At 39.2% G+C, this 235,166-nt stretch overlaps 4 protein-coding genes across 5 annotated transcripts; 1 reads left to right on the top strand and 3 right to left on the bottom strand.

The window, feature by feature from the left end:
- Positions 1–19,600: 19,600 nt before the first annotated feature.
- On the bottom strand, positions 19,601–70,192 carry fndc1 (fibronectin type III domain containing 1). 2 transcript variants are annotated; one of them, XM_042504016.1, is made up of 22 exons: positions 70,100–70,192; positions 59,403–59,597; positions 55,942–56,010; positions 48,599–48,841; positions 48,076–48,174; positions 47,264–47,381; positions 46,947–47,134; positions 46,239–46,346; positions 45,322–45,510; positions 42,813–45,227; positions 42,525–42,640; positions 41,356–41,467; positions 40,852–41,202; positions 39,497–39,571; positions 38,342–38,494; positions 33,746–33,982; positions 29,532–29,640; positions 24,466–24,545; positions 24,127–24,156; positions 22,390–22,551; positions 22,172–22,294; positions 19,601–20,398 (listed from the first exon to the last, which is right to left on the bottom strand). In XM_042504016.1, the coding sequence occupies exons 1-22, from the start codon at positions 70,170–70,172 to the stop codon at positions 20,283–20,285; spliced, it is 5,361 nt and encodes a 1,786-aa protein (XP_042359950.1). In that variant the 5' UTR covers positions 70,173–70,192; the 3' UTR covers positions 19,601–20,282. The 2 variants fall into 2 exon arrangements, with proteins under 2 accessions (XP_042359950.1, XP_042359951.1); XM_042504017.1 differs by lacking the exon at positions 39,497–39,571.
- Positions 70,193–78,569: 8,377 nt separating this feature from the next.
- otofa (otoferlin a) lies at positions 78,570–185,225 on the top strand. Its single transcript, XM_042503597.1, has 48 exons — positions 78,570–78,651; positions 88,873–88,931; positions 108,798–108,886; positions 123,697–123,796; positions 127,449–127,648; positions 141,472–141,545; positions 142,396–142,522; positions 142,822–142,876; positions 143,837–143,968; positions 146,204–146,266; positions 147,366–147,450; positions 147,611–147,770; positions 148,144–148,330; positions 151,120–151,306; positions 153,122–153,345; positions 155,084–155,192; positions 155,331–155,517; positions 155,811–155,931; positions 157,324–157,424; positions 157,780–157,870; positions 159,521–159,637; positions 159,760–159,912; positions 160,360–160,552; positions 163,550–163,674; positions 164,679–164,813; positions 165,546–165,707; positions 166,703–166,774; positions 167,065–167,184; positions 167,264–167,425; positions 167,641–167,803; positions 169,604–169,770; positions 169,973–170,002; positions 170,109–170,249; positions 170,341–170,416; positions 172,848–172,963; positions 173,055–173,189; positions 173,600–173,737; positions 174,317–174,444; positions 174,802–174,972; positions 175,161–175,321; positions 175,925–176,067; positions 176,153–176,241; positions 176,502–176,600; positions 176,808–176,906; positions 180,423–180,664; positions 180,797–180,975; positions 182,071–182,171; positions 184,355–185,225. The coding sequence occupies exons 1-48, from the start codon at positions 78,570–78,572 to the stop codon at positions 184,533–184,535; spliced, it is 6,231 nt and encodes a 2,076-aa protein (XP_042359531.1). The 3' UTR covers positions 184,536–185,225.
- Positions 185,226–195,660: 10,435 nt separating this feature from the next.
- On the bottom strand, positions 195,661–197,541 carry LOC121955239 (dynein regulatory complex protein 1-like). Its single transcript, XM_042503096.1, has 5 exons — positions 197,504–197,541; positions 196,922–197,011; positions 196,762–196,845; positions 196,509–196,642; positions 195,661–195,828 (listed from the first exon to the last, which is right to left on the bottom strand). The coding sequence occupies exons 1-5, from the start codon at positions 197,525–197,527 to the stop codon at positions 195,735–195,737; spliced, it is 426 nt and encodes a 141-aa protein (XP_042359030.1). The 5' UTR covers positions 197,528–197,541; the 3' UTR covers positions 195,661–195,734.
- Positions 197,542–205,130: 7,589 nt separating this feature from the next.
- ostm1 (osteoclastogenesis associated transmembrane protein 1) lies at positions 205,131–213,136 on the bottom strand. Its single transcript, XM_042504071.1, has 6 exons — positions 212,657–213,136; positions 211,430–211,544; positions 209,432–209,529; positions 209,249–209,359; positions 207,621–207,786; positions 205,131–206,307 (listed from the first exon to the last, which is right to left on the bottom strand). The coding sequence occupies exons 1-6, from the start codon at positions 213,050–213,052 to the stop codon at positions 206,252–206,254; spliced, it is 942 nt and encodes a 313-aa protein (XP_042360005.1). The 5' UTR covers positions 213,053–213,136; the 3' UTR covers positions 205,131–206,251.
- Between the last annotated feature and the right edge of the window lie 22,030 nt (positions 213,137–235,166).

Raw genomic sequence — 235,166 nt, 5'->3', positions numbered from 1 at the left:
GCCCTTATTAGCTTTTTCTGCCGATTCAGCATATGTTGAATTGGTGTAAGAGATGGAAGTGCCTGTTGGTGAGAGAGAGCACTCTGATTGGCAGGACAGCTTCGTGCACAAGAAGAGAAAGCCTTAGTGGGGACGCAAACAAACGACTAAAGTCAAGGGGGAGTGAGATTGACGTAAGAGAGAGAGAGAGAGAGAGAGAGATTGGATTGTGTTGTTAATGTGCTAACTGGTTAACTAGCGTCTTGAATCCGTTCTGTCAGTTTTTTGTTTTCCCCTTTAAATGACAATTACAAACTACTATCCCTAGCTGGTATGGAAAGTAATTTCCTCTCATGCAGGCACATTAGTTGTAGTCTTTGCCGTATGTTCAAGTGTAACTTTTTGGCAAGACTCAGGCGATGTGTGGCATGCAGCAGTCGGCCTGTGTTGCCACTATTTCTTTGATGTCAGTTTGGTGTGTCCGGACCTTAAGAGCTAAACTAGCGTCTCTGTGATGCTGTAATGTTCTTTTTTAGGGCTGCTGGAAGTATTAACCAAAGCTGCCAAAATGCTTTGGACAAAAGCGCCAGGTGATGACGCTCAATGAAAAATCTGGGTATTTGCAGTGATGATGAATGTCTGCACCAAACTGCATAGTAATTGATCCAAAAGCTATCTGATCCACATCCTGCAAGTGGTACAGGAGGAAAAATCTGAACACCGAAGTCATTTGGATTCTTCCTCTGGGAAACATGAATGTCTGTGAAAGGTTTCATCTAGTAGCTGTTGAGATATTTTGGTGTGCACTAAAGTGGTGGGCAGAGTAAGAGAAAGGTCTGCTGCATTTGGAGACAAGGTTAAAAGTGGTTAGAGAGAATCAAAACAGTAAAATTGTGGGCCGTAAAATATAGACAATGAGCTGAAAGATATTTAAACACTGCACATGGGAATTGCAGAGTCGGGAGATAATTCACTGTTGGTTTATCACCACAAACAACCCCTTTCATACTACACATAGTAATTTGAGCCATTGTTACTATAAAAATATTGATTTGTGCAGCTTTAAATTAATCAGTCACATTATAAAAATTGCCTTCTGCAATTTTAAAGGGATAGTTAGCTGATTTTCAACCAGCTTTGTATCAGAACAATGTGGGTTGTATGTGTAAATGAACTGTGGTAAACTTTCCTCCATCTAATTAGTGATCCACTTATCAAATATGAAACAACATTCTGTTACTTATCTGTGTTTTAGCTTGCCATTCAGCTGTAATATGAGATTTTTTCCTCCTGGCTGGCCGGCCACTATTGTTTCACTTGTACAAGTTAGCATTATGTCACCCACCAGCAGGAGCAATCTATTGGTCATTTGCAGTGCATTCTGGTCATTGTAGGTTTTTTACCTCTTAAGCAAACATGTCCTTTTTCTTTGGTCATGTCACCAGTGTCTTTCTACTGCATAAAAATCCTAGTTTTATTTAAGAGCCATCTTTTCAGCATGGACATTCTTCTTAAATGCATACATACATACAGCATGAGCCCCCTGTCACTGTAAAGATACACCTACAACCTCCATAAACATCCTCTGTTGTGCTCCTTTTGTCCCTCCCATGAGCTTCCGTTTGTTGGCCGTCGTCTTGCCTAAGTCAGCCAGCCGGCCCAGGCAGCTCCTGTTGTGATGTGACTTTTCCATCCAGAGCTGTAGGCCTCGGCCAATCAGCCAGAGAAGAGTGGGGCCTGTTCTTTCACAACATCTCCTGGCTCCACCGTCAAGGATGTTTTTTAATGCAGAGTGATTAATAATACACCAAGTAAAATATTGCCCTGGAAGCCTCTTTGGGAAACTGCATTCTAAATTTTCCATGTATGACTTCCCTTCCGTGTGAGATGGCTTTTCAAGATGTGATGTTTTTCTTTTTTTAATTTAGTGGTGCAATGCATGAGGCAAGAGGGTAGCAGAGGACTGTGTATCTTAGAGCCCAAGTTTCAGATTTATAAGACACTGGATGATGTTTGGATCAAGCATCACTTCCGTTCATTAAGTGTCATTGTGTTTGTATGTGCTGTTGCATGTTTTGGTGTCAATACTGTTGCATCTGTTTGCAGCCTGCACACACGAAAGTACTTGTGTTTCTGTTTACTTCACATCTGTTAGTGTCCCTCTGTGCATAAATAAATCTTGTCCGTGAAGTGCTTTCCAATGGCAGTTAAACGATAAGTAACGATGTCGATCATGAGCACAAGGACCAGACTGGTTACGTCTTTGCACAAAAGCTACCGCCTGTAAAACCAGATTGTTGCTATGTGTTGCTGTGATCTCTGTCTGTTTCCCCAGCTGCTGGCAGAAGGGTGTAACATTTACAACTTCAGAAAGTCAGACAGGGTGGGTGTGAGTATCAAAGACTCATGGAAATGGAGGCGAGTCTTAGAGAAAGAGGAAAGCAAAATGTAAAAGTAGCCGAGCCCAAAACAAGAGGCGGTCAAACAGCACTTGCAAACAATTCTTCTCATTTGTTGTAACTTGAGTTAAGCACCGGATGAGTCAGTTTAGCATGCCTATGGGCAGCTGACCTCCCCAACACCATCTGAGCGACCTGGTCTACCTGTGTGGTTCTCTACCAGGTTTAAACAAATGCTAATAATTATTTGCAACAACTGTTTAACCCCCTCCAACGTTGGGCCAAGGCTGATTGACTTTGAGGGATCACAGCAGCTGAGATTCAATAGCCCAGAGACATATGGGGAGAAATTCCAACAGAGTAACGCACATATTCCACCTTCATCTAACACGTGGAGAAGAGGAATAAGTCAACTTGTCAGATTTTCTCAGTTCAATAAATGAGCTGAGAGAGACATAATAAACCAAAACACTTTCCATACCATGCTCACATGCAGAGACATGTCTGCTTTAGGTTAGCACGACTGCCAGCCATGCCTTCTTTTATTGTGTGTTTACAATATGACTTTACACTGGTTTACTGTATGCACGGCATTTGATGTAACATCCCGTCAAATTACATAATGTGATAAAAGTTTAAGCACAAATTTAACAGTGTGTCACAGTCTTTGTCTCAGACATGAGTCATTACTGCTTCATCAAAACAAGGCGACCTCTTCATTCATTTCAATGAGGCCACTGTGTCGATCTCCAGGCAAGGGAGAAAACGATTACTGCCTTGATAACTTTCCAGAGCAAAAAGATCCTGCTTTAAAGGAGTAAAGACCGCTGTGCAGTGTCTTGGCATCTGATAAGCCTTCAAACAGAATTTCCTGCTTCATATTTTATCCTCTCATTGGTACCTGTACAAACAGCCTCTTGCGTCTTTTGATGGATTGCTGAAGTGAATGCTTCTACAGAGACGGTAGAGGTTTCTGGATAACGGTAACAGTGGAGAAAGGGAAAGCTCTTTGTGATAATCTCCATTGTCTGAGGTGAAACAAGGACGCCAAATAGTGACCTTGTTTGCACCATTGGCCTCTGAATTAATTCATATTATGGGGGATTGCATTAAGACAGATAAGCATTTGGTTCAGGCCAGTGGTTAACAGACCAGACCAGTGTCAGCAAAATAAATACCTGCTGAATGCTTTTGATGCTTGGGGCCAAAACTTTTATATTTTGGGAAATAGGCTTGTTCTCTTTTTACCAAGAATTAGACTACAAAATCGATAACCACTCTCATGTCTGTGCTTGAAGTATGGAGCCGGAGCTTGGAGGCAATTAATTTACTTCAGTTTAGTTTAGCAGAAACAAACGCGTAATATCTCATTTATTTAATTGGTATAAAAACTGAGGTGTAAAAGCATAACAGAGGCCTTAGGTTGACACAGCTATAGCTGTTTCTTCCAGACTTTATGTAAAGCTAAGCAAGCATAATATCTAACATAATAGTATATACTGTATATATTGATATATCTCCAGCAGCACTGTCCCTGGGATATTATGCTTTTATACAACTAAATTGAAACCTCAAATATGTTTTTAGGGAAACATGCGAACACGAGAATTGTTTTTTACAGATTTGATTTATTTGGGTCTTCTGTCGGCTGTGACTGGTATTTTTTCAAGGATCTGTCTAACAGATGGGGAGTCGATGGAGGAGATAGGCAGCATTTCCTCCACCACATCCATTAAGTCTTTGTCTCTTGTCACCTGCAGCTGTCCACAATAAAAATCCAGTGTTGATTGTTTAGCAAGTGTAACGGCTCCAGCCAACCTCCAGGGCCGCAGAGGGCTCATCTTTGGTGGGGTGTATTTCCACTGGCTAAGAGGCTTAGTGCCACTTACTGAAACAAAAATGTTCTTGTCATCTTACCCCCTGATAAAATCAAAGTGTTTCCATCTTCCATGCTAGCTTGCTGCTAAATTGTGATGCGCTTGCACAGTAAAACAATTTCAAAAATGAGCCCCAGGGATGTGATTGTTGGATTTCAAATCAGTGGTCTTGGCCATAAAAGTAAGGTTATAATGAGTCTGGATGCAAACCCGTGCTCCTGGCCCTGCACTTTATATGTCTTCAACCCTGACCACCTCCTTGTGACTCCATCTCAGTACATAAACGTAGTGTTTCATAAACTCAAAGAAACATTGTCCATAAACGTATTCCAGGCAGCAATTACATTGTCACCACAAGGTAATTAAGAGTGCAATCTATCAATATACAAACATAATTTCTTGGAGACAGAGTTGATCTCTAAACATGTATTTAGTATCTTTTAGCGAGTGACAGCTGAGCTAGCATCAGAATATACCCACGTATCTGATACTGAGCTCATCTGACACTGTGTTCCAGACCTTGGGCACATTTACAAACCTCTGGATTAAGGCTCATTAAATCACCTCCTCTGCTCTTGTCAAATGCCAAGTTGCTCAAATTTTCTATTACTTCATTATTATCCTCCACCTCTGCAGCAGATACAAATACGTCATTGGAAAAGTTGGTGCCAGTGGAGGCCAAGGCCAGCAGCGGCTTTTCTTGATAATCAAAACACAACGTTGGCAGCCGTGTCTGCCTTTGACAAGTTTATTGTTATGGACGTCATTTTTCTCCATGATAACTTTCCAACACGATGGTCCCCTATTGTTGAGTTCAAAGATATGATTTCATCACAATCATTAAGGGTAGTTTAATATTTACACTGCTCTAATATGACTTTTATCACTCCAAAACAAGCATCCTTTTATGATTGTGTGCAGATAGTGCCATAGAAACAAGTGCAGTGAAAACCGGGTATTGCTGAATTTAACTTGTTCCTTATTTGTTCTCAACTCATTGGCAGTGGTTCACATTTACACACTGACGCTAGGAACATGTTCAGCATTAAAGAAATAGTTCAGCATTTTTGAAAATATGCTCATTCACTTTCTTCACAAGCATTAAATGAGAAGATCAGTATTTTCCAAAATTTTAAGGCTATTATTTTTCTTAAATCTAAACAAATTACAAACTCAAAAAAGTATTTTCCAGCTTGTTATCCGTAAAACAACAGAACTCATGATGCAGCCAGTTAACTGTGAGATGATTCTGCCTAAAGACAAATTCATGTTTATTACAACGTGGGTCTTATTTTCATAGTTTAAGTCATTATTTTTACTGATTACACTGTAACTGCTGAGATATGGGAATACTGAAAGTAAACACACCCAAACGGAAAATGGATAACATGCACTTATGGCAAACTAAAAAGTAAGAATTTGTACAAAACTATGGAAAGTATGTGCCAGGAAAGAGGTCTGTAAACTTTGGTTTATGTTTACAACAGACAGTTTGGAAAAGAATTTCACTATTTGAACTTTGTTTTTTCTTCCACAAAAGTTTGGCTAACATGGGGTTTTGTTACGAACTGTCTGATCTTCTGGCTGCTCAGTTTTCCTGCCGCATCAGACATCTTATGATAGATCTCATGCAAAGAGTCCATGGAAAAGATGAACATGAGAAAGCTAGAAAAGCTAATATAAGTTTTATGAATCTGAAATTTGTCTAATCTGCCTTTAATTAATTTTTGTTGAGAGAGAGCTGTCGGGACTGTCAACCAATCAACAAAAAACTTAAACTTCAGGGTAAAAGAAACTTCCCTTAGTTACAGCTTCAGTTCTGTTCCCCTTCTTTTACTCCTCCTCAGTCCTGAAGGCCATACAAAGTTTCCCTTTTAGTGCAGTCGGTCTTGACAGCCACCTCGATCCTCTGATTTGTTGACCTTAAAGGGATAGTTTGGATTTTTTTTGAGTGGGGTTGTGTGTTATCTATAGTAGATGGTGGTCTTTTTGACCCCAGTTTGGAGAGGCAGACAGAAATACCATTACAGAAGAAAAGCTATTTACAGTGGATGGGGGCTGCAGCATAGCATACAGTATTTTAGCCACCTTATCGGTTTAAGTGTGCGCTATATTTTAACTATTTTTACAGCTTTACCTTGATGTCAGACAGCCCTTTCCGAAATGGAAACTGAACTGAAAGTGAAACATATCTATGCTCTCTTCAATTCAGCCGGACTCCATTGACAAAAACATACATTTTTACCTTTTAGATACTGGTCTACCGCTGCCTCAGTCACTGTGTGTCACTGTGTGACTTTGGTGCTTTAAAGGGTTAGTTCATATTCACAAAGTCACAAAATAACACAAACAAAAACTAACTGATCCAGGCAGAGGTAGATCAGCAGCTCCATCTTCAGCAAGGTAAAATGACATGTTTTTGTCAAGAGAGCCTTTGAACAGAGTGATAAAACAGCTCCAGTTTCCCATCAGAAATTGCTGATGGCAAGGGAAAGGGGAGAAAACTTTCTACATATAGCCTTTACGTAAACTGATATTGGTTTTTTAAATCATTTCAATTGTTTTTATTGATTTTTCAAGTCTTTCAAGTCAGTGCAGTACCATCAGTACGAAACAAAACAAAGCATACCCAAGACTTCATTCCCACACACCCTACCCTCACCCAGCTCAGGTCATGAAGCACATGATAAAAATAATAGTAATAATAATACCAACAACAGGAAAAGATTAAATAGAATCAGACCTCTGGCCAGTAAGGTTGTGATAATATTTATATTTTTTTTTAGGTGGGCCTTTTTTAAGATGGCTTTAATACATTTTGAGGCTGTTCCTGTTCACAGCATTACATTTCTTTGCTTCATAGCTAGGGACATCCCGACTGCCATCTACTGTATGAAATTCACTGGCCATGGATATATACTTCATACAACACCACTAAAAGAACTCTCATCATCAGCTCACAGAGAAAAAAGTCCTGAAAATAAAATGCATTAGTCTTCTGCAGCTGAGATAGAGCTGGATTTTCAAAGAGTTTATGACGGAAAAAAGCTACAGCATCTCAAGTGCCTCTGTGACCTGGCAGTCAGGATGTTCAGAGCCTCATTAATCGATCATATTGTCCATAATTGACTTCATTAAGGGTTTAACAGGAACCGTAAAGACACCACAACTCAGTTAAGCTCTTTCACTGCCTCTTTATCAGATCTTCAGTATTTAAGCCGCCCATATAAGATAGGATGACATAGTGGTTTAGTTAGCCAACAAACCAAAGCCATGGGAGCAATTACCCATAATCCTAAACCCTATCTTTGTGGTTTATGGGCCAATAAAAGAAAATATTATCTAGAAGCTGCTGGATGAGGAAGCATTTGTCCACATGACTGTTATGAATGTGTGCATGTGTGCTTTATATTTACACAAGTGTCGTTGTTTATGAGCAGCATGCATATCTGTAGTTGCATATAATGACTCGTGGGACATGTTAAATGCACATCAGACCTCACACACAGTCACAAAGGAAGGTCAGTAGCAATCAATGTCAGTGTTTAAGTGTAAGTAAATACCCTGCTCTCCACAAGTTAATGATGTCTAAAATCCTCCATGTTTTTCCAGATTTTTTTCCATCACGTGAAGTCATTTTAGGCTAAGCTGTTGACAGAATTGGGATATGCTGCATCACTTTTTCTCAGCATGACCTGATTACCTGGATATTAGTTTGCCTGACTAATTTTATCCTTATTTGACTGCCTTAGATTGTGGTGTGCCTGAAACATAAAACAGCTCTTTCATAACAGGGTGTGTTTCCTTTTTAAAGTTGAATAAATGATGGCAGCATTTCCTGGGCAACAGGAGCGGAGTTTAATGATTTCCACAGTATTTCATGACATGAATAGAACAGTATGGCTCTAATTTCTAAGCTCCCTGTCTCTGTATTATGTCTGCTGTTCTCTCCTCCTGCATCTCTCACAAAAGAAAATGAGACACCCAGTGTTATATTTCAGACTTTTACTTCTGTGAAATCTTTAAAGGTTCAGTGTGTAGCATTTAGGGGGGTATGTTGGCTAAAATGGAATAAAATGTAGTATGTTTTCTTTTGTGTATAATCACTGGCTCTAGATAGGGCCATCTGCATTTTGGCATCGGCCACCATAGATAGCAGCCCCTTCGCGAAAGGAGCGTCAAAAAAATTTCCTTTACATTAAACTGCTTTATTTAGTTTTTATACCAGTTTAATCACCGGATCAGTTTGTTTTTGAGAGGAATCAACCTCTGCTGATAATTCAGCTATCAGTTAAAACTTTCTGAACAATAAACACTGAAGGAATTCTTACTGGGAGAAGTTTTCAGCCCATTCTCACTCGCAAGTCATTAAATACCACCGCTCTGTCAGTGATCTCTGCATTAGAGACCAACACACAGAGACGCCTTTCGCATCATTATGTTACGCACCGGTTGGGATTATTTTGAAAAAACACACTAGCAACGGGCAGAAACTGTACATTTCCTGTGAAAACAGAAGTGTATTTGAAAAGACAGAATGCATAATTAACACGCCGTCCCTGAACGTCCAAAACAGATGCAGGCAAGTAGTGAGCGTGTTATATTTACACATGTAGGTCGACTCTCAAAGCTGTGGTATGTGATGAGTTGGGGTGGAAACGTGTTAAAGGCACAGCTAGTTGCAATCTGCAGCCCTCACCACTAGATGCCAATAGACCCCCCCTAAATCTTTCTCACTGCTCATTTAACAGGTAACAGAAGTCAAACCACTGATAATCTGAAAAGATAACAATGATTTTTGACTCTTCAACGCTCACCTCTAAATTCTCCCCTATGGAGTCTCTTAGGTTCATGCGTGACTTATCCTCATGCCAAAACAATGATATAATCAAAATCTCAGCAGGCTGAGTTCATAACTGACTTTAACAATGAGCTCAGAGCAACAAAAAAGAACCCCGACTTTCATCCAAACCCCATTAAAAAACAGTGAGCCGAGAGCAAAACAACCGAGTCTCTGTCACTGCAGCCTGCCTGTTATGTAATCTTGGAGTTTAGTAAATATTATGTCTCTGAGCAAATGAGAATTCCCAGATCTTTAATTTTCATTTGACCTTTTTTTTTCTTCATGAAAAGCTTGTTCAGAGGGACAGGCCATTTTCTCGTCTCTCTGTTGTTTATGGCTCCCGTCATTCCAGCTGATACTGCCGAGGATACTCGATATTCCCCCAGATCCTCTGCAGATCCTCTCCGCTGCCAGTTCTGTTTCTCTTCTAATACATGTAACATTTTTTATAAATCCTTACAGAAATGAAACCTTAGAACTGCATTTTGTAAGGGTCTTATAACCTCCTTGTCTATCACGAGTAGTTTTTTGGTTAAACCAAAACACCAACAGAAAGTGACCGATTCAGGCTTATAATAAACAGCTCAAGTTCCGATTGCTATGCTTTTTCTACAGAAAACATAGGCAAACATGAAAAAAGAAGGCTTTTGCATACATGCCGTGTGGCTTTACTCTCAGTACATTTGAAATAGATTCAACAATATTAAAGCTTGGGTAGGCAGAAAACTGGTAAAGGCAAAAAAACAAGGCTGAAATTGAAAATACACCCTTGTCCTGAAGCGCCTCACCTCTGACCTAAGCCCCTCCCACCATATGACCAAGCGCATATGCACACACTTCACACAGTAACTAGTGTTTCCGATAAGAGTAATTCATCTTATTTCATTGTAGAGTTGCGTACATCTCATTTTATCGGTCTTGCCTCGCCATGTTCTCTTACTCTGACAACAAGAATAATTAGCCAGCTAACATTAGCCGCCCCACCATCCGCTCGCCTCGCTCTCCACTGCCAGTGTCGCCAACGTGCCAACTCTCACGCTATGTTTAGCCACTTTTCAGATCCTCTTAGAGACTTTATTCCTAAAGCTTACTAGCAACAAATTTACTTTAAGCTTGTTTGCTTTGCTTGTACCAAACAATACCAGATGCTTTTTTTTTCTAAAAGCCCACAGCAACATATTGCACATACTTTGACAGCATTGCATAGCCTGTTGATTGATTGATTAAATTTTACATGTTTAATTAAATTCTTCACAACCAATTAATTGGTCGTAAGTTAATAGTTACATCCCTAGCTGACACTGTCATTTTCTTGATTTAAAAGCACAAGGAAGTGTTGCAGTATAGTGTAAGCGCCATAGCTCTCATGTCATTAAAATGATTCATTGAGGATTTTTCATTAAATCAAATATAGCAAAGTTTCAATGCTTCCATTAATGTGCAAAGATGTCACTAATATGCAAATAGACAGATGATGTCATCCAGCAACTTAGAGCAAGTGCTAGTTGGCGAGAAGCAGGGTACGCCTTGGTCACCAGACTACTGCAGGGCTTGGTTGATACTGACACATTTTATTTCATTTATTTTGAGACTTTTGGATTTAGATTTAGATAGATAGTATGTCTTCCTTTTTTGGATTGCTTTGTAGTGCAAGCAGTTGTTGTCAGTGCTAGAATAGTAACTTTCTGTGCAGGATTCTCCACCATTAAATCAGCCAATAGGAGCGTCCTCTCTCTGACAGACAGGTACGCTATCCTGTCATTTTTTTTGTCCTGAATGAAATGATTGGATGAGGTTATTGGACGCCCCTGATACCAGATTTTCTTTTTTTTTTCCCGGAGCATTTCATTGGTTGATTGCTATTGGCATATGAAAAGATTTTCAGCAAACTGAACAGCAAAAATCTTCTAAAATAAGTTGTCTACTCCAGCTTTTAGTATCATAGTCTTAATATTTCTGCACACCGATAACATAATCAACATGTTATAGCTTGTAAAATTCTTAATTTTGAGTGTCTTTTTCTCACCCTTTCCCCCTTCTATTCTGCTTTTCTTTCCACAGCCTTCAAATGATTCTTCTTGCAATGATTTCAGCTTGCTAGAATGAAGTCTAACTTTTTCCAGTCCAAACAGCATGTGACCCACTTCTGTCAAAAAGACGCAAAAAAGCAGCATGTGGAAAACAAGTTAGAAGACTTGCATTCTTTCACAACTACACTTTTGTTTGTATGAGATTTTCATGTTCCTATAATTAAGCAATTTTGTGGTGTATTCAAATGTATTGAAATGAGCTTTTTCTAAATTAATACAAAAATTCCAGAGGTAGTTTACTGGCAATGAGCAGCCAGAGTCTGAAAAGTAGCTGAATTCATAATGTAAGATCCACGTGTGGAAAGTCAGCTGGGCCTGGACTCAATCAAGCTAGCGTGGCCTTTTGCCCTTTTTTTATATAAAGGATCTGCAGTTTGCTCTGTGCACGGACGTTGACTGAAAACTATTACAGAGCATCTGACTAGAAAATAGCTGACACATGATGTTTTAGTGCCGTGTCATTATAGATGGATGTCACAGTGTTAGCTTGGCTGGGAAGAAGCGAAATTTCAAAATCTTTGGATGAGTTTAAAAGGCAGCAATCGTATGTGTGTGTTTTTGTTTATGTGTACACGGGTGAATGTTGACGGCGGTCACCATTTCATCCTTCTGTCTACTGATGTCAGCCTTTGGCTTCTTGATCAAAGCAAATGCAACAAATCGCAATCCAATTCTTAATTCAAAGTTTGGTGCTTAAGAAAGACGAAGTAAATTCTTAATGAGAAGAGAAAATGACAACAACAACAGTAATCCCACATTTGATTAGCCAAACTCTTGTCCATTCAATGCTGTGTGTGTGTGTGTGTGTGTGTGTGTGTGTGTGTGTGTGTGTGTGTGTGTGTGTTGGAGCACATATTTTCCCTGAGGACCACCATGCCTAGATGAACCAAGCCCTCAGGAACAGCAGAAATTATAAATATTTGGTCCATTTTTTTGGGGGGGGGGGCTGAGAGTCACAACTCCCACGGAATGACTGGATCAACATTCCATCAATTTGCTTCGGTCCCTCCAACAAGTAAAAACTAGAAATGTGTAAAAAGCGAGTCCTGTCTGTTTGAAAATGATTCAGATAAGTCATTGTAGAGGCAATGGTAAGCAGCAGAGGAACTTTGTTTGTGTTTTAATATTTCATATTAAAATAAATCAATCTAATCAGTGCATCATATTATTTTAATGATCCAGTTGATTAATTCAGTACTGGTTGATACAGTCTATACACTTTTAACCTCAGTGTAACCAACTGCGTTATCAGTTGGCATAACTCGAGAGTAGGTGGATCAGTCCAATCAGCTTTCTTAAGCGCTGGCTCCTCAGTTACCCATGACACCCTTTTCAAGACATTAGCGTGTAACTTCCATGAATGAGAATAAGAATAGTCTTTATGTATGTAGCACTTTTCAAGCTTAAGCACAAAGTGCTTCCCAGATAAAAAAGTTTACAGAATAAAATACGATGGCAGAAACAAATGTTGCCCCTCCCCTGCCTCCTTATGTAATAACCAAAATTAAGAACGTTAAAGCGCAAATAATAAAATAGGACTGTGTACAAGGCCATATGAGGGTGCAAGTTCAAAAACACAATTTCATAAATAAGTAAATTGTGGATAGGAGAATTAAGCTCATATAAGAAAATAAAAATTTAGAGTAAAATACATAACCATATGTATAAGCAGATCAGATGCCAGTAAAGGAGATTACCTCATATAAAACTGAGGAGTGGGCGATATGGCCATAAAAAAAAACTATTATTATACTTCAGGGTATTTTTGAAAAAACTATATTCTTGACAATATAACAAAAATACTGAGAATAATTTATTATTAATTTCAAAAACATTCAATTGCAACGGAACAAGTGCTATAGTTGTTTATGTAATGTGTTTAACGTAAATGTAGTTCACGCTCAAATATTCAGTAAAAACTAAACAAAGAATATCTTTTAGGTTTTTAGTTTGTAAACAACAACAGTAACTTAGAGTGAGATCCAGAGCCTATATAAGTATAAATATTACAACAAAATAAGACTGATCAAAACTTACACATCTAAACAGCTGCCAGGTAGAAAAAAAACATTCTTTGATCTATAAATAATACATATATACTGTATATAGATTACTGACTTGTTTTCTGTTTTATTTATGATATAGCACACCTCTAGCTTGAGGCCAAAAAATTTTGATTTCCCAGGTATGAAATCACCTGGATCATCTGCATGGTGGAGCCCATAGAGCAAGCACACCAGAAATTTTTGCAGGCCAAGTGGCTAACTTTTGGTTTAGCCCTCCGCTATCTTGAATGGGGATAAAATTATTCAGCAGTGTGTCTCCTCTAGAATTTTAAATGTTACTGGACCAAAAGGATAAAATATTAAACTGTAAAAAATAACTTTGAGGAAACTATGATGCCCAAAAAATGTATCTACTGATGTCCTCTTCACAATATAAATGCCCAATGGCATCACGTGACAGACCTGCATGTTGTCATTCTGTTGTTTAGCCACTATTTAAAATTGGCTTCAAAGCCTGGAGCTGGTCCTGGGATCTTCACTGTGTTTCTACTGGCTGTCAGCATTCAGCTGACATGCTGATATACTGAATTCATTGACAGGTGTCACTTAACATTGGCAGATGCCATTTTAAATGTTATTCTGCTGGCAGATACAGATTCTTATAGGCAGCTGTGGCATGGGCTGACTGTTCAAGTGTCTGCTGTTCATTAGTAATAGACTGTTTTTACAGCAGACGTTTTGACTTTTAATAGCAGGAAAAGCACAGGTGTTATTAATAACAACAATTGATGATGACTGCATGTAATTTAGATGTTCCAGTTTCAGAGTTTCAGAGCTTTCTCATTTGCATGACTTATCTTGTGCATATTGCAAAGGCAATGGGCCCTTATTTGTCTCTTTTGATGGTGTTTGTGTGGTTTTACCTCAGAGAATATTAGTTGCCAATCCCTACCAGTCTACCAGCTGCCCTCAGCCTTTTTCTGTCTATATGCTAACCTGTTCCCACTTCTCCCATCAGACCGGCAATTGCTCTTTTCTGTTTTTCTTCATCAGTCACCCACTACTTATACTGGTCCATTTCCTTTTGTCCTTTGTCAGTTCATCATCATCATTGCTGTGTGATGTTTTGTTGCCTGTTTGCCTGTCACCTGTAAACTTCAACTCTGTTAATCTCTGAAATAAGCAAGCTGTCTCTTTGACTCTTCATTTTACCTTTTCTAGTGTTCACTGCCTCCTGACAGACTACTCAGGCTGTTCTAATACACTGTTTGTACACTTACCTACAAAATGTAGTGCATCCAAATTCATGTGTAACCTAGTCATGACTCAGTAATTAGTGTACAACCCACATAATAGGGAAGGCTAAGATCTCATAAGTAAAAGGGAGTAGAGACAGAAGTGGTATAAAGATATGTTGTCACCATATTGCTGTTCCTCATCCTAACCAAAGTAAGCTTAATTACATAACCTACATAACGTTACATGCCTAACCATTTTTCTTGTCCTAAATCCTAAGCTGTGGAACTTAACTTGCCTAAACTCAATCTATGTAACACTACGACGCCCAACCATGCTTCTTTTCTTCAACCTAACCTAGGTAACTTTACTTTTCTAAACCTAAAATAGGTGCGCAGTATGTAACCTTATGTTAAATTAGGATGGGCGATATATCGAATATACTCGATGTTGCCGCGGTGTCTGTTTAACTGTCTGCTAATGCTAAACAGCCAGCTTTTGACCTGAGACTTCAAGCCCACAGCAAAAACATGGACACTTCCGGACTGAGACAAACCAAGTCATTCAAAATAAAAGCAACAAATTTTATTTCCTTATTTTAGTAGTAAACATTAGTTTCAAGGGCATATAAAAATCTCATGATATATTGTGTATTGCGATATTGCTTTAAAATATTGCAATATTATTTTTAAGCCATATCGCCCAGCCCTATCTTAAATACGTAACTTTACATTAAGTATGTAACTTTGTCACACATGTAACTTTACATTAAGAACATAACATTATGTTAAGCACGTAACTTTATGTTGACTACTTAACTTTACGTTAAGGACATAATACAATTATGCAATACATTTGGCACTAAATCATTAGATATTGAAACATCTGATATGAGGATATGTTGGGCTACATCACAAAATGTTTGAATTTACTGACAGAAGAAGCTAGCTGTGAAGAAATCTAGCTAGCCAAAGAGGCTTTTGTTTTCAGGAATTACTGGACTGGAGATACTAGTATGACGCCCAACATAATGCCAATGATTCTTGTGTAGCTTAAATGTTAGCTGCGAAAAAAATAGATTTTTTGTAGTTTTTTTTCTTCTACTTTATATGTCATTTTTTAAAAGAAAGAAAACAGCTCTTATATCAAGTAACATGGAAACCTTTAAGTCTGTCAATTAATTACATTTTTATGGTCTCTCCAAAAAATCTACACTCTGCGAAGGTAGTGTTCTGTTTTACCAGAATTCAATGTTACATCAAAACTCATTATTTTTGAGGGCTGGTTTTAGTTTCACAAGGTCAAGACTCTTGTTTGAATCATTGTGTTTTGCTTTATTATGATGAAAAGGCTTTTAAACTGCCTCAATTAGGACTTTTTAGCATATCATGCTCTAAACACTCTGTTTCAGGTCTTTCCAAGAACCAATGCCCTTGGGGGGAAGCAGTGGTGCAGAGTTTAAATCTTGGACCACACTCCTGTTTTCCTGCTTGTAGCTCTGCGTCGTCCCGTTGTATTGGTTATGGTTTATCTATTTTCTTATTCCCCCTGACAGCAGCCATCATTTCTGACCAGGACACACACACACATGCACACATACTGTGCCTAAGTATGACTTTATCCTCTCTAACATCTGTAGCAGATGTGGTAGCCTTCATGTACACGTGTTTATGAAGCGTGTTTGTCCTCCTGTCTCTTTTTTTCCCCCTTTTCTTTTTTCTCCATTTTCTCGTTTTCCTCCTTGGTCTTTTTCTCTCTGCAAAAAGCACTTTGTATATTCTTGTTTCAGTGTCCATCAGAGCAGGATGGGGTTCCCCATCATGCTTTGTACTAAAAAGCATTATTCTCTCAGGTCAAATGGCACCGCAGTCTGCAGCCAATGAAAATATTTGGGGGCAAAGGATTGCTCATTGCTCACAGAAAACACATGGTAGCAGAGGCATTTATCCACACACAGCATACCTGGAAAATATGTTTGAATTCTGACAACCATCTACCAAAGTGTTGACAAATTGGTCAGTAATCACTCCAAAAACAACCATTATCTATTCATCACTGCCCAGGGGAAATATTTTATGCCCTCTCAGAACTCTGTCTGCATTTAATGTCTTTTAAATCTGACTGCCATTGCACATCGGAGCCAACATCAACAGACTATCGCCTGTGCTCTTCTGATAAGGGATTGCAGCTTCGACCTTTGATACTGTGCAGAGTTTAAGGCCCAATTCCAAAACACCCTTTTCCCATCACTTAGGGCTTACCCCTCCATTTTGCATCTTCACCTCTCGGGGAAAGGCAAAGTATTGGGGCTACATGGCCCTCCAAATGGAGGTTTTTCAGAAGCGCACTTTAAACAGACTGTTATAAGACATCAATGGCAAGATGGTTGCACAAGCAACAAAAGAAACCCGCAAATACATTTTGTGAAATTATCACAGCAGAAGATGGCATATTCATAATGTCCAGCAATACTTGTTGTGTCTGTTTACATAAACACCAGCACTGATGACTACCATAGGGGAAGATTCTAACCAATAGCCCTTGTAACTTTGTTCAGGGGGGAAGGTGGCACTCAGAAATTAGGGAAAGGGCTCAAAATTAGAAATGGGACTGGGCCTAAGTAGCTAAGAGAAGTAAGAGCTGCATTGGCTCTGCTTACATGGAATATTAGTAATATTCTTGGAGAAATTCTGCACTTATACGGCTATATTTCTTGCACAAAATTCCATTCTTGGCTTATACCAACGGAGTAAGTTAGGTGTCATATGACATATAGCATAATGATAAAGTCTTATGCTTCTTGTGGGTTATAAAAAATCTTATTCCATTCCTGGAGGAATTTGGGGGATTAATAAGAGTGATACATGAGGTTTTGCTATGAGGCAGAGTTGTGCATTATGTGTTGAAAACGAGTAGCCTGGCTGCTGCTGGATGTCATCAATTTTTTCTCACTGAGTCAAAACTGACAGTTGTAATCAGTTTTAGGCAAGCACTAAAAAGGGCAGCACCGGTTGTGCTGTTGGGCTTTATGGAAAGAGCTATCAATCTTGAAAATGAATGTCAAAATCTCATAACTGGAGTAATGATTAATTGGCATCAAATGCAAAATAGACCTCCATTCATTAAGCTTCATCTGTGAAATATTTTCCACCTGGTGTATGGTGCTGCTGACCCACTTATGATCATACCTTTTCCTTTTTTTATTAGTTATTTTACACAGATGGACTATAATTCTTGTTTAAACAACACATTAAAATCTGAGCGCCATAGGTGTGTTTGAGTATTAAAATGAAAGTCTATTCCTTGTGAAAGATTTTATCTGAAGTTGGCAACACATGAAGAAAATTCTAACTCGTCTGTCAGGTAATTGGATTAATACTCAGTTTGATCCAGAATATGCAGATGATAATTGGTTCTGCAAATATGTATGGTAGGCCTCTCCAAATCTAACACAGCAGAAATGAGTACTATTTCAAACAGTGGTAGAGAAAATATTCAGAACCTTTACTTGGATAAGAGTACCAATTTCATAAAAAAGTTAACAAAATGATCCAAAGAGATAATGCTGTGGGTCGAACTGTAGTAGGAATAACACCCCTAGTCACGACAATGCAGTAAATTAAATGTGTTCATCAGTAACTGATCACCACAATCAGAACATGCTAGAGCATTGATGGTATAGTAAAATGAAATGTACGACCAAAGCATTAGAGTAGCCAGTAGCACAGTACAAAAGATGAAATTTGCAAATACCGTATGACCAATTTGCTTGATTTGGCACTGCTTAGATTACAGTAGCCACAGGGAGAGTAATCTATAGTATGAGCATTCTTAGCAAAATGTACTCTGAAATCTCCAAAGTAAAGTGGTGGAGTATGACTTAGCAGATTTGCTCAAGTAACTCAAGCACTGTATCCAAGTGCAAGTTTGAGGTATAACTTGTTTTTGAGAATATATTTATTTTATGCAACTTTACACTTGTACTTTTGACTCCACTACATTTACATTAAAGGAGCTGTATGCAACTTTCAGGGCATTTCTATGATTCAGAGTCTGAGCCGAGATTGTCTGCACTTGGCCCTCAAGTGCACCCTGCACCAGGATGGTGTTCGAATAAACAACAGAGAAGCTCAGATTACAACATACACAGAGGTAGCATGACTTCATTATCTGTTCACGACGCCATTACTCCACTATATGTTTACATAGCAAATAGTAGTTTGCCGCTATATTGATGCTTTGATTGTCATATACAGCAGATTTAATAAGTACTATTGCAAGATTAAGATTTGTAAACACAAAACATATAGTTACAGATTACACTACCTTATAATCAAACTATTAAACAACCTCCACCATGAACAACTAAAACAGCAAAATGATTTTCACATTCATTCATCAATAATGTAATCATAAACCAATAAAATAATATTTCACTACACTTCAATAACACTCACTGGACCCAGTTTTCTTCATTAGGAGTACTCTGGGTACTTAAAGCACATTAGTGGTAGTGGTAGAAGTGTAGTATTGTTACTTATACTTAAGTAAGGGTTCTGAATACATCCACCGCTGAGTAAAAGTACTACTTCTGCAGAAAATGGTTCCTTTGAGTCACATATTGTGAAGAACTAGTAAAGAAACTACTGTTGCCAGGTAAATGTAATGGAGTAGAAAATACAGTATTAAAGTATGAGTAATTAGTAGCATAAAATGGAAATACTCAAGTGTTGAATATGTGCTTTGCTTTAAATACTTAGTATTGAAATTAATTACTTTTTTAACGTTAGAAAAGGACTTGAGTAATGTACTTAGTTACTTTCCAGCACTGATTTCAAGCCAAATCTTATAACTAAAGGTATGTATTACAAAACTAATTTTTATGGGGCAGTGCGTTAATACTCTACACATGCCTGATGGTTCCCCACGTTAACTCACATGCTTAAAGCCAATGAACTGGTATTTCCTTCTCTTCGCTCACCTGCTTCTGTCCACAATATGTTGTTTTAGACATTTCGTCTGATTTTTAACAGTTGCTGTTCCAGCTGGCTCGACCAAACTCTCTCTGTTACTCAAATCTTCCATTAGGTTGATTAAGTAGATCTGGATTACGTGTGGAAGCTTTTGCTAGAAAAGAATGTGGCAGCGGGAGAATATGATATGATTCATGTTTTTGGATTGCTGTGGTTTCCATAACACCTTTATTCAATCTCTCACAATTCCTGAGCAAATATTTGGTCTTTTATTCTTTGTCCGTATACATACAAAACTTACACAGTAACTAAGTGAATTCTGGTGAATACCAAAAAGGTGTACAAACAAAAACAAAAACAGTATGATGGTTTAAGAACACAAATAAACAAACAAAAAGTAGCTCTCCGAAGCTGTTACATTATGAAATACAAATCTCACGATTGAAAATTAACAGACCTATACACATCTTAAGTGCCCATTCTTACAGTTTGCTTTGCAGCTTGTGCTTTGGTCCAATGTCACTGGTTTGACCGTGTGTGTGCATATTTGATGAGATAAATAACACTGGGTGACGACCTGTCTCTGGAATAGTTGGGAATAGGACACTTCAAGACAAGAGTTAAACTAAGCAAGAGCACACATGCTTCTTTTTTTCCCCTCATATACAGACTGCTTTATATAAAAAGTGCATTGTAATGATATACATTGAGTTGTTTAAAAAGTACTATATTCTCTTTCTGTGAAGCTGTGATAAATTCGTAGTGGTGTCGTTTCATTGTGGCAGGCAAAAGTCTGTTTTTAAGGGCAGGACCAGTGAAGGTCAGAGCCTGCAGCAGGATGCAGACGGGTTTCCCTCAGTAACAATGTCTCCTCCTGTGTTACCATTTCCCAGGGATGGGCACCCCGCATTCATACCAGCCCACGAATGGATGGGCTGTGCGTCGGCCAATGACTCCAAATGAAACTGGCTCCTGTCTGTAGGCACGATAAAATCCTGCAAAACAAATAAATGATAATGCTGTTTATAGTTGTTTGCAGAGGATTTGAATACAATAATAAATAAGCTTGTCTGGATACAATCACCATTTAGCACTTGTTAGCAGTTACTTAGTTAGTCTGGACCACTTAGGCCAAAGAAAACTTTATTTCTTTATGCAATATCATAATTGGCGGTATGCTCTGTTCTGGGTCTTCTCTGGTTTAACCTGAGCCCTGGTCCAATTGGGTAGAAGTCCTGTGTTTGACCCATCCACCACCCTGGCCAGCCTCTCTACATGGACTTTCTTTCTCTTTTTACTTAAGTTAGGCCAGCTATCTTCCTCCATCACTACATAACAATTATAGCGCCCAGATTTTTCACTAAATCACTGAGCTTTGTTAAAATGTGAAACAGTGTACTGTATTTGTGACCCCTTCAATGGGCTTGGCACTGACACCCCATTTCCACCAAATTAGATCTGGTTCTTTAATCGGTTCTGTTCAGGATTCCGGGAACATTGATGCTATGTAGTAAACCAGCCCGCATTTCCATCAGTTTTGAGCAGAACCATTGTAATCAAGGATTTGTCCTCAACGCAGGGTGCTGCACAATGCACAGCAGAAGTAGAAAAATTGCCTATTATGTTGTTTACCTGTGAGCTTTTGCTCTGTTATTACAGATATTTGTTTTTACCCCTTAAAAAAGAGCATGAACCAACTACTAATGAGACCACTGCGTGCTCTTTGCTTTTTGACAATTTCTCACTTAACTTCTTGTTTTCTCTCTGTCCAACCTGCAGAATATGACGCACCCACTGATGTTGTCACAGTTCACACTTCAGGTAAGAAAACCCTGCTATTTTTTGGTTACAGTTGGAAAAAAAACTTTTCAGATTTTGAACCAATTTATTTTTGGTGGAAATGCTCTGAATGGTTCAAAATTAGGTGTGGGAACCAGAACGGAAGCTGTTCCATGTTGGTGGGAAAGGGTTGTGAGGGCTACAAACAGGACAGTAAAGTCAGGACAAACAAGCTGATAAATTGTTTGTTTCAGGCTAGGTTTGTACCTGCAGACGTGTCCCTGGCATAAAGTTTGTGCACCAGAAAAAACAAGTGCAAAAAGTCCAGAAGTTTTTGCAACACTTGGGATTGCACCTCTAAATTTTTTAAACTAGGCGCCCCCCTAGCTTGTTAACTTTTTAAATTGACATGGAAGACTGGCTGAGCAGATATGCATTTAAATACATCTCTATAGCACCCACAGGGACAGTAAATTGCATTTTACAAGTTAAGGAAAATGACATTGTGAATTTTATCTGTTTCTGTGTTTGTGAACTTCTCTTGCATTAAAAAAGTGTGTGTTTAACAGTTTTCATAACACCTCCTACCTTCAACCAAATAAGCTCAGTAGGATAAAAAATTAGTCAACTAGCAATGAATGATGCTATCATTGTTGGATTAGTTATCCCACCAAGTTTCAGGCCATTTCATTATGTCCTGATATGACCCGAAACCAGTAACTGCTTGGAAGCTATGGCATCAATCTAAGACTTAATGGTATAATTAGGAAAATGGTCTGCAGTAATGAAAAGCATGTGAGATTTGGGCCAAAAAATGCAAAACCCTTGCAGGTCCTTTAACAAGTATTCATTTAAACACTACGTCTGTATTCTGCGCAGATAAGATCAATGAAGCTAAGATCAATGCAACTAAGAAGCCAGAGAGCATGGAAAAAAATGATAATAGGTTAGGTCTAAATATCAGGGCCACAAATGTGCAACTTGTTTACCTTGCGCTGAGGGCAGATGATTTGAAAGGTAGGCTGGACCTGTCCTCCCATCCCTGTAGGAGTCCACAAACTGGCAGTGGTCCTCTCCCTGGCCAAATGTATCTCCTATACTGTAAAATGGCTCTGTGGGGGGAAAAGGCAATGTATCATAATTAGGATTTTTTTTTTTTCTTCAAATGATTGTGCTGGTTTAAAATAGAGGTGAAGTCATATGCTACCTCTGAGACCGTCTCCCATGAAGATCTTGTATCGCAGAGAGTTACACAAAACGACTCCCACAAACTTCCTGTACCATGTCCGCTTGACATACTGGCTGCCCTTACAGCTGCTGTGGGCTGAGTTATACTTGAAGGAAAAGGGGATCCAGATTGGTTCTCCACCTGAGGATCAGGGGAGGAGATTCATCATGTTGTGGAAGTAAAATGTGCACCCAATGAATAAACATAATTCATACATAGAGGAAGGAAAGAGGATGAAGAGATTACAGTATATTTTGTTGTAAGGATGAAAAATAAAAATAATACTGATGTTGTATCAAACTTTATCAAAAACAGGTGTTACCCTTATGATTATATATTAAATAGTCAGGTCTTAAGGTTGCCAGAGTGCAGCTGAATTCAGTTTATATCTCGAAACCTAGAGAATAATTTATACTTGTGTTGGTTTATAATATATAACTGAATGGTTTGGGGCCAAAAAATGTTTTATCTGCCAATCCTTACTGAACCAAATCATTCCAGACCTTTCAGATTGTCTGGCACAGGTCTGCTCAGTGTCTCAAAACTAAACATGAAAAAACAGTGTTCAGTTTTTATGCTCCATATATCTGATTATATCTGATTTTTTATATCTGATTTAGGGTTATTGATTTATTCTTACAGTTATTCATGCAATGTGCGCCACTGAAATTTGTATTGACCTCTTTAATCTGTTGTATTCAATTTAGCTTCTCCTCTATTGTAGTTGACTCTTTTAAAAAGACAGTTCACCCCAAATCAAAAATACATATTTTTGTTCTTACCTGTAGTAAGAGTAAGAGTCAGTCTAGATTGTTTGGGTGTGAGTTGCTAAGGGTCGGAGATGTCTGCCACAGAGATATCTGCCTTCTTTCGAATATAACGAAACAAGATAGCTCTCAGTTTGTGTTGCTCAGAGTGCCAAAAAATATTTTTTAAAAAAATTTAAAAAGCAATGTCCCTTTACAGAAATCATGACCCTGTCTCTCAAGATAATCCACAAACCTTGTTGTGAGCAGTTTTATTTAGGGACTATTTTCTTTCTACTTGACTACACCCACCAACCATATCCTTCTAAAAGTGATTTGGTTGGCAAGTGTAGTTCAGCAGGAAGAAAATAGATCCTGCACAAAACTGCTCACAACATGTTCTGTGGATTATCTTGAGTTGCTGGCTCATGATTTCTGGACAGAGACATTGCTGTTGAATTTTTCTTTCTTTTTCTTTTTTTTTTTTTTGGTGCGTTTAGTACCGCAAGCGGAGTGCCATTTAGTTCCATTATATTAGAGAGAAGGCAGACACCTCTATGGCAGCTATCTCCAACACTCGGCAACTCGCACCAAAACAATCTAGATCAATAAACAGCGTTACAGGTAAGAGGAAAATATATAATATTGAATTGGGGGTGAACTGTCTCTTTCAATTCTATTCATGCATTTTCTTCTGTATTTCATCATAATTAAAGCCCTCTGAAAGAAAGGGAGAGAAAGTATATTGGCTTTTGTATTGTCCTGGCTCATTCAGAATGACTTGTGCCTGTACACAGTAGCAGTCAAAGGAGGGATACTGATGATTGAGGTGGAAATCCATACAGAATTGTTACTGGTTTGTCCTGTCACATTGTTTAACAGAATGGCTGCTTTCTCTTTAAAACCTGAGTGCAGCCTCAGTAGCTTGTTGACCTTAAATTAGAGACGTGCAGTCAGTGTATGAACTTACCAGGTGGTCTTTCGATGAGAAGAGGATCGTCTGAAAGAAAGAATGCGATCATTTCACAAGGGAGGAAATACACACAGTCAGCACCGCGGGTTTAATGCATTCACCTGATTCTGAGAATGAAAGACCCATAGTGCACATAATGCAGAGTCCATGTGTTAGTTGGCTTCTACTGTAAGAATGGTTTTATATTTAAATATCTTGCATTGCAATACAATGAACGTCACCATGACATTTTTGTTGCATACTGCAGAAGGTCTAAAACTACTCTGACAGAAGGTTGAACTATCATCAATGGGGCGACTCAAAGTTTATCTATGCAGGCGTTGACAGGATACACACCTGATTCTGTGACATAGGTGAGCGTATCGCTGATGGGTCCCAAACCAAACACATTCTTGGCCTGCACTTTGAAGTAGTACCTGATGAAAACAAACCACATAAGAAGGATTTAATGAGCTATTTAGTAGTTAAAGTGTCATTCTGCCAGCGTTGTTGTGACTGGGTGAAGGTGAGGACAGTGTTAATGACCATAGCAGATGACTGGGCATGCTTCAGTTGGGCTGATTTATGAGTAGTCTGTTTTATATTCGTATGAATCCAAAGTGAGCGCAGCACAATAAAATGGCTATTTGGCTCGTGTTGAAGGGAGAAGAGGGAGGGGCTGTGAGGGGAAAAAGAGACATCTAGACAAGGGGAGATTAACAGATAGGAGGATAGAGCATAAGAGTGAAAGACAGACAGAAGAAGGGATGTGGAAAAAGTAAAGCACAGGGATAGATATGCCAATATAGAAAAGATAAATAGAATGAGGTTAAAAGACAGAAAGACTCCTCGAAAGAGAAATTTCTCACATAGAGCTTTACAATGGCAGTGAGCTCACTTTGTCTCCGGGTGGTGGAGGAATTATAAAATCCCATCAGATTAAAAATCAACACCACCAGTGACAACTTTGACAAACTTTTCCACAGCAGATGTGTTTGTGCAAGTGTTCATTTCTGCAGTATTGTATGCATATGTGCTCCTTTTCACTCTGCAAGGTCACATACAGTGAGTTCACGGTCTGTCAATTCCAAGCCAAAAACTTTCACCACATACAGCCACGAGGCCTGGATCCAATCACTGCAGCCACGTGACAACAGTGACCAAAATATATATCACCAGCAGAAAGAGAAAGAAAGAGAGAGAGAGAAGCAAGGCAGCTGCAGTGCGATGATGTAATGAAAGAAGAAATTGGAGAAGATATTGGAGAACGTAGAAAAAAAACTCAATGTGAGTCAGAATATAAAAATGGAGAATAGACCACATAATCCTGCATTGAGCCAATTTAGCCATTTGAAACTCTCAATACAGAGATATGTCAGCTTCATTTTAGGGCGTCTCTCTACTTGTCCTCTCTTCAGATTAAAGTGCCAACTGCACATAAACTGTGGGCTAAATTCATTCTGGCCATTTTTATATCATAGCTCATAACAAATATGTTCAAACTACTACATACTATTTAAAAGGCCTTTAATGACACTTAAATACAGTATGTTTGAGAAGAAGTGGAAAATCAAGCATGGGGCATGAAGTTCAAGAGAGACCTAATTGCTGCAGAGGAAATAGGTGCAATGATGACTGTGGCGGCAACTAACAATTAATGTTTTTTTTAATATCAGTTTTCACAACTTTTTAAAAAAAACATTTTTGTCTATAAAACAACAAAGAACAGCAGAAATGCCCGTCACTATTTCCTGGAGCCCAAGGTGGCATCATTATTCTGATTCTCACAAATGATTTCAATTTGTAAGCAATTTTAAAAAATAGTTGTGGATTGAAGGGGTACTTCATCCCCAATACAAAACCATTTGTATATCAGTAACATGCCCTGTGTTACACTGAGCTCGGGAAGGAAACTTAGTTTCTCCTGCATGCCTCTGGTGGATGAAGTATCCAAAAACTGAGAAAATTCTTTATGAGTTGACAGCAAAATTGTTTGAAAACTGTAATAAAACAAAAGTTTACAAACTTTCACATACTTTTTGCAGTAAAATTCAGGTCTCATTTATGCAGTCGTATGCTCAGTAACAGACAGCCCTTCCCAAGGGAGAACTAAAGTGAAGGTGAAACTTAAATGTACTCTTCTTTATAGCCAGACTACATTGACAAAAACAGTGATTTTACCTCGCTGAACACAGGAGCTGCTGGTCTACCACTGCCTCGATTAGTTAGTTTGTTCGCGTTATTGTAGGTCTTTTGTCTGGCTTTTAAAAGAGCATAGATAAGTTTCACTTCTAGTGCAGTTTTAAGCAGTTTAGTGAAAATGCATGTGTTGGAAAGTAATGATCATACAACTGCATAAATGAGACTTGGATTACACTGCATGATTTGTGTGAGTTTTTTAAACATATTTTTGTTAAATGTAGTCGCCTATGACTTCATTTATTACAAATTTGATCTGTTTTTGGATTTTTTGTTCACGGCATGCAAGAAAAAAAAATCTAAACAAATTCAACATAACATGAGGTGAGGAATTCATATACAAATGGTAATTTGGGGGGAGGTTTAAAATTTCCTTTAAATAATGACAGGCATCTCTTTGATTCAAATTTTAAAATCATCCAATGGGATGAGATTTTCAAGTTTCAAGTCCTGCAAATCACTCCATGTTTATATGGGTGGAAAAACGTGTGGATTCAAGGAAATTCATCCACAAGTGAGTGTATGTAAATATGTGTGTTTTTAGTTCTATATTAGCTCTGTAGTTCTGGCAACCAGAAAGAGCCTGCAGCATGGGAAATACCAACAGTGTCACATAAACCATCCCAGGATCAAGCGTAACCATGGGAGGCACATACAACGTGGTTGCCAGGGAGGGAATCCCTCTTTGCAGACTGTTGGAAAACTTTACCCAATGCACGCAGCTCTGTAAGTGTTCAGCAGCAGGTGTTTGAGACACCTATCATAACACCTCAAGCTGATTCGTGCCTCTACTGTGCAAGAGGATACTTCTAATCCTCGATGAACTCACACATCTGAAAGTGTTTTTCCATCAGATTGTCATGTGACGTATAGCTTGATAGCAGTTTCACCTGTCTGTCATTTATACAGCTGTCGTCTGGTGCATGCATGTGCTTCATCGGGATACTTTTAGTGAATGGAAAAGGACAATTTGTTATCTACCTTGCATCATACGTATATCGACTAAATGATAAACAGATATTTGCCTATTCTAAACCTTAAAGGGAATTATCTAAGTTGGGATGTATGGGGTACTTATACATAGACAGTGTATCCATACAGCAGATATCTGTTGGCATGCTCCCAGTTTGGAGAAGCAGACTCGAATCTGACATGGAAGCTAAGCAATGTACTGCTGTGGAGGGGTCAACAACAAAACATATTTTCACTACCCAAAAACTCAATAACAGTTTAAGTGTATGCTATCTTTGGAGTATTTTCACCGCTTTACTTTAGTGTCAGACAATCAGTGTCAGAAAATTACGCTGTTATATCGCTCTCTTTAAAGCCAGGCTTTATTGAGAAGAACGGTGATTCAGCATTGCTGAACACAGAAGCTGCTGGTTTACCACTGCCTTGAACATTGAGTTTGTTTGTCTTATTGTGTGACTATGGTGTTTCATTTCATTTATTTTAATACACATTAATTAACATTTCTGTAAATGTGCCAGAGTTAGCCATCAGGCTAATTGTCAACTGTAGTCCTTTGACAAGATGTTTTAAAACCTGTAAAATGATAAAATTCACATAACAATGGCAGCAGGACACCATTAAGAAAACAACAGCTACAACAAACAGGAACTCCCAAGACGGAACACAAGCCATGCGAAGCAACAAGTAACAATAGAACAGTACAAAACAATAGCACAGAAACATCATGTAACATTTTAGCACGACATAGCCATGCACCCAACATAAGGCAACAACATATAGCTTTTTTATCACAAATAGCCATGCATGCAGCATGAAGCAACGGCACACAGCTAAGCATGACAAGCAGACATGCAGAGCAGTAATAGCAACAAGAACCAGCAATTGACAGAAGCAGAGATCAAATATGAGTCATAACGTAGACCTTACTAAAATGTTAAAAGATGCAGTTACGGGTCAACAATATGTTTGAAGGGGCTAGTTCAGATTCACCAAAGTCGCACAAAAATACAAGCCAACTAACTGATCAAAGCAGCGGCAGACCTGCAGCTCCAGTGTTGAGAAAGCCAAAATAACTGTTTTTGTCAGTGGAGTCTGGTGGCTTTGATGAGAGCAGAAATGGGGAACTGAAGCCGTTTAAGTTTTCCCTGTTGAAACAGGCTGTCTGACAGAAAGGTAAAGCGGTGAAAATACTCTCAATATAGTGTACACTTAAACTGACATTGGTTTCTTTGGGTGGGATTGTTTTGGGTGGCTAAAAGACGTTTTGTTGCTGACCCCTCCAAAGCAATGCATTGCTTAGTTTTAATGTCGCTCTCCAGCCTGATTCTCCAAACTGGGGCATGCCTACTGACATCAACTGTATGTAATACACCGACTATGGATAAGTGCCCCATACCCTCCCATTTCAGAAAATCCGAACTTTCCCTTTAAGTCCTGCATGCAATCGATCAAACAGTTAATCTGCTGAAAGGCTAGAGCAGAAACTTTTACTGCATAATTTAAACTTTCAAGCAAGAAATGCTTCATGCACAGTGGTAAACTGAGCAAGAAATACGTTTTTGGGCAGGAACTCTCCTTCCTCTCTTGGGTCCACACATTAAGAGCTGTTTCCATGCATTTATTTTGAAAACCGTAACCCGTGTCTTGTAAGACAGGGTTTTGGAAAAACGCTCTAACTGAAACAGACCGACTGTATCCGTGTGGAAGTGTCAGATCATGTGTGCTGTTTTTACGTTCCACTGAATTTTCCAAGATCTCGGCAGAGTTTTATGGCATGTCACATGTTGGTGCAGATTCAAATGTGTTTCCTAACATGCCTCCATTTAGCCAAACTGATTTGCTTCACTCTCTGAGGGTTTTTGGATCTCTTATACAAACATTACAGTATCAGTATCCAGCTCACGCTCTGCTCTGATTAGTGTCAGCCTGGTCTGGTATCACAATTGGAAACATATCACCACATAAACATGGAATAATATCAACAGACACATAAATGCACACAAACATCCAGACAAGATGCATGTTCTGTGTATTATGTGATGACAACATAATAATATAAACAGTCAGCCACAGCCAAGCACCTGCAGCAACCTACCATAAACATTACATGCAGGTCAGGAATCTTTGTTTGTAAAGTCGGGTTCTCTTTTTCTATGACTCCCATGTGTGAGATGATACTGTGAATCACTGTGTGTGCACTGTATGCATGCATACACAATGATATAAACACAAAGCAGGTGGTGACATGTTACCTAGAGTTGGGTTTGAGATTCTCCACAGGCAGGTGTGTCCCGCTTGAGGCTCTAGAGGACCATCTGTTGTTGAGGACATCGTCATAAGAAGCACTGTAGACCATGTAGCCTGCAGAGAGCAATATGGAATAAAAAGGCATTAATTGTCGGACAAAAGATAAAATTAAAATCACTGTAGTAGCTAGAGACGGAGACATTTTCTATGTTTATATCAATTTTTAGTGAAACTAGTAAGGCTCTGTATGTAACTTCTTTACAGCATTAATGTTTTTTTATTGGGGTTTGCACTGGCTGAATTTGAGTTACTACAGCGCCTAAAATCCAAGCTGTGTGTAAAAATTCATGGGTAGTATAAAGGCCCAATGATGTAGAGCAGTGCCAATTATCCAGGTGATTTTGATACCGTGAAAATAAATCTTTTTGGGCTTCATCTGCACTGAGCAGCTTTTACAGGAATGAACAGGGCCCCGCTGCAAATGCTGTATCCAGGTCTCCTAATACATCCATGGAGGTAACAGCTAGCCTGGCTCTGTCCAAATGTAACAAATCTCCCTGCTTTCTTTTGTGTTTTATTATCCTTGGACTTGCATCACCTATTATGATTATGCAGTATCAACATTTATTTTATGCTTTCAATTACTTTGTGAGAGTTGGTGGTCTCCTATATATGTACGTTTAACTCTGAAGAAAAACTGCCGCCCTGGCATTTCTTCTGCTGACTGTCCTCCAACCTGCGTGTCTGTTTTCTTCCACTTCTCAGTCACGCAGACTAATCCTTAGAATCCGGTAAGCAACCTCAGGTCACGTGGCTCTCGATCACTCACTTTAAAACTATGGAGACCAGCTCTGTCGCACATCAAACTACCAACTGTTTCTATTGGACTTTTGAGTCTGAGTTGCTATTTGTACTGGAGCCGCACCAGCACAGCTGGCTGCTGACAGGAGAGAAGGGAAATACTAGCAACTTCGTTTTTCTTCTTTTGGTTTTTCAATCCTTCTTCATTCTACATTGTTAAGCTGAGGTTTGATAGAGTGGTATGTAGACTTTTGCCTACTTTGTCTTTTCCTGTTTTAGGTATTAATGTTTTCAATGTTACACAAGGAGTTTGCCCTGTGAGCCAAATGCAACACTTAAAACGCTCAGTGAATAATGTACTTTTTTGGCCCTGAAACCTTCAAGCAAAAGTTCCTCAGTGCATCAGAGTAAACCAAACAAGAAGTTGGGTTCAGTTAAAAACTTTTGCCAGTGTCCCTCATCTCTCGAGTCCACTTGCTAACAGCTGTTTCCATCCACTTGTTTTGAAAGCCGTGACCCATAACTCGTAAGTTGTGCTTGTGCAAACACACCCTATAATAACTGAAACAGCACCTTGTGAGTGTATCTGCATGTGTGAACCATGGACACAATGGGCCCCTGGGCACAGACATTTATGGCCCCACCACCTCCACATAGGACTGGAGAACATACATGCAGACTTGGTGATAATATCGCCTCTTTTTTTAGGCGTTGTAATAATTTTGTTGTTGTAGTGATTTTGTGTCTTTTTGGTCATTTTTGTTCTGTTCGTAATAATTTGTGTCTTTTTTAGGTCGTTTTACCCCTTTTTGTAGTTACTTTGTGACTGCTTGTAGTCATTTGGTGTCTTTTGGTCAGTTTTGTGTCTCTTTGTAGTCATTTTGTGTCACTGGTATAATGTTGTGTTTTTCTTGTAGGTAGTTTTGTGTCTTTTGGTCATTTTGCTAATTTGAGATTGAGTTGAGTTATGCTGGGGTTTTTAGATAATTTTGTGTCTATTTTGGTCATTTGTTGTCTCTTTGTAGTCATTTTGTGTCTCTTTGTGATTGCCGTGCCCCTTTAGAAGTTATTTTGTGTGTCTTTGCAATTTCTATGTATCTCTATGTGGTCTTTTTCTGTTGCTGACACTTTGGGACACTTTGTTCAGTAATCTGTCCATCGTGTGAACTGTACCCACATGTGTGTGTATCAGATAATGTCTGCTGTATTGCTGTATATCTTGGCAATACTGAAATAGTTTATAAGGTAGTTCACCTTAAAAAAGTTAATACAAAGTTTAAAAGTTCTTTGAATTTTGTCCAATGTATCTTTCATATCAAACATACCGTCACAGAACACCAGCATTGCAGCACTTAAAAGAAATTAGTTCCTAGAATTCAGCATGATATGTGTGATAAAACAAATTCACAGTTAAGTGTTTGAAATAGGAGAAAGTAGTAATTGGGTGCAAAAATGTCCAGTCCAGTCGGTATGTGAGCAAAGAGGAAACACCAAGGAGGGCAGATGGAAAGAAACAGGGGAAGAAAACACCAGAAACAGTAAAGACCAAATATCTGTTTTACACATCAGTGGATGGACCAGCCCACAGCATGACCAGGAGCTTGTATTTTTCTGCCAAAGAAAATGCACTGCCTCTCAAAGCTGGCCAGACTGCTACCTCTGATAGTCCACCATGTCTCATACAGTTTGCTGTTATCTTCAATCTCTTCTCTGTCCCCTTTTACCCCATGTGTCCCTTTATAGGTCAAAAGAATTGTGGTTTTTCTTGGGAAACTCTGCAAGAGCTGAGAAGCTCACTTCCATGTGTACGACACAGTCTTTTTTATGATTTATTCACAATAAACTGATGGAACAAGTTCCTAAAGTCTGAGTCAGGAGGGATTTTGGTAACATGTTAAACTTAAACCACAACAGATGAAAGGCTGATGAAACAGAGACAGAAAAATCAGATATATGTGGACTGTAACGTTCTTCCGATTTATACATGAAACAAACATAAATGTCAAACATTACATTCTTTATAATCTGAAGCATCTTTTTCTGCAGTGGTTTATGGTACGCCACTTGAGAATTAGCCTCACCAACTATCAGTCTCCATGAATCACCTCCTAATATTTGAGTAAAAGTAGTGAATAGAAACACAGCAATTTGCATTTTATTTAGCTGTTTTCCTGTACATTTCATTTAGATGTGTGCTAGATCTTGACTATTGAGAGTTTAAAGCAAGAATTCACACCTCTTGGAGAGCACTAATGTCGGGGGGTATTGTCACAGCAGAGAAATAAAACTTAATCATACAGTTTTGAACAAATAAATACACGATAAATTAAACACTGAGGGTGTGATTTTATTTTAACAAGCAGTTGCATCTCAATAGTCTGGCATAGCTAGACCTATCTCCATAGTGCTGTGTCAGCACTTGAGAACAACCCTGAATAACAGTAAGCTATTACTATTCTGATAAAGTGAAAAAAAAACAACAAAAAAACCAACAACCCAACTCTGGCTTGTTTTTGTTTCTCTAAACCAGTCACAATCATACTAGGCAGCGCAAAGCACAAGATGCAATTATGGTGCCCTTTCAAAATAGTGCCGGGGTGGACACAACACAGTGACAGGGCTAACTGTAGGCATCATATGGCTAACGTTACCTAGCGATTATTAACAGGTTTACGATAGAGTCAAGCTGTTTTGGTATTGTGTCAGTTTGTTTGGAACATTTTACGGCTCAGTGTCGGGTCTTAGTGCTCATGGTAAGTTAGCTCTTGCCAACCAGACACAAGCGCAAGTGAGGGAGAATGACAACCAAGAAAGCTGATCAGTGGCAGGATTACAGCCACAGTGTGTACCCAGAGAGTGAGACTGGTATATCAATGCCTCAACCCATGTTGCTTTGAATTTGTGAAGAAAACTTTGTTTTTCTTGCATGCCTCCAGTGAACAAAGAACTGATGAATTGAAATCATAGGCAACTGTATTTAACAATAGCAGAGTGTCACGCACAGGCGGGTACTGTACCTAGGGAAGCGTATGCGTTTGAACTCTGCTCAATGGAAAGCACCAACAGAGTTCAAATGCATGCATTTGCCCATATGCTACTTATATGTATAAGTGTTTTTATTTGTAATGTTATTGTTAAAATGCATGTGTTTGGGACATACTGAAGCATACAACTGGATAACTGTGACTGATTATACTGCACAATTTGTTTTTGTAAACAAATGCTGTTGATGAATGCAGTTGCCTTTTACTCAAACACATCAAACATTTCTGTCTTTGGATATTTTTTTTAATGTGGAGGCATGTGAGAAAAATAGTTTTCTTTAAAAATTCACTGTAACTCAGGGTTAATAACGGATGTACAAATGATCATTTTGTATGTGAAGTATTTCTTCAAGGTCTAGAAAAACATTTCTTACCTGACACCATATCATCCTTTAGCGGGCGGCCCCAGTCCAGAATAATAAACGAATGGCAGCCCTCCATGGCGACTACAGTGAGGTTATGAGGCTTGTTTTTGGGAGGCTGTCTCTGATTGACTGCCAGACTGTCCTTCTCCAACAAGTTTTCGAGGACATCGACCTGAAGATACTCCAGAGCCTCCGTCAAGGAGCAAGGAGCAGCGGGGTCCTTCTGGATGTAGTTCACATAGGGAGCTGAAGACAGTAGAAAATGATTGAAAGGAGAAGTTACTTCAATTACAATTAAAGGACAATTTATAATGAACACAAATATGTAGTGTAAATTGATTCTAATTGCACAAACTTTGGTATGTAACACGGAATTTGAAACCTCTTCCAGGTTATTTAATTTCATTTTTGTTAGACTTTTTCAGTCATTTTTAAATAATTTGTGATGTGTTCATAGTTATTTTAAGATGGAAACAGAGGCGTGGTGGCTCACATGAATGTGCCCCTGTTGTTTCTTTGTTTCCTCTTCCCCCCTTTTTGTCTCTTTTTGGTTGTTTTTAACAAGTTTTTAGAAATGCCAGCTGGACCTACAGCTGTGAATACTTCAGATATCCCACAATTCCTAGTCTGACTGGGATCTGGAGGGAACCACTGGAGCCTGGAGTTGCTCCCACCTCCCCAGATGATTGGCCGACTGCGCAGGCCAAGAGTCTAACACGTGTCAGAATCTACACAATAAATACACAGTCTGCAAGGCTGTATGGCTTAGGCTGTCACAACCTCCTACTGTTTGTGTATATGCAGTCATATGGCTTACGTATTACGCACTCAAACACAGAGATACATGATCTGTCGTCAAGGTGAGCAGATTTATGTGTCTGTCTATACACAGGGTGCTTGTAAGGCTGCGTTTCTGTATCCACATGTCCAGGATCAGTGCAGGCTCATGAACACATAGAGGATCCAGATGTTTTGCTCTGTTCATGTGTTCTTCTGTCTGTCTTCTTCTGCTTGTTGAAAAGCCAAATCCAAAAACACTGACGAAAACTGCCGTGTGTGAGCCAGACGTGGATCAGATGACACTGGGAAACAGTATCAGGACAGTTCACATAATGTCGACTCTAGTATCAGTCTAGTAAGGCATAAATTAGCATTTGAATCATCCAAATATCCTGGTAGTCATTTTTTTAGACCAATGTGGCAAACTCCATCCATCTGGATCTTACTGTCAGGCAGATTCACGCTACTGCTAAGAATTATTAGTTAATACTCTCTGTCCCACGTCTTTCCTCGGGCTAGATTCATTTAACTAGGCCTGGACAGATGAAGAGACCAAGGGGAAGTCTCTGTCAGGCAGTTCATGCAAAGCATGTCAGTGGACTGGCAGGCTGCTGAAGTGGACCTAGAATATATTAAACTAATAAATGGGAGAGAGGAAGTCTCTTTGCTGCAGTCAGCATCCCAAACTTTTATGATTTCCACTGCTCTTCTGCTCCTGCCTGTTTTTATCTCAGGGGGAGAAATAGCTTTCAGATGGCTGCACATGTATTTGAGGTGTGTGATCACAAGACAGTCATTGTTTACAAAGATAGATGGTGTCCAGAGTTAGACACGTTAATGTCCCGCTGTTGCTTCTGGAGCAGACACTGATAGTGCTGACACTGCACTGATAAAGACTCAGCCATTAATCTTTACTTTTAAAGAGTCTCTCACAACGACCAATATGACAGTAACAATGACAGGTTGCATTTAATCTGTCAATGACTGATAGTGAAACCATTACTCATGGACTTTTTTCATATCATTAAACGAGGAACATGCTCGCAGTGAAAGTTATGGCATTCTGGGCTCTTTCACACCAAATGTTGGCACTGAATTCTTCTGCAAACCACAGATATGTTACATCTGCATGTTTCATACATATTGTAGTGATGTTTCTAAAGAAGTTCTGATAATATGTTTATGAGCTGAGTTTTTTATGGGATTGTGGAGGGTATGTGAATGGTGTGAAGACTAGGTGAGACAGCTGCCAGTCTGCAGAATACTGTTTATGTGAGCAAGTGGCATTTGCAGCCATGATTGTGGCACCTAAAGCAGGCATTTTTTAGCATGACATCAGCTGCATTTCCAGCTGAGATTTATTTTAAATTTTGTAAAATGAGTGTTTTAAGCCAAAGCATGATCTTTTCTAACCAAAAACAAGTAGTTTCTGTAACAACAGCAATGTTGAAATGTAAAGAAACATTCATTGTTTGCAGAAATGCTCAGTGCCTGCCTTTATTTTGACATTTATTTGCTTGATTTTGTGTAATTTTCCATAGTATAGTATTATATTTTGACAACCAAACTACTCTTAATAGATTATCTCTTACTTTCCTCTTAGAGCATAGAATGACTTGTTCCAACTATTTTAACTAAAAGTACTTCCTTGTATTTATCTATAAATGGTTGTACTATTAAAGTCTTGCTGTAACGTTGCAATAGATATTTTAGCAGCTGAAACATGACCAAAATTACAGTCATTAAACATAGCATTATTGAAAAGACTTCTGACATGATGTCGTTTTAGAAGGTTGAAGTCAAGTAGATGCTGTTTTTATTCCTGTCAAGAGAATATTGCGGTCTGTTTGTGCAACCCGATGAGGTGATATGGTATGAGAGGCCAAAGTCAGCACATAGGAACAATAAAAAGAAAGCAGGGGGGCGAGACCCCGAATAGCGTGTCCTCAATGAACTCTGCTATTATGATCCAATTACAGATGAATGGAACCAGTTTGAATTAACCATTAGAGATACACATATTTCCACAAATTGGCAGTTTAATGCTTTACTGTAGCTGAAATAAGCTACATTATGATATAAATGAGGATATAATAAGTCACACAGTAATGAAAATTAATCTTTCCTATTTTTGGCTGATGGTTACTGTAAGTCTGAGATGGTCATATATTTATGAGGTATTGCTGAGAAAGCCCAGATAGAGGCCCAAATTTATAACTCCCTGACAAAACAAAACAGAACTCCCTTCAGCCTATCGTTATTTACAGCACAGCTAGTCATCATTCACACACTCACGAACCGGGACAAAAAACATGTAACACACAGACCCCAAACATGAACGGACAGTCATGTTTTTTGACTAAGCAGGAGACTTATGCTATTTATTGTGCTGTCAGGTAAAAATAATATGTGTCTTTCTCTGACATTTACAGTCAACTAAACTCAATGAAACAAATATGTAAATATACAATATTCTCCTGCTTCCTGTAAGAGGATCTTTTTATATTCAGTTCAAAGTGTAACTTATTGTCTATCTGAGGGGATAACTTCCTTTTAAAAAGCAATCCATCATGACTAATGAGAATGTGCGATTAAACTTAAAATCTGAGTTTAAAGATGTACAGCAAACTCAAAGCTTTATTTTGGAAGAGGCACAAACAGAAAAATCTAATCTGTCTGAGGGGGTTAAAGTTTCTTTTGAAAAGAGATCATGCATAATAGGAATGTGATATTAAACCTGAAATCTCAGTTCAGAGCTGCAGAATAACCCTAAGGCAACTCTGGAAAAGATTATGTTAAAGGGTGAGCCCAGTATTTTTAACCTGGACCATATTTTTTATGTTTTGTGTCCAAGTGAATAATGGGAACAACAATTTTTGAAATTGGTCCAGTATTACATGAGAGCAAGAAACAGGCTGCAATGTAACTACTCGGAACAAGTTCACACCATCATTTCACTTCTGCTAAAAGTGATCGTTTTTTGCTTTTCTGACAAGCTCAGAATATTATTCTATGTGTCTGACAACATTATGGAAAGGATCCTGACAGAGATTCTTTTTGTTAAAGAATAAGAAGCTTTTTGTTCAACCAGGATTCGCCATCACCAAACCCAGACTCCGTTTAAATAAACAGTAAGTTTAGTTTGTATAGAGCCGTCATATTTTCACATCTAGCTTGGTGAATAAAGGGTTTATTTCAACCAGATAAGATTTGGTAAATGTTGGAACAGTGAAAAGACTAACCAAGACAATTTTGGTGAGTTTTATTGGCCTAAATATAGCCTATAGATGGCACAAGAGGGCAGAGTTGAAAGTTTCACGCAACCAACGAGGTGGCGGTGGAGGAGGTTGTAGTAATGTTTCTTGTAACAGAGGCAGTACTGTAGATGGTGGAGGTCTGTGCAGAGAATTCTTTTCACTAATTTCACGATATATTACTATATGATACTGATATGTTATGTTCTGCCATATATTAATTTCCTCGTCGTCTCCTGCAGTCAGACTTGCTTGAATTACGCTACACTGCCACCACAATCTCTATTGGCATTGCCCTGTTTTGTCCATATATGTAAGGTCTTAGAAAACATGTACAGATATGGATGATATATACGAGTACAGACAGGAGGCCCTCTGTAATGTTGATCATAAATGAGCCCCCAGAATAATAATCTGAGCCTGCAGTGGCAAAAACAAGCAGTTTTAGTGGACATAAACTGACGTTTAAGTTTAAGTTGTGCACCAAACAGATGAAAAGAGGAAAGCATTTCTGCAATATTAAATATCCATGAGCATGCATTTATGCATAAACACACACTTATTTCTTTACCTGTGAATCTCTTCTTCCCACTGAGGTCAAACTCAGACAACGGGCTGTGGTGGAAGGGTCTAGACTCTGGCTCCGGAGTCGGGATCTCTGTGGTGGTTGTGGTTGTGGTTGTGGTGGATGTGGGTGGCCGAGTGGTCTGGACAAAAAAGTCATCTGGCAACAACACATATGTCAGTGAGCTTTTGATTTACGCAGATTTATATTATTTACATCCTAACTCAATAACATGCTCCTGTGTTTCATTAATCCTCTGTAATTGGTACCGCAATCTTTGGAATACGTGTCAAATCGATTTAATTAATTGTGGGCAGATGTGTGAGCTCACTTCCAAATAACCCCATTTTCCCCGAACACCCAAAGCTGTATTCTTATGTAATGTTTTGCTACACATATTTTCCGTCTGTGTATGTGTGTGTGGGGGGGTTGAAGACAACGACCATTTCACAAGTCTCCATGGCTGACAAATGTCAGGGGATTCAGTGGGTGAAATCCAATTAGTTCCCTCTGCTTTCATTGCTGTGTTTTTTCCCTGTGCTGCATCAGTGAGCCTTGGCATTACATCATGGTCCACACACATGCAACCAGCTTTGAGCCATGGCAGAGAAAGGCTAAGAAAACTGTAATGCTCCATGTGTCCTTTGTAGCAAAACCCCTAAAAGAAAGAAAATGCTGCTCACGTGCAACCTTGAGAGACTAAACACCTGTAGTGAAATTAGTACAAAGGCTCACGTCAACCAAACTCTTCAGTTTTCCATTCGGTTAGTCTTTGGCTGAAGCCGAGCTTCATCTATTACATTACAAAGCAACATCAAGAACAGCAAATATCATAAGCCAGGGCATTCTCTTGAGCTTAGTAATGCAGTTCACATGGTCTGTTTTTTTGGAATAAAAGTGATTAAAAACAGCCTGTAATGGAAAATATCCAAAACCCATGCCGTGAACCAAGACCAAGCCAAACAAACGTACAAGAAGAGAAACAAAGTGAAGACCACAGGCAAGGAGAAGAGGAAGAGACAGGAAGAGCTTGCAAACAGATCCACTGACAGATAAACAGACAATAACAAACAGTCAACACACAATGAGCATACAGTGCAGATTAGTCCGTCCCAGCCCAGTGGCGGTTGGTCGGCCCCGAAAGCCAAACTCAGCCGATACCTTTCTTAAGAGCTAAAGCATCAGGCACCATGTTCCCTGTAATCATGAGGTCCATTTCCATTCCTGAGGACTCCTCTGTCAGAGAAGCAGAACAAGCTGTAGCATCAATCCCACATCACCATGTTCACATGTCTGAGCTGGCACACACACTAACACACACAGACATGAACACCCACATATAGACAAACCCGCTTGAATATATATTTGACACTAATATAACCCTTGCTAGTCTCAGTCAGCTAGAAGGGACTGTTCACCCTAAAATCAAAAGTACATAATTTTCCTCTTCCCTGTAGTGCTACTCATCAATCTAGATTTTTTTGGTGTGAGTTGCAGTGTTTTGCAGATATCGGCCATAGAGATGTCTGCCTTCTCTCCAATATAATGGGGCACCACAAGCTGAGTGCCATTTAGTTCAATTATATTTGAAAGAAGGCAGACATATCTACGGCAGATATCTCCGACACTCTGACAGCTAACACCAAAACAATCCAGACTGATAAATAACACTACAGGTAAGAGGACAAATATGTATTTTTGATTGAGGGGGAACTGTCCCTTTAAGTGTGTGACGACAAAGTGTAAAAGTGTCATAAAATCCCTTCTGGCCCCACTTTTTCTATTTTAGACTTTACAAGGAAACATCTTTCCAGCTGTCTCAGTTTGCTGGGTGTGTTTGAGATTATATGTGCTCCTGAAGCAAAATAATGCGCACTGTATGGTACAGAACTGCCACAGTGGGGGAAAAAAATCATTGACATAATAGCCTATTTTGTTATAGTGGGAAAGTTTACTTTTGAATACAGTATGTCATCATAACAAGACAGTTTGGCCATTTAAATGATATTTTTTTGCGGTACATTGAGCTTTTTGTGGGGCTTCATCTGTTGTCATATGGAGAACAATATCTCAGAAACTACACTGATAGCTCATGGTTTGTTTAAACCATTCTTACTTTGGCCACAACCAGACCCCAGATGTGGGGACATCCATGTGGTTCTTGTGGTCACTCATAAACACACACATCTACACACATACTGACTAACCGGATCACACAATTAAGACACACACAGTTGAACAGTTATAGGACTCTGTGGATATAGACAGGAAACACTCATGGCCTTGGCCTAGATGGATATGACAAACAATATGGCTGAGAGCTATAGTGAAGTCATACTCATAAATGTTCACTATTCTGGCTCGAAATGCTTTACTTGACTTCAGTTGTATGGAAAAGCTATTATTTACAAAGCAATGTTGCAAGTTGGGGTACTGCAGTATTTTGTTTTATTCCTATAGCATAAATCTCTATTTATATCAGTCTTTAAAAACACTCTCTGCAGTGCAAGTCTCACCTTCTGGATAACAGTCCAGTATTCCCTCTGGATCCAGCAACGGATACCCAAATTCATCCGTTTTGGAGTAGGTTCCAGGTGGGCAGGTTGGGAACGGTGGTTCAGTGGTAGACTCCTCTATGAACCACTCAGTGGTTGTGAGTTCAGGTGTGGTGGTAGGAGCTGTGGTGGTGGTGGTAGTGGTAGTGGTGGTGGTGGTGGTGGTCCTGTGGTGAGGAAGGTCCAGGCCACGTAGAGGTTTCCCTCCAACCATGAGGACCTTGTCTTTGGGGTTGACCACAGGCCGGCTGTCTCGGCCATGGCCAAACAAAGCCATGCCCTCGTGGTTTACAAGAGGGCTGCCCATGTGGTCTGGTGGTCGGTGGGGTGGAGCAACAAGGAGGGGAAACAGAATAGTTAGGACTTTGTCTTGAACAATAAGCTAGTAATGAGAATTTAAAAAAGCATTTTTTCATATATGTGATCAAGCTTAAATGTCCCGCAAAATTGACTGAAGCATGTCACCAAAAATTGTGCGTCCATCCTCTCCAAGCACCACCCTCTTGGGTTTACCCTGGGAGTCCTGGAGAATTTGTCCCTCCTGGTTCATAAGAACTCCCTGCTCCAAGTCTACCACCTGGAGAGATAAAAAGATTCACGAAATCTTCACAGCTATCTATATAGATTAAATTTGAGCTGCTGCCTCATCGCACTCGCATTCAGCACTATTTCTTACAGTAAGTCAACAGTTAGAATGGGAACAATTTAGCAGTGGCTCTTCAAAGTCATTAATTCAACATTTGGGTATGTTGTGGGTTAGATAAGAAGACTGATACAACCTCTGTTCCGCAAATATGTATGTAAAGACAGCAGCCTGTTAGCCTAGTTTAGCACCACGACTGGAAATTGGCAAACAGCTAGCATGCCTCCATCCAAAGCTAACAAACACCATCTACCAGCACCTCCAAGGCTCACAATGGTATCTTGTTTGTCTTATCCGTGTAAACAAGCAAAGCGTTAAAACAATACGTTGTGGGTGTCATTTGGAGTTATGGACTATTTCTTGGACAGACACAGTTAATTCCTAGGGTCTTGTCTTCAACATGAGGTTACCAATCTACCAGCAGAAACTACCTGTGGGCAAAGCCAGACTGTTTCTGCAATTCCTGTCTTTATGCTAAGCTAAGATTACCATATCATATCTGTAACTTCATATATACCACACAGATGTGACAGTGGTCTGTGTTTTCTCCTCCAACCATCAGCAATAAAATGAAAAAGTGTATTTCCACAAATATAGAACTATAAATTAAGCATGATACATCACAGTAGCCTCAGAAGCTTATGTTTTATTTGCTCTGGCAAATGTGTCTGATCCCCCTCCTGTTCAGACATATATCCAGCCAACCTGGCTGACTTCGGCCTTGCTTATTTTATATGGGATTTGGTATGACGACTGACAGAGGAGCTCTGTTGAGACAGGCAGGGGCTCATGTGAAAGATTCTGTTTAATCTGCTAATGCCTTAGTATTAAACTGGAAGGTCTATTTTATTTATCTAGCTGCACTTAAAGGGAGACTTTGGCCATTTTTAACCAGCTCTTGTAGTTGCACCAAGGGCAGTGCATGCAAATAATATTCATCACAATGTAAGATTACAACAATGGTTACAATTAATTTATTACACATAGTTACCCATTTGGTCCCATCAGGTCCAGTGATAAACCTCTGACCAACGGCCTTGCTGATTCCATGAGAGGGGGAGGACTCTTTATCACTTGTTGCTGTCAGGTTGGGTCGTCCATTTTTACCTAATGATTAAGCAATTCAAGCAGAACCATTTTACTTCAGTGAATTGTAGTAGCCTACATAGTATGTATTGCTTAGCTTTTAGCTCAAACAATTCCTTGCACCTTTTGAATAATTCAATTCGTGGCAGTGGCAGCAACGTTTAATCTCATGCACTTTACCCATGGACTTTACCATTTCCATTTCCTGGTTTTAATTGTCCTCCATTGGTTGGTTTCCCTCTGACGATGGGATAGCGAGATCGACCTCCCTGGCCCCTTAAGTTGTCTCTTGATGCTGAGGATGATGATGTGGACTGGGAGCTGCCTTCAATCAATCCCCCTGTCTTTGTCACAGTAGTGCCACTGCCAATGTCACGATCTGAGGTCAAAACTGGCTGGGGCAGATTGGAGGAAGAAGAAGAGTCAGTTGATGTTGAGGAGGCATCAGACGTTGAAGAACCCAGCCTTGAGTTCTGTGCTGGCTGCGGTCTAATGGGAAGCCTAGATCCACCAAACTGCCTGTTAGCCAGCAGAGGTGAGCGTACCCTCCCGTTTGAACCCACACCTGGACGACGATAAGGTGGACTGCCTCCGGATGGTGAGACAGGTCTTGCCCTGGAATAAGTTACCCCTGTATCCAAACTTTCATTGTCCTCTACGTTTCTGTGAGGCTCAGCTGAAGTAGGATTCTTTTGGGCTGCTGTGGGGTCTTCATCTTTATCATGTTTTCCACTTATTTCTCTATTCCTTTCACTGAGATAATCCTTATTACGATCGTTACTATTGTCATTAGAGCTTCCTCTATGGACAGTTTCACTTGAGTCTCTGTGTCCACCTGAGGGATGATGGGAATCAGAGTTTGAAGAGGAGGAAGATGATGAGGTAGTTGGGTTTCTAGTGTCACTGGATGCTGTATTGTCTTTGGTCAAAGGCTTAACTGAACCTGTGCCTACCACATTCTTTAGTGAGTCAGGAGTCCCCAGATCCTCACTGGTCTCCTGTATTGTGGAAACTCCTGCAGCTCCCGTGGCCCCTGAGACCCTGGTGGGAGTCCGACTCAAGACGGGTCTGCCAGCCCCAATGGAGGACGATGTCCTGGTCAGGGGGGTCCTACCATCCTGCCTGGAAGATGAAGTTCTTGTCCCTGATCCGAACCTGCCTGGGTAACGGTTAGCTAGCCACGGGAACCTTTCAGCAAATGAGGGGCTAAGTCTGGTACGAGGAGCCGTACGTTTTTCATTTTCGCTCTCCTCCCTTCCTTCTCTCTCTTCTGTGGGTTGAGGTTTGGAACTTAAAGTAGGCTCTTCAACTTTGGTTACTTCTGCGCCTGTGTTTCTGTAATTATTGTCATTATTTCCCTCTCTGTGTGTTATGTCTTGTTCAGGTGATGTGTGTGAACTCTGTGTGTTGTGTGAAGTTGGAGAGCCTTCAGACCTAGACTGTGATTTATCAAAATTATTTGCATCTGATCCTGCCTGGCTGTGAGTTCCACTTCCTAAAGGGGACCTGGACGTTTCTGAATTTAAGGTATGCGATGTTCCCTGGGTTTGAGTCCTTTCTGGTAAAGTGGACTGTGATGTTGCTGAACTATGTGTGTTTGAAGTAGCTTGGTTCGGAGTTCTGCTCGGTAAATTCGACTGTGAGGTGATGGCAGGTTTGTAACCATTCAGCATTCGAGTTGAGTTCCCTCTAAACAAAATTCCAGGATGTCTGCGACTGTAACCATATCTAGAGCCCAACCCAGAACCATTGGTGCGACCCGCTGTAGACGAGCCTCTACCAGTAGATGTAGCATCTGTCTGCTGGGAGTTGGTCTCTTTTACGATTGTAGGGGAGGTTTTTGTATGTGTCACGACGGGCTTATTGTAGGTTTCCTTGTTCTCTGGGTATGTCGAGGCAACATAGTCCTTTCTACTGGCTGCTGACTCTTGGATAGGTGAAGAGGAGGATAATGAGGTGGTAGAAGGTGAAGATGATGAGGATGAAGAAGAAGAAGATGATGATGAGGAGGAATCAGAAGAAGAGGAGGATGAAGCAGAAGATGACGAAGAGGTGGATAAAGATGAATCAGCCTTGGATGGTTTTTGGTGAACCCTGATCTTAATGGGCCTTCTGGGCATTTGATTTGGACGAGGTTTAGTTGGGGAGGGCGTCAACACTTTGAGGCTGGGGGTGGTAGTAGTCAGAAGCTCTTGAATGTATTCAACTTCATCCTCAAATTCAGGGGAAACGTCATTGTCTGGTTCTTTTGTCTCCATCACAACCTCCATGGTTGTTGTCTCTTCTACTGGAGGTGGCGTTGTGGGTATTTTCTCTTCCACCTCCTCTTGTTCTCTATCTTGAGCTCTTCCTCTGGACGACCCTCTGTTCGCTGTGTTCCTGACTGAGCCCCTTACAGAGGAGAAGATGCTGTGATAGGAGCGTGACTGGGAAAGTGGGCGCACACGCCTGTTCGCAGGTACAGCAGGGCGTGGCGGTGTGGTTGGTTCTTCTGTCACCTCTGTTGACTGGAGGTCAGATTCTTCATGGTCGGTATCTTGTTTGGAAGGAGTGTGGATAGTCCTGCGGCTGTCTGTGGTTTTTGAAATCGACGAGGCAGCACTGCTGGCTGGCAGTAGAGAAAAAAATGTCATGAATTTAGGATTCATCAAAACATGAAGCATACATGCACACACATACTGTTAACAGTCAAATGTGCTTACATCCTGGCATGACAACACTGAAGGCCTTGCTCTGTGGTCCCTGTCCCCTCCTGTTGGTCGCTCTAATCTTAAAGATGTACCGATCTCCAGGTGTGAGGCCATCTACAGTAGCTGAAGTTTGGCTGCTACGGTATGTCACACTTTTCATTCCGAATGGCTTCATAGCAGGAGCATAAGACAGGATGTACTCTGTGAGGAGGTAGAGCATGGACAACTGTTGCTGTTTAAGCAAAATTCATCATCATCAAAAGATCATGACTTCAAAAGTACATGCAAGAAATCTTTTACCTTGTTCTATAGTTATGGCTGGGACTATATGCACAATTTAGATTCAATACTATCACAATACCAGTCTTTCTGACTTTTATTGTGGTAGCATTGTATTCTGCATAATACAGAGGTTAATTAACTAATTGCTGTTTTTATGGTCTTAGTCCTCACAACAAGGAGACTAGTTGCCAAGAGGAGGGTGGGCAAAGCTCCAGATGGACCTTTAGTAGGGGCTGTAGTAGCTGCAATACAGCTGGTGCAAAATTCAGCACTAGAGGTCAGAATGGGCTGGATCTTATCTGTGTAAGGGAAGCAACAGAAAGTTTGCTGTTCTAGCAGGGAAGTATACGGTAGGTTGGCTGGATTTGAATTGCTTGACCAGCAGCTAAAGGTTTGTCTGCCATTTTAATGCTTTCTCACTTTGGCTTTGTGTTTCTTGAGGCAGATATGCCTTCACATTCCTCTCTGATTAACCCCAAAGGGGGAAAATAATGGAACTGAAAACATGATTAAAAAATGGGGTTAATTGCAATTAACTATTGAAATACGGCAATTAATCTTGATTTTAAAAATGGATTGTGTGACAGCCCCAATAAATATACAGATTTCTTAGCAAAAGTGAATTATTTTATTCCTTCTGGCCTGACCTCTTATCCTCCCATTGGGTTCCTCAGGTGGATCCCATGTTGCAATGACAGCGGTTCCCTTCCCTCGTAGTGGCTTGACCTCGAAGTTGTCTGGTGGCCCAGATGGTGCTAGCAGGTGAGGAGACAACAAGTGAGTGGAAAGACAGCAGTGAGAGGTGAGAGGAAGAGCAGCAGGACAGAAACCAGAAGCAGCGTAGAGGGAACAGGGTGAGGAAATTGCTGCTTAAAGAATGAAAAAACAGAGATTTTGTGCCAGGAGGCTTCAACTCAGCGAAGTACTGCTGCCATACATTTTTAGGAACCTCCCATTGAGATCATGTATGGAACTGCAGATGGATATCAGAGCTGTGAGCCAGGCAGTAAATGCTGACTTTTCAATGAACCGCAGCTCAGGAGCTGCTATGGCATTGTATAAAAGCTGCAATCATGACAGAGCTTCAGCCGAAGCTGGAATCCAATATCAAATAATAGGCAGTGGATGTGATGAAGTGTGGTATGAGGAAATCGGTAGAAATGAGCTAACTGACAGAGTTATGCAAGGCTGGATTCTTTTCTGTAAGCATGATTTCTTTTTTCATATCTAAGAAAATATTATGTGTTGGCTCTCTATAGTTTTTTCTCTTGACTTGCTTGTCATCACTTTTCCAAAGCTGCATTGCGACCTACATAATGATATTCTGTCAGCAGGCAGTGGCTGTATGTGCATACCTGATTCAGGGGTCCTCTGAAAGACGGAGACGCTCCACTTCCCATGATTTTCTCCCTGAGAGATTCTGACAGAGAACTCATACATGCCATCAGCAGACAGGGTATCTATCATCATCCTCCTCTGGGTGCTGTCCTTGTACTCCCAGCGTGCTGACTCACCCTTCTCCCTGTACCTGACTGTGTATGATCTGAGTCAAGAGAAAATAAGGATGTTTTATTCCAGTGGAAAGGGTCAGAGATCTCTTTTACCCAATATTCTTTCTCAATATTTGTTTGAAGTTCACTTTATTTCACACATACTCTTTAATGGATCCCACCTGATTTCCCTGGGGTCGACCTTCCCCATCTCAACAAGAGGGTCAACCCAGGAGATGAGGACTGATTGAGGAGACATGACCCTGACACTGATGTCCTTGGCCTCGTACTCCGGTGGCTCTAGACAATACACATGAACACACACAAGGCATAGAGACAAACATGTCGAGCTCCGAACCAATATTAACCCTTTGAAACCTGAGAATCCAAAACATTTTTCTTGAATTAAAGTAAACAGAGTTTGCGTTTAACAACACACAAACTATATTGAAGTATCTGTTTACGAACTCTCACACAACTTCTGCAGTAAAAATCCAAGTCTCCTTAATCCAGTTGGCTGCTGGACTTTCCAAACAAATGCATTTTCACTCAAACATTAGAATTTAAAATAAATATGTCAATACAAAAAATCTCATGCAATGCGGATTAACGTGCCTGGGCAGCTTATACGCACATGCATGCACAGACACGCGACTCGGCGCGCTGCTCCTTGGCTGAAGTGTTTTATATTGTAATGTTTCAGTGAAAATGCATGTATAACGTCTTTGGATTAGTTGACCATAAAGGCATGCAACAAATCACTAATTTCACTAATTCAAGGCAACCCGCAGTGAGTACTTGATATCCTGGATGAAGTGGTCTTTTTGAAATAGCCTTTAAGATAATTAAATTCAGATAAAGGTCTGTCACTGAATTCTTATATACTGGCTAACATGAAAACCAAATATTAAAAATTCTGACTTAAATGGATATTGAAAAGCTATTTTTAACATATTTACAAAGCAAAAAAGTTTCTCTTTAATCCTGCAGGTACCTGTTGTGGTTGTTTTGGTTGCGACGGCTCTGTTGGCGGGTGCGCTCCGGCCCAGGGCTTTCTGTGCCTGCAGTGACACCACATGAACGGACTCAGATGCTATGAATAGAAAAGGATACCAGGCACGGCCAGGGTTTACACTATGGACACTAAAGATAGTACAATCAAAATTTATACATTAAAAGAAAAAAAAAACATGATTCACAAAATGTAACTTGGAGGTTGCCAGTTTTTTCAGGATCATGTTTTACTTAAAGTGAAATTTGGCAGTGAAAGGAGCAGTTCGTAGGGTATAGTGGCATGTAGCAGTGAGGAAAGCAAATTGGAATCAGATGAAATGTCTCCTGGTTAAAATTCCCACAGTGTTCATTGTTCAGAGGATTTTTCCAAGAGCTGAGTTATCTGCAGAGGTCTCTTGCTTTTCAAAATTTTATAAATTTTATATATATTCCATTTCTGCCTATTTTTCCCCCTGAATCCTACACATTGAGCTTTTAAGAGTGTAAAATGTGAGTCCCCTTACTTAGTTTGGGTGTGTTTCGGTTTCTCTGGTCCGATTGAGGCTTGGTGTGATGCCTTCTCCTTTCCAGCGGGGGAGTTCCCACTGATGCTCTCTCAGGCTGCCTGGGACCTGAGGAGGACTGGGGGGCCCTCCTGTGTGTCCTGGTATTAGACACGCCCAGTGGGCGAGCTGTTCTGTCCACTCTGGTGGCCCTCCGTACTGAGGGCTGAATTCTGGCAGCTGTTGGTGGGGACCTGGCTGGACCTGTTGGTAGATGATACCAGAGGGGAAAGTCAGAGTTCATGTTACCTTTATGACCCCATAGTTCATAACCTGTGCTTCGAGCTGGATTTACCTTTAGGGCTTTGTTGAAACTAACCATCCGCTTAGTGATAAACACATAATTACATGTCACTTTCATCCCCACTGTGTCAGTTATCGTGCCCATTTCTCACAAAAGGGAGATGGCGCGGAACCAAATCATGTCCCCCATCATCTGCTCCAACTTCTGGGGCCAGATGCATAAAAATCTGTGTAGCCTCATGACTAAAACTGCATGTGGGGGCAGAAACGTGTGCATTCTGTTCATCAGATATTTAAAGCTGATTCTGTTTTATAAATCTTTGCACGAGCCTCATTTACACACCCACAGTTCACCATAAAAATATGTAGAAACGCCTAAAACATTGTTTGCATATTGTATCTCAGCTTTTATTTTGTCTTCTTGTCATATTATTCTCACTTGTCTCAGCTAAAACTGTGTTGGTCTCCTGCTCTGAAGAATGCGTGGGGTTCCTCCTTTATAAATAGTTTTATAAAAAGTTTATGTGCGGGTAAAGGCACATGCTATTTTTGTACGTACACATTGTTTATGAATCTAGCCCCTGGTGTTCTGCTTCAGTCCCACCCTGGTAGTGACACTATCTTGGATAACGACTCAGACATTGACTCAGACAGCCAGACAACCCCCGTCATCTGGCTGCAGTGCTGAGCGATAGCATTGGCAATATAACAAAAAACTCTTCTTCTGTCCTCTCCTCCCTCTATCCCTCCCTCCATCCCTCCTTCATCCGTTTCTCATAATCACTGTCAGATGAAAAGGATCTGCCCTGTTTCCCATCGGGACGGCTGCATGCACAGCTGGGTGAGTACTGACAAGTTAGCTGATGTAAGAAAGTGGATTTGACGAATTCAAAGTAGTTTTAAGGACAAAAAGATACTGTGGTGTAGGGTTTCCACTGTCAACGAACAGGTAGAGCGAGCCAAATTAGAATAGTTTCCCAAGAGAGGCCACCACACCCAAAAGTTTTCTTTAGCTATGGATTAAAAAGAGAGTTTTAGTGCTTGACGGCTTCCTCCATGACACAGTATATGTGGTGGAAACAAACATGAGACAAAAAGGATGTGAACGGGAGTATGAAAGCACAGTAGAAAGGCTCCCAGGTAGAAAGAGGAGGTTTGTTGGAGCTCTTAGTGTCTTCAGGTCTCTCTGTCTTTATCTTTCCCTCTGTCCTGCCAGCGCAGCTGAGTCGATTTCTCAATTGAGACAACTGGCTGCTCCGATAATGCAACAACTCTTTCTGATGTTGCTTTTCCTGTTTTCAAATCTCTCTAGGATTCTCCTGCACCTGTATGAGTCTCTTAGATAATCTGTTCTGTATGTTCCACGTGTCTGTCTTCCAACATTATATCAAACTGCCGATAATACTGGTGTAATTAGGAAACATTGGATTTTCCCTTAATTACTCCAATAGGGAAAAGGGAAAATGAACTTCGACAGGATTCAGTTAAACTTGAACTTAAAGACCTCCCTTCTGTGAAAGTCAAATGTTTAACCTTGTTAACATGCCGATGTTGTTTTTTTAATGTGCAAAAAAAAAAAAAACATTTCATGAGCAAAATAAGCAGTAAAACACCAGGCCTGAGCCTTCCTGTCCTGCAACTGCTGTGTACCAAAGACAGTCTCAAAACCATTGATTGTGACTCTCAGGGTTTGTTATGTTACAAACCTAAGGAACCAGTTTGTGGGATGGGGCTTTCCATATCATTGGTAAAACGCTACAGTGAAACACGGAGTATCAGAGAAGCCTGATGTAGCAACAAGTTTCAGTTTCAATTCAACTTGTCAGAGCTGCTAATCAGGAACAAGGTTTATTTAATATTAGTAACACACAATTAGCTGTTTGATTTATTAGGTAGTTAAGCCAAAGGCTCACGCTACCTCATCTCAACTCAACTGTATTTATATAGCAGCTTTTATCCAAACATGCAGACCAAAGAGCTTCATATTAAATATATAATAAAGAAATAATAATAAAATAAACACCAGGGATGTAAAAGTTATATGATTAAAAATAAAAATTAAAGCGGTAACATAACTCCAAATTGAAAGCCAAATTTTTTTCTTTTTCTTTCTCTCCACATACACTCCTTCGACGTCCACGAGTAGTATAACTTTGACGTTATCCATCAAAGACCGCATTGTGTATTGTTCAGACTGTGAATGACTCACTTGAACGTTTTTTTTTTTTTTAAATTCCCCTTTGCAATGCTAAAATTGGGGGCCGCCTGTATCGCCTATGGTAAGCACCACCACTGGCTGAGAAAGAGCAGTGTGTGGAATCTTCTTTTTACTCAAATGATACAGTCCAACGCACCTGCATGTGAGATAATTGCATGTGCAGTATCTCTCTTTAAACAAACACAGAACCTTAACTTTGGCTCTCAGACATTAAGATTAATGTCTGTTGATTAAGGATCACTCAAGTGTCTGTTTTCTCATTTACTGCATATCACAAACTTACTTTCGACAGTTGCTTTTGTTGGCTTGCGTCTGAGTCTTAGTTTCTTAAAATAAGAATATATTTACCAGAGTGTCATTTATTTCTACTCATTTAAGGAGTTCAGGATTCAGCAAGTTGAAACTAGCAAATATTGTGTTTATTTGATATTCTGTTATAGTTATAGTTATAGTTATAGTATGTTAAAATTGTGTTGAATGTATTTGAAAACACAAATTAATTTTAAACTCTGCACTGAATTATCACCCATTAACAACACCGATGGTGAATATGATATGTCTTACCCCTACTTTTTATGTATTTCAGACATTTTTCGACTGCTTCTGAGGTAACAGTATAACAGTAGTTCGGGCCAGTCCCCTCATTCCAAATGTACCTGTGTGAGCGTCTCTCCCCGTACTTGCTGACTTTAAAAAGAAAGCATTTGGTTTTAATCAGCCTAAATCTCCTATTCCTTATTTTCTTCCTCTTCCTCTCTGTCTGGAAAGCTGTCACAGTGCATACTTTGGCCCAGGTCACTACGCTGCGGACCACTAAACCATTGACTCCACAGTGCTCTCACTTGCCAAATCCTTTCTGTCTTTTCCTGGAAGCCTGATAGTCCGAGGTGCTGTGAGGCTGGCCCTCAGACAGACAGACATACATAAGGACAGACAGACAGAGAGACAGACCCACCTCAGTGTGTTCAGCCTGATGCTGAAGAATGTCGCTGTTGTGTGCCTACTCCCTCCTCAAAAATTAGCTGAAGAAAGCAAAGGCGACTTTGACATTTCACCAGCTTCAAAGCAAATCTAAACTTTGCAAACACAGGTTGGAAGGTTTGATTACATTGCTCAGTTTAGCCAAAGTTTAATTTATCCAAACATTTTGCAGTGGTGGAGCTTTTCCTGAAGGAAGAAAAAATCACCATAGCTTCAACTGAAAAAGACAGAGTTAACTAACTAACTGAAAAACACAAATTGCAAGAAAAACTCAGCAAAATATTAACAGGCTATTCAACACTAATGCCCAATAGCTTCATTTATCATTTGTCTTCATTCATTAGTTCTCTTAAAAGGCTGTCTGCTAATATATTTTTGATACTTATTTCATTAACTGGGCTAATTTGCTAACCTATAAGATAGCCGAATGTTGAATGACACTTCTCATTTGTCATTGAGTTTGCTAGTTTTATTAAAGTTTAACTTGTCAGTGTTGTATGTTTTCGTGTGTTGCACATGCAAGTGGGTCGTGCTTGAAGGTTGAGGCCACACCCACTCAGTGTCAGGCTGTCTGTGGTGCAATTGGTCAGTGCATTTGGATGTTGACTGAAAAATTGGTAGTTCAAGCCTACCCAATAAAGGTTGCTCTTAAGTAACCAGGTCACATTATGTAAAGGAAACACCTGATTTTCATGTCAAGGGGTAAAGGTTGAGAAACCTAACCTACTAAGTTACTTACATGTGTGAAAATAAATATTCCACTAATACCCTTGTTTACATGCAGCCCTGCATACTTAGAGATTAGAGATTAACCTGCCCTAAAATGTCATTTATTATGTCAAAATTTAGAACAGTTCAAAGTTTCCTACCAGTGGCGATCTTGGACCCTGCAAATACAGCCTCCCTCTTTCATTCGTTCAGCCACCCTCTAGGATGGCATGTGATTCATGTGAAGCTCCTATCTCTCCGATCACAGCGTAGGAATCTTCAGGCGTTGATAAACATGGCAGCTGAAAACAACCGCCGTTTAAATATCTTGCCCCATTATATTTTCCACTGAGAGGGCTCGCCCCTAGACTTACAACACGGAGAGGCATAATACAGCCAAGAAAAGAAACTTCTTCGAGCTAGAAATGGACCACTGCCAACACAGGTCCAATCTAACCAGTTGGTTCTATTTGGCAAAGTGGCATCAAAGGAAATCGGAAAAACGCAGCATGTAAACAAAATTAAAAGTGGATGCAGGTGGGAGGCACTTACATATTGAGGCCACACCCACTCAAAAACTGGCAGAGACTTGTCTCTGTGGCAGAATGAAGAGGACACATCATCAATAGCGATATTGCCTTGCATCTGTAATAATTTATTTCAAAATCTGAGTAGAATTTAAATTTGCACTTCAAACATACACACCATTAGTGTCTGCATAAGTCAGCTTCCACTTTTTCCTAGTTAAAGGGAAATAAACTGTGAAAAATGTGAATACGGAACACTAATGCAGGTGTATTCAATTGTGTTTTGCCATTATTCATCAGCATTAGGCAATCACTTTGTGTAAGGACTTGGAATATTAAGTGGGATAATTAATATTAGCTTGTAGTTAGCTAGCTAGATAACTTTACCTAAAGTAAAACTAATGTAAGTGTGCCAGGAACGCCTCAAAACAAGCTACACGTCTTCTTTTGTTGGCCGTTATCCTGGCACTACTTTGCCAGAATCACAGTGAGTCTTAGGCTCTATTGGCTGAGGTTAAACTCAACAAATATGATTAGCTGTGTCTCCAGAGCGGCTCTGCCTCAAACAAACTCAACTGAAACTCCAGAGCCGCGTGGTGGTTCAGTGGTTAGCACTGTCGCCTCACAGCAAGAAGGTCCTTGTTTCAGCTGCTGGTCCTGATCCTTTCAGTCTGGAATTTGAATGGGTTTTCTCCATGTTTCCCGACTGTGGCACAAAGACATGCCAAGTCAAGTGGTTTGGAGAGACTAAATTGCCCATGTGGAACGGTATGAACACGAGTGTCTATTTGTGTTCGTCCTGTGACCGACTGTTTACATGACATATGTTTAAACATCCAGATGCCCCATGTCACCGCACAGAAAAAATGAATGAATAAAGGTTCCTTTAGTGGTGTTGACTTCAGTAAAAAGTGCATTTAATTTTCTCTAAAGAGCTGAAATGGGACCTGTAATGCTCCTTTCAGATTTAAACTATTTTTGGTTTCTAATAGAACATGTTTTCATGCTTTAGTGTATATAAAAAAACAGCACTATATTCTGCATACTGTCTGTGCTGGAACACCTGTCTGAGACGCTGCATTTAGTGCCTGTCCCTTTCAATCCCCATCCCCTAAAAGCCGAGTCTGTTCTGATTGGTCAGCGTTTGTAAGCTATCTTAGCACGTCTGTATAATCACTGCAGCTGGGGGAATGATTGAAACAAAGTAACAAAGTATCTCCAGTCGAGTGCTCCAGGGATGGCGTTTTAGTAGGCCAACCCGGACGCTGTCATGCTGGTTCCCCCGTCAAAAAGGTTATGGGATTTTTCCATAGGATTTTGTTTAATTGCAGAAAATAAGCTCTGTGGCAAACAAATAGTTATGATACTTACACGTTTTGTTCAGAGAGATAATCTTAGCAAAGGAACACCACTTTGAGGACTTTGGAAGCCTAAGTATAATCGCCAGGAGTAAAAAGGTTTTGTTCGGCTAAATGGAACTACACTATTGCATCACCACTGCTGCAAGGCTGTAAAGCCGTGTTCGACATGATGACTTGTGATCGTCTTTTTTAAGACACATTAAAGCTTCAGAGTTTGTGAGTGGTGTATTTATTGACGTATTTTATGTTGTGGAACAAAACATGAAAGTCTCTTAAGTTAGTTTAACCACATAACTTATTTAAAGCTCCTAACCAAAAACACAATCAAAAGCCCATTTACTTTGAGACAAGGGAACTGGATGCCTGAAATACGGATTTTGGGGATTTAGTATTCATTACTGGGTTTCTCTATAAAAGCTTGGGAATCAAAATCTTCACTAATAGACATGTTCCAGCAGTAATGTGATCCAAAAATTAATTATTTGTTATATTTTTCTATTATTCAAAGAGCCATTTAGTCTATAAATATTCCAAAATCCCTACAAAAATGTCCATCATGAATACTTGTTGTCCAACCAACAGGTCAAATATTAATCAATCAAAATGGTTGCCAGTTAATTTACTTTCATGTAACCTATTCAGTCAATTGAAACAGGGTGGAGTTTCTGGCACAACTTTCCCTTCTCCCGAGGTGGTTGAAAGTCTAAAGGACTCGAAACTCCAACAGCACTTGAAGTGTGGAACAACTTTATTTAAAGACCAACGCATTCCAGCCTGTGGCCTTCATCAGTGTCCAGATGAAGCTGCCACAAGCTGAAACACGTTGGTCTTGCAATAAAGCTGTTCAATATACTACAAGTGCCGCTAATTTCCTCTCATTTTACAGTCTGTTGAAAGCAGTGGCAGGTAGTTAGGTGATAATTGATGTGCTGTACACCACTAGAGGGAACAAAACTCTTAAATAGATGTTAAATTTGGATCACCTGCAAGAAAAACACACCTGGCTGAATAGATGGGAATCTATGAGTCAGAGACAAGAGAGTGTTTTTCCCCGCTGATTCCAGAACAAGTGAGCCCAAAGACACAGCACTGTGAATCATCATCACATTAGGCTCTGCGGTTCCTTTTTATGCACAATGACAGCAGATAATTTCAGCAAGCAGCTTCTAATGGATCTCTCCACATAGTTTGACTTGTGCTTTGCTGCTAGCTGAGACACACCACTCCCTTGTGCTGTTGGTAAAGATGCCTGGAGATCACGTTTACCTGCTGATGAGTTGCTGACAGGTGCACCGCCCAACACAGCAAAGCCATCCAGGTTAACCCATTCAGGGTCTAAAAAATAAAACAAAAACAAAGCGGTTATATGATGTTACCGAAACCTGGTGAGCAAGTGAAAATATTATGTTCCTTTGTTGTGGTCAACTTTTAAAGGAGCAGTGTTTAGGATTTAGAGGAATTGCATCAAACTATAAATTCTTGGAGTTAGAATTCCTTCTGTACGCATTCTTCAGGAGGTTTTTAATGGGAGGTAAATGAGCCTCAGAGGTCTCTTCCTCCCCAAATCAGAAAGCAACAGGTGGATTGAACTGGTAAAAAACTGAATAAAGCAGTTTCACGTAAAAAAGGTTTGTTTTATTTTCCATAGCTGCTCGTCACGGATGGGCTGCTAACTACGATAGCAGATGCAAAAATGCAAATATCCCTATCTAGAGTCGGTAGCTCTTTTTGCTCTGAGATCGCACTATAGGGGCACTACTAATTCCCTTATTTGCACCACTTTTACATTCATACAGAGAACTAAACAAGGGCAGCATCATGCTGTTACAGTGTGTGATTTTAGACAGCATGCTGGCATTGCTGAAACAAAAGAGGCTTGACGTTTAACACAACAGCGGCAGCCTCTAGTATGACATATAACATATGCAACAGAAGTGCTTTCTAAACTACAGTGGCATAACATGGCATTAACAACCATTTTACATCTATGTTATATGGCGGCTGATCTTGTCCTCTGCTCGTAGGGTAAGGAGCTCCCGAATCTCATTGTTTTCCAAATTTGTGGACATTTATGACCACTGTTCTTTTTGTCTTAGCTGCTAGCTGCTTTTTAAATCTACCCCAGTTGACCACATCCATAACACATCATCAAAAACACCCCTCCTGTACATAGTTCTGTCCTACTGGTGGTCCTTTTTTATACAGACACCATTTCGGTGCTGTTAGTACCTCCCGTGCTGGCTCAAAGGTGAGACAGCTTTGTCCCTCCAATCACACTTTTCATACATGACGACAAGGCAGCATAACAGTATGATATTCCCAACTTGAACAGGCAATGTAAAAGAGGCTGGTGTTTAGTTTGTCCATGCTGGGCTATTGTAGAAACATGGCGGTGCAATATGGTGGACCCTGTTGAGGAGGACCCGCCCCCTATGTGGATATAAACGGCTTATTCTGTGGTAACAAAAACACATTTCCTATTTTCAGGTGATTATACTCTGAAAGAAAAAAACATTTATTATATTCATTTTTCTTTTCTGCTGATATATCTCCTTAAATTCTACATACTGGACCATTAAATTTCAATGATTTACTTTTTTTCTTATCAGAGAGAAGTGGATATTATTTCTCAGTCTCCCTTATGCTTCTACTCTCAATCTTGCCCTCTGTTGTTCCAGATAAGTCACCTCTCCGTTTGTGCTGTTTTGACAGCGGCTGGCCAGACACATTAATGATGTGGAGGCAAACAGCATGGTGTTATTTAAGATGACTGATGCTGCTCTCATACTGCTGAGGGAACAACACACGATCTGCAAGGAATTTCTGGAAAGGCAACACCGAGACGCTGCTCTGCTGCCAGAGACTTATGGCAAACTGCACCGGAGCTGAAGAGACCACAAGGCTGCCACAGCACACACTGGGCGGCATACACACACACACACACACACACACACACACACACACACACACACACACAAGCACAAGCATGTAAAGATGCATACTTCTAAAACACTGGCACACTGAACAAGACAATGCATGATTCAACACTTGGCACCACCCTGTGCTCCACCACAATCACCACCAAACACACATGTTGCACACACACACACACACACGCACACACAACAAGTGACCACAACACAGGGGATTGGGTTATTGGAGCTGGGCTGGGTTTGGATGTGGAAAAGAAGGGTTGGCTGCAGACTCACAGCCGCTGATGAAGTATGGCTCTAAGATGCCAAGGACAGAGGAAAATGGAATAATGACAAAAGCAGGCTAGACAGCACTGCAAACTGTATGTGTATAGAAACATAAAGACCTGTCTTATGTTTTACAAGGCGGGATCAGGAATTAAGAAGCTGTTAAGACCTAAAAATACTGTCTTTCTAAAGCCTAAAATAACTGTTGTCGGCTGGGCTGGGACGATGATCACTGGTCACACGCACCCTCACCCCCCCAGTTATTTTTCTCTCTGTTTGGCAAACTTGGATCGCAGCACGTCCAATGATGAACTAATCCTTGATAAAAATCGATCGTACATGCACTCGTGTTAACACTTCCCCTCCTGGCGTCTCTGCTTTGTACACAGCTTTGCTCATCCCCCTCCTCATTCTTGGCACTTGTCTTCTGAGAAAGTGCAGAACTCCTGGATCTGAAAGCTAACTCCGTAGTTTAAGCCATACTTCTTTTTCTTGCTCTCTGTCCATTTATATTCCTCTTAATGGCTTTTTTTTGTCTAGCAGTGCTAGACTTGGGTCGATTTCTGGTTTTGTCCATCTGATCGGGTGTATGAGCTTAAACCACTTTTAAATCCTACAAACACTGTCAGCCTCTCATTTCCTATTTTAAAACAATACAAACTGTCCCATTTGACCAGAGTGGGTCAGGTTGACATGGTTGATCTTGCGTATTACATTATAGGTGCAACATATATTTCTTGTGTAATTTTTTTTCTTTGTTATTATTTTCTTTGTTTTTTAAATCTATTTCTATAATGTATTTAATTCCCTTTTTAATTTTACATTATAGTTATGTGTGTTATTTTATCATACTATATATGCATGTATTTGCCTTTATGAGTGGGGGGGTGCAGTGGTGGATATTTCTGCTTTGAAAGTAAAACACAAAATTTGGACAACTGTACTGTAGCGTAATTTTTTTTCGAATTTATGTAAACCAGCTGAATCTGCATATGTCATCATGACATGTTCTGGCAATCTAAAAGTAGCCTACATCAGTAACCTCTGCCAATGGCTGAAGCCAGTGTGTATTAGTAATAAGTACTATGACAAGGTGATTAGCATAATATGTTTATTATCAGACTTAGGGGCGGATCACACCAAGATGTGTCACGCCAGGTGCAACCGTTCCAAAAATGCCTTGAAAACACATTTGAATAAACAGTTGTAAATGCCTGTGAAGCAGGGCTGCCTGCACGTGACCAAAAGCGACATTGACGCGCAGCAGCAAGAGAAGATAAGGAAACAATGGTTTTGCTGGCGATGCTTTTTCGGTGACACCTGGAAAAATTTAGTATACTGGTCCAGTCTGGTGTTTGATTTAATATGAAACTGGTTTAAGATTTAACCTTAACCCTAAGCAGTGCTGCTATCACGCCTCGGGTCCCTCACAAACACTCTCATTAGCTCCCACTTGATTCGTTAACGTCAGTATATCCTTGTCTTGCTCTCACCCTCTCCTTTTAACCCCCTCTGTTTCTGCCTTACCTACATCCTCCAGTAGCTGAGAGCGACTGTCCTTTTCCGCTTTTGTGAAGCGATGAGACCTCGTGGGCTTGTTGGGGCTGATGACGAAGCGATCAACAGGTCTTCCATCCAGATGAATTGAAGGCTCCCAGCTCTCCCTCAGGTCCTTGTCCACAGAGGTCTGTTTTCCATTGGGTGACCGCAGGGGCTTCTCTGCTGCAAAACAAATGACGTCAGGATAAATTGTGTCTGTATGAAGTGGATTTCAATAGTCTTCTCTGTCTTTATCTCGTATGTAAAGATCTGTTGGCCCTACACATTGTGGCAGTATGAGCCTACTGTTCAAGCTCTGTGAGCTGTTAATAAACCTCCTCTTCCTTGCCACCAGTACAATTTCCTCTGGATTTATTATACTTGGCATTTCAAGTAACTCTGATTCTGATGAAGCATAAACTTACGTGTAAGGCAGCCCTGAAAAATACAAACTAGTATGATGATTAAATAAATAAATGAGTATTTGCCTGGATGGCTACATGCTCAGGACAATAAGAAATCTTAAGTTTTCCTTTTGTCTACATTTCCTTAAAATCAAAACAAAGAAAACAATAACCACTGCTGTGTTTTGGAAATTTTGCCAATTTTGCCTCTTTGCTCCTCTGTCGGTTTGCGTGCAAATGCAACATAGGGGTGACAGCACCATTATCCAACAAGCCAACCCATGATAAAGTATAGCACTGAGCGTGACTTTAACACAATGTAAAATGAGTGATTTAGCTTGTATGAAAAGCTGCTAAAAGGCGTCAGAGGAGACACATCGGAAACAATAAACAACCACTTGAGATTCAGAATAACTGACCTCATGTGGCCTCGTGCCCGAGAACTTGCATGGATGCTGAAATCTCAGCTGACTGAACAGAAGTACGGGTAATTGTAAAAAGTCTGACGCACACTAAGAAAAGTGTTTATTTACAATCCTGAAACAATAAACTAAACATAAAACCCATAATCAGTGTGAATTTCATTGTTTTGCTCTCTTTAAATTCAAATCATTGACCATTTTTAGCAGATGGTTATACAGTTAGACACTCTGGTATGAGTATTCAGCTGTTTGAATAAAATGAATAATATTAATTTATTAAATTGCAGAGTTGATGTCATATATGCAGAAATATGGTAGATGAAAGTAAGGGTTAGGTTAATGGTAATACATCTTTTATTAATTCACATATTGCATGTCAATTTCTTTGCTCACATGTAATTTTAAATATGATATTGGGTTGTAACTCTTAGTTTCTGTCTTTGTAAAGTGACCTAGATCAGTTCTAAAAGTGATTTGTTAGCATTAGTCTGGTAAAGCAATATTTTAGTAGTTTTAGGAGACGTAGCAGCAAAAATCGCTTCCTTGTATAAAGTTTCAAACAGCTATCATCATGTTTTTTTTTAATTCTCTGAACAATAAGATACAACATATCTTTCTTGCAGAATCCATGTTGTTGCCACAATGAGACCTAGAGCTCAGGAAGACACCCAACATGGAGGACCAACCAAACCGGATAATGGAACCATCCGAGGACTGCGTGAATGCAGCATAAAAGGCAGGTATGTCGGTCCTGAATTCATCTGACTGGATATTACCATCACCACAGCTGTGAATGAGCCACTGATACTGAAGTATATGATGCTTATCAGAAATTACAAAAGAGATTTGACTGCTCTGCTTAAACAATTCATTTATAGTAAACATGCTAGAATTCAGTTGTCTATTAATATAGCAGAAAACTGTTTGCTCTTCAAAGATATAGTGGATAATGTTGTATACCAGAGCACACTTGCATTGTCTGTGGGAGGTTTTTGTAATGCTACAGTGTAGAAAACGGACGGCACTTTCCTGGGAACCGTCACAGTGGCTGAGCAGCGGGGCAAAGCTCAGCCCCTGCCTCTGTCAAACGTGGAGCTCTCCGCCTCCCGCTGAGGTTTCGACTGCAGGTTGAAGACAGCAGAGAAGCCAGATCTGGGTCTATTTGCGGCAGTCTGTGCTACCATCTGTATTCTAAATATAAAGGCATCAGTATTAAATTGAGATTGTTTAGTGATCAGTTAAAAAAATCTTGTAGTTTGACATCGACTTTTCAAGTTCACGGATGATCTTGCCATGTAGAGTACACACGGTTCACATTTATCGATGAACTGGACTTTAAGAGTCAAGTGTACTTTGATCAGGGCCTGGGTCCCCGATATGACATTTCCTGGATTTAAGCTCTGTTTTTGGTCTCTATATGGAGCCACATCACGGAGTAAATTAACTGATGCTCAAGACAAAGTTACAATTAACAAGCCGTTTTAACCTCCTGCTAAAGGAAATATCTGGTTCTTCTGAAATCTTGCAGCAAGTGGCTAATTTGTGTACCCCTGAGCCCCTTTGCACTGAAAAAGTATCTTATAGTCGGTTTATCAAAGCTGTCTTTTGCTGAAAACAGCTGCCTGCTGCAGCTGGAAAAGGTGCTGATGAGAGTGAGGAGGGTGAACCAAAACAATAAAGTCGCAGGCTGTAAAACCAACAATAAACTAAAAGATGCTGCAAAGAGCTGAACTGCAGCATCTGGTGATAATTCTGTGTCCTTTAACCTGATCCAAAATATTGATTATAGCAGCTTTAAATATCCAGATCCAAAAAGTAAATAAGCACTGGTTGAATGGAGGAGGTCTATTTGAACAAAGTAGACCCGGGTTTATTAGCATGCCGGTCATTCATCGCTGTCACATATAAGTGTCAGTATTGTCTGTCCATATCATAAACAGCTGGTCTATACGACTGTCTCTGCTCCCCAAAGGTTTATAGCAGCCGTTTCAATTTAGCATCCTCACAAAATCACTTTATCGCTTTGAAATCTTGTTGTCTGCAGGTGTGCACTCAGCTGCATCTGCACTTTTTTTTCTCACATTTAGAAGTAACTGCCACTCAGGCCTCGTGTGCTGCAGATTACAGATGGTCGCAGCTCTTCGGAGGCCTACAGTGTCGTCTCTTTGGGTTTTAGTGCGTGCTGAAACATTGTCACCTTGCTGTTTCTGCAAATTCTAGATAAACCCTCGGATACGGACACATTGTTTGTGCATGAAGGAGTGTGCGAGTGTTTTCCCAAAACAAACACAATCTCTCCTCATTATATCCTCATTAATGCAGGGTTAGAGTGGAGTCAATTTTATCAGCTGTTCGTGGCAGACTCCACTGACACAAGTCTGGACACACTTCAATCACTCCCCCCCTGTTTCCAATAAGGCTGGATATTTCGTATGAAGGGATCTGCTCCTCTGTCCAGACATCGTTCTGTGATTTGGCCTCTTTGGAAATTTATGATCCAAGGGCAAACCAGATATTTCTGATTAAATCAAGACTCCTTCGAGCTCAGCAGATGCATGATTGCCATCCAAGAATAAACAGTTTGGGAAGCAGTTAAGCAACTGAGTTGTTGTAACATCATAATGTTACGGAGAGAGGCTTGGTTTCATTGTGTTGCCATGGGACACCAGGGCAATAATATAACATTTAAAAGACAGACAGACAGAGTGTGATTGAGTTAGACAGTGGAAAGTATTAAGTATGTGAAGAATGAGGGCAAGGCCTGAGGGCCATTATGTCACTGTCTTCTCTCGATAAAAGTGTGTGTGTGTGTGTGTGTGTGTGTGTGTGTGTGTGTGTGAGAGAGAGAGAGAGAGAGAGAGAGAGAGAGAGAGAGAGAGATCCACAGACACAGAGACAGACACACAGACAGAGACAGACAGATGTGTAGTCTGGCACAGGAGGCACATGCAGGTAAAGCCCCGAGGTCAAAGGACTCTTGTTAAACTGTTCTAGAAAATACTTGCACTCATGCACCTGCAATGTGCTCCACTTTTACAAGAGCACCTTCTCACCTCGCACACAAAACCACAGACGCTGACCCCCTGCTCAACCCTAATGAGTTTGCCATTAACCCCTAATAACTGTCATCAAAACCCATCACTAAACCAGGATCACCAGTGACGGGTGTGCGTGTGTGTGTGTGTGTGTGTGTGTGTGTGTGTGTGTGTGTGTGTGTGTGTGTGTGTGTGTGTGTGTGTGTGTACTTGTACTTGCTACAAAGTGGTGACTTGCACAATTTTTATACCAACTAAGGGATAGGGATAGAGGATATTTTTGGATAATGAGGACATCTTAGCTGGTATTCACTTTTTCAAAGGCCTGGAGTTTGAGGGTTGAGACTTGGTTTAATCTTTTGAAACCTAAATTGACATCTGTTTTCTTGTGTTGCATTCAGATGCCTTTCACAAGCTATTTAACCCTTTGAAACCTGAGCCAATTGGTCTGATTTCTTTTAAAAAAAGGAAATGCCCCACAAACTGCAAGAAATTAGTAAAAGGTGACAATAAAATGACCTGAAAATTGGTTATTTTGTTAGAAAATGATCAAAAATAAGAGGGAAAAATGTCCAGAAAAATATATTTATTATTAGTATAATTATATATTTAAAAAATATTTTTACAGAAATAAAATGAAGGATATTAGTTTTCCAATTCTCAGGATGTTTTTCATTTTCTTTCTTTTTTTTTTTCTTTTAGTTTTGTTTTTTACTGTTATTCTTTCATCTTCTTTCAGGTAATTTTCTTGTAATATCTGGCTATTTTTTTGGCCAAGTTGCTCATCATCTTCTTTCCATGTTTTGAAGTTTTTAAGGATTGAAAGAGTCTGGTTAAGATAAGTTTTAGGTTAGGGTTAGGTTACAGCATCTAGTTTTGATGGTTAGGGTAGGGGCTAGGAAAAGCATAATGTTAGGGTGTGTGTGTGTGTGTGTGCGTGCATGCGTGTGTGTGTGTGTGTGCAGAGGGCGGGATGTATGCAGGGGTTAACAAGTTCAAAGACACTCGTCAGAGGTGAGGTGATGTGGTGCTCATATTGAAATTATATCCATCAGTAGGTGTGAAGATATTATTGATAATTTTCGCGTCATGGCAACAACAAAGGCATGCATACACTGACTGACGTGTCTCTTCTCTCCAATAACTGTCGGTGTTAGAGGCCAGTAACAAAGAAGTTTTTTTTTTCATTCAAAAACAAAGATTTTTTTTAAATCACTGCAACACGAGTATTTGACAGACATGAATTGTGCAATGTGTTTTTGCAGGGCCTTATTGTCTGTGGTTGGCATTACGAATATAGAGTATATAGAGACATCATGAATTTCCTTCTGGGAATTATTTTATCTGTATATCTAATGACTTTTATTGTATTGTAAGTGGGTTGTAGTTGGAGAAAAAAAAAGAAACTAACTGAAATTTAAAACTGCAGTTGATGACTTTTACAAGAATGACTTTTTGTCATATTTGCTGGAACTGTCACTGTATCTTTGAAGAAGATCATGGTCCTCCTCTTCTTCTTATTGCTTCTTATGAAATTTGCAAGTATCCACCATGTGAAAAAAAAGTCAACAAATCAAAGCCGTTTACAGCTAAACACTAAAATGTGTCTCTGAAAACAATTTAACTGAGAAATAGGCAATGCAGCAACAAACTCTTGATTCATTTTTGATCAGCGCTGCCTAGTTTGACAGTTTGACCGCTGCTCTCGAGCAGTGACTGACAGCTGCATTTGAGACTCCTTGGCTCTTATTGGTTGTTTTCCAACAGCAGATTTTTAGCAAATGCCATTAGAAGCACCACGAGTGGAAAGAGGAACACGATTTTTTGAACAGATTTTCCCTTCTCTGTTTATCACTGTGTGGATGCAGTGACCATTTTAGCAAATTTGAAAAAAGTTACTTTCGTAAAAGTTGCCAACTGGAGCTTTAAGTCTAATTCTAAGTCAGACTGAGCCTTGAAAGCCACCAACCACCCATGAAATTGGTTTTAAGGGCTAGTTCACCCAAATTACCAAATAAATAAATAGATCCTTCTCACTGGTTGGTTGTGCAGACACTTTTGGTTTTATTTGCCCATGTTTTTGAAATAGGTCTCTGAAATTGAGTAGTATTTCATTTGTGGAACTTGCAGCTTTGAAAACATTCAACAGCAAAGTATCTCCTCCAAAAACCATGTCACTCTGGACATTTCACAGACCTCACTGTCAACATATTTTTCGGTGGAATTATTTTCTACTTAAGAAACATTCCCATGAAACCCGTTGACAGCATGTTCTGTGAATTATCGTGAGTCACTGTTTCTGAAAAGGGATGTTGCAACATATTTATTTATTTTCTTGACTTTTTGAGTAGAACAAACTAAATTTCATTCACCTTCATCATTTTGGAGTGGATTAATAAAAAATCACAGATATCTGAAAATCCAAGCAACTATCTGCATGTCTGCTAAGAAAATTCCCTTTAAGTAATAGTTTGACATTTTTGAAAAATATGCTTATTTGATTTCATATTCAGAGTTAAAGGAGAAGATCGACACCAACCTCACATCTGCCCATTATAAAAACTGCAAGGTTATAGACCCACGCAAGCGACAGTTAGCTAAGCGTAGCATAAAGACTGCAGACGATAGAACAGCGTTAGAGGTGCTTGTTGTCACATTTCTTTACCTCTACGAAGAGCAGGGCAGCTGTTTATCCAGTGCTTCCAATGATTATGCAAAGCAAAGCTAAGTATCTGCTGTATCTGTTTAATGTACAGATGCGACATAACTTCATACAAGAGTTTATTTGATAGCTTATGCATAAGCGCCTCTACCGGTTAGGAGAGGTTATAGGAAAAGGATCATGGTTGGATGATGTGATGATGCAATGTTACAAACGTGTGACTTTAGACCACTCAACGCTGACTTTTTTGTCACACAAGGCCCCCAAGGATCAATGCCAGACTTTGAAGCCATGATGAATTAGTGGAATTTCAACTTCTGGGTCCATGACGTGATGTCATGGGGCCCCAACATACTTTTTCCATAGACTTACATTATAAAAGAGACGTCTGTATATCGGTGTATACCCTTTTTTTTAAGCGTCACAACCCCTGTAAAATGACTCGTTTCTCTGTCAGAATTGAATCCATTTGGTTTGGTAACAATTCAAAAGTCTAGAAGAGTTATATAATAAATTGTTTTATTCTCATTGAGCTTAGCGTGGCACTAAACTGGAAGTTGTTTGGCCGTCAAAGTATCTCGATTGTCTACCATATCAACACCACAATATGAGAGATCCAGGTATTTTTATACGTGGGAAGTCAAGCAAATAACATCCTTTATAATATTTGGGCTTGGGGAAAGTGTGTCAAGTATTTTCAAGTCAAAAGGCTCAAGTCCAAGTAAAGTCACAAGTCAATGTAGTTTAAGTCCAAGTCGAGGTGCAAGTCGTTTTTGATTTTGTTAAATTATTGTGACTCGACTATGTCCTAATTCCAAGTCATGCCACTGAAGTTAACACCTCTGTGAAGTAGCATTGATTTTGTCACCTAACCGGTGGCAAGAAATACATGAAGCATATTTCCCAAACTGAACTATTCCTTTAAAAGACCAGCTTCTGTTTTGCTGTTCAGATCAAAGCAAACATATGGGACTTGAAAACATTCAAAAACAGATTTGAGCTGCAACTATAGATCCACCTGGGCGGGGGGCTCATGTCAAATCTTGCCAGGGGCGACAGAATTCTTCCAACTTTTTTTTTTTTAAATATTTTATTTAAATTTTTCATTTTTAAACAAACAAAACAAAACACAACAAAACAACAGGGCTCAGATGCATAAACTATCACCAGTCAGTTACAAACATATGCACAATACAGAGGAGAGGCACAAGACAAAGTTGTTGGGACAGGAGCACGGTTAAGAATTCTTCCAACTTTTAACTCCTCTGACCTCTGACCTTCAGTAAACTCTCCCCAGTAATCAACTTAAAGCCGACACACCGGCAGAGACTGAGACCATGTATGGCGTTTGCCCTCCTCACACTGCCACATCAATCACCCAACGCTTTCATTTTATAATAGGCAGTTAAGCCTGATTTAAAAGGGAAATGTGACTGAGAACATATTTTATTCAAAGCAGCAAGCTGAAGTGTTTAACTTGGGAGGGTTACATGCATACATGTATGATGTTTATGACATGTGGCATTTACCAGTAGGAGCTGACCAGTACATTTATAGTCTGAAAACATGTTTTGCATTTCAGTGTTGGTGGTCAAAAACCCTAACGTCCTGAACGATTCAAATGTCCCACCACTAATAAAGACTGACATCTAACACTGTTAGTTTATGCAACGCACTTAGTGTGCTGACATCCACGGTGCTATGACAGGTGTGCTCATGACCCAGGTGGTACTTGTTTAAACAACTGGAGATGACATCATGACATTAGATATGCCATCACTGGCAGGTTTGACAAGCAGCCAAGCTGCAGGTGGGTGGGGGTGCTGGGTCAAGCTATGTCAGGTGATCAAACATACCCAGTATTGTGGAAAATATTATATCTGTGCTGCCTCTGCCGCTGTGTGACTGTCATATTTTCCCACTCCAAAAAACAGTTCAAGTTATGAAATTCCTGATTCTGAAAGTTTTCGGTGAGATCTGTCGCTCCCGCAGAATTCCAGCATGTTAAGTGGAGCAGAGAAATTAAATTCCACCGGCCTGCAAAGACATGATTCCCTCTTTCCCCCTGACTCTCTGCCCCAATTACTCTCTACACTCCACACTTTCCAGGAGTTGATGGACTGTGGCTGCATGGAAGAACTTGACATTATTTATTATCCAAATACACTATGTTTCTGTTCTCTCTATATGTGCTGCTCCCGCCTAGGTGTCTAGAGATTCCCAGGAGCCCAATTTCATCTGCTGTTGTGAAGGATTTTAGACTGACAAGCTGATGACATGCGAGTGGAGAAAGTTAATGAGTAACACTCCCCTCTCCCTTAACAACTACTGTCAGAATGCCCGAGAGGAAGGCATTTAACTCCAAGTGGAGCTGCTCGGCAGCAGCAGCAGCAGCAGCAGCGGTGAACTGTGGTTGAATTAAGTAGCTCCCAGGTGTGAATGTATATAAGTGGATGAATGTGGAGCAGGATGTCACAGAAAAAGTGCTCTTCCCAAAAGATGAATAAGGGAACGACTCAGAGGGAAAGACCACAACAAATAGCAGCCTATATTCAGCGAAAGAGATGACCTCATGCACTAAGTGCTAGCAGTTGAGAGAGAGGCATAAAGAAACTCTGCAGATCGACCGACAGTATAAATGGACTGCGCACGTTGGGGAAAAAAGGGGAGAAAAAAGAAACTGGCTGTAACGTGCATTTAAACTCAGCCATAAGGGTTCACTTACAGCCCTCCAAACCTCATCAGCCTTTATGGCACTTTTGATATTTTGACTGTCTCGAGGATGTGGGCTTCTTTCCCTGAAATTTGTTTTTACAAAACAGTACTTAAGTAACTTCTAAAACATGTGTGCTGTGGTCTCCGAGCCTGTCAAAAGAGTGTTTCATCCATTTGATATATCACGGTGTTGACACGGATTAAAAACTGAATAACTTTAGAAATAAAAACAAATTTTCTTGTGGGTAAAAAGCATTTTGAAACATTTTTACTAATTTTTCTGAAGTGTATTTAACCCTTTGAAACCTGGAGCAACATCAAAAACATCAGTCAAAAACATGGAAAAAAGGCAATGAGCAATTCTACAAATTGAAAGAAATTAGTAGATCTAAAAAATTATCCTTAAAAAAAAGCTAGGGAAAATGTCTAGTAAAAAAATAAACAATAACTAATTTGATTACTTTGATGTGATTTGTACTTATCACATCTAAAAATATGTTTTAGAATTTTTCCCATTATTTAAGCTTATTTTTTCATTGTTTTGCTTTTAACTTTTTTAAATGTATTAATTTAATTTTTAATTGTACTTATTTTCAGGAAATGTTCTTGTGCTTTTTTCCTTATTTCTTGCAACTTTTTCTTTTTAGTTGCTCCCAACCTTCTTCCCATGCTTTTGAAAGAAATATAGCCAAGTTGCTCAGGGTCTAAAGGGTTAACCCATTCCAGTCTAATAGTTAATATGATATTCAAAGCATGCAGCAAAGCAAAAGCCACCACTTCTATTCTCCTGAGCATCACAGGCCATCATTTATCACCACTATCAGCCAGATTAGTCACCAGTTTGGCAAAAAGCACAATGATGCAGCCTGATATATATCAACTTCTAATCCTTGATCACAGCTCCTCCAGCATGTGCCTACTGTGTGAGGTAAGGACTTGTTCCATGACTGCTGCAGCGAGACCAGCATCATATTTTCCCCCATAAAGTAACAACTGTGAAAACACTGTCAAAGTCTGTCTTTGCTCTAATTGCTCACTTGAAATAACCCCATCAAACTGCAAATGATAAAGCGAACTCTATACTGCAAATTAAATATTCTAATGCACTTTAAATGGCTACAATCAATCTAATGCATGAAAAATGACTTCTGCAGCAACTGGAGGAATGTGTAATGCTCGCGCGCACTGGCATGGATGTGCACGTGCGCACATAGACATGCAAGTCTTTCAAAATAACAGCATCAAAACTTATATTGCACTGAAATGCACGAAATGTCGAAATAAACTGGTCAAAATCAAGCATGGTAACATTATTGATCAAATTTGATCAGTTAAATCACAATAGGAGAAAGCAACAGTGCCCCAGCAGTTATCAAACTGCATAATGTATTAGTGCTAAACGCACCTGCTCATGGAAAAAATAGTAAACAATTTTTTTTCTTTTTACCTGTCCATCCGCATCCTGGTGCGCAAAACGTAACGAATAGCGCCAAAAGCGTCCTGCTTGCGGCTAAAGCCATAGTGAGTGTGGCGCGTTACTGCTGCGGAGCGACGCACCAGCTGGATGGATGCAGAGGGCTGGGACACACCGACCCTCCCCTCCCCTCCTCCGATGGGACTGCTGCTTTCACCGTCAACTCTCCGCTGCTTTGTCAGCATTAAAAACTTTCAAAAATCAACAATTAATATTCAATCCATTCGATTCTGATATGACAGAAGTGATTACAAACAAGAATTGGACTTTAAAAACGATTAAAACTGTGAAACAGACTGCTGTCTATCTCTGTGAAGACTTATGGGTCCTCAGAATTTTAATTTACTCAATTTACTTTTCTCCTCATTAATATAGTCTACACCTCTCAAATCTATAAACGTGCCTACAGGCTGCTGCAGGGTCTTTGATTTTTTGATACAATAAAGTAAAATTGACAAAATGTCTCCCTCTTCAGGGAACACCAACGATTTCATCCCAGATTGAAGCTCTGGTAGCAGGTGGAGGGAGAAAAAAATTAAGACTGCAGGGTGTAAACCACTGATTAATGCCAGAATAATTCAAATCTGAGGTTTTTAACACGCTGCCCAGAGCTGAATTCATTTCTGTGGGGCAAACCACACCTACTCTTCCTGAATTACAATTTAGATAGTTTGTTTTTCTTTTTAAAATTCTTACAGTTGGATGTTTCACACATCTAACTCCATGAGTTATTTTTAAGTTAGTTAAAGTTGTTTATCTAGTAGAACCTTTTTCAAGCAGTTGTGGTCCACCTGTCCGGTTCCAGTCTTTTTCTTGCAGACCTGAAACCTCTTTAAGATCAGACATTTCCATGACACCATCACTTCAGCAGGTGTGAGAGCACAGGACTGTGGGCCAAGACTCCAATAAATGATCTAATCTGTGTTCACTATTACATTCATTTTCCAAAGACGTCACTTAACCACTAGATGGAGCAACAAGCCACGTTGTTATACTGTACATAGTAAAGCCTGTGTGCAATAAAGTAATCAAATAATAAATTTGATTAGAGCTGATGCTTTCCAGTAGTAGCTGTAGAGGTGGAGTTCCATCTTAACACTCTCTGTGTGTAGTTAACTCTTTGAAACCTGAGCAAATTGGCTTGATTTTTTTAACTAAACGTGGGATGATGGCCAGCAACCTAAGAAGACACAACCAGTTCTTTTTTTGTAAAAATTACAAGAAATTATCAAAATAATTTATTTTTTAAAAAAAGACAAAGAAAAATACAACAACAACCGAACAAGGAAATAACCTTAAAAAGTGCTTAAAAAAATTTTAAAAAAGAAGAAGAAAAAGAATGTCAAGTATTTTAAAATATTTACTTAGGATAATTACAAATATATGCCTTTGGGACTTTTTTACCCTAGCTTTAAAAAAATAATGAAAAATAAGAAAAGAAAGCACACCTGATTCATTACTACCTTTGGACCAGTTCTCACATCTCACCTCCAAATCCCTTCTACCTTTTATCTCTTCCTTCTCTGTTTGACAGGAATGCAAGAACCACGGGGGAGCACTATCCGACTCTGAGGTAATAAAGAGAAGTCCTCCGCTCATAGTCTCAACTCCTCTGGTTCCCTCTCGTGTTCTTCCCTTTAACTGATTCTGTCCATCATGGTCCGCGTCCATCCATCTGTCTGTGACCGTGATTTCTCCCCTCATTCTTAGGATGCCCCAACCTTCATCCATTCATCCCTCCATCCTCATGCATTTATCCCCTAAAATTCCTTATCCATCTATCACTCACCTCTCATCCCTTCATCCATTCATCCTTCACCCTTCATTCCCTTACCGCTCATCCCCTCATCCCTTCCTCACATGACCTTCATCCATCCACCTTCATTCATCCATCCCTGACCCTCTATCCCCTCATCTATTCATCCTTTTACCCTCATCACCTCATGGTAGCTATCATATAATACACTATTCTAAATCTTTATCTTTATGGTCTAAATAGTGAATTTATCTTTATTATATACGTTGCGTAGATGATGGATACAACGTTAAAGACAAACATTTGTGACAGTTCATGCATTAATGCCCATTATAATTCTGTAAAGTGGTGTTGATTAAATGCTATAGAAATTTAAATTGAAATGTCTAGGAAACACTGTTGCTTCCTCCTCAGCCATAAGTTTCCTGTGGTTATCACACCAGAGTTGGAGAATTTGCCGCCTCATTGGTTGCCTTTGCAGAACTTTTTAAATGTGAGAGCTCATCTGGACTCTGCTGTAAAACTTTTTGACCTTTACTGTTCTAACAGCAAATGGCATACCAGAGCAGCAGCTATCTAAGAGATAATTACTGAATCTGATGGCCTATCAGAGAGTATCTTCACAGATCAGGGGTCAATGTATCAGTAATTCCTAATCATATTGAAATAACTGGAGTGAGTATGTTACTGCACGCAATCGTCTTTTCCTATGTAATGGTCTGTCTGTCTCTGAGTGCTAATCTATCAACATCAAGACACAAAAGATGGCTTTATTCACTTGTCTTTATGGTTTAACTCTAGACTAACATCTCCCTCTGTTGGCCAGAGCCTTTATTTACACCTCGAAAAGGATTTCAACCTTCACATACTCATGGATGAATTCATGATTGGCTCTAAAGCCCGAGTCTGAGCAGGTCAGATGGAAAATCAGGGCTTAAATATAGTAAACAGCTTTTAACCACACGGCAGCTGCTCTGTTACAAAGTGTGTGGACAACTCAGACTCCTTGGGCTGTTTTCTCCATTTGTCACTAAAAAAAAGGGGCCATAAATGCACAAAATCAATACATGTGTCAGCGGTCATCTTTGTGGCCTCCAGGGGCCAGTGAAGTAATTGTAGTTTGTCTTTTTTATGTTGCCTCTGCCCTCAAAACCAAAACATCATAAACTCATTACTGGTGCAGACTGAGTCTCTTATAACCTCTTTCTCACTTTCTCTCTCGCTCTCTTTCTCTCTCTCACACACACACACACACACACACACACACACACACAGACACACAGACACTACTGCAGCATGTTGCAATAGTGCATGACTCAGCACAAAACAGAATAGTTTTTTTAAACTACATTTAAAAATAATCTTATCGAAGCAGATAATTGTCTCTTTCACTCACTCTCTGCAAGTTTGCAAATGCACACACACACACACACACACACACACACACACACACACACACACACACACACACACAAACTTACACTCACACTCTTCAGCCACCACAATATACTATAAGTACAAGGTGTCGCATCTTGTTACTCGCATGCCTGAGGTTATTTATGTCAAATCCTGTCATAATTCCTCCGAGTGAGAGGTGACAGGAAGCTTGTGATGAAATAGCTCATCTCTGTTGATATACTGTATTAAGTGGGACTGTGTGTCCAGCTGAGCTTATGAATGGATTGTCCCAGTGATATCAGCAGTTTATTTTTTTGTTGATCTAATAATGTTTATATAAACATACATGCACACTCTCATACAGTGGTGGAATGTAACTAAGTATATTTACCCAAGTGCTGTACTTCAGTATGAATTCAAGGTACTTGTACTTTACTTGAGTATTTATTTTCATGCTACTTTTGCTATTTTCATATTCTTCTTTTTTAGGTACTTTTGGGGTGTTTTTGTATTTTTAAATATTTTATAAGTTTTTTGTGTTTTTTCTATGCAATATTTAATTGATTTTTTTTCTTTTATAAAAATATTTTTAGGTTTTGGGGGTGTTTTGTACCCCAGAAAATATTAGGGATGTTTATGTTTTTTCTGTTTGTTTATATATTTTTAAATACTTTCTGTTTTTTTTTTTTAGTTGTGCCCTTTTTTTGGAAGATTGCTATGCATTGGGTGATTATAATATAATATATATTATATAAGTACCATTTTCAATACAGGGCTTTTACTTGTAATAGAGTATTTTCACAGGGTAGTGTTAGTACTTTTATTTAAGTAAAGGATCTGAATACTTCTTCCACCACTGCTACCATGTCTGCTGATGGTATTCCTTTGGGATATCTCATATACAGAGATGATGAATTACTGAACCAGCTCCCTCATTCCCCCTTTGTCTTTATGTTTCCGTTATATTCTGAGAGTCGAGGAAAAGAAAAAACAAACCCATCTAATTAGCTGTCTCAGAGACAGCAACTAAAAATAGGGTGGTTCAGTAAACAGAAACAACAAGCTCTGCGGGAAAACTGGTCCCAAACTCTTTTATATGTAAACTCAGCTGCCAGTTTAATAGGTACACCTAGCTAAAACGAACGTAGTCCACGTCTGTGCAGACCTTTAGAAGGGCAGGTGCTCAAAATTAAAATTGTCATAATACTCTACAACACCATAGACCAGTTAAATCCCAGTAAGATGACTCACATTTGAAACCTTGACTTCAGCAGCAGAACATAGTTAGAGTTTGGCGTCCAGACTCCGGGCTCATCACTCCCCACAGATATGAGATATTGGTGAGTGATGATTAAATATTTTCTCAACTAGCTGGAGCCTGTGGGTGGATGCTGGGGTGGAGGTGGGGCTGAGGGAGCGGGCAGCCGGGCAGCAGTGGCACTGACAAGGCAGAAGAAGAGATGGCAGATTTCTGCAACTTAAATAGATCGCCAGACTGGGAGGGTTTGTTTTGAAGATGACATATGGAGGGTGATGTATAAAGTGTGTGTATGAATCAGTGCAGCTTGAGTTGACTGCCTAAACTAGCTTGTAGGTGACACTTTGTTTACTACAAAACCTGCTGAGTTATCGCAACGCATGAAGAAATCGCATCATGCTATATCATCGACCCACACCCTATGATATTAGAAGGGACTACTTTTTTTTACTTCCCCTTTAAATTTTTTAAAAACTGTACTGTAAAATCACATTAAAATTGACATAGTCATTCTGAACAAGAATCCTTTAAAAATGTCACACAACCTTTCATTATTTATTATTTCAAATGATAGTTCGAATATGAGGAAATATGTCACAATGTAATTTAATCTGGCTTTCCTTTTAAGTGATTTCTAAAAAAAAAAAACAGTACAATAAAACTGTATGGACATTTGTATAGTAGTAGTCAGGGTCATTCAAAAAGGAAACCTTTGGATGTTTAAGCTAATGTGTAAAAGGTTTTCATGAGAGGTCAAATATAAATGTTTAACTTTGCAGAATTTTCAAATAAAGGAAAAAATAAAAGTAGAATAACTTAGAATAACTAATGTTATATCACTTAGTATATTGAATATTAGAAATTAGTGCTGAAATATGGGTCTTCCTCCATCTTTTTTGCCGCTTAAAGCCCCCGTGCTGTAACAGCAAGACAAGACGAGCATCGAATTTCAAGCAGCGGCTGGCTTGACAGTGTCATTTTATTCATAGCTAAATTTATCCTGAATTGTTCAGTTTTCCCCCTGATAAGGACCACAGGCAGGCCTTCACAAAAAAAAAAAAAACGAAAAATAACATACGCCTTATCAAGAGGGCAGTTAATACATAAAGGGAGAAAGGGATTGGTGCTCGAGCACCCTCAGCCTGCCCTTGGGCACATGCAACTAATTTAACAGTCCTGCAAGAAATCGTTCAGTTTTTGAAACTATTTTAGAGAGATGTTGATTCAACTCTGGGATCTTTTGGGGAATGTAATTTGTACTGTGGAACCGTATTGTAATACACACAGTTCTGTTATTTTCTGTAATTTTGTCCCTGAGGACGGGCAAGAATAATAGAAACCACAGTGTCGCAGTATCTGAATACACTTGTCAAAGAGTCAGACTACAGTACATTGTCACACAGTATATGTATTTTGGATTGAGTCCTATCTTCCATATCTTGGCAGGACCAATAAGCTGTGCTGTTTGTCTGTGTCCCTGTGCCTGCTGGGAAACATCACAGTTCTGTCAGAGGGGTCCCTGCTGCCATCAGTGCAACGTGGTACTCCTAATGGAGGCTTTTCTGAATAAACTCCCAGCAGAGTTTAGTTTGTTCTTCTCAGATGTGATGATTCACACTGCAGGTCACAAAGCAGGTCTGCATGCTGCAGGCTCCAAATAAATAGTTTATTTCTTTTTTCTTTTAAGGTAACAATTCAATCTACAAGATATATCTCAGGGAAATTCAGTATCACTGCGCACATGGTTAGCTTGGCCAGATGTTCTCTAAATTTTTATGTTGAGTACTCCCACACATGAAACCAAAAATGCCCATGCATTAGTGATCTGGAAGGGTCGTATTGTACCAACATCTGGTGAACCAGTGAGTTATTCTTCTTTTTTTCCTGGACCCTGGCACGTACCTGGACTCTGTTTTGAAAACTCTTGGCACAGCTGCCGACCTGCTGGTCTTTTCCTGTAACAGATACATGGATGACAGCCAGCAGGTGAAACGCGGTTTTGGTTGAACAGAGAAGGACGACTGCCCAGGGTCAGACAGAGACCAACTGGCAAAGCTCATTTGACCCCTGACCTTAAGTCATCCATAGTAAGGGGGGGGGGGGGGGGGTTGCCTGGCAACTGTATTTTAGGCTACTCAGCACCTGCCCTTGAGAATAAGATTAATCCTACAATACCATTAATTTCAGAAACCTCTCTTAAAGGTCCAGTGTGTAGGATTTAGGGGGATACATATATAGGCGGAAATGGAGTATAATAGTATGTTTTCTTTGATGTTTAATCACTTGAAAATATGAATAGTTGTGTTTTTGTAACCTTTGTAGAAGCTTTGATATCTACATAGAGATTGGATTCTCATCTACTGAGACTGCCATGTGTCGCTACAAGTAGCCCAGAATGGTAAAACTAAACAGTGGCTCTGGAAACGGCCATTCACGGTTTTGCATTTTTGTGTCGGCCAAGGTAGTTAGCAGCCCCCAAAACACTAGAAAAACACAGATTCTTTAACATGAAACTATTTTATTCTGTGTTTACATAGGTTTTAATCCCCAGGTCCTTTTGTTTTGGAGAGGAGGAGACTTCTGCGGATACTTTGGCTCATGGAAAAAAACTGAACATCTGGATCAAAAATGAAGTGAGCATGCATGAAGTTATTATGGAAAATAGGTGAGCACACATTTCAAGTGCTAGGCTAATGGCCCGTCTGCAACATGCCATAGGAATGCACAATATTACATTTTTGCTGAATTTTCTGACTCATTTTGGCAAATGGTGATAAAGATATATGAAAATTTGATTTTCCACCTAATTGCAGAGAACATCATGTTTGTCCTGTAGTGAAATTAATATATTACACCTATTCTTATTTTGATAGCCCTCTCATGGCAGATGCAGATATAAAAGGCAATGCTTCTCGAAATTGACACACTCAGTGGGCAAAACAATAAAACTGCTTTATCTTAGGTTACAATTTTTAAACAAAACTAAAATTCCTCACTTTAATGGGCTTGGATGATGCTCTCCTTTAGGCAATCCTGATAAGCGCCAAAACCAGGGATTATCTGATCTCAGATACCGGTGATGTACTGTTATCACTGTGCATCCTCACTAAGCAGCTTTTCAAAAACACTAACATTTAATGTGAAACTGTTTTATCTATTATTTTTACCAGTTTAACCCACCTCCTCAGTTTATTTTGGAGAGCAAGAGACCTCTGCGGATAATTCAGCTCTCTGTAAAAACCTCCTGAACAATGAACACTGAAGGAATTCAAACCAGGAGAAGTTTCGGCTGGTTGAAATTTGAAATTGTCACCGCTGGATGCCACTAACTCCCCCTACATTTAACAGACTGCCCCTTTAAGGTCATGGAGAAAAAAGTGTTAAATGAGATATACCGTGGGGTACATCATGCGTAAAAAGGTTATTCAAACTATATATGTAGTAAATACAACATTTAAAGCCATACTTTAGAGATAAATTAACAAACTGTGACTTGTTCGAATAGTCTATCCGTTATGAATACATGGAAAATTTCTTGATGTTTAGCTCTTCTTTTTGACTAAACAGGCAGTCCATAGTGAAGACAAGGAATGTAATAGCCTGTGTTAATATAGATACAGGGTATAAGATTATTAACTCCCTGGAAAAAAGGAAACAGTGAATTTTCCTCAAATCCCAGAGCTGTGCTGATCTTTTACAATTAGAGCATCCACCATCCCCACGCTGAGGCTGAAACACCCCCCGCCCTTCCTGCACGAGCAGAGAGTAAAACCCAGAGCCAGAGGAGATGCGCGACAGAGCCAGCAGCCGCGGAGCGAGGAGGAGGAGGAAATGTTAACTGGAGCTTATAATTAATTCACAATTTTTGTTCCTGTTACATAAAGCAAAACAAAAAATATTTTGCATGCTGCCCGTATGGAAAACGATTTTTGTGTCCAGACGCGAGGAGAGGCTCAACTAAAGACCAGATTGCACCAAACCAAGTTTCCCCAGTGTCGGAGTAACATTACTCCCCTGACCAGTGTGGACTAATGATGTCTCTAATGGTCCACCTGAAGACGGTCGCTCACCTCCGGGGGAGAGGTGACAGGATCGCCAAAGTTACATTCAGAGGTAGGACAACGTGTCTGTGTTGTAGCCTGTTAGTCGGGAATCACCCCGTGTGCGGTGCCCTGATTTGATTTACGTTAGACGACGTGATGGGTGATTATCGGCGGTCCCAGCTGCGGCAAAAGTTGGGGAACCCCTCCTGGATCTGTGGACACCGGAGACGCGCTCCTCTAATGCGCCTTTCATCCAAAGATGGAAACTGAACTAACATTCTTCACATAACAAAGAGAAAGACAGTAAAAACAGAACCATAGGGACTGTGCTTTATTTATCTGAGTAGGGGGTCGCTGGTGTGCTACTTGATGTTTTTTTAATGTCATGACCCTTCTCAGAGTAGAGTTGCAGCCATACCTGTTTAGAGGTATATCACTGGTATGAAAATGTATTTATTATCATACTATGAACATTTGCCTACACTTTACCATATTTCTTGTAAAATTACAGCAAACAACTGGCTGCTGTAGTTGGCAGCATCCTATTGTTATTTTTCAGTGTCACAACCATGAAATTAATTTAACAGTCCATTACTGTTTATTACAGTATTCTTTAGTCAAAAAGCATAAAAATGTACTGTTTTTTACTGTATTTTGTAAAAGTATACACTACTGTTAGAATCTGGCCACATTTTACGGTAATTTGTTACAGTGTATCATAGTTATTGAAATAAAAGGCAGCTGGATGGAGAATCTCCCCTTTATTTTAGTATTGTAAAGTTTAAACTTCCATTAAATAAAATTGTTTCAGGTTTCAACTGCAGGAATAATCAGGTTTTTTTCAGCCCCAAAAAACACCCTCTGTATTAATTCTTTTAATGATAAGAATAATAATATTTCTACTGTACTGTGATACTGAGGAACTGCATTAATTTATGAGATGGTTGTAGTACCATGGAAGTCCCATACTGTTGCAACCCCACCCTGGAGAAACAATTATTTTTCCTAGAGCCTCCCTGAGTGATTGAGGAAAATGCATGACCCTCCCTCTGTCATTAATAACCATATTTCACAGTTATTGGTGTGACATTGGAGAGTTTTTTAAATAAAACATGATTGTCAAACCCACTTGCAGGTTCCAATGCCTTCCCATATTTTGGGGATTTGCTTCTGCAGTGGCGCAGAAGCAAATCTGCTATTAAATTGTTATATTCAGGTTTTTTTTTTGTTTTTTTTTTTTTGCAGCTGTCAGGAGAGAGACTTCTCTTAGCTTGAATATAAATAATTAGAATATTAATAATTCATAGCCACAAAATGAAAAACCAATATATAACTGCCTGTATATCCCTGGGAATAGTGAGACTATAGTGATTTCTCATTACTGCTTTTATTTGATGGTAGGGCTGCACAATAGACAAAAATAAATAGAAAAAATAGATACATAAAAAAAGAAACTGGCATATTTTGATTTCAATATTAGTCACAATTTTAGTAGGAATTTTAATTTTTGCACTTCCTTTTCACTTAAAAAATATATTTAAAAATGATGATGACATGACTTTTTCTGAAGTGTGTACAAAACAAGCATCTTCCCTCAGGTCTGGAATATGATTTGTAAACTGGGGCACTTCTGTAGAACCACAATGCTTCATTATAATGGCATGTTGTGACACATTTTACCTTTGCCAAAAAATTGCTGCTCCTGTGATTTGGATTTTGCACTTAGGCATATTGTGATATCACTAGTGTTTCGATTAACTGCGCACCCATACTTGATGGGTCACTTTACTCATAAAGCAATAAGAGGGCAGTAGGTTAGAAGCTGGTGGCATTGATTCCTAAAGATATTGATGGAAAGGCTCTTTTTTATCATACCTTTGGGATAATTGCCAATCCACTAGTCCTTGGGCGTTTTATAGCTCCTGCAGAGTCATTATCCTAACACCTGACATGCTGTGTCTCTCCTGGGGTTCAAAGAGGAATCACTCTAGGATTGGAGGGACCTTTGAAGGGAGTTTAGTGAATTCATTCATCCTCACCTTTTTTTTGCATGTGGGTTTGAGAGAGGAACAGAAAAAGGAGAAGTGTGTGTGTTTCAGCACCTTGGACAGCGATCAGTCCGCTTGCTGACAGATGTCAGGTGTTCACTCCCAGCTGATCTCTGATTAGACTCCTCCTGTCAGCATCAGTACTGTGTAGGATGATACACCCCTTCTTCCTCTCTCCACTGTTCTGTGAGTGTGTGTGTGTGTGTGTGTGTGTGTGTGTGCGCACTGGAGAGAGGATGGCTTTCAGTGTTGTGCTCTGTGCTGCAGTGAATTCACCAGGGTCTTGATTTTACATGAACCGTGTCATCCAAGTCAAGGATTAGATCGTCTGTTCTTCCACCCCAGGGGCCAACTGTCGACACAGTAGCTGCAATTCATCTGTTTGCTAAGTTGTTGGGTTAAGCAGCAGTGTGTGTGTGTGTGTGTGTGTGTGTGTGTGTGTGTGTGTGTGTGTGTGTGTGTGTGTGCGCCTTTTTAATATCCCAATTTCTGCCCTACGGTGTCTTAATTATTCAGTGCTAATTCAAATCTTGCCCAGTTCAAGACATTCACCTATGTCAAATGTTGCATATGACACACACACACAAAAAAAAGAAAAGGGGCCCAGGTAATCTTATTTTAGTTGCAGGACAGGTGAAACATGGCATCAATAAAAAAGAAAAGGTCTGCAACATTTGTAAACAGTAGTTACCATGAAAGGTTTGCAGATACTTGCCCACTATAAACATCTTCTGACTTAACTTTTTGAAACCTGATTTAGGAAAAAAACAAGAAAACGGACATGGAAAAAATAAAATAAAAAATAATTATAAAAAAAATAAAATATATCTTTTTTACACATCCTTTCTGTTACATAATTTTTGAATGTATAATTATGATTTAATAATAATAATTATAACATTTTTCCCCTTTAAAAAAAATCTAATAATCCTCTTTCTCATTAAAAAAAAAAAAAAAGAATATTTACCTTTTACAAATTTCTTGCATTTTGTGGGACTTTTCTTGTTAAACAGCTGCTTGTCTTTCCCCCCATGTTTTTGAAAGAAATAAAACAGTTAAGATCAACATAAGAATTTATTTCAGTACATGTTTGTGCCCCCCTGGTGAATGTAAGTCACAGCAATCTCTTTTCAGCTGTTTTTGGTCTTTAACTAACCAACTTTTTTGCTCCTTAATGCTCCATTATGTTCAGCAGCTAGCTGGCTAACGTTAGCTGCTAACTTTGGCTGTTTGTTTGTTTGTTTATTAGCATAACTAACTAAGTAGCTACATCCGGGTAACTGTGACTATGAACCGGCGGAAGTTCAAAAATTCACAGGGTCGCTCGCTGCTCAGAGGGGATTTTAACAGTCACAGGAGACTCCTAAAATCACCCACAGATATTATACAAATATACAAGAAAAATGCAAATATCTCTGTATCATAAATGAGGATTTTTAGCCCAAGATAAGTTTCCCAATTTCCACACTTTCAGATGACATTTGCAAGCGGACCTCTATGTTTGTTTTGATTAGGGAAACAGCGTCTCAGTTCGGAAACAGGTCAAAAACACGGAATATTTTTCATGGTCAGGCTTTGGCACTCTGGAAACAGCTTCAGGACAATGGTATGTGTTTTTCAAACGACGTTTTAATATTTCAAACATCGCCAATTTATTTTGAGACACTGATGATTAATGTTAGCCGAAGGTATGCTAGCTAAAACACACGAGAGCACAAACTGGGGCTAACACTCGGCAGGTGTTGTGCGGTAACTACAGTAACTTTAACGTCTTTTAGCCTCATTTCGTTGTGGTTTTGCTTCTCTTTGTAGTTTTTAAGCATCACTCTGGTTTTGTGTGTGTTTGTTGTCATTTTGTGTCTGTAGCAGCATCTAATTGTAGTTTGAGTCGCTTTGTAGCTGCTCTTTCAGAGTCCCCGTGGATTCTGAAAAAGTCCTAAAATGCATTGAATTCATTCATCTAAAAATTAGGCCTTAACTGGTGTTAAAATTGCTTAAATCAGTCTTTCAAAAATCTACAAGATAGAGTCATTGGAGTCAAGTAGGATGTTATGAATTGCTTTTTTCTGACGTTGCATTGTAAAATCATAAAATATTTGGTAACGTTTATATTTTAAAATAACATACTGAATTCCTCTTCTTGAACTCTTCATGATGGGAATTAATGCGGTGGAATAATCCCATATACAGAGTGAGGCATACCAATTCAGTAATAAATCACTAATAAATGTGAGATTTTTCCCAGTTCTAACCGGATTTGACTTTTTCCCTTGACCAAAAACTTCAGTTTTCATGTTACAATTAATCTTTGGGCAAAAGTGTTTCTAACTTTTTTTTTAACTACCAAACTTTTTTTTTGTTTGTGTTTTTCAAATTAAGGTTTAGGTTACTGTAAAATCGGTCTTAAATTTCATCCAGAGAGGCATAAAAAAAAGTCTTAAATTGAATTTGCCTTAAGCTGCAATCATATTTGTATATCTTTTTTGTAGTCATTGCAATCATGTTGTGTCTCTTTACAATTAATTTAAGTTTGTTTGTGTCTCTGTAGCCATTTTCCATCTCTTTGTGGTAATTTTGTGTCTGTTATTTCTTTGTCGTCAATTTGTCTCTTTTTTCTTTTTCTTTTTTCTCTTTGTGTCTCTTTTAGTCATTAAATGTCTCTTTTTGGTAATAAAAATGACACTTAAGTCCTTTGGGTCTGTAGTTGGTAGGCCCGTTCAGTAATCCATCCACGATTTCATCTCATATAACGTCACACATGCTCTTTCTTTCAAGTGGCATTTATCACGTTAAAGCATATTTCTAGTCATTTTGAGTGTTTCGTTGTTTGGCATGATATTTAGTTGAGAGACATGAGATATAATTAAAAAAGGAAAGAGAAATCATTTCATCTGAGGGGTCAAATGCAAAGTTTGTCATTCATTTTGATATTTATGGGTCATTAGATAACAGAGTAGAGAGTCACAGGAAAGGTGGGCGAGGGAGAGTGGTGCAACAATAGATGCGAGTTGGGATCAAACCTATTGTACACTGACTGAATCACCACCGCGCTCACCATATTACAAATTTAATTAAAAAAAATACTGTTTTGGATTGATTGGAAGTATTTTGCTAGTCACTAAGAAAATCTATTATTTTCCAATTTAAGGGCCAATGGAGGCTTATGTCTTCCTTAGCAGTTACTTTGCCACAGATGAAAAGAATTTTAAATGGGATATTTTATTACCCTTTTCACACACTGAAAACAAACTGTTTAGCATTTCTTCTCCCTCTATCTGTCTTTCTCCTCGTCTCTCAATTGCATTTAAAGTAAGCTATTTATTGAAGATATAATAACCCATATTTTTATCACTACTGCCCAAATTCCAACTGATAGATATTATGTGATGATTCTTCTTCTACTCGCAGTATTTGTGTCAGTCTTGCTGCAGCCTCAGTCTCTTTGATTGTTGTGGGTTTTTGAGTCATGCTTTTCCTTAAAAACTGTCAGCAGCGCTTCCTGAGTGCTTTCAGCTCAAACAACTTCCCGTCTTGAGAGGAAGAGGTTTGTCAGGAAGCCCCAGCCCCTCCTGAACATATCAAACTATATATGACCCTTCGAGCCGCTAGTTGGGATGATGGTATGTCTGATGGGGAAAGAGACCAAAAACACAAAATCCAGAATCAAACATCTAAAATATTTTGAGAAAATAAAAGCCATAAATCAGTGCATTCGATAGTATTCAGGATGTATCATCTAAAAAATAAAGCAATAACGAAGACTGTAGAGTTCCCTGTCCAGTCAGACTCAGACTGGTTCATTATTATCTACCAAGGGCGATGAAGTCTTCTTCAAAGGGGAGGCATCAAAACTTAATTGATTTTGTGACACGTCTTTGATGAATCCCTGCTGTTATCTGTAGCTCATGGCTTTATCAAAGACTGACACTACAGCTCTTGTTGCTTATAGGCTGGGCCTCTGCTTAGTAGCCTGCAGTATTGCACGCTGTAGAGTAGCGTTAACTTATGATTTAAAGCATTATTTTCACTTCAAAGACTTATTTCACACTACAGCTTGCTTGTTTCAGCCCATCTCCCTTCTTCTCTGTCGCTTACCACACTGTAAGTCTGATTTTACTTTCAAAAAATCTAGGAAACTAGAAGGAAAATTTAAGTAAATATAACAATTAATCTTAATGTATGTTTACTTTATATCTAATTGGAAAGTGTACTTAAAATGTAGTCATGTTTACTTAATATTGTGTAGCTGATGCAAGTTAAGGACAAGTTTAATTAAATCAGTCTTTCAAAGTTTTAGTGACTTCATTAAACCAGGATGCTTTGCTATATATCTTTATTCTAGTGGCTGCAAACTAGTCATATTTGTATTTTCCTAAACATGTTGACAAAACAGAACAGGCAGATCTCTATACTTCATTATTGCCAAAATAATCTTTATCAAGTTAAGTCAGACTAACTTGGTTTACTGAAGTTGCTAACACTTAGAAAGAATAAGGTAATTTCAATTGTCATTTTTAAGTTGCAACAACTTCACAAAATTAAGTAAATATAGCTAAATTTTAAGTAAACTTAACAATTAGTTATAAAATGAACATAAATTGTGATCAATAGTTATATTTACTTTTAAATGCAATCGGTTTCCAAGATTATTTTAAGTAAGACCAACTTGTCAGGTTTTACAGTGCGCTTGTCAAACAACTTCACATCCATGCTGCTGCTTGAGGACTTTGTTTGTGGTCTTTCTAACTCTAAGTCTTCAATATTTTCTAGCAGAAACAGAACTTTGTTTAATTTAATGTTTCCTACACATCATTTGTATTCCTCTCCGTCCCCGCAGCACACTAAAACTCGTTTCTTTATGTCTTTTGCTGGAGCCGAAATTTACTGTGTGTTTAATGTGAATTGTGATGCCTATTTAGGACATACATCTTCTCCTGCTCAGCTCAAAAACTGGTCATGGAAGAAGACAAAATAAAATCCCAGTATGGAACAACAAAGATGAGCTGCTCTGAGGCATACAGGGAGCCTCTGATTACATCCCAAACATTAAGGCAGATGAACAAAATGCTTTCCACTTTTCTATTCTGCTCTCAATGTTTCTGTTTTGTTTCGCCCTGTAGAGCCGGGTGAAACTGAGGAAAAGCTGAAATCTTTCATAGTGTTCTCCGCCCTTCCCTTTTACTCTTTTCATCTCCATCTGTCTGCTTGAAAATAATAATCTTCATTCCTTTTCTGTCTTTCACCAAAGGTCGGTTCTTTCAGTGCCTCTCTGTTTCTCTTTGTTTCCAACAAGGCCAAAAGGCAACCTGATTAGCAGCATGTTGTTTTAGTTTGGTGCTGAGCACCTTACATAAGCCTCGCATGATCTACTTTTCTAAACCCACGTCTCCGTTAGATGAAAACACTGGTGTGACAGCGATGCCTCTGTTTTGAATAATGTAGGAGGAGTATTGTTTTGTTCCCTCTCTGACATTAGATTGGTGTTTATTAAAAAAAAGATTTTAAAGGATGTGGGCTTTGTAGGGTTATTAAGAGTTGAGCTGTAGGAATTTATTGATTAGTTGTCAACTGTTAAATTAATCGCCAACTAATCTGATAATTGGGTAACCAGTTTGGGTAATTTTTAAGAAAACTAAAAAATTCCAGCTTCATAAATGTGAATATTTTCTGTTTTTCTTTATGCCAGTTAACTGAATATTTCCAAAACAAGATATTTGAGGACATCATTTTGGTCTTTGGGAAACACTGATTAACATTTTTCCCAATTTTCTGACCTCTTATATACCAAAAAATCAGAAATCAACAAAATCAGTTGATTGAGAGAGTTCAACAGATTAATCAACAATGAAACTTCGTGTTAGTTGCAGCCTCAGAATGAGTAGTGACGGAAATGAGAGATGGTTTCACTACAGTCAAAATTGGCAAGTTGTCATGGTAAAATTGTGTAGATGTGGTTTGAAGAATCATAATATATTTTCAGTTTTGTTTTTGCATGTTCATGTGTCTTTTTCTAAAGGTAGTTTGCTTGGTGAATATGTGAAAAGAAACTTTCAGCACAAATTATAATAACGCATCACAGCCAGGCAGAAACTATTTATTTCTATTCAAATTTTTAATTACTGCCAAAAAAAAACTGCAATTTGAAGGTCCCTGTTCATGTGTGTATACTTACAGTACATATATACATATGAATATGTGTCTGTACACGTCAGCTGTCCACATGCACCCGAACAAACATCAACGCCTGCACAAAGCCTCAGATACACAAAGCAAACGACTGGCACAAAGCAGAATACACCCAGCAGTCCAGCACCATTCACGAGCAACACAAAGCAGCCAGGTGATTACAGGCGGTAGCACACACGAGTGAGTCGGGTTACTGCAAAGTGAATGGCTCTCTGCACTGTGTATAACCTTGAATACACACTGCACCAAGACAATATTGTTTTCACGAAAACTTAATCATGTGGAAAGCCTAAAATCTTGGCAAAAATCTCACTTCTTTTATGTTTCTGTTCAGCTGAAGTGTTTTCTCACTGTTTATTTTTCTTCCGTCGCATAATGAGTCATATTGTAGCCATGCATTTCCTTTCTGTCTCCTGTGGCTCCACACAGCCTGTCTCATTTGTGTATTTATCAGGTACTTAAGGCATTCGTTTGTCTTTTGTCTTTTCACTGGTCTTTAATGTGACAGATGTAAACAGGTTTGAGACAGCAATGTTGACAATGTCTCATGGCAAATTGATCCTTTACTTTAGTATAAGAAGCAAAACTACACTTCAAAAGTACTCTATTTCATGTAGTAATCCTGCATTAAAAAAATACTACTTTTTCTATTTTAAACATAAGCCATGAACCAAAGAAAACAAGTGATTGTCCTACATGCAAAACAGATACAATAGAGACAAGACAAATAAAGAACAGAAAAAAAGAGACAAATCTTAAGTAAAAAATCAGAGTGTATCACATGTAGTAAAGTAAAAGTATAAAATATCATCAAGTGGAAATACTTTAATACAGTTTAAAAGAAGCTGATCCAATTTCTACTACAGCTTTCAGACACATTTCAGTTTTTACCATGGGTGGATTTATGAAACAATGAGCCCGAGGGCACAGACATGCAGAAGGCCCCACCACCTCTCCTACATGAAAGCAAAACAGAGACTTTCTAATTGTTTACATGCTTTTTGATGTTGTTTTCCGACTCTTTGTAGTTGTAATGCCTCTGTGATTTTCTGTCTGTTAGTGATTGTATTGAATGTCTTTCTATTTGTGTAATGTCTCTTAGTGGTTGTTCTGAGTCTCTTTGTAGTTGCTTTGTGGGTCTTTGTAAGCCTTTTGTGTCTCTTTGCAGTTGTTTTGACCCTTTTTGTAGTAATTGTGAGTCTCTTTGCATCTCTATGTATTTTTTGTGTCTCTTTGTGGTCATTTTAAGTCTCTTTCTCCTGGAGGGGTATTTTGCAGGTGAAGGCCCGGTGGGGCTTGTTGACTTTTTGAAGTCGTTTATATGTCTCTTTGTCAGTTTGCGTCTCTTTGTAGTTGTTTTGTGTCTTAGCGGCCAATTTGAGTCACTTTGTAGTTGGTTTGCATCCCTTTATAGAAATTATATGTCTCTTTTTTGTCTATTTGAAGTTATTTTGAGTCTCTTTGCAGTTGCTTTGTGTATTTCTATGGCCATTTAGTGTCTCCGTAGTTGCCTTGCATCTCTATGTAGTCATGAATGTCTCTATGGTCATTTTGTGTATCTTTGCAGTTATTTTGAGTCTCTTTGTAGTTGTTTTGCCCCTTTTAGTAGTCATTGAGGTCCTTTTTGCATCTCCTTGTAGTTGTGTCGCTTTGAAGTTATTTTGAGTCTCTTTGCAGTTTGTGTTTCTTTGTTGTCATTTTCTCTCTGTGCTTTTTATTGTTTTTTTTTTTACCCTTTTTGTAGTAATTTTGTAGTTAGATTGAGTCTCTTTTTAGCCTGCCCCAGGACCTGTTCCAGTTTGGCCCGTTCAGTGTTTACAGTAGTCTTTGTTTTTTTTACTGGTTTTGAATGCTGCCATTTTTTTTAATATACTGTGACTGACAACCTACCTGCCCCTGCTACCTGCCATAATACAAGCAGATAAAAGTAAACACCAAGCAAGATATCTTTTGCTTCTGTTGTTAAATTGCCCATTCTGTGTGTGCTGTATCAAACTTAAGTGACATTTCGAACCATTTATCTGTTTCTAACCTCTAAATTCCTCCTCACCTTCCAGGTCTGCCCTTCTACAGCCGTGTGGCAGAGAACTGTGAGGAGGTGGCACACTTTAATGAGGTCAGTGTCTTCATTTCCACCGTCATTCACTAACTCACCTCGATAATGAGGATAAGCAATTATCTTTCAACTTAAAAGAAACCACAACCTTCGCCGTCTCCCCTGCAAACAGTAATATGCTGATTTGAGAGGCCGCAGGTTTTCTTAATGAACCTGGTGTTCAATAATTAGAGGAGACATAATGGCGGTAATAGACTCAACTTTCATTTTTTAGTAGAGTAATACAACTCAAACTCAACAGTATGTATCATTAGGTATAATTGGGTACAGGAGCATCTCATAATTAATGTAACTGCTATAAAGGAAGCATCTCATAATATTATTGCTATTAACTAGTCAGTTAATAGCTTTTAGTTCTTGTTATTGGATACTTCAAATTTGCTTCTGTAGAAACACTTTACAGTTAAGGTGCTTAACATTGAGAATAAAGAACATTAGATGTGGATTATGTATCTAGTAGATTCAGTGCCTCTTGAGAGTAAAACAATCAAATTGCTAATATTATTTAAATCAGTTTGGTGCCTGTAATCTTCTAAGTTACCTTAGCTGGCATTGTGTCATTGAATCTGATAAAATATGATGTCGTAGCTTGATTTTAAAGAAGCTTCTGTCATTACTGCAGTTCCAATTTTTCACCCTCTTAACATCTGGTTAAAAAGGGCACGCTACATCCTGCACTGGCACTTAACATTGACTGTACATATGGCTAGTGAAGTATTGAATCATTTAACATGGATGTAATTCCCAGGATACTTGACGGCTCACAGACACATGGATAAACACAAGCCTCTTTCACACACAGTTCCCATCATATTATTGGGACAACCCCTCAGGCGCTGCGAGTGATTTTCTCTTTTCATACATTCAGGAACATTTCCATCTTGTGTCTTTTCACACATGCCATGACAATGCCGGAATAGATGGGGCCTTAATGCAACACGTATGGATGCAAACTGCTTTTAAATTCAACAGAAGTTGATGGGGCAAGGCTGGATGTACATGTACAAGGCGGAAGATGTTCTTTTTTTTATGAGCATGGTGGGCAAGGAGCTATTTCTCTCTGGTGCCATAAGAAGTTGTAATATTTGTTAGTTATCAAGTCAGTCAGTAAAGCATTGGTCATTGATTTGCTTGCTTCGTGTAGGGCATTTTTCGTCAGACAGATGCAACCCTTTACATGCTTATCCCTTCAATGTTACAGCTTTTCTTCACAACACAGCTGTACAGGCATTTTCCTTTAAATGTTCTTGGATAGACTACAGACTGTAAAAATAACTGAGGAAGCTGTGACATCACCTCTTGGTTTGTGGACTCCTGTTTTGAAAAGGTTTGGCATTTTGGCCGCTGTAATCTTATTTTTTGGAGCCAGAAGTGACCATATTTGGGCGAAAGGCTGGTGCTATGATGGAGCGAGGGGTTGATCTGACTGAGAGGCGGAGGACACTGTCAGCATACAGCCTGTCACTCAAAGTAGCTAGCCCTTTAATATATGGAACCTAAAGCCCTAATGGTTTAGTTATATAAAATGGTTGAGTTATATAAAATGGTTGAGTTATATAAAAAAGTACCCCCGTACAGTTGTCATTAGTGTTTGCATTAGCCATAGAGGCCAAAACTGGCTGTAGACATGTTTATTTCTGCTGTAAAGTTGGGCATTTTAACATGGGGGTCTGTGGGAACTAACTGGTTTCAGGAGCTAGCCTTAAGCAGCTGTTCAATGAATTGCAGTTTTGGCACTTTTGTGTAGCCACCTGAATAGACTGCATGTGTGAAAGAGGGCTGTGCTGTACTTACCAATAACCCCCCTAAGAATCATAGAATTAATGATCTACCCAAAATCTCACTTATTCTCGCTGCAAATGGCCGATGTCCTGCCAAGTGTTTCCTAACTGCCCTCTCCTGTTCACTGATGGCCTATCAGGGTCTGAGAGGCGAGGCAGAGGTAGAGGCCTCCACCCATGCATGACACTGAACACTTGCTCCGTTGTAATTAAACCAGACACTCCACCGCTGTGGAGAGGAAGAGCTGATCCCCCAAATAGTTCTTCTGCCAGAACTGGAGGTCCTTTTGACTTGAAAAAGAAAGTTCAAAGGATGTGAACACAGACCTGTGAAAGTCTTTGAGGTCCTCATGGATTTCACTGCTGCCCCTCTGGTGCTGGTTAGTCCATATCTTTGGTGGCTGTTGTGAGATTCTGGGAGATGTTCCCAATAGGACTCCTGCACTCTTGTCACACTGATAACCCTTTTGCTCTTAATAAGCTCTGGATCTTAAACTCTCTCTTCAGGATTTATAAATCCTTGGCACAAGCTACCAAACCAGCCTGCTTTCCACCAGTTTTGAGCAGAACTATTGTAATCAAGGTTGTATTGTTGATGGAGAATGTTGCATAATAAACAACACAATAACAGAAGCAGCAAGACATCAGAATGCATTAACCTATACCTATTTTTTGTGTCATCATAGTTTTGTTGTTTTTAGTATCCTAAAAACAAGTATTGACCTACTATAAATGAGACAGCTGCTCTTTTTTTCTGTTGTTTTTCACTTGATGTCTCCATTGTAGCCATGCCTATCTTCTCTTCATGCAGAACAGTGGCTCTCAAACTTTTTTTCAACGCTGTAACCTCTTTGAAAAATATTTTTAACAAAGCACCAAGCATTTTTGATAGAGAAGAAAATGTCTTCATAAACGAGTATGATACAGAACTGTGCCATCATCATCTGATGTGCTGAGCGACAAGCGTGTAGCTAAAAAATACTGAAATAGTAAATTTCAAATGTTTAGATCCATCACTAAATTTGGTATCTCAGCTTTGGTGTCTGATTGTATTAGTAGCGAAAGAGATAAAGAGCTAGTGAAAGCAGTGTGTGAGCGTGTGTGAGCCCGTGATGGTGACAGTGAGGCTGTAGTGACCAGAGCAGAGAGTATGACATTAATAATAGCAATGCAGTGTGCAAACAGTTTACCTTTAGGCTCCAGACCCAAGACAAGTTTCTGTGTCTGGCCAAGCCTATTTTTTACTGGCAAAAATGAAAAGTTGCCTTTTTTGCTGCCACTGACAATGTAGGAGGCAGGTGACAGCTTGGTTCAAACTACGGGACCTCCATGTGATGATTTCATTATCCTCATATGCATATTCGTGCAACCCATGCTAGCAGTGGACTGGTGGCAAGTGATGGTTTAGCGGATCAGTTGATGATGTACGGTTAACAGTGCTGCAAAAGTAGTTGCACTCTAGATGGTCAGGTTTCGCTGCACTCTGGGCGTACATGTATGTGACAGCACAGAATCAGCACAGGAGCAGGTTAGCAGCAGAGCAGTGCACTCCTACATTTTGGTGAAAACATTTACCCTCCAGTGTGGTGGATAGTCTTTGGAGATTTACTCTCCAAATGGAAAATCTACCTGCATTTGGCGCTTGTTGGGTATGAATTTCGGACCCTGATTGTAGTTGCCCTGAACTGCTTCTTTCTCAAATGTAGTTATGCAATCATTTTAGGAATTATGCATTACTGATACCCCTCAGTACCCCCAGGGGTATACATACCCCCTTTTTTGAGAAATTCCGCTGTAGAATATGACAAGCCCACTCATGTTGTCATGGTTCGCACTGCAGGTCAAGGAAAAGTGGCTACTGTTCATGTTCAGTATCAATTTATTTTTGGTTAAACTGCTCTGACCGGGGCGTCCGGTGGCTCAGTCAGTAGAACGGCGGCCCATGTACAGAGGTTGTATTCTCGCTGCATCGGCCTTTGCTGCATGTCACCCTCTCTCTCTCTCTCCCACTTTCACGCTCACACTGTCCTGTCAAGTAAAGGCAATAAAAGCCAGAAAAACAATTACTCTGACCATTTCAAAATTAGGTGCACGAACTCGAACAGAACCTGTTTCATGTTGGTTGAAAAGGCTATGAGAAACCAGCATTATGATGGATTTAAATGCAAAGAGTCATACAAGGGAGCAGAGGAGGGATATAAGAAAGAGACGAGGGCTGAGGGATCACGAACCAAGTGCTGGAGGAAATCCTTACAGAGTGAAAGCAAAAGAGACAGAACAAAGGTAGGGGATAAAGTCAGGGAATGAAATCAGAAAAAAAACAAAAGAAAGAGGGCCTCAAACACATACAGTGCCTTCCGTGGGGAGTTTTTTCTCTCTCTCTCTCTGAGCTGCTTGCTTTTACAGAGAAAAGCATTTTTTCTTTGATGGGCTCACAGGCAGAGGGCTGCTTCCTTAGCTGATAACCAGGGCTTTTGTTTTCAGTCTAATCAGGAAAATGGCTTAATGACTGTACACTTTTGGTAACTTACATAGCAACACACACACATTCATAGTCCCTGCAGAGATTACGGACTTTTTTTTCTTTCTTTTTTTGTAGCATTATGGGTGAAATATAGGAAAGAAAAGTAGATAAAAGGGATAAATCTGTCAGAAATATACAGTATAATGGTACATTATATTATTCCTGAGGCCTGACTACAGTGGCTGGTACAGAAGTAGTACGGAGTTGCTGCCACTGATATGTGATCTCTTGTGGCAGCCTCACCCGATGCTCTCGTTGCGGCCCTGTAGTGCTGGCGAGGTCGTTAGCATCACTCAGCATCAATATAAACGTCCAGGCTTCCCTTGGGACGACTTGTGCTGCAAGTAGTTCCTGAGTCTGTGTGTGTATATGTATGTGCGGTTGTGTTACATGCTGCTGGTGCCTGAGAGTAGTACATGTAGTGTTTTCCTAGCCACCCCCACCCCACAAACTCTTGAGCGATTCCTCATCACATCATCTGACATCTTCATCCTCAGCACAGGAACATTTGCATGGCTCAGTAAGCTCAGTCCAGCCCCTGGAGTTGAGGGCCATTAGCATAGAGCTGTGTGTCTTGTTGCTTCATGCATGGACTAGCAGGATGCCTTTGAACTAGTATGCGGATAGACTGGATGGGGAATCTGTATTCATTATTCATTCCATGCTGGGGCTTGGCTTTTAGCTGCAGTACACCAGGGCTTCCCCCTCACTAGTTAGACATAACTAGAGCAAAGAACAGAAAGCCCTGTAAGTGCCTCATGTGACCACAGGGTTCATTCAGTTTGGGCCTGTGGATATAGCTACATTACAAATGTATGTGTTGTGTGTAAGAGAGAGGGCACATGAAAAATTTGAACTTGATTATGAATTTGGTTTTGTTTAGTTTACAAACATGTCAAGAGATTTGAACTGTGCAGACAAGGGAAGGAGAATTATTATGCAAACATAATGAGTGCAGTGCACTAGCCTCCAGCTGCTACATCTCTCGACAGTGTGCTAAGTGTACAGTCTGACTTTTTAATGAGAGTCTTGATTACGTAATGCTAAATTCTGAATCCCACGACTTTTGCACAGCTTTTTCAGGCCATTGTGTACTTACTGTTTTCAAGCCTGACTCCGACATGTTAGCATACTACTAATTAGTTTGCAGCTCAATGGAGTTATCCAGGAATGACTCCAGCAACCCAAAAATGAGTTAGCATTTAAACGATCCTGGTTTCCTTGTCACAAAGTCAGTGTTTTTTTGTTTTTTTAAAGATATTTTTCATGGCGTATTTGCCTTTAATTGATAGGACAGCACAAGTTTCAAAGGGGGAGAGGCTGTAATTGAACCCATGGCCACTGCAGTAAGGACACAGCCTCCATACATGGGGCGCCTGCTCTAACCCACTGATCCACCAGTCGCCCCGTCAGTGGGTTTTTTGAATGGGTTTTTGGTTAGATGCCTGAAATAAGGTCTGTGGTTAACACAAGACATTGTATTTTGAAGCCTGTATGTATTTTTTGTATTTATATATGTGTGTGTATACAATCATATATTTATGTGTGTGTGTGTGTGTGTGTGTGTGTGTGTGTGTGTGTGTGTGTGTATATCGCCCACCCCGACCACAACAGTAGTCTTGTGATAAAGGAGACTAGGAATTAAATTTATACACATTATAAGTGTTGCAAAATTGCAAGGATGAACTGTTGTGAATACAACATCCTGGAAGGACTTGTTAACATGCAAAACCATGATCTTTCCCTAAACCTAGACAAAATGCTTTTCATGCTTAAACCTAACCATACAATGGATATGAAACCTCAGCTATGGTGTTAAAATGCTGTTGTTTATACACCAACCACCCTGTACACAAATGACTTGTGAAAAAACATAGAATTTACTTAGCGACAAACATTGTCAATGTACTTACAAAACCTAATTTGCAAAAGAAACGAGTTGTTTATAAAAACAATTTGTAGGGGACAGGGTTGCTGTTTTACTTGTCGTCATGTCATCGTTAATGCTCTTGCTGTACTTTGCCACTGAAAGCCTCATTAGCCTGATAAGGATGCTGAACTCATGGGTCTGCTGCGGCTTACCAAAGAGGGTAGGAAGAGTCCACAGTGAAGTCACTTCCACAAACTTCCTGACTGGCTCTGTAATCAGGTTTGGGAAGTTAGTGGGCTTAAGGAAGGCGTATCCGTTATTTGAGAGCATACCACTATCAGGGTGAGGTTTTTAAACTGATATATATCATACCCAGTAGAACAGGATTCATATCCACTGAGTCATCTGAGAATAAAAGACTCTTAAAACATAACTTCATGCATTCGAGTGATCCACCTCTGAAGGTCATATTTCAGCTTATACAGCACTTCACTGATCCTTTGACCACAAATAAGAAGGTGAAGAGTAGGAGTTGCCTTTGGACTATAGACACAAGCTGCAATATTGCCGGCGCTAAAAATAGTTTATGAACTTCACCAGTTTTTAAGATTCAGGGCCGCTCCAGGGAGGTGCTTTCCCATCCCCGAGTATACTGAATAAATGATGATCTGAGCAGAATATTTTCTTTGCTCGCTTAGAGTTGGAGGGAAGCTGAAAGCTGGAATCTGAGCAGCCAAAATTAGCCGAGTAGAATCTAATGTTGACATAATTACTGTATAGGAACTACTTGAGTTTCTTTTTGTTTTTAGGGTGGTTTATGCATTAGTGCTGTGAACACAGATTTATAACAAAAACATTCTTTCTGTGAGGAATGCTGTATTTATACTTTGTTGCGTGAGCTTTTTACATGCTGCCATTTCTCTTTTGGTGTTTCTGTGTGTACCCATGTGCATCAGCTTGTAACTCCTCTGCTTTAATGAGTCTCTCTCAAGAGTGACACAGTGCCAAACACAAAAATCAAGTAGCCAAAGTGAAATAGGCCACATAAAAGAATTAACACAAACTCAAATGTTGATTAAAAGTTTTGTTTTTTTTGTAAAATCAGTGTTTTATGGTTTGTACATCTGAAACACAACCCAGTGAGTAACATAACCATGACTCTTCAGCCATGTCAGAAGCTCTGTGAGACTCGAGTAAAAAAGAGCTATGAGCTTAATGCTAACATCAGCATGTTGACAATGTCAACAGTAACAAGCAGAAGTTTAGCAGCCATTATGTCTACCTTATTCCTCATATTGGCACAGTGTGTAGCTTGCTAACATCTGCTTATTCACACCAAAACTATTTAGTTGATACCTATGTCGTCATTAACCAAAGTATTGGACTGATTGAAATTTTGACTTGATAGTGGTACCAAAGTAAAAGTCAGGGAATTACCACAGTAATTCTTTATCCAGAATTTCATGGCAATCTATCTGATACTTGCTCCCATTTTGCTATCTTTACCAAAGTGGTTTATCTGCCTTAGATCAGCCTTGCCAATTGAGAGCCTTACCGTGACAGCCTTACTACGGCTGTCACGGTAATTGCAATATTGCAATACCATGCTAATGACATGCTAACTATAGGCAATGGCATATATAAATATATATATATATATATACATATATATACAGTGTATCAGTTCTTTGGACAACGATATGGTATTTGCTGATACCACGAAGTCTGCCACAATATGATTTCAGTTCAGTTAGGGCCTGTGATTGTTATCAGATGATCTCGTGCTGGGTTGCGAACACTGTTTAAATGCTCAGAGAGGAGGTTCACTGGAAATGGTGACACACAGGAGTATCTTTAACATAATGATATATTTTCAGTTTGCATGGATAATATTGGATTGTTTATCATTGACTATTGATCTAGATCTGTGGATCTTTACACCCTTGATGTACAGTAATAGCATAACCCAGTGAGGATACTAAGGAAACTGCTGTATTACTGGAAGCAGTTTGGAGGCATGTTTGTAAGAAGCTTTGTGATTTTTTCCCCCCCTCAGAAATGCATGCCTTTTAATTAATAAAAACAATGATTTCACTCCCAGCTATTGTTTGCCTATTGTAACCCAACATAGTTGGATAAATAGGCACCAGATGAACAGAAGGTAGAGCTTCTTTTGTTGAAAAAAATCATCTCAGCAGAAAAGTTTTTAAATGAGGGGTGAGCGCTATCTCCCAGCACACTACTGTCTATTTTCAAGAAGTTGTGAAGCAGCTTACTTGACAAATGTGTTGTTCTTTATCTCTGCACCATCTGGCCTTCCACAGTAGAAACTGGCAGGCTAATTGCAGTTTTATTAGAGTCCAGCCTGAAACGAAATTAGATTTCATTGAATTAACTCGATAAAAAGCCTTGTACCTGTCCCAACTGCCTCTCTATTTCAAGACATGATGAAGAGTTTAATTTCAAATTTGGATATCCACCTTTTGTCTCTTATATAAACATAAAACTCACTTTTTTATTGATTACAGTTTATGTAGTAGTTTTGGATAAAACATTTCCAAACATTGTTAGTGATAACTGTTATTAATGCTTTGTCTTGCACGGGACATAGTGAAGATTAATAGCATAGAAAACAGCACCAACAACCAGGACTTCTAGGTGCAACAACTGTTAATAAATTATACATTGTGGGTGAGTGAAAGTTTGTGACTGGATTGATGCCAACATGTCTGCACCCGGGGCATTTTATTTGACACATATTGTAAATGAGACTGAGATGAATTCAGAAACACTGGAGCATGCAGATAAACTGACACCCGAGAAAGAGAGCGGAGATGGAAATGAAAACAGGGTCAGACAGTCCAATTGGAAAAAGAAAATTGAGAGTGGGCATGGCGGGGGTTGGGGGGATGGGGTGGATGGGGTGGGCAGGACGCGATATCAGTGAATTGGACAAGATCGAGTTTCTCAGCAGAACCAACTTATCAGAGATTCTGTTTCATCTAGACTGTCAGACACACATGCGCATCTAGTGTAAGTGTTGCAGTGGTGGAAGTATTTGGATCCTTCACACAAGCAACAGTGGCAATAACATCCAAACACTTGTTTGCTGTTTTGTCATTCTCAATCCAAAACAGTAATGTGTAAATAACAGTAAAATTAAAGAATCTTCGCACAAGTTTCTATGCAGTAAATATGCCAGCTGTACTTTCTACTGTGCCAGTTTTAGCTTTTCAGATTTTACTCAGCAACTCTAAGTGGGCAAAGAATATATTCATTCATCATTTATTCATTATACTCAGAGATGGGAAAGCACCTCCCTGGAGCGACCCTGGATCTTAAGAACTGGTGAAGTTCTTAAACTACTTTAAGCCCCAACAATATTGCAATTTATGTCTTGTCCATAGGTAACTGCTACTTCTCTTCTTCTTACTTGTGGTCAAGTGGTCAGTGAAGTACTATATCAGCTGAAATATGACCTTCAGAGGTGGATCACCATAAAGCATGAAACGATGTTGAAAGAGTCTTTTATTTTCCGTCAACTCGTGCATATTAATCTTACAACGGGACAAAAAAGAATACAGACACAAAAACGACTACAAAGAGTGGCATTAAAATGCATGTGTCCTAATTTTTTTTTGTTCTGGGGGATCTTTGAAATGAGTGCAGGCGGAGCTTACCATGTTTTTTTTTTCCTATCAGCAGTTTGTGACTCACTGGGTGGATATTTGATATGTAGATCTGTTTAACTTTTTTTTTTTTCCCGCTCTTTTTTTTGTGTGGTCACTGCAAGCGCTACGACTTGAAAATCTCTGAACTTCCCTCGAAAGGCCCAGGTGTTGTATTTCAGGCAGTCAAATATATGAAGAGGGACTCTTCTTCACGGTAACTAAGAAGACGGAGAAGAAGCTTGCTCTGACTGTGTCTATGCAAGCTATATGATATGTCCGATAAAACATCATAACAGAGTTTTAAAAAAGCCCAATTGTTAGAGCAGTTCAGCCCAACTGGTGAATGTTGTGCTTTTATCACGGTACTGATATAATGAATTCTTATACCAGCTTGTTAGCTACATTATCCATCCTCTGTTAATGTAATGTCACAAAAATAGATGCTGGAAGCACTTTTTTAAATGAAGGGCTCGGATTAAGTGCTCCCCTGCACCCTGCATGCCACCACTTTTTTGCCTGATAAAAACACTGTGTGAACACATGCCCTTAGTGCACATGCAAAAAGAGAGAAGGAACTGGAAAAAATATGTTTTTCCCTTTCATATCACACATTTCGAAATGCAGTTTTAAATCATTGAACTCGGGGTCATTAAATATGATGAAGTATGACTTTTCACAGGCTGAATATCACCAAAATGACTAACTCAAGGCTGTCACAAGTACAAGACTGGTGCGTAATTAAAAACAAACTTGCGTTGGACCAAAAAGAAAGAAAGAATATGAAAGAAGCAGAATAATCAAACTTAGTATGAAGTTACAGTATGTAGGCGAAGTGAAGTTACTTTTGCAGAGGAGGACTCTCAATTGTATTATACATTACAGCAACTCCAGGGAATTTAGAGAAGGTCTTTTCTCACCATCCTAAATATTATATAGCATATGGATCTGAAATGATAAAGCCTGCTTTAATGAGAAGATGGCTTATACTGCCTATTTCAGCAGTCTACCCTTATCTCTTTTATCCTTTAAGAATACATGTAAGCCTGCAGAATCCATGTGCCGAGGACTGCATCATCATAAGATCACAACAAGCCTGTAAACTCAACAGAATAAAACTAGATCCTGCACAAAGAATGCTCTCACTGTAACATCTAACATTTTTTCTGACCCTTGTTGCGAGTGAATATAAAAGATAGAACATATTGTTCATAATTAATCATAGAGGTGTTTTCATCCTCTGTGTCCATGGCAACAGCCATGAGATATTAAAGGATGGTGTGTGGGGGAAACTGAGGATGGCCCGGTCATGTATCTGCTTGCCACAATGCTCCAGCGTGGGATCACAGCAGTTATAGCGGCTCTTCAGTTGAGCATTTAGCCCCTCTGATTGGCCACTGTGGCCTCATGGCCTCCGGTTAGTGAGATCGTACCTGTCACTTTTAATGAGCGAACTCACTCCGTCAATTAGGCTGTGTACACTACAGAGGGTTGGAGGAGGGAGCTTGGGATAGTAATATATGTTCTTCAGGCAGGCTCAGAAACTAGAGAGAGGAATCTAAAATAAGACCAGTGTTCTTGTTTTTTATATCAGTGCAGTGATGATTGCTTTTCAGATTACTATTGCACCTGTCTTTATCCACATAATCTGTTATACGTTTGATAAAGCGAGTTGGACTGAATGTTAGAGTAGGCGCATTGCAGCAGTTTTACGTCAGTCAGTGTTCGAGGCACAGTGACTTCTTGACAGCTTCAAGTCTGATCTGTGCAGAGCTACACACTGAACAAAACTGAACAAAAACATAAATGTTTAAAGACCTGCACACCCTCACCTTTGTTTTAACTTCTGGTGGTTGATTAGACCTCTGCTGAGGTTGGGTGGAGCTTTTTTTTCTTTTTTACTAATGATACTCTTGATAATGATAAAAGCCTAATATTTCCACCCTCAAGCTGCTGCTCACACCAAAATTCGCCCAGTGAAATGGACTGGTGTGGTGTTGACAAAGGCAGGGGGGGACAAGATAATGTGAGGGTAGGAATGTAACTGTGTGGTTAGCAGACAACCAAAGGCAGCCCTTAAAACTGTCTAATGCAGTAGTATACAGCATTTTATCACTGATATTAGGGGTTGACAGATTATCGGCCTGGCAGATTATCAGGGCCTAAATTTCATATTTTGCTGATTATCTGTGCGTTTTATTCTAATGATCGTGGATAAAATTAATTAATTAAAAAGTATGCATATCACTCTCAGCTAACACCAGGAAGGACAGTCTACAGTACATGCGAAGAAAGTGTCAGCATGGAAAGAACTTTTACTTTGTAAAATGTAACATTATTTATTCATTTTTTATTTACATTTTGACTGAGCTTTATAAAAAAAAAAGTTGTTGGGAACTTGCTGTTTATAATTTTGAAAATTTCAGTTGTCATAAATGCATATTGGTTCCAAATATTGGTTAGCGGTCTCATTAACTATGAACAATCGGTATAGGTATCGGCCCTGAAAAACCAATATCGGTTGACCCCTAACTGATATATTTACGTTTTTGCACCAATGAGTTTGTGAATTGAAAGAAAGATTCAATTTGCGACTTTAAAAGTGTTAATCTGTAATACATTCTGTATGAATAAGTTCCAGTAGATCAATACACAAAATTGGGGCAAAGAGCCAAGAGAATATATGAATGATATTCTCACCCACAAAATGACAATTTCTCTATCAGTTACTCACCCTGTGTAACACTGAATTCATTAAGAAAAAAATTTGTTTCTCAGATGCCTCCATGGTTTATGAAGAATCAAAGAAAACTAAGAAATTTCTTGATGAAGCGTGCAGCAAAACTATATCGACCATATAGAGTTTGAGAGTTTGAACGGGGTTCAGCAGGGAGTTCAGGGTGACAACGATGTTCACAGAATATAGTAAACAAGCCAAGTTAGCCCTCCAAGTTAATGTATGTTAACTACTTTATCGACCTAATGACTACAGCATACTATGTTGACACTTGTTATCAAATAAAAGCAAGAGAGAGAGAACAGGATCTCCACAGACTTTGTTCTTTAAAGGTCCTGATACACCGAGTCGGTGGTGAGTGTCTGAGGCCCTATTCTTTGCAGTGTGTCCTGCACCATTGGAACTATTCTGCCCTTGTCGGCTTTTTTTTCAGCAGATTCAGCTTGTTGAATCTGTTTCAGCGATGGCAGAGCCTGTCGGTGAAATACCTCTGAGTGGCAGTTCAGCTCAGTGCACGAGAAGAGAAACAGAAGTGAGGAAAGGCGAACTAATGAATAGAGTCAAGAGGGCAAGAGAGCAAAACAAGCTGTTATATTAGGTAGGATTTATTTTAGCTTTTGAGCTCTTTGGCAGAAACAGCTCTGTCTGTTTCATTTGTACCGTGCATGTTAGCAGGAGCATTAATTCTGCTGCTGGACAGAATACAGAGGGCTGGTGGAAGGAGAAGGAGCAGTTACTGTTGATGTAACGTTTTAGTTAAGTGAAACATGAACATGAAACATGATCCCGAGTCTGTGAAAGCCCGCATGTGGAACGCTGCTGAGATGTTCGGAGGCGCGGTGGTGGAATCACAAGCATCGTCTAAAACGTTCATGATCAGCTCCGGAGGCCGTGCCGCGTCTGTAACATGCCGTTGATGGACCTGATGGAATTTAAGAGTCGGTGTGTCTGGGCCTTAATGCTCAATGCCAGAAACTATAGACTTTATCACTTTGAGACCATTTTAATATAACATGCTCCATCAGCTTTATACACTTTCATCTGTAGCCTAAAGGTCAAACACTCTTACACTCCACACTCTTAAAATGGCCTACCATCTCTGGGATCTTTAACGGCCTACCTAAAAAAAGGTTGTTATCATTTGTCACCAGCAGCCTTATAGCCTGTTAGGATCTGTAACTTTGTCTTCTCACAATTGTCAGCTGACTGACAATATAGCTATCCCATAAAAGTTTTATTGGGGTAAACATGGCAATGCTGAATCAAACGTAATGACCGTCCATAAATTTCATCCAGTGTGTTTCATACAAGTTCATGGATCCATCCAGCAGGTTGATACAACATTGCAATGTTGCTCAGGGACAGCAGATGTTAAAATTAAACATTGGACTGAATCACGACATCATGTAAGCATTTCATTTATTCATGTCTGTTGTAGTTGTTAAATAAATAAATAGAGCTAAGTAAAGAAACATTTTGGGTGAGTGTGTGTCTCTACCTGGGGAAAGTAGAGATGCAAAATTAGAGTATGAGCCTTTAAAATTTAAACTAGACTTTTAAGTCCCTCTTTTTCACAAAGTAAGAAAAATCAGTGTATCGGAGAACTGCTTAGCTTGACAAATGTGAATATTTTGCAGCTTAATGTTGCATAGCAGTGTCTGAAATTGCTTTCTTCTGAGAAAAACTGCACCTTTTTGAAAATGCAGGGGTCAATATTGCTAGACTATTGGGTTTTGATTTTTGTTACCCTATAGCCAAATTCCATTTGATTGTTACAAACCACGCTAAACGCTTACCACTTTCTCGTCTTTAATGGATTCTCTGCTTTCATTTTATTTGTCTGCACTATGTGGGTATTTAAACCACTGTAAGCACTTTTGTCTGTCATGCTGGCTGTGAAGGCGTTAGGCAACATAAACAGCTTACTCCTTCATGTTGTGGATTCCTGCATGTGTGTTAGTCTTGAGATAAGTAGTCTTGGACAGCAGAGAATGAAGACACACATAATGGCATTGACATGGCCATGAATGGAAGCTTACTTAGTACAGCTGTGTTTGTATGTGTAGAAAAGAGAAAAAATGAAATGTGTTCCTGCACCAACACACGTTTGTGTTTGTATTGTCTGTGCAGTCACGGATGAAAATGAGTGGTTTTCTTTGTCTGGAGAAATTAATGTGGCTGCCCAGAGCCCCCAGTGTTGGATGAAGAAAACATAATCAAGTTTGCAGTGGTGTGTGTGTTGCATCATTTTAGCTACAGTGTGCTCCGGTATGTGTACACTATCATTTCCTTCATTACCAGTGTGTGCTGTCATCCGTGCAGCATTAACACCATGCTGGGACTCCTGCATACAAACTGGAGGAGATTTAGTTGTAAATGAGATGTGGCACGGTTGTGTTAGCCATAATGTCAGCCAGCGACCATCACTCTGAGAGTGTTTGCTGATTGTCGCCAGTAAAACGCAGCTAAGAAAGAGGCAGCAGTCCTGGTCATGCCTGGCTGAAGCCTCAGAAGAGAGCTGCAGACTGCAGGGCCTCAGGGCAGGACATGCAGTGATGGTTTCATGCACTGCACAAACAATTTGTAGGGTTGCCACTGCCCTCTAACCAACTGGTGCTTTATCTTACATGCATGTATAACAAAGAGGGGGTTGCTCTCAGGGTCTAAGTAATGCAGTGCACACTAGGGGTGGGTGATATGGCTGCAAAATAATATGATGATATTTCAGGGTATTTTTGCAATAATGATATTCCTGACAATATGAGAAAATACTGAGAATATTTGCTATTAATTGAAAGAACATACAATTGCAACACGATAAGTGTTATAGTTGTAAGTATCAACATAAATGTACTTCACCTTCAGATATAAGGTAAAAACTGAAAAAAAACTATCTCTCAGTTCTTTAGTTTGTAAACAACAGAGTGAGATTAAGATTCTGTATAAAATATTAATATTACAACAAAATAAAATCAATCAAAATTGAACATTTGCCAAATATATGAAACATTGTCTTCAGTCTATACATAGTTCATGTATATAAATGACTGAGTTGTTTTCTCCACCTGGACCTGTATGTGCTGCTATTTCTCCTCCACTCCTCTTGCTGTAGCGTGTGTCACTCAATGCTGACGATCAGACACACCCCCACACAGACAGACCTGCATTTATTTTGACAGGCTGTGATGTTACGACGACTATCAGCCTTCTTATATATAAAAAGTTTTTTGTCGTGCTGTGAGCGTCACATAGGTTGACAGGCTTATGATAAAATTATCTGTTGAAACTGATTCCTGTGTGCTCACAGCGAGAGAAGAGAGGCAGAGAGAGACGCTGTGCTGCAGAGCAGCTGACAGTTTGCTCTGAGCAGTTAGTTGCAAAAAGAGTCTGAAATGTCCAGGGCTGTTCATAAAACATTCAGGATGCCCAGACCACTGCTTCCATACTACTGAAGTTGCTCCTGGCTGGTAGCAATTTTGCTTTCAGCCATACTTGTTCTTACAGTGTGTAGCGGTATGAAGCCATAATGTAAAGTCAAAATAGTGCCATTACTATGATATGACTTTTTCTTGTCACATTAAAAATTATATTGGTGTTATTGTGGACAATATGACATGGCACACTCAAACACGTACACACATCCACAGATGCTTGATGGCAGGTCTACCAGTAGCAGGTGGGAACCCCAGGGTTCAGTAATGGGACAATCCTGATGGATCACTAGCCTGACAGCCTGCAGTGTTTTCCTGAATGAGAGGCCAACATCAGCAGGGGGTGAATGAGTTTTAAATCACCTGCGAGACCCCCCTGCCCTCATAAAGCCTAATTCCCAAGATATTATAGTACAGAAGACAGGGCTCAGACATGATTTACTGAATGTGAATCAGCGCATTCATTCATCATGTTTTTAACCTTCCTAACTAATGTTTTGTTCTTTAATTAATTTTGCTGCCTTGTCATAGTAAATCAAAACAGGAAAGCATCACAGTTTTTTGGCAGACCTTACTGCATTGCATGTTAATGCCTGTAATGGGACTTGTAAATAAAAATTGGTTAAATGCTTTTAGCACATGATGTACTTTTCTCATAGATATTACCCACTTGTGATTTATATATCTAAATCATATTCCAAATGCAGTTCTTTAAAAGTTTTCATATGAATAATGGATAATTTTCTGTCACTGAAAAGCCAGTAGGACCAAACCTGAGGGGAGGTCTGGATGTATTTCCCTGCTAATTTGAGCTTTAATGAGGAATTAACTAGCAAGGGCCTCACCATCAGCAAGATCAGTTAAACAGTTTTATTAAAGACAAGCATGACTGAAGTTGAGGCGATGACTGCTCGTAGGCTGCACACTTGGCCCAGTATGTTGTGGGAAAGCTTCAATAGGGAATCCACCGTAGCACCTGGGCATGATGAACCCCCCCAGGACACAGACATGGGAAAGAGGAAGAGAAGAACAGGGTGGGTCAGGCAGGTATTAATGCAGGAAGTAGCATCGCTGAGGTGTTCTGGTGCTGAAATTCTGCTAGATAGCTTCAATTAAAATCAGATTTTCATGCTTTTTTGTTTTCTTTTTTTTCACTGAAAAGTGTTCAGAAAAAATTAAATTGGTTTTGGTCTATGAATAATTACACAAATGCTTTGAAATACCAACCCAACCCAAACAACAACAAATTTGTATCATGACCAGGAGACGTGAGAACTATAAGTGGCTTCTACTATATTTTATTTATTTATTTATTTTTCATACACATAAGCATACATGATTTGTGGTGTTTTAAAACCTGCTGTAAATTACTTATTTATTTATCCACTGATCATGCAGACTCATCACTACTATTATTACATGATACAATAACAAGGAGTGTTACAACAACTCTTCAGGTAAACTAGATTTCAAATTTATCTCAGTTCCTTAAACATCAATTTTAAGACTTGGGTGGGTTTGACAGGTACAGAGTTATTTCACAGACCATTTATTCCCACAGGATCCATTTTACTTTGGAAACAACCTATTGATGGCTTCAGCCTGTCTAAACCTGTCTCATCTAACATCTGTTTATGACTGTTATCTTGTTTTTACTGCTGCTCTTATTAGCTATAAGAGTGTTTCATCTTTTGTAAAGTTCTTAAAAGTTATTTGTTTTAATAACTCTGAAATGTGATAAAGACTATCATCAGTCGTTGAGGTTGTAGCTGTAGAAATAATGTCACAGACAAATCACTGTACTTAACTGTACTTGATTTAAGGGAAGTGATTACAGCTCATTTGCCTCTTTGTACTGCTGACAAACTAACTCTGCTGATAAAAGGGCTCAGGGTTCATGTAATTTATACGTTACAGTCCCTCAAGAAAGATGTACTTTGTGCTTACTGGTGTGAGAAAAACAATGAAAGTACCATAGTGAGTGTCTGATCAGCTTGACAAAGCCAATTAGTAGAGACATCACGGAGGAGATTTGCGGTGAAAAGGAGTTAAAACAAAATGTGGTTATTTTCTCCTTTTCCTGTCAAAGCTGCATGAAAGAGCAACCTAAAATGTCTTTAAACTGGAATTTCAGAGCTAATTAACACAGAAAAGAGTTATCCTTCAAAGCTTTATCACACATCTCCCACAGCCTCGGCTTTTTCTCAAGGATATCCAACACATTTCCAAAAATTCATTACCATATAGTTTTGCATATCTGCTCCTTTTTCTTGTTTTTACCTTATGGCAAATATCTAATCAATATTCTCAGTCAGTGCTGTAGAACCGGGAGATGTTTATGGTGTTAAATAAAACATCATGGTGTTTTTTTCCCTTCAGAATAGCATCTCTTTTGCAAGTAAGGATTTCAAGGACACTTCAGGGGAACATATGTATGCTGACGTTAGACCTTCTGTTCGTGGACTCTGATTGACTTGAAGCATTCTGAGGCCGTCTGACGCCCTCGTTTACTCATTCACTGCTTGCTATGTTTTTGATGCCTGCTTATAACGGTCAGACACCTGAGGTCCACAGGGATTACCACACTTGTTTTGTCATTTGTTTTTTAACAGTTTTTTTCTGAAATATCTGGCCGATTGAAAATAGTCAGATGAAAGTGTACAGAGTTCCAACGTACCACAATGATTGACTTTGAAGCTTTATGTAACACACTAAAACTCTCAACTCATCAAATATCAATATTTGGTTGGTGGCTCTACACGAAAAACTGACACTAGGAAAGTACCCCTCCAGCATCAGTTTTGGATGTTTGGGGACGGTGTGTCAATTTATGCTTGTTACATGCATACAAGCTCTTTTCAGACAGAGAGGTAAGACATTTTGTTGTTAGATCTTAGGTTGTACGTTCTTAGGTTTAGGCAACAAAAACACGTGGTTAGGTTTTGAAAAAATGGTTTACAGTTTAGTTCATTTGTAACTCACATAATGTTATGTCACCTTCAAATACGTCACGTGACATGCTTCATTAGCCCAATATGCTACACATACTAGCACACACATCAGGATTTCGCACACATTGATTTATTTGTGGTGGGCCGCTACAAATAAATCATCCGCTGCCACAAGTAGATTTTAGGAGCTGGACTGTTAATTTGAAACGCAATTGGAATATAAAAATCATTCGGTTATTTCAGTGCACTTTGGTAGAAACGGCACAGCAGAACATTAGGGGCATTGAAAGTGAAACTACTGAGTCTAAAACTTTGCTCTCACATACAAATACTGCAAACAGCTCCTGTTATCCATTGATGTGATCTGACCAGCTCTGAATGAATGATAGATCAATTATCCACATTCTGCTGCGGAGGAGAAAAAGAACTCATGAGATCTCTGCCTGCTGCTCTGCGTTCACAGAGCCACAAAACTGGCGGATATTAGAGTGAGGACACAGAACGATCCAAAGGGGCACATGGGCATTTAGAAGATACCGAACCATTGATACTGGCATTCTGTGGGAAACATGCATGTCTGTTTGAACACCTCATTAGCCTCCCCTTCCCACCCTCCCTATGCAGACTTTCTTGCGCTATATACCACGGCAGTTACTTGGAGCTTCAAAAAATGTTGTTGCCCAGCCCGTCTCATACCACCGTTAAAACCCTACAAATATACGCCTACTAATCATCCTCATTATAGAGGTAACATTGGACATGCATTTTTATAATTTTCTTTCATGTAATATATTAAACAATCTTTGAATGTAGACAAAAATGGGTAGATTGACGGAAAATAAATCTAACCTTATTTGCAGCCCAACTGTCTTCTAACCTCGGTCATAATTTGTCTTTTTCACAGATATTTCGATGGCCCATTGCCAGCAGGCTGGATGGAAACGAGATGCTGGAAATCCAAGTGTACAATTACAGCAAAGTCTTCTCCAACAGGTAAGGCTGCACCTCTGCTCCTAGCTTGTCGTTGAACCACTTTTACCACACCAAACTGCATTTCAAGAGTAAACTGATTGTGGTTTTGGTGCCCCTCCTGCCTTCCTGTCACAGCCTCTGACCAATTCAGACCGACACGCGGGGCATGTTTCTCAGATGAAGGAGAACAAGCTTGTGTTCCCCGAGAGCTTGTTCAAAATTGACTAAATTGTGTGTCTAACAGACTGCAAACCACAGAGCTGGCCATGAATGAGTATCACATCAGGAGGAGGGTGGAGGTAATGAAACAGTATTAGATCCTCAGTAATAGGCACATTTGTCACTTTACACTCACCAAACGAATCAGATCATGAAAAACACACAGGGTGCTTCAGTGGATCATGCAACTGGGATCACAAGTTGAATGCGTATTATGCCGTAAATATTTAAAGTGTGTGTGTTTAATACAACATTGGCTTGACAAGTTTATTGATGAATATTTAAAATATTCAGACACATTTTGACATCAAGATTTCTATGTTTTTTTTAATAACAAATCCCAAGCTGCGGAGAATATTTTTCAATTATGAGCCATTTACAGCACTTACATTAAAGTGCTCTTAAATACTGTTTTAATACTCAAACCTGCTTTGAAGGATCTGCTGCACTCCAGTTTCTCCAAGCAAATCATTTGTGCTGAGGCTAATGGTAGAAACTGACTAATTAAGAAATTTCCCTCTTCATCCTCAACATCCTCTTTTTTCTTGTTTTTATTCTTCTTATTTATTAGCCCTCTCAGGATGGTGTATCCAGACCTGATTAGACGTAGGCTTGTTGTGCCAGGAAGCTTGTCCATCTCCCGTGTCCGTAACAAAATAAGTCAGATCATTACAGCCATTGCGTTGATCTGGTTGATGTGTCCAGACTGAGGAAACATTTTGTCGCCCACACAGTCATTAAAACTTGGTACGGTTGTCTCTGTGTGCATGTGGGTGGTGACGCATGTGTGTATCGCTGTTTTTATATTTTTGGCTGCCACCAGCAGCTTTGTGGAAAAGCGAATCTCCTCCTCTTCCAGTGGACCACCAAGGGACTTTGTTTGGGGAAAAAAATATGTACAGTAATGAAGGGGGAGAGATTATTTTGCCACGAATTACACGTATGATGTTTGTCAATTTAAAAGGTAATTTTGCATATGAAGGATGACACAGTATGTTGTTAAACTGATGAAGTGTGAGACTGTGAACATCGGTCATTAGAACTAAACAGGTTACATAGGTGATGTCATAGCTGTGTCTCATCAAAGCTATGATGCCTGTGTGTGTTTTTGGATGTACTCACAGGAGCAGCTAGTCTGGCTTGCTCTTTCTCTTCCTGGCTGATAAAAACACCAGGAGTTTCTGGATAAAACTGAGGGAAGATAATGTTACAAATAACATTAAGATGAAGTTACAGATAATGTTACGTTAACATTCATTGAGCAGTTTCACACGAAACTTAGTAGTTCTACAAAAAATCTAGGACAAACTGCATCTTTTTTTACTTGAAAAATAGGACAAACATTGTATGTGTAATTCACGACTGAATTCAAACGGGATCAAAACATTATTTCTCCGTTCATGGTTTTTATCATTTGTGTTTACCACTGTACAATTCTTTCAGAAATTTGGTCTGATGGGGGACACCGGATGGGGAGGGGCTTTGCCTCTTTTTAGCCCGCTCTGTTGGTTGATTGATTGGGTGGTCCACAAAAAATTTCCCACCCTTTTTCAGCGATTGTTGTTGTCTTTTGACCTGCATGCCAAATGTCAGCCTCATGAGTGAGTGTGAGGGTGTGTGTTTGTGTTCATGCTAGTATTTAGCTAAAGTGGCATGGTAGTTGTAATTATAGTGATAGTGGCCTATTGCATGAGGGTATTTTTCAAGATTTTGTGGCGAGATGGAAAGCTTGGTCATGAGCCGAAGGGCAGCTGGTGAACTGCTCATGCCAACTGGCAGAAAAGAACAATGCCTGGATGCATCTGCAGACCCCGTCGCAGTTATTGCAAACACATTTGCTTCTGTGTGACCTTATTGCTCTGCTGTGTCTGAATGCATGTACTAGAGGTGGTGTTTCATATTTCAGCCACTCACAAAGACAACTCAGAGCTAAAAGACAATGACAGGTGTGCTGTCAGATGTTTTATCAGTTCCACATCAGGGCAGCTCTTAACTGTCACCATGATTCTTTCTGGTGCCATTGTGTGAAAGAGGAAAACAGAAACAGGTTAGCCACACATGACAGTGACACAGGTGCAGAGGTTCAGAAAGTGGAGGATAGCTCAAAGATTATGACCCAAGTAGCCTGACAATTAGACTGAATTGCCGATTTTCTTAGGTTTTCAACCTTGCATTCGGTTCATGTCAGCCATTTTCTGTTGCAGTCTGTCTGTCAGTTGTTTCAGCACTTTGTTCAGACTGAAATGTCTCAACAACTATTGAATAAATTAGCACAGAATTCTGTACTGACGTCATTGTCTCCAGAGGATAACAGCCTATGAATTTGTCTGTCCTCTGATGTTTCTTGTAATGCTACCATGAGGTTGACATTTTTTTAGAGTATCTCAAAAACTACACAGTGCATTACCATGAAATTTGGTACAGAAAATCTCAGTGCCTAGGGGAGGCATCCTAATGAGTTTGGCAATCTCTTCCCTTTTCAACTGCATATCTCAACATCTACGATGGATTAGCACAAAATTTTCTACAATCATTCATGGTAACGAGAAGATGAATCCTGCTGCCACCACTGGTCTACACTGGTTCCTCGGCTGCTCTACAATGCACAACATTAGCTCACCATTTGGCGATCAGCTGCTAATCCAATCCCATTGGTGACATATAACCAGTCAAAAATATTGTTGGTGGTTAACTTGTTAATGCTTAACCATAGACATCGCTAGTGCATGCATTCATGTCCAATTAAGGATGAATTTTAATAACTTTCATGATCACATAACTTTTTATCTTTCATAAACCAATACTTTGGTTTGTTTTGGTCAAAAAGCCACCAAAACAACAGGGCTTTTTGAATCACTGAAAAAGTTGTAACCTGCGCAGCAGTCTGGAACCAGCCTTTCAGCACTCTGCTGTGGCAAACCCAAACATCGAGTTAAACAGTTGAAGAATATGTAAAGTACTTTGCACTCTGGAGCAGAGAAATGGTGGATTCTAGTTTTTCATTAGAGAGAAAATAAGCAAGAGAAAGAAAAAGAAAAGAAAAGAAATCCAATGAAGACACTTTCCATCCACTTACTGCCTGATAACGCCACAACCTCAACTGTATATACACAAGCAAAATATGCACTAAAACAAACATGCTCATAGACAGGTACCCTTTCATGCAAAGACACTTAACTGCACACACACACAGCAACAACACAACCGTGCACTCATTGAAATGGATAAATAATTCACGATGAGTCATAGCCTGTGTTGTTCTCACACCTGCTCCATATGTCCACAAGCAGCATCATAACCAGGGTAACTGATCTACTTCATCGCTGTCTGCACCAACAAACTGTAAGGCCAATGTGTCACACGGCGTGACCACAATTGCGATCACATTACCACTACACAAAGAGAAAGCGATGATGCGGGATGGCCTGTGTGCTGTAGCATATACCCTGTGTTGTATGATCTGTTTTCCCCCGGTAGCTGAAAGATATGCTTTCATATTCTGAGCTCTGTGGACTACACTGTGTGTGAGTTACAGAGCACTGGAGCGCAGAGGAGGTAATATTATTGTATAGTCAGGGTCTTCAGCCTGAGGTCACTGGCTCCCAGGGGTTCCTTGTAGGGGTCAACCAATATTGTTCGTTTCAGGGCCGATACCGATTATTAGTAGTTAATGAGACCGATATCTCATGTATGGAACTGATATGCATTTACAATAATAATGAAAATATTTCTGTCAATATGAAGAATTTGCAATACAACAAACCCCAACACAAAACTTTGTTCAAATGCCTTTAGCAAATGTTTAATCAAAACTGAAACATTCACCATCATATACAGCAAGTTCCCAGCAACTTTTTTATAAAGTCAAGTGAAAGTTTAAATAAAGAATTAATGAATAAAAATAGCTCCCTGATTTTATTCAAATGTTTTGTTGCAAGCTCAGTGTATGATTGGCACTGCCTCTGACCTCCCAAATTACTGTTTACCTCACAATCGTCACAATGAAAGATAAGCTAGTAGCTGCTTTGACAACTTTCCAGAGTGGTAAAATCCTGTCTCACATTGTAAACCGCTGTGCAGGGTTACAATGTCTGATAAGCCCTCAAACTCACAGATCTATTACTTTAACTGGGCTGGATATTATTTCATGTCTCACTGGTACCTGAAACAGCACACCCCACCAACACATCTCCTTGAACTGTTTTCAGTCTGACCGCCTGCTACAGTAAGAGTCCTCTGACTGGGGATCTCAGGCTGCATGTGGCGCATATGAACATAAAAGCTCCGCAGTGCAGCTGGGTGCCAAATCAAAAAGTGACTTAAAACTTAACAGTGCAAAATATTTAAAATTATATAGGGATAAATTCCAGGCAGCTAACACACAGCCACTAGTGTAGATAAGCTAATGAATTGGCTATGTGTCTTTAAATTAAACTCCAAAGCCTAAATGGTTGCTGGCTTTAAATGACTCTTAAAACAAGAAACCCTTACAATAGTTTACACAGCTATTGTGACTCCATATATCTCAGAAGAATTCATAAATTAAAGGTTGAATCGGGTGCCTTAGTAGATAACTACAAGACTGACTTATCTGGATGAGGCATCAAAGCAACTCATCAGCAATTTCTATCAATAATTGCGTGATTTATTTGTATAATGTTGTGTAATTCCTATCAGTATGGCCTCCAAGAAACAGCCCATTGTGTTAAGACAAAGTCTTTGACTAACATGCACCCAGTTGTTTGTGCGATCGCAAAGTTTTATGCAGCTGTTTTTACATTTAACATAAGTGAAGGCAATATGAGACTGAAGATGATGTATGTTGGCAATAAGATGCGCTGACTGTTTGCAACACTCCCGCATACCCTAAGATTATTATCAAACAAGATGAGAATGATAGAAAGTCAGGCTGTCTGTCATCTGAACGTCAGCCTTGAATACTAAAAACTTTATTAGTTCTTTTCCTCCTCTCCAGGCTGAATCAATGACACAAACACAGGTCACTGAGAAAGAACAATATTTGTTTTAAAATTGTTGTGGTGTGCTCTGTGTTCTCCTATAAAACATGTAGTGCAGTTTCATTTCCAACTAAACTGGGGATGCCCGTTCATTCGGTGACACTTTTGAGATCACCAGAATGCTAGAAAAAACATTTAGGTAAGGGTTAAGGGCCTATGCAATGCATACAATGCAAATCTATCTTGCTACTGAAAGGTTGTTTCTGCCCAAAAATAACTTGATTTCATTCTTGGGGGTTGTATTTGACTGATTATAATCACTGCTACCTGTTTAAATTCATTTAAAAGACTAAAGCAATTAATAAAATGCAATTTCTTACTTGCTTTTCACAATTTCGGGAGCTTATCTGCTGTACCAATGTGAGACTCTGTAACACTTAACCACTTTCTTTGTTTTGGGAGCTAGTTTACAATTTCTGTTTTATCTTTAAATTGGCCTTGGATTTTACACCAACTAGTTCCCTCTGTAGTGAGATAAGACTGTTTGCACTTCACAAGGACTCTCTTTGCTGAAATGAATCTTCCTCTGCCTTTTTCTTCTTGTGATTTCAGCCATAACTCAAATCATGCTATTTACTTTATTCCCTTCTTAAGTTTCTGTTTATCTTCATGGTTTCATTCAGCCACAGGGCATAGAATTATAGCTCAGTAACAGGCCTGGCTTCAAAGGTGTATATAATCCCTCCATGCTGTACACATTGAAACTCAAAAATGTATTACTTGGTCTTAAAATGCAAGCTTACAAACATAAACCTGTGATTCTGTTGAATTTTCATCTTGGCTTTTTCATGCATGAAGCATTGCAACGATCACTGTGAATTTATACCTTATTTGATTTATTATTTCACCAGAAGTATGAACACATTTTTGGGAGGCTATTTAGATTCTGTGTTTTACTGACATTGACTTTAATATGCTGTAAATCAATGGGCAAAACTGCTTTATGACAATATTGGATTTATATCTAAATTTCTATGTGATGAAGCACATTTATCTTATTTTATCTGCATTTGCTAAAATATAAACATTTCCTTAATCATCATCAGGTTCATATACTGTAAATACAGCAGTATATTGATGAGCATCTGCCATATGTCATCTGAAACAAGTCTGCCAATAACCCCAATATTTTCTCTTTCTTTGTCTTTCACTTTTCACAGACTGACATTTGAATAAACCAAATTTCTATATTTCAAAATTTCTTGTCCATGACCACAAGTTGCACCAGCAGCCACATTCAAGCGGAATGAAAACGAGCATTCGACCATTGTCATATCAGTGCTTTCTGTCCACAATAAATCCCTTAAATATACCCTTGTGTTGTGTCATGTAAAAAAACCATTCAGGCCTAAACTGAAGCTGTGCACTCAAATACTGGGAATGTACCCTCTAAAAAAATGGCTGTGGAGCATACTTGCAATCTTCCTACATTTGTAATGTTACTTTTTTTAATTAAAAACACAAAAATATTATGATATTTATTGGGAATGCATAGCTTTTTATCAGCAATGGTCATTTACCTGACTAGAAACTTTCAGCCCAGTGAAATAAGGAGGTGTTGGATAAATAATTCCTCATTTCAACGACACAAATCAGCCATGAAGACAGACAAAGGCGGGCTTGTTTTCTTCACAGATGAAATGGTGGTCAATCCCAAAACAACATATGAGTTGAAATGCAAAAAAAACATTCATTGCATCTTGGAGAAAACAAAATGACTCAGCTGAAAATGATGACTCATGTTTTAGGTGTAGCGTAGCTCCTTTGGGTAATAGCTCAGTGTGTAGGAGTGTGTGGTTGAGCTGCGGTGGATGCGCTCAGTGCAGACAGCTGTTGGCAGTCGAAGCAAGTCGTCAAGTGGTAGTCAATGTACAGTGTAGGTTTCAGTTTGTCCATGAGTAAAAACTTCAGTTACTTGAGGCCCACATAAATATGAATACACAGTATATATACAACCACATGTACTCTGCAAGTTTGAGTCAAGAACTGAGTGCACTTTTTTATCAGTTTATTTATTGCAAGTAGTATTGTGATGTTCACAGTGTTATTGCTTATTTTTCTAATATTGTGCAGCCCTTGTTTACATACAATTTTTTTTGTCCTGCAACACAACTGTTATGAGGCTGGAACAAATCCCCCATCTGTATAGAAACAACAACAGGAGTAATATTACTGCTTCTAACCGCAAACCCCGACTGGTATGACATGCTGATGGAAATCGACAGTGAAAAACATGTCTTAATAGCTTTTTTTATTGTTTGTGGTTAGGATATTCTATTATTCTTGTCTTTGTGTCTGTGTAGAAATAGGAGAAACACTGGAGAATTGAACCACCATGTCAATCTATAGACGTTCACCTTTGATTACCAGAGAAAGACATGTTTGCTGAATCTCTTTATGTTTATATCAGTGTGTGTACACCGGTGGGGGGCAGTGCTCGGCAGGAGCTTCTCCTTGGCCAAATAAGACGCGCCTATCAGCTGTAACGCTTTCATTTCACCCTGTCCTCCAGCTCAGTTAACAGCAGCTGGAGTGGATTAGTGCAACCTTGAGAACTACTCTTTTTGACTTGGAAAAAAATATTTTACATTTCAAAGCTGTGCTCATATCTCCTCAAGTTCACCTGAGAGCGGGAGATTTCGTCATAGTCACGCCTCGGTTTGCAAAAGAAACTTGAGGCCCACAAAGAAAAATAATACAAATTGAAAGGGAAGGGAGCTCTGAATTTTAAAGCAGATGAAAGTAAATTGTTTGCAGAACGACAATCAATAATGAATGCCACCTTTTGAAGTGCTAAAAAGTGAACCAGAACATGATAGGCCTGCTCAGTTCAATTATTCAGCACTTGTACACATGTTACAATGGCTGAAAGGAAATGACAGACCATTTGCTAGTCATATTGATCACCACTGTCTGGGAAGGGAACAGTAGCTTAGCCAGAAATATTAATTCATCTGGGCCTGTGGGATATAATGTGTGCATGAACCAACAATTTATTACTCTTGTTTTAAGATCGCATTAAAACATTACTTATATTTATTTGCGTACCATAGACTGAATCACTATGACGCCACTCTAACTACAACTACAATCATTCATGGGTAGACAACTAGAAGCTGATTTGAATTGCAGGGATATATATCAGCAAACACCTTTATTTCTGTTTATTTTTGTTGTTTATTTCTGTTGTCATTTTTGACTGTAACTCTAACACTCAAAGATATATGGTTAAACACCGTGATCCAACGTATCTGCTGTTTCTACTGTGCTCATGTACTTTGTTGCTTTGCTATTATCTTTGATAAATCAAATCATATGTCACGTAAGCTAAGCAATGTGTATGTATGTATGTAAATGTGTTTTGCCACCTAAAAACATCAATATTTGTGTAAGTGTACACTGTATTTGTATAATTGATGTGCTTTACCTTACGCAATAACAAGGCTGTGGTAGACCAGCAAATGCAGTGTTCTGCAAAGTAAAATTACTATTTTTATTAATGGAGTCTGGCATCTTTGATATAACTGATTCAATTCTCCATAAGAAAGGGCTGTCTGACAGCAATGTAAAGCAGTGACAATATTCTAAATATAGTGTACACTTAAACTGATATTGATATTTTTTGGTGGGCCTTTTTCAGATGTGCATGACGTGAGGGTTTTCTACCTGCAAGTTATCGTAAATGCTACAAACACAGCGGGGATATGCTGCTGTGTGCTGCTAACAATGCCCAGGTTCAGCTGAAAGTCTATCATGCACACTTGTTGACCGCAGTTCCTCCATCTGGCCAAATGAGTCTGAAGCCGTCAGACATCAGTAGGCTATTATATGTATTAGAGGGTGCAGCATTGTATAGAAGTGTGATCTTACACATGCATGGGTTTGGCAGACACACAGGAAGTCTATTTGTCCATTTGAGTAAATTATTTGCCAGTTTTTCAGTAGTGTAAAAAATAGTAATGTGTCCAATTGCAGCTAACTCATAAGGTTTTATGATTTACTGGGTGTGTCAGCTTGAGATTTAGATGGCACAGGCACATCTGGGAGCATCCGTGGCAATGCTGGTGGGAGGAAAGAGAGAATTATAGTGTTGTGAGTTGAAAATTTCCAGTGATATTGCTAAAAGGTGCAGAAGTTTTTACTCATCTTCAAAGAAAAAGTTGACCGCACAAAACTATTACTATCCTTACAGACTCTCTTCTCGAGTCACGTCAAGGCTGTAAAGTTGAGCATGGAGTGATTCAGTGGGAAGCCTGGCAGACATGCACCTTCACAGAGAAAGCATCTGCCAGTGCCTGAAGGGAAGCACACATTTTTTTGGAGGGAACTGTGATTCAAAGTGAAGTCAAGTTCGGGAAGTCTAAATGTACCTCATTATTAAGTTTTGAAGCTCTGCTGACAAATGGAGCCTCACTTTCAACCGTACATTGACTTCCTCATCACCAACTTCTGAGGAAAGAAAAAGTGTAGGTGAGGACTGAGATGCAAAAATGAATTTACTGAAGAAAAATTTAAGAAATACCTGTGAGAACTGGCAAGATCTGAAAAACGCATATTGACACTGCAAAAGCTGCATTTACTGCAGGGAAACACAGGTGTTATTGCACACAGCCTAAGAATATCATGAACACAAGAGAATCTCTCCAATTTATATTTCCTCTGGCACTGCAACAACACAAACTCCAGGGTTTCCCACACATTCATATATCTGTGGTGCACAATATCAGCATATGCAACCACATTAAGATTTTTTTTAGAGCCCCTTCTCTCTCTCTCTCTCTCTCTCTCTCTCTCTCTCTCTCTCTCTCTCTCAATCTTTCTTTCTTTTCTCTCTCTCTGTCTTGTGGTAGAGTGTACTCTGGGTACAGACGGACAGGCAGGGCAGCAGAGAGCCAAGCACCGTTTGTCAATTCATGTAGTTTAATTGTTGTGTATTTGTTTTCCACCTACTTAAGATGGCTGCGGCTCACCTCTTCAGCAGCTGCTCCTCTTAATCCATCGATCTAATCAGATCTGATCAGATCAGATTAGATCTCTGATTGTAGAAATATAATATATATAGTAGGAAAACAGTGATTACCACCGAGCAAAATTGTATCTCCAAAAACAGAATAAAAGGACAAATGAATCCTGGTTGAGCATAATGATACATTTCCTAGTGGTTAATCCAGGGTGAGGTGTACTGAGGTGTAGATGTGCTTTTGTATGTGTGTTTGTGTGTTGTGTGTACTGTACTCGTTCACTCTTGTCTGAATGTCATTTTCTAGTTTCTATCAGTATTGGGAAGCTCACATCATTAGCTGCCATCCCTGTGGTTGTCTTGCGTGAGTGTGTGTGAGAGAGAGTGAGCATGCCATGTGGTAAAATATTGATTGTTCTTCCTTGTTTTACGATATTAACTCTCCCTGCGGACTGACTCATATCGAGCCAGGTGATTGTATGTCTTTCCCTCCTAATGACTGTCTTTATCGCTCCATTTCATTCAAGTATTTGATAATGTCTAATGATATTGGAATTAAGGACACAGCTGTGTTTTTCACTCCACGTGGAACCACTCTGTGTGTGTGTGTGTGTGTGTGTGTGTGTGTGTGTGTGTGTGTGTGTGTGAGCTAGTGACCATTATAGCAGGAATGACATATGGCTATGGCTCAGTGTGGGCTATGCTGCATGTTCTTTGTGTGTGGCTGATTGCTCTGCGAACAACACACTGTTTTGGGGGAAACTCTTTAAATTATTCACCAGCTCTAATTGGCTCGCTGAATGGGGACTGTACTAGGTTTCTTCCCACTGTTATGTTCTATGAAGGATCCTCGGGCAGCGTAGAAATCAACCTTATGCCAATGATTTTTGTAACAACAGTAACCAAAGACTCCCATCCTGCTGTGCTTCTTAACATAGCAACGAATGTCCTTTTAACCTTAACTAAGTATTAGTAGAGACCAAAACCACAATGTTTTCCCATTGCAAAGTTGATTATGTGAAGATGAAAAAAATACTGTATTAATAATGTAGTTCAATATCCAATAAAAGAATGACCTATCCTTAGTCATACATGTATGGTTTTGAGGCACTTATGTATTATTGGAGCTTTCAGAAAGAGTCATAATTATGACTTGGATGTTGATGAGAATGGTATTTACAAACTGTAAATTGGTAATTACAGAAGCACCTTTTACATTGCCTTACATGTGCGACACACCACTGGGAGATATAAGAAGCAGCTAAAGGCTAACTCAAAGAACAGCAACCCAAAATATGCGTGTATGTGTGTGTGTGTGTGTGTCCCTTTTTATCATTCTGTGTCTGCTCTCTAAATTCGGACATTTTTGCGGGTCTGTGAATGCACTGCGGGCAGAGCTCTCGATGGCTTTTTTTCCCATTAGCAGCAGTTTGCAGAGCTTAAGTTGCAGGGTGGATAATTGATCAGTTGATCTGATCAGATAGATGGATAAGAGGAGCAGCTGCTGCAGAGGCAAGGGAATGCAAATTGTTAGACCCAGCGCATTTAACTTTCACTGCACCTGACACTGCTGCTCCATCTGTGCCCAGAATATGCTCTGCGCTCTTGGACTTCGGTGCAGTGCATGCACTCAAGGGTCTATAAATTCCTGTAGCCACCTAATGAAGGGTCCACCTTCAAAAGTATAAAATTATTAGATGGCAGCTGAAGTTTTGATCATGGCAGGCTGCCACAAATAAACGGATGTGTGGGAAACACTAGATCCAGGAACCCATTACCTTCCTAGCAGAGGACGAGATCACTGGCCATATAACAAGGATAGCAAATGATTGTTATTGTCATGTTATGCCCTTGTTATTGTTTAGAAAGTGCTGCCTGACGTGCATTATATATTACACTACAGGTCAACGCTGTTGGTTACACGCCACACCTGCGACTCCTTTTTTGCTTCCAAACGCCAGCATGCAATCGAAAATCATACACTGGAGCGGCATTATGCCTGTGTTGTTTGGTTCTGTATAAAAAAGCAAAGTCAGTGAAATGAAGGATTTTTGTTGCGGCCCTGTTGGGGGATCTCTCTGTTTAAAGGGCTAGAAACTCAAATTTGACATGAATGCAGCATAACTATGCTGAAATAATGGTGATTGGTGACCAAACATGGTAATCTTTTCATTTTGCCCTGCCGGACTTACATTTTGTTAATTTAGTTATTTCAATTTCTAAAACTTTTCTGTTAATGAGGATATAGAAGAAACAAATTACAGTGAAATGAAAAATGTGCAGCACACGCTAAAGTTGGATCTAAGGTCTCTACAGCCTTGAGGTTTTCTTTTAAATTAAAATAGAGAAAACTTTTCTTTTTTCTTGCAATGACAGAAAACTTACTGGAAAATAAAAGCAAAGAAAAACATTTTCATTCAGTGTGCTGGCTGAATGAATGGTGCGTGAGTCTTCATCCATTTATCTTGTTGTCCTTGGGGGCACTGATAAGAGCTTAAGAGAAGTGGCAGAGAATTGCATTTAGTGCAGAAATAAATGTGTTGAAGGCTTTGGAGAATTAGCTTTCTAAAATGTTTGCAGACCTGAGTCATACAGCAAACCTTTTGGAATATAATGTTTAAGTTCTTAAGATAGTGAAATTGGTATTGTATCTAATTATATTATTAAGTGTTACACTATGGTTTTATAAAAAATAAATGTGTTTTAATGGTGCTTATTGTGGTATTCTATAAGATATGATTTCACACAGGCAGGTATTTTAACATCAAGCTGGGCCAGATTAATTAACAATGTGTACACATAAAAACCATATGTACGCCTTTTCCCAAATAAACTTGCATCAGTGGAGGCAGAATGTGCAGTGAGAATGAGCGTGCCTCACTCATTCTTCAGACCTGGCAAAGACATGGTTTTAGCTGCGATAGCTGCAGGTGATCCGATAAAGACGAGATTAAATATAAATTAAGGGACGTAGCCTTTAACATTGTTTTTAGGTTGTTTGCCAATTTCATTGATTTTGTTATTTTTATCAGGCTACTCAGCATTCTGTAAAACATGGGGATACCCCATACTGGATTTTTGCCAATAACCAATATGTCGAAATATAACAGTTCATTTGGCCAATGACTGATACCGATACTAATACACATTTTCCACGTCTAATTTTAGTGATCATCAAGTCTCTTCTGTATTGGAATTAACATCATATCATGCATACTCTCACCGTGATGATTCACCAGCAGGTGGAGACATAAAATAAAATACTCTTCAGTTTGTGTAATATTCATTCACTGTGCAAAATAAGAAAAACTCAGCGTAGAGTTGATGTTTTGTACATTTAAAAAACATATTGGTTTGTGATCAGCATGTTGGAGTATTCCAATATTGTCTTTCAGAGCCAATATCGGCTGATAAGGATGACGTGCTGATATTATCGTGCATCCCTAGTAAAACGACAAAGGTGCATTTATAAAGTGGATTTTTAATTATATACGAGTAATTCATTTTATTGTTTATATCTCTTTTCATCTCCTTGTTAGTGGTCATTTAATTTTTTTCCTCTGAAGCACTTTGTAAAGTCCAGTTTCACCACAGTGAATCTCTCATCATCCCTGTTGATGTTTTATTGTAGTGAATATTGAGGATTTTACTGTGATGATGGTTTGCAGAAACATGATGAATTAGTGATACGTATGCTACTACTAGCCACAGCCATGTGTAATGACAGCTGCTCTAGCACCATTGGAAAACCTCCGAGATCCAACACAGTCGGTGAAATTGTTCTTTCTTTACCGTATTTCTCATAAAGAGTACAGCGTAGCTTTGTAAATCTGATGGAATGATTGTGTATGCACATTTCTGTTTTTGTCTGTACAGATAGTTTTAGTCATGAATATACACAGATTTTTTTGCATCTGCCCTCTGGCCTTAGCTTTCTTTCCTGAGCTTTTAGTGGGTTGGGCTACCCATGGTTTTATACAGGCAGGTCATTAAGTCCAGTATGGACCAGTAAAACCAAACCAATAAGCTGAAATCAGCAGAAACTGCAAAGTGGAAAGTAGATTCTCAGTGGGATCAGCTGTATCAACAACTTTCACAGTGCAGGAAGTTTTAAATTAAGTATAAAAACATCCACTCAGTGTTTTTCAACCCTGAAGTACATTTGTGTACGAACCAAGAACAACAAAGAGGGGATGCTGGGTCAAAAGAGGACTGATTGACAGTTTTTTTGTGTGTGTGTTAGAGAGAGCTGCTATTCATTTCCTTTAAATTGCTTTGAGGAGTGACAGACTGTAGTGGGCTGGTGACAAAGGCATATGGCACTTTCTCAGTGTCTGTCACAGCACATATCCATCACCACCCACTACGCTGTTCACGACTTCATCACTTTCACACACTGTAAGACATAGTGGTGGAGACAGGATGCTTGTGGTGATTAAAAAATTACTACAGCATTTGAGAGTATTTGTTAGTGTAACTGTACAAGTTTATAAGTTAGTGATGTCACAGCGGTGTCTATAAGAAACATTAAATTTAGAGGAGACACAAAGGACACCAAGTAATAATGGAATGCCGTGTATTGATCTCACTGATTTCTGTTTACGATGGGGGACTCTGTTTGTGTTTCCATGTAGACTGGTGGGGACTTTCTGTATGGTGCTTCAGAAGGTGGCTGAGGAGGGACACCTAGAGCTGACCGACACTCTCATCGACGATAACAACACGTCAATAAAGGTAAGCTAAACCCAATGCTCTCACATTGGAGTGTCAGCCAGAGGTGTTGCATCATGAGAAGGTTCAAATGTTTTAGAGAATCAGTTCATATCTCTTTACTATCTCTGTTAAATAAGTAATGCTCCAAAAATGGTATCTGCAAAGAAGTTTACAAAAAGCTTTGTTAAACTCACAGTTTTGTACCCGTCCAGCAAGAAATGGCTGACTTTTTGGTTTTAGCTTTTGAAAACAAAGCTGAAAGCAGAGTGAATGCAGGACAACACCAAATAAATGCTATAAGGATGGGCATCGAGAACAGGTTCCAGGTGAGAACCGTATACGAATTGTCCGATCCATAGAAAAATATACTTCCTTTTTCTTTTCTTTTTTTTTTTGAAATCCAGCATGTTTTTCTGACAGCATCGCAAAACACTGACGTCAAAGTCATATATCTACGCTGCTGGAAACAAGCAACAAGAGGGAATCTTTGCTCAGATGAAAAAACAGTCCAATGTGTGGCTTCATTTCACAAAGAAAAATGACAACAGTAATGCATTAATGTCTGTAAAATGATCCTTTCAGGTAAAGGTGGAAACACTAGCAATATGCTGAAAACATCTTTCTATGCAAGGTGGGCTTAAATACCAGGAATATTGCACACAAGCACCACTGCTTTCCAACCAAGCAGTGTGTACATAACAGAGGGTAAATATCCTATGTATTAGTAACATTGATAAACAAATTAATACAAATATTCTTTTTTTTTTCAACCTTTGTAGGCTTACTTTTTTGCACAGATATAATTGATCATTTGTATCAGTAAAATCATTTAGTTTCCCATCCGTCAAAAGTAACTTATATACACATTTCAAGTTTAAATTGAAAACCACAATGAAAATTAGCAAAACTATGCACTTTTTGTGTGCATTAAAAAAAAACATAACATGACCAAAACCGTAGGTAAACATGAGAGAACCTTATCACATGTGCATTACCAATAAAAGATAACTTGTTTTTTAAATGCTTGACAAAGGACCAGTAGCATCACTTGGCTTGCCGGCTGCACGCCTACTCAGTAAACAATGGAATAGTCTGTGAGACTGCTGCTAATTTGTGGTGATGCCAACAGTATTTACCACAAGTTTTTCAAAACACAATAATCAAACATGGTTTTAATGATAATTCAAATTTGAAACTAATACATTGTGAGGAATTTGACTGCAGTTTATCGTGAAACTACATATCTGCTTGGTGGCTAAATAGGCAACTGTTTGCTTTTATTTTTACCACAACTACTTTTTAGGACAGATATAGTATCATGCTTTATAGGTATGTTACCTGGACATCCAAAATAAGGAATAAGCATTAAGCATTAAGCCTCTTCAACCACACAGAACCCATCAGGACAAACTAAGGCTATATAGATAAAAGGTGGAGATTTCAAAGTTTCCAAAAAGTGAAAACATTTCAGGCTGAAATTTGGTGATATGTGTAGAAAATTATGCACAAAACATCTATTTTACATTAAACGTCATAGAATATTTTAATGTTAAATACTTTAATATGGAGCAGCCATAAAAATATGTAGGTTGTGCTTTAAATATTTACTTAACCTAGCTTCAGCAAAGAACTGATACAGAATATATTTACTGTCATGCAAAGGAAAACTGAAGGTGAGAACCAGAATCTTAAAGCTGTTTACTAAAGCTTAAATTGAACATTTTATAGCTGTAAAATGATATGACCTTCCTTAGAGCAGTAAAATTAATATACAGTCCTATTTGTCAGCACATGCATTCACAAGCAAATAGGGGGAAATTAAATGAAGAAATCAATCCTCCAATGCACCTGCAGTAGTGGCAATAGGAGAAGTAACAGCCATAATCTGTCCTATAAAGACACTAGCGTTTAAAACTTGCACATCAACAAGGACCTAATAGAAATACAACAGTCTCTTAGCAACATAAGCACATTAAGAGCATCAGCACATTAAGATCCTTGCCTTTAACATTTATCTTTTTATAATTTATTGATTGGAAATCATGAGAGCTAAATAATAGGATGTGTGAGGGAGCATGTAACTGCTTAAGGTTGTAAAGCACCCCGGGGTGCAGAATTGTGTTATTGTAGCAAGGAGTGCTGATGTGATGTTTCTGAGATGATGACAAACAGCTTGGGATTGCTTTAGGGCTTACACACTCACGCACACACATACACTCACATACACTGACATATGTGCGAGTTACTTCTCTTTAAAGCACATGTTAAAGCACACTTGCATGATTAAGAGAATTTCAGTACTGTACATCACTGTAGGAAGACACTAAATCCAACATAACCTGAGAGAGAACACTTTACCTACAACTGCACTGGTGTGGTTGCCATAGTGACAAATCTAACTCCTCATGGACTACAGCGCCTTGCGAGAATGTAAGAAAGAGAGAGCGACATGGAGGGAGAGAGCAGAATGAGAGCCCAGAATATATTTTGTTCTCATTCGTCTTTGTCAGTAGAATAAATTGGCCCCTCCGTAATAAAGATGAGGTCATTGTCAGGAGGATAATATTTGTCTAAACACGACTCCCCAGAAGACACCAAAGACAAACTACATTGTCACCAATACTTCTGGCCTGGATTAAACTAACACTCACTGTCAGTCTGAATTCCCTCTGCAAATGCTAGGTAGAACAGATGATTTATAGTCCTGTTAAAATTTGTTGTCTATACTGAGAGCTTTTTCTGAACACAGTTAAATGGATTGCTGAAGAAAAGCCAAGACTTGGCTCTAAGGCTTGACTCTTTCGAGACAGGTTTGGACTGATTGATAAATACCCTGTCACAGTGCCACATTGGTTAGGATTGGATGTTAAATGTGTGTTTTATTTAGAAAATAAAGCTCAAAGAGCAACAAAAACTCAGATAAAAAGATACAATTTCTACATAGAAAGTCTACATAAATCCACACAGTTTTCTGATGTGCCATATGCCTTTTGAGCCCATTAATAACAAAAAATAAAATTTAATTGTATAGCGCTTCTCAAAGTCACTGCTGCAACGTGCGTACCTAAAACAGATTTGTAAGGACCAGAATACAGGAATAGGACATTGCCATCCTTAGAGCCACGCTGCCAGCATGACTAAAAATCTAATAGACGATAAGAAAACATGCTAAGACTTGAAGATAGAAACACCAAATTTATTGATAGGCCAAATAATGAGACTGAGTAAAACTTAATTTTAAGAAATAAGTGAAAGGAAAATATTTTGATATGATTTGGCAAGCCTGCTGCTCAGGCTTTATTATTTGAAATGATCTTGACAGCTGAGTAGAAGTTAAGGCAGTCACAACAGCACTGACAAACAAATTACATTAGTGTCAGGGACAATAATTGTGCTTTCAATTTAGGCATCATAGGAGTTTGTCATAAAGTCCTTGGAAACATTTTTTTCAGAGATAATCAAAACACAAAGAGCAGCTGAGACGAAAAATAATGAGATCGGGTCAACAGGTGGATTTGAATAAATTGGCACATTTTATTACGATTAAAAATGTTTATGCTACAAAAAAGCTTTTCTCAAAATGCTTTGAAGTTTAATAACTGCACTATGACCTCTATGCAAGTAAAGGCTTATTAACTATTTGCTGTTAAATAAGCTTTCGTTCCCTTTTCAGACCAGCGTTACCATAGAGATCAGATACCAGTCGATGGATGGCACAGTGGGAGTCTGGAGCGACGGGGAGTTCCTGGATGTTCCTGACGACCGTGATGGGATGTTTGCCTTTGAAACAGACAGTTTGCTGTCAGGACAAAGCCACGGGTCGGGGACGTCTCCTGGACGATCCTTACAGGGATCCATACCGACTTTCAGAAAGTGAGTCAAACATACAAACATCTCTATAACTCCACTGCTGTAAATTACAGTGAGTCAAGCTGGGAAATGCTCTTAATTTGCCTCTGAATATTTACATGGTGCCTCTCCAAAACAGCAAACTAGAAATGTTGTTTTAATTATGGGCTCTAGTTTTTAAGACATCATTAACTGTAACAGTGCACAGGCACACATGGGTGAGAAAATAACTTGAGTGTACTTAGGTTGACAGATGGATCCAGCATTCACTAACTGATTAGGCGTCTTGCTGTCCAGCTGATGTAACATCTGTCACTGTTATAGAGGGGAATATGTAGGGGTCCTGTGCTTAATGACAATGGGCAGACCCGCCAAAGAATGTAGTGTCCAGACACTGATGCTTCAAAAACAACAGTTAAGAGGAGATCTTTGCTTTGAGTGTATTCTGTAAACATGTTAGTATCTGAAACAGATTTGGCCTTAGCAGTGTTTGTGAGAAGCCTGGCCTAAAAAAGCTGTGCATTGGGAACTGGAGTCATGAAAGGCGAACGGTTGATCTAAAAGTTGTCTGAGACATTGACGAGTTGCATTGTGATGGCCAGTAATGTTATTGTTTCCTACACACTAAACCTTCAAGTCACAAATCAATGTATCATGGCTGTAGTGATCCCATTGCAAGATGGTTTCATGTTGATATTTGTGAAATACATGTTTTGAGTATGTTTTCATAATTATCTCGTAATTGAGGTACTCAAATTAAAGGGGAACTCCAACCAGTTTGCACATCAGAGTGTTTTTACTGGTGTTGAGTTCTGCTGTATGCAAAAACATTATGTTGTGGCTCCTGAGGGAGCTATATGAGGTCTGATGAATTGCCTCATGGGATGTTACTTTATTTGGCAATGATGGGGGCTAAAGATGACAAGTTTGAAAATGAAAACAAATCTGTGCTACTAGCATAACACCTCTGAATTGCCAGCTGAGCTGTCAGTGAGTTACATTATTGGTAATGTAGGTGGCAGGTTTCGACAAGGGAGAACAATGTGGAATATAAAAAAAAAGATGTCTCTTCAGATAGTTCTGCTGCATCAGTTTCATGTTTTTTTTGTCCATTGTGAGCCTGACAGTGTTACAGGAGTGTAATGCTAAATCAGTTCAGAACTCTTTTAAGTGTACAGAAATAATGTATTTTAATGGGGAAATGTTTTAGGACCTGAAACTGAACTCATGGGGTTAAAAATTAACACAGTGGTTTTTGGGGTTTTTTTTAAAGGATTTCATAGCACTGTGGGGATGTGAACCTTGCTTCTCATCTACAACATTCAAACTTAGATCGAGAAAGGAAAAACATTGTGGAATAGCTCCATTGTCTGTTTATACACTTTAGAATACATTGTATATATTAGTTCATAATAATACAAAAGTAATCCCAGGCTGTAGAAGGCTCTATAGATGTATTATGAGAAACTGTTGGACCTTGGGCCCCTGCGGCTGCTCTTTGTCTCTTTGCACTGTTACTGGCTCTTCCTCTGTGGTTTGCTTGTCGTGTTTTACTGAACAGTATGTGAAATACTCTGTGGGTGGTATCGATTTCCACTGAGACTATCTGCACAGTCAGACCCCTAAATCCATCATTATACTGCATGTTGAATGGGCGTGTGAAAATGAGTATATGTGAGGCTGAATGCTGTCGGCCGCATGGTTTTGTTTTTGTTTTGTTGATACTGAAAGCCGAAGATGCGCCTTCTTGCAGTATAAAATTAAAACTTCCCAGGGTCTGCCGATGTGAGAATCGATGCAGCCTAAGGAAAACAAGAAAATTTGACTAATCTGAGTTTTAGAGCATCCCATGGGTGTTATATAACAGATAACAGTATTGGGATTTGGTCGACTGAAAAAAAGAAAGTACTGCTGTGGAGAAATGCTGAAAAAAGGGTTCAATAAAAGTGGGATGAAAGTAGTCACCAAACTCATGAAGCTATATTCATATCAAATTTCATTACATTTCCACACCTTTCTTCAGGTGAGCTGGCTCTCTGTCCTTGCTGCTTGACGAGGGCACCTATCATCTAGTTGCTGTGGTTGCTGTAGCTGTCAGTCAGACTTCCTGCCTTAGGGCTTTTATAATAAAAAGTGAGAGTTGCTGAGAAAATACCAACTAACTTTCAGCCAAGCCAACAAATCCACCTCTAATCACCTCACACCGGTGTTGGCCAGACTGATGGGCTTGTAGAAAGATTTTAATAGCCTTGCCACTTCTCATCCAAACTCCGTTATGTCCTGAATTACCAGCTGCTCAGTTTATTTCTGGTTGAGAGGTTTTCAGAATTAAACTTTTTGAGATGTTTCATTGTGCCCTGAATTCTGATGCTCTGCAGCTGGTGTCAATTGTTCTCATTCTGGCAATGAAGTGTTAATGTGCAAGAGATGACAACCGGTGATGACTCTCTCATTCCTCTAGGGAAGAGGAGGAGGAGGAAAAAGAGGAGAGTGTCATAAAAGGTTTTGCCTCAAGGTATATTTCCTACATTGTTTCTGTGTGCCTGACTTTCCCACCTTTTGGTTTGTGGTTTTGTGAGTCTGATTCACCTCCTCTTTCATGCAGATGCAGTAATTCTCTGCACTGTCGCCTCATTAGTAATCTTTTTTCTTTAAGTGAGACACATCTAACAATGTCTTGAAAGTTATGTGTCCCTCCCAGCTATTATTCTAATCTCAAAACCTCTGTAATGTTATCAGCTGCCAGAAGTGTTTCTGATACTTAGAATTTAAAACTTCAAAGGTCCCATATTGTAAAAAGTCAGATTTCAAGGGCTGTACCTGACTAAGAAATATGTGCGTGGAATCAGATTTGGCTGTTTATTAAGAATTCAACAATTCATTTATTTTTCATATAAAGTTTTAAAGTTTGAATGGGCTCAGCAGGACATTGAGTGTGACAGTGCTATTCACTTACTATAGTAAACAAGCTTAATGCGCAAGTGAGAGGTAGAAAATGTGCAACTACAGTTTTTTCCAACACTATATATGAAATATCAGTGACAGTATCATAGTAAGTCAATGTGAGCTGTAAATTCACCACTTCTTAGCAGAAGAGAAAAGGTTAACTTGGAGCCTTACAGTGCAAAGCCTGTATTCCTCTGTGCGTCGTGTCTGCAGCATGGATGTATAAAGAGATCTGCAGCAGTTAGTACCAAATAGTCGCATAAAAGTTAAGAGTAATCAGGGCGCCGAGTAGGTCAGTTGGTAAAGCAGGCGCCCCATATACAGAGGCTTAGTCCTTCACCGCAGCAGCCGTGGGTTCAATTCGTGCCCCGGCCCTTTGCTGCATGTCGCCCTCTCTCTCTCTCTCCTCCTTTCATGCTTAAGCTGTCCTGTCAATAAAGGCAAAAAAGCCCAGGAAAATAATCTTCAAAAAAAGAGCGATCACTCCACAGCAAAATCAGGGGACAAAAACATCTCCAAAAATACACTGACTAGCATGCATAAATAAATAAACAAACAAACAAACAAACAAACAAACAAACAAAAAGATGACCGCTTGACTTGACACAATCTCAGAAGGCTAAGGGGTCTCCAACTGATGATTCTAATCTTTGACTTTTAAGAGGCAGCCCTACAGATTTCAATGTCTTATTTATTATAGAGCAGGTATAGATGCTATATAAATACTATGAAAGGGCTTTTTTGGCAGGGGGGCTTAAAGAGATGTAAAACAGAGGGTGAATACAGGTAAATGAAAGCAGACAATATGGGAAAAAAATATTTGTTTTTTGAGCATTAAAGCATTTAAACATGTTCCAGTAGAAAACCCAAATAAAAGAATGAACATGAAAATGAGCATAATACAGGACCTTTAAGAGAACAGGAACATTTGAGAGACATAGAAGTACAAACTCCTCAATTATGAATTATTCCCAGGTAGTATTATAACTGTTCTGAATCTACTTATGAATTCAGAGTGGAAGAACAAACAAGACCTGTATCTAGATTGTACGCTGCACTCCACCCACTGCTGTCTATTTCTGTTAAATCACCTGCAGCCTAAAGGTCATGTATGCTGCTTCCAGGAGTTTTTGCTCATTGCAGTTTTCAGTGGGAATTGAATTTCATTACAACTGTACAATATTACTGCAAGAGAGTGTAGGCGGCTCCTCATCCCCTTAATTGAGTGAAATTGCACCCGAAGTTGACCATCCCTCTGCTACCACCTCTCCTTTCTGCAGCCTCTACATCATCTCTGGTCCTGCAGGATGATTTATGGTGGTGCCCATGAAACAGTTTGTGCTGTCTGTGATGCCACAATGAGCCGGCTTTGTAGGGGTCTTATTATTCCTTATAAATAAATCACCCTCTGTGTGGTTTGCTGCCGGTGAAGCAGATCTGCTGAATAGTGCATGCAGACGAGCGCATGTGCCAAACATGCAGAGAATGGATTTAAGGCTCCAATTGTCATTTGATCTCTGGACATCAAAAACACAAACAATGACCTGAAATGGGGTTCCACAGTGGAGTACAGTCATACTTTAACACTAGGGCAACAGGCTAACAGGACAGGTTTTTTTATTCTTGTGAAAACAATTCATGAATTATTTGGCTTTGCCCCACTGAAACATATTGCTGTAAATAGTCATTGTGTTTATTCAAACTGTTTTAATATGCATGATTCATTTGCATAACATCAATTCAGCACTCAAAAGAGGAGACAATTCAGCCCAAGCAAAGCTTCTGTTGAAAGGATCATTTGCTGTTCATTTATTTATTGTGATTTATTTATTTATTTCCTAAGTGTGTGATTCATTTGTCCATCGTAAACTACTGTGTCTTCAAAGACAGCTCTGGCGTCAAAGGTTGATAATGTGTCATCACACGGCGCTGTTGCGCAGGTGCTGTAAGGCCTTTTATCTTACTCATCTTCATCTCAGCGGGTTGGCCCACCGCAGCGCTGACTCCCTGTGGAAACATTCATGTCAACAGTTATGTCTGCTAATACAAAAACATGCCATTCTTATACAATGTAGGTAGATGTATTAATCTTAGACAAAGATTTAAATACAATACAATTGCTGCCCCTCTGGCAAAAGTAATTGGCAGCCTATATTACTGTCTTTAAAAGGCTGTGGCACATTAATTTTTAAACTTCTGAAACTAGACAGCCTTAGGCAGGCATGTCCAAAGTCTGGCTTGTGGGCAAACTGTGGCTTGTGGACCAATTTCAAAAACAATAACACGAGTGGAACAAATGTGTTATATACAGACAGTATTCAAGAAAATATATGGTTACCTATGGCAGACATTTCTTCTAGGTTGCAGACAAGATCACGGAAAAGGTATTAACCAAGCCTAAACACTACAATAATCATATAAAATAGCATAATCAAACTTCTGAAATTAATTTACTGCTTTTGGTTTTGGTGTCTCACCCCAAGATTTTCAAAGGCCCCAAGTGGCCACCCCTGTGAAAAATTTCTGGGGCCATGCAAGCTGTCAGCTTTCAAATTTACAGAACAGTATGCCCTTGTCAGCAAACAAAAAAATCTTCAGATCAGTGAGTTGAAACATTGCTGACACTCTGCAATCACAGATAAGCTTACAGAGTTCATTTCTGTTTGAGACGAAGCAATATGTGGCATAAAAAGAAAAAAAAACATCAAAGTTATTTTTTTTTTAATCTATAGAATCAAATGTGATTTATCATCATCAGTCCTTCATGCTGCGTTTAAATTATCTGATGGACGTATTATTCAGCTATTCTGCTTTGTTTCTTTCTGCAGCGAAGGATGTTTGATTGAAGTGGTTGCATTGAATTTTTGACATTTCATGTTTCTTCTCGTGTTGCTGTGTTCACTCGAGGGACTGCTCTGTGTTTGTCAGCTCTGCTCTTGTGTTTTGCTGTGGTTTGCAGTGGTTCTCACTCTCATCTTGTTTGGTAGCACAGTGTGTAAATTTGAACACTGTGAGCGAGTGTCTAAGCTCCTGTCTTGTTACTTTTCTGTTGCAAGCCCTGATGTGGGAGCAGAGGATGATGACATGAAGACTTGCCTCTTGGGGTAAATCCCAGTTCCTACATCACCTGTGTGTTTGTCCCAGATAGGAGTTAGAATCTAGGAGCTCATCTTCTCATTAAAAAGGGTTTTATTTATAACGTTACATAAAAGATAAAAATGTCTTTGGAATTCGTTAGACGTCATCAGGGATGCTGAGAAAAAAGGAACATTTTGTCTCTGAAAGCTTTCAAAATACTCTGAATGCAGCTCAGTTGATGCAATAACAGAGTAAAAAATGCAAGAGGGATTTTTGGAGACAGTGTTTAAATTTTAAACAAGTGTAAAACGTTTTTGTATTCTTTCCTTCCTCTTAATTTTTCTCCACCCTCCTCTTCTTTTTTACTTGCTTCTTCAGTATGCATTATATAGATGATGTATCATCCACATAAACACATCGTAAAATTGTGGAGACCTATTTATTTCATAGATAAATGCACACACAATATCAAAATCAGCCCAAATCCATTTTTTGAATGTTTTGTTTGTTGAATGTTGGCCATGAAGGCTCTAAGAACTTTTTTTGAGGGCATTAAACTTGCATTAGCTTCAAACTTTATGACACTAATGAGGGTAAAGTTATGAGCAAACTTTTGCAAGATCACAGGCAAAGAATATCAATTACTGTGTCAATTAACTTTAATGTGGGCAAATGAAACAGCTACACAGCAGCATTTATCACAGGGATAATAATGTTAATGTTCCACTTTATCGGTTGTCATGTAAAAGTAAAGGTCTCACTGCAGTCATAAAGTTGGAAAAACATTAATTGATGCGCTGAGCAGCAAGGGAAGAAATCCGGCAAGGACAGCAAGTATTAAGAAAGCGAGAGGACTGCAGTGCACTCGATAAGGTTTCAGGACAGGGGGTTCTAGTTTAGTGAGAGTTTTCATTCCCGAACTTTTTATCAGGTAGAGACAATCTTTTTCTGGCTCCAGTCCAGCGGATTCTGGCAGCACCTGAATATGTGCATCCAACCTATGTGTGTCAGAGAAGGAGCAGGTGTGTGTAGGATATCTCGCTGAGCTCCATTCAGCAGAGCCCCCAGAGCAGAACGTACAGACAGTATATGTCAATGAATTATTGATCCCCTGCAGTTTAATTTTTATCTTCTCCACTTATGCACACATGCAAAAGGACAGAAAGCAAGCAAGTGAAGAAAGCATCTTCACTGCCTGACACTGCATACTGTGTCACATATATGTGTTTATAAATAAAACACAGGCAGCATTTCCAAACACATTCAACAGTTTGACAACAATGAGCATTTAATTCCAACTAACTCTTCTGTCCTCACTCTGTATGCAGGTGCACAGCTATGCAGTGAGCTAAAAACAGCTCCAATAAAACCTAAAGACAGGAGTTTGCCATTGAGGTTTTTAGTGAAAACAGTTGTTTAACAGCTAAACTAGCTTATACCATTAACACAAGTTAATCCAAAGTTAATTTGAAAGAAACAAGAAGACTGGATTCATAAATATTAACACTAATTGTCAAATTAGCTACACCGTCCCTTATTAACAATAAAGGAAGAATCACCAGTGAAAGATTAGCATAAATTCCCCGGAGGAAGCTCAACACATAAATTGATAAATATATATAATTATGTTTATGCTGCTTTTTACTTTTGTACAGTGTCTTTGGGTTCCTTTAAAAGCGTTTTATAAATAAAATGTATTATTATTATTATTACTGTAATGAGTAGATTTGCTAGTACTAAACCAACCTCAGACAATATATCTTTAATTAGATTTATACCTTAAGCAACAGTCACACAAAAAAGTTATAAGAAATAAATATTTACTTGGTTACAGCAGTGACAAAAAGTAAGGATGTACTCATGTCTGCTAAACAGCAGGCGTTGTTACTAAGCAACAGAATGTTCAACTGTAACCAACTGACAGTGGCAAAAGTGCATATCCACCACTTCTTTTTACACGCAGTCATGTCCATGTTTGACCATCTGCTTGCAGCAAGTTCAAAGCCAGGTCTCCAGAGTTAACTGCAATGTATACCCCCGCCCTCTGCTTCCTACCCCACTGCTTGACTTGCACATTAAAAATGAGTTCATAACTGTGAGCAAAATGTTTCATGCTCAGCTTGAAACTCCTGTTTTATGGAGGAGATGAAAATCAAGCTGCCAAGTACAGGAGAATAACCTGGGGAGCAATTCTGCTTCAGTCAGATGATTTATCTTTGCTGTAATTTACACAAGCACTGAGGCAATTAGTTCATGCTTTCATGTAGTATTGATTATTGCACATTCGTCCCCAGACATACTCGGAAGTGCAGTTCATTTTCATCTTTAAGCACACACGTGCATATCCTCTCTGCTTTTAAAATATGCAGCAGCTGGCTTTGCATACAATACTGAGCTTCTTATCTCCATATCTGCAGTACAAAGCTTGAACAAGCTTCATGTCTCATTCAGGGTGTTTGTTTATGAGGTTGATGTGCAGTGTTTAGATGAATGAATGAATGAAGATGTTACAGTTTACATGATAGTCACTGATGCATTCATGGTCTTTATTTCAAAACAAAGGAAAAGAAGTAAGAAGTAAAGAGAGAAAATAATAGTTGTCCTCTCTAATTTTGAGCCACTCAACAAGTTGTATTTTTTCTGTATTTTCTTTTAAAGTTAGACTTTTTGTGAGTTTTACCTGCAAACTTCTAAAGTAAAGTGCGGATTTGCATATTTCCATTAGTCTAATAGGAAGCTCCACTTGGGAACTTTCTTTGCTTTCTTACTGACATCTGTGAAGGTTAGGTTTTGTCATTAAATCTGTGTAGAGGGACTGCTTGTTAGGAAAAGTGGAAAATATGGCCTCCTGGAAAAAACATTTGTCTCTGATGTTTGTCCTTGTTTTTACTTTTAACTCGGCTCAGCAAAGGAAAGGAAAGGAAAAGAGCATAAAGGGAGTGAAAGACAAGTAAGTAAAATCTTTGATAGCTCAGCTAGAATTTATGAGTCTCCTCTCTTTTCACTGTTCTTGTGCAAAAGATGCTCTACTTTGGGGCCAGTCATACTGAGACACGTATTATAAAAGTATCTCCAGCAAAACCATTGTTTCTGTATGACATACCGTGCCTGCTGGGCGCTCCTCTATTGCTGCTGCGCCACGTGTTTTTCTTGCAGTTTGTGGATGCGCATAAAAGTTAAAATATTTTCAACTTTTCCACTTAAGCTGTGAAGTTGCAGCGCTCGTCAGTGTAGCTTTTGGCCACACGCAATCAGCCCTGCTCCACAGATGCTCCCAGTTCTTTTTTCAGATGCGGTTCAAAGGTGCTTTTGGAGCGGTTGCGCTTGGCGTGAAGCATCTTGGTGTGATCATCCCTTTATTGTTGACAGAGCTTTAGCAGATCACTATCTTTAACTGCTATAACTTTATGGCCTTCTTCCTACAACATATTAGGTCGGAAAAGTTTGGTGTACAAAATGACTGACTTTAGCACAGGAGACTCCCTACACATGCAGCCCAAGTCAATATTGGTTTCCTTTAAACTAAAAAATGTACTTTAAGATCAGAAAACATCAATTAATCGTGAATTATTCCTCTAAAGATCATGTCGGTCGGTTTGGAAGAGACTGACAAACAGAATATTGTGGCTGATGATGTGAATTTCAGTTTACAAGTACAAATCAGAGCTTATAATAGTCTCTATTAAAAGAGAAAAGGGATGTTTTCTGGTCAAGACAGAGCTGCAGAATTGGCTTTACATCTTGTGTGGTTCAGCCTTATGACAGGTCTTTGCTTGAATTCCCTAAATTAACTCAGATGTGGTGGAAAAAGAATTGTTGGAAAAATGTGAAAAGACTGAATATAAAGTACTGAATTGTGGTTTCAGACCATTTTTTGTGTCAAGGATTTTTTTGGCGTGCCTGACATCATTGCTGGATGACACTCTGGAGCCATCCTTATCATAAACCCTCCCCTACCCTAAATAAACACTAGAGCATCAGTGGTTTGCCTTTTTGCTCAAGCTATTTATTAGCTATTAATACTATACTAATATATTAAACTAATACATTAATACTTTACTAATATATTTATACTCACACCTGACCTGTGTGTCTGGGAGAAAGAGGGAGGAAGAGGCAGACAGAAAAAGGAGGAGAGAAGGTGGATGGTGGACTATTGCACGCAATGTTTCTGAAAGTTATTAATAACTTACTCTGAATGCTGTTCTGTCACACTGCTTCAGCATATTGCTCAGATATGTCACCGCTGTCCAGCGGACATGCTTTTAGCATTGCAGAGCCCATGATTATGAAACCTAATTTTAAATCCTCGATGATTTTTTTTTAATCATTCAAATTTGACTGTGTGGTTAATGACACATTTCTCCGTAATATAACAAGCACGTTTAGTGAGCACTTTTTGTTTTGCTTTGCCTGGATTTTAGGCATGAACCTTAGAATTAACAGCCCGTTTTAGGGCCTTGAAAAAAAGTGTAATGCTGTATTTACGTTAGGTAAGGTTAGTCTTAGGGATGTTGCTGTGATGTTACGTTTACGGTAACCCACCAAGAAATATTCAGAAATATTCAAGTACTGTTGTACAAAATCAAGTGTTTGTGTGGCTGCTGCAGAATAAAGCACCATCGCCACCGTGAACAATAGCTTTTACAATAACTATAAATATATTGATTTAACTCAACTGAATGGCGGAGTCCACACCACAGCTATAATGACAATGACAGTGGAAATGATATTGTTCCAATCATTTTTAGGGCAATTCGCTGAATGATAGAAACACAATCAAACGCAATCAAAATGCAATGGCATTTACAGGGCGACACAGCTGGAGTGTGTAGCGCCTGCTTAGCGCTACTGTTAACAGGACATTATGTTCATCAGCATCAATGTTCACATCAATACTGTTATAGTTGTTAGTGTGGACGGCCCTTAAGATATTAACATTTACCCTTTGGTTTTAACGATGCGTTTTTTTTCCCAGTTGGTCTGATTTAAAGGTCACTTTGTCAATTTTACTCCCTATATTTGCATATTCCCAAACACTTAGTGCCACCAAGATGTGAAATTTTGTTGTTAGTTGACCAAACATCCTCCGTGTTGCTCCTCTCAGTGTTAAAGTACAGTATTACATAATAATTATGTCAGTTTGTCATGAACTTAAGAGGCTCTCGGGCCACACAGCAACAATCTTCTTTGGTGATGTACAGAGCCCAACCCCCTCTTCCTCCTCCTCTCTGTACCTCCAACCATGCATCTCCACCTCTTTCTCCCTTCCTCCACTCCTCTCTCTTGCATCATCATTCATCTGATCCAACCGTTATCTTACCTGGCTGGTCTGGAGGATCTGCACCTGACAGGTGAAGAATATGGAAATATAGTTCAGAATAGAAGGAAGCTCTGGGAGGACTTTTGTTGGGGCAGAATTATGGTGATTTGACCTCTGTGTGGAGTTGAGTAGGATCAGTGGTGTCTTTCATGTGGTATGTATGAAACACATTTTTTGTGTGTGCGTGTGTGTGTGTGTGTGTGTGTGTGTGTGTGTGTGTGTGTGTGTGTGTGTGTGTGTTGTTTTGGCAGCTTACTGTGGAATCAGATTGAATGAGACAAGGGGGGGACTGGATAACTGGGGCATCTGGTTTTGTGATTAACCAGGGCTGCAACTCACAATAATCAAGTTATCAATATATGGTTTTTCCAATTAGTTGATTTAATTGTCTTTTCTATAAAATGTCAAGGTTCAAAGTTACTTTTTAAATTGCTTTAGATTTTTTGTAGATTGTCTAGTGAATTGTCTAATTAGCATTTCAGCTACAATTAACCTTTGTTACATTTAAAGGTATTTAAAATTCCATTCACTAATCTTGTACATCAGATGAAAATGCACTGGTCAGACTGCTTTATAGACAGGCGGAGAATTGTTGGAACTCATTTTTAAGTGTGAATGGCCTTGATTTGATTAGACTCAAAGCTCTTTACCTTTATTTTTGATGTGTGATTGCTGTCTTTCTTGACTTGTATTCCCATTCACATGCCTCCAAGACTTTAAGTCACACTTGGCTGTCATCAAATGAGATGTAAAACCATCCAGTTTTCTATATTATATAACATGAGGTTGAAGGTTGCCCCTAGAATAACAGGGAAGAGACCAAAGCAGAAACTGAACTCTGATACATTCAACTCTGAATGCCTAAGGAAACAAAAGCAAAACCTTCCTATTCATTAATTTCCTGACATGTATCCATATCCGCAGCAAATTGGACGGTCACACTCATTTTTAATTATTAAGGCCCCTCATTTGTCGTTCCGCTGATGACATCACAAGCGCTTTGTTGTTGTGGTGACATGTGATCCAGATATTATCAATGTGGAGACACCGGATACTCTTGTTTTGTGATTGAGGGTCTGGAGAATTGGTGGTGGTGATGAGGGGGGGTAGGGAGGTTGAATCTCCTGGAATTAAATGTCTAGCTGAGTTACAAAGATGGCCATGATATACGTTATGGTGTTGGGTTGCATTTTGATTATGTCCATGAGTGGGCCATGGGGTTTTCTGCCCAAGACAAGTTCAGTACTTGATGTCAGTCAACTTCTCCTCTGGGTCTGAGTCTACACTCTAAGAATTAAATGGTTACAAAAGGGATTGTACTGAAGAACTCAGAACCATTTGCTTCTGAAGATCTCTCTCTCTCTTTTTTTTTTTAAGAACAAAGTTTTCATTAAGAACCCTTTTTTCATCCAAAAAGCCTTTACTGTTTGTAAAGATCCTCATCATTTAACATTTAAATATTTACCCATATTTTAAATGGTATTTTGTTTGTTGATGTATCTGGGATTCCCTTCATTCATTTATTTTACCTTCGTTCCGCTGTAGGCGATAGGCCATGGGCAGCTGTGGCTCAGGAGGTAGAACGGGGCGTCCATTAATCAAAAGGTTGGCAGTTCCATCTCCAGTTCCTCCAGTCATATGTCAAAGTACCCTTTGACAAGATACTGAACTCTGAAAGTTTTTCAAAACTAAGTAGCAGGTGGCTCCTTGTACAGTTGTCTTGCCTGCCATTGTATGAATGTGTGTGAATGGGTAAATGTTACTCGTAGTGTGAAGTGCAGGTCCATTTTCCATTTACCAAAGTTAATATCTTTACCATCGTTTCATTCCCTTCAATAGTTACTTGCATACCGTATTGAACAGGGACTATGTTAATTGGCTGATGGGTTGATATACAGTCCACATGGCACTGAGCATCCTGGTAAAGTTGAGATCCATTGCGCCATTAAAATAGTAAAAGCTGTCATGATTTTACAAAATCTCTGCCCCCTAAAAAAATTATTGTGAACCATGATTGTACTGGGTTGCGCAAGAACACATAAGCCGTTGCTCTTTAGGAGCATCATGGCTGCTGGACCTGGTTCTCTTGGCCCCAGGCTAACCCGATACACTGAAACCAGAATTATTGAATGATAAAAAGGTTCTCTGCAGAACCCCCAAGGTTTTTTCTTGTTATCACCCTAAGGAGATGAAGAGGTTCTGGATAGAACCTTCAGAAAGGTGTTCTGGATGTAACCATTACACCAGAGAAAAGTTCTCTGTAAAACTGTTCTCTGTAATAGCAGGATCTGGGTTGAGTCTTTCACAGATGGCTCTCATTTTCACCTTTTATGTTAGTTTTTTGGTAGAGCCCTTTGAAAGGGTTCCAGGTGAAACCTTTATGATAGGTTCTACGAAAGAGTAACCACAAAGGGTTCTCCTATAGAGAGTTCACTTTAATGACATAGTCAGTAAGAAAGTTCTCTCTCCTCTCCTTTGTTGTCTCTATTTCCTCCACCAGAGCAGGGAAGGGAGTTTTCTCAGCCATGAAGCTCGGCAAGATCAAGAGCTCCAGAGACGATCACAAGAGAGGCGGTAAAGACAACACACACAACAAGCCCTGTTTGACCAAAAATTAATGATTTAACTTTTCGTTAATTTGATGATTTTGTTAATTTCCAATTTGTATTCAGATTGTCTAAGTTAGCTGCAGGGAAAATACATCTTGAAGCCCATTTCTCAAGTTATTCCTAATCAACGAAGCAATGATAGAAATACTATCCTATTTTAATCAATCAGTGACCCAATGCAATGTATGAAACCTTTATTGCCTTAAGGGGAGTTTTCTTTGCACAATTGAACATTCAAAAAGTATTTCCAAAAACAAATCAACAACGGCACATAACACAAACATAAGCAACATAAAAACATCATAAAACGTCATATAGGATATAAAATTTAAGAAGTGCTTTGAGATCACAGCTTGACAAGTAGCTGAATGCTGCATGTGACATATAATGTGACATCTCTCTTAGTCCTCATCCTGGGCATGCTTTACCCTCAACTTTAAGACAAAATTGCATATTCAGACATAGAGTGTGCAGTTGATCTGCAATGATCTCATGAGCTAATTGAGTACTGATCTGTCCTTTAAGTAATATTGCACATTCCCAGTTATCCAGTATTAGGTTACTTGTAGTGAACCTGAAAAAAAAACAATATTAGGTTCCCCTTTAAATATGTAGAATATAAAAAGTACTGTAATCAGCCTATGCAAAATATCCACCAGTGTTTATAATTGTAGAATGTAAACTCCCCCCAATTCTCACAGAAAATAAAGAAGACATGACCTCAGTGTCCTCACTAGTAGTTACTGCTGTAGTCCTACCAACAATACATATTTGGTTGGTTCTGGTGGTGTCACACCTCTGATACTTTTGCTTAGATGAGCCAGCGATCCTGGACATGGAGGAAATGGACAGGAAGTCGAGGCGGATTGCTGGGGTAATGGACCCAGACACCATCTCTCTGGCCTCTGTCACTGCTGTCACCACCAACGTCTCCAATAAGAGGTATCATTTTGTTCATCAGCTGACACATGCATGCACACGTGTTAGAGGAAAAGACCCAAATAAACACATCCTTAATGGCCTTAGTCAGTACGATGCATCTCAAACTGCTGATGCCACAGGATAATATGAAGCTGGTTGCAGAGTGTTGCCCTTTAATGGCATGTATTTCTAAGACATATTCAACCTTGGAAGTGTGAGCATTCAAACTTTAAGATGCAAACTTAGAATTGAGTTTGTAATCAAGAGTTTTCACGTTTGGAGCACAGGTTCTAGTTATTGATTGTTTTGTGTTTTTCAAGGTCAAAGCCAGATATCAAGATGGAGCCGAGCTCTGGGCGACCAGTGGATTATCAGGTGTGTGTATGTATGTATGTATGTCCAGGTATTTGCGAGCATGCATGAACACTTACACGCATTTCTACTAGGTATGGTGCGCAGAGGCATACAACTGCATGGCGGTTTCTGATATCATATATAATGTATGTGTGATATGATCAGCTGCCGGACACAATGATATGTGTGTGTGATTTTGTATAAGTGGCAGGATAGCTGGGAGGAGGATGACGCCAAAGTACAGCCTCCATGTTAATGCAAGATATGCTGTTAAAAAAAGCACTTCTTTGTGTTATTACCAAGAGCTGGATGAGGAGATTGATGCCACTCTAATATATATTTGTGTGCTATGTTAAAAAGATTAAAAAGAGATGCAGGGGACATCTTTGTTTTCTTTATGCTCATGGCTGTTTGTGTGCTGTGGCTACCACACTTAAGTCATTCAGCACAACGTCAGTGAAACAAAGTAGAAGAATAATTGTGGATACAGTGTAGCTCTCCTCCAGTGCAAGCCCATGGCCTGTTTTCATGGCCTGTTTTATTTAAGAACATGACTACATTATTTCACCAGACTGAAATCCTGATGTAATCTCTTCCTCTGTTTCTCCCTTTTTATGTTTGTCTCTCTGTTCCTCTTGATTCACCAAGACTAATTAAACCAGAGGGATATTTCTTGGATGTGGAAACTTTTCGCTCAGAACTATTTTGTCCATCCAGTTCTAAATTACTTTAGACAGGGGAGAAACACAGGGTAAAAACGTGTAATCTGGTGAAAGCCCTCACTGCCTGAATTAGAATCATTATTTGGTGAAAGATAAATTTGGGTTTTCTTTTTGCCTTTCAGTTGTCCTCGGGGTAATTACTGCGTAGTTGTATGATTTATGGTGATAGTGATGCTGCTGCTTAACTCACTTTTGGAGGAAAGTCAGCTTGTTTCAGCGCTCAGAATCTCATATCTGATGTGCTGATGTCTCCCATCAGATCAGCATCACAGTGATTGAGGCCCGGCAGCTGATAGGCCTCAATATGGACCCTGTGGTGTGTGTTGAGATTGGCGATGACAAGAAGTACACGTCTATGAAGGAGTCCACCAACTGCCCATACTACAACGAGGTGAGAGCTTTTATGCTTTAAAAGTTCACACTGCAAGAAATCAGTTATAAACTAAATATAAACTAGATAATCATATTTCCAAGGCTGAAACTATTTTTCTAACCTTTGTGGTATTCATTGTACTGTACATAAAGTGTCTATGTTAAGGAAAACTTGATCTAAATATTTGAGAGATGAACTCCGGGATGATTGGATTCTGTAAAATGATATGCCAACATTTCTTCTTTGCATTAACTAAAGACAGTTAAACGCTCGGAGCTGCATACTTTCAGTGGCATTTGTTCTTGTGTAAATTAAATAATGTATCTAATAAGAGCGTAAGCCAGATATTTGGTATGATACAGTGATTGTATCTTTTCACTGTGTTTGGAAACACTAATTTTAAAAGTAAATTGTTACATTACGACCATTAAAAAGTAACTTTTTACCTTCAACACCACCTACTGAGAAAGTAATTTAGCTTTGCACGACCATACACGAAGACTGAAAATATGCTGTATCTACATACTGTTTATCCCCAATGTCTCTCTCTGCCAGCTGAACAGTGGCTCTCACTTATAGTTTGGAGGCAGACCATTAAATTATCAAAATAAACTGACAAAAAACAAAATCATCCCGTAGCCGATTTATTCGTCTATTTGTCTTCGTCCCAAACCTAGTAACTAATAGGTGGCATCCGTGATCTGATCTGACAGCGAACTTTGCAGAGACGTGTATGCACAGCCTGCCCTAGCCTCCATGACAATAATAAAACAAGGACACATACAGCTTGTAGTTCATCATGTCTCAACATTGCATTTAATGGCAACAAAGTAAATAGGGAAATATGGTAACACTTAAGTAATAAGTAAAAAGTATTTTAAAAGTATAGCTTTTTTGAAAACCTAACTAAACAACCACCAACACTGCTCTTATATCTGTGGCATTGTTTCAGCAGGTGTCTTTCAATATGAAGACATGAGTGATTAGCTTTTTCCTGTTCAGCAATCAAACAGATTTCTAGGAAAAAGCATCCCTGACATGCACAAAGATAAATGCAGAGTAGAGGCTGTCAGTGCTCTTTTTGATGGTGTAATGTTGTAATAATTTACTGACATTAAAATAAATCACGTATCACTTTTAACTAGAGAGTTGTTAGCAGCTCTGAGTGCTCATAAGCAGCGGAGAATCTCTCTCAGTAGGACGTGCTGGTGGTGGTGAGGGTCATGCAGAGCTCAGCCTCCAGGTTGTGTCCTGCAGGGAAAGGAAGTGACAGTTTATCTGTGATCGATTCCCTCTGTTTGTCTGAGAATCCCGAGTGGACAGACAAACTGGAAACCAGAGTGATCAAGATAATAGCCCTTCATGCTTTCTCTGTTTGTATCCAGACCTTCCAGTTTCTTCAGTCTGTGCTGTTTGAGACTGACTAGCTGCAGTACAAAAAACAATCATCTCTGGTCTCATCAAGTTCACTGATTTTATTGTGTATCATTATGAGAAACATGTCACCCAATTTCATCATCCATTCCCTTGTCACTCTGCTTAGTTTTTTTTATTTAGTATTCCTCTTTCATCCTAAACTAACAGCACAAAGCCAGACTTGTGAATAATCTGCAAAATACCACAGAAAAGGATGGAAACAATTGTGAGTGATGCAGGGGCCCCATTGTCTGTTAATTCATCCATTGTTGAGATATCGCCTGCAGCAAAGTCGGTGATGCTTAGTCTGTAGAGTCTGGCTGTCCTTGCTGTGGGGGAATAAGTGCCCCGTGTTATTCTTTGTCTCCATTATCAGCAAACACTTACACATGAGAAAAGACAAACAAAGAGGAGCTACAAAGTGATCTCATGAGACAAATCTGAGTTCTTGTGGTGTCTTTGTACCCTGCCTCGCCTCTGCCTGCGGTGGAGTTGCACATATACTGCATCTGGGACACCTATAGAAAAGATATGATAAAACTTGCAGGACTTCAAATCAGACATTTCTTTTTAAGCCACTTGTCTTTGACTGTGAAGAACTGAAAGCTTGAGGGGCTGGAGCTGTGATTTGGCTACGATGTGAGCTGATATCCTGAGAGACTGACATGATGATGTTCTTGCTCATTCCTTCAGTTCATTAGTTGAACTCTGCACTGATATCTCTTCTGAACTTCAAAGTTACCTGGCACTTTTTACTTCCACAGAAAAAATGTGTTATTTACTATTGTAGGGGAATACTTTTTAATGGGCAAACCCTTTTTTCTCCACTCTCTGCAGTATTTCGTCTTTGACTTCCACGTCCCTCCTGACGTCATGTTTGACAAGATCATCAAACTCTCAGTAAGTAATTCGTACATGCTGTCGTGGCGCTAAAAAAAAACTTGTCACCATCCTTTTCTGTATTTGTGTTGTGAACATAACATTGTTGACATTGTATATTTGCACTTTAGGCTCAATTTTAGAAGACTTTGCTGCATAACTTTATGCTTTAATATGGAAACAACGATAGGCAAATTTACAAAAGGATCATACAGCTTTTGTGGTTGCTAAAACTGACAAAAAGACAAAAAGAAACCTTGTTATCCTCAAAGCACTCACAAAGGGGGAAATGAAACCCGAACTGAGCTGTCAAGCAAATCGTGTCTCAGCGCTCCTGTGCTATTTGCCACTTTTTTATTTTTTATTTTTCATTTAACCTTTATTAAACCAGATAAGTCTATTGAGAATCATTAACCCGTTAAGTAATTTTCAATGAAGAGCTGGCCAAGAGGCAACAAACTTCCTGTCAAATTTCCTTGCATTGAGTTTTGAGGAGCCCTACATTTTGTTGGTCAGGACCTGTAGTTGATGGTCTGAAACTTACAGTTTTCTTTTTCTGCCTTTGTTCTGCCTATGCTGTTCATGGTGCAAAGGCAACACTTGGACAACAAAGGCCACATGGAAAACTGCACTCAGCTGCAGAACTATATGGGCGTGTTTGTGCTGTAATATAATTAGTGCAAATTCTTTTGTGAATTGGACATTGAGCAGATAGCGGTTGCAGGTAATGTGCAATTCATGCTTTCAGCGTCTGTAATCCATTCACTGTGAATTCACCCTTTAATGTTTTTAAGGTAATATAACTCTGTAGTACTTAATGGTACAGAGAAGAATTGATAGTACCGCCCTTGGTATAAATCAATGTGAAGACATAAAAAGATATTGCTGGGTATTGCATTAATTTGGTTAATAAATGATCTCAGAGACTAACTGGTTATGTATAATGTAAAATGGTGAAGACATTATGCAGCCCCTTGTTAAACATAAAGTCCAGAACCATCTGTTTCACCCTAACACTCACTTCTGAATTATTTATTACTGTTTCCAGTACAACCCTAAATCTTTCAGAGTTTGCTCTTCCTTTTAATATTTCATTCTCAATTCTGTCTGCTTTCTGCAGGTCATTCACTCTAAAAATCTTCTTCGAAGTGGGACATTGGTGGGAACCTTTAAGATGGATGTTGGGACTGTCTACTCTCAACCTGGTGAAGTGCAAGCTGTAGCTCTGATATAAATCTGATACCAAATCATAACATGCATGCATAATCTAAATTAAAGTACATTTTGTCTTTTGTTCATTGTGATGTAAAACTGGTTTTAAGAAAAGCTGTTAGATACTGACTTATTCATTGACATCTATCCCAGAACATCAGTTTTACCACAAGTGGGCCATCCTGTCTGATCCTGATGACATAACAGCAGGGTGTAAAGGATATGTGAAGTGTGACATTGCTGTAGTCGGGAAGGGCGACAACATCAAGACCCCGCACAAGGCCAACGAGACCGATGAAGATGACATAGAGGGGTAATACATTGTTACTGATGTGATTCAGATTGACTGAATTTGACAAATACTGTAGTAAAATTCCCATTTTACTAGTGGAAAGTTCTGCATATGTTATACAAATGTGCAAATTATTTGATAGAATAGATATTTTAATACTGCTTTCTATGCCACTTTCTTTATTTTAAATATTCATTTTAGAGTATATGTTACAGTATAAGAAATCAAGTAATGGTAAATGTTTTAAACCAAAACTGTGCTATATGTTCAAGGATGACTGGCTGGAATCAGTACCTTTAGAAAGCTCAATCCAGCAGCTATACATCTTTAAATTTAATCAATAACTCAACACTCCTGTCTCTGAATGAGATTCTGTGCTGCTGTTTGTTTCCAGGAACCTCTTGCTCCCAGAGGGCATCCCGGCAGAGAGGCAGTGGGCAAGGTTTTATGTGAAGATCTACCGCGCTGAGGGACTTCCTAAAATGAACACCAGCATCATGGCTAATGTGAAGAAGGCCTTTATAGGAGAGAACAGGGACCTGGTAGATCCCTACGTTCAAGTGCAGTTTGCGGGACAGAAAGTAATTCTCACCACATCCTTCCATCTCTTATGACTTGATGTTTCGTGGTTGTTGCTCTCTGGAGGACTATTATTGCTCCCTCAGAATACACTGTGGTTTTCATAATGCATGCATGTGTAGTGTGGATTTTCAAAGCCATACTCAAATAGTTTAACTAATAACTATATATATTATTATAAGGGAGCAGTATGCATGGTTTATTTTGACTGGAAAACATTAAGATTTTATTTCTGTTTATTTTATGTGTTAATTTTACTTTACGGCCATTCAGTATCCAGAGTTTTAGAAAAACTATCTTTATTCAAATTAGTCAGATTGTTCAATCCAATTATCACATATACAAACATTAAGTTGCGCACCCTGTCCCACACATAAACACCCTGTAATATAAAGGGAAAATAAGACAAGAAAAATCTGAACCACTTTTTTGATCCATGGCCTAAAATTGGGACACATTACAGTTGCCCTTATGCAGTATATAAGCGTAGATAAGTGATAAGAAAATAGAAATAGCAATAATGTACTAAACAGTGTGTATTGTGCTACAATATATAACACAAAAGATAGAAATAGAAATGTGTACAAATATGTGCATCACATTTAGCAGTGTGTTGAATATAAATGCCAGAACAGAATAAGTAAAAAATGTAAAAGTTGAATCAGTGACACAAATTATGTAAAGTAAAGCCAGTGTTGCATATTGTACAGTTAAGTCAACGTTGCACAGTTGAAAATATAAATGATAAATACATTATCAGTTGTAGCTGCTAGGGTGTGAATAAGTCCATAAGTAATCTGTTGTCTGACACTCCAAGGGAGGAGTTGTAGAGTTTGATGTCCACAGGCAGGATGACTTCCTGTGGTGCATCTCAGAGAGTCCAGAGAGTCCAGCACTGAATGTGCTTTTGACCAGCACATCATGGAGTGGGTGTCCAACATTGTTCAAAGTGACACGTAACTTGGACTGCATCCTCCTCTCTGACACCGCCACCAGAGAATCAAGCTCTACCCCCGCAGTGTTACTGGCCTTTTAGATTAGACTGTTGAGTCTGCTGATGTCTGCTGCCCACAACCTGCTGCCCGGTACACAACAACAAACAGGACAGCACTGCCCACCACCGACTCATAATCCATCCTCTGTATTGTATGTCAAGTGTTGAAGGACCTCAGCCTCTTCAGAAAGTGGAGAGGGCTCTCTAGTCCTTCTTGTAGGCTCTAGTGTTCTTAGTTTGGTGTAGTTTATTGGCAGTGTGCTCTGACTGTGCACGATTTACAATTATGTCAGTCAAATCAGAATTGGCTGGTCAATATTGATAATTGACAATTTGTTTTTTTTTTCTGTGTTTTAAAGTTTAAGCAGGGCTCAGCGGGACATTCAGATGGCAGGACAGCTGCATTCACGTAAACAGTAGTATTTAGCAAGCTCACTGCACCACAGATCAGAAATGTGAAGCATTTTTTGCCGACACTATTCATCACACAAAAGCCAGAGACTTTTTCGTGAGGTTGCTGTGAGCTGTAAATTCACCTCCTCTAACAAGAAGGTCTCTGCTTTGTCTTCTTCCCTGCCCCAACCTGCAGCTCCTTGTACCAAAGAGTCACATGAAAGTCAAGAGTGCTCACTCTGCAGCGAAATCTGGGAAGTAAAACATCCCCAGAAGTACATGGCACAGCTCTTTGAATAGCGGGAAAGAAAAAAGATAAAGGGACTTCTTGACTTGAAGAAATCTCAGTTGACTGAGGGGTCTCTGACTAATGATTTGAATCTCTGACTTTAAGGGGGCAGCCTGACAGTTTACGCTCCCGGGTTTTAGTAGAACTCCACTATGTTGACACCAAACCCCTGGATGGAATTAGGGGTCAGTAGTGCATTTGCCCTCCTAAGATTAACAACTATTTCCTTTGTCTTTGTCACATTCTCCCACCATGTGACAACGTTATCCACTACAGCCCTATAATCGGCCTCATCACTCATCAGAAAACTTCTGAAGATGGTGGTAGTTGGTCTTCATGGTAGTTGAAATTCTTGTTGTGGTGAAGAGGGTGAAAAGACGGGTAGATAATACTTTCCTCTGCAGGGCTCCAGTGCTGCTGAGCACTCTGTCAGACACAAGTGTTGCAAGCGCACATACTGTGGTCTGCCTTTCAGATAGCTGACAATCCAGGAGACGTGGTTAGCATCCACCTGCATCGCTGTCAGCTTCTCAGCTAGTAGAGCCGGAAAGGCTGGTTCAGGTGGGCGTATACGTGGTTAAACAGGGAAATGATAGCAAGCTTAACTCTCAGGCAGGGCTTGTAAAAAAGATCGCTAGTTCTTATAAAACTTCGTGCTTGAGCCTTGTGTAGTATTCTTTAAGTGTTGACATTGAGCTGTGCCATTACATCTTCCAGCCAGCATTTATGAGATTTTTTTTTCCTTTCACATTTTGTCTGAGGAATCTGAGGAGCAGACTTTTAGCAAATTATAAAAAGGAGGCCACTTATTTTTCTTTTTTAGCTGTAATATTTAAATATCTAATCTAATCTAATCTATCTAATCTTTAAATATATTTGTCAGAAGGTTAGGATCATTAACTGTGCCTCATTAGAGAGGGTCTTAAAAATGCACAAAAATCCTCTAGCTGTGCACAGGTCCAAAATAGTGTATATGACTTTGGGTGCCTGGATAATGTCAGATGGAGCCTACAAAGTAGAATAACTCCTTTAACAATTATAGTATTAAAACAATATCAGCTACTAAACATATATTTGTACTTCTTCTTGAGTGTTTTTCTTTAATGTGTCTCCAGGGGAAGACTTCAGTCCAGAAGAGCAGCTATGAACCGATCTGGAACGAGCAGATCGTCTTCACGGAGCTTTTCCCTCCTCTCTGCAAACGCATGAAGATCCAGATACGAGACTCAGATAAGGTCAACGATGTTGCCATAGGAACCCACTTTGTTGACCTGCGCAAGATCTCAAATGATGGTGACAAAGGTAGGTGGATGTGCACACACACACACACACACACACACACACACACACACACACACACACACACACACACACACACACACACACACACACACACACTTTGTCTCATTAGCATTGATTAGCTGTCAGGTACATTAATTACCCAGTCTTAACTAGTTAATATTTGGAGTAATTATCTGTGCTGCAGTAGAGAATGAATCAAACCGCATGACCCACCTGACCTTATGCTGACAGCTGCATGAATTCAGTGGATACCATTCGAATCGACTTGAAATCTATACATACATTAGCATACATTATACCCAAGTGTAAGATCTGTTATGAAGAATTCTGTGAATAAGTTGCATGGTGAGAAATTATTAAACATTTATACGCTGCGCCTGAAATCACATACTGTGCACTATATACTCAATGTCAATGCCATTAATCAACATGCTTTTGTGCGAATAAATAGTAGTGTATATTTTCTTGGACACACTGAGCTGTAATTACCACATCAGTCCCTGAGAGCCTCCTCGCCAGTTAGAGGCACATAACCATGGTAACCTGTGTCAACCTCAGCTTACCGGCTATTTTAAAATAATTAATAAATATAGATAATGCCTAGCAATTTCAAATCTGATTAACCTTTAAAGGTCCAGTGTGTGAGATTTAGGCTAACATGTAGGCAGGAATGGAATAAAATAATCATAACTCACTTATTCCAGAGAATTATGAAAAAAACTTATTTTTTGGGTTTATATTTTTACTCCTCAATTATGCTGACAAAATAGGTTTTAAAAATCAATGTCTTGACCATTAAACCTTGTAATGAGCCAGCCTCACTGTGATTTATGTTTTTTTTGTTTTCTTAAATAGCGGATTTTACAGCTGAAGACTTGAAATTTGTCAACTCTGTCTGGAACACAAAAGTTCACATTATAAAACATGAAGGAAATGTTTAATATATGTTTAATTAAATACAAGATTGTTTTAATTAACTGTATAATCAAAAAGTTTTCTATCCCTTTTTTTTTTTTTTTTTTTTTTTTTGCAATTTAACATTGGCCACTGTTGTTGGCTACCTCACCATAAAATGACACTAAATCCTACATATTAGACCTTTAAATTTAAGAATTTTTGGCATTATAAAGCTTTCTTGATCACTGTCCGTCATGTTGATTTTTATCTATCTCATTGCATTTTGTAATATTTATGCCAGCGTAGTGACCAGGAGTTTCCTCTAGCCTGCAAAACACTCACACCGGAGCAGCATCAGTTATTTTTTCTTCATAAGAGATAGATGGTTGTAGAGAAAATATTTTCATCTTGAAAATAAAAAGGAGTGCTCAAAAAAGGACTTGATAGTCCTCAGATTTGAGTTGGCCCTGCTTCTTCAAATCCTGATAAGGTGGTTCCTGTGAGTAATCCACACATGCCAACTAGCAATACGATAACATTTATAGCGTAGGCTGGAGTGTCTTTATAAATACAAGAAATATTGGTAAGCATGATCTGATTTTTCCATCAAGACTCATCAGACAATTTTTGACTTATCAGATCAAACATTTTTATACAGTCTTGATTTATATATGGACTCTTTACCTCAATAGGGAGTATGGAACTGTCATAGGCGAATGTCTATGATTTTTCCTCTGTCTGGCTTTTAGTTTGTTTTTTGACTTTCTGTTTTGATGGGCAGGGGTGGAAATATCTAGTGTTTGATGTACTGGATGTAGATACTTTAAAAGACCTCAAATAGAATTATAAAAGAAACAGGTTCTTGTAGATTACCACGTCACCTCCTACCGACATTTCTTTTTTCTTTACTGTTTTTAGGGTTCCTGCCCACCCTGGGCCCAGCTTGGGCCAACATGTATGGTTCCACCCGTCAGTACACTCTGATGGACGAGCACCAGGACCTGAATGAGGGTCTTGGAGAAGGCGTGTCCTTCAGAGCCCGTCTCCTGCTCTCCATCGCTGTGGAGATCCTGGACACCACATCTCCTGAGCTCATGAGTTCCACTGAGGTGCAGGTGGAGGGAGTCTCCAACATCTCAGAGGTGAGAAGACCTGGCTGCACACACAGCTAATGACTCTCACAGCTGTTTTGGATTGTCTTTTTGGTTTATCTGTTTAAGGAAGTGATCATCTCTCCTTTATTCTGTCACATAAAATCCAACTTTATCACTGAAAACAAAATTATCTGACAAGACAATGAAAGAAAGGTCGTTATCCTGGCCTGTGATCCATGAGAACAAGTTAATGTTTGACCTCTTCTGACCTCCTGATCCCACAGTAAATGTTGTGTTGCTACAGTATCCCATTGTATTGGCACATGTAGTTAACAGCTCATCAGGGAAATCAGAAACATTAGACGCTTTGCTTCAGGGCCAGCTCGCCAGCTATTTGACCTCTTGGCTGTTGATGGTGTAAATTTGTCCTCTGGGAGCCTCAGTCATTAATGCCAGCATGAGTCTGAGCCAGCTCAGAGAGACAAATTTATAATTTAGTCAAAGAAATGCTGTAAATGATCTAATTTATCTCCTCTCTAAATAATCAACCTAACATCTGACAGCTGACAGCTTTACTCATCATTTTACAAAAACAACACAAAGTAAAATGTGTTAATTGGTTTTCAATCTTTCACGGGAAAGTTTCTTTTGTTGTCCTAACTTCTGTGAGTAGGAAAGGATGCAACTTTGGAGGTGAAACAGAAAACAAATCGTGAGCTGGCAGTGGTCCATAAATCATTGTCAAATTTTTTCAGGTTCTTGGGGAAAACAATCCTGATTTAAGCCAAGAATCAGGGCCCTGATCAAAGATGTCATCATTAATGCTAAACTATCTGGGGTTAGCTTTCACTTTCATTTTCACTTGCATTTTCCTGTTTTAACATACAGTAACTAACAATTCTTACAGAGTATACCTTTAACTTTTGGCCTAATGATATGGTCTTAATTTGGAGGAGATTAGGCACTGATCATATGACTTCTACTCTTTGTTACTTATACTATTTTTTTGTAATTTGTGAAGATTCAGGGCCCTGCATATGATTATATCAGAAAGATTAAAAACTAGGCTGAAACTAAGTAGTGTTTGTTTATTTATGGTCCCTTCTGAGTGTTGCTTAATTTACAATCTATTTGACCTACTTTCTAAATCATACTCATTGTACATCACCGCACTGTGCCATTTGTGGGCAATTTCAGCCTGTATGGACATTTCCATCAGGGCAGCTATGGACACTGGAGATAAAGTATATTTGGGCATGCATGGAAAGTTATTTGCTACCATGGCAACCTTTTCTGTTTTTGTTTTGTTTTTGTTTTTTGTTTTTATTTTTTCATTGTTTGTATGCACTTGCTCTAAAGGTGGAAAAACATAAGCAGTGCCGCCTTGTTTGGGCCATAGTATATCAGCCCAAATACACTGTTGTGCCATTCAAATTGAGTTTAGCAATCATTTGTACTGCATTTAGGTCATTATGTACCAAGCTGTATTAGCTGCCTGGCTAAGAAAGTGATGAACTGCTGCAAATAATACTTTTTAAAATAATCTCTACTATTGATTAATATTTTATGTTTTATGAACAACCACATGGATGAATAAAAATCATCACCGGGCAGAAAATATGGAGGAAATGAGTGTTCTTGCAAAGAGAGGGGCAGGAAGATTTTATGTGTGTTGTAAATTACAGAAAAGGGCACATGCAGTCATTCTTCCACAGACAATGAATTGCACTTCGGTCTAATAAAATGTTTCACTTTTTCTTTATTGCGCTTCTCCTCCCTCCATCAGAGTGCCACTGGGAAAATAGATGAGTTCTTCCTTTTTGGTTCCTTTCTGGAGGCCACAATGATCGACAGGAAGATTGGTGACAAACCGATAACTTTTGAGATCACAATAGGTAAATAAACCCTGTTACTATTGACTCGCACTCCACAAGTTTACAGTATAACGGAGAGATGTGACAGTGTACAAAAATCAATAGCTGCCGAGACCAAGCTCACTCCATAACAGCGTGTAATGTTCTGCCCGCTAACAGGTAACTATGGAAACCAGATAGATGGTGTAAGCAAGCCTTCATCGGCAAAGAAGAAGAAGAAAGATGGAGAGAATGAAGAAGAGGAGAGCGAGCTCATACACAACTCCAGTGAGGACGAGGCAGACGAGGACGCTGACCTAGTTTCTGTCTCCACCACTCCTCTGATGAAGCCTGTCATCACTGACAGGTCAGGGGTCAAAGATCATGGGCAAGGATGCTTAGAAAGCAATTACTTATATATTGCTAATGTAATGACGGCTGAGACGAGCCCTTTTGAACCGATTAAGTGCTTTACAATGATCAGAGATATTTAAAAAATTAATGTCGGCCTGGAGCAGCCTGCTGGCAGAGATTAGCTGTATTAATAGAGGATCTGCCCAGTCTTTTACACAGTCAGATTATTGACTAAACATTTAGTTTAGTATGTAACAATTCAGGGTTTTAGGCTGTGCATTAAGTAATTTTGTTTGTACTTTGCAGGAATTACTTCCATCTTCCCTACTTTGAAAAGAAGCCATGTGTCTACATCAAAAGCTGGTGGCAGGACCAGAGAAGACGACTTTACAACTCCAACATGATGGACAAGATCGCTGACAAGCTGGTCAGTATTTTATTCTCAAGGTGCAAAGGTTGGCTGTATCGGCTGAACTCTAATTTTCTTTAGCAGTTGGTTAATAACAAACCTGTTTTCTTGCTAGCGGCTTTGTGAGGCTGTCGTGAACTTTTCTTTTTAAACTTTTCACACCGCTCCTTGTCCCTGGCTAAAGGAGCTGGTAGGCTGGGACTAAGAAAGCGTTCACACAGGCACAGTGGGGATAACCCCGACTCCAGCCTAGGGCTTGCTTGCCCTGCACTGGAGCTGTGTTAGCCCCAAGTCTGCAGTGTTGTCCTCTGAAAATGAACGACACCAAGGTCTAAACATTGCCAATGTAAAACGGGGCTATGTAAACAATAAAATTATGAAAAGTTAATATGAAAGTCAATAATATATGTTCCAACTGACAAATAAACCAGGGCTAGTAGTAGAAGTGCAGTGTGAACCATATAGCCCTGGACTTACAGTGTGTGAGTGAAAACTAAGTTAAAAAATGCCACATCTACATTGACACTGCCTTTTTCTCTCTCCCTCTCTGCCACACATCCCAAAAACTACTACTTACACCGCAAACAAACCTTTCCAGAATCAGTAACCACGGACACATACCACAGCCTCACATATGAGCATCAAACCATGCACACACACACACACACACACACACACACATTACCCACACACACCCTACTTACTGTATATAATCTAATAGATAATCTCTACTCCTGAACTTCTATCATAACCCCACATACATCATCATAACAGCTTTATTTTACTACCCATATGTATGTATGGACGTACGTCTGTCTATTGTGTATGTCCTGTTCACTATCTGTCTATATGAAAATTGGCTAAGTTAGCCCAGGGTCAACTCTTGGCTCAAGACTAAGGGTAACTCTGAGCTAACAGAATTGAGTGTGAGTAGCATTTCTGTTTAGAATGTTAATATACTGTACAGAATTTCAAGGCAATCCATTCAAAGGTTGTTGAGATATTTAATATAGGTTATATATCTTAAACACACTGTTATTCCCATAATGATTCTGATAGAATGGCTAAAAAGATTTACAACTCTACATAAAGAAATAGAGGAAAATAATCTGGACATGTAGGGGACAGCACTAATAGAAATATATGTTACATTGTTCTCAGAAATATATGATCAGCTATATCACATAGAGTTACATTTTTAGTCCATCAGCCATGTGTCTACATAAAGAGCTGGTAGCTGAAATGTGCGTACGTATACAGATACCATTTAAGTATACACTGATAAACAGTAGTGTGTGTATTTATGTGTATGTAGATTAGGGGCATTTGTAAAAATTTGTTTTGGATACAAACCAAGGAGTACTATAATCTTGTTTTGTCCTGAGCCCCAGTATTTTTGTGTCCCGACAGGAAGAGGGTTTGAATGATGTTCAGGAGATCATTAAGACAGAGAAGGCTTTTCCAGAACGCAGACTCCGGGGAGTGCTGGAGGAGCTGAGCGTCGGCTGCAGGCAAGCTACATAATAATAATAATCATTTGTCATGGTCTTGTATTAAAACTGCTGTTGTGATTCAGTGGTCAGTACAGATACAGAGAGTTTCTCCTCATGCTGAAAACTATAAAATTGCTGTAAGACCTTTAAAACTATAGAATGCTTATTAGCCAGTTTTTGCATTTAATACAAGCAGCTTTATCACTGAAACAGAAACTACTGAGGACAGCAGCTCTTTGCACTGAGACACCTAAAACAGTCATTATTATTGTCATATAAATCATTTAAACACATTTAAATGCAAAGTCTATTAATATGTGTAGAGTCAAGCCCCTTTCATGTTTCACCCTCTGTATCCTCTGGTTATTTCCAGTCGGTTTGTGACTCTGGCTAACAAGGATGTTAACCAGGCAGGCCGAACCAAACTGGATCGAGAGCGACTCAAGTCCTGCATGAGAGAGATGGTATGATTTATGTTTCTCATATAGAAAAGGAAGGAGGCAGCATGAGTTAAAGCGGGAAGATGAAGCTGTGATAAATTTGGCTGCTGTTCAGTCTCTAATCCCGGCGCCTTAGTGAGTAAATAGTATGGAGTCCCTGTAAAGGCCACACAGGGAAATTAATTTTTTGAATACATTTTCGCTCTTGAATAATTCCTTTCCATACATTTACATGCATTTACAACACTGTCTTATCCTCAGAACTGTTTCTTATTCTGTTTCATGTTTATGTTTGAATCCAAATACACTTTTGATTTGCTTTTAGAAGAAAATATTACAGCAATAAAAATTATTCTGTTGAAAAACAAAAGCATTGTAAGCAGGGTTGTTCTAGTGATGGCTGAAAATAAGAATTTAACCATATAAATAAGATCCAGTGTTTGAACATGTTTACGTCTAAGAAGTGTGTTCTTAACACATCCTGAGAAGAACAAGAAATGGCTCTATTGCATACTTGCCTGTGGCTGCTCTTCACCTGTGTTTATGACGTAATGGGAAAACTGCAATGGAAAGCATACAAACTGCAAGAGAACAAAAACTTGTTTAACACCAAAAACTGGTGGGGAAACTTTTGGATGTGTAGGGACTGCATAGCACTGCATTAGAAATTAGCAAGATGTTCTAGTTCTAGTCATAATAATGCGTCTGGTCGTGTGTGCGCCTGTGAGTGTGTGCATCTGTCTCTCTGCAGTTAAAATCGCAATCTACTTTACCAATCAACTTTTTGTGTATGTGTATGCCTGTATACTCACGGATCTCTCGTGGTAGTGGTGATTCATAATTGTTGAAAAACTTCTTTTATTGACTCTTTATACTGTAATTGACTGCTGACTCCTCACTTCTCAAAATTGGTCAGTAAGGGCTGCAAGTTTTCTGGAAATCGGCTAAAAACAACAAGCTATACTTAGTCTGTTGCACAATTTGGCCTTCAGCGTGACTCAAAAACAGACATCTATAGAAAAGATTTGTCTCATTTTGGACTGGAGGATCTGCAGGTTAATCCCATATCCAATATGTTATGATCCACTTAAGTTTGGTCATCTCTCCTTAATATCTGTGCTACCATTAGTATGAAGTATATGATCAGATAAGTATGATAGAACGCTATACTATCAAATTGTTTCTTTTTGTCTGTTTTTTTATTGTGTTTACTGTTGTCACTCTCTTCTTTATTTAAGGGCAGAGGGATGTCGTACACTGTAAAGCCCTCTGAGGCAAACCATGTTTTGTGATAATGGGCTATATAAATAAAACTGACTTGACTTGACTTGACTTTATTGTGCTGTAGACTACAGACATAAGAATACCCTCCAGTGAATAACATGGATCAAGGATTTGTGGCTGTTTTTTGCTTAATAAAAATACATTCATCCTCATTATTATATTGTATCTTCTGAGAGGCACTGTGCAACATCTGCTTGAATTAGAAGAGTTATCTAGAGTGGCTGTGATCAGCTCAGGTAGCCAGAATGCTGCCGCCAGGCAGAGATCCCCTCCATGCAGTTGGTTAAATTAAAGATAAGTCGACCCCAAATGATATCTGTGCATGTGTATGCAGTATATGTGTGGCCTTCTTTTGGTTTGCTTCATCATCACTCATCTGTCTTCCTGCAGGACAGCATGGGCCAGCAGGCCAAACAGATCCGAACTCAGGTGAAGAAAAACACAGTCAGAGACAAACTCAAGCTGGTGCAGAACTTCCTGCAGAAACTCCGATTCCTTGCTGACGAGGTACAAATTTAATTCTGTGTGCTTTTCTGTGTTTCTTCTTTGTTTTTTGCAACTTTTCCATTGGGGAAATAAGAAAACAGCTGATCACCTATCAATCAGTCCCATGTATTACTTTTGTTTAGCCTCAGCACAGCATTCCAGATGTTTTCATCTGGATGATGACCAATAACAAGCGCATCGCCTATGCCCGGATTCCTTCGAAAGACATTCTCTACTCCATAGTGGATGAGGAAACAGGAAAAGACTGCAGCAAAGTCAAAGCTGTCTTCCTCAAGGTACCTTCATCTCTACCTGCTTGTCTCATACTCAAACACTATTACCTCATTAAAATGCACTTTGCTAATTCTCTGCCATCTTAAATCCAGCTCAAACTGAAACAATACAAGTTGAAGTTTCACTTTGCGGTTGACTGCACTGTGAGATGGTCAGTGGTAGTTAATAGTCAATATACAACACGTCATATTGACAAGTATAATGGTGAAATGGCTTATAAATCTGTGATAGATGCCTAGAGAGAAGATCAAAAATCAATAAAGTGGCTCTTAAATATTTATGAATGGCCACGGTGTCACATTGTCTGCATAATGTTTAATGATTGAAGTGCTGTAATGATACCACAGAGTGGATATAATAAATACTTTATCATGTTTTTCTTTAGACTGTATTCAATTTTTTTTGAATGGAACTCTTTCAGGCCACTTTGCTGTAATCTGTGTCCACAGCTGCCCGGGAAGAAGGGCTTTGGTCCTGCCGGCTGGACAGTTCAGGCTAAGCTGGAGTTATATCTGTGGCTCGGCCTCAACAAGCAAAGGAAGGACTTTCTCAACGGTCTGCCTAACGGTTTCGAGGAGATCAAATCTGCTAAAATGGGTCCCGGTCTTCACTCTGTCCCTCCTGTCAGTCTCGTCTACAACAGTAAGCTCTTGGAGATAGAGGTTGAATAATAATAATAATAAATATAATACATTTTATTTATAGAGTGCTTTTCACAAAGTCAAATAAAATCAGTTAAACATACTGAATAAATAAAAACAAGATTGGTAAAAGCATGACAGACAGGCATGAAATGCTGATAAATGAAACATTAAAAGCAGATTTGAAAAGGTGGGTCTTGAGGTGGGATTTGAAAGTGTTTAGGTCAGTGCAGTCTCGGAGGGGTTTGGAGAGTGAGATGGTGGGGGCAGCAGCGGAGAAGGCTCTGTCCCCCCTGGTCCAGCACTTGGTCCTGTCAAAGGGGTGGAGAGGAGGTTGGCATCCGAAGAGCGGAGATTATGGGAGGGAGTGTACGGGAGCAGTTTGTACCGGATGCGATGAGGGATGGGGAGCCAGTGGAGGTTCAGGAGGATGGGGGTGATGTGGTTATGGGAAGAGGTTTGAGTGAGGAGTCGGGCAGCAGAGTTTTGGATGTATTGGAGTTTATTTACAGCTTTGGAGGTGGAACCGAAGAGGATGTTTTTACAATAATCTAGACGGGAAGTAACAAAGGCGTGAATATATAAGCAAATGAGAAGGTGAGAGATGGGCAGAAATGGGCGATGGTGCTGAAGTGGAAGAATGCGGTTTTGGTAATTTGATTAATTTGGGGTTCAAAGATGAGGTTTGTGTTGAAAAATCACGTCAAGTTTGTGGATGTGAGCGGAGGGAGATAATGGAGATAACGGATAATGGATGGATGGGGGAGAAGAGAGCCTTGGGGTAATTGAAGCCAGAGTTGATAAGGTGGGAGTAGTAGGTGGACCGGGCTGAGTCCAGGGCATCTTTGTAATCTTGAAGGAAGTCAGTGTAGGCTTGAAAGTGAACTGTAACGTTTGTTTTCTTGTATAGTCTTTCCAGCTGTCGCTTACGGGATTTCATTTGGTGAAGCTCGGGGGTGTACCAGAGAGCAGAATGAGTGAATGTGACTGTCTTGGATTTAAGGGAAATTAAATGGTCTAGACTGGAGGAGAGGGTGTGATTGTAGTAATTGATGAGAACAGTGGTGTTATCGGATGATGGAGTGGGGGAGGCAGATAAGGTAGTGGACAGTGAAGCAGAAAATTCAGAAGGGGAAATGGATTTGATTTGTTTCTGAAGGTAATTGTCCGTTTCTCCTTCGGCGTAGGAGTGGGGAGGACAATGTCCATAATTATTGCAAAGGTGATCTGAGATGTGGAGATTGAGACTGGATAAGTTTGGGATTGAGAGACCAGAGGAGCAGACCAGATCCAGAATGTGTCCACGGTCGTGGGTGGGGAAGTTGACAGGTGGAGTGAGGCTGAGGGATTGTAGCAGGTCAAGGAAGTCGCTGGCACATTTACAAATGGTGTTGTCAATGTGAAGGTTGAAATTTCGAGGAGGAGGACAGAGGGTGATATGGCAGATAACTGGGTGATTAAGTGGGACAAGTCAGAAAGAAATGGAGGGTAGGGTTTGGGGTGGCAGTAGATGATGTTGATGATCAAGGCAGTTGGACTGGAGAGTTTAAAGGTAAAGTGTTTGAATTAGTGAGCAGGAGGCATGGTGATGGGGATGATGTTAAAATCCTTCTTAAAAAGAGCAGCAACACCACCACCCCACCCCTCAGGATGTGATTGTTCCATATACGAGTATCGTGTGGGAGTGGTTTGGTTGTAGTGTAAATTAGTCCAGTGGTTTATGCCAGGTTTCAGTTAGACAGCTGATATCTAAATTACTTACACGGCCAGGCTACAACTGGAGCCAACAGCGGTGAATGAATGGGTAGAAGGATATCCAGTATAGGAGTCAGTAGAGAAACCCTCAGGATGCCCCAGCCGCTTTGGTGACTCTAGATAACCTTGAGCCAATCGCTGGCCCTCGTGGCAGCGACATCTCATTCAAAAGTCTGCCCTATCAACTTTCGATGATACTTTCTGTGCCTACCATGGTGACCACGGGTAACCGGGAATCAGGGTTCGATTCCGGAAAGGGAGCCTGAGAAACAGCTACCACATCCAAGGAAGGCAGCAGGCGCGCAAATTACCCACTCCCGACTCGGGGAGGTAGTGACGAAAAATGACAATACAGGACTCTTTCGAGGCCCTGTAATTGGAATGAGTACACTTTAAATCCTTTAACAAGGATCAATTGGAGGGCAAGTCTGGTGCCAGCAGCCGCGGTAATCCATTTTCAGGGCTAGTTGATTCGGCAGGTGAGTTGTTACACACTCCTTAGCGAATTCCGACTTCCATGACCACCGACCTGCTGTCTATATCGACCAACACCTTTTCTGGGGTCTGACGAGCGTCGGCATTGGGCGCCTTAACCCGCTATTCGGTTCGTCCCGCAGCGCCAGTTCTGCTTACCAAAATTGGCCCACTAGGTGACTCGCATTCCACGCCCAGCTCCAAGCCAGCGAGCTGGGCTTCTTACCCATTTAAAGTTTGAGAATAGGTTGAGATCGTTTCGGCCCCAAGACCTCTAATCATTCGCTTACCACGGAGCCCAGAGATCGGGCCCGCTAAGGTGGGATCTGCACAATAAGTTTCAGTTCGGTTTTGTTCTCTTCAGATGGAGGTTTTGGTAAAAGATGTCCGTAAGAGGGAAGGCAGCAGTGTCCGCTGATGATGTTACAAACCACTGGGTTTGAATTAATTACTGTTTTTAAGTAGTTTTACTTTCATTCACTGGGAAGTTCTTGATTTAGCATTAAGTTTTAACTCTAAAATCAATCAGAGGCAAAACACACAAAAACAAACTCATTCAGAAGTTGGCACTTGACTTCCATTGATCCCTTTTACTTTGCAGTTCACTTTTTTTTACTTTAATATAAGCTTGCCAACTGAGGGGATTGATTGCTAGTTAATGTGATGTCATGTGTGTGTGTGTGTGTGTGTGTGTGTGTGTGTGTGTGTGTGTGTGTGTGTGTGTGTGTGTGTGTGTGTGTGTGTGTGTACGTGTACGTGTGTCCAACAGTGAAGCAGGTATTTCAGCTGCGAGCACACATGTACCAGGCCCGCAGTCTCTTTGCTGCTGACAGCAGTGGCCTTTCAGATCCTTTCGCTCGGGTCTTCTTCTCCACACACAGCCAGGTTACTGAGGTAAGACCATGTATGTGTGTGTATGCATATGACTGTTGGATTGAAGAACGAACTTAACTGAGACCAAGTCATGACCAAGACCAGAATGCATCGAAACTGAAACAAGAATAAGATTTTGAAGGGGCTGAGACCTAGTCAAGACCAAGACAAGACACAAATACAATAAAATGCAGAACATGCAAACTTATTAATATTTCACCTCTTTTATTGCCATACCGTACATACAGTATGTGTGTATGTATAAGTGAACCGCAAAACTCAGAGGTTATGCTGCATTCACATGGAATCAGAAGGGTGGTAGACAGCAAATCGATTATCATTTTTAGTGGACGAGAGCAGGACGAAAAGTGAGGCCGGCGGAGAATATCAGCAACGTCACTGGTAGACAGCATTGCTGCACAAAGTTAAAATATGTTGACTTTTTGCCATCCTCTGCTACATGATGTTACGTAGCTCCTTCACACAAGGTGAAACCATTTGCAATCTCGACATTTACTGGACATTACTAGAAAATGACATAATATATTTTATTTCACTCTGTAAACAAAACTGCCTCACTATCGTAACATCTCATCACTTAAGTTTTGTGCCATTCCATCAGACAGTTTTTTTTTGTTTTTCCCATGCTGTCCAGACGGTGTTGTCCGTCTGCTGTCTACCACCTACCCGATTCCATGTGAATGCATCAGAAGCAGCTGAAATCAGCCAAACCATCTTATTCAACTCTCCCTTTTTGCACAGGCAAAAAGTGTTATCCCTGTAGTTAAAGTCTTGACCGATTTTGACAAAAACTCCAGAATCCGAGACAAAAGACCAAGACAAGACAGAGCAAAAATGCAGCATGTTTAAGGCAAGACTTAAATCGGGGTATTGAGACTGGTCTCCAGACTAAGACTAATCTTAAGTCCTACAACACTGCTGTATGCATTTAATTGTGTGTGTGTGTGGTTTATGAGTGTTTGTATTGATTATGTGTAAACTGATTTGATATGTGTGTGCTGCAGGTCCTGAGTGAGACTCTTTGCCCCACATGGGATCAGCTGCTGGTGTTTGACAATGTGGAGCTGTTTGGGGAAGCCAGTGAGCTGAGAGACGACCCTCCAATCATTGTGGTTGAAATCTTTGACCAGGACACTGTGGTAGGACTTCACTCTATGAGAATGAATATATACATCATAGAGTGACTCTTAACGCTTGTTAAAGAAATTAAAAGCATTTAGTTTACTTCTAATAAATCTAAAGTGCTTTGCTTCTCCCTCCTCCATGTTCTGACCGTCTGCCCACACTTGTTTCACTCCACCCTGTCCTTCACCTGACCTCTGGCCTCGCTCACACTGTGCTGGTGAAATAGAGTGTGAAACCATCAGTACTTTAGACACTGTGTTGAATTAGCAGTTCTGATAGGTGTTAGCTGATGTAGCATGATTTGTTTGGTTCATCTGGTTGATGAGCTCTGGAAAGGTTTTGGAAATAGTTGCATGCACCTTCCTCTATTTCCCCTCTCTCTGTAACAGCAGTTGCTGCGGGAGTATTACTGATTGTAGTAATAGCAGCAGTTCTGCAATATAAACAGTCTACCTCCCAGTACGCAACCACAAAAAAAGAATGTAGATATATATTTAGTGAGTACACCTGTTTTTGTCTTTTGTACTGTAATCATTAGTCAGGATGTTTGTGTTATATATGACTTTAGTTTTTGATGTTTAAAAGCTCTCCTCCTCAAATTCCACATTTTTCTAACCCTCCACCTCTTTGACAAATACTGACATCAAGTGGTATTCGTGGTAACTGCACCTCCTGCATGTGTGTCTTACTCACTCCCCATGTTCCCTGACTGTCTCCACTGCCTGTTGTCACAATGTGGATTTCAGGGTAAGGCAGAGTTCATAGGTCGGACGTTCGCAAAACCCACCATCAAGATGTGCGATGAGCACTACGGCCCCCCAAGATTCCCGCCGCAGCTGGAGTACTACCAGATTTACAGAGGGAACTGCACAGCTGGGGAGCTGCTGGCTGCCTTTGAGCTGCTGCAGGTAAAATATGCAGGAACACACATACATAAACACACAATAAAAAAATAAATGCTTTAACATATGCATGCACACATATACGACTTAATAGATCACCTCCTTTCAAGATTGCATGTCACTGCTGCACAGTTCGTTTTGTTATTTATATTAAAGAATAACGGGAGAAATACAAAAGGGAGATTAAGAAAAAATTAATTGTGATTTGGTTACCCCAATGTTTTAGCAGTATTCTCTGTCACCACTTTTGTTGGCACCATATTTGTTAGCCTGTTATCACCACCAGCTGTAGAAAAGTGGGAAATCACTGGCAGGAATTTGTATCAGCTTTCTCACATGATACACACAAAACACACTTCTCTGGTTTTATTTTAGCAAAATGTGGATGGAAACCAAGCCCACATCCATGTCAGCCTTCAATTTTGAAAGGCGATCACTGATGACATGTAACCAGTCAGGTAGTGCTGTGGACAGGATATTGAGCGAGGCTACAGAGTGGACTGCAGACAAACAGAACCAGCAGTATCAGAGCCAATGTAGCGCATTTTACAATTAATTTATTTTATTAGCTATCGGATTAAACGAAGATTGATTCAGATACGTTTCAGAATATTGTGACCAACAACCGGCTGATAATCAGTGGATCCTTAGAAGTGGTCAAAATTTCAGGAAGTTACCTTTAATAATGTGGAGCATGCACCAAAGATCATGGAAACAACAGCAAGATAAAGGGGCTTCTTCCTCTCAAATACATATCCTGAACATGTCTCCATGTTTTGCTCTTTGCCTGTTTTCACAGTCTGTTTTCTTTAATCACCTCACCTGCATCATCACGAACTCTTTTTACTTGTTATAATGCATTTCTTCTTGCCTTTTACTCCTTAAAATACTTGTATCTCCATTTTCTCCATGTTTTTTCCTCTGCCACCATGGTGTATTATCTCCTTCCTCCTGTGAAATCTCCATTTTCTCTTTCCTGTGCCGCCTCCTGCTGCCGACAGATACCTTTCAATTCGGAGGAGATTAGGCGAGCTCTGATCGCTGTCCATAACTTTGCTGTTCCTCAAATAAAGGTGCTCTTTTCTTGCATTCTCTCTTTTCATCCCACTTTGTGTTTTTCTTTGTTTATTCTGTTGTCGGTGTTTGTAATGCAATAACTGCAATTTATCTCTACTAACATGAATTTAATCTCTACCTTCCCCGCTGTAGAAAGTTGTTACACCAAGAAAAGAAAGAATTTATACAAATACTAGGACTGTAGGAAATAAATTTGGTTTGGTGCTTAATACTGTATCACAACACAGAAATTCCAGAAAAATTATGTTAGTCTCGTGTTTACTTCCCCTCTCTCCTCCTTTATTAGATTGGTCAAGGAGGGAAAGCTGATCTTCCTCCCCTTGAAGGGCCAACAGACTCGGAGCGTGGCCCCATCCTGCCTGTGCCGCTGGGCATTCGACCTGTCCTGAGTCGCTACCGCATAGAGGTGAGATTTTAACCACTAGCTCTGTTTTTGGGCTGAAAAAATCCCTCCTCTCCTAATGCTGTTATTTCCTCTGGTTCAGGTTTTGTTCTGGGGCTTAAGGGACCTGAAGAGGATTAACTTGGCTCAGGTGGATCGGCCCCGTGTGGACATAGAGTGTGCAGGTAGAGGTGTGCAGTCTGTCCTCATCCAGAACTACAAGAAAAACCCCAACTTCAGCACCCTGGTTAAATGGTTTGAGGTGGTACGTACAGCTATCCATTTGACCATTACAAAGTTGTTTCCTAGATATTATATCCAGTTCCTTTCAATAAACATGAATCTTTACATTTTGGTTGAGTAGTCTTCAACTTTTTGCGAAACTTGCGACTTAAAATTGTGACTAATTGCAACAGTAATGGAAGCCTTCTCTTCTTATGTCACACTTTCAGCTTACATAACCCTTAATTTTGTCCCCAGGACCTTCCAGAGAATGAGCTTCTTCACCCTCCTCTCAACATCCGGGTGGTGGACTGCCGGGCGTTTGGGCGTTACATCCTGGTGGGGTCTCATGCAGTCTCCAGCCTAAGACGCTTCATCTACAGCGCCCCAGACAAGACCTCCAACAACTGGGCCAGTGCAGGTACTAACACTCAAGTGAATGATTATTTTTAAATTATTGTGAGAAACTATATTTCTGTTAGCGAGGAGCCTATTAGCTGCGGGATTTGAGTGTGTACTGTTTGCTCGGATGACAACTTTAAGCTGAATCGAGTCGGCAGTCAATTAGTTGAAAATAAAATTAATTCAGTAAAATGATCAAGACGTGAGAAGATTTTTTAACTTTCTTTTCACCACTGTTGTGCCTCCTTTTCTTGCTTTTGTTTGTGAGAAACACATATTGAATAATTAATGAGGGGCCTGTTAAACTTTTTTGAGGAGCCATGTTTTGCTGTTGCTAGCTTTGAAAAACTAGCAATATTAAGATGCATATTCAGAATTTCTGATCAGCAGCTTTGTCTTTGGTTTACCTCCTACTTGTATGTATTCTTGTGCAGGTTTTATTTTATTGTATTTTATATCTTAAGCCCAAGAGTTGTAGAATTCTTAACCCCTAGAGTATTGTGTGTCTCTACAATGATAATTGTATTATTGTTTTCCAGTGCATCAAGCCATTAAGGGAGGAAGTCTTACATTGGAAAGGCATTTTATTTATACGTTTTACACTCAGACAGACTGTGTAATCTTCAAATGTGTCAAATATAAACAGCAACAAGTAGCAAATTTGAAAACATGTAGAGGTCATTCTTCCTGTTCACTTTTCCATGTCAGTTCTGTGTTTCCTTTATTTCTTTAAAAAAAACCTGAATGTGCTTTCCAAACATGGGTGAAACTTTTTTTTCAAATAATTTTTAGACTTTGTTTTAACCTTTTCAAACTGCCAGTTGGCTGAGGTGCCTGAAAGGTTTAGACAATGGCATAATATCTGAATCAAGAAAGGTTAAAACAAATTTTAAGAATTGTATAAAATACTTCAGATTCAGCTCTCTGGTACACCGTATGGGCACAGTTCATTTGCAAATCTAAAAAACATATTTTTTCTTCTTACGTAGTGCTAGTTATCAGTCTAGATAGTTTTCTGTGAGTTGCTGAGTGTTGGAGATATCAGCCATAGAGATATCTGCCTTCTCTCCAATATAATGAAACTAGGTCTCACTCGGCTTGTGTTGCTCAAAACACCCAAAAAATGCATTTCAGAAAACTCAAAAGCAACGTTACCCTCCAGAAATCATGATCCCATCACTCAAGACAATCCACAGACCTTGTTGTGAACAGTTTCATGTAAGCACTAAGTATTTTCTGAACTACATCCACCAATGGTTTCACCACATAGAAGGAAGTGTGAGTCTGTTACTCACTCACCTAGCATCACTGAGCCAAGGAGGACACTATTAATTTCACGCTGTCATGAGCACGTGTTTCTCGTCCATGAGCAGATGCATGCTTCCTCTCTGGTGGTGATGCGGTTGGTAGGTGTAGTAAAAATAGTTTCTACAGGAAACCGCTTACAGCAAGGGCTGTGGATTATCTTGAACTTGGTCATGATTTCAGAAGAGAGACATTGCTGTTGAGTTTTTCAAATGTATGTTATTGGCGCTTTGAGCATTTCAACACTCTACAACACACACTAAAACAATCTAGACTGATGAATATTTATAAAGATAAGATGAAGAATATGTATTTTTTATTTGGGGTCAACTGTCCCTTAAAGGATGAACGTTTATTCTTTATTAATTTCGCTGATTTCTCTGCTTGCTTTCTGCCCTTACCAACTTTTCTTGCCCGTGTCCTCCTTCCATCTGTTATCTTTTTTTCCTCTCTCGCATGTCCTTGGCTGTCCTGTCCCGCCGCCTGCTGTCTTTGTCCTTTGGCCTCACTCCAGCTAAGCTAATGAATGGCTACATGGTCCTTACCAATGGCGGCTCCCAGCCTCGCTCCTCACCCAGCCTTTCTTCCCGCACCCTCTCTCGCCCCGCAGGTGACATCATCGTCAACATGGACGCGGAGCCTCCGGTCCGAAAGATGGACACGGTTGTCAAGTTAGAGGCTGTAAGCTTTTCTTGAGTTCACGCACTGTGGAACATTGCCTTCTTATTTCTATTGTACAAAGTGTGTGTTTATATATGTAAATAGTAGCACCGCTTTATGTCCTGCCCTTTTTACCTGCCTCTGGTCATGTGTCGTTCCTACCTGCATCATCCATTGTGTGTATTAACCCTTGTGTTGTTTTATGTAACGCCCCCTATCATAGACGTCTGACGCTGTTGTAAAAGTTGACATGGTAAGTAATAGCTCCTTTAGAAATTCGTCGAAGTTAACCGTTGCCTAATTGTGAGTAAAAACTGAGCTACTGTGAATCACTTTGAGTGTTTCAACTGTTTCAACAGACTGAGGAAGAGAGTGACAAAGACAAAAAGAAGAAGAAAAAGAAAAAGAAAGGAGGAGGAGGGGAGGATGAGGATGAGACAGATGAGAGAGTGCTGGACTGGTGGTCCAAATATTTTGCTTCAATAGAGACCCTGAAGGAGGTTTGTCTATTCTTTTATGGTCTGTTTTATTCACATCTGCATGTTTTTGCATACATGAAGTCCTGACAACATAATTTACCTGGTTCTGCAGACTCTCAGAGCGCAGGAGGTGGCTCAGGCAGAGGCGGAGGAGAGAGAGGACCTGGAGATAGCTGCAGAGGCAGCAGGTATTGAACACCGCTAAAACAGTCGGGCTCACTGCCAGTGCACCAAATGTCTGCTGCTTTGATTTCTTTTAAAGGGAAAGGTCACAAATATTGGATTTAAAGTAAGAAGACATACTCTAGACTATTTTTACTTAGTTTTTCTTTGATTTTGTAAAGAAAAATTCTCAGTCGTTTATTTATTTTGAGTTGATAGCCTTCAGGAAGTTTATTTTCACTTATTTTTTTTAACTTTTCAAAGAGTAATTCCCAGTTTATATCTTTTATCTTTGAGTTGATTGGCCCCAGGATTAAGAAAATGTAGTTTTTTTTATTTTACTTTTTATATATATATTATATATATATATATATATAATTATATATTTGTTTTACCTTTTTAAGAGTAATTCCCAGTAGTTGTTTTTTTCTAAATTTCTGAGTTAATAGCCCTCAGCATTAAGAAATGGCAGTTCTGTACTGCCTAAAATGGCAGGAAAAAATCTGTTCTGATTGATACTTCATGCGAAGGAGTTTAATATGGCTGAGTCTGAAATCACTCCCTATTTACTATAAAGTGCACTATATTTACCATCTTTCATTGAAGTTAATGTCACAGTGGAATTCATATAGTGTTGTTAAATATAACAACAATAGAAAAAAAGTGGTGTTCTCGACCTCGTTCACTGAAGCTGTGTCCCAAATCCAAACAACATACTAATCCTTAACATGTACTCAATGTTAGTCACCCTAGTATACAGTTTTAATGGTTAGTATACAAAAATATCAACATACTTTACAATTTTATATTAAAAGGAAATGTAGAGCATTGCCTCCTTACGTGTGTGAGTTGTATGTGCAGTTTTACTACCCCCTACAATTAAGTTATTTATTTATTTTTTGTAGTTTTGAGCAGGCTCTGAGGAACGCTACTTTGCCTTCCTTCCTGTTTTTCCTGGTTGCCACTTGTGGTATTACAGCAAAAAATATCCACTGCGGCCCCAAAAACATTTTCTCCATGAATGTCTGACCTCACAAATGCTCTTTTGGATGAATGGGCAAAAATCCCACAGACACACTCCAAAATCTCTTAGAAAGCCTTTCCAGAGGAGTGGAAGCTGTTACAGCTGCAAAGGGGGGACCAAATCCATGATTATGCCTATGGATTTAGAATGGGATGTCATAAAAGCTCGTGTAGGTGTGATGTGTAGATGGCCCAATACTTTTGTCCATACAGTGTACTTTCTGGTAACAGTCCCACAATGCTAAGTGTCAAATTTTTTTGGCAAAAATGACAGCTGTCAGTAATGACCTAAAATGCTGATAATTCAAAAATGTCCAAAATCTTAATTCACTTACTCACTGTAAACTATAGAGTGATAAATATAAAGCTAGTGGTGAGTGAGTGAACGGAGGAGTGATTTCCGACACAGTTTTTCTGAGATTTGCGCTCTACCAAAAGTGTGCAGAAGCATCGCTATGTGCTTCCTGCTTTGGTCTCTTTGCTCTCAAGGATTTATCCACCCATGCTCATCCATGAACATGAGTTGAACATCACCATATTCATAATCATTTCCTACATCAGCATGACCTCCCAGCTCTGTAGTACAAATGAAAGCTGGTTGATGCAGTCTCACTGAATTAACCTACATCTACACCAACATGCATTATGACATAAATTATGTACTGTTAGACTGCAATCCATGCAGCATAAAACTTCTTTGAAGGTGTAGCATGAGAGGATATATTGTCAACTTCAGAATCGAATTTTTAATATAAACTGTAAACAGTAAAGATGGTGTTTGTGAAGTAGTTGTAAAATTTAAACTACATTTCCCGTGAACCCCAGTAGCCTGTGACCATCATTTTTTCTGAGAACTGTAAAATAAAAAATGACAGTCATGTAATTTGATTCATGTATTAACATGCATTAATGTACCATATGATACTTTTAAAGAACATGCTCCTATACCTACCAAAATGTTTTTGCTTTCCTCCTGGAGATTAACTTAACACTGGGCTGACAGGGCAGTGGTTGCTGTACTAAGCACTACTGATGTGTTTAGTTGGTCATAAGTTAACTTTTTTGCACCTGTAACCACACCGAACAGTGATGTCACAGGGTCCTGGAGTGCACCTGTCTATCACTGCTGCAAGGTGAGAAGTGTCCAAAAACAAGAGTTTCAGGTGAAGTTAAGTTACCCTTCTGAATATATTAATTACACATTTTGGAAAGGTTTTTATTCTTGAAGTGACTTTTCCAGCATACAGGAACATTGGACTACATTTACAACATGAATTCAGGGGAACTCCCGTGATAAACACATCTGTCAGCTTTCATGTTGCATGACACGTGTAGCGTGCCACCCCTCTTCATGACTCCAACCCTACTTTGTCCATATCCACCTCCACTCACCCCTCCAATCAGATATGAAACCTGATGACCTTCTTCTGAAAGGCTCCAAGACAAAGGAGAAGAGCAAAGAGAAGAAGAGCAACAAGGACAAGAAGAAGGGTCTGGCTGCAGAGGGCTCTGAGAAACGACCTGTTAAAGCAAAAGTGGACGAGTTGATGGTCAGTATGTCATTCTGTCATTCACACCAACAAACAATAAAACACAGATACAAACACTATGTTTGTTCATGATGTTTGTTGACTTATGCAGGTCTACAACAAGGAGCTGGAAAGTGAGTTCGGCAACTTTGAGGACTGGCTGCACACTTTCAACTTGTACCGAGGAAAGGCCGGAGATGATGACGAACACGCTCTGGATGACGACAGGATTGTCGGCAGATTCAAGGTGGGAAAACACTCAGTAAAAGCAAGTATGTCCTAGCCAACTGGTAACTTCCGAATGCTGTAAAATGACGCCATAAAACCCACTTTTATAGACTTGCTTTTATGTGATGTTGTCTATTTTGATTTATCTATTTTAGTTTGTCTTTTAAGTTATTGTTTTATTCTGTCGATCGTCTTTAATTCTATTATTAGTACTATTATTGCTGTGTTTACTGCTTATATTCTCTGAATTTCATTTACTCTCATTGGTATGGGTTTTTGTTGTTATTTTTGTTTTTCAATTGTTTCTGTAGTTAATTCTACTTTAAATTTTGTCTGGCCTTAGTTTGACATTATTGTTATGTTGCCTTTGTAAGAAACCCTTCTGAATAATGAAGCAGAGGTTAACCTGTTCTTTTTTCTGTCACCCAGGGATCCTTATGTATGTACAAGCTACCTCTGTCTGAGGAGATCACGAGAGAGGCAGGATTTGATCCTAACATGGGCATGTTCCAGAGTATTCCACATAACGATCCAATCAACGTCCTTGTCCGTGTGTATGTGGTCAGGGTGAGTGACCTTCTAAAAATAAAACACTGTACTTCATACCTGTAAACACTGGGTTGTGAAAAAGAGGGACATTTTCTGGGGTATCGGATGGCCTACTTGCAACATCCCCGACCCCAAATAACCCTACATCACAAATTAATACAATAAATACATAGATGTAAACTAAATGACTTATAATGAGCCTTAAATCTGCAGCTCACATTAAAATGTACTAAGATTTACATCACAAAGTGGCGCTTCCTCGAATGTGAGCTTAAACGTGTGCAGTGACAAGTGATGCACAGCACGTCAGGTGGGGTCCTTAGGGTTGGGTTGCCAGGCACCACAATACATATCCTACAGTCTGGATGTATCACCGAAACCATGAAACACGCATCTGAGTCATATCAGCATGAAATCAAGAGATGGTGGGAGAAATTACCAGTTGGGGGCAGGGCACGAGAAAGGGTTCAAAATATGGAGACTCTCGTGTAAATGTTGGCAGGTATGATAAAGCAGTTCAAAACGCAACACATCATAATAAACATTAACAGATAAATACTGTTTCTGATTTTATTTAATTGTTTTCCTCGACCTCAGGCTACAGATCTTCATCCTGCTGATATCAATGGGAAGGCTGATCCGTACGTTGTCATCAAGCTGGGCAAGTCAGAGGTCAAGGACAAAGAGAACTACATCTCCAAACAGCTCAATCCTGTATTTGGGAAGTAAGTTGAGAGACAGCTACTCCTCATGTTTCCCTTCTGCATCGGGGCTGGTTCTGGGTCAGTTTCTGATCTAGAACCAGTTCTTTGTGTTTCGACAGCCAAAGAACTGGCCCGAGGCCAGAAGAACCGCTTCCAGGCAGGTACCAACACTTTGCTGGGCCAAATGAAAGACCTGCTTACATCAGGGGCTTGGGCTGGGGTTATCGTGACCGACCAAAACACAGTGGCAGTTTGGCTGTTACTAAAAATGTCCTGTGCAGCAATATTCTGAACAAGTCTGAATCCCTCTTCACATTTACTCTCAATTCTTAATTCTTCTGAACGTATTCTGTTCATCCTCCACTTGTCTGCGCTCAGATCATTTGACATCGAGGCCACGTTCCCCATGGAGTCCATGCTAACTGTGTCTGTTTACGACTGGGACCTGGTTGGCACTGATGACCTGATTGGGGAGACAAAGATTGACTTGGAGAATCGTTTTTACAGCAAATACAGAGCCACCTGCGGCATTTCATCCAACTATTCTGTGTGAGTATCCATTTGTACAATCCTTTACATGTTTGAGTTATTGGTTTAGTTTCACTATACATAACCACACACCTGTATTAATTTTCATTTCAAAAGCTCCAATTTTGTCCTCAGTTTGACTGAATTTAGTACTCTGAATATATATACTGAAGCAGTTCAGTTACCTCTTTGTTATCTGTTGATGGAAGCCATGGATATAATGTTTGGCGGGACCCGATGAAGCCAAGTCAGATCCTGGCGAAACTCTGTAAGGACTGCAAGATTGATGGACCTCATTATGGGCCGGGGGGCAAAGTCAAGGTGGCTAATCGAATCTTCCTGGGACATACAGAGATCGAAGATGAAAATGGTATGGCTGCATTTTTCTCCTAAAACTGAGACCTTGTCAGTCTGCAAAGCATTGTACATCACTTGTTTAAACCAATACCAGTATAATATGATATACAAGTGATCACACAAGTAGTCTCTGATTTCAAGAGTTATTTTACAAGATTTTAATCGTAATGTGTTTTTGGTTTTTGTTACAGAGATATTTCTTTGTTTTTCCCTTTTTTGTTGTTATTCTTTCATGTTCTTGATGTTTTCTTACATAAACAGACTTGTACACATTAAGCTTTTGACTTTTGTCAGAGATTTCAACTACATTTGGTCTTCTACTGAGAATATGTTATCACTTATAATCCAGCCAACCCAGTTGAGAAGTAATCTGATCAAATCTGGATCAGGACGATCCAGTCCAGTGTTGGTTTGAGAAAAAAAAATACAGTTCAAAGTAAAATGCATTATTTGATGGATTGGCAAAACATGGGATCTCTAAATCTGGATTGTGGTTCTGATCCAGATAAAAAAATTTTTTTAACGAGGCCCAGATACCAGCAATCTTATGAAATTATCGCATTTGCCTTTTTTTTATCTGTGTGTTATTCAACCTTTTTTTGTGTGAATATGCCAGGTCTGAAGAAGCAGACTGAGGAGCATTTGGCTCTGACGGTGTTGAATCACTGGGAGGAGATCCCGAGGGTTGGCTGGAAGCTCGTCCCTGAACACGTGGAGACCAGACCGCTGCTGAACCCCGACAAACCCGGCATCGAACAGGTAGGAAAGACCCACACCTGTCTGGAGTCATGGAACAGATATTAAATTACAGTCATACATGATTTTTTTCTCTGTGTATTTAAAGGGCCGTATTGAGATGTGGGTTGACATGTTTCCCATGGACATGCCTGCCCCTGGACCTGCGATTGACATATCACCACGGAAACCAAAGAGGTAGGCTCTGGCTGGAGGGAATACGACAAACATCACAATGATTATGTCTTTTTTTAATTATGAAAAACTGTAAGTTCAAGATTTAATCGGTAGCACATTTCTTAATAGCATTCAAAGTGTCTAAAATTTTTCAGTTCTTCCAACAGAATACGTATTTTTATCCCCAAGTTAAATTATGGTGAGTCTGTTTGAGTAGTTAGAGCTCCGTTTACTGTCAAATATAAGTCCAACTGTGTGTTCCTTCCTCCCCCCCTTACCAGATATGAGCTCAGGGTGATTATTTGGAATACAGACGAAGTAATACTGGAGGACGATGATTACTTCACTGGGGAAAAGTCCAGTGACATATTTGTCAGGGGGTAGGTACAGCGGGACGCGGCGACCAAGCCTCATCCCGTGGATGTGAGCTGTGTGTGGATTTTTTTTTTTTTGCAGTTAACCATTTTTTGTTTTGTTTCCATTTTTATCTGTGTGCGTTTTTGTGTTGTTTGTCTTTGTGTTTGTGGTGTGTCTCCCTGTCTGTCGTCCTCTCTCTCTCCTCTGGTCAATGCTCTGCTGCTGTCTAGCTTTGAGCTTCGTGTTGTTATTTGGAACACTGATGACGTAATTCTAGAGGACGATGCTTTCATGACAGGAGAGAAGATGTCTGACATCTATGTCAGGGGGTAAACACACGATTCCATCGCATGGCTCGTACAACTACCTCCCTTCCTTCCTCCTGAAGCTCTGGAGTCATTTCTTTTCCCCCTTTCCAATTCTCCATCCAGCACGTGACCTCGCTTGTCTTTTACTCTCCAAATAGCATGCTGAAAACTAATACCAAATGAAAAATGAGTTTAGTCAGGATCAAACCACAGAAACAACTTTTTGAGTAATTACTTGCCAAAACAATCCACAGATATGCTGAGACTGAGTCACTGTTCGTGACCTTGGGAACTGTAGAAATCTTTTTGCACGGACATAAAGTCGTTCAAGTGCTTAGAGAAATGAAATGGCTATTTTGAACATCTACATTGTCGTGACTTTCCTCCCTGTTTTGGTTTGTTGAACTACTTTTTTCTTTTATTTTTGTTTAACTACATATTTTTGTTTGTTTTTTTCTTTATTTTGTTTTGTTTTCTGTCAAACTACTTTTATTTTATGAAATGACCGTTTTGCTTTTTCTCTATCAAACTGTTGTCTTATTTTGTAAAGAAGCCATTTCTCTTGTTTTTTGTCAACTACTATTTTCTTTTTGTTAAATGAATAGTTTTTCTTTTTCATCAAACAATTTTATTTTGTGGACTATTACCTTTTTTGTTGAACTACAATTTTCTTTTAAATTATTTTATTTTTTGGTAACTATCATTTTGATTTTTGTCACGTTATTATCCTTTTTGTTAAACTTCTGTTCTCTTTTTGTTTTTTGTTTAAAATATTAGTTTTATTTTGTTGAATTACAAATTTGTTCTATTTTTGTCAAACTACCATTTTCTTAATTATTCAACTGTGATTTTGTCAACTACCTTTTTCTTTTATTTTGCTAGACTACCATTTCCTCTCTGTAAACCTATTTTATTTTGTTCAACTACCATTTTCTTTTCTTGTCAAGCTATTGTTTGAACATTTTGTTTTGTTTTACATATTACCATTTCTTTAATTTTGGTAAACTACCTTTTAAACAAAAAAAATTCCGAGGTCAAGATTAAACTGTTAACACTCATCTGTCATTATGATGATGATGATGATGATGATGATGGATTAAGGTTTGTGGTTTGGTCCTGTTTCTTAGATTTTACTTTAACTTACTTTACGTAAAGACTTTCGAGATATTTGTAATTTTAATTTTAAGGTATTTGGAGGCTCTTGCATGTATTGAACTGAAGAATAAGCATGACGGTACGACAGAGCTCCAATGTTTTTGATAACATTGTCATGTTGCAGATTGGTCCCAACACCGGACCTTTTCATGGCAGACATTTTGACTTGTAGGTGCAGTTACATTAGCCTTCCATCCAGTGAAGTTACTTTACTCCGAAGCCCCCAAAAAAATCACAAGGAATGCATGCCTGAATTCATTTAAGTGAGTGGAAGACAGCGATAACTCACAGGATGGAAGTGAAATGTGACCATAAACCTATGAGAGAAATAGCACTGGTGTAACTCTTAACATTAATAATGTCTCATTACATTAAGTGTCCCAGTGCACTATGGCAGTACAGCATGCACTACAACCCCAGCTCCTCTGAACTAAATGCAATGCAGCCATTATTAATGAATTTAATTGTGCTTTTCTTGTGGCTACATGTAAAATTTCTACAATGAAAAGGGTCTTTTTGATATTTTACTCCTGTTAAAAGATATTAATGTCAGTGTTTTGCGGCGCCTCCTCATTCCCGCATCTCTTAACCAAACTCACTTTTCCCTCAGCTGACTTGGCGTCACCTGTGGGTGTGTCACCTCAGGACTGCACTGTAACAAACAGCGTGCCATCCTCAAACAACTCTAAATACTTGGAGGATGATAAAACTAGTTTAAAAATCAAGATCTTTATTCAGTGCTGACACAACTGTCTGCACTGACCATAAAGACAGGAGGATGGGGTTGTTGCAGATGGATCCAGTGTTGTGATACAGTTATGCTTCATATGTTGCGTCACATGAGATCAGTAATGTTTTAATGACATTTTTACCCAAGCCAAACCCCAGTGCTTTTCCACCTTAACCCCAGCCTAATTTATACCAGTGCATCTCAGTTACCAAATCCTAGCACATTCCCTGACATTTTTCCACTTTTCACTGAGATGTTTTAAGGTGAAAGTCCTTTGTCAGCATACTTTTTCATGTTTTTTATATTTTTTTGAGAACTGAGAGTGCAGCTTCCCTCCTGCTCCTCCTCACTAATGAAGCCAGTCTCACTCTACTGTTGATGAAAGAGCTCCAGCCAGCACAGACTGTCCTCATAGCCTTTGATCCTCTGCTGTCTGCATCCAGACACTAAAGATGAAAGATTTTTTTAAGGACAGTTTCACTAATGGCATTTTTGCAAGCTTTATGTATGCATGGCTTTGAAAAATAGTGTGAAACTCCAACATCAAATCAGATTTTATGTATCGTTTAGATGTGTCTCGATTGAATGGGAAGGATCAGTACTTGGCCAGATCAATGCAATTTTTAATTGATTGGGATCGGTTATTTTGAGCATGAGCCCAACCTGATACTTTGTTTGCATCCACTGTCACACAGGTGTCGTAAACTGAGAGCACTACTTGCTGCAGATATTCAGGTTTTATTTTAATGCTGCTACTCCAATAGATAGAAACTGATTTTTTTTTTATTTTCAGCTTTAGCTGTAAAGTAGAACTGAAGTAGAATTGGAATTTTTATTTTACTGTAGTTTTACTATAGTAGTGTAATAAGCAGACGTGACCGATTTTTATTTGTTGTGACTGGGAATGTTAGAGTTAAACTGTAACACTACTCTGAAGTGGACTTGTGATTGTATAAGTCATTTATTGGTTCTGTTCTGTTTTGTGACAATGCTACACTAAGTGGATTCAAGTGCAATTCATGAAGACATACTTTAGTTTGTTTACTTTGTTATTTTTACTAAGTGGAATTGTGATAAGAGCCATATAAAAATGTTCTTAGTTTGTCAGTGTTGGTATTTTGTAGAAAAAAAAACATAAATTAAAAACCCCTAGGGACTGTTTGGATATAAACATAATTTCTTATAATCATAGCAGAGCTAATAAACTGTTGAGCATGTACACTGGATTGATTTCAATAACTTTAAAGTACTTTAAGTATGCACTGTGCAGCTGCATTATCCAGGTAAATACAAATATCAGATCTGGACTCGGTTTTGGCAGATACACAATATCATATGGGGGCAAAAGAACTTGATCGGGACATCCTTTGTATCGGTCACCAACATTTATCTGATTTGCTTTTGGGGAGCCACATTATGTGTTTTGATTTTGACCTAATAGCATCATCTCTCTTGTTGGCAGATTGGTACATTGAACATGTCCTATGCTCCTTTTAAATCAACCAAATCAATACTCAGTTACTAACAGACAATTGCAATTTCCTACTTGTTAGACCTTAGAGGTGCATGACTGACAAAATCACTATGTCCACTTGTCTCAACCATGTTCCTGAAGGTTGACCTAACTCTGATCTCTGTGGTTCTTCCCATAGGTGGCTCAAAGGGCAGCAGGAGGACAAGCAGGACACAGATGTGCACTATCACTCTCTGACTGGTGAGGGCAACTTTAACTGGCGCTTCGTCTTCCCCTTCGATTACCTCATGGCTGAGGAGAAGATCGTCATCTCTAAGAAAGAGTCCATGTTCTCCTGGGATGAGACTGAATATAAGATCCCTCCTCGCCTCACGCTGCAGGTCTGGGACGCTGACCACTTCTCTGCGGATGACTTCCTGGGTGAGGAGCAAATGCAGAGCTTAAGATCTGATTAAAAAGAAATATATATATATATATATATATATATATATATATATATATATATATATATATATCACTATCTTTATTGTCTCTGACTATCACCACACTCAGGTGCGATTGAGTTGGACCTAAACAGGTTCCCTCGTGGCGCCAAGACGGCCAAGCAGTGTTCCCTTGACATGATCCGAAATGAGCATGAGCTGCCGACCATTTCCATCTTCAAACAGAAAAGGGTCAAGGGCTGGTGGCCATTTGTAGCCCGGGATGAGAACGATGAGATGGAGCTAACGGTGAGTCAGTCGTTAAATACTGAGCACATCATGAGCAAAGTCACAGCTGCGCCACACATGAAATCATTTTCTTGAAAATCTCTTCATGTATCACTTTTAAACAGCGGTTAGAAAGCCGCCCTCGACAGAGTAAAACCTGAAATCTAACAGAATAAAGAACAATATGACCATCTTCCAAAACATTGATTGGACAGAGTAGCTTAAGTTACATCACACACAGAGGTAGCGTGATTTCATTATCTGCTCAGGTCCCCATCAGTCTACTTTATCTTTATATAGAAAATAGTTGTTTGCTGCTGTATTAATGTTCTGAATGTCTTATACAGCCCCTTTAAAGCAAGACAATAAAAGAATGAAGTACAGAGTTTAAACACTTAGAATCTTTTCTTAACAAATGTTTTTTTTTTGACTATCATCAATACCTAATATCTGGAGCCAGTGCAGCCGTGGCCTGAGGTTCGGGTTGTCGGTCTGTCTCTCTGTCCATCTGTCTGATTCTTGTGACTGCGATATGAACGCCTTTAGGGAATTTCTTCAAATGTAACACAAATGTCCCCTTGGACTCAACAATGAGCTGATTAGATTTTGGTGGTCAAAGGTCAAAATTCAAGGTCACTGTTACCTCATCTGTCACATTCTTGTGAAACTGATATCACCTGATGTGATTTTAGTGGAAGAGAACAAAGACAGTAAAATTATGTTTCTATAGGCCGGCAAAGATAATGGCAGACGGCACTGCTGTTTAAAAGGTTTTTTTTCATGCTACGGGTAGGAATGGACGTTAGGTAGCTCATTCACACAAGAAGAAAATGGGCAGTCTGGACAATAATTGGACATAACTAGAAAATTAGGAGAAATCATCACAAAATTATTTTGAATATATTTTGATCCATTCTTTGTAAACAATACAGCATCACAACAAATTGTCGCGCATGTTTTCTTTTTACCGGTGTGGCATTCCATCTGACGTCTATCATCTGCCTGATTTCATGTGAATGCAGCATTAATCTGTAAAGAGAGAGCATAGAATAGATCAAGTATTACTATGCTCAAAGCAGACTGATTTAAATGACATTTATTCATGCGTCATTGCAGGGTAAGGTAGAAGCTGAGCTTCATCTGGTGACAGCAGAGGAGGCGGAGAAAAGTCCTGTAGGTCTCGGACGAAATGAGCCTGATCCGCTGGAGAAACCAAAGTAAGATATTCAGACTACATGTAGAATCTAACGCTCACAAACACACACACACACTCTTGTTTCACTTATCAAATTTGAGGATGGTTGTGTGCGCAGACATGACCGTTTCTCAAATCTCCTCTTCAGTAAAATCATTCTCGCAGTGCAAAACGCAATGAATCAAATATTACAAATCACAAATAATCAGGACCTAATATTTAATACAGATTTGGTCTTGTTTGACCCTGCACTGCTTTTTGCACTGTCAAAAGGCCACTGTTACACTTTCGCACTCGTTTCTCCTCCTATCATCTCTTCAACTGTCTCCCTCTGTCTCCCCCTTCCCCTCCTATGTGCGTGTGACTCCCCCTTTATCCCTGTTTTTGCCTCCATCTACATTCCTTCCTTCCTTCCTTCCTTCCTTCCTTCCTTCCTTCCTTCCCTCTGTCTACCTCCTTCCGGAAAGTCGCCCGGACACCAGTCTTATGTGGTTTCTGAGCCCTCTGAAGTCCATTCGTTACTTCATCTGGCACAACTACCGCTGGCTGATCCTCAAGGTCCTGGGCCTGTTACTGCTTCTGCTCATGCTGGGCCTCTTCCTCTACTCAATCCCCGGCTACCTGGTCAAGAAGATGCTGGGGGCCTGACGCGCTGGTAGCCCCCGCCCCCTCCTCGCTGTCTCTGCTTCTCTATATAACCCCTTCGCTTCCTGGACTCTGCTGCCCTTCCTGTAGTCGCTCCTGTCCTGTCCTGCTAAAACTGTGTCTTTGTTTCTTCTCTGTCTCTCCTCTGTTGCTTCAGCTGTAGATTAGTCTCTTTCTCTGCTATATCTCGTATCAATTTTTCTGCGTGACAAAGTGTCTTTTACCACCACATTCCATTAAACGTCTTATAACTGACCGACTGTAGAATTACAGGTATAGAAACATGCAGGGCTACTTTTAGGTATAGTTTATGTCATAAAGGACACATGACAGAGATGGGAAAGATTCACATGTAAAGTAATTGCAAGTGTTAACTATCACGATCAGGCAGCCATGTTTGTCAGACTCTTCTGCATTGTTAAGAGATGTACAAGTTTAATGTAGCTTCTAAATCCAGAATTTTAGTTAAATTTAAATGCAGTTATTGACAATGAAAAGTCATCAGAATAAAATGTTTCCATTGTACGTTTCTGCAAACCACGAGTACTTGCGTATCATTTCAGTGTTTCTAAGGTTACATGGTATACGAGCCGACTTTGTTATCAGAAGGTGGAGTGGATGGTGGATAGATGCTGTGTCTCACCGCTTTTAGCCACCAAACTTGGGTGTTTTGTAGCAACCCGTCACTTTTTTTTTTTTTTTTTTTTTTTTACTGGAGATGGTGATGATTTACTGAGACATCACTATCATCAGTACCTAATATCACTATCCCTGATATTAGAGTGGGGGGGTTATAGTGGGAGGGAGGTTAAGAATTAGGTGAAGGTGGCGTGCGGGGAGATGGAGGAGTGAGTTAATGTAGGGTTAGGAGAGGCGAAGAAAGGGGAGAGAGAAACAGGAAGCGTCTGTTTTTTTCCAAAAGACATGCCATGTTTCCTGCCAAGACACTGCCACAAAAAGCGATTTTTTTTCTTACCAAGACATTGCTGCATTTCCTGCTGGGATTGTGTCCCCCAAACGGTGGTTTTTGTGTCTGAACCTTACCATACGTTAACCATAGTGCTGTTGAAATATAGTGTCTTAACGTATCCACTACATAATTACGTCCAAATGTTAAGTAGCAGAAACATACAATGCCAACATTTATTCTGCCGAGGGGGTTAAAAAGAGACATCAGTGGCTGTCTGGTTAAAGAAACAAGCGGCCCTGGAGAAACATCAGTGTTCAGAGCTGTTGGTCAACCATCCATCCATTTTTATCAGCATATTCACTGCATAAGTTTTATATTGCTGAGCTTTTACTCTGTGACGTGATTTTTTGGTCCTCTGACACTTAATATTGATACAAACATGAGCATGCTGCAGTGAAAAATAACTCAAATGCAACTAGCTGACTAGCCACTAACACCAGCCTTCTGTCTCTTTTATTCCTCCCATGTTTCATCCTGTTTCTCTCTCCCCTTTCTTCGCCTCTCCTAACCCTACATTACTCCTCCATCTCCCCGCACGCCACCTTCATCTAATTCTTAACCTCCCTCCCACTATAACCCCCCCACTCTAGTCGCCCAGACACCACCTTTCTGTGGTTCCTGAGCCCGCTGAAAGCCATCCGCTACCTGGTGTGCAACCGCTACAAGTGGCTGATCATCAAGATCGTGCTGGCCCTGCTGCTGCTCATCATGCTGGGCCTCTTCCTCTACAGCATGCCGGGCTACCTGGTCAAAAAGCTGCTGGGGGCCTGAGAGGCTGCTGGGAGGACAGGCAGGGATGGGGGTGGCCAGCCGGATAGATGGATGGATGAATGGGGGAGACACAGGGAGTAGATGCTGGTTTGTGAGCGCAAACTAGGAAAGTAAAATGAGTCTCACTTATAAGGAAAAGGGGATTGGGAGTCTGATTGCATTATTTCCTCCTCCCTTATCCATTCTGATCATCTCAATCAGCTCGCCACCTTCCCTCTGCAGAAAAAGGCAGAAACCACCCAAAATGACTTACGCCCCCCCCAATTCATGAGAACCACTAACAGGCTAATCATTTATCCGATCTGCAGCAAGCATAACAAATCTAACGCTCAGCATCTGGACTCCATCCTTGAACTGACTAAAAAGCAATCATTTGCTACAAAATATAACCCGTGATGTTCTTATTCCTTTCAAGCAATGTTACCTGACAATGAATGTTTCTTTATTCTGTATCTGTTTTTACAACTTTTACATTATTTATTTATTGAGTTAAGTCACAGTGTTGGGTTAGTGGCCACGCGATTGCACGGACATTCATTTCAAGTGATGCTATTATATCTTCCATGACTGCCACAATGTCAGCTGTTGATTTAAGTTAGGGAACAAATGAACAATATGTTAAGTAACATTTTGCTCTAACTCCCTTTTAAGTATTAATAAGTGCTATATAAATACTAAATGAAGGGTGTACTGTATAACACACTATAATGTGGATATACACAGAAATAAGGTAATTTTTAACTGTTTATTAGTGTACAAATTTTTAAAAAATTATAATTTCTCCAGTGACTAAACCTGTGTTTTATTATTTCTCATTTAAGATCTGTTAATACACCAGCCTCTGATTATGATTATCTACAGGAGGACTTTACGTTGTTGAAAAGAAAACAACAATAATAAACACTTAAAACTAAGTTTAACGTTCACATACGGCTTACAAATACTGAATAGTGGGAATTAAAGCAAAGTGTTACATTTTTTATTGAATAATTTAGCTCTTGCAGTCTTTGCACACTTCAAGAATAATAATGAAGAAACAAAAATAAAGATGTCTATTTTCCTAATTAAATCCAATGAGACAGAGAACAACATAACTTCAAAATAAATTAATTAATATGAGTTCTACAGGGTTTAGTTCAACTGCAACGTATCAAAGCAACCAAGCCAGACTTGAGTCATATAATTATAATAAATAATTATTTTAAAAATGAGAATAGCTGGATAAAGAATATTATATGCACATATCTTTGACAAATTCTGGTTTAAACCGCTTCAAAAGCAACAAACACTTCAAGGTCATTACTGTTTTATACTTAAACGTAGACGTATATGTCAATATGCATGCGTCGTTGTGTTAACTGACCACAGAGGTCGTGTGCGTTGGCATGACTGTCTCTCCAAATCACCAAAACCTGCTATCTTTAACATTACAGATAATGTAAAGATGATTTCATGGGACTTTGATTACAGTGCACTTGATAGGAGTGGTGAAAGGGGATTGATTCTCCAAGCTCAGGCTCCATCTCTGTATCAGATGGCGATGTTTGCGGTGTTAGTTACTCCGTTTCAAATTTGACTGTGCTTGACCTCATTTGTGTCTGTTTGTGATTCTGTGTTTCACCAATTAGAGTTACTGTTTGCACTAAACTTGCCTGTTTTTACAACAAATTTGTGTTTATATATCTGTTGAAACGTGTGCAATATTTACTTTTTGTCTCTTTAGTTCATTTAAAATAAATTGAAATCAATGGACAACATGTTTAAAGATTGTTATAGGGACTATATTAGATATATTAACAATGGAAAGAATAGTTGTATGTAAAAGGGTCACTTTTAATGTTTTACTCAGCTGATCCCCCAAACAAGCCTCTGCCAGGTAAGGAATGACAACGTCATCAATGCTAGTACTCATACCTAAAGTTAGTAAGCAATTCAACAATATGTACATTTATTAAAAGACAATAACTATTTCTTCGGACTGTGAACACATGGGTCCCTGTGAAATAACTAGTTTAGTGGGGTAACCTAGCATATACAGACACACTGCATAGAAAGAAAGAAAAAACAATTTCAAAAGTATATGTTTGGACGACATACTAAATATGACTTTTTTGTGCTATTTGAATTACATACTATACTCTGAACTTTTTAATGCAATTCTGGACAGCATGCTATAGCGTGACGTTTTTGTGCTATTTTTGACGAAATACTATAGTATGACAATTTGATGCCATTTTGGATTACATACTACAGTAGGGGTGTGACGATCCATCGTTCTGCATCCATATATCGGCTAAATGAGCAACGATCATGTAGCATCTATGCGAAGTATAAACATTGATCAATATCATCCTCTTTCAGGCGTGCCCTTATTTTGAAAGTCTGTGCCACCGTTACGCAGCGTCGGGATAGGGAGCGGCTAAGAGAAAGATGATGAGGATGAAGCTGTTGACTCGGGAATAAATCATCAGTGTGGAAATGTTTTCGGAGAAACTGCGAGTCAGCAGATGGCGCATGTCAAATGTAAACAAAAACCAAACTGAGGAACAATGACGTAACTGCCGGCCTCTTGACTGAGCTCTCGCTAACATTGCCTTAGCTGCTGCTAAAAATAAGGTGCATGTAAACTGACAGTCATCCGTGCTGTTCTGTCGCAGGTGGAGGGATTTAAACCAGCGGTGAGTAAGAGAGAGCATAAATAATAGCAAGTTGGTTAAGTTATTAGTGGAGGAAAAGTCCGCCAGCCGCTGAGCTAATTTCTGCAGTGTAAAATGCCATAGCCTTCTGCTTAACACAGCATGTTGTACATATGGGAGAAATGTGACCTACAAAACACAGCTGTTTTATCTATGATCCTTGACAGATTTTATAGAGTTTCTTCCTTTACTGGAAAGATGTTGATAGTCCACGTTTTGAGGAATATGGGAGAAGTTTGTCTTCCATGTTAGACAGCCCTGACAGTTTAGGGAAAGAAGTATCATGGTTTGAATTAAACTGAAAACATTTTTCCAAAAAGCTTGATCAAACAGAATGAACCAGTTTTCATTATTTACAATCATTTGTATATTCTTTTTATCTTTTCTGGCCACCTATAGTATTGGCCTGTATTGATCACAGGCCACTAATTGGAATGACTTTTTGGTGCTATTTCAGATAACAAACTGTAATATTTTTTGGACATTTAACATATTATTATTTTTTTTAAAAACCATAATGTCACATGTTAAAAAACAACCCAAAAACCAATAAAATAATATGGAAAAATGTCAAGAAAGGACATGTTCGGAAAACTACTGAAAACTGCATAAAAAAGCATGTGGAGACACTCCATACCATAGAATGTTCGGCCAAAAACACCATAATATGGCAGTCGAAAAAATGACCAAAAAAGCAAGGCTATAGTATGGCAAAAATGTCAAAAAATGACATGTCCCAAAAACACCTGAAAACACCTCACAACAGCTTAGCATTAAAACTTGCAAAAAATGGCCAAAAACACAATAATATAGCATGTCAAAAAAAATTACCAAAACAGCAAGGGCTATAGTATGGCAAAAATGTCAAAAATGACATGTCCCAAAAACAGCTGAAAACACCTGAAAACAGCATAAAATAGCGTGCTGAGACACGCCATAGCATTAAAACTTGCAAAAAATGACAAAAAACAACCTAAAACAGCATGTCGAAAAAATGACCAAAAAAAGCAAGGCTATAGTATGGCAAAAATGTCAAAAAATGACATGTCCCAAAAACAGCTAAAAAATACGTCAGAATAACATGAAATTGCGTGCTGAGACACGCCATAGCATTAAAACTTGCAAAAAATGGCCAAAAACAACCTAAAACAGCATATCGAAAAAATGACCAAAACAGCAAGGCTATAGTATGGCAAAAATGTCAAAAAATGACATGTCCCAAAACCAGCTGAAAACACCTCACAACAGCATAAAATAGCATGCTGAGACACGCCATAGCATTAAAACTTGCAAAAAAATGGCCAAAAACAACCTAAAAAACAGCATGTCGAAAAAATGACCAAAAAGCAAGGCTATAGTATGGCAAAAATGTCAAAAAATGACAAGTCCCAAAAACAGCTAAAAAAACGTCAGAACAACATGAAATTGCGTGCTGAGACACGCCATAGCATTAAAACTTGCAAAAAATGCCAAAAACAACCTAAAACAGCATGTCGAAAAAATGACCAAAACAGCAAGGCTATAGTATGGCAAAAATGTCAAAAAAATGACATGTCCCAAAAACAGCTGAAAACACCTCACAACAGCATAAAATAGCGTGCTGATACACGCCATAGCATTAAAACTTGCAAAAAATGGCAAAAAACAACCTAAAACAGCATGTCGAAAAAATGAACCAAAAAGCAAGGCTATAGTATGGCAAAAATGTCAATAAATGACATGTCCCAAAAACAGCTGAAAACACCTGAAAACAGCATAAAATAGCGTGCTGAGACACGCCATAGCATTAAAACTTGCAAAAAAATGGCAAAAAACAACCTAAAACAGCAGCATGTCGAAAAAATGACCAAAAAAGCAAGGCTATAGTATGGCAAAAATGTCAAAAAATGACATGTCCCAAAAACAGCTAAAAAATACGTCAGAACAACATGAAATTGCGTGCTGAGACACGCCATAGCATTAAAACTTGCAAAAAATGGCCAAAAAAACAACCTAAAACAGCATGTCGAAAAAATGACCAAAAAAGCAAGGCTATAGTATGGCAAAAATGTCAAAAAATGACATGTCCCAAAAACAGCTAAAAATACGTCAGAACAACATGAAATTGCGTGCTGAGACACGCCATAGCATTAAAACTTGCAAAAAATGGCCAAAAACAACTAAAACAGCATGTCGAAAAAATGACCAAAACAGCAAGGCTATAGTATGGCAAAAATGTCAATAAATGACATGTCCCAAAAACAGCTGAAAACACCTGAAAACAGCATAAAATAGCGCGCTGAGACACGCCATAGCATTAAAACTTGCAAAAAAATGGCCAAAAACAACCTAAAACAGCATGTCGAAAAAATGACCAAAACAGCAAGGCTATAGTATGGCAAAAATGCAAAAAATGACATGTCCCAAAAACAGCTAAAAATACGTCAGAACAACATAAAATAGCGTGCTGACAGACACCATTGCATTAAAACTTTCAAAAAATGGCAAAAAATAACCTAAAACAGCATGTCGAATAAATGACCAAAAAAGCAAGGCCATAGTATGGCAAAAATTTCAAAAAATGACATGTCCCAAAAACACCTGACAAACACCTGAAAACAGCATGAAATAGCGTGCTGAGACACGCCATTGCATTAAAACTTGCAAAAAAATTGCCAAAAACAACCTAAAACAGCATGTCGAAAAAATGACCAAAAAAGCAAGGCTATAGTATGGCAAAAATTTCAAAAAATGACATGTCCCCAGAAATACCTGAAAACACCTCAAAACAGCATAAAATAGCGTGCTGAGACACGCCATTGCATTAAAACTTGCAAAAAATAGCCAAAAACACAATAATATAGCATGTCGAAAAAATGACCAAAACAGCAAGGCTATAGTATGGCAAAAATGTCAAAAAAATGACATGTCCCAAAAACAGTCAAGAAGCACATAAAATAGTGTGCCGTCAAAAAATGTCATAGCATAGAATGTCGCAAAAATAGGCAAAAACATTATAGTTTCACATGTCGAAAAAAATGACCAAAAACGGTATAGAAGGGAAAAATTTCAAAATAACTTCATAACCTAATAACTGAACCTCATAATGTTTACCGAATAAAATTATCAAGGTACAATTACCATACCATTTTAATAATATTTTTTGTGGATGTTCAACAATTTTAACATACTGCACTTTGAACAATCTCTTAAAACAGCTTTTTGAGGCCTGCATTTTCAGTAACTAAGCCACTTAAGGCCTTCAATTCAAGTAAAATTAAACAGGCACAAAATTAAGGCCTACATTTTAAGTGAAAGAAAGCAAAATAAATCTTCTGACTAAACAAAAGAAAGTTTCTCTTTAAGAAAAAAGTGCAAACGGAGCTTTAAGTACCTGATTTTCTCTTCTCTTCACACTCTGTTCTTCTTCTTCCATTCCTAGTGAGAGAAATTGGCATGTTAGTAGCATTCTCATGCATATATGGAGGTGCTCATTGGTTAGCCTGGAACAGTACTTTTTGATGATGTTCATAACAGAGAAGGGTCTCACAGCTGTAAGTCAATCCAAACATGGTCAAGGTGTGAAGTGCTACTTTGGTTAGACCATGGACAACAGTCTGAGATACAGTCTGTAGCCAAAAAGTAGTGGTGTCCGATGCTTCAAAATGCTCTGCACATCTGCTTGCAGATCAGTGAGGTCTAGCTGTAAAGATCCAGTATGCACCTACTTGAAGGTCTGTGTCACCTCCTTTGAAAATCCTATGGCGTATCTGATGATAAATGGATTCTGGATTAGCAAGAGGAGATGCTTGCCGAGCCTGAAGCTGTGGAATTGTTGACTGAAGTTACTAATCAGCTTGTCTGTGAAGTCAACATAAGGAAAACATCACTCTGGCCCTGGATCTGTTCCTGGAGGTTTGGGAAGTGGACGCACGGTCCTCGAAGATCTGCTTGTATTGTACATCGTACAAAATAACAACAAAAATTATCTCGTCCAAAATAGCGTAAAACAGTCACAGCATAGTATGTTGTCTATGATTTTTTATGCTATTTTATACACTACTATAGTTTGACTTTTTTAATGCTACTTTGGACAACATACTATAGTATGACTTTTTTATGCTATTTTGAACAGCATACTATGGTATGAGTTTTTTTTTTTTTTATATTATTGTGGATGACATACTATACTATGACTTTTTTGTGATATTCTGGACAACATACTAAACTATGACTTTATTCACTCAACTTTACGTGCCTTGATTTGTCAGTAATATCACAATCAGTGTCTAGACTGTATATGAATTTACAGCCAAGTCATATTTTACAGCATAAATAAAATAAATTATTTCTACAAAGACTTGTACCAGCGTTTTTAGCATACTAACCAAACAAATAATCTACTGAACCAAACTCCATGACAAGATTTTGTCATTCACCTCATTTGTTGTCACTAACATCTGAGGAAAAGTCCCTAGAAATATGAGTCAAGCTGATAATCAACTAAGTTCACAGAATCACTCACCTTTACGTGCCTAATGTGTTTGGCAATATCACAACAAGTTTTTAAACTGTGTGAATCTAATGCCAAATTAAATTTTACAGCATAAAAAAATTAAGTGTTTACCATGAGATTCGAACCTGCGATCCCTTGCATTGTATCTAAATGTTTAGTCCACTGAGCTAAATCTCATAACATTTACCTAATCTAAACTTAACATATATTTATTCTTAGTTATGGTGGTGACTGCTATATGAGTGGAGCTGACAGTCAACTAAGTTTTTTCCAGGACAAAATCAGTATCGGCAGCAACGTCTGTCGAAAGTTGACTGATAGATGAGTCCAGCCGATATTTCTTGATTTCGACAGACTCACCTGCCGATACTGCTTTTACCTGTTCCGGGACCACTTCACCTTATTTATTGTCAAAAACAATATATCACTCAACTTTACGTGCCTAATTTGATCAATCAGCAATATCACAGCAAGTGTTTAAACTGTATGAATCTACCGCCAAATTAAATTTTACGGCAGAAATAAAATAAAGTATTTCCAATGCAACTCGAACCGCTGACCCTTCGCATTCTAACCAAATGTTCAGTCCACTGAGCCAAATGTCCAGAGGCTTTGCTGACGCAAAATTGACATGTCTTTATACTTAGTTGCAGTGGCGACTGATGGATGAGTAGAGCTGGAAGTTGATTAAGTTCTTTTCAGGCAAAATTCAGTATCAGCAGGTGCGTCTGTCGAAAGTCGACTGATAGATGAGCCCAGCCGATATTTCTTGATTTCGACAGACGCACCTTCCGATACTGGTTTTACCTGTTTCAGGGCCACTTTACCTCATATATTGTCAAAAACAATATATCACTCAACTTTATGTGACTAATTTGATCAGCAATATCACAGCAAGTGTTTAAATTGTATGAATCTACCGCCAAATTAACTTTTACGGCATAAATAAAATAAAGTATTTCCGGTACAACTCAAACCAGCGATCTCCCGCACAGTTATTCAATGGTTTAGTCAATTAGACAATTTTTTAGAATGAAACTGAAGAAATCTTTTGCTCAGTTACAGTGGTGACATCTTTAGGAAGTTGGACCGATAGATGGATGGAGCCGATAATCAACAAAGTTTTTTCCAGGGCAAAATTCAGTATCGGCAGCGACGTCTGTCGAAAGTTGACTGATAGATGAGCCCGGCTGATATTCCTTGATTTTGACAGAGGCATCTGACAATACTGCTTTTACCTGTTTCTGGACCGCTTTACCTTATTTATTGTCTAAAACGTCAAATCACTCAGCTTTACGCGCCTAATTTGATCGGCAATATCACAACAAGTGTTTAAACTGAATGAATCTACCACCTAATTAAATTTTACGGCATAAGAAAAAAGAAAATATTTCTGGTAAGATTTGAACCAGTAATCTCTCACTTTCCAACCACACAAGTGATGTACTGAGCTAAACCTCTGAACACTTCCCAGAGTTGAAATTAAAGTGCTCTTTTGCCTTCTCGCAGTGGTGACATCTGTAGAAAAGTAGACTGATAGATGAGTCGAGCCAGTAGTCAGGTAAGTTTTTATCAGAGCAAAAGACTCGATCCCGCGATCTCTTGTACTCTAACCAAAAGCTCAAGTAACTGAGCTAAACCAACACACAATGCTTGAGCTCAAAATGATATCCTCTTTTGTGCAGTTATGGTGGTGATGTCCAAAAAACTCACATTATAGCATGTCAAAACAAACATTAAAAAGTCAAAGTATAATATGTTGAACAAAAGCAAAGCATGGTATTTGGAAGCAGCTGTTCAAATGTATTAGTATACAATGTTGAAAAACTGCTGAAAAACTCCTTGTATATTCTGTCAAATGAAATGGCAAAAAAGTCTTAGTATACTACGTCAAAAAAAAAAAACACATATATTAGCATGCCAAACTAAGTGTTCAAAAAACAATATCATAGCATGTCCAAAATAGTCATGGTAAATGTCAAGAAAAGTTGAAAAAGTCATTGTACAGCTTGTTGAAAATGTCACACTATATGTTAAAAAAGATTTTTAAAAATCCAACAGTATAGTATGTCAAACAAATGTCATAGTATAGTATGTCGAAACAGCTGTTGAAAAAGTCACAGTATTAGCATGTCCAAAAAGTCATAGTATAGCATGTCAAAAAAACTGAAAAAAATGGCATAAAGTCAAAGCATAGTATTTTTTTAAAATAGTTAAAAAGTCATAGTATATTATGTATATTATCAAAATGATATCAAATTTTAAAAAAATTTACAGTCACACAAGTCAATTTATTATCAGTCATTTGTCTCTTCAAGTGACATGTTCCTCAGTTGTCTCTGCATGTAAATAATGAATGTCTCATCTCTGAATGTCTCTGCAGCCGTCCCAGCAGCAGCATGTCGTGGCTGCTGAGCCCGCTGAGGACGGTGTGTCTCCTGGCCTGGAGGCACTACCGGCTGCACTGTGTGGTGCTGCTGGCTGCTGTGCTGGGTTTGCTCTTCCTGGCTCTGCTCTTTTACTCATTCCCCTCAGAGATTAGCCATAAACTCTTCAACTCTGCTGGATAAAACCACTGAACTGTACTGTTTCGTATGCACTTTGTATCCCGTATCAACTGTTGTTTATCTTTCTATTGATACAGTTATTTGTCCCCCTGTATTTTTCTTCTGGGACTGGAAAATTAAAAACTGCAATCACAACATGATGCAATAAAGTCTTTATTTTACAATGAGAATAAATCATTTTGCTCTGATAATTTCACACACTGTCCCAGTTCTGCTGATTCTAAATTAATTTTGGATTATGGCATCTCAAGCTATGTGCCATCAGATAATCAAAGTTGATAGTTTTTAGATTTATGGATAAGTTCATTACACTTGGTTTGCCACTTATAAATATTTTTAATATTGTTTAATCTGCCAAGTATTTTTATGATTAATGGATTTATCTTTTGGTTTGTAAAATGTCAGAAAATAATTAAAAATGTGCAGTTCCCACACCCCCTGCTAATGTCTTGCTATTCTTTGTGTTGCCCTACCAACAGTCCAAACTTTCATATATTCAATTTACTATTTAAATATGACGAAGTAAAGCAGAAAGTCTTTACATTTAAAACGCTGGAAACAGCGAATTTCTGGCATCTAAAAAATATTTAAAGGTTCCATAAAAAAAGTGCAACTTTCATATATTTACATTTCCTGCTTGCTTGCTGGTCTACTGCGGCCTTGACTGGTTTATGTGTTAGGTAAAGCAGAGCAAATATTTAAATATAGTTTACCCTGTTTTTAGGTAGCTAAAATATGGTTTGCTGTGGTCCTGTGCATAGTGGTACATTGTTTAGTTTCTGTGCCGGTAGATTTAGTTTTTCACAGATAATAACAAAACAACACAGCGCAGATATGGAAGACCCTGAAATACCGACCAACTGGGACGGGGGCTCAAACAGACTTGTTTCCAAGAGAGGGTAAATGCAGATAGATTCAGGCATAATGTGTGAGAAAAATACTGTTTTTGAACATGACAGCATGTAAACATGTTCTAGTAAATACCCAAAATACAAAAATGAACCACAAAATGAGCAATGAGCAACTTTAAAGATGAGCTGGGCATAATATTTGTTAAACTGGTTAACTTTCTATTGACTGACTTTTTATTGATTAGTTCAATAGAGCTTTGCAATTTCCTGAACTACTGTTAGAGAAGTTCCTCTCTTTCATTATCTGAAAAACGTTGTGACACATGAAACAAACTACCACACAGAAGACAGGAGCAGACACACACACACAGACACACACACACTTATGAGGTGGGAGAATGTTGCAGCACAGCTCAGAGATGTCTGCCAGGACCACACTGGAAACAAAAACAAAACATTTGTGTACAGATGGATGTTTGCTTTGTGTGTGTGTGTGTGTGTGTGTGTGTGTGTGTGTGTGTGTGTGTGAAGCTGTTAATTACTGGTACTGTTTATTGAGTTCTGTGTCGTCCAAAGGTTTCACTTTGTCGTCAGAGATGATATTGCCCATACTCTCCCCGTAAGCTTCTGAAGTATGCCAGGTTTTTATATGAAAACTGTGATGTTGGCGGACTGATCGCTCCCCTAGAAAGCACCGGGAACACATAAGCATCACATATTCATAGAGAAATACCATTGTATCTCATGGTTTCATATTCAGACTTTACAAACAGTCCTTTTAACCACCATGATACAGCCTCTATTGGCATGGAAGTGCATACATGATGGAGAGAAATCCAGAAGGCGGTTTGAAGGAACAGTGTGTTAGATTTAGGGATATGGTGACATCCAGTGGTGATTACATATTGCAGATTGCAAGCACCTAAATTTCCTCACTTACGATTCCCTCCGTCTTCATTGTTCAGGAGGTTTTTAACAAACAGACCAGATGACTAAAACCAGTAAAAACACTGATAAAGCAGTTTAGGTTGAAAAATTTGTGTTTTTCTGAAGCTGCTCTGCTTGTCATGAAGGGGGATTTAACTACGGTGGCCAACGTGGCAACGCAAATAACCCTATCTAGAGCCAGAGATTAGTTTGTCCTTTCTGGGCTACTGTAGAAACACGGCTGTGCAACACAGCAATCTCCATAGACAAGGACCCACTCCCTTTGAAGATGTAAATGTCTAATTCTAAGGTAAAGAAAACACAACAGTTCTTATTTTCAGGGGATTTTACACTAAAAATAAACCTATTATATTATATTCCATTTCTGGCTAAATCCTACTCACTCTACCTTTAAAGGTGTGTATCTGTGGTCTTACCTTGTCCTCACGTGCTGCTGAAGGAAGCTTTTTAGAGCAGGCACAACATGGTTAGGATGAATGAGTTCAGAGCTCAGATGTGTCTCCACTTCCTCTGCCTTGTTGCTGTATTCATCAAACTCAACACAAATATCCTGCAGGCAGAAAAAGCGCACAACGAACAAATTGTTTAATTATAATCATCTTGTTTATCAAAGATTCAATGCCATATTTTGTACAAGCATCCATCCACTGCATCTCTTTCCTTCCCCACCTCAGTCCGCTCTCTCTGCTGCTGTTCGTACTTCAATAAGAAATGAGCCAACTTGGGCACATCCTCCTCTTCAAGGCCAAGAGACTGAAAAAAAAACAGGTTGTTCAGTATTTGCTTCATACAGTCCAACAGCACAGTGATGCATTAATCAGAAACTCACACAAAGTAGAGAGTCCAGCTTCACAACGGTCTGCTTCTCCTTCTCCAGGGGAGCCAGCAGGTTCAGGAGTTCATCGTCTATCAGAAACTCCTGAGAAAGAAGGAAGGAACGCCGAGCTGAAGATGCTTGTCACATGGGGGAGAGGGATCCTTGTTTTGTTTTTTAAAAATGTGTGTATAGTGATTACAAAACATAGAAGTGAATAACAGCGATTTGGTGTGCAGACTAAGTAGGTCTGTGAGAGTTTGTTTTTTTCCTGATAGAGAATTAATGACATTGTGCCGCCATGCTCTGCTGGTAATGTCAAAAATAGCACGTGTGCTTTTAACTTTATCAAAACGAATCGATGATAAATAACCCTCATGAATGAGCTATACATCAATAATAGTAATGAACATAACTGAGCAGGATCCATGATATAGAAACACATGGCAAAAAATGGCATGTTGTTTAAGAGACCTCTATATTTTCATAAATAGTTTTCAGGGAAGCTGGTGTCTCATTAAAAAGGTAATTCACTGTTTGAAAGAGCCTCTGCTCAATAAACTCTTCCTTTAAAAAACATGAATAATTGTTTCTCACCGCCTCATCACACAGCTGCTCCATCACTTTCTTCAGTGTCTCCATGGACAGCTTCCCTTCCCAAACCTCTGCACCACTCTCACTCTGCCCTGCTGTCCCCTCTTTGGACATGTCCATGTCTGTCTCTCTCCCTGCAGAGTGCCTGCACGAAGTGAAGAAGGGGTTAAAAGAGAAGAAGAAAAAAAAGTGGTAGGTTTACATTTTGTCAGTAATTCTTTTAGCAGACAAGATAATTATGACTCACTTTATTTGCTTCTGTGCGCGTTCAAATTGATGGATGCTGCATTTGTTGTCCATCTTTGTAAAATGTTTCTCCTGAAAACTCAATTAGGTTTTAAAAAGCAGCTGACTTACCCGTGCTTGGACTCTTGATTTGACAGCTCAGAGGGTTCTGGCGCCTTCTCTAGATCCTTATAAACTTCTGCCATAGTTTGATTTGTTGCTGTATAAAAGTTATTAATAGAAACATTTAAACATTGCAAAAAATAACGAAGCTAAAAAAACATGCAGCTACGTGTAGCTGCGGTGTGTTTGTACATGTTGCTATGGCAACAGCGTGACGAGCGCTACCTTCACGTGCCCCTCCTAAAACTCAAAACTTTAATGCAGCCTAACGTGCAAAAAGGCGTTTTTGTAAACAGCAAAAGGACCAATATAAGGGCACTAATTTTTATTTTTATTATCGATTAATCTGCCAATTATTTTCACGATGAATCAATTAGTCATTTAGTCTTTAAATATTTTAAAAACTCTGACAAATGTCTGTATTTGTGAGCCTAGGTCTGTTTTATTCCCCTTGTTTTTTTTTGTTTATTTGTTATTTTTCAAAATAGATGTTGTCTGTGTTTTTTGTTTTAAAAAAGAGAGCAAGGGGACAGTGAGCAGGTCTTTCATCTGTTTGTTCTAACGTCCGATTTGATCTGACAAAAACATAAATGTTTTAAAAAAAAGAAGTAAAGAAATGCTGTTGACATGTTTGTTTTTTCATTATTATGTTAAAATAACATTTTATTGTTTGCATCTTAAAAACTGCACTTTCTCCTGTTTATACCACCTCATACAACGCACTTTGGCAACACAGTGTTTCAATATGGCCATGCTGTTAAGGCCTCAGTTTATTTGAACTAAATTGATATTTCATATACGGCTTGGTGCTGTCATCTAGTGGCAGCATCCTGTTTCCAAACTTCTGAGCGGTTGTTACAAATTCTGTATCTTAAGGCAAAGTTTAGGACTGGCTGCACAGCAGAACCAATATTGTCAGTTTTTATCTATGATTGCCAGTATACATCTTTGTATCTTTTACTGGTTGAATCTTCATCTTAATTTTTATTTTATGGAGTATTATTTTTAATCTAATGGATTTAATTCACTTCAATGGCTGGTTGCTGGCTTTGTTTTGTGCCTGCAGCTTGTACTTCCCACTTACAAAGGTCAATTAACACACAGCATTTTTACAGGAGAGGTACATGTGAACATTTATGGTAAATTTAGTTTTATTTTAATGCTCTAAAAATAAATCATATACTTTTACTTTTGAGAAAAAACTGGCATGGTTATGAGCTTAATGTTATGTTCAGAAGCTGTCTGTAGGTGGAGCTACTGTCTTGTGATCAAAATTCAGCTAAGGCTACACAAACTAATTTCCTTGAAATGTTTCATCTTTGACAAGACGGATATTTAAAACATATGCAGATTTAGCCACTCTCTCCCATATCTCAAAAACAAATCCAGACTTAATAATTCAAGCACACTCTCCAAACAAATGGTAAATGTCTTCTCAAGCTGATGGTAAGACAGGCACTTGTCCTCACAAACAAACACACACATGGGTCAGATGTTCCTGCCCTGAGAGGTGCCCCCCTGCCCTTCCTGCCTCTTGGCAGCTCTCATGCTCGCCCTCACCCCCCGCAGCACCTCGCCGCTCTTTCGACCTCAAGTGGCCTCCGCTGCTGCTGAGCCACAAGGGATGTAAGTCAGCCAGCAAAGGTTTCTGACATATGATCCAGCATCTGTGATGTCACCAACAGCTGACTTGTCATAAGACCTTTGTGAAAGAGGGGTGGACGTAAGGGATGAATGAGGAGAAGGCCTTACTTTCGACAGACCCTTAGCTGGAACGCTGAGTGCTTTTGCATCAAGCTGCAGAGATTACAAACTGAATGACTGCCATTAGAGAGTGATTCTATAATCTATTATAATACCATAAGCTAGGGATTGACAGACTTTGACCCCACTCACAGGTGTATAATAAGCCCCATTCACTCCGCATATGCTCTGTGGGAGAGGGTGCATGTGCGTGTGTGTGTGTGTCTGCTAATTCCTACCCCCAGGGGCATATGTTTACTCCTTCTTCAACAAAGCATCATATTCATTGCTCAGGGGTTGAGAGGTGCATAATCTGAGCCTAACCTTCAGCCAGTCAACTTACTGACAGCTTAGAGTGTTTGTGGTGGGGAGGGGTTGCATAACAACTTAAGTCCTGACTAACAGTTTCTTAATATCGCCGTAACGAAGGAGACATTTGTTGCTTCGTAACAAGTGATGCACGACAGAAGAGTGCAGAGTGGCTGCAGAGGACAGCGGAGAATTCAGAGGCATTTAGTCTAGAGGAGGCCATGACCTTGTCAAAGAACGTAACAGTCATTTAACAAGAATTAGATTTAATAAATGAAAAAAGGAAGGCCGGATTCAGAAACAACATGAAGAGCATCCTCCTACTCTTCTATCAAATATGAAATGTACTGGCCTTGTCTCAAGGTAACTGCTGGAGCATCTATTGCAAACAGGCATACAGCTTTTTTCCCCCCGACGTTACCTCTAAATGTTCATCTGCACAATTTTAACCTTTAAATATTAAGAGAGAGCGAGGGATAAACACAGATGCAGATATGCAGAGAGACAAAGAGGCTCTTACAGGAAATAATAATAATCTATTTTGATGTTGCCTTCATAATTGCTGGGGTAAACAAATGATCTCAGGGTCTGTGCAGCGGAGGCCACTTGGCAGTCTCTTAACGGAGGAACAGTTTGTGTCATCGTTTATCCGCTCAAACATCAAAAATCCTAAATTCAGCTATTCCTGCTTTATTCCCTCCTCAGCTCTAAAGAAGTCAACTAACAAGCTCACAGGTTAAGCTGAGAGCTCAGGAGAGAGGAATGAATGGTTGCACAATTTTAAGGTATGGATTTGTAAAGACATCAATTTTTCGCAGTTCTTGAGTATTCAAGAATGAGATTTTCTTGTATTTTGGTCAAATAATTGATCATTTGGTATACCACAGTAATTTCATTTAGCATCTGCTCAATCTGATGTGTTTAGATGCTGATTAACTTGTTACTTTACTTTACTCTCTTTTTAGAAATGTATCAATAACAGATTTTGGAATAAAACCTATTTTTATAGCACGTTTTAAAAAAACAGCATGCATTTTTATTATTTATTTTTGCCAAATTTACAGTTATTACAAGTTGGTTCGTTACTTCTCTGAGCACTACTGATACGCTAAAAGAGATGGACCAAGTCATTGTTTTGCAAGTCACAAGTCTTTGCACTCAAGCCCAAAGTCAAAACAGGCAAATCACAAGTCCTAAACTGTTAATTTTGAGTCATAATGAGCTTTTCACCAAATGTAATGCCATTTTAACAACATAGTAATATAGTAAATTTACAAAAATCATTGTTTTTCAACCCGCACATTTTGCAGACTGCAATTCGTTTTTTGTCAAGTTTTTGTCTGCAAGCAAATTTATCTTTGGTGTATTTTTTCCAACTGGCGCTCAATAACACAACATATCCTAAGTTCTTCATGGTTCTCATGGTTGAATGCTGTCACATTGGTTCAAATGAAGTTGATCTGGGGAATTAAGTGTCAACTTGCTGGGAATGAAAAGTGTTAATATAAGTTTGGATCAGAATATGAAGAGAAGTGAATTTGTGGCACACTTTAAATAACATGCTTTTTCAAGCCTTTGGGCTTGGGGGAAAAGTATCCCATATTTTAAAGTCAGAGGGCTCAAGGCAAAGTGAAATCACAAGTAGTTAGTGTCTAAGTTCAAGTCGAATTGTACAATGTTTTGTTTTTTCCAGTCGAGTCTAAAGTCTGCAAGTTTGTGACTGAAGTCCAAGTCATATGTCCCGAGTAGACACCGCTGACTACTGGTAATTGCATTTTGCACTAATGCATAAAAATGTAACTATGCAAGGCATTAAATACTGCTTTCTGGTCATTTTTGATGTGAATTAATATACAGTAACTACCAGAATCATATAATTTGCATGTGTCTATAAACTGGTCATTCTAGTGGTCATTGCATAGTTTTCTACAAAACTTCTACCACAAACCTCAGCACATTTTTATCCCACTTTAATCCAGCAGAGAACTAGAGCAAGCAGTGGAGATCAGGATATGACTCAGGTTACAGAATCATATTAATTTCTCCCACATAAACTGTAACACTTACAGTAATATTATTCTCGCAGTCATTTTTTCTCACCAAAGCTCTTTGTGAAGGGATTAGGTGTACAATAATTATGCATGGCATTAGGCCACGATTACTGGTGGATTGTATTTTTTGCTGCGCTGCAGTCAGTTCAGTGAGAAGGTAAATCAGCTGCCCCGAACTTTGTATCATAAACTGTGGCCAAGAAAACACACACACAATAAATAAAACAATAGTTTTGTGGCTAATCAAGGGTGTAAAAGTGTGCACACTTGACACATCAGTTACAAATAAAAAATGTTCCTCTTGCTGCTACTAACTAAATATTTCTCGTCCGCTCTTATACACTTTGACAATAAAGATTCAAAAGTTGACCTGCAACAAAAGCCACCTGTCTCTCAAGGTGAAATATGAGGGAACAAAGTTTCGGACAACGCTCATACTTATGACTCAAACATCAAGACAATACAGTAACTATATGTGGGACCAAAGTCATATGTGACAAAGCCTGATGTAAAGATGACGACCTTAGCAATGAATATTAATGGGAGATAACTACATACATTTACTTAGTATACTGCACTTGGAGGTACTTGAATTCTATATGATACTTTATGCTTCTATTCCACCTCCTGTCCAATTATTCATTTGACAGCTTTACAGATCAATATCAAATGCATAAAAGATCATCAGCTCATACAAAATGATGCATTGTTAGAAATTAAACCACCTGACAGCTAATGGTGAACAGTAACTAAGCATGTTCACTCAAGTACTCTACCCAAGTACAATTTTGTGGTACCATTTTCTGCCACTTTATAAATATTGACATTTATACTCAGCTATGTTTGTTTTCTTTCAAAATTATAGTCAATATTAAAAAATACGTATAAAACATATGATCAGTTGGCTGCAGACCAGTTGAGCACAAACAAAAAGCATTTTCTTCAGCACATGAATCTCGCTTAAAGCATCAAACTCAAACTGCACCAAAGTCGTAGCTTTCCTTCTGGATTTGACACTTGCGCTTTCTGACGCTCTCATTTTGTCACAACTAAAGTCCACTGCTACTTTCATGTTTATAAAACTGCACCTATTATGAACTGCAAGCACTGAGTACTTAAAACTGTGCTGTCAGTACTTGTTGCCCTCTGCAGGACTTTTGCTTGTTATAGAGTATTTTTAAATGGTTTTGCACTTTATCGCCCATTGAGTATAAATCACTGAATCACGGGGGACTGCTGCAGCTTTTCCAGCGGCCCTGTGCTTCACGTGGCGGCTGCTCGAGTCCATTTTGCCGGGAGTTTTTCATGACTTTCAGCCCCGCTTAAAGACCCGGTGTGCTTCAGAAAAGCAGCGAGGCTTAACGGGAATCAAAGCTGTCATTCTTGAGCTCCGGGGCCGCGCCGCCGCACACGAGCCGCTCAACACACCTCACCGTGCGGGGAGCGCCAATGACAAAAGCCCGTGCTTTTTAGCCGCTCTGCTGGCCGCAACCGGATCATATGACTCGGCATATCCGTAATGCTCTTAGAGCTGCTGATGGCCAGCAGTGGCTGCGCTCCACAAGACCAAAAAGCCAAAGGAGTTTAACGGATGTGTTGCTGCGATTATTCGGCCAAGTATCTTTATCCCACATCTAGATTAGCTGCTAATGACGGAGGAAAAGCTTCGTTGCAAGAAACACAAGGCCATGTAACCTGAGAACAAGGGCCATTACTGTGTGAAGAAACAGATTTAAGCATAATACAACACGGGCTCATTAGACATAATGTAACTGCAGTCACAGTTATATGAGGATTTAGACCCTCTAAGCACCAACACAGCAATGTAAGGTATAGCGGTTTGCATTCAGGCATAGAGAAGTAGCCCGTTGTTAGTAAAATATACTAAAAAGTAGACCCAAACAATACAGCCTTAAAACGAAGATTCTGTTATATAACAGCAATGTCAAGTCTGTTCTGCTGTACGGTTCAGAGAGATGGCGAGTAGTCAAAACAGACATGAGACAACTGGAAGTCTTTCATAACAGATGACTCAGACCAATATGCAATATTTTCTGGCCAAACCAAATCTCCAATCATCAACTGAACAAGAAAACAGGTAGCCGGAGCATCACGTAGAAAATCACCTACAGACGTTTGAGATGGCTAGGTCATGTGCTGAGAACAGGACTGGATCACGAGAGTTGATGGTCACCAATAGGCAAAAGGAAGCCTGGGAGGCCCAAAAAAACCTGGCGCAGAACTGTGACTCAGGAGCTGCAAAAGATGAACCTGTCATGGGGCGAGGCGCAACATGCTGCCAAGGACCAGAATGCAATGGAAAGAGCTCATACAAGCCTTAGGTCCCATAGGGGATGAAGAGGAGTAACTAAAAAGTAGAAGTAGACCTACCAATTTTGCAAAGTGGCCCATTTCAGTGTAGCCTACTATATTAGCTAGGCTATATGCTCGAAATTCCACCTCTACCCACAGAACTCCGAATATATTGATGCAAAAAAATTTAATTTGTTAATTAATAAACAAAACAAATTGCCATTATTATTATGACTACTGGTTCTAGTACTATGGTGTCCTGTAGTTCTGCTTGTGGTTTGTTCATAGGTGTATAATATGTTCTTTAAAATGGCACTCAATCATCAAAACTTCAGGAACCTCTCATCTAAGATTTTTGTTTCAAAAAGCTCTAAAATGTTCAGTTTAGCTATTAGGTTTCTAAAAGTTTCTCCTGGGGGGATCCCCTCAGACCTCCTGGAGGGTTGGATCGCACAAGCTGTCAACTGAAAATGGTTTCACCCCTAAATAGTGGTGATTACGGCCCTGGCTATAGGAGATATGATATTAATTATTACAGATGAACAATATGAACATGTAGCCAACATTTTTAAAGTCGTAGCTGGTTGATGTGGGGTCATTTTCACAGAATTTAGATTGTATATAAGAGATTGTCATAGACTTTGGGTGCAAATCTTTATCTGAAATGTGATTAGCAATTGTTAAATAAATGCATTGGAGTAAAAGTCACAATATTTCCATTTGAAATGCAGTGACAAAGTTAAAGTAATATGATACCTAAAGTGCATTTTCTGAGTAAATGTACATTTCATGTCCCTCCACTAAACTACATCATCATCAGAATAAAACTGGCTATATCTATATTACAGCATGAGCATCTTCAGGTGTTTATGACATAAAAGTATTTATTTGAGCTTATGCATTTAAAATCAAGGTTTAAATTACTTCACAGCAAATGCATTTCTAATGGGCAAATTGATCAGTTCAACACTCAGAACTCATAAAGTGGATATTAAGGAGATTTCACTGCCATAAACAGTCAGAAACCCCATAACAAATTAAGTTAAACATCAGCGGGAAACAACAACAAAGCACATTAAAAGCTTTATGCAACTGAATAAAAAAAGAAAAAAACTCTGACTGGAAAACAGGTAGCGTTACAGTGTGGTACTCTGGAGTGCTTTTACATTATGTGTGTTGTGTCTGTGTTTACTCCCCCCCCCTCACTGATGTGCACCCCCTCTTCTTACAGCAGATACATGTCACCACTAATGGACATCAAGTGCTTCCTTTTCTGAAGCTCTCTTCTGGACATACATTAGAGACAGAAAACCCATTTCTCAACCCACACACACACACACACACACACACACACACACACACACACACACACACACACACACACACACACACACACACACACACACGTCACTCACTCTTCCTAGTGACAGCTATGCGTCTCAGGCTGCAGGATGCACTGAACAACCTGAGGATTGTTAATGACTAAAGGGAAAGAGAGGCCGGGATCTGTGCAGCAACACAAACAACCACCTGATTAGTAATTTCGAAAGTAAGATGGACTTTGATTCAAATAACATGTACCGCTTAATGTAGATCTAAAATGTCCCAAAATCTTACCAAATAAATCCCATTTCAAAAAAATGGCAGTAAGAGCCAGATTTAAGTATCCGTCTGCTTGTTTTGCTCATAAAATCTATGAAAAAATGAATTCTTCAAGGTTTTTGTTTTATGTTTACCATGTGGAGAAGAATGATTTAGGAACATAAAGAAAACATTTAATGTGCCCAAAGTATTTTGCTTCCACGTATCTAGATCCTTAAATTGCTCCTAATACTGATTGGTATCACAGCCTCCTGAAAAAGCAAAACAGAGAATGCTGTTGTTGATGTTGTCATCTACATTCAAACCTCAGTCACAACTCAAATCTTCTCCCAGGTTCTGATAAAAAAAGTGCAGTCTTCAGCTTCAGTCGTCACCTGTCTCCTCTTCAGCTCAGTTTGTCCTGAATGTTCATCAGACTGGTGTATGACTTTGCCCGTTTGGCTGTGAAGACACAAAGTTTATATCATTACCCTATTTTAACAGTATTTTGTGTCTAAGTGACTAATGGGACAAAAAATTTTGAACTCGGTCCAGTATTGGGCAAGAGCGCTGCAGAGGCAAAAAAGGCTGCAATGTAAACACTGGTCATGTTCACACTGTCACTTTAATGTCCACTGTAAGTGCCTGTTTTTGCCACTGACAGGCTCAGACTATTATTTTGAGTTTCTGACAACATTATGGAAAAGATCCCTACAGATATACACCTTGTTATAGTAATCGCCATCACCAAACTCTATTTAAATATGCACCAACTTTATCATGTATACAGCCGACACATTTTACATCTAACTGGGTGAATCAAACTAGAGCTGGTGATAGTTGAAACAGTTAAAAGATTAATCAAGACAGATTTTCAAGTTATATTTTGTGTCTGTTGACTTTGAATGAAATGTGTTCTACGATGATAAAATGACAGTTTACTCAAATGGAGTCTGGTGGGTTTGGTGGCTTAAGGTCTGTTTCTGGTTAAACAAAAGGATCTTACTCTAACAAAGAGGTGCATCTTTGTAGGGATCCTTTCCATAATGTTGTCAGACACTTAGAATATTAATCTGAGCCTGACAATAACAAAAAAGCACTGTTCATGAACAGAAAATACAATGCCCAGTTGGCTCAATACTGGACCAGTTTCAAAAACTGTTGTTCCAATTAGTCACTTAAAAACAAAAACATGGAAAACTAGGTCAAGGGTGAAAAATAACAAAAATATCCTTTAGGTTTATTTGAGTTAATTATCTCATCGGTTTCTGTAACAGAATTAAACTCCAAATTCATTCAGATTATTATTTTAAAAAGTCAAATTACTGTTTTTCCCCTCTGCAGTTTATCTGTACGTGACTCATACTACTGCTCATACAAGTGGTTCTTGTGTGGCCCAATGTGTCCTTGACCGTTGCAGTGCATTTGTTGTACACGCAGCAACAAAAATCCATTCAGAAAAAGTTCCCATCCTCCTCAACCTTGGGAAACAACCTGATTCATCAAGGCAACCATCATCCACAAACACACACACACACACACACACACACACACACAAATAAATCCTCCAACCTTGTCTATCATGCAGAGGTTTGCAGGAGGCAACCCCACCATGCTTTACAACATCCTGGAACTCCCCCTCTGTCCTCCATCCCAGCCAAACCCCAATATCACAGTCAGTCACCCCCCCTCCCTCCACAAAGACCCCAAACCCCTCAAAACCCCGTCAAAAAATCTCTCTGTGTGACAATGGCCGAATTAAGCTGGTTACTCACGGTGTATGAGCTTGCGTTTCTTTTGTTCAGAGTGAAGGAAGCTGCTCAAGTAGAAGATGATGGGCAGAAAGAGCATGAAGCTGGACACTGCGATGACAGGCACCGTCTCCTCACGGGGGAAGGAACAATTGAAGTTTTTACTCCAAAGTCTGCGAGTCATGTTCATCTGAAACGAGGCAAAGTGCCAAATGCAACACAAACTTCAGCTGAGCACAATTATAGGACACTATTAATTCAACCCTGTTAGGTTTCTGTAGTCAAATGTTTACTGTACTCAAGAATCTTGTGGTTGTTGTTGATGAGACTGGGAGAGGATTCAAGGGTGTAATCCTGCAACCACAACAAATAGCTTTCATCCAGTTTTCATGAGTAATTTCAATTATTTTTTTTAATTAAGTTTCTTGCATTTCTGATCACACTAGTGTTCCTGCAGCTCTTAGTTTAATACCTTTAAAGATTTATTTTTTTTTACGCCACTTGGAATTAAATTTAAGAACAATAGCCGACATTGAAAAAAACGTCAAAAAATTATCCCTAACACTACATATCTGTAATTTTGCCCAAATCTTCACTGTAACATAAAACATGATTTTTTCATCACGTGGCAGAGACGAAAGTAGAACAGAACTTGGAAATAGCTGGAGCTTGTTTGCTTTTTTTTGTTTCTTACTATGCATGTTGGGTTCCACTGCCTCGATTTACGTTGTAGCGAGTGTTTGAAAAACTTTTGCAAAAAGTACTTCATACTTTAATAGTGCCATATACCAATTTAGCTCATGCCACAAAATGGTGGATAAATGGCTTCTTTTTTTGTTGAATCGGTACTTCTTTAGGTTGCCCAGATAGTGGATCCTCTGCTCTGAGCATCCTGCGTTCTGCATGATGTTAATCCTTTTATAAGGAAAGTTATTTAAAAAAAAAGCTGGAAAAAATTAGATACACCTTTAACATCTCCATTAAGAGTTAATAACACCTGGGGCCTATAAAAAAACATGTCAATTGGTCTATCTAGACTGGAACTGTGAACGCTACAGGTGGGTTGTGCTTGATGTACTTAAATACACTGTGTACCTTGGACCTTGAGATTACATTTCATGTTAATATTTTGTCTGATAAATGTAGAAATCTTAAAATGAAGCATTAAAAAAAAGAAAAACATTCATGTAATTCTACTTCCAATGTCTTAGCATTTTTAAGACTTTTGAAAAAATGATTCAAGACATTTTAGTACTAATTAGGACTCATTTTATATGAATGATTTCAGAGCCTTTTAAGACATTTTAAGGATTTGCAGCAATCCTGACATTTTTGAATAAAAGATCCAAGTTCAATTTTCTAGTTTTGTAGCACAATGTTACTATTTTTTCTGAAACGCTGAAATGCTGTACGACTGCACTTAACCATGGAAAAAAACACCAAATTTCATTATTTCAAAGAAGGCTTAAAGAAAACCAAACTTTTCCCCTCCGTGTTTTGACACATTGTTTGGGTGTGAGACAAACATTTCCAGCACACAGTATCTTGTCACCAGCTAAAAGTTGGTTCTAACTTTGCTTTAGTATCTACAGATTCCTCTAGGGGGCGCAGCTCTCTTCCCTTCTCCAAGAGTCCTCCTGACATATACATACCGCATCCTCTATGTCAATACACATCGTCTGATTCATCTCCATCCTGCCGTACAGCTCATTCAGGCCTCTGTATGTGTTTTTGCAGTCTTTGCACAGCTCCGTGTGGTTCCCCTGTGAAGAACCCACAGCGTTAACGCCTCAACATAAACTCACCACTGACAGACAGACAGACATCTGATTTACCTGTTGATACTTTTCAAAGCAGGTGAGAGTTTGGTTGAGCGTGCTCATGAAGTACAGCGTGTCATTGGTCAGGCTCTGGAAACCTTCAGTGATGCAGTCTGCAAAACAGGAAGTAAAAACAACCGTCAGTGAGGTTTATTTATTGTTTAAGAGCGGACAAAATACACTGAGATGCACAGGAGCACTTTGATGATGGTTTAACCTGGTTTTGGTGATGGTTTCACCTGGGTAACACATATCACGTTCACATGTTTTATCTAAGACTTAAACCATGCTGATTCTATGTTTCTGTCCCAGTACAAAGAGAAACGTAAAAGTGGTTTGATGTGAAAAAGATTCGGTACTGTATAGATCACAGCTGTGTTGTGTGGCTGATCTGTTTCTGCATCGTACTGATTTATTTGATGTTGTTTGTTTTAGCTAAAGCCTGACGGGGGACAGAGGGGGGGAGACATCCAGAAAAGGACTGTTTTACATCCCTTTTCTGTTTTTTTAAATATCAAAATGTGCAAATAAACTAAACGAGGTTATTTTGGTTTCATCTTGTGCTTACTGTTCAATTTTCAGTGAAAAAGATGCGGCAGAAACAAACAAGGGCTCGAAACTATTTGTAGACTAATTTATTTGTGGATTGACATTATTTGTTTAAGGCTTTTCTACCTTCTCAATTGTGAGGATTTGTTGCATGTGATCTGATTATCTTTGCATTTTGGGAGTTTATCATATAAAACAAGCTATTTGATGTCACGTAAGTCTTTACTGAAACATGACGTGCATTTTTCATCTTCTGACATTTTAAAAAACGGCAGCCAAACTAAATAATCAATAAATGAAAAATGAAAAATTCAAAAAAAAAAACTCCCATGCTCTGAAGTTAAGGCTGTCGCATTCATCTACCAGCAGAAAACAACGCGGAGATCTACCATATCTGATGCAATTATCTGTTTAAGTCACAAGCTACTACAGGTCACACTGTGTGTCCTGATGGCTGAAGAGTCTGTCTGATAAAATGAGAGTCACATGTTTGATCTCTGTAACATCCAGTGTGACTGCCACATACTCTCAGTGGTGCATCTTCCTAGTAGTAGGAGTGGTATCACATTTAGTTGCAATGCAATTCACCTAACAGTGTTCATATGTGTCAAAACACACAGTCAAGACATGCTAGATCACTGATGGTTACAGTGGAGTGTATGTGGAGAGCTTTAAGCTACCTTCCCATTGGACAAAAATCCCACTAACATCAGCCAACACCTGGGCTTTCTATTAAATGGGAAACGTTACAATCAACATTCACTCCCTGGGTCAAATGACTCTGCAGCAGTCACGAGTATTTATCGGCTCTAGCCCCGATCTGCTTCCATCGACAGTGATGGAAAAGCAACATTGTTCCAAACCAGTCAACACCTACTCTGAGAAAGAGACTGAATAAGAAGAGTGGTCTACAGGCAATGGGAAAGAAGTCTAAATCTGTTAAAAAAAAAAGGTACTTTGGCCTTTATGTTCTGTGATTCTTTTTTATTTTAGTGCTATATTTTTTTAACTTGGGAAATTAGCTTGGTTGTACTGTTCAGGGACATGCACAATAGTCTTAAAATCCCAATGAAAAAGAACCATAGTAAAATTGTGATTGTGATCCTGCCTTAAAAATCGAGGTATCAAGGCTCTACTGATGTTGGCATTTTATTGAGGTCGTGCTCGTGCTGAACTCAAGGTGAACATACTTGGATTTGATTGAACTCATTCAAATCAGCTGTTCTGGAACCGAATACTCAGAGTTTCCCATCTCGGAGTAAATCAGCTCAGGGTTCAGGGTTAGACTCGGAGTTTGTTGAACCTCCTCTCTGGAATAACCTCCTGCTCTCTGACCGTTGTTGTCAAATGCATACCCATATGTGTGTGAGTCAGAAGTTCAACCAAAGGCATAAACCCCCAGTTACACAGATAGAATCACAAGAACTCAGTTAAATCTGGTTTAATTTCCTGCAGGAGACTTACTGTGACAGGCTGATGTGTCCCAGATGTCTTTCAGGTTGCTGAACAGCAAATAAACCAGCATCAGCCGATCACTGCGCAGCAGGCTGTCCCTGCAGCTCACATTGCCAGGACCCATCTGAGGACACACAGAGACAATTTGTCATGCACTCATGTATTTATGTTCCATTGTGACGAATAGATCAGCTATGGGACTATTAGTTATCTATAGCCCTTTTTACATTTCATTGATCATTGAGATCCATAGGGCAGCTATGCAATCTCTTCTTTATGCCTCCTCTGCATTTTTACACAGAACCTGAACGATGGCTGTCCCGTTTATATAGACAAAGTTTCGGCCTTGTTACACCCTCCCCTGGTGGCTTAAAGGTGAGACAACTCTGTTCCCCATTCCACGATTATGGCTTATACACAGCACAACAAGGCAGAATAATAGCATGAAATTCCCATTTGAAGAGGCAGTTTATAGGTGGTTATTAACTGTACCAACAACAGTCAAGCAATGACTTCTGCTGGGGTACAGACTTGCACAAATCCAAGAATGTAGGTTTGGGAGGGAGCTATGGTTTTTCTTTCAGAATATAACTTTAAATTGCTGTATTGAGTATTTATTCTACAGCCAATGGCATGTTTGGAAGGTGTGTTTTCTTTAACAATGGCCAAAATTACACAATTTTTAAAGGAAGCAAATCTAAACTTAAAATAGTGCCATTTCATTAAAATCACTTTATTATACATCACATTTAAAAATGTTTTTATTATTATTTTTTATTCGGCTGCAGGATTTCATCTTCAACTTTTAAGTTAAATTTGTTCAAAGGACGATTTTTTAAAAATGGAATAACCAATTTAGGGTGGAGAAAGGATCACACATTTTCCCAAGTCAAAAGGGGGAGGGTCAAAAAAAAGACAAAGTCACACCACAGCCATCCCCATCCTCTGATAAATAACGAACAGTCCCTTAAAAAAAGAGTGTTTCTCCGCTTGCTATTGATAGCAAGTCAGGCAGATGAATTCGTGTTTCCTCAAATGTGTCAGCAGTCACGCACATCACGAGACTCGTGACTCGAAATGAAAATGAAATAACTGCGCTCAAACAAGGCCTGTCCCCTCTATGGGGGCAGGCTGCAAGATACAATATATAGATAATAAGACGAAATTTGTGTGTGTGTGTGTGTGTGTGTGTGTGTGTGTGTGTGTGTGTGTGTGTGTGTGTGTTTGGAGACGCACCTGGTCTGAGGAGATGTTGGTGTAGATTTCCCTGAGGCTGCCATAACTGGAGAAACAGCTCTGACAGACTTTCACAGGTCGGGCTGCAGGAACCAGGCAGTTCACATAGGCAACATACCGCTGTCCAAATATATGCAGCAGGTCGCTGCAGTAGTCGCTGATCTCCAGGTCCTCTGGAAAGGAAGACAGCAGACTGATGGAAAAAGGGGAGTTCACAGCGGGTTTAAACAGCGGAGAGTTCACCACAACAGCCCCAGCAGCGGGGCTGGAAGGCGGGCTTTGCTTCAGTTTGTCCGCTGAGTCTGAAGCGGTGACGTTGACTCCGTCGCTGGACACGGCAGTGTAAATATTGAATGCTAACAAAACAAAAAACGGGCTGTTTTTGTGAAAAGACATGGTCGACACTGGAATTAACTCATCTGTTCCTCTTCTCTCACTCTACACAACCCATGACTTCCTGGTTTCCAACGTGATCATGTGACCGCCAGGAATCTCGCGAGAGCAGACGAATCCCGTATCTGATCCATGATCTGATCAGTGCCACTTGATTTTTTGTGCATATTAAACAACATATAATGTAACTATAAAAGTTCGTAGTATTATATTATGCATATTGCATACTTATATAGTAAATTAAAAAAATAACTTTATGGGTACTCTTTATTTAACATTAATTTGACTTGTTTAATGCTTCTGCTGTAACCTATATGCCTTTATTGGTTTTATCTCAACAAGCCTTCCCTACTATATAAAGTATTTTGCCTCTCTTACTAATAGGAAGAATGTATTGAAGGAAATGTAGGAAAAAAATATTCATCACAGTCAGGGGTGTCACAGTGGGGAAAAGTGGGACTAATTATCCAGGCCCCCCCTGGGAGAGGGGCCCTGGATAATTATGAAAATTTTGTTTTGTTTGCAATATGTTATTTCTTAGAAACTAGTGCTATAACTAAATCAAAACTGGGTTAATAAAGGGAGCCTCATGAGGCCCCCTCCACCCCTTAAATGCACCAAATAGTTCAGTGCGCCCCTGTGCGAGGATTCAGCAGAGCCAAGTGAGCGACTACTCATGCTGCTTAAACATCAATGTAATGTATGCTGTCCTGTCTATCCTGAGGAAAGAGAAATCAGGGTTCCAAAAAAGAAGTTTGGTAAACTGTAATAATTTTTAATAATGATAATAATATATAAATAGAAACATATACAATTGTTAAAGGCTAAAAGGCAACCATGCATAACCCTTCAAAATACTTACAAGCAAATGTAGGCTAATCATAAACAACAAATTAACAAACTGCCATTATTATTATAGGTGTTAAATCACTGGAAACTGCTTGCCATGATTATTACTACTCGTATTACAGTTTACTGCTGTTCTGCATGTGGTTTGTCTAAGCTGTGTTGCCCAGAGGCCATTGTTTGACTGCTGTGGGAGATACAAACCATGTCACACTGTACTGTACTGTTAAGATCTGTCAGGATTAAACCCTATATTAAGGTTTACTGTTGGATTTGTAAAGTGTTGGCCTGTCATTAATATGCCACTTTAAAAGGAAACAAAAAAGGCATATGGTGGTTCCCTGAAATGGTCTGCAGTCACTTTGAGAAGCTCTGATCTAATCCCCTGGTTGGGTGGCAGCAGGTACAGATGCTTAATGGTCCCTTCTAATGTTAAATAGGTGATTATGGCCCTGTATTGGAGTCAAGTTTATGAAATGGATCATTGGACTAATCCATAAAGTTTCACCCAAGGATAAAAATCAGGATTCATCATATCAGTTTTTGTTATTTAAATTTCTATTATCTGTACAGCTTATCCTATCTATTTGTAACAAAAGTATTTCACAAAAGACAAGAGAAGAAATGACACTGTGGCGTTGGTCACTGCCTGCAGTTTATGTAAGGGGGTTGGTGTGATCGCGCGTGCATGTGCGTGCGTATTGGGGAGAGATAGCCGCTCCTCCTGGTCTCCTCATTATTATTTTTTTTTGACACCATACAATTTTGCAATGTGCGCTCGGCTCGGAGCAAATCATCTCGGAGTCAAGGTAAACGGTTTGGGCTCCAATCCTGATTGTGATAATTGTCAGAAACCCCCTCGAATCAAGCGACCGCAGTCAATGGTCGTTAATGTGAAATTAGTGGCTCTTGATAACTTGCAGGCCGCATCAATTCCGCAGTCATCAGAGCCTAATGAAAATAAGGGGGGAGAGAGCGCGCGCGGCATTAGCGGACTATTCTGATGCCCGCGCGCAACTGCAGCAGTAAATGTGGATTCTGGCCCCTAATGCGCCTCTTACTGCATATGGCACTATTAACTCTTCTTCTGCTGACCAGAGTTCACCTAATTGTTCAGATGTTCCCCATTCCTTTATTATAGACTAGTGTGGCTCTCAGAAAGAGGATATGATTACAACCTAAACATTTCATGATCTTGCTTTTCTTCAAAAAAAATAAAAATAAAAAATAAAAATAAATGAATAAAACTGTGCAGTTGGGTGTCCACTTGGTTACTCCTAAACTTTCAAAAAATAATTATAAAATAAAGAGAAAAACAAGTAATTCCTATTGTTATTTGTTATTATTATTATTATTATAATTATTTTAATCATTATTTTTATTATTATTGTTATTATAAGGCTATTGATGCATGCATGGATTAAAACGATTTAAAAGTGAGTCTCAGCTTGCACTTCATCACATTATTCACGAAGTTTTTTAATGTCTTTCCTCTGCGGGCTAATCAGCAGAGCACCAAGTAAAATCGGCATATCATTACTATTTGAGATGACCGTTATTGTCAGATGGCGGAAAATGCCTTCATTAGCATGTGATAGATAGAAAAACCAAGAGGACAAAAATCACTAATTAGGCCCATAAATTAGATGAGGGTGATGAAGAGAGCCCTTCAGGGGTGATGGCAGTCCGAGAAGCTCCTCGTGATGCAATGAAGTATCTATTGATATACTTATAAATTCTATAAAAAGACCACAGAACTAAAGCTGTATGTCCATATAACCCTAAAGATGAACCATTCCTTGAGGGCCTTTAAAGAAGTAGTACTTTGACATTTTACTTAAGTAAAAGTACCAATAAAAACATACATAAAAACATACATTACAAATAAAAACATACATTAAAAATTCGATTTAAGAATATATGCAGAAGTAAGCTCAATGCTTTGATCAAGGGGTAAGCAGGGGACATGTCCCCAAGGGTGTAGCACCAAATTCTATAGGCCCTGTGTATAAGCAGTCTCTGTGGGCCCCTGTTCTTCCTCTCTTGATCCATGTGTCTTTCACACACCTTTTGATCTTTTTTTTTCAAAGTCAGTTTGCATTATTTCCCTTATTTTCTTTCTTTCTTTTCCTTTTGGAACCCCAATTGTCATTTTTGGGGGGAAAAGATATGAGAGTCCTCCAGCAGATAGTCAGCTCTAGTGTCGTTTTTCCTTTACCACTATTGGCCATGCCGAGTCAAACCATGCCACGCCAACTTGTCTTTCCATAATTGGTTAAGACACTGAGGTGTGAGAGGCATGAAAAACATGAAAAACATGTAAGTGGGAGTAACCTTCTACTATGACAAGACACATCTGTATTTTGTACTTTATGTGGATGTATTTCTGTGTACTGATTTGGAGATGTATTGCTGGGGATGTTTTTGTGATATTTGAGGCTGTATTTTGTGAGTGGATTGACTGATGTGTTTGTTTGTTTGTTGTCTGAGGTATGTGCTTGTGGATGCATTTTCTTTTCAGTATTCTATGTTTTTTAAAGCATCCCGTGGACAAGTGTTGCAAATTAGGTTTTTGTTACAAAAACTATACACAGGACATTTGGTTCTTGTGTATAAAAGTACATTTCTAATGCTACTGTGATACCTGTGTCAAATTAGCTAACTTAACAAAATTAAAGACATTTACATCATAAATTGATGCAAAATGGTACTGATTGGTGCATAATAAAATCACCATAATGGAGGAAATTGATATTCAGCGGGTGGTCTACACCAAATGTCTCTGAGTAACTGAAAGAAATGCAAAATGTGCTGCAACTTTTCCCAGTCTCTCCTATTCAAAATATCAAAAATTAAAGTTCTGCAGAAAAACAGTCCCTGTGAGTGATAGATTATTATAGGCATATAAGAAAAATAATAATAATAATAATGATGATGATGTCAGTGATGCAGTGTAACAAATGTTAGAGTACTTTCACATCCTTAATTGATTTTTTTTACTCTGCACCTGTATTACAATAAGGTAAAGATAATTTGCGTGTTTGAGACTGTGCTATACTTTCCGTCTGTGAAAGTCTCCAACTGGACAATCACAAAGGGGTTAACTCAAGCCCCTCAGCCTTAAACTTGGCTCTTGGCGTGGGGAGAGAAAATAGCTGTAAAGTTATGCAGAAGTTATTCTTCATCCTTTGGGCCGTCCCTAATCCGCCAAAAACCTCATTCTTTCATCGGAGAACTGTGCCTCCTTTCTTGTTCCCCCCTCTCTATACAACATAAAGTCAGACTGCATTTAATGGTTATGTCGGGATGGGAGAGGGGCTTTCTTCTTCCCCTTTTCTCCAGAATATTGCCCTTTTCGTCGTGTGAGTCTCCCAACCCGCAGGGACCCCCATATTCTTCCCTCCGCGTCTGACTCGAATCACAAACTAACCCTGATTTTCACCACTTTGCTGGGAATTGCGGGGAGTGATAATAGAGATTTCGCTTTCATTTTATACGCTTGACTTGGTTATTGTTGCTTTTCTCCTCTCCCGTGATTCTCCCCTTCTCCAGGGATTAGCCCTGACTTCGCCCGCTATACTGGCCGCCGAAGTGCCCCTGAGCCCCGGGATGACAATTGACGCAGATCAAGGCAGGCCTATTCTGCGCCTTTGAAAAGGAGCCGGGCTGAGCCGGGTTAAAATGAGGGAGTTTTTTAATGGAAGAAACGGATGCCCCTCAGTTTGCTTCCCACAAATTAATCGCTCTAGTTTTTGTGAGATGGCACTGTTGACAAAAGTGTAATTCGATAAAGGTTGGACAGTTTATTTTTATTTTACACAGACCTGCAGACTACATGATGATGATGATGATGATGATGATGATGATGATGATAATGATGATGATGATGATGGTGGTGGTGGTTGATGGTTAGGATGGCGTTAGAGAAGATGATGAAGCTGTCTATAATGGCGATGTGAAGGCTGATAAGTGGACAGCGACGGTAAGTACCACATGTAAAATAAGGGCGGTGGTGATGATGAAGATGATGGGGCTGTGATACAATGATGACGACACCGATGAAAGTATAGAGATGTTGATGAAGATGATGATGACAATGATATATAGTCAAGAAAGTGGTGGTGCTGCCAATAAGGATGAGGAAGAATTTGAAAATGATGTGTGAAGGGGCAAAAATGCTGATGATGATCAAGGAGGAAGATGAGGAGGGTGATGCTGAAGATCAGATCAGTTTTACTGTCCAGGTGCTTAAACTAACAATTAAATTTCATTTAAATAGTTTAAGTAATAAACACATGAGCTGATTTTTTTTTTAAAAAAACAACAACAAATTGACAATTTTATTTATGTATCAGTCTATTGTACTTTAGAAAAGATAAACAAGGAGTAGAACTTCCTGTGGTGGAAGAAGTTGTCAGATCTGTACCCGAGTTAAGTAAAACCGCTCCGTCTTTCAAAGTAAAAGCACAAAAGTAGGCTATGAGTATTTTAAGTGTAACTAAAATAGATTAGATTAAGATTAATGGTCCATTTCAGAATAATAGTATATGATATTTAGCTATTGGATTATTATTATTAATGAATTAACATGTTCATCATTTTAATGTTGCAGCTAAAAAAGATTGAATTCATTTTAATTTGATATATAGTTTAAATCTATAATGGTAATAATAATAATATATATCATCATTGTTTCACTGTTTTATATTTTGTGTTATTAGTCTGAAACTTTAAAGTAACTAAAGCTGTCAAATAAATACAGTGGAGTAAAAAGTAAAATATTTCCCTCAGAGACTTAGTGGAGTAGAAGTATAAAGTAGAATAAAATTGAAATACTCAAGTAATATAAAAGTACCTCAAAACTGTACATAAGAACAGTACCTGATGAAATGTAAATAGTTACATTTGAACACTGGCAATGAGTGAATAAATACCGTATGAGTAATGTAAGCTACTTTGTATGGATATAGTGTACACATGTACACATCTATGTACAGTAGTTTATATACAGCCTGTTTAGATTTGACAGTAAGATTTCAGATATATTTGATGTGGTACATGTGCAGCTGTATCTCTTTTGAATATCTACATGTGCACAGTATGAGGTCGTAATAAACAGACACAATAAAAACTAGTGAACTACTGAACACACCACAACACCGCACCGTACACTCTGCACCTGCATGGGAGGAAATAAGTCTCCATACCAGCAGGCGGCAGTGATCTGCATTCTTCATTGAAAAAGGGAAAACAGAAGACAGACGGGACGGATTCAAGATGCTAGTTAGCCAGTTAGCACATTCACAACACAACCCGATGTTAAAAAAACAGTTATATTTCTCAAGAGCCAGTGAACAACAACATTTATTGACAGCCATCCTTTGGCTTGGTGTGTCAGGGCCCGTAGAGGAAGCCCAACCCTTATGTTGGGACCCAATAGTAAGACACAAAAACTAGCTTCAATGAGAGCCATTATCTGCAGAATGAGTTATTTTACTGTGTACACTGACCTTATGATACTTCTGTACTTTTCCTAAAATAGGATTTTATATTATGGTATTGGTACTGTGACTTCAGAGAATTAGTGTTGCACCTCTCCTGGTAGAGCAGGCAAAGGCTATGTCTTTACCGCCGTTTCACTTCCAACCAGCGGTCCTTTGCCGCATGTCATCCACTATCTCTCCCCCTTTCAAGCTATGGCTGTCCGTTCAAATAAAGGCAAAAAGCCCCAAAACTAATCTTAAAAAAGGAAAACAAGCGCTGCGTTTATGAACGACTGAAAATGTTCTAACAAAATGACGCTTTTTAAAATATGCTGATTAGGCATAAAGTTACCATGGATGATAAACTGAACAGGCCAACCAGGCACAAGACTATGGGCCCAAAATATAAGACCCCTCCCCTGGGCCTTCACCTACAAAATGTCAGTCAAATTAACACATGCTGACAGGGAGGAGACTCAAAACAGCCACAAACAGACACAAAATTACCTCAATTGAACACAAAAATCCTAAGAGACACAAAACAACGATAAGGAGACTCAGGGCACAAAATGACCTCAACGAGACAAAACAGAACAGGGAGGGGACGGGTGGGTCAGGACAGAGGACAAGAGAAGGGTGGGGGCGACACAGGGCGCACTAAGAAAAGTTGCTATTGGCTTGAATCTTTATCTAAGACTGGGGGAAACACGCCACAGGGACTAGTTTAATCTAATTTAACTGGTTCCAAAGAACAAACTGTGCAACATTTTGACTGTTGGGGACATAGCACTTTTACTTGTAGTATTTATACAGCCCATTCTCTCCCGAAGTCGTCAAGTACTGCCGCCTTGTCAGTGATTTTGGCGTAAGATACAGATGCCAAAAGCTACCTTTCGTGGCTGTATGATACATCATGAAAGAAACAAACAGATAAATCCCAGACTTTCATCTGGGAGTCCGCTGTTCACTTCCAGTATGAATGAAGAGCCAGCGCATGATGGGTTTTTGTCTAAACCTATCTACGTGCTTTTGTTACCTAAACCTAAACACCCGTGCCTTCGCTGTCAAATCCTCACTATGTCCTTTTGTTGACATCCTTGTGTTGGTTGCCACATCCCTGAACGTCAACAGCAGACACAGAAGGGTACTTTGAGCGTGATCGGTAGATGTAAAAGTCCACTGACAAAGCGCGATGTGATGTGATGAGAACATGTTGATTTATACATTAGGGTACTGGTACTTGACTTCAGTGTCACCACCAGACAGAGTAAAAATGAAGAAAAGGACGGAGGTGCTGACTGTGACTGTGTTATAGGTATTGTGGTCTATCAGTTCGTCACTATCTGGTCACTGCATCAGTCTGAAACAGTCTGACTGAGCAGATCTGCTCATCACCAGCTCGTCACACAAGAGAGGGTTTCAGTATTTGCCGTGTCTCCCCCAATCAGGCATCTCCGCAGCACTGTGAGAAGTTAATCTTTGTTGACGGTGTGTTGTGCACTCTTCCGTGGGCCGGTTGGGTAGGGACCTCTCCTGGAAAGCCCGGTCTATGCTCATATAGAGGGGGATAATTACCAAACACGCAGCCGACAGCAGTGACACAAAAGCTGCTTTGACTTCCTCACTGCTGGTCGCCTCCAGGGGATGGTCCTGCTCCCTGCTCGCCCTGCTCACCCAGACCACTTCTCATCACTCCTGAGAGGCAGAGACATCTTGTTCCAGAACAAGACATGAAACTGACTTCTTTCAGCTCCAGTGAACTGGACATAAACCCCGACTGACAACCTCCAGTGCCCAAACAGAACAGGGAGAGGACGGGTGGGCCGGGACAGAGGACAAGAGAGGGGTGGGGGCGGCACAGGGCGCACTAAATAAAGTTGTTATTCACTTTAATCTTACATCCAGAGAGGGGAAAACACAGCAAAGAAACTTTTTCCTGCTCTAAAAAAACAACTGTGCAGCGTTTGCATTTTGACAGTTTTGGACCTTTTCCACAGTTATTTGTCAACTTTTTACATCTAAATTTATGATTTCTCTCCTCTGTCCCCTCAGAGCCATCTTCCCCCTCTCAGAGCTCAGCGTTGTTACAGCAATGAAAGCACGACGTGCTGTAAATGTAATGGGCCGGGAGTGATTGTTTCTGACAAGCAACAAAACACATCGTCCCTCCCCTCAAATTAGTCCCCCAGGAGGGGGCGGGGTGAGGGGTTCATGTCCCAGGAGACGCATGGACAGGACAGCATGCCAACATATAGCATGAGCATGTAGTGTCTAACTCACACTGCTGTTTATCTTTGTTACTTCCTTTGATTTAGTTTTGCATAAAATATGTAAACAACAGCTGATTTATGTTTTCCACCTTAAATGGTTCCCTCATGCCAGTCAAAGTTACATATGTACGAATAACATGTTTAAAAAGGTGAATAAAAACTCCACCAAATTATTGTTATTATTATTAATCATTCTTCTCTCACCTGCCTGAAAAGCATACAGTCAAGACGCAGATGTCACTCTGCCTGACAACCTCCGTCCGCTCAATTTAATATGAAACTCAGTTTTTTCTCAAAATGTAGTAGGGGGTCCCTGCGGTCTCCTTTCAGCTCTGGTGTCCTTGGCCTGAGAAACATTGAAGAACCTTGCCCTATAATTTATTGTAATTTTTTTCAAATTATCTCAAATTTTTAATTGAAACAAAATAAACACATGCATCGACTTCTTTTGTTAACTATAGTTTGAAGCAAGACCAAATAAAGACTAGATTAATACTAATGGGTTTTGGGTTTTTTGTGGCTTGAGCCTTGAGCGTTGGTGGCTCAAGGCCAAAAAGATGGAGATATATATAGAAAGATATTTTCCAGCTACAACAGAAAAATGCTGCTTACACACTGACACGTTAGTACTAACAATCTAATAATGTAATTTCTACAGGGGCTGTGAGGCTCTACAGGTGTCACTATTTAATCACTTGAAGAGTTTGAAACAGGTAAGTTAAATATTGGCCACCGTATTTGCTTTTTTATTTTAAAAAAGTGTCCTTAAAATGTCACTCATTATATAAATTTAAAAGTCTGGTGCTCTTCAACAAATTTGCATGCTTAAATGAATACTTAACTTTTTTTTTTTGCTTGAGAAAACACGTGTTTGTGTTTTAGTGACAATGTATGTGTTTGGGAAGTACTGAGCATGTAACTGGATAAATGAGACATGGATTATACTACACTGGTTGTGTGAGAGTTTGTAAATGAATATTTTGATACGGTGTTGCTGTTGTTAAACGGGATCCCTGTTCACTTTACCTTATAAAGAATAAGGTTATAAAGTTTGCCTTTTTTAGATTCTCCATTCACCAGGGAGACATACAAGAAAAACTGCATTTTCCTCACAAATTCAAGTTCAATTTTGTGGGTGAAGTATTCCTCTAAGGCTGGACTAACATGTTGAATGATTTCTTTTAAACCCCCAAATTCCTGCGTCAGGTTGAGGTGTTATTCCTCTGCTCATCTTTCATCGGTGCATTGCTGCCATTCATGGTACTTCTAAAACCTCTTGAAATGCATTACCCACCTCTGTAGTCACTAGTAATGTGCATTATGTCACCTCTGTGCTTTGGGCGTGAGTGTCCTTCCATGTTCATGAACACCACAACAGAACAATGCTCTGCAGCACCACTGGTGGACAAAATCTCCACGAGGTACATTTAACAGTGACTGAAAGCCAAAGTTAAAATACAGGTATACAGTATATGCCACCTTCAAATGACAACGTGTCTGTACAGTTGCAAAACATAACTGCTGTGGTGATGCGCACAGAAAATAAGCGTTCTGACAAAATTAGGCTTCTTAAAATTTGCTGGGTATAAAGCTATCATGGTCGGATTAGTGAACGGTCCCAGGCACAAAAAGATACAACATTGTGACAAAGAAACACGAATTTGACACAAAATTACCTCAAGGGACACAAAATGACTACAATGAGGCACAAAACAACCAAAACAGATACAGAATTGCCTCAAAGAGACAAAAAACTGCCATAGAGAGATGCAAAATTACCACAAAGATAAGCAAAATTACCTCAAAAAGATATGAAGATGTTACGGAGAGCCACAAGAAAGACAGAAAATATCTTTAAAGAGACACAAAAGACTACAGAGACACAAAATATCCACAAGGAGACATAAAATTACCTCAAAACGATACACAATTACCTAATAAAGATACAAAATTTTCTCAGAGACACAAAGTTACCTCAAAGAAACACAAAATTGCCTCAAAGAGACACAAAATGAATACAAAAACACACACAAAAAGATGCAGAAAGACTACGAAGAGATGGAAAACTACCACAGGGAGGCATAAAACAATCACACGGAGGTTGGATATGAATACAAAGATACACAAAACAACCTGAAAAAAATATATAAAATCACCTCAGAAAGATAAAAAATTGCCTCAGAGACACAATTGTAACTCTGAGAGACTCAAAATTGCCTCAGGGTCAAAACTACCTCAAAGGGATGTAAATTTGCCCTAAAGAGACACAAAACAAACAAAAAAAAGATATAAAATCACCTCAAAAAGATTCAGAATAGCCTCAAAGAGACAAAAGATTACTTCAAAGTTTGTGTGTCTTGTACCTAGGGGCCTATTGTCACATTAAGTTAAGTTGCCTCAAACTTTTGCTCCTGTAAGTATCATTAAACGTAAAATAAAATTAAGAGGACGACAACAACACCCTAAAGCAGAAGTGAACAGACTATTAACTGACGGTGTGTTTGATTTTAAACCCCAAGGGGAAATCATTTTTGTTATTTTTTTAAAGGCTAATGTCAATCTATGTTTAAATTAAGTTCAGCATATTGTTGACACAAAGTGAAAGAACGTTTTAAAAAGTCGAGAAGCTGCATCACAGCTCCATGTTTTATTATTCATAGTGGGCCGGGGGCTTGAATAGGCAGTTAGACTGGAAAGAAAAGGCAGTTAGCTAGTCAGTTAGCAAGGGGTTAGCTTTAAAGCAAGCCCTGATTTGTGAACGAGGGAGTGGGAGGAGTGGTGGAGGGCTTGGCGTTCAGGAAAGCCTCTCCTGGGCCAGAAGAAAAGGATTTGGCCCAGATGCACGCAGCGATGTTAACTTTGAGTGGCCCCTGTGGCTCAAGCTCAGCACCCCCTCCTTCTTACTTCCCAAGCCCCCAGGTTGCCTTTGCATGACATCATCCCCAAACTATGCCCCCCATACCCATGTGAATCTGAGCTGTCACAATCGGCAGCAACCCCCCATTAAACTGTACTCCGCCGCAAACCCATACGTTTCTTTTTCTCCCCCCCTCATCCCCTCTCTTCTTCTACCACCAATCTCCTCCCTTCTTCTTCTTTTTTAACCCCCAGAAAGGCATTGTTTGAGTCAGGGCTTGATCAAAAAACTGTTGCCCGCCAACCACAGGGCTTTCTGTAAATTCAATAAGGCCACCTTAAAGATTTTCCTAATTAATGGATGACATCTTTGGCTGGAGGAGAGGCTAGGCATTCTGCTCCAGCTCGCTCTTTGTTCGCCTCCTAATTAACTTTCCTAGGTCACTCAGGTCCCCGCAACCTGAGAGTGAAGAGCCCCCATTGAGGAGGGAGTTGTAAACTTACTTTTTTTGCCTCGGCACTTAAAAGGGGAAAGCAACTATAGGGAACAGAAAATATCCTATTTAAGTCCTTTGTGAGTGAACTGCTTGCACATGTTCCAATAAAGGAAGTCTTCTAAATAAGCTGCCATGTTGCTCTCCGCTCCCCCTCTTTCTCCCTTATCCCACCTCTTTCACTCCCGGCTCCACAGAAAGGTTATGAATGATAGCTCTGGGTTGAGGGGGGTAAAGGGCCAAAGGACAGCATCTGGGCATTGTGGAATTGTGAGCATCTAAAACTTTGAGGGAATTTGAGGATGGGAAAGCACTGAGCTGCAGGGCGGTGGGGTGGACGATTGAGAAAATGTGGTGAATATGAGTAAAAAACAAGTGCCTCTTTGCCCTCATCATTGTTTGGGTGTTTCTAAAGGACCCCGTGTCTCCCAGCTGCTTTCATCACCCCTCATCTTTATCTTTCAAAGTTAAAAGCAAAAAAAAAATAACCACATGTGAAACTATTATTGCCACTTCATTACTTAAAACTGGACACCAAAATGCATTTTATATTCATATTTTATTATAAATGTAGTGCAAATTAATAAAATGGCCTTAGGAATGCCCCAACCATTGCAGTTTATAAATCAAAACATTATCACTTGTTATTACTTTTAACCAAATGTTTTTAAAATCCAAAGTCTCATTATTATTATATATTTGATTTTTTTTTTTTTGCTTATTTTTTTTTTTTTTTACTGTTTTATTGCTCTATCTCTTTAATTTTTAATTCTATAATTTTAATTCTGAATTGTGTTATTTTAACTTTGATTTTCTCTTTATTTAATGTTGATTCCAGTCTCTCTGTACAGCACATTGAACCTACCTCTGTGTATAAAATGTGCTATATAAATAAAATTGCCTTGCTTCGTCTTCATTTTTTACTTTCAAGTGAAGTTTTAAGCACAGTCCTAATAACTTCAGTGGTACAAGCAAAAATTATGTTTTTCAAGCAAAGACATTGATCCTGAGAGCAATGCACACCTATACTAATTCTAATCTTTAATTTATTTTCAAGTTTGTGATACTGAATGTTAGAAAAGTGGCAATAAAGTAACCCAGGGAAGATACTTTTTTTGTAGGCTGATGCAGAAGTTTATTTTGTTCAGATAATCTTCACAAATGAACACCACTTTTATTATTTTTGGAGCCTAAACGCAATTACCAGAAGTAAATGCGTAAAAGTGTCCAGATTGCCTTAAAAATGTAAGTTTATTGAATATGAGAAGACAAGTTGAGGTTATTTTGTAAGGATTCATCTTGTCTTCACAAATTCAGTCAATTAAAAAACTTTAAGGAAGCCAAGACACTATTTTTTTTTCAAGTTAAAACAAATAATTTATCTTTACAGTACACCAAAATGTAGTGGTGTAACGTAATGAAGCAATAAAACTTTGTTTTTATTTTTTGGGTATATTTGTACTTTACTTGAATTTTTCTATTTCTGTCAACTTTCACTTACAATTTTACTTCGCTTCATTTCATAAGTAAAATGTATACTTTTACTCAAATGCATTTTCCCTGAGCATCTCAGGGAAGGGATGGGCAGACGGACAAATGAATGGGAGGGAAGGAGTTTTTTAAGTTGCAAAAAAAAAAACAGTTTTTCTTTAAGTGAAATATAGGCTTCATTTAAAGGGTGGTGTATGCTGCAAAGAAATAAACTACACAATTCTTAAAATTCAGGCCGCCTGCTTTTTTATTAACAGCTTTTACTTGTGCTTTTACTTTCAATATTTAAGTATATTTAATATCCTAAAATTACTTTTGATACTTCACGACAGTAAGTATCAGATACTTTAAGACTTTTACTCAAGTAATATCCTAATCTGTGACTTTAACTCATGGTAAGATATCGTACTTTTACTCTGGTATGGCTTTCAGGTATATTTTATCCACCACTGTTGTGTCTCTAATAAACTGACAGTGCTGACAGTGTGCACAAATTCAACATTTTCCTTCACAAGATTTTATTTTCCTATGCACTTTTCTACTAGTTGTGCTTTAGATTGCACTCTATTAAATTAGAGCTTCACAAAAACACACATACTTTAGACTGCTAATCTCCCTTGACTTCTAAAACAAAAGCCAGCGATGTCCCAGATTTTGCCAATGACCACATATCCTGCAGCCCCTACTATCCAGCGTGAGGGACAATATACACAAAGTATATCAGTCACTAACTTACAAATGCTGCATGCTCATCAATATTCTCATCATGTCACCTGACACACACTCATACACTGACCTAGATCTGCTCTCAAAGAGCCTCATCACACACATTACACCCCAGTCTGAACACAGGGAAGGTCGCACACCCTGATTCTATTAATGAACAACCAGTCCCCAGTGTGTCTGGGTGTCTGGGTGTGTATTAAGACCCATGAGGTGAGTGTGAGGCTCCTAATGACAGCTCCTGTGCTGCAGGGGTCCCTGAGGGTTAATGACGGGTGGAAACTGTGACCCCAGACCGTGACCATTGAACCTGACCTGTGGAGCTGGTGGGATAACATCAGCAGAAGCAGGGCAGGAGCAAGACTGACTGCTGAACAGAGCAGGATAAACAGCAGAATGACTGTCAGAGTGACTCCAGGTGAAGCGCTGCTGACGACAGCCATTCTGTGGTTAATCTGTCTGACGGCCGAGACCACTGTTCGCACTGCTGCGGCTTTTTTAAGACTTGTAGAAATGTTGTGTGTGTGGACGGCATGGTTGGTTTTCACAGCACATGTACATGAAACTCTATTTTATATTATTATTATATTTTTTTGTGACGTATGGGTAGCAAACTATTAAAGTCTCCCTCCGTTAAAAATGTTTTTTGCTTATTTTTTCTCACTGTGCATAGTTTGACCCTTTCATGCTGTATTCACATTCATCAGCTGGAGATGTATTTTTTTGTTGTTTTTGTGATCACCCTAAATCTGAGCTTAAAACATATAGAATGACATCACAACTCGCCTAGAGCCGATCACAGTCCAGTGTGCAAGTGAGATGTGGAAATTTTCAGATAAGTCATTTATTTTGAAGAAGCACCTCATTAATTTGAGAAATTGGCTCATTATTTTGACATAAGTCATTTCTTTGAGATAATGAGTCACTGAGCAAAAGTAATTTCTTGAGATACTGAGACTTTATTTTGAGAGAACTCATTTTGAGATATTTTAAAATGATATTAAGATACTAAATCATCATTTTAAGATGAGAAGCCTAAGTTATTATCTTTAGATTATTTTGAGATACTAACTTGTTTTTGAGATAATTATGTTATTATTTTTTAGATACTTACTCATTTTTAATTAAGATAAGTATAGCGATATTTTGGCATAATCATTTTGTGAAAGATTGACATTATTTTGAGATACTATGTCCTTTTTGAGATAAGTAAGTAATTATTTTGAGATAAGTCATTCTAAGAAAGTTTCTCATTATTTTGAGACACTAAATCATTATTTTAAGATAAGTATGCCATTAAGAGATACAAAGTCTTTACTTTGAGATAAGTCCTTCAATTATTTTAGATACTTAGTATTAATTTTGATATAAGAGGCCTAAATCATTGTTTTGAGATACGGAGTCATTATTTTGAGAAAGTTTGTCATTATAATGTACTTTTTAGGACATCCATTGATAGACAAGGCAACAGGCCTACACATAAATAATAAACAAAATCAAGATTTTTGGCTCAAGAAAAAAAATGTCATTAGTAACTTATCTCTATTAAGCTCTAAACTAACTCCTGAAAGTAAAACATGCCTTTGTCAACTCTTAATGGAAATATAAAAACTTTCAGCTACTTTACACACATTTCTGTCACAAATCTAGCCCCTCTGCATGACTGGAACCTGTTTTTTCAACTCTGGTAAATCCTTGCATTTTCACACACCACATGCAGGCGGAATATTAAATGAACTGTAGATACATTGATCACATCGCGGGCTCCTTGGCTCTCACATGTTTGTCTTTGCAGTGTGAACAGACTAAGCCCCTCTACTCAGCTGTCATAATTTGTTAACGAGTCTTTTCAGGGAGGGAAAAAAGAAAAAGAGAAGACAGAAAAAAAGAAAAGAAGGCTCTTCACGAGTGACTGAAAGCAGAGGTCCGTCCAGAGAGGGAACCCAGGGGCGACATCAGACCGATTTCAGACCAGCCCGTGATGGCATCTCTGTATATTTTAATATTAATGACCCCGGCCGCAAAGCCGCCTCTAAGCCTCCAACAGGTGCCCCAGCCCCACTCGAGTCTGAAAACCCGAGATCATTCAACATCCCACTATCCACCGCCACCACCGGCCAATAAAGACTGCAAATGAGGAGGATGAAGGCCGAGAGGAGGGGAGAAAAAGACATTTAAAAAAAAAGTGGACGGGGAGTTAGAGAGTCAGCCATCTCTTGCAAATAAGTTTTTGAGTCACTTTCCCCAGCTGAAACACGGGTCGATATTTCCCCCCACCCCTTGAGAAAGAGATTGACTTTTGTTTGGAGTTTGTGAGAAGTGGGAATCAGAAGCGGGACAATGGGACTCCCCACGGTGAGAGGCTGAGAGGAGCCATCTCAAATCAGTCAGCCAGAGGACTGACTAATCCGTCCATTGTCCCTCCCCAGCCACCGGCCGCACATCAACACATTCGCCCCCCATTGTCCCCCACCCTCATGCAGCGGGATTTGCTCTCCCCAACAGCCAGTTTTGTCCACGGCAGTTCGAGCGGAAGTTTCTCACTGACAATTTGCCCCAAATAGATTTGTCAGAGCGTCCAACTGCACCGCACCGACTTGTGGGCTTCTGGGTTTGGGTTCTGGGTTTTCTGGGGGGAACTCATCCACGGCGAGGCATCGGCGTGTGTGCGTTAATGTGTGCACGAGTTTGCATGTGTGCGTGCAGAGGTGTGTCTGCATGTAGATTACGCACCAGTGGAGGAGATGGTGGGACTGGGGGAAAGTCACTGGTGTGGTCCTCCTGAGGGATCCCTCCTCAGTGGATTTACTGTAAGCACATCTGACACTTGTGTTTCTTGATGAGTAAACTGTATGGCACCAACACTGCCGGGGTGACACATGCTGCTCCTTCTGGGGCCACCAGCAGCGGTGGGAGAAACATTAACACTGTAAAAACAGAAAAATACATCACATGTAAAAGTCATGGAGTTGAAGGAGATGCACAAAAAACATTATATTACAGGAATAAGAATGAGGAAAGACTGTGACGACAGTCAAGTCTTTTTATTGACACAGTATGACATCCACATTGTACAAGAACTGTAAATCTGACAAATTTATCTGACTTAAAACCATCTTGGAAGCCAATTGCCTTGAAAAAGTAAAGTTAATAAAACTATAAATCTTAATTTGTTTTTACTTCATATTTAAGTGTTACGTTTACTTTGAAGTTAACTGTATTAACTTAATTTTGAGAAATTGTTGCAACTTAAAAATGATATGTTGAAATACCACAGTGTTAGCAACTTCTTGACAAAGAAGATTTTGCCAGTGATGAAGTAAAGAGATCTGCGAGTTCTGTTTTGTGGATATATTTAAGAATTTTGCATGTGCTTGCACATATGCATGCATGCATAAGCCTAATATATTTAATATGTATGCATATGCATGTATGTGTGCATACATGTGGTATAATTATGTATGGATATGTGTGTGTGTCTGTGCTTGAAATAATGTAAGTGTGTGAATTGATGAATAGCTGAGAAGAGGTAGGAAATAATAAGTGAATATGTCCTCTTATTCCTTTTCGAATGTGCAAGATTTGGTTGTTGTTGTTTATTAGAATCTATTCATTAAGTTTGTATATAGTTTATAATCCATTCCAGTTATTGTTTTGTTTGGTTTATATCTTTCTGTTTTGTTTTGCTTGTTTTACATCTTCAAAATATCAATCAATCAATCAATCAAAATCTTACGTGAAGTGTGTAAGTATATTCAGGTATAAAAGAAAAGTACTCAGTGCAAAAAATGGGCCTTGTGAGATTTACTTTATTAAATATTATACCATTAGTTATTATTACTGTTGCATTCATGTGTAAGCAGCATTTGCTGATAATTTCCTTCATTATAATTGATTACATTTCTTGGTTTGGCACACAGCACAAAGCCACACCTTCACAATGCTTGTTTATTATTTTCCTGTCATTCAAATATTTTTTTAAAGCTCTACTTGAACAATACTTGAATAAAAACTAACAACAAGTATTTACAGTCCACTGGGCCATAAGTACTGAAAAATACCAAATAATACTCAGACATGTGTGTTATATGAGTGTTTATGACCATGAACTCTATTGAAAGGATACAGACGTAATATTTATACTTGAGGATAATGTCCTTTATGAGCTTGGGTTGTCTTGAAATAGGTTTGTTATCATGTTGGATTTAATTCACTAAAGCCTGGGGTTTTAAGGATAAAAAAATACTTGCACAAAGGTAGAGGAAGTATTCGGATCCTTTACTTAAGTAAAAGTACTAACACCACAATGTGAAAATATTCTCTTACAAGTAAAAGTCCTGCATTCAAAATGTTACTTAAGTAAAAGTCAATAAGTACAGTATCAGTGACATGTACTTTAAGTGTTAAAAGTACTCAATGCAGAAAAAAAACCATTTACAAAAGCCCAAACTATTCAAAATAAATTAGAAAAGACTTAAAAGTTTATTTTAAAAAATATATGCCATTAATTATCTATCAATTGGCCAGTTGATACATTGAAAAATCATTTTAGCTTGGCTTGTATAATTTGTTGGGATTTAATTTTAACTAAACATCATATTTTATAAACTCTTCTGGTTTTTATGCAGAAAATCATACAATGATTTGTAAAGGAACTACCAGCCAAGGCTTTCAGATAAATGTCGTGACATAGAGTATAACATTTCTCTCTGAAATATAGTGGGGTTAGAAGTATGAAGGGGCATGAAAAAAATAGACTCAAGTGAGGTACAAGTACCTTAAATTTGTACTTAAGTATGGTACTTGAGTAAATGAACTTACATTCCAACACTGCACAAATGATTGTCCACATGTCAAAATTAGATCAGTGGCCTGTAGGTAAATGAAAAATAAACATATACTGAAATATTTTTTTCTGTCTTATTGGGTACAGTTTGAGTAAACTTACCTTTTTTCTGCTGAAATCTGCTGAGTCAATTCTGCTTTCCATTGAGCCCTGGTAACACACTGTATAATAAAACAAACAATGAGACAGTTAAAATGCATCAAAAAGTCAGTACAGTCTGATGATAGAGTATTACCGTATAAAAGAAATGTATAATATCGTTGCCTTTAGTGAGATAATTCAAATAGTTTTTAACTCACTTTCTCACTCTCAAATAAAAGCTAAGATGGTTAAGGGTTTATCTTAAAGTTTAGATGATATTTAGGTTTCTAGATGAAGTTAAAGGGCTTAGCAGGCCTCATATGAGAGCTGTCACAATACTGGATCCTGATTGGCTGAATTCACTGATGTGTGTGATGGTCAGGAGATTGGAGCAATTACTGGATTTTTGGGGCACTCGAGATCAAACCCAGGTCTGAAAACTGCATGAAGTGAAGGGTAAATTAAAATGCAGTTACTTTAGATTTTAACATAAACACTATCACATCTGAACTTTTGATAGTTTGTTAATGAAGACGGAAGTCCCCTTTAAATTGAGGACGATCACGCGGACAGGTAGGTGCATCTGTTTAATGCCTCCTGTTGTAGAACTGTCCGTGGTGCTGAAACCAGGCTGCATGTTTTCACCTATTTGAAAATCATATTTAAGACTTTCGAGTATTAATATAATGTATGAGTGAGTATTTCTGTTGTTTTTTGTAGCTTTGTTGAACAAGCCACATTTTTTAAAAAATCTGTCCCCAAAACTTCTGACACACGATTCCTCACTGTTAGGACATCCATCTCTTAAGCCAAACACCAGCAGTGTCTGTGGGCTATAAGATGATCTACCCGGTCAGTTTTAAAGGATGCACGGCTGCGTGGGTCTTTGGTGGGCTTGAATTCTCCCCATTATTTGCTCTCGGGAGCTTTGTGACTTCTCTCTAAAGCCAATTGGTTTACGCCTGGTCGGTTAGGGGCCAGCACAGTGATAGCAGTGCGTAAAAAGATGGTTAAACTCTGGCCTCCAGTCGGCGAATCTCTGTAGGAATAACAGTCAGAGTTAAGATGTAAATGGCAAAAAAATGTAATTCTCTTCTAAACGCTTTAATGATCATTTTCACATCAGTCTGGGCTTAACCCCCCACCACCGTCACCACCACACAAAAAAAAAAACAAAACAAAAAACGAATCAACAGGTGTGTAGCATCTGACTCATTTTACAGGTGTTTTGAAGTATCTCAAGACATTCAAAGCGCAGTTTTTGTTTGGTACTGACTTATGTTAGACTCTCCCTAGTTTGTCCTTGTTTAAAGCTATCCTATAGTATGTCAAGTATCCGCATACTGATACTGAGCTTCCCCGAGAAAAAAAAAACAGATACACAATCCACTGGCCCCTTTGTTAGCGTCATTTCATTGACTGTTGGAGGAGAAGAGAGTCACTAATACAAAAAAAGTGAAAGAAGGCAACCCCGGCAACCATGATGTTGGTTATATTTGTGTAAAGGCTATCAGTGAATGAGGAGGATTAGGACGAGTTAAGGAGATTATGTCACACATTCACCATTCACCCCACCCCGGCAGCCACCCACACACATGCGCACACACCCCGCACACACTTGGAAATAACTGAAAATGTTATTGATCTGAGTGGAGACATGATTTCCAGTATTGAGATTTAAGACAAGTTAATTATGCATTGTGATACTGCTTCATTTCGTAAATCAATTACCAACTATCACAGATAATTTGTGATCTTTTTTCTTATTTTAAATAAAAAAAAAGTCTGGAAAACTGTCCCTATAACAAAGGTAGCTTTTATTGCGACGACTGTTCATAGGAAGTAAAAAACACAATATGTGGCTATACACTTCCTACTGAGGATCAGGGGCCCTCTGTGTGTCCCTGTAGGGGAAAAAAATCAAAGGAATATTATAGTGATTCCTCCTCAGGCTTGTTAGTCTCCGGCCTCGGCTGTTCAGCTAAAGGGCAGGTTGAAAGACAACAATGGCTGATTGCAATTAACTACGCCTCTCCGCCTCGCCCCTGTCCGCTTAAATCGACACTTTGTGAGTCCATATGGCCTTTAGTGTACCGTGGGAATGAACACAATTAAAAACAGAATATGGATTTCTGGAGTTACCCGGCGAAAGCGCAGCAAGCTGTCAAGGTCAGGGTGTCAGTGAGCGGGGCCCTGCAGCCCGGCCCCGGCCCCTCCGGAGAGCCCGGCACCGCTGAGAGGAGGTGCATCAAATAATATCTAGTTAGAGACAGTTTGTAAATTAATTAATTAATTAGTTGATCTGAATGCAATGAGGCAAAATAGAGTATATTTTATCGAGTAATTACTACAATACATTTCATTATTAAAGTGGATTTTCTGCACGAGATGTGATATATTTGTATTATTGTATTAACTGTTTGTTGTTTAAGTGACAAAAGCGTGTAGAGTGAGAGGAAAAACAATGTGTAGCTTTGCAATAAATGCAATAGAGAGGCCAAATAGAGGAACAATAATGAAGAGAGTGATAAGAGTGTAAGAAATGTTGTGTAAAAGGCATTAGCAAAGTGAGATGAAAATATGTCACATTGGTGTTATTGCAGAGATGATGCTTATATGAAACTGTGGAGTATAAACGAAAACGGAACTGCACTAAGTAAAAAGTTATTGTTATCACCACTTTTAAAATGTAGGAGTATTTAGATATTTTCACGTGTTTATTTTTAACTTACATTTAAAGTCCGTTTTGTTTCAACATTAGGTGGGATACATATAAAACAGGGGGTTTTGGGGTTCCTCCACGAGAAAAAAAGTGTTAAACACTTTATTACATTCTGGGTAATTAGGCGACCAGATTATGATGTAAATGTCTTTGATTTTGTAATAAATAAATACATAAACAAATAGACTGACCACATTAATCAACTGATGGTAAATCCTTTGAATGGGCAAAAAAATAATAATAATAATTCAAAAATAACAGCTTAGTTAAAACAGGAGCTGAAAACCACTGTGATCAGTGAAGCT

Source organism: Plectropomus leopardus, chromosome 16 (assembly GCF_008729295.1).
Source record: "Plectropomus leopardus isolate mb chromosome 16, YSFRI_Pleo_2.0, whole genome shotgun sequence".
NCBI classification, from domain to species: domain Eukaryota; kingdom Metazoa; phylum Chordata; class Actinopteri; order Perciformes; family Serranidae; genus Plectropomus; species Plectropomus leopardus.
Note: the sequence above shows the minus strand (reverse complement) of the source record. Positions and strands in the feature narration are given on the sequence as shown.

Bases quoted from the DNA above. Each gene is read 5' to 3' on its own strand.
- LOC121955239 (XM_042503096.1), bottom strand. From the start codon at position 197,527: ATGGAGCAGCTGTGTGATGAGGCG. The intron at 197,012-197,503 runs GTGAGAAACAAT...CTTCTTTCTCAG, and splicing joins AGCAGCTGTGTGATGAGGCG to GAGTTTCTGATAGACGATGA. The intron at 195,829-196,508 runs GTAAGACCACAG...GGTGCTTTCTAG, and splicing joins CAGCAGCACGTGAGGACAAG to GGGAGCGATCAGTCCGCCAA.
- otofa (XM_042503597.1), top strand. From the start codon at position 78,570: ATGATGTCTCTAATGGTCCACCTGAAGACGGTCGCTCACCTCCGGGGG. The intron at 155,932-157,323 runs GTCAGTATTTTA...GTGTCCCGACAG, and splicing joins ACAAGATCGCTGACAAGCTG to GAAGAGGGTTTGAATGATGT. The intron at 175,322-175,924 runs GTATGGCTGCAT...TGAATATGCCAG, and splicing joins AGAGATCGAAGATGAAAATG to GTCTGAAGAAGCAGACTGAG.
- ostm1 (XM_042504071.1), bottom strand. From the start codon at position 213,052: ATGTCTTTTCACAAAAACAGCCCGTTTTTTGTTTTGTTAGCATTCAAT. The intron at 211,545-212,656 runs GTGCGTCTCCAA...GTGTGTCCTCAG, and splicing joins CCAACATCTCCTCAGACCAG to ATGGGTCCTGGCAATGTGAG. The intron at 206,308-207,620 runs GTGAGTAACCAG...GTGTCTTCACAG, and splicing joins GAAACGCAAGCTCATACACC to CCAAACGGGCAAAGTCATAC.
- fndc1 (XM_042504016.1), bottom strand. From the start codon at position 70,172: ATGGCTTTAGCCGCAAGCAGGACGCTTTTGGCGCTATTCGTTACGTTT. The intron at 48,175-48,598 runs GTAAGGGGACTC...TTCTATTCATAG, and splicing joins CCGAAACACACCCAAACTAA to CATCTGAGTCCGTTCATGTG. The intron at 47,135-47,263 runs GTGGGATCCATT...CTCTTGACTCAG, and splicing joins GTCGACCCCAGGGAAATCAG to ATCATACACAGTCAGGTACA.